General features: G+C 41.8%; 5 protein-coding genes and 1 pseudogene across 18 annotated transcripts; 3 read left to right on the top strand and 3 right to left on the bottom strand.

Moving 5' to 3' along the window:
* Nucleotides 1–21249: 21249 nt before the first annotated feature.
* Nucleotides 21250–56916, bottom strand: LMBRD2 (LMBR1 domain containing 2). 5 transcript variants are annotated; one of them, XM_061616291.1, is made up of 20 exons: nt 56833–56912; nt 55823–56117; nt 55100–55298; nt 52211–52438; nt 51135–51223; nt 47322–47417; nt 46572–46739; nt 44368–44578; nt 43841–43915; nt 43145–43258; nt 42291–42474; nt 41709–41890; nt 37944–38077; nt 37272–37377; nt 35813–35910; nt 33255–33358; nt 31484–31530; nt 29800–29905; nt 28237–28366; nt 21250–21885 (listed from the first exon to the last, which is right to left on the bottom strand). In XM_061616291.1, exons 4-20 carry the CDS (start codon nt 52382–52384, stop codon nt 21825–21827), a joined length of 2079 nt encoding a protein of 692 aa, XP_061472275.1. In that variant the 5' UTR covers nt 52385–52438; nt 55100–55298; nt 55823–56117; nt 56833–56912; the 3' UTR covers nt 21250–21824. The 5 variants fall into 5 exon arrangements, with proteins under 5 accessions (XP_061472275.1, XP_061472265.1, XP_061472284.1 ...); XM_061616281.1 differs by lacking the exon at nt 55100–55298; XM_061616300.1 differs by lacking the exons at nt 55100–55298; nt 55823–56117; nt 56833–56912 and adding an exon at nt 54767–54846.
* Nucleotides 48389–48506, top strand: LOC133375788 (5S ribosomal RNA; annotated as a pseudogene).
* SKP2 (S-phase kinase associated protein 2) lies at nt 56719–82720 on the top strand. The gene is made up of 10 exons (XM_061616434.1): nt 56719–57068; nt 60272–60522; nt 62652–62763; nt 65006–65149; nt 66319–66453; nt 67360–67458; nt 68949–69076; nt 76516–76567; nt 78469–78576; nt 82209–82720. Exons 1-10 carry the CDS (start codon nt 57061–57063, stop codon nt 82420–82422), a joined length of 1251 nt encoding a protein of 416 aa, XP_061472418.1. The 5' UTR covers nt 56719–57060; the 3' UTR covers nt 82423–82720.
* Nucleotides 82721–85991: 3271 nt separating this feature from the next.
* NADK2 (NAD kinase 2, mitochondrial) lies at nt 85992–126033 on the bottom strand. Of its 5 annotated transcripts, none has more exons than XM_061616388.1 (12): nt 125329–126030; nt 114395–114483; nt 111540–111628; nt 107392–107473; nt 105784–105867; nt 103238–103374; nt 102127–102205; nt 100327–100470; nt 98632–98687; nt 98486–98539; nt 97898–98021; nt 85992–92249 (listed from the first exon to the last, which is right to left on the bottom strand). In XM_061616388.1, exons 1-12 carry the CDS (start codon nt 125731–125733, stop codon nt 92111–92113), a joined length of 1482 nt encoding a protein of 493 aa, XP_061472372.1. In that variant the 5' UTR covers nt 125734–126030; the 3' UTR covers nt 85992–92110. The 5 variants fall into 5 exon arrangements, with proteins under 5 accessions (XP_061472372.1, XP_061472379.1, XP_061472398.1 ...); XM_061616395.1 differs by having other exon boundaries at nt 100327–100422; nt 125329–126027; XM_061616414.1 differs by lacking the exon at nt 125329–126030 and having other exon boundaries at nt 114389–114475.
* Nucleotides 126034–128702: 2669 nt separating this feature from the next.
* RANBP3L (RAN binding protein 3 like) lies at nt 128703–211796 on the bottom strand. Of its 6 annotated transcripts, XM_061616327.1 has the most exons (16): nt 211229–211794; nt 184413–184468; nt 182663–182699; nt 180263–180340; nt 179669–179743; nt 177527–177598; nt 175960–176096; nt 174799–174881; nt 168707–168791; nt 167646–167745; nt 166306–166439; nt 164704–164824; nt 163422–163564; nt 159889–160066; nt 137443–137534; nt 128703–133631 (listed from the first exon to the last, which is right to left on the bottom strand). In XM_061616327.1, the coding sequence occupies exons 1-16, from the start codon at nt 211365–211367 to the stop codon at nt 133434–133436; spliced, it is 1728 nt and encodes a 575-aa protein (XP_061472311.1). In that variant the 5' UTR covers nt 211368–211794; the 3' UTR covers nt 128703–133433. The 6 variants fall into 6 exon arrangements, with proteins under 6 accessions (XP_061472311.1, XP_061472336.1, XP_061472347.1 ...); XM_061616352.1 differs by lacking the exon at nt 180263–180340 and having other exon boundaries at nt 128704–133631; nt 211229–211793; XM_061616373.1 differs by lacking the exon at nt 137443–137534 and having other exon boundaries at nt 133489–133631.
* A 44655-nt stretch (nt 211797–256451) lies between these two features.
* On the top strand, nt 256452–271039 carry LOC133376379 (uncharacterized). The gene is made up of 7 exons (XM_061608403.1): nt 256452–256532; nt 257298–257907; nt 262251–262306; nt 263041–263081; nt 263575–263719; nt 267539–267703; nt 270805–271039. The coding sequence occupies exons 1-6, from the start codon at nt 256452–256454 to the stop codon at nt 267611–267613; spliced, it is 1008 nt and encodes a 335-aa protein (XP_061464387.1). The 3' UTR covers nt 267614–267703; nt 270805–271039.
* Nucleotides 271040–288358: the final 17319 nt, after the last annotated feature.

Genomic DNA, 288358 nt, shown 5'->3' on the forward strand with positions numbered 1-288358 from the left:
AAAATTACTAGAAGCTGCTAAACAAAATAACACTACTAGTTTTTGGCGTATAGTTACATCTCATTGGCCAAAATCTCAATACCACAACTCCATACCAGCACCTGTCTGGGAATCATATTTTTATAATTTATACCTGGACCAAATTGACCTAAATCCATCATTTCACCCACCAAATGAGTCTTTGCAGAAGTGGTCCCCAGTCTCTAAACAGGAAATTGTCTATCTGATCTCAAAATTGAGGTGCAATAAAGCTCCTGGACCAGACAATATCCCCCCTGAGGTCTTCAAAACGAATGTAAATTGGTGGGCTTCCATTCTGGCTTCATTGTTCACATATATCAATTCTACATTAACGATACCAAAAGATTGGGGATTGGCTACAATTGTACCCATTTATAAAAAAGGCTCGGTAAACGACCCGTCCAATTATAGGCCGATTAGTTTACTTAACATAATTAGTAAACTATACGCAGCCCATCTCCATATAAAACTGAACGACTGGATTGAGCAGAACGATATTTTACTGGATGAACAAGCTGGCTTTTGATCGAAAAGATCAATTTTTGACCATATACTTGTGCTTCAACACTTAATTGATAAATACGCAGCCAGAAAAGGAGGAACCCTCTATGCGGCCTTTATAGATCTGAAGGCCGCATTTGATTCAATATCTCGTCCCCGTCTTTGGTCAAAATTAAACCATCTAGGCATGGATAATCGCCTCATTACCTTAATACAGGGTCTTTATAGCAACACCTTCATGCAAATAAGATGCAATACTAATGGACATTTAACTAATCCTGTCCCAACATTTAAAGGGGTTAAACAGGGATGTGTCTTAGCCCCAGTATTGTTTAATATATATATATATTAACGATATTGTACATAATCTTTCAACAACAGCTACACACCCTCCCATATTAGCCAAAAAATCAAGAAACATCCTTCTATATGCGGACAATATTGCTTTAATAGCGAGAACCCCAATCGATCTGAAGAGACTTCACACGGAGTCACTGACGATAAATTATCAAAAGACTAAAATAATAGCTTTTACTAAGAAAAAAACCAAACATCATTGGCGAATACAAGGAAATGAAATCGAACAAGTTAATTCTTTCAAATATCTGGGTTATGTCATACAAGCGTCAGGTAATTGTCACATGCATAACAAACTTATGATTTCCAATGCTAAGAGAACGATGAAAGCACTGCTTGCTTTCTACTTCTCTACTGGCGGACAATCTTTCTTGCCAGCCATTAAAATCTTTAACGCTAAAATAATAGCACAATTAATTACGGCTCTCAGGTAAATAAGAATCTCAGCTTTAAAGAGTTTGAAACGATCCAGACCATCTTTCTGAGATCCATAATGGCAATTCCAACATGTATTCCCAATAACAGTCTGAGATTGGAAGCCGGAGTACAATCAATTGAAACCAGAATATGGCTTTCAAGAATTAATGTTTGGCTAAAACTTAAGTTTAACCCTATTGGTTTTACTCCAGATATTCTAAATGACAATTTTAAATCTCTATGGGCAGATCTCGTGGTAGATAAACTCACAAAGATAGGTTTTTCACCTCAACTTATCTTTACCATGGGATATCAAGCAGCTATAAATAATATACGCCAACGCCTGAAAGATATTGACCACCAGCAACATTTGGTATTAATCAGAAACCAAAGACATAACCCCACATTTTTCACCCCAATGCCATATTTACTAAACCTAGAAATCCCAAAATACCGTAAAGCTTTTTCCCAGATCAGATTGGATATCTTACCGTCGGCTGTTATGGAGGGCAGGTTCACTAAAATACCATACAAAAATCGAGTATGTCCTTGTGGGGAAGATGTACCTGAAAATAACACACATGTACTTTTCTATTGCCCCTTTTATAATGCATTAAGACATCAATTGATTATCCCCCTTCTGGCGACTTTACAACATAAATCTGAACGCTTTTGGTTGCAACAACTTCTTGATGATACATCGCCCATTATAACAATCCAGGTTGCAAAATATAGCGTTGCTGTTCAAAAACTCAGATCCAATATTTTAAAAAGCTCTCCTAATTGAATATATTACCCAATAGGATGAATAATATTATGAAATATAATCTATTTTTATATTGTTTTAACTGACTCCTATTTTAAAAATTTTAGTTTATTGATTTTATTAGAATTGTCATCAATGTATAATTGTTGTGTTTAAATTTTCTAATGTATTTTACTGACCATGTGGTTGAATAAACTGTCATTCATTCATTCATTCAGGTTGGAATGGAAATTGACACCTTACATCCCTGTTGTCTACTTTGACTGGCAGTGGCTTTCCAGTGCAGGGATTCCCTCCCATCACTTCCTACCTGATCTGCTGAATTGGAGATGCCATGAGTTTAACTTGGAATCTTTTGGATGCAAAGCATACACTTTATCAAAAAGCTATGACAGTGGTATCAGTCCAGCACCCAGGGGCCAGCTCTAGAAGGTGGTAAGATTAGGAATTTTCTGGTGTATAGGCATTCCCAAACTGTGGTCCATGAGCTTTATTCAGATGGTCCACAGCATGTCTGTAAAAATGCAATAAAAAAATCATACAGCATCTAGTACAGCACATTGCAATTGCTACAACAGGCAAAAAAAATCATGAAGTGGTCCATCGAGACCCTCAGCAAATTGAGATCCTCAGCAATTTTCAAGTGGCCCATGGGGAAAAAAATGTGGGGACCATTGCATTATTTTACAACCTAACAACATATTTGAAAGGGAGGGTTTAACCATGTTTGAAATTAAGGCTGTGTCAAAATCCCCACCCTCCAGTTTCCAAAAAGGATTCTCCCTCTGCAAAAACATAGGTCAGATTTCTGCTGCGGAAGGGCAGCTCACAGAAAGCTATGGAGTGTCACACCACTTCTTGCCAGTCACACTTCCCAGAATGCCTTGGGAGCAATGAGATGTGATATTATCAGTGTTGCTCCCAAGGCATTCCAGGACAGCAAGTTGCAGAGAGGCCGGTACTACAGTTAATTAAATGGGACTTAAGTTAAAATAGTTTTAAAAGCCAGGGGAAAAAAACTTTTGACTACCTCATAAACAGCACCCCCTCCAGACAAGTGCAGAAAAATCCCCACATACTCATGATCTTTCAGGATGGCTTTGTTTCCCCCTCACTTACCAACAAATGATAAAAAAAATTAAAAAAAATGTTTAGCACACCTCTCTTTGAAAAATAGCCTTTCAGCAGTGCCTTTCATACCAGACTGTATTTTCCATGGAGTGCCACTAGTAGGAATTCCTCTGTTTGTGGATCAACATGACAATATGGTCTAAGTGGAAGCCAAACATTTGAGTCTCCCTCTTTGTATAGGCCAGCTTAAGGCTGATGGTTTTACCTGTGCAATGAAGCAAGTCATAGGAGATCAAAGGTAAGCATATATATTAGCTCTCAACTGGTGTTACCAATTTTATTTCTTAAATTGTCACCAGGCCTAGTGGGTGATCAAACCAGTACCCAGAGTGATAGCAGGAATCTTTGTAGGGAAGAAATGTTCAGACAAGGTTTGAGGTCTTTTTCCTTTTATTATTACTTTAACAAGAGAATGATAATTTTATAACGCTAGTTGCATTCATATTTACATAAGAACACAAGGCAGTCCCTACGTTAGCGTAGCCTTTTTTTTTAGTTAAACGGGGAAGTCTGGGTGATGTACCATACCATCTTAACTGGTCCTGTTGGACATCATCTTCCTTGGCTTTCTTCTAGGACCATTGCCAATTATCCACATTCCAGCCTTTCTTGTAGCTGTTCAAAGTACACACTGTCTTCTCATTCTGGCTGATGTGACATTTTGATGATTTCTTCAACTGAAGAAGTAATGGTTTCGGAAAGATTTCTTCACCTCTTTCTTGAACGATGTTATAAGAAATATACATACTTATTCATCCATACAGTACTGTGTTTTACAGTCATTCACTGTGGTTTACACTGGTAAACCACGGTTCATAGTCAAGTAAGAACCTTAAAACACAATCATAAAATTTTATACAACAAACAACCCCCCCAGCAATATATTTTAATCAGAATTAGCATACACAGCTAATATGGTAAGATCAGGCCAGCTAACATTTGAAAGGCCCAGGACAATAAGGTTTTTGCCTGGTATTGAAAAGCCATGGGTGGGGAACCTCTGGCCTGTGGGCTGACTGTAGCCCTCCATCCCTATCTATAGAGACCAGGACTCCTCCTGTGCCACTGCAAAGACAGACACATTAAGCAGATGTAACCTCCCAAAGCAGCAGGCCTGCAGTGTCGGCAAAAGTATTTGGTAGGAGTTCAAGAGCAAAAACATTTTCAATTTATTTATCTACTTATTAATTCAGTTTATAAACGACCCTCTCTGGGCAGTGTAAAAGGTAAAACAGTGGTGCAGATCAAGGTAAAACAGCGAGAAATTAAAAGTCACAATTACATAAAATACAGTTATAAAGCAGCAAAAATACAACTAACATCAAGACTTAGCAGAAAAAAATACAGCATAGCACTAAACAATAAAAATAGGGAACAAAGAAGCACAGAAGATGTTTAAAGGACTTGTAGAAAATAAAAAGGTCTTTCTATGTGCAGTGGTTAAGCGATGTTGGACTAGGACCTGCCCCCCCCCCCGGTTCGAATCCCCACACAGCCATGAAGCTCCCTGGGTGACCTTGGGCCAGTCACTGCCTCTCAGCCTCAGAGGGAGGCAATGGTAAACCCCCTCTGAATACCACTTACCATGAAACCCCTAGTCGTAACTTCACACAACATACTGTACAGAGATCTTCTGTGCAACTTTTAAAGATACTGTACAGAGATCTTCTGTGCAGGGGGAAGGGAGAATTCCACCTTATGGTTTTTCCCATGACAGTGTTGCAAGAACACCCGCACTTGGCTGAATTTTATCTTCTCTTAAAGATACTGTACAGAATCATTCTCAGGCGCTGAGCCTCTGTGCTGTGCGCTCGCATCCCTGCCATGAACCAAGATGGTGGCAGAAGCTTCAGCTCCTTAGGGAAACCTCAGCTGCCATCTTTCTTAAAGGCACCGCTGCGTGCGCAACCGCAGAACAAGGTAAGTTAAGGAAAGGAATGGTGGAGCCCTGAAGCTCTCGCTGTGTGCGAGTCGCGGAAGGGGAGTGCTGGGGCCTGGGGCAGGCTTTTACCCAAGGGCTCCAGGGTGTCTGGGGCTGGCCCTGGGCGCACGCACGTGTGTAAGTGTGCATGCGCACATGTGTGCCAGGGCCCAGGGCAAGCTGGTGCCCAAGGGCCCCGGCATGTCTGGGGCCTGACCTGACCCCGCCCTTCCTTCCAGCAGCAGCCCAGGGCGGCAAACAGAAACACTAAAAACACTTTAAAACATCATAAAAAGACCTTAAAATACATTAAAACAAAACATTAAAAACATTTTAAAAAACTTTTAAAAAAGGGTTAAAGACATATTAAAAGACATATTAAAAGCAATTCTAACACAGACGCAGACTGCGATAGGTCTCAACCTAAAAGGCTTGTTGGAAGAGGAAAGTCTTCAAAAGGCACCGAAAAGATAGCACAGATGAAGATGGTGCTATATTTAAGGGGAGGGAATTCCACAGGGTAGGTGCAGCCACACTAAAGGTCCATTTCCTATATTGTACAGAATGAACCTCCTGATAAAATGGTATCTGCAGGAGGCCCTCACCTGCAGAGCGCAGTGATCAGCTGGGTATATAAGGGGTAAGACGGTCTTTCAGGTATCCTGGTCCCAAGCTGTATAGGGCTTTGTACGCCAAAACTAGAACCTTGAACGTGGCCTGGTAGCAAATGGGCAGCCAGTGCAATTATTTCAGCAGCGGGGTGACATGCTGGCGATACCCTGCCCCAGTGAGCAGTCTCACCACTGCATTTTGCACTAGCTGCAGCTTCCGGACCAACCTCAAGGACAGCCCCACATAGAATGCATTACAGTAATCTAGCCTAGAGGTTACCAGTGTGTGGACAACAGTGGTCAGGCTATCCCGGTCCAGAAACGGCTGCAGCTGTCTTATCAGCCAAAGCTGGTAAAAGGCACTCCTAGCCACAGAGGTCACCTGAGCCTCTGGCGACAAAGATGGATCCAAGAGCACCCCCAGACTACTGACCTGCTCTTTCAGAGGGACTACGACCCCATCCAAAGCAGGCAACTGACCAATTATCCAAACTCGGGAACCACCAACCCACAGCACTTCCATCTTGCTAGGATTCAGACTCAGTTTATTGGCCCTCATCCAGCCCACTACCGAGTCCAGGCAGCGGTCCAGGGCTTGTTCGGCCTCTCACAATTCAGATGTTACGGAGAAATAGAGCTGGGTATTGTCAGCATACTGCTGACACCTCACCCCAAATCTCCTGATGACCGCTGCCATGGGGGCAAGATGGCACCCTGCAGCACCCCACAGCACAACTGCCAGGGGACTGAAAGACAGTCACCCAATGCTATTCTCTGACAGCGACCTTGGAGATAGGATCGGAACCACTGTAAAACAGTTCCTCCAATACCCATTTCACCAAGTTGGCCCAGAAGGATACCATGGTCAATGGTATCAAAAGCTGCTGAGAGATCAAGTAAGAATAACAAGGTCGCACTCCCCCCGTCCTTCTCCCGATAAAGATCATCCATCAGGGCGACCAAGGCCGATTCAGTCCCATAACCAGGCCTGAACCCATGTTAGCCTCCATTTTCCTCCTAAGCATTGTTTGCCTTTGTGTCCTCATTGTAAATGTTGCTTGAAGATCTTGAACTCAGGAAAACAATAACAAGCATAATATTGCTTGTTTTCATATAATAATAATAATAATAATAAAATTTAATTTTTGTGTCGCCTATCTGGCCGAAGCCACTCTAGGCGACGTACAAACTAAAATTCAGTAAAATACAATACAATACAGATAAAATACAATGAAGTCAGTAATCACAGCAGCATGAGATCAGTTAGGGCAATCAATGGATAATAAGTATCCCAAAAAAGTTAGCCCTCCCCGGAAATCCTAAAGGCCTGTCCAAAGAGTTTTTAAGGCCCGGCGGAATGTATCCAGGGAAGGGGCATGGCGAAGATCGAATGGGAGGGAGTTCCAGAGAGTGGGGGCCACCACTGAAAATGCCCTCTCTCTAGTCCCTACCAACCTAGCTGTTTTCATTGGTGGGACTGAGAGAAGGACCTGTGTGGCTGATCTGGTTGGGCGGCTTAATTTGTGGTACTGGAGGCGCTCCTTCAGGTAAACTGGGCTGAGACCGTATAGGGATTTAAAGGTTAATACCAACACCTTGAATTGGGCCCGGAAAACAACTGGAAGCCAATGTAGGTGAAATAATACTGGCGTGATGTGATCATGGCGGCGGCTGTTTGTAAGCAACCGTGCCGACGCATTCTGCACCAGTTGTAGTTTCTGGACCGTTTTCAAGGGTAACCCCACGTACAGCGCATTGCAGTAGTCTAATCGAGAGGTGACCAGGGCGTGTACCACCAGTGGGAGCTGATGAATAGGGAGGTAGGGTTGCAGCCTCCGTATGAGATGTAATTGATACCAAGCTGCCCGGCTCACTGCCGAAATCTGAGCCTCCATGGACAGCCTGGAATCAAGAACCACCCCGAGGCTGCGGACCTGATCTTTCAGGGGTAAACTTACCCCATTAAACTGTAGGTCAACAGCACCCAACCTCCCCCTGTCACCCACAAGTAGCACCTCGGTCTTATCAGGATTGAGCTTCAGTCTGTTCCTTCCCATCCACCCACTCACAGATTCCAGGCACTTGGACAAGGTCTCCACAGCCATCTCTGGTGAAGATTTAAAGGAGAGATAGAGCTGCGTGTCATCAGCATATTGGTGACATCGCAGCCCAAAACTCCTGATGATAGCTCCCAGCGGTTTTACATAGATGTTAAATAGCATGGGAGAGAGGATAGAGCCCTGTGGCACTCCACATGTGAGGGGCCAAGGGTCTGAAACCTCATATTATGATTTCTCAGTCCACTCAGGGGAGATATGGCATGCAAGCACCTGAAAAGTTTGTTAAAACTTGATTTATTTGGATTTGTATGTTTAAGCTCAAACAGGAACGAGAACCTCAGGGTCAGAGGCTGAATGCAGCCTTCTAGGCCTCTCTGTTTGGCCCTTAGCACTCTGCCTAGACCATGCCTCTCCCCCCAGGCTACACCTTCCCCTCTTGTGCCACACCTCTCAGCAATCCTGCTCCGCACCCTCTGTGTTTTTGCCTGGTGGGAATGCATCCTTGATTTCTGAGGATAGCTTTTCCTTGCCTGGATGGAAGATGGAAAGTTGGGTATGTAGAAACCTCTGACTTCCGTGTGGCAAGAAGAGTGTCCTGTAGAAAGATACACATTTGTTGCTTCACCCACTTTTGCTTCAGGCCTCATTCACCACTGGCATGTGGCCTCTGGACAGCTGTCACTGAGGGAATGTGCTGCTCAAGCTGAGAAAGGTTTCCCCCAGCTAAAACAAGAGCCACACACAAACATGCCATGGCTGAAACTCAGATGAAATCTTTGCTTGTCCATTATTGCTCCTTCTCATCTATTTCCCTTTCTATAAAGTTTTTGGCCAGTCAGCCCCAAACCTACAGAATGGGCATACCTTTGATATCATGAAATGCAAATCAAGTATACTTTTTTAAAAAAATGCTGAAGGTAATGTGGGTGCTAGGCTAATGAGTATGCTTTGTATGGGAATGAGGAAGAAGCATTTATTGGGAGGAAAAACCTTTATACCAGCCTTTCCCAACCAGTGTGCCTCCAGATGTCGTTGGACCACAACTCCCATCAGCCTCAGCCAGCATTGCCAATGGTCAGGAAGATGGGAGTTGTGGTCCAACAACATCTGGAGGCACACTGGTTGGGAAAGGCTGCTTTATACAGTAGGTAAACAGGCATCTAACACTGAAAAGTTAAAAAGGTTATCACACAGAGGAGGACCAGGATCTCTTTTTGATCATCCCAGAGTGCAGGACACAGAATAATGGGCTCAATTTACAGGAAGCCAGATTTCAGCTAAACATCAGGAAACCACTTCCTGTTAGAGCAGTACAACAATGGAACCAATGACCTAAGGAGGTGGTGGGCTCTCCAACACTGGAGGCATTCGAGAGGCAGCTGGACAGGCACCTGCTGTCAGGTATGCTTTAAGTTGGATTCCTGCATTGAGCAGGGGGATGGACTTGATAGCCTTGAATGCCCCTTCCAACTTTATGATTCTATGATTTTAAACCAGTTGTTTTGTCTTCCTTCTTCCTTTCTTTCAGCATGTACATGAAAACAGTTAACAAAGTAAGGGACAGAAGAGATGCAGTTATCATTACACTGATGACACTTGACTATGCTCTCCTTTTCTGTCTGTCTCAGTGTGTAATCTTGTTCTTGGCATTCTAAGGTAGGGTAGATGGATCAGCCAATTTCAATTCTGTGTCAGTTCTCCGGGTACTCAGTCACATAGGTTGGTCCTGTGTTTTGAAGTCTCAAAAAAAATCATTTAAATTCTATACATTTTGTATGCGTTTTCCCTTTTAATGTGTGTTTTTAAAACTGAAACTGCATCACAACATTTGGAGAAATGTTTAATTCAGTTAATAGCTGTGTTCTGATACGCATATAAGTTTGGTATCAGAAAATGATGTCAGCTTGCTTTGAAATGAACACTGAGTAAATTTCTCCTTCATCCTTATTCCAAGGCTATCACTCATTTTATCCCAGCTGGCTATTCAGATGCTTGGTTGAGCTAGCAGTTTTCTTGCTGTACCCCGGCTGTCAGATACAGAAAGAGTGATTGTAAATTTGTATGAAACAAGTATTTGTTCAATGGAAGATGAAGTACAAATCTAACTATCATAGGAGCAACTGTTTCATGCAAACTTTATTCAGATTAGCTCCAATACACAGTTAAAAAAAATCAGTACATCAATAATTTACCAAACATGTTTGTAATTCTGTGAGGATCAAAGGCAGACAAGATACTATGGAAATGATCAAGGGAAATGAAGCTCGTCTATCCACACACAGCATCACTCTTACGGCCCATCTATATGTACTTGTGAAAGTGTTTTAAGAGCTCAACTTTACTAAAGTTGTATTATTAAGTCTTCATTTGGGTTTCCCAGATAAAATGAAGTATGAAAACAGATGTTGGAGAAAAAACAGACAGGACCTATTGCTTTCAGGTATACCATGTAGTATTCTGTTACAAAGACTAAAATGTTGTTGATTGTGTACTTGTGCAGTTGAACATTTGTATACCATTGGTAATAATACCAGCGAGCTATTAACATACTTTAGTACAGAGTAGGAATGCCCCATAGTTTCTTGGCTTCTCTTGGTTGACAGTCACATCATCCGTAAATACTGCCAAGGGTCCTTCTGCTCAACATAGCAAAGGTATAGCAGCTTAGCACTATGCTTAATGCTAACACAGTCCATGGCTTAATTTGGTGCAATACCCGGTGGTTTCTTTATCTTGGGAAATCTGTAGTGACCGAGTGTACAAATACAAATTCAGGACAATATAGCAAAATAGAACACTGCTTCAGAAACGTAAGAAATGAACTGAAAATGGGAGAGGGAAACAGAATTGACTCTTCACAGTTTACTTAGCTTGACACATCAAAAATTGCCAGGGTACTCCTGAGAAACAATAGGCAGGAGAATTCAGAGGAAGTTTTTAAAAAACATCTCAATATAAATAGGTGGATATAAGTTTTATTTCAGTTGAATTATTTCATTTTTAAAGCAATTAAATCCTGAAGGAAGAAATAGCATCAGAATGGCTAAAATAAATTTGCTCATAGGTTTTCAACTGAACCACTTGTTAGACTTGATAGTAATCTTAATTCCATAAAACAATGTTCATTTTAACATTACTCTGACTCCCTAATTATTAATAGCGAGTAGCAAGAACAAAGTATTTGTCTAGTAACATTTGCAACACTCTTCAACTTGAACACAACATTCAGTTAGGTATTCTTCAGTAGTATGATGTACAGCAGTGTACTTCCAAGTTTTTACAAATCTGTCTTAGCACTTTCAGTCATAAGTGAAAAAATTAATATATACATCACATGTTAGTAACACACAGCATACCCATGTGCATGGGAAGATACTATCATTTGAACACCAAGAGCTGCACTTCAAATGCAGAAAATATGTTCTTCTGAGCAGCTATTCTTTTTTAAACAGGCAAAGCCTGAAATCAACAATGTAGATGGACTTGAGTTGAATCCATAGTAACTAGTTTTTCAATAGTATATATGTTTAGTACAGTAAATGTTTTCACTATTTTTTTAAGGAAAACACAGAACATGTATGGATCCTGTCTAAGAATACTGCTCTCACATCATCTTAGTAAATTAGTACAGCATATAATTTGAATTGTTTGCATTAATTTTGATAACCCTTCTGGCATTTCAATATTACAGAGCAAACACTGACCATAGCAGCATGGTGTAATAAAGCTAGTTTTAATTTCAACCAATATACAGCATTACATTTTAATTTATATGATAGCAATTAATACATCCCTTGTTAGATATAAATAATATAATATACATCTCACTGTTCATTACTCCAAAACCCAATGCTGTTCACAAAGCAGTTATCATTTTTCCAATATGAAAGCAACACGCACCTTAACTCTGAGGCATTAACAGGAAAAGAAATAAAAGATAATAGCAAAGACAAATTTTGCATGATTGCAGCAGCTAAGAAAATTGTATTTTCATATTCCTGCGTTGAAACAAGAAATCTAAAATTATTATAAACACATTAAGTGTAAGTTTCCAGAAAATTACTACAAATTCAAAAAAGTGGTCAGCGTCACAAATATGTACACCATAGAATCTCAATATACTCACATTCAAGTACCACTAGGACTTCAAGAAATTGTCAGTGACTTGAAAAACTGCGTTCCTGTACATTATCCATTCTCACGGCACATTGTGCTACCACCAGTGTAGAGAGCTCTAAGCAACAGCAATAATGTTTTCAATACTTCCATTTTTGTTTGAAGTTCCACAGCAGTATATAAAAAGGAAGACAATGGAATCCTAGCAATATTAGCATCATGCAATTTAAGTTTCTGGGACTGCAATCCTATACACTATGCTTATACCCAAGCAGCCTTGTCCTCACTTTGAAGATGACCCTCAACACAGTGCTGGCTTAGTAACACACACACAGCAAATCCAATGAGAATGACAATTTATTTTGTGATAATGCCAGTGCACCTCACTTGTATTGAAAATCACCCCCAAATATCCCATAACAACCAGTTTCAGCAGGGCTTGCCCAGGCTTCTGTGAAGGTTACTGGCAAACTTGCTGTTTACCTTCCATATAGGAGAGGGAGCTGCAATCCAGCAGTTGAGCCAACAACATCTGAATCAAGTATTTGATGACTTTTCAGAAATCTCAATGTATGTATTATAACAAAATTTTCATCAGTCACAAGCTGTGGCAGGGAATTTGTGACTCTCCAGTGATGCTGGATTCCAGCTCCCATCAGGCCCAGCCAGCATGGCCCTTGGTCAGGGATAACGACAGTTCTTCCAGCACTATCTGGAGGGTCACAGGGTCCCACCCCTAGTCAAATGGAATAAACTATTAAAATGTGAGACCTCTGGTGCTGATGCAATATTTCATTCATCCCTCTCCCCACAAGTTTGCCAGTTAGCTCTAGTTAACTACATAATTTTAAAAAATCAAACATTTTCAACACATGAAAATCCTTTCTAATGTCTCAATCTCATTACGTTTTCTGTCAGTGTTTTGTAGAAATAAAATCTCTAAAACCATGTTCTGTGCCATATACATACTTAGGACATATATGTGGAGCCCACTGGTTTTTAAAAATATGCATGCACTAGGATTCAGCATGAGGCCATTTATTTAAAGTCCTGTGTAAGCTATATGGTATTGGACTAAATTCAAACATTCACAAAAGTGAAATCATTGATAATAGAAAAGAGACAGATACCATGCTTTCAACAGCTGTTCACTTCCAACATACGCATTACTTCACTATATGAAACTTCACTGAAGCTACTGTGAATTACACCAACACTGATTTCCCCCCCAAAACTAAATACTGAGGGCTTAACTAAAATGTTACGAGACATGATCAGCCACCACTTCCCCCCCCTTACGCTCTTGTAACATCTCTGTGTGACACAACATAAAAGTGCTACGCATTGCCCTGCCCTCATAGCCAACAGCCAAAGATGTGTGGGAAAGGGTTGAGTGATGCAAAGGATGACACCACACATTCTTTCCTTCTATGAAAATGGAGAAAGCAGCAGTGGCTCCATATGTCTGGTAACATGTACTTTATCCTGCAGTGTTAGGCTGCTTAAATCTTATCAAAATGAATCGAATTTGAACAGCCTGTCTGCACGATTGCAGCCACGCTATTCAATATACAATGCACTCAAATTGTTTGCTTTCCTAAAATACCCAAGAATCTTGTAATAAGTTAAAAAGCTCCTCACATATGAACACACTAGTAAAAAATAATGGATATTTGCCCTCCATTCATTGCAATGAACTGTCACACCTAGCCACTAGCCTTCGTTTAATGTTGATTTACAGTGCAATCCTATGTATGTCTACTCAAAAGTAAGCCCCACTGAGTTCAAGTGGACTTACGCCTAGGTAGGACTTAAAGGACTGCAGCTTCAAATTATAAAAACCTGTTTTCCTCAAAATAACATTTGCTTCTCTATTTTATTTTTTCTAGCACCATTTACACCATACATATTTCCACTCAGCACTAATCACTAATGAAGCCAGTTGTGTAGCACATTTTTGTCAATGGTTGCTGACAGACATTTTGTGAATGATGTGTTTGGAAGAGGAAGCATTTATTCTTTTGAAGTAAAAAATCTGAAGTGACAGGAAAAAGCACAGGTATCTTAAAAATATAAATTCCTTATGTAAGGCAACAGAAGGAACCGTTTTACTCACCAGAAAGGTGTTTCTCAGTGGGCGCCAGGACACCCCCAAGTGGGTATTGTGTTCCTTGCTAGTGCTTGAGGCACGAAAGAGTTAACACTCCAAAACGACCGATAATGCGGCCCCTCCCACGGAGTGCTAGTTCGCCGTCTGGCCAAGCTTAAAATAAAAACTTATACATATCGAAAAAACTGTGGCAACAGTAACTGTAATTATGATACATTCTACACTTCAGTTGTAAAAAGAACTATACAGTCTCTACTCCGAGCGACTGCCAACTCCACTGAATGATACATGGGAGAGGAGTGATCATTGACTCCACCCATTGTATTATCATGTTTCCTGTCGTTTGTATCCCAGGGTGGGCCTTGGCGGTGTCCTGGCGCCCACTGAGAAACACCTTTCTGGTGAGTAAAACGGTTCCTTCTCCAGTGGGCACCAGGACACCCCCAAGTGGGATGTTCCAGAGCTAACGTATTGATTGGGTGGGTACATAAATATTTAATGATCGCTCAGGACCTGCTGAATAACTCACCTCCCAAAGGCTGCTTCAGCTGAAGCATAAAGATCTATTTTATAATGTTTAGTAAAAGTGTTAGGGTTTGCCCAAGTAGCCGCCCTACATATTTCTTGAAGAGATGCATTTGTTGAATAAGCTGCAGTGGCAGCCGCTGCTCTAGTGGAATGAGCAATGATGCCTGAAGGTAATGGTATGTTTAGAGAACTGTATGCTAAGGCAATGCAGCCCTTAATCCATCTCGCCAAAGTAGAGGAGGACACCTTTTTACCGAGAGTAGTTGGATGGTACGAAACAAACAAAGAATCAGTTTGCCTTATTGGCCTAGTCCTATTTATATATACTTTAAGTGCTCTCCTCACATCCAATGAATGCCAAGCGCACTCTAGAGGATGCTTTGGCGAAGGACAAAATGTTGGCAATACTATTTCCTGCTGACAGTGAAAGGCTGAATTAACTTTTGGAACAAAAGTAGAATCTGTTCGCAAAATAACTCTGTCAGTATGGAAGATACATAGATGTTTTGCCACCAAGAGAGCTCCAAGTTCACATACTCGTCTAGCTGATGTTATTGCTATGAGGAATAATACTTTGAAGGAAAGTATTCGTAACGTAGACGTTTTCAATGGTTCAAATGGCAGTTTTTGAAGAGCTGCCAAGACCTTGTGAAGATTCCATGTTGGAAAATGATGATGAACAGGTGCTGACAATAATGAAGCCCCTCTTAGAAATTGTTTCATATAGGGATGAGCTCCCAGTGATGCATAAGAAAACTTAGACAGGACTGTTGACAATGCAGAGGCTTGTCGTCTCAAAGTATTGGGTCTCAACCCCTTCTGCAAACCAGCATTTAAAAAGGATAACACCTCTGTAATGCCTGAGGTCCTAGGTGTAACACGATTCCCCTTACACCATGTCAAAAAGGCCGCCCAGGTATACTGGTAGCTCCTTATTGTGGACTGTCTTCTAGATGCCAATACTGTGGTGACCACTTCCGTTGGTAATCCAGCCCTCAGCAGTTTGCCCCGCTCAATTTCCATGCGGTTAAGCTCAACCATTGAAGATCGAGGTGGCGAAGCGGTCCTTGTAGCAGCAAATCTGGTTGAAGAGGCAGACACCATGGGGGCTCGACAGATAGGTTGACTAGCTCTGAGAACCATGGCCTCCTTGGCCAATCTGGTGCTAGTAGAACAACATTGGCCCTCTCCATCCTTACCTTTTTCACTACCCGAGATAGCAATGGAAAAGGAGGGAAAAGATACAGTGTTGCCTTTGGCCAAGGAGAATTTAGGGCATCTACACTCTCTGCTCTGAGAGATGGATAGCGAGTGTAATACCTCGTCAGTTGATGATTTACATCTGAAGCGAAAAGGTCCACATCCATCCTTCCGAACCTGCTGCGTATCTGGTTCAACACATCTTTGTGCAACTGCCACTCTCCCGGCAACATCTGCTGTCTGCTTAACCAGTCCACTTGTACATTCTCTACTCCCTTTATATATTCCGCTGTCAATGAATGGAGCGTGTGCTCTGCCCAGGAAATTAGTAGAGATGCCTCCTGATGAAGAACCAGTGACTTCGTTCCTCCTTGACGATTTATGAACACTTTCACACAGTTGTTGTCTGTTCTCAGCAGCACATGTTTGAGATGGAATAAAGGCACAAAATGTTGCACGCCAACCGTGCTGCCCGAAGTTCTAGAAAGTTGATGCTTTGGTTTGATTCGTGAGGGGACCAAGATCCCTGCAGAATTTGACCTCTGCAGTGAGCTCCCCACCCCTGGAGACTCGCATCTGATGTGACAGTCTCCCGTGGTGGGTCCTTTAAGGAAAATCCTCTGCGTAGGTTGCAATCCTGTGTCCACCAACGAAGAGCGGTTTTCAAGCGTAACGTCAGAGGAACCTGGAGATGCATGGAATGTGCTATCTGCCACTGGTATGGTAACAGTGTCCATTGTAGAGGACGAACATGACATCTGGCCCATGGGGTAACTTGGATAGAGGAAACAGGCATGCCTAAAACCTGTGCTAAGACCATTAAGTCCTCTGCAGACTTCGCTAACAGTGGTTGAACAGCCAACTTTATCTTTTGAACCCTGTCTTCCGAAAGAGAAATCATCTCCAGTTCCGTATCGATCATTGCCCCCAAATGCTGTAAACGTTGTTGAGGGAACAAATGACTCTTGGGTATGTTGACTAAGAATCCGTGATTGTGGAGAACTGCTAGTATGGTGTGAATGTCCTGATAAGCTGACTGTGCTGTGTGTGAACGAATCAGAATGTCATCTAAATATGGGTAAAGATTCAACCCATGTTGACGGAGATGCACGACAAGGGTCACCATAATTTTTGTGAAGACCCTCGGTGCTGACGCCAAGCCAAAGGGCATTGCCCTGTACTGATAGTGGTGATTGTTGTAAACGAAGCGGAGGAACTTTCGGTGCTGTGGATGGATTGGCACATGTAAATATGCTTCGGTTAGATCTATGGAAGCGAGGAAGTCGCAAGGCTGAATAGCTTCTTTTATGGACACCAATGTTTCCATGCAAAATTTCCGGTATCTGACAAATCCGTTCAAAAATTTTAGATCGAGTATGGCTCTCCAATTGTTTCCTTTTTTGGGCACAAGAAAGAGAATAGAATAAACCCCTTGAAATTTCTGGTGCTGCGGAACCGGTTCTATGGCTGCTATCTGCAACAGATGTTGTATTGCCTGATGTAGCAGCCTGCGCTTCTCCGGATGTGCTGAAACAGGGGACGGGAGAAATCTGTTTGGAGGCGTAGCCTGAAACTCTATCAGATACCCATACTGGTATGGTGGTGGCCCCCGAATTATGGAACAGCTTACCGGAGGAAACACGCCTGGCGCCTACGGTTCTTTCTTTTAGGCGCCAGGTTAAGACCTGTTTATACTCCCAGGCATTTTAATGTTTAATGCTTTATGTTTAATGTTTTTAGTTTAATGTGTTCCTTTGTTACTGATTTTATTCTATATTGTATTTTAATCTCGTTTTGTACACCGCCCAGAGAGCTATTAGCTATGGGCGGTTTAGAAATGAAAATAAATAAATAAATAAATAAATAATACTGTAGAGCATTCTGTACCCAGCGGTCTGATGTTGTCATCTGCCAAATGTGAGCAAATTTGAGCAGGCGGCCCCCGACTGGTATCTGCAATAAGTCAGAATTGTCTTTGTTGCCGTCCACCTCTGTGGGTAGCTGAGGATGTATTTCGCGCTGCTGATTGTTGTTGGTTGCGCAACTGGACTCTTGGACGACTCCAAACTTGTCTGTTAACACGGAAATCGCGCCCCCTTCCTCCAAACCGAGAGGGACGAAAGGACTGGTATGGCAGAAAACGGCAAAAAGGACGCCTGTCATCTCGTCTTTTACTTGTTACTGGCATTGCCTTCTTCTTGTCTCTTGTTTCAACTAGTACTTCACTGAGCACATTGTCACCAAATAACTTCTTGCCAGCATATGGTGCCATCGCCAACACCATGCGAGAAGAAATGTCTGTCTCCCAATGACGAAGCCACAGAATACGCCTAGCTACGACTTCAGCAGCCATGGCTCTAGCTGCGAATTGAGTAGCATCCATTGTTGCATCTGCAATGAAAGCCTGTGTCCTTGATACCTTCAAAATTGTTTTCCTAAGTCTGTCTTGGTCTTGATCTGGATTTTCCAAAACTTCATCTAACCACAATAAGGCAGCTCTTGAAAACACAGATGCTGCTATAGATGCACGTACCGACAATGCTGACGCTTCATGGACCTTTTTAAGTGCCATATCTAACTTTCGTTCTGTAAGATCTTTCAATTGAGCATCCCCTTCTCTTAAAAGGAAGTTTCTAGAAACTAAGGCAGAAATTGGAGAATCAACGTCTGGAGTTTTCAGTTGCTCTATAAACTCTGGCTCCAATAAGTATAGTTTCTTAGCATACGTCATTGATTTGTTAGCCTGAACTGGTGAGTCCCATTCAGATTTCACTATTTGGCTGAGCAAAGATGGTACCTTAATGACCTTATCGGTAGACTTTGTTTCCGGAAGGACAGATGCTCCTCTGGAGGTAGAAGGTGCCTGGTCTGTAACAACATCATTCAGATCTAAAGCCGTCATAGCCTTGCATAGCAGAGGCATATAGTAAGTGCTATGAAACAACCTATTGGAGTGGTGCTCTTCTGGTTGTGAAGTATCACTCCATTCATCTGATTCGTCTTCGAAATCAAGGACAGAATCATCATGCATAAACTGTTGCCTAGCAAACCTTGATCTGCCTGGTCTGTCAGCTAATAAGCCCTGTGCTCTACCTCTGGCCACATCATGGGGATCTGGTGATCGATTTGCAAGTTCAGTGTGGAGCTTATGTTGCTCAACGTCAGGGAAACCTGCCTGATTCATCTGATCACTGCACTGTTGTATATGGTGTTGCCAGTGACTTTGTCCTGGTGTATGACTGCGCTGTTGTGCCTGTACAGGATTCACTAGAAAAGATTGGCGAAACGCAGCTAGTTCTGCTGATATATCACCCATGAGAGCCTTTCTAATATAATTTAATTCTGCAGTTCCTAAATGAAAAGACTTCACCTGCTGAAGTTCCTGATCTGAACACAAGGTGGCAACAGAGGGCATATGTGCAGAGGTAATTTGATGTTGATTATGATTAGTTCTCTCACGCAAAACTCTGTGCTGCTGATTATGACTGTGCCCGTTAGGCGCAAGATCACTTGCAGGCTCTAACGCCCCAGTGCCCTGCGGAATCTCAGGGTAATGAGTCTGAAAACCAGTAAATTCCTCATCATTGTCGTCAGAATCCGAGCAAAAAAGGACTGAAGGATCTGGAATTCCCTCCTGCTGTGAGGGAAATTCAGCATTAACTGTACTCAACTGCTGTGATTGCTGTCCTAGATACAGCGCCCTTCTGCTTTGTAAGGAAGCATTTTTCTTATATTCCGTGGCTCCCTCAGCAACAACCCTTCCTGATTGCTCAGCTGTATGGCTAACGGTATGTTTTGTTTTAGACATATGCTTGCGTCCTGATTGCTCTGCCACCGCAGTGCTGACAGGCTGTTCTGCACCTTTAACTGCTTCCATACTTTTACGTCCTGATTGCAGTGCTACCGCACCAGCTACAGGGAATGCAGTATCGTTAAATGCATTTAAAGTTTTCCACCCTGAGTGCTCTGATACCTCAGCGCTTACAGGGGAAACAGGTGCATGTTGATTAACGGCCATTCTCTGTGCTACCACAAGAGTGATTGGGCCGCGCGGTGCCTGTGAGGCTGTTTGCTTAAAAGGCGACCGCCTTCGAGAGCGCTGCAGCGGCTTGTCTTTTTAACTGCTGAATTATGCAGGCAAGCTGTAGGTGCTACCGCACCAAGCGCTGCAACAGTTTGTTTAGAAAGCCTTGAAAAGACACTTTTTTTGCTCCTTAGGCATTTCACTGCTAGCAGGAAGGACCAATTTATAATGGCAATAAAACTACTGTACCAATCATTAAACGAAGGAAAATCACCCCGGAATTCATTAAGAGAGGGAAATATCATGAACAGAAAAAACCACAAAGAAAGTTATTACTGAGGGAAACCACCCCGGAAATTCATTAAATGAGGGAAATATTAACGGAATGTATAGAGGGAAAATCACAGAGAAATTCATTAGTGAGGAAAATCTACCCGGGAAACCATTAAGTGAGGGAAAAAATCACTAAGGGAATGCATTAATCAGAAAAATCACAGAGAAATTCATTTTGAAGAGAAAACATTGTACTAATTAATGTTAGGACTAGCACTTATATACAACACTGAGAGAAGAGCTAAGTGAACATTGACTGTTAATAAATAACATAAATAGAAAAGAAGATAAAGATATAACTCGGCCAGACTGAAGAGTAAGGCGAAAATCAGTACTGCTCAAGCGAGGCAGGAAAACGAACTAGCACTCTGTGGGAGGGGCCGCATTATCGGTCGTTTTGGAGTGTTAACTCTTTCCTGCCTCAAGCACTAGCAAGGAACACAATACTCACTTGGGGGTGTCCTGGTGCCCACTGGAGAATTGGAATGTCTCCTGTGCTATTTACTATTAAGGAATCGTGCTCTACTTACAAGTACATTTCTTCAAAAGGAAGGTCCAGTTTTACAACCTCCAAGAACTATTTGAACAGTACATTGTTTCTGAAGCGATGAACATGTCTGTGGTAAAAATTAAAACTTTGCACGTGCAGAGCTACTAAACGTGGTTTAACTGAAAGTATTTCAGCTGCAGCTATTTGTATATAAAGTCTCTGTGGTGGATTTTCTCTGTTCACTAAGACGTGCTAGGATCTATGAGTTTAAGTCAGCACTAGTGAATATTTAAGATTTTACTGGGTTTTTTCTATCATGCATGCTAATGCCATTCAAATACATATAAGGCTGATAGAAATTATCTGATTCTAATGGTTGATGTGCAGGCATTCCAGATGATATTTTGTACAGATCTGTCCTTAAATCTCTCCAATTTATCAAGAACTTGAGATGATGACTAGTTGTTGGTAGCCTATGACCTGAGTGGCTTTTTAAATCATGCCCAAGGTTTGAATAGAAGGTAGGCCATAAACTGTCATCAAGCTATCAGTAAGCTGCACTTAGCATGACCCTACTGCATTACAGTATCTTTAACAGCCAAGAGCTTTCCAGATGGGGAAAAAAATGAGGGGGAGAAAACCCAAATAACCTCGCAACATGTATGAACGGTGACTCTATTTGAGCTCTACTTTTATTTATTTAAAACTGCATCTACTGTACATTGACCTTTAACAGACTAAGAATTATTTCCCTGATTCAATTGTAAAAGACAAAATCATATACCTTTATGTATCAATGGCTGCCAGCACACAAGCGAATTCTAGCTGGGAGGATTCTTTTTTAAAAAATATACCACAAGGTTTTCCAGGTCAGGGTCCCATTTCCACTCTTGCAATCCCTTCTTACTCCTCCCTTCTGTGTCAGTCTCTCTGATGCCATATTGCTATCTGACTACAGATCACAATTCCCATATGACGTCAGCAGTGATGGGGCGGGCATTCAAGGAATGGAGGGAAAAGATGGGCAAGGCACAGCTGAGGTGGTCCCAGTCTCAGAAACTAATGCTCAAGCTCAGCATATACTGGGTGATTAGTTACACAAAGTGCATTTTTAAAGGGAAGGAAAAGTTCCTTATTTCCCACATTCCAGTTTGTTTTTGTAAAGTGAGGTTGTGTTGGTTGCAGAATGCATTACCGAAAGAGCATTCACCACAGCAATGGATGCAAGTTCTGTTGGTTTAGACATCATCAAATATTCTGCTTCGCGACATTGACAAGTATCTTCCACCAGGCTGGTACCTGTAGGGTATATAAAGAAGCAATATGAAGAACCTGCATTAAACAATTTTGACATATAAAACCTGAAAAGAAGAGTAGATTATTGTCTCCAAACATATATTCCCTCATTTTGCCTTATAGGATAATAAAGAATCCACAGGCACAACCTAAATGCAAGTTAGAACATAAGAACTTCATCCCAGTAAGGTGGTTTACACACATTTCAATTGTCACGTGGCAGCAGCCATTCCATCAGGCTGCCTCAGTGGGAGAGAGAGATCAGAGGCAGGGCTTGTTCCATCAGCTCTGCTAGATGACCAGCTCCATCAGGAACCCACTACCCCCAAACTGTTTCTATGACAGCTGGCCATTATAAGAACTACGCTTTAAGAACTGGTGTCTGGGTGTACTTCCCCCCGTTGTCCCTTTCCCCTTGTGTGTTGTGTTTTTTAGATTGTAAGCCTGTAATTGATTGTATGTAAGCCACTCTGGGAGCCTTTTTGGCTGAACAGGGGGGAACAAATACAACAAATACATAATATGACAAGACAGGCATATTTTAAGATATCTGTGTAACACATCTGGATTACTGTATTTCTTGTAGTGCAAAAACATACCATGCAATATAATCAGCAAATAGGCTTTGTATACACTAATCGTTTAAATCACACGGGGCTTGTTTTTTCCCCACAGCACTCCTGTACACATTGGTTCACAGTTGTCCACACCTACGTACTCAGCAGCGTAGTGGCAAATTCAAAAGTTCAGGGTCTCTTCATGTTACTCACAGCCATGCCCCTCCTTGTTTTTCCCCCCTGTGGGGTTGAGAATGAGATCCTTGATAATGCCTAGGAACCAATAAGCATGAAATAGGAGAGTGTTAGCTACTGAGAAGAGTCTTCTCAGAGTTTGACTCACCTCCCTTTACTCGGATTGGCTACAATCCACAGGAAAGGACAAGGAAGCATGTTAGAAGACTCTTCTCAGTGGCTAACACACTTCCCTTTCATGCTGATTGGCTTGTAGGATGCTGGAAACATTGGGACCCTGCTCCCAAAAGAGGAAAGGGTCTAAGACCTCCCAAGACCCTGCACAGCTATACCCCTGTACGTACTACACTGATAGTTAAAACAGTAGCTTTATTGCTGCTATCCATACACACAGGTCACAGAATCATAGAATAGTAGAGTTGGAAGGGGCCTATAAGGCCATCGAGTCCAAGCCCCTGATCAATGCAGGAATCCAGCTTAAAGCATACCTGACAGCAGGTGGCTGTCCAGCTGTCTCTTGAATGCCTTCAGTGTTGGAGCGCCCACCACCTCCCTAGGGAATTGGTTCCATTATCATGGGGCATATTTTGCAGGTACTGAGCTTTGGTATTCTCCACTCCCTTCCCCCACTTAGTGTTTCCATACCCCATTATGAGTACGTACATAGGTCTTGTTTTACTTGTGCCTGTAGCCATTTTTTAAATTGTAATACAAGTTTTCGGATTTACCAGACTGTCACAAATCAGCAGATTATTTGTTTTTAAGTGTGTTGTGCCCAGCCCCACTAGTAGTCCATTGGTAAAGAGAAGCTAAGGTGCAGGTGAAGGAACAATTGGAAACTAAGTGATGGTCCTGAGGGACAGAAATGAAGTAGGATGCTCAGTTGTGGTATACACTCACTGTGATGTTACTGTGGTGGGAAACCACCCACACAAGAAAGGTATTCTTCGCAGGCACTTTCATGTCTACACACATGGGCTGAAGTGTACATTTATTCAGTTTTAAAATCAATTTTTGCATTAAAACTCATTTGTGAAAAAAAACACATTAACTCATAGAAAGAAATCAGATGCGTCTGGATCAGAGCTGACATCCTGCATACAACACTAAAAAAAAAGCACAGAGCATGGAGCACACTGGATGTGTACTAAACCGCTGTCTGTACGCAGCCCTAGTTATCTGAAATCAAAGCTGCAAACAGCCCAAATGGAAGCATTGCAACATTGGAAGTCCCATTCAGGTTTCATGATCTGGGAATGGGTCAATGGAGTAAGGAAAATTGCTTTATCAGAAAGACTGACGCTACGGTAGGAGCAACAATCTTCAGTGCTCCCCCCCCCCAGCACTCAGAAATCCTTTCACAGTGATCTAAAAAAAACCCCAGTTTGGGTGGATATATCTAAATTATCCTTCTATGGTAATTAGTGTGTGGGAAGTGTGTGTGTGTAGTATGTTATTGTAAGTCCTTTTTGTAAGTTACTCGAAATCTTGATAAACATTATATAATAAAGAACTGCAAACTATAAATCATAAGCCATAATTATCTTTATAACCCCATCATTATCTTTCAGTGCAGTGTGTAAATCACATAGGCTTGCTTCAAATATATATTTTTTTATCAAAATTCAAGGTAGAATGGCACAAAAACACAGGGGAACCTCTTCTGTGGGAGTATTATAATATAGGTTAGGTGCTTGTCAGTTTTGCCCTCTCACAGAGTACAACTAAGTACAGCTAAGGATCAGTGAAGCTAGGGCCTCCCCCAATTCGGACTAGGATATCAGCATTGGGGCTTTGTTTGTTTTCTTCCTGTGCTGGGTTCCTGACCCAGAGAACTCTCCCATCCCACTGGGCAAACAGACAATCTGGTGCAAGAGAGGGCAAGGTGGGGGAGAGCGACGGCCTGGGAAAATGGCACAAGAAGAAAGGGTTAAAGACTCCACCTCCCACAGAGGCATCCAAAAATAGTAGTGATTTATACATATCAAGGGGACTCACCAGGCACACAAGTATCTAAGTTGCAGATTAAAAGAATTTAAAAAACAAAAGTCATGTGAGGTTCCAGGATGTTTGCAATGTTCAGGGCACAGAGATAAGAGATACTAGAGCTACTCATCTCAACGTCTGGATAAGGAGTGTCAAAGGCCGGGCCCAGTTTTTGCTGCCACCTTTTCTTTGGAGGTGTAGGAAAGAGAAAAATGCTGCCACTCAAACACAACTCTGCTAATCTCCTGGATCTATTCCATAGGCAGAGCTCACTTCTGCCCTGGGGTTTACAACTGCCCTAGGGATGGTGGTGGAAGAGGAGTCTAAAGGAACCAGAAGTCAGGCGGATGGCAAGAGTCTATGGCTGAGGGCAGATAAGCCATGCAATGTTGAAGTTGTCAGTTAAAAAACAAAACAGTGAAGATTCAAGGGACTCGATTCACTTACTTAAGCCTTATATAGTTTATAATTTCTGAGAGGGAAGCATTAGGGTAGGGAAGAAAGGATGGACACATGCCAAGAAAACTAATAAGCTGAAACAGAATCCTGAGAAAAGACAGATGCCCCTTCTGGATGCGGTTACACTCCCTCTAAAGGAACAAATACAGTCTATGTGTATTCCTGGATCCACCATTAATCACTGGCTTCTCAAATAACCCTGCAGCAAGAAGAACCTATTACCAGCTTCGACTGGTTTGCCAGCTACACCTGCTCCTGGATACAGGGAGCCCACAAGATTGGTTTAGAAGCTGCAACTGGTGTAGAACAGCAGCAGCTAATATCTTGATGTGCACATATAACACCTGTGCTGAAGAGCCAGACTTAAGATGTTGTTATTAACATATACAGTGCCTTGCAAAAGCAATCAGACCCCTGACCAATGCTCTCATATTATTGAATTACAAATGGTACATTGTAATTTCGTTCTGTATGATATTTTATTTTGAAACACTGAAACTCAAAATCAATTATTGTAAGATGACATTGCTTTTATGTTGGGAAATGTTTGCAAGAAACATAAAAAACTGAAACACGTTGCTTGCATAAGTATTGAGCCCCTGTGCTGTGGAAGCTCCCACTTTACACAGATGAAAGAAACTGCCCTATTGAGGACACAGTTATCTTACCATTGGCCTCCACCTGTGAACCATTAAAGTTACTGTCACATTGTCAGGACAAAACCCCCACTATTGAAGGATCATTGGTCAGGCTGTGGATCTGAAGGAAAATGAAGACCAAGGAGCATGCTGCGGAAGTGAGAGAGAATGCAACACAAATGCATAGATTAGGAAAAGGGTACAAAATAATATCCAAGTGTTTGGATATCCCAGTTAGCACAACTGGATCAATAATTTGCAAGTGGAAGCTGCATCACACCACCCAGGCACTGCCAAGAAAAGGCCATCCCTCAAAACTCAGGGCTCGAACAAGGAGGAGACTTGTGAGAGAAGCCACAGAGAGACCGACAATCATTTTGAAGGAGTGACAGAGTTCAGTGGCTGGGAGTAGAGTAATGGTGCACCAGTCAACCATATCAAGAGCTCTGCATAACACTGACCTGTATGGGAGGGTGGCAAGAAAGAAGCTGTTACTCAAAAAGTACCATCTGAAAGAATGTCTGGAGTTTGCCAGAAAGCATGAGAGTGCCCCAGCTGCAATGTAGGAAAAGGTTTTGTGGTTAGATGAGACCAAGATAAGAGCTTTTTGGCCAAAACTCAAGGCGCTATGTGTAGCACCAGCCTAACACTGCCCATGCCTCAAGACACACCATCCCTACAGTGAAGTCTGGTGGTGGCAGCATCACGCTGTGGGGATGCTTCTCATCAGCAGGGACTGGGCATCTTGTTAAAATTGAAGGAAGAATGGATGGAGCAAAATACAGGGAAATATTGCAAGAGAACCTACTTCAATCCACTAAAAACCTGAGCCTTGGGAGGAAATTCACTTTTCAGCAGGATAGTGATTCCAAGCACAAGGCCAAAGCAACATTGGAGTGGCTCAAGAACAAAAAGGTGAATGTCCTACAGTGGCCCAGTCAAAGTCCTGATCTCAATCCCATTGAGAATCTATGGCATTCTTTGAAAATTGCGGTCCACAAGTGACGTCCAACTAACCTGAATGACCTGGAGCAAATCTGCCAAAAAGAATGGGCCAAAATCCCTCCGACACAGTTTGCAAAGCTGCTACATACCTACCCCAAAAGACTTAAAGCTGTTATTGCAGCGAAAGGCAGCTCTGTCAAATATTAATGTGCGTGGGTTAAATATTTATGCAAGCAACATAGTTTTTTATGTTTCTTACAAACATTTCTTACAAACATAAAACCAATGTCATCTTACAATAATTGATTTTGAGTTTCAGTGTTTCAAAATAAAATATCATACTGAACGAAATTACAATGTACCATTTGTAATTCAGTAATATGAGAGCACTGGTCAGGGATCCGATTACTTTTGCAAAGCACTGTAAGTACCTAAACAACTTGAGACCAAGTTGCTTGAAAGAATGGCTCCCGCCATATAAACCTGTTAGAGCATATCAATCTTTGGAAGTTCTGCTGACCATAATGCAACCTGGGAAACTTGCAGTAACATGGAGATAGGCGGTGTCACCCACTTTATGGAATGAACTTCTCTCTGCAACATGACAGGCACCAATAGTGGTTTTGTCTGTGGCTCATTAAAAACATGCCTCTTTGCCCAAGCATTTCCTGACCGTTGATGCCAGTTTTTAAACTGACTCGTGTATTGTGATGGTGATGTTTTATTGTAATTACAAGCTTTACTGCAATTGTATTATTTTACTGATACAATCCACTTTAGGAAAATGAAAAGCAGTCTAGAAGTTATTTTCAATAAGTGAATAAAAGGTTAAAATATTACTCTCCTCATGAATCTCCCCTTCTCCCAGCCATATAGCTTTAGGCAGCTAACGCCAAACCTGAGCCCATATTAGTACTTGCATATTTCATTCTGAAAGAAAATGATAGCTTAAAGGGGGTGGGGAACTATATTAGGAAAATGGTTTAAACTTCCATCTCCCCCTGCTAAGGCCCCAATCTGAGTTGCCACCCAGCAGATGATCTGTGGGAGATTCAGTCATGGATTTCTTGGCATTACATCTAGTTTGGGTCAAGATTATTCAAGACGGTTGAGGATCCAGTTACTAGGCTTACACAAGCGGCTTGTGCCAGCCTAATGGAACTTTTGGCTATTTCTTCTTTGAAGAGCTAATCCCAATGCCATAACAGAAACTCCTTTCAAAAGTGTTTTGTCATGCAGTAGTGGAATTGCTATTCATGAAATGCAAGTCAAAAAACCCCTACTGAACTCATGGAACTTGCTTCACAATTACATGGATTAGTCATCTATGCAACATAACACATTATAGCTAAGAGGGCTTAAACAGATCATTGGTTGCATGAGGTTTTCCTTATGGACTCACAACAGAAATAGAGAACATTTTCCTTAGACAACAGGCAAGTGATATCACCAGTGATGACTGGGGTAAAGAGAAAGAAGTTTATAGTTACGTGCTCACTTTTTAATTTATTTTTTATTACTTTTGTCTCTTCCCCCCCCTCACCAAAATGTTTTCAACCAGAAATATTCCGCACCTTCTTGAATCAGAGTCCAGAGGATCTTCTCTAATTGAGTCAGCATTAAAGTCCAGAGGTTCTGCATCCTGGAGAAGTTCTACTCTATCTCTCTCATTCCTCCCGTTTGATCTGGTGTACTTAGAAGCTACTGTTGCAAGAAAAAATATTTTAAACTATTTTAAACTATATAAATACATAAAATAAATACATAAATAAATGGCACAAGAGACTTTATTTCAATATTAGATCATGAACAATAATACTTATTACTAGTGCTTAAGTTAAAAATGTATGCTGAACTCTAGCTGGAGTTAATTTAAGCCAGTGCTTGTACTGGAATCCAAAAAATGATATTTTGGCAGCTACACAGTTAACTTAAGTAACTGGAAATTTGCAACTTCATACAGGCACATTGGCTACCCTCTTTCCATTTGAGTCAGATTCAAACATGGCGTATTTTTCTTCATGAAGATATGTGTAAGAGGAACATCCAAGAAAAATGTCACAAGGATTTTGCAGGAAAGCTTCATGAGCAGGAGTGACCCAAACCCTACATTTTTCAATATAGATCTTACTTGCAGGGAAAAAATAGTTTGATTCTGCTTTGGAAATAGAAAACAATGACACAATTGAGACTTTTAGAGGAAAAATAAGACATTTGTTAACGTATGAAAGTATTACACCACATCAATTCTTTATACACACTATTGCGCCTAAAAAAGTTAATGAGTTCAAGACTTTGAGTTGCTTTAGTCTTTCCCAAAGTTACAAACAATGCTCTTGTACATATCTTCATTTTTGTCCTATGTCCAAAATAGCACAAGCTTGCACCTGTTAGAGCAAAGGGACCTTCCCAAAAGTCCCTTTCAAAGACTGGGGAATTCTCTGCTTGCACATGGAATGCAAGTAATTTTTAAAAAAATCCTGATACACCCAGCTTTTGTTTTTGTTTTAAGTCTATCCCACAAGGTTGTGCAGGTAACTTTGAAAACAATGGCAATAAATGTTAAGGATCCAACTGAAAAAGCAGTAAAACAAAACACTTGCAAGTTGTTATACTGTCAAGAGGCCATCATGGTTTCCAAAGCTCAGAGCACATGGCTTTGAGGGGTTAACAAAAGCTTTGCTTCCATTTTTCTGCAAATAAGAATGCATGTTTTCAAAATAAGTGCAGCATATCAACTGGCTGTAGGTTTATAAGTTTAGTTAATTATTTTCAAACTGATCCCCAAGTTGTTCATAATTAAGTCCCATCAAAAACACTGGGAGTCGGACTACCCCATGCATAACTGATTGAAAGACTGAAACCAAAATACAAAAATTAGCTGTGATCCCTCAAATATATAATGAGGTCCTGGACTAGCAAACAGCTCCTACCTTAAGAGAAGGAAGAGGTGACCTGGCAGGAGAGAGGGGTAAATGCTCTCCCTCCAGTGCATGAACATAACAAGAGAGAAAAAAGCTAGCACACCAATTCATTGCAATGTTTGAAAGTACTGAAATCTGAAATAAAGAGCAGCATTATAATACCAATACTACTTCTGTTAAATAAAAGCCATGGCAAACAAGATAAGTTCTTACATCTATTTGTATTGGTCTCTGTGAAGCTAGACTCTTTTTGGTCTGCTTGAACATTTCTGTTTCTAGAAGAATCTTCACGGTTGTTTCCATATCGTTCTTTCCACTCCTGGTCAAAAACAAAAAAGTCTGCACACATTGTGTATGTATTAAAACATCCTCCAATATCTGTAATAGCAGATCATTTGTGTATTATTCTTATCATAACAGTATTAAATCATTCTCTCTGCTATTCTGAAATCTTCCATGTAAACTGTGGTGAACATCATAGATCTCCGGATCCCTTACCAGAGTTTAGTAGAATAATGCCAGGGAAAAGTGGCTAGCGTATCAGAGGGCAGACCTGCCTCTTACAAGTTTTAAAATCTTTACTGTTCCCTTAAATACAATTGTGGCTAAACTCTATGGGACACACCTTCACCTGATGAAAATTGGCATCACCTAATTTGTAAAACACAGATACAGTGAATAACTAATATTCTATATAGAATGTAAGTCTGTATGTGCGGTAATAATCTTGTGCTTATCTTCCTATATAATAAAAACGTAAGCCCTCACAGTGTCATGACATCATGCAATGTGACTTCTGGGGTGAGGCTGCAAAGACCACTGGGTGAGCAGGCAGGCTACCTGGTGGCAGCGACAGAGAAGGCTGTGGAGGGTGTAGCAACGGTGACAATGGAGGAGGTTGTGCAGGCCACAGTGGCAGCTACAATGGAGGAGGCCATGCAGGCCACAATGGCAGCACCGGAGAAGGCCATGCAGGCTATAATAGTGGCGCTGGAGGTGGTAGTGGCCCACAGGCCACAGTGGCTGCGAAGGTCATGGTAGCGGCACTGGAGGAGGTGGCCCTGCAGGCCACAGTGGCAGCAGTGCTGTGACAGCAGTAGAAGAGGCAGTGGCCTTGCTGTCTGCAACAGAGGAGGCCACACAGCACAGCGTATGGCAAGGCTTCAGATAGCAGGGTAGTGCCAGCAGCAGCCCAATATTCAAGGCAAGGAGTGGGGATGCCAGGGGGCAGGGTGCTGTGTGTGTGTGGGAGAGGGAGAGAGAGAGAGAGAGAGAGAGAGAGAGAGAGAGAGAGAGAGAGAGAACATGTGTGTGTGTGTCAGAGAAAGTCCTTGTGTATGTCTGTGTGTCCTTGGGGGTGCCTAGGGTGTGTGTCCATGTGTTCTTGGGGGTGCATGGTGTGCGTCCATGTGTTCTTGGGGGTGCATGGTGTGCGTCCATGTGTTCTTGGGGGTGCATGGTGTGCCTGTGTTTTAGGGTTGGGGGGGTCGGTGAGCAAAGCAAGCAGGGGGCTCTGCCCCCCAGCCTAAATAATATAATCAAAAGCTAGGCATGCCCTGGAGGAGAAGGCTATCAATGGCTAATAGCTGTGATGGCTATGTTCTACCTCCAGTGCAGGTGGCAGTGCTTGAAATCACAAGTAGGGAGAATGCTATTGCACTCAGGTTCTGCTTACGTGCTTCCCAGAGGCATCTGGCTGGCCACTGGGAGAACAGGATGCTGGTCTAGATAGGCCTTTGGCCTGATCCAACATGACTCTTCTTACGTTCTTAAGTTTATCTTTGCATAGAATTGGACTGTATATTACCGAAATACCCACACCCTCCAAAACAGCAATGGAGATTTAAATTTTGATACCATATTTTAGTGACTGGAAAAAATTGAGCTGTCTACTTACCCTTCTCCTATTTTCACCATCTTCCTGTCTTTGCCGTTTTCTTTTTTCTAGAGAGAAAAGTACTTTCATTTAAATTTACAGTGGAATAAAAAAGTAATCTTAACGTGCACTTTGTGTGCATGTATGTATATGTGCATATAAATATTGATATAAACCTACATAATTTCAAACAATGTCTACTCATAGGGTTTTTTAAAAATACAATAAAATAGACAGAATCAGGCAAACGGGAAAAAAGAAAAACACAAGGATATACCTACACCAACCATTTCAGATAGCTGTGAATGGTCCTGTACCTTTGCGTTCCATTACATAACAAAAATACTCATTTTTCAGTAAATTTATCATCAGCCTGTCTCCTGTCCCTAACAAAAATAGCTAATTTAATCATGCATAAAATATCCCAAATTTTCAGTAGCCACCAAAAATGGTTGTTATATCTCTTTTCTTCCAATTGTGAGAAATTCTAACAGCCATTAGAATTATTTCCCAGTCTTCCATGGGAATTACTGATCTTACGTAACCAAAGAGTACAATTAGAAAATCTAAAGGAAGATTATAACAAGTAATTTCCTCTATGTGGGCAAGAAATGATGTCCAGAACTTCTTTATCTTAAGGCCTGTCCAATATATATAATTTATATCTGCTCTGACTGCATCACAGCACCAACCCGTATCATTTGTCCCTGGATAGATTGAACTCAATCTTACTGGAGTACAAGACCATGCACTGTTTATGAAACCCATTAAAATAAACACTGGAGTCATGAGAGTGATGGGAGCTGTGTTGTTGTTTTATGCACGTATTCTTCATTTGGGGGAAGTTCAGCCTGCACCGAGCCACCCTCTGCTGCAGGAGCTGTGCAGCACCTGCTCTTGGAGTAACACAAATGCTGGCCTCCCCTGCTGTTGCCTTCACATTCTCTGACTTCTCATTCATCGGAAAAGGCAGAGGTGGGATTTTTTAAAAACTTAATAAATGTATTAGCTGCCATATTAAGCTGCAATCCTAATCCCACTTACCTGCGAGTAAACTCCATTGCATTCAATAGGGCTTACTTCTAAGTTGATATGGCTTACAGCTTTCAGTGAAAACCATATAAAATATAATCACACCAACAGCAATAAAATATTCCAGATTCTTCCATATCACTAATTCCTTTCAATAGCCAACCAGACCAAGATTTCCACAAGGGGTTGGATCCTCCCTGCTTGCAAGACATAGGTGGGCTGGGTTTGTTTGCTTTAGACTAGATGAATTAGTGTTGTGTATTGGTTAGAGTGTTGGACTAGGACCTGGGAGGGACCAGGGTTCAAAACCCCAGTCAATGAAGCTCACTGGATGTTCTTTGGCCAGTCACTGCCTCCCAGCTTAAACTACCTCACAGGGTTGTTGTGAGGATAAAATGGAGAGGGGGAGAACCAAGTATGCCACCTTGTGCTCTTTGGAGGAAAGGTGGGATATGAAAATGCAATAATTAATAAACAAACAAACAAATAAATAAATAAAGGGAAACCTCTATTAGTGACAATTTTAATTATAAAAAGGAGCTGTCCTTTGTGTTCAGAGGCAGATACTTCTGGACACCAATGGGATGCTTTTGTCCATCACACCCTTTTTAGGAACTCTCCAGAGGCCCCCAGGTGACCACTTTTGGTATCCTCCGGGAAGGCGATTCTTAGGAAAAAATTAATGAGAGGCTAAAATGTAAGGTTCTAGTTTTTTGTATTCTAGTTAGAATTTATTAAAAAGCAAAAATACATGTTTTACCTCTTCGGATTAACTCTTTTCCTTCATCTATTAAGTCTGAGGTCATCTCATTGTCTCCCATGAACTGCTGGAATCCCAAAAGATTCAAACATCGAGTTCCTAAACTGATAAAACAATAAAAACATTCTTGTCAAAAAGAAGCATGGACAGTAGCTGCAATGTAAAATGTGACTTCAAAACTGTTTTGACTTCAGTCCTTAGATTCTACTTTGAGTGAGAATGGATTGGAAGAAGACTGAGCTTATGACTTCCCTCTCCTGACCCTCCCTCTGCTCTCCCAACCAGAAGAAAAAGATAATGAAAGAACAGGGAGCTCCTGTGTTCCAATAAACACAAGCTCTCCCAAGCTGAGAAGAACAGCAGAGAGGTGAAGGAGAGAGTTTCTGAATCTGAAGCCTCCTCCTGATCTCACATGAGCCTGGGAACAAAGTGATCTCTCAACAGTTCCTCCTTCCTAAAGAGAAAAATGTGGCAGTGGAAAAGGGCTAGGCATACAATGCAAATTAAATGAAGATATGTAAGGTGTATGTGGAGAAACTGCTGTTTCTCAGAATATATAAGATCCAATTAAAAAAATAAGAATTGAAGTATGAAAGATGAAATCATGAAAGCTCAACTGTAGTACTTAATAGTCTTAAAAGACATTTTATGCTGAAGTGTATATACCAATAACCAGCTACAGCTTGTTGGGAATACCTACCACAGAGCACAACTGATTAGACAAACACAAGATTCACAGCTCACAAAATATGGGGGTAGGACATCTATTGTGGGATGGGCAGGGCAGCTTGCTCTCAATCTTTGTAGTACAAATTCATTCTAGTCACTTTTACCTGGCCATGGCCTTTGCCTCCCATTTTTTGCTATCCCCACTAACAAGAGGCTTATTCTGCTGGTAAACATTGGGCCTGCTATCGTAAACAGACTTAACTGAAGCAATGTTACAAAAACAGAGGAAATGTCGGTGACTAAGCACTTATTTATTATTTATTTATTGTATTTATATACCGCCCCATAGCCGAAGCTCTCTGGGCGGTTTACAATAACTAAAAACATTAAAAACAAAAATACAAATTTAAAAACATCTTTTCAAACAATTTAAAACACAATTTAAACAATTTAAAACACATGCTAAAATGCCTGGGAGAAGAGGAAAGTCTTGACCTGGAGCCGAAAAGATAACAGTGTTGGCGCCAGATCATTCCATAATTTGGGGGCCACCACTGAGAAGGCCCTCTCCCTTGTTGCCACACTCCCAGCTTCCCTTCGAGTAGGCACCCGGAGGAGGGCCTTTCATGTTGGGCGTAGTGTACGGGTGGGTTCATATCGGGAGAGGCGTTCCATCAGGTATTGTGGTCCCAAGCCATGTAAGGCTTTATAGGATAAAACCAGCATCTTGACTCATGCTCAGAAACATACAGGCAGCCAATGCAAATGGGCCAGAATCGGTTTTATATGTTTGGACCGTCTGGTTCCTGTTACCAATCTGGCCGCTGCATTTTGCACAAGCTGCAGTTTCTGAACCATCTTCAAAGGCAGCCCCATGTAGAGTGCATTACAGTAATCTAGCTTGGAGGTTACCGGAGCATGGACAACAGAAGCCAGGTTATCCCTGTCCAGATAGGGGCGTAGCTGGGCCACCAACTGAAGTTGGTAGAAGGCACTCTGTGCCACCAAGGCTACCTGAGCCTCAAATGACAGAGATGGTTCTAGGAGAACCCCCAAGCTACGAACCTGCTCTTTCAGGGGGAGTGCAACCCCATCCAGGACAGGTTGGACATCCACCATCCGGTCAGAAGAACCACCCACTAACAGCATCTCAGTCTTGTCTGGATTGAGCCTCAGTTTATTAGCCCTCATCCAGTCCATTGTCGCAGCCAGGCACTGGTTCAACACATTGACAGCCTCACCTGAAGAAGATGAAAAGGAGAAATAGAGCTGCGTGTCATCAGCATACTGATGACTGCACCCAATGGTTTCATGTAGATGTTGAATAGCATGGGGGACAGAACTGACCCCTGTGAAACCCCATACTGGAGAGTCCAGGGTGCCAAGCAGTGTTCCCCAAGCACCACCTTCTGGAGACGACCCGCCAAGTAGGAGAGGAGCCACTGCCATGCAGTGCCTCCCACTCCCAACTCAGCCAGTCTTTCCAGAAGGATACCATGGTCGATGGTATCGAAAGCCGCTGAGAGATCAAGAAGAATCAACAGAGTCACACTCCCCCTGTCTCCCTCCTGACAAAGGTCATCATACAGGGCAACCAAGGCTGTTTCCATGCCAAAACCAGGCCTGAAACCTGACTGAAATGGATCCAGATAATCGGTCTCATCCAAGAGTGTCTGGAGGTGGTGATCCCTTGAAGATCAATGCTGGCAAAGGATGTTGATGTTTCCATTCCTGTGCAGGGATGGCACCTCATTAACTTAGTTTTTCCAGTCCTACTGGAAACACCCAAATACACTGACGAAGGAAGCTTTAGTCGGAAAGGGAATAGCCATTCCGAACAAATCAAATATCCAAGCAAACAAAACAAATCTGAAGTACTTGTTACCTACCTAAAGTAAGTAGCAACACAGAGAATGACAACCAGCATGGGATAATAGATATAAAACCCATCTGCAATGAAGGATAACACTTTCATGGATCCCATTATCTGGGAAGCAAAAAGCAAGAGGTTAGTCTTTGGGTTTGTTTTTAATATACTGATTTTTATGACTGCTCAGATGTTTTCATTAATTTTTTAGGCAGTAGGATCTATATTCTACTAATATACATCTGTATAACATAATTCTTAGACCACCCTTCATCTGAAGATCACAGGACAGGTTAACCTTTAATTAAAACTACTATCAACAAAAGCAGACAAAACAACCACAAAATCAATAATTAAAACCCAAGAGAGCCTACCATGGCTCACACTACAGTGGCAAACTAATATCTCTTAAAGGCTTAGGCAAACAGTTGCTTTTACCTGGCACAATACTAACAAAGTTGGTGCCAGTTGTGCAGTTCTGAAAGTGGGACATTTAACATGGGCAGCTGCTTACAAAGAACAAAACTGGATTATAATTTGCCACATATGACAACCAGTGAAGATGTTGCTTTTACTGTCTACCTCTTGGTGAGCACCATCAACTGGAATAGAAGGGTACTTCATGCTTGATGTTGAATATATAATCTCAAATTACTTGTCCCTTTTTTAAAAGATAGATTTGAACCTACAAGCCAACAACTTGCTCTGTGCTGCCACTGCTGACAGAAAATGGCATGCTAGCTTTCTACGGCTCAAGGAGCTGCTGTTATCTTCCTAATATCCCAAATAGGACCTGCATGTTTCATTGCAATGACCTTGATCTACTGCAAGTGCCCATTTATTATTCACTTCAGGCTCAAACTATGTACAACAAAGCTGCCAAACCATAGAACTCGAAAACTAGGATACATCCTTTGGGGGTGGGGGAGCTGACATTCCACTGGCCCAGTAAGTTGGCATGAAGCTATTTTATATATAGTACTATTTTATTGTATTGGTTTTATTAACTGTTGGCAGACTAGAAATCTATGGCTATGCTAGATGTCTAATTAAATATTATGGATACAATACAGCCAAAAGGGGAACAACAATCCAACCCCCCTTGCTCTTTCTGCCCAACTCTGCTGGTCCCCTACTAGCCACTAATGACGGAGTGACACAATTGTCATTCTTCTGGTGCGGGGCTACTTCTTCTGCTCGCTGAATGGGCAGCCAGTGCAGTGCCCCAAAACAGGGCATTCCAGAGGCCAGGAGGAGCTGAACTAGCCTAGGATCCATCCAACTGGCGTTGTGTGACAGAATCAGGCCTGATTGCAGGGAGAGGGTAGGAGAGAATGGAGAAATCTCATTGTGCAACTTCGGGTCTTGCCAAATGAAACTTTCATTTTGGGCCCAAATAAATTCAAATTCTAACTGATCTGTGAACATCATTTACCATCTATATTTAAAATATATTATTGCAAGACATTCTGTTTACTTACAGATGTATATGCAGTTGGCTGAGCTGTACTCTGTGCAATTGTTGAATCCATATGAGTCAAGCCCAAGAAATTCAGACACAGTGGAGGAGTTAAACGGCAGAACAGCCTGAATAAAAATAGTTGGCAATTTTGAAGCAATTTTCTTCTGTATCCAGCATCTCCTTCCTCCTTCCATATTACTAAGACGTTGTTAACCAACCACATGCTAACTCTCAAAACAACTAGGAGCTATAAATCTATATATATTCATGTATGCATCATTAGATTCTATGGATGCTTGGGAGCATGCAAGATAGCTAACCTTCATGCCTGTTCTCTATGCAATTGTCACCATTTACTAGCATTCATATGTTGCACAGTTGGGGAACTTGATCCGGCCTGTGGGCTGGATGTCACAATGACATCAGGTCACCCATTTTATTTTGCCTTTGTGTTTTGAAATCAAACTGCACAGGCAGGCACTTTTGGCAGGAAGCCGTGTCTTTACCTGCCCCACACACAACAGCATATATGACATCAGGTGTAGGGCAGATGGGTGTGGCAAATGGGTAGACCTGGTGGACCTAATTAGGCCAGAGGTTCCCCACTACTGATATACTACATTTGAGGAGATTTGAATCAACTGTTACCATACTCTCTGGAGGTACTTGGGTTATTTAATTAACTACTCACATGCCACTGAAAAGCAAACTGTATGCATCTGTCTGATGGTGAGAAGCTAAATAGTAATAGTTGAATACACGGATCCTGAAGACAGTAGAGTAAACGCAGATACTGAGGAAAAAGATGGTAAAGAAACAAGCCATCTGAAAAAAGATAAAGATTTTGTTCATAGCAAGTAAATATATAATTTGAAGTTTTGTTAGCTGCTTTATAAGTTACTTATGCAAAAGGATTATAGAGCAGACAATGCAAACACAATGGTGCGAAGAACACTGCTTGCACGATGCACAAAACAAGCCCCCCTTTCCGCATGATAATTAAGCATAAGCCTATGCCTTCCTATTCCTATATTTTAACAATGACATACTCTTTGGAATGGTTCATATTTTGTCTTTCTCTGCAAGGTCATTGTATCCATGACTGCAGGGAGAAAGGTTAGTGTGACTAACAATGCATATGGGATCAGTTGCGAGCCAATTTCCTGATCATTCTGCATTTTTTTCTGGCAGGAGTGATAATACAAATTGCTGTACGCTCACTATGTATACAGTATCTGGTCTATGCTAATTGTAAGAACATAAGACAATAAGTGCCGTGCTGGATCAGGCAAAAGGCCTGTCTAGCCCAGCATCCTGTTTTCAATGACCATCCAGATGTCTATGGGAATCCACAAGCAGGACCTGAGCACAACGGCACTCTCCCCCCACTCATGTTACCCAGCAACTGGTATTCAGAGGCATACCACCTCCAATACAGGAGCCAGTACATAGTCATCCTGACTAGTAGCCATCAACAGCCTTATCCTCTATGTATTTGTCTAATCCTCTTCTCAAGACACAATCATAAACGTTGGTGGCTTCATCCACAAATGCTTAGGTGGTACACAATCATGCATGTACACAACTGCAGGAAAGCAAAGAAAGCTTGAACTGGTCCTTAGTATAATAGGCATTATCTGAAACAAAATGTATACCTAAAAGTTAAGCAGCGAAATCAGAGCTGGAGAAGAAAGAATAGGAGTTGTGAACTACTTGCAAAAGCATCATTTTATGCTTTCATAAAACAAAGCTTGTCAACTTTTACATACAATAGCTTAATAATGAAAGAACTTTGAACCATTTGATGTTCTAAAATTCTACACCCTTCAGATGTGCTTCATATTTTTATTTGTGTATCTATCACATACTGGGTTTAAAAGCTGCCATACCAGGCTGATGCATAAACAGTTGGATCAAGCACCTGGTATAAAAAACATGATGTCAAATGCCACTCTCACAAATGCAGTACATTAGTTGTTACACTTATAAGGAGACAGCATTTGACCTTAAGTGGAAAAAGGTGGGGAGCAATGGCAAATACATTGTAGAATGTATGAATTCTTAAAGTTCTCCCAAACTACAAAAAGTTGTGGGCTGTCCATTAGCGACAAGACAGCCCGGAAGGCTATGACTTCAGCTGTACTGTTATTATAATCATTATCTTATATATGGCTTAATTGCCATGGTGGTTTACAAGTATAACACTAGTTACAAAAATATACACACACATAATCTAAATGCTCAATAAAACAATTTCATCAAAACATTAAAATAAACACCCACAATTAAAATGTATAATAAAACAAGCCCATTAAAACAGCACAAAAAAGAGCTAAAACAGCAATTAAAACAATTAAAGTTAAGAGGTTTAAGTAAGAATAATGTTAGCCTAAATTAGTAATATGAAAACTGGGGGGGAAATCTCGAGGGGCAAAAAATCTAACCCAGAAGACAGAATGGGTATGTAATAAATACAAATTCTCTGAACATCTAGAGCAAGGGTAAGCAACCTGTGTAACTTCAGATGCTGCTGAATTACACCTTCTGAAAAATATCATCAGATCCAGGGTGGTTTTTAACAGCTACTGTCCAGTCATAAATACCGCCCTTTCTGGGCAAGGTACTCCATAGGATGCACAGGTGTCTAGACCCATTCCACTCTGGGCTCAGACTCAGGTTTGGGACTCAAAATGGCCTTGGTTGCCCTGATGGATGACCTTTATCAGGAGAGGGACTGCGGGAGACTGGGAGAACGTGACCCTCCTGCTCTTGCTTGATCTCTCTTTGGTTTTTAATACCATTGACCATGGTATCTTCACAGACTTTCTATGGAACATGGGTATTGGGGGCACTGTTCTGCAGTGGTTCCAGTATTATCTCCAGAGATGGTTTGAGAAGGTAGCACTGGATGAGTGTTTCTCAGTCGCCTGGCTCTTGTCTCTGATGCTATTTAACATCTATATGAAGCTGTTGGGAGGCATCATCAGGCGTTTGGGGGATGGTGTGATCAGCATTCTGATGAAACACAACTCTATTTCTCTATAATATCTGAATGTGGAACAGCTGTGTCTGAATAGAGTAGTGGGTTGGACTAGGGCTAATAAATTGAGTCCGAATCCTGGCAAGATCCAGGTGAGTCGTCCCAGGGTGTGGGAAGTCACTATGTTGGCTGCACTGGATGGATCTCACTCTCCCTGAAGGAACGAAGTATGAGGGTGCTCCCAAATCCAGCTGTATCACTGGAGGTGCAGGTGTCCTTGGTGGCCAGGAGTGCCTTTTACCAGCTTTGGCTGGTAAGAGCGCTACAGCCATTCCTAGATCAGGATAGCTTGAACACAGGTGCCCATGCTTTGGTAACTTCACACTTGGATTATTGCACTGCATCCCATGTAGGGTTACCTTTGAGGTTGGTCCAGTGGCTGCAGCTGAGGCAGAATGTTGTGGCTAGATTGCATGTGGGGGCAAAATATTGCCAGCTTTTGACACTTTGCTTGCAGGATTTGCACTGGCTGCCACTCTGCTACTGGGCTAAGTTCAAGGTTTTGATAGTAACATATAAGTCCCTGTACAGCTCAGGACCTGGTTACTTGAGGAACCACCTTATTCCTTATACACACAAGTAAGTGTATACACTGCGTTCTGCAGGAGTTAACTTGGAGGAGGGCTTTCGTTGTGCTACCCCCATTCTGTGGCATAGTTGGTACTATTTGTTTTCTAGTATTTGTTAAAAACAGTGTATTCTATAATCTGCACCCATTATTTATACTTTCCAGAAACAACTGAAGACATTCTTGTTTTGACAAGCTTTTCAAGCTAGATTAAACAGTTTCTGCCTTAGGTATTCATTTGTTTTGTTTTTTAAACCTATACTCGCCTGTTATTGTACCATGTTAAAAATTATTTAAGCTGTTTTTAAAGATATGACTATAAGTCACCTTGGGACATATATGTGGAAGGAGATTCACAAATCATCATCACCATCATCATCATATTATCCCGTCAGCATGGCCAAAGATCAGAAATGACGGGGGTTGTAGTCCAGCAGTATCTGGAGGATGCAGGTACCCTCCCCTGATCTAGAGGGTTCCAAGCTCTCATTATGCTAAATCTATCCCTTCACATATTAACACAATCCATCCAGCAAAGCTTCAAGTTGATATCCAACATTAGTCATAGAGTATACCCACTGAAATCAATGGGCTTGACTAACTTAAGTTCATTCATTTCAATGGGTATGCCCCGAGTATGACTTAGTTGGATTATCACCCTCAGTGTTCGGGTTCAAGCCAATTTACTCTTACTGACTTCACTGGGAACAGACAAGCTTAAATCCAAGCAATTCTTACATGGTACTTAAAGTAAACCACTAGATCGATCAGAAGACAGAAGTTGTTTTTTTCAAAAAGCACCCTTACCCTATAAGTCCCAAATGTCAATAAGAGTATGATAAACTGACCTCTATGTAGAAATAGTTGTAAGTCTTTTCTGCCAGGTTTATGAAGACGGCAAACAGGGACAGAACTGGATTTGTACTGAAAAATGTGCATTCCGACCACACAACAATGATAGAAAATGTGGCCAAACTAATTGCAAGGATCCTGTGAAACCATGGCCTCAGAAGACACTCCCAGTACCACTCTGGAAAAAAATATGATTACTTAAAGATCAGGGAAGAAGTTATTAAATAAGGAAACAGCAAGGGAATAAAATGTAAAAATAATTTCAAAACACCTCATTTCCTCTAACAGCTGCTGTACACTTCAAGGGAAGAAGAAGGGCTATAAAGAGGATACAGAAGGAACAAACAGATCCCCTCCCAATTATGTCACAGCCTATTGCATTCCCTGTACATGCACCTGCTGGCCTATGTTTGGGAATGGGGGAGGGAGAAGGGGAATAAGGTTCTAATGAGTCTATGGAATTATCTGCGTTTGGGCCACAGATTGTAATGAATTGGGTTGAGCATTTTCTTTGTACTATTTGTTTTCTAGTATTTGTTAAAAACAGTGTATTCTACAATCTGCATGACAGTACTTACCAACAATTGGTGTGTACAGATACTGGGCAATTTTGTTTTCAGGTTCTTGAGATGGAAAAGTATGAACAAATTGATGAGTGGCACTGGTTTCATTTTTTGCCACATCCTCCAGGTAAAAGGCTTGTTCTAAAAGAATTCGCCACTGGACCTGTGTGCGACGATGTCTTTGAACTGAATAAATTACCTATGAAAAAGAAAATCCAACATTCTAATTATTTATAGCAATAGTGGCAGGGGGGTGGAGAAATAAATAAACTGAACAAACCAATGGCTCAGATAGTCCAGCAAGAGAGGAAAGTACTACTTCTTAACAATGCACATTTCATCATGTGTATGTGTAAACACACACACACACACACCCAAAATAAAACTGAAAACTATTTCCCACAGACATCAATGGCTAAAGCCACCAATTGTGTCTTGTGAATTCACATTCCTGTGTTTGAAAGTAACATTTATGATATGCAGTTAAACACACAGGGACTTGTGTGTTTTCACTTTTTCATATTTCTTAGTCTTTGATTAATGTAACCACAATTTTCTCCTGCCTTCCCTACAACATCCGGGGTGAGCATTAAGCTTTGAGCAACATTGGCACAAGATTTTTTTTAAGCCTTGGAAATATTACACAGCAATTATTTATTTATTTATTTATTACATTTATATACCGCTCCATAGCCGAAGCTCTATTAGTTCAGATACACAGCTGTTCTATCATAGAAAACACACTCTTCTGGAAAGAGTATACAAACTAAGTTAGTTGACTGCATATGTCTACACATGCTGAACCACCCAGAAATATAATAGCTCTGCATAAGTTTAATACACATGTTTCAGTTAAACCATCTAGTCACCTGCTTATGAAGTTTGACCAGGTTTTTCTCTGTTGGATAAGTATTGGGCCTTTCTTCAAAGTCTTCATAGTCATCCATATTCCTACCCATTCTTTCCTGATACTCAACAGGACACTAAGATAAAAAGATAATATAGCAGATGCTAACAGCCCAACACATCACCATACTGAAGCTAGCTTCTGAACAGGAATGGAAGCCGTATAAATAGCATCCAAACTCGCCTCCTTCCTCTTTCTATTCCAAGAGCTGTGGCGGCCTCTCAAGAAGAGACTGACCCTCTAAAGCTGGAAGAGGAGCCAGAATAGCTCCCTGTGGAAGAGACAGTGTTGTGGGATAGCATCATTTCAGCCAGATGAAAAGCTACGAGAGTCCTGCAGCACTCTTTTTGGCTAGAAGGCTATGCTGACAAGATGGGGTAAATGGAGGGTCGGGTACAAGCAATGCACCAACTTTTTATGTTATTTGTTTTTTGCTGCAAAAGCTGTTGTGGGGGACACACATAAAATGTTAAATGAAAAGACTACTTTTCACTCTTTTACATGTTTTTTTATAGCTATATTTGCAGCCATGATTCCCCAGAACTACAGCTGCTTCTGCACCATAATTTATTTCTTTACTTAAAAGGACTTCACTGTGGAATCTCAACTAGCCAAGCACAGAATATGACAATGTAAAAATACTGCAAAGATTTGTTACCTTCTTCAGTATTGTATCCACACATTTTCTCAAAGGGTGGTTGTATTTGATGCTTTCATTTACTTTGCGGACCTCCTATTTAAGTGAAAGGGACCAGAAACACATAGATGTAGTTGAGTCCCCTGCTTTCCATTCATGCACAACTTAGCAAGATGCAATGCAGTTAAAACTCACAATATTTTAGATAATAATATTGTAATAGGACGTCTATCAAATTACCAGGAATGCATACTTATTTATGACTGTTTCATACGGGTAGGAAGGAGGGGTGAAAAAATGGTGAAAAAGGAGATGGCAGAGAGGGGAGATACCCTACCCATTTTGTATTCTTAATTAAAACAAACCCAGATATTGAACCATGGGGAAGTACAGAATTCCCCTCGCATGAGCACCACATTGGATATAACCCAATATGTTTTGTAACTTTCTTACTCTCATGGATATTGAGAAATTCTCATGTACCTTAATCTCCAAAGCAAACAAAGGTCTCAGATACTTTCTGCACCTGGGTGGCAGAATTTACTTGCCTCCATAATATCCTCCAAGTTTTCTTCTGCATCTGCCTTCTCAGTCATCAATTTAGCCGCCTTGAAATAAGTTTTCATAAGAAGGTAACCTTTCTTTGCTCCATTCCAGTGAGAGCGTGGAATTTCAACCAGGCCATACCCTAACAGCAGCACCAGGAGGAATAGGCCCCAGGTGTTGGCAGCAGCTATTCCAATTGTCTGGAGCTGACTCCTAACAGAAAAAATGGCCAACAATTTCAGATGAAATAATTAGTAAATATCTTTATGCAAACCAAAACAAAACTGACTCATATCTTTTCATTTAGCTAAACATTCCTTTTGCTGGCTATCCTCCTTACTTGTGAAACATTAAACCAGGGATGGGGAACCTATTACCCACAGACCAAATTAGACCTGCCATGGGTCCCAATTTGACCTGTGAGGCAGTTTCCCCCCCACAGCTACGCCCACCTGTTTCATACCTGACATTATATATCACCAGGTATGGGGCAGGTACGGTCACAGCTGCAGAGGAACAACTGGGAGCCTTATAATGCACACCCAATTGTTCCTTTGCGGCTTGCACTCAGCACCTTTTAAATGTAGCACTAAACACTTGGATAAGTTCTGATAGGGAACTTGATTGGAACTTCCAAGAGGTGTTGATCTCTGTTGAAAGCTGAGCTTGCAGTTGGCAATAAATTGATTTGGGTTTTTTTTGACAAAATGTTGAGATTTATTAAGCCACCCAACATGCTTATAATACTTAGCATGGAATGTCCTGTCAGTTTTAGATCATCCAGTCACAATACCTGGATTTATATAATTAAGTAATCTGAAAAAAGCAATAAAAAAGTTAAAATGCTATAAAAGAGAGACTGTTGGCTGACATATCTGTGGCAGGACCTTTTCTTTGTTCTCCTGTTAGACACAACCCAATTGATGCAAAGAAGCAACTGGGGAAACATGTTAAGGGAGGATCTATCCTATCAGGGACAACTTCTAAGCAAAACATTATCTTTGTATTACTAGATGGACAATAAGTGTACCAACTGTCCTCTTATAGGAAAAAGAAGAACACAATACTTATAGCCAGATCTTATCCTCAGCTAAGCCACTGTGATGCAAGCCTCAGCTACAGCAAGACCCTGTGCAAGACCCTGGGATATAGCTATATGGCTCTGCTTTGCTTGCTTTTAAATGTAAGATACAGAACACTTAAGCCTGAACAAGGAAAAATATAGTCAAATGAGGACCTTGAAGGACTGCTCCGCAGGCCTTAAGAGAATGGGCACCCCAAAATGGTTTCCTTCATGATAAATGTATTTAAGTAGATTATGCATATTCTAAGAAGTTTAAAAAGTGTCTATGGTAGAAATATACTTTGTCTCTCTGTTTCTGATGTTCAGGGGTGAGTGCTGATGCTTATGTAGTCAAAAAGGTCTTGCAGAAGTACAAAAAAAACTTTAGAAAAAAATATAAGGGGGGAGGGAACAAAAGAATAGCCTGATGAAGCCTGAATGTGCTCAGGGGCCACAGAATGCTCATTGACTGCTCACTGAGAGGGGGGATAGAATAGGGCATTATGGAAGAAGGCATTGGTGACTGACTGCAGAAGCTGACAGGAGCATTTGACAATGCAACATTTTGTTGCAGGTCCCACTTGTATCTTATGCATTTTTCACCATGAAAACTCTAAAAATGGTATTTATATAGTGAAATTTCAAATCTGAAAAAAATGTATTTTCAAAAATTGAGAATAAGTATTTAAAGAGTCACACAAGTGGTTCCAGATGCTCAAAGAGACTTTGGACATATATTTCTTGAACAGTTTCCCCTGACAAAGCAGTCCTCTGCATGTTAACTCAGAAATAAGTCCCACTTCTTTGGACTCCTGATAAGAGTGTAGAATTGCAGCCTTAAGGTTGCTACAAACAGTAGATTTCACTATAAATATGGGAGTTTACTGTTCAAAAATAAAATTCCCACTGTTTGAGCTACTTGGGTATTCCTAAAGTAGTATTTGGTTCCCGGCCCGATTATTTCCTCAAGCAAGAAAAATCCAAATTATGAGAATATTACATGTGGCTATACGTGAAATTAAAACAAAAATAAGTTCTCAAAATCCAACTCCATAACATACAGAAGCTGTACAGTGATATAATTACTAAAATAAAAACCTGAATATGTAAACATCTGAAGTTTAAACTTGTAGCAAATCTTACCATTGCAGGTTGAACTTTGGATGTATAGCCACATATATTAAAAATGCTCCAAAAATCAGAAGGTATGTCCCATAGTAGATTGCATTTTCAATTAATGCTGTTTTAATCTTTCCAGTAATGGAAAAGCCTCCTGACCTAGCATACGACTGCATAAAGGGTAACAGAATCCTAGAAATGAACAACAAAATTAATGGGGGGGGGGAGCCCAAATTCATCTCATCTATCCATTTTTCATCTGTTAGCAACAGGTATTCCACATAACATTCCTGAAGTAAAACATAATCATAGTTGATATAAATTACATGTTGTAGAGCAGGAGGTCATTTAGATTAAACCAACCAAATTTCTACAGTAATGGTTAACATCCTAGTGTTTCATATTAAACACAAACAAAGTTCCTTTGAACATAGCAGTTTGAGATGTTTGTTTATTTATTTTCTATCCTGCCCTTCCTCCCAGGCCGGCAAACAAAAACAATAAAAAAACCTCTAGGACATCTTAAAAAACAGATTATAAAGTATATTAAAACAAAACATCTTTAAAAATATATTAAAAAATCTTTGAAAAAATTCCAACACAGATGCAGACTGGGATAATATCTCTACTTGTTGAAAGGTATTCAGCAGATGCCGAAAAAATAACAGAGATGGTGCCTGTCTAATATTTAAGGGGAGGGAATTCCAAAGGGTAGGTGCCTTTTCAGGTATCTGAGCTGCTTCAGATATTCCAGAAGTTTCTCCAATTCCTTACCATGTTAAGAACTGGGATGTCCAGTATACAACGCGCCAAAAGATGGGCATAATTCCATCAGGAATATAACTCCATGGTTTGAAACATTCATGTTTTCTGAAAAGACAGAAGGGCAGATTTATGTATAATATAGAAGATACAGAATTAATTTTTGTCAGAAAGCATTATTTTTCTCCAAACATCATGTTTAGTTGTCCCAATAAAAATCTATCATATTGTTATAGGATTGTGGGGGTGGGTTTGGATGATATTTGTGATACTCCTTCTAGCTTATAATTGTGCCTATAAGAGATACAGCCTGCAGTGGAGAAACCTGCTAAACTGGGCAAACCAGTTTCCTTTGCATAAGCTAATAGTTTAAAGTCAGCCTGTGGGTTAATGGGCTTACTGAGTGGTCAATCTGCATAACCAAAGAGATGTGGCCAAAACAGATCCTGTTGCTATTGGAATTCTTTTCAAAAGAGAGGCCCTCCTTCCCTCCATCCTGGAGCCAAGAAGGGGCTTGTGTTTTTTAGTCTTGTCTTAGAGGGAAGCTGGAAAGACACACAGAGAGGCTTGTTTTCTATGTCTTAATCCCCAAATCTATGGGCTTTGGGAAACAAGATCTGATGGACTATTAATGCTGAGAACATCTTATGCTCAGGTTATATATATATGTAAATTTAAAAAAATCCAGTGCAACACCACAGTCCCTGTTGACTTTCTTTCCAAGGTCATCCAGCAACCTTTCCAAGGAAACCAAACCCTGGGTAAGCACTGGAACCTCTGGAAGTCTTGTCCTGCTCAGAGATTGGGGTGGCAGCAACAATACTGTTACAAAGTAACATTAATAACATTAATTCCTCTTGCATTGCCCATATTACAGACAAACAGACACAGCAGATGCTCCTAAATACTACTTCACACAAGGGCAAAACATTTTATAAGTTCAGACAAAAATATAACATATTCATGTAACGTATATTTCTGTCATTATTACATTTATCACATAGGTACAAGTGCCAAGGATAAGCCTCACATTCCCAGGATTATATTCAAGCTTGCTACCTGGTAATATTATGAAGTACGCTACAGCCATACTACCCTGAACACGCCCAATCTCGTCTGATCTCGGAAGCTAAGCAGGGTCAGACCTGGTTAGTAATTGAATGGGAGGCCTCCTGGGAATACCGGGTGCTGTAAGCTTAGAGGAAGGCAGTTGGTAAACCACCTCTGAATACCTCTTACCAAGAAAACCCTATGAATGCATAAAAAAAAAGAATAATTGACTTGAAGGCATATAACAAAATGTTATGAAGTAGTTCTACATCATTTTACACAACTATCTAGGAATCCTGTACATATGATGGAGTATCATGGGTGAAAATGAACCCTTCACTATGTGCACAACGTTACATAACACTGTGCACAGGGACATTACATTTGATTGTATTTACACCCAATTTCTGTAACTGAGCAGACTGGCCATGTCACACATAACATCACACACATCCACTCAATGCTTCACAGTAGATACAGGATTCCAAATAGATGAATATGTGAAGAGACTCCATTTGGGAAGAAATTTTTCCCAAAGCCAAGCCACATCTGAGCCTGAGGAGGCAAAGCCCATCCACAAAGCCTATTCAAAGGGAAGATTTATTGGAGCACATTATACTCAGATGGAAAAAAAATTACCTATGTCTCAACACCCCTTTACGCCCAGAGGAAGGATTTGAAAAGTCATAAAGCCATGGGCAGATTTCCTGATTCCAATGGGACATAAGTGAAGCATCACAAGAGAAATCGCAAACCATCCTGCATAAGTTATCAATATCAGTCTTGAAGCCATCAAGGCCCCCCCCCATATAAATACTAAGGAAAGTATTTACACCTCTTACCTATTTTTCCAACTGAAGTTCACTAAAAGCCAATTTATAGCCATTAATTCCAGCACCCATAATCAACTTTAAACCATACTACTCAGTTAAGGAATCATCCAGGAACAAAGCTCCTTTTAAAAAGGAAGGCTTTCTAAAAGGTGCAACTGATCAGCTTTGCTTTTGATAAACTTTCAAGTCTTTTCCTTTAAGGTGAAAATGACTGGCCTGTGTCTTTGCTTGCTATGGATAAACTTTCAAGGCTGTGTCTTGTTTTAAGGTGAAATTGACCAGCCGCTTTCCCATGGATAAACTTTCAAGCCTGTGCTTTTGCTTTAAGGTGAAACTGATTAGCCTGTGCCTTTGCTACCCTAGGGTGAAACTGACAGACCTGTGTGTTTGCTTTGCATTAAAGCAATCTCTTGTTTTCTCCCTGGGCTGGGGAGGGAAGGATCCAATATGATTCAGAGGGGGAGGGGGGAGCCAGGTAGGAACCCTTTAAAGCCCCTGTTGAAGCTGCCCCCACCATCTATGAGTGGGTGTAGGAACCTATCCCTATTCTTTTCATGTTATCCCTACCTCTGGAACCATAGTTTCTGTTAAAGAAGTAATGTCCAGGAATGTATCTACTTTGTTAACCGAGGTATTTCTGTAGTTTTTCCCCTTTGCTCACCATCTTCCTACTCAAATTCAGTCATATCCTTATTCAACCACCAAATGAAAACGGAGGCAATTTTTCCTTCATACATATCTCATGTAGAATGCACAGTTCATTCATGGCCAATCCAGCACGAGGCTGTTCAAGTTATCAGAAAGCAGCCAGAAATGGAGCACTGTGATATTCAGAAATCCATGCTGCTAATTTAAAAAACAATCATAGAAGCCTTTAAAAAAAGACCGAAGTATTTTGCTTAATGGATACTATGCAAGACTCGTGAAAGCCATACATGCAAATTAAATTGATTACTCTGAGTCAAACAGTAGCTCAGAATAAAGCCTCAGCTATAATTATTCAATCATCACACATGAACACAAATTTACACCCTTCTAAGGGTGGTTAACAGATCATTATTTTTGGATTATTCAGACTTTACACTGAATCTTTATCTTTAACGTCAGTCTTGCAAAGATGCAGGGAAGTAAAGTGCTTATATAGGAGTTCTTCGATACTGATAAAAATTTCCTTGTCAAAAACTCTCCTGGAGAAACAGGTGGGGAGAAGAATCTATGAAGCAGAAAATAAGCAATTCTTCAAGCCTTTTAAGCTCTTCCTAAAATGTATGCTTATCATCTTACAAATGGCAAGGAAGGGATAAGAGAAGAAATTGGTTCACAGTGATCCAGTGTCTGCTCTGGTTTGCACGTGTCATGGCTGACCAACCAAAATCTCAACCACATTATGTCAATGAACATCAATGTGCCAAACTCAGCACTCGGGATATGCAAAAGGTAAAGATTGCTTTCCCGCATATGTCCCATCCTGATAATTAAGAGTGATAATTTTGCCATCTATGTCCCCAACCTTGGAAAGGTGCAGACAGTTTTCAGTGGCTGCCCCACAAGCTATAAAATATCTTTTCATAGAGAACTGCCAAAATAATCCTAGACATTTGTGAAGTACTATGTAAGGCCTTTCTACTTTGGTTAAGATGCAATGGCTAGGAAATAAGCCACTGACAAAATATTTTTGGTTTTCCCTATTCCCAGTTAGAGCAGTATTTGAAATACAATAATTTCTAAAGCAGAACCAGCTTTTAAAATGTAGAAAAGGCTTTTAAAGTGAAATGTTCACCTTTTTCTCATTAATATATTGTTGAGGACTTTCCAAGCCCATGCCACGCTGACAGACTGAGCTGAGAATATCTTCTAGGGTAGTTCTTTTGCTTGTTTCATAAAGTAACTAAGACACAGAAAATAAGTGATTTAACAATCTAATACATAAGAACATAAGTACCTTGGAGTGGGAGTAGTGTACGATCCATTACTGGTGATACTTTCAGTTGGACTAGAATTCACATCAACCTTACATCGATTGTATATAGTCTAGAAGACAAAAAAAAGCCAGCAATTAAGAGAAAAGTAAAATGAAAATTTGGAGGAAAAGATTTTAAAAAGCTTCCAAATTTAGTTGCATATTTAAATCCAATATTCACTTACACCATACATTAAAAAACCCAATTTAGTTGCATATTTAAATCTAATACTTACCTTAACCACAAATTCAAATAAATAAGTTTCATTCATAGCTTCGGCTATGGGGCGGTATAGAAATTTAATAAATAAATAAATAATGTACCATTTCAGTTATTTATTTTGCAGCAATGTATTAGCATAGAAAGGAATGCACTGAGGAGAGCAGCGGACCATGGATCTGGATGTTCAGAGCTGGTCTTGTCTGCTCTGGATTAGCAGGAACCACTAGTAGTCACGCCCATGCTGGCAAAAGCTTCTACACGACAAAGGAGCACAATACAAGCAACTCTGTCAGAATGGAAAGGGAATTGAGAGGGGTCAATGCCTTCCTACAGACCATGTTAGGGATCTCAAGAACTAAGAGAGCAGCCCTATTCCTCTAGTGCTAGTACAAATTAGTTCTGGCAAAACGAGTGTAGTGAAAAAAGCTAGAGGGGTTTTTGAGAGGTAGGTTGGGGAAAAGCTGGTGAATTCTGTCTTGCTTTACTGCACATGCTGTGTCACAAGAGCTACAACAGGGGCTGGGACAGAGCTGTAAATATTAATGATCAAAATGGAGCTAAGCTGAATCTTCATTCTACTTCATACAGAGTAATGGCCTATAATGAATGTCTGAATCCTTATGTGCTTCTCATTTTTAATTGTTTCGATATTCCCTGCAGACAAAGGACTATCTTCAAAATCAAAGTTTTTATGTGACTTCATTCAACTTTAAGGTGATAACACTACCCATTTACTTAAAAATAGTTATTTGCTACTCCTACCTAGAACACTTGGTGCATAATAATCAACTTTCATAAAAAGGGAGTGACAGTGGAATAAAATAAAATTCCTTACCGTAGTGACATCCAAAGGCAATAGAAATACCATGAGAAAACAAAGATGCCAGGCTAGTAGTGTAGCTACAATCACAAGCTTGTGTTGTTTTCTGAAGTCTCCATACCGATGTAGTATAATTAATGCTAGAATGAAGACAACTACTATCTCAATGCCCAAAGCTGCACCACTCATTATTGTCCGCTGGCTCCAACCAGGATGTATGGCTCATCTATAAGAGTGTCATAGCTATAAGAAAAAACAAGCCACATTTAATTAAATCCTCTGGTCTATGGTTTGCAATAAACATTCTGGCTACATCCAGATGACCATAACTTGGCTTAATAGCCTGAGATATGAATGAGCCATATGGCCATGCATGCAGCTGCTTTGTTCCTCCCTTCACACAAAAAAGCAATCAAACAAGCCAAGATGTCTCCCATTACCTATAGTTTCCCATTTTTCAAGAAACAGAAAACTATTGTTAAGAGATACTCAGCCAGCTGCAAACCATGGCTGAACACCCTGCTTTGTTCTGTGGCAGTTACTCGTGGTTTCCTAGTTCAGACAAAATGCAAATATCTACTAATGGAAAACTTCCTGGCTTGCTTGTCAGCTCACATGAAAGGAGAAGTGAAGGAACTGTGTGGATGGCCATAAGGCCAATTTATATCTCAACTTATTAAGCAGATATGCCTGAACACAGTTGTTGACTCATAATTTAGTGAACCTCTCTAGATATATTATTATTATATTATCGTATTATATATGCAACAAGGCTTTTTCTCACCCACAGCCCAATAGCAGCTTTCCCCCCTGAATATCCTACTTGGGTTTACCTCAACAAGCTCATGAGATCCCAGTATGTCACATCATCAATTTTTTTTGCTTTATTCCTCACTGCGTTACACCCATCACAAAATACAACAGTCCACTTTGAATCCTAGTCACATCATATGAAGCAGCTCAAGTGCTTAAGGCCTTCTGGCAGGCAGGCTGAGAGTTAAAAAAATGTTTAAGGTAAATGCCGAACAGCATATAAATGAGAAGTAGTTGTCTTTAATTACATCAGAGTATTAAAAAATCTCTTTGCAACCAGTTCATTTCATTTGGAGGAAGGAGGTATTCTTTGCATAGCATTCAGTTCTGGACCGCATTCTAAAGTACTCTTTTAGATTTAACCCACAGCCCGTGCCATTTTGACTTTGGGGTTGCAGTTTCTAAAACAGTTTTACAGTCTTTACCCAATTCATTTTTGAATAGCTATTAGATTGTTAATATTCAAATTTTACATATAAGGAACTGATGCTCAGAAATACTGGCTCTTTAAAGATTACCTAGCAGATTCATTGTTTTAAATTAGCATTCTCTTTTCTTCTAGTTTTAAGAGCTGCTGTTAGGTTAAGACAAGTGAGATCAACAACAAAATGTTGCAGTGTGGAATGCTGCTGTTCAAGATTCAAGCCACTCTAACCTCTTCCTATTCTATCCCAGTTCTTTCAAAACACACACTGCTCAAAAATATATCAACATTCTGTAGCCACCAAGTACAGGGCTCTTAGGGGGATTCCTCTGCTTGAGTTTTGTTTTTTAAAGGTTTTTTTACTTTTGCACACCTTGGGGTTCCCCCAAGTCTGCTGGTACCTCCCCTTTTCTGTGGATGGTGCCATTTTGTTATGTTATGGTTTATTTCTATGCTGCCTTTTAGCACAAAAAATACAAAATACTACATCTTTTGACTACATAAGCTACAGCAGTCACATTCTGAATATCAGAAATAAAGGAAATGATCTCCCTTCTCACACTTTCTGATTCAAAGCCGCTTGTTTTTAATCTGCTTTTCTTCCAGCAAGGCTACTTCCAGTTACAGAGCCCAACCATGAGGGGGGGGGAAGTGTTCTAAAAGCAGGTAAAGGAAGGCTTCCTCTTCCCTGTATGGTGTGCTCTAATCATTCCCCACGCATTTATTGGGATTTTGGGGGCAAACTTGATTCTGCATTCAGGTCTGCTGCCATCATATCCAGTTTGACCACCAAGAATGCTCTATAAACCAGAAGCTGCAAGATAAAGTGTTTTTAATAACAAGCAAATTCAGGAGTGACTGCAACCTGAGTTAATTTCACCTGTTGAAGCTACTTAAGCCATTATGCATTGACTGCAAATTGAAGTTATATACACAAGGCACACTGGTGTTTAGAGGCAGAATTGACCCCAAAGGTTAAAATCTGGTAGCATATTTTTACAACACAGGGCAAAGGTGATGGGAGAAGGCTAAAAAAAATAACAGCCTTCCACAATGAGAATTATTCAGAGAAGTTTAACTGACTAATAAGCGACTGAAAGTGCTTTCTGAATTGTAGGCTGAAACCTTAAACACTCCTTACCTGTATGCAGCCTTTCCATAGTTGTGAAAAGTACGTATAACACACACACATGCAAAATATTAAAATTATGCTTATACCAATTCTATTCCAGTCTTGTATTTGACAACTTACAATTGTAAGTCGCTTTGAGTTCTACTGTTGAAAAAAAGGGACTAACAAATGCCAGTAATAAATAAATAAATAAACAACTAACCTGATGGCTATAGGTAACCAGGAATTCAATGTAACTGAGTGAACAGCTCAGCAGAGAACAGATTGGTTCTTCTGCCAGCCCACTTCATAGATGGCAATTTTGTTTACTAACTTGTATTTACATACTGACTGAGGAGAGGGATTCTGTTCCCCTATCGCTAGTGAGGGAACAAAGGCCATTAGTGCAGGCTAGTAACCTTTGTCAGTTTTATTTATCAGGCTGTTTTTGTCCCCTCTGGACTTTCAAAAGGAAACATTTAAACTAAAACAGTAAATCCCATGAAACCAAGAAAGCTTTTACATGGGGAGAACTACAAGAAAAAATATGACTCACACATGTGTAGCATCTTAAGTGGTGAAGTCCAGAATTCCACCTAAAGTTTTGTAGGACAATCTTCAACGCCTGGCCTAGACAAGCCACAGAGTGAGGCACTGGAATTTTGCGGCAGCAGAATCAGCTATACCACTTCTAAGTACCGATGGGGGATGCCATTTTTAAGAGGCCCATCATGCTGTCATATGTCTCCCTACAACTAAAAAGCGAGCACATCATGAAGAAATATGCTAGTTTAGCCTGCATACCTGCTCCACTAATTTTCTACTTGCAGGGAGTAATTTCTTTTCACCCAGGGGAGCATTCAAAAATGCAGTCTGCAGTGGCAGAGCCCATTTTGCTATAGGGTGGCTGTGTGCCCCACGTCACAGTTCTCCATTTGAAGGGCTGTCAAAAGACAATCCTCTACATTTTGCTGATGTTCATTACCAGGATTTAGGGTGGCCAATTGTACCAGAATTTATAGATGAGAGCTTCCAGCTGAAGGGCCGTCCAGTCTAAATCCGGCTTAAAGTTACAGTACCATAAGAACGGGATGGGGCTGTTAAGTTGCCCATCAAGGATGAGCAGCACCTAGACAGCAGGCTGAGCAGGCATCTCCCACTATAGTGAGATAGACTATATTCCTGTTTGTAACCGATTAGTCAGCGACCACCCTTATTCTGCTACGCGGCCAGATGGGGCTCAAAGGTGCGCGTTCTACTTCAGCCCCATGGAACTTACTCAGCACTGACAGGGAGAGGCCTCTCTGGTCCATCGTCTCTCTCTCTCTCCGGCGCCTTCCAGCTGAGCCACTGCGGGGCCCAGCGCTCCGTCGTGCTTCGCCTCCACCAGGTCCACCGAACGACGAAGCAGCTCCTCCGACTGCCCCTCAGTAGGACCCCTCCAGGCAGCTTTCAAAGACTCTCCTCAGGCAGAGAGGCCCGGCTTTGGACAGGAAAGAATGAAGCCGGCCACCAGACGAGCCACCGGCGCTTCTGACATTTCCTGCTTCACCCAATCGCTTGCTCGTCGCCGCCTAGCGCGTGAGGAAGTATGGGTAAAAAACACACACAAATATATTACTGTATTAAAAAAAGAAAAAACCTCAGCACGGGACTACAACACCCAACAGTCATTGCGCGAACCCTTCTGCCTTACGCCTGCATATTATGCGCATTCTATTGCAAATGAGACTACAGTACCCAGAACCCATTGCGAAAGCTGTTGGTGTCGTCACTACTACCCGCTGGGTTTTTTAAAAAAGAAGGTGCCTTGATCAAAGTGCTGTGGGTGCCAGCACAAAATACTTGTCATGGGCAGCCAAAAAAAGAGGTGGCGGTATTTCGTACCAGGGAGTACCATCACACACACACAAAACACTGCTAATACCTATTTATATTTGGTGTATTAAGGCTGCAATCCTAAACACACTTACTTGAAAACAAGCCCCATTGAAATCAACGTGGCTTGCTCCCAGGTAAGTGTACCTAGGATTGCGGAGCCTTATAGGGTAATCCTGTGCATATCTACTCAGAAGGGAGCCTCAACTGAACGCAATGCGGCAGGCGTAGAATTTCCAAAGTGAATCCTTAATAAGGGCAGATAAGTGTAGCAAGTACATATTCATAACAAGAGTGCTTTACTGCTGCTGGAAAGCAGGAAAGTACCGTATATGGGCGCCCATTGGTATTAGTAATAAGAACTGTTTATTTAAACCTCAGATAAAACTGATAATAGCAAAACAAAAGTACCTTAGAAATGCTATCCACTGCGAGGCAAGGCACTACAACTCCCAGTAATCATTGCGAGAGCCGGGAGAACGTTGGCCCGGGCGGGAGGAGGGCGGGAGCTTGTGTTACTGGGTTTCCGGAGCTGCGGGAGTCGGTGTTGTAAGCGGTATTGGAACGCACGTCGTGGGAGCCGGGAAAGCCGAGGGATCGGGGATCCTAGCTCTCGATGCGTCATCCCGTTCCAGCGCCATGCACAGGTAAAGGCGGATAGGTAGGGTGGCTGCGATGGTGGCGGCAGAGATAAATTAGGGGTGAGCGGATCCCGCCGAAAGTTTAGGCTGCTTGCGCGCGCTTTTGCTAGTCCTGTTAGGTTCTTTTACTTACAAAGGCTGCAGCCCACACTTAGGGTAGAGTAGTCCGGCTGAGAAGTCTAAGTCTGTACCCACATGCATAGGATCGGGTTGCATGTCATTTGCAGGTTGCAACATTCCCCCCTTCTCTTGTTCTGCAAATACGTTACTGTAGCTTAATCTTATGCATAAATATAATTGTTTAAATGCCTGCCAATCAGTGTTGTCTGTAAATGCACACAAATTAGAACAGATAAAGTGTCACTGGTAAATCTTCAGAACTATCACAATGTATGGGTATTCACACACATTGCTTCCGAGTACCATAATCTGCGTTTATTTTTAAAAACGGAACATATCTGTACCTCAAGGCTGGTTCTTATTTGGCTGTTTGGTGTGATTTCCACACACCCCTTTTTTTTCTTTCACACCAGTTGAAAATGTTCATCAGGCAGCCAAACTACTAATTAGGAACTCATCAACGGTGGGGAACCTCAGACCTGGAGGCTGAATGTGGACCCCCAGGCCTCTCTATCAGGCCCTCCGGAGTCTCTCCCTAAGCCACACCTTCTCCCCAGGCCACTCCATGCCTTCCTTGAGTGTTTTTGCCTGGCTGAAATGTGATGATAATGCCCCTTGTTTGACTGAATGGAGAGAAGTGTAGAAACCTCTCACTTTTGCATAAAAGCAATTGCTGCACTCACTTTTATCTCTGCTCCTCTCCCGACCCCTGGTATGTGGTTCCCACACATTTCCCTAGGTGGGAATGCAGCCCTTGGGCTGAAAAAGGTTCCACACCCCTAACATGGATAACAATTTAAAGGAACCTTGATAGGCTGGAGCATTGGGCTGAAAACAACAGAATGAGATCCAACAGGGATAAATGCAAAGTTCTACACTTAGGAAAAAGAAACCAAGTGCACAGTTACAAGATGGGGGATACTTGGCTCATCCATACAACATGTGAGAAGAGTCTTGGAATTGTCATTGATCACAAGGTGAATATGAGCCAACAGTGCGATGTAGCTGCAAAAAAGGCAAATGCGATATTAGACTGCATTAACAGAAGTATAGTTTACAAATCGCGTGAAGTATTAGTTCCCTTCTATTCAGCACTGGTTAGGCCTCATCTTGAATACTGCATCCAGTTCTGGTCTCTGCACTTCAAGAAGGATGCAGACAAACTGGAACAGGTTCAGAAGAGGGCAACAAGGATAATCAGGGGACTGGAAACCAAGCCCTATGAGGAGAGACTGAAAGAACTGGGCATGTTTAGCGTGGAGAAGAGAAGACCAAGGGGAGATATGATAGCACTCTTCAAGTACATGAAAGGTTGTCACACAGAGGAGGGCCGGGATCTCTTCTCAATCGTCCCAGAGTGCAGGACACAGAATAATGGGCTCCAGTTGCAGGAAGCCAGATTTCGACTGGACATCAGGAAAAACTTCCTGTTAGAGCCATACGACAATGGAATCAATTACCTAGAGAGGTAGTGGGCTCTCCGACACTGGAGGCATTCAAGAGGCAGCTGGACAGCCATCTGTCGGGAATGCTTTGATTTGGATTCCTGCATTGAGCAGAGGGTTGGACTTGATGGCCTTATAGGCCCCTTCCAACTCTACTGTTCTATGATTCTAAGACAAAAATGCCGCATGCTTGTGCCAAAGAGTTCAGAACTCCGCCATCTAGGCCAGGAATGGGGACCTCGGACCTGGGGGGTCAAATGTCTGTCTGGCCCTTGGGACTCTCCCTAGTCACACCCCTTCTCTCCAAGCCACTGCTCTCACCAGCCCGGCTTCCTTGAGAGATTTTGCCTTTGAACTCATAAAGTTCTAAAAGAAAAATATATCTGTTCTTCTTCCCCCACTCCTCACCCCAGCATTTCCTGTATACTAGGGCTGTGCTCATTTCCAAAGTGACCAGTTCTTCAGGTGGCTGAACCACCTGTAGTACAGCTTCCTGGCAAAGTCTGATTCAAAGGCACACTGATAGTCATGTAAGCCACGCTAGGCTTCTAGTAAGGTCTCAATCAGATCTGCTGGTTACATCCAGCTTGCATGAGCACTAAAGGCATTATTAATGTGGATGCCCATGCCTGAAGTATTTGACCACCATGGCTGGAATGTGTTATTGCAAGATGTGACGCTCTTCCCTGGCTCTCCCTGTCAGGTTCCTACCTGCTCATGGCTACTGCCTGTCACTAGGCACCACCAGGGACTCCACCAGTCCGGACTGTCCTTTTTTATGGTTTCTCTCCCCGCTCTAGCACAGATCTCAACAGATCCCCCTGCTAGGCAGCACCACCAGTCACGTCCTATAACCAGTATTCCCAGAGACTCTGCCTGAGTCTCTCTCAATCAGGTTACCTCTGTGACTGCGTGCTTAAGCTGTCCCAATCCCTTTGTATCAATGCAGATAATTCTGGTTTGCTCTGAATACTTGTGGTGTTATATTCTCCCCTTCACCGCTGCCACCAATTGTTACAGTTTCCCTTCAGCCTTGGTAAGTACCTTGCCCTCCCCTCTGGTCTGTATATTCCCCAGCCAAGGATCAGGCCTCCGGTAAACCAAAATAGTGTTTATTAAATATTAAAAATAACAAGATTACTTTATAAAGGCACATAAGCATATGGTTTCATCTATTCCTGTGATACTTGTCTTAGTATTAATCCGAACTCTACACTCTCCCCACATCCACCAACTCTCCACACAATCTCCTCTCAAAAGCCCCACCAGACACCTCTGAAACAACCCACTAACGTCCGCCCAGATTCAACTGTCATTCTTCCTTTTATACTTTCAGCCATTCAAACACTCAGCCAATCATCCAGCATTCTCCTGCTCATTTACTCCCCCCTCCTCTTTCACTCTACTTACCACATATCTTCTATACAAACAGCACTTACCATATTTACATTAATACAGGAACATCACACAAGACTCCAGGACTTTTCTGGAGGAGGAGACCAAATTTCTCTTTTATGCCATTTTTGAAATGCTGCCATTTCAGAGCATATATTTGTGGCCACTTCTTCTATCTCTGTTGAAAAGTCTGCTGAAGAGCAATCATGGATTGACACTAAAGGTGGTCGGGCCTTTATCTTTTTGCAGGAGACATCTCCAGGAAATTCCAGATTCAGGCAGCAACGTCACCACTGCTTTCACATGGGAATGGGATCCCAGCAAAACCTCGGAGCTGCTCTCAGGCATGGGAGTGTCTGTTCTTAAGGATAAGCTAGGCAACGAGAACACCCCCCAGGAGCTGCTGATGTGTGTGGGGCCACCCCCCAAACGGCAGAAAGTGAAGGACAAAGAATTTGTGATTGCACGTAGACCTAGGCTGCTTCGAGGGGCAACAACAGGTAAAAAAACCCCTGCAAAAATGCTTTCATGATTAAATTGATAGTAGAGATATTTTATTTTTTATTATAATACCAGGGTCTTAGTCTGAGGTGGAGTTGTTTCAGTTGGATAGTTAATTTGGGTTTTCAGGCAGAAGTGCAAATCAAAACTGGAACTGAGCAAAAAGTCTGTATTTATAATAATTCTATCCTAATTTTTAATTACCCTTTTCAGTTTCAGCTCCTTTGCTTTGCGTTCACTTCTGAGGATGCCCTCTCCTCTAAGCTAGGCTCTGTATTATGCAATCAGTCTCTTTCTGTGTGCATGCAAGAAGCTTTATAACTCAGATGAAAATAATTAGGAAGTAACATTGATTTGATCTCAATGTCTGGCTAGATACACATGTGGAGAGGACTCCTGTTTTTTCAACAGCATCAGAAGCCAACCTGCTCCATTATTATTATACTGCTTAATGCTAAGATGGCTTGTAAGCAGTTTACAGAACATAATAACTAATTGTACAACATGGTTAAAAATGCAGAATATTTAAAAACACACCATAATTAAAATGCACACTGAAACAATCCCACCAAAATATAAATGTCCATGATTAAAAAATGCAACAAGGCAATTCTATTAAAACAGCAGAGAATTAAAATAGGAGACTCTGGTCAGTAGATCAAGAGAATGCCTGTGTAAATAGATGCACCTTCAAAAGCCAGTACAATATCAATATAGATAGGGCCTCTCATATTTCAGCAGGTAGTGCCATGGGGCTGTTGCTTTGTTGAGCGTTCAGTTATTAGTACTGTTGTTTTCTGTAGCACCACTGAAGGAGGAGAAAGGTTTGCTTCTGCCTGCTGTATGGGTCTTTGCCAAAAGGAAGAAGATACAGAGTTATTCCTGAGCTGGACAAAGCCAGTAGGTCCTGCCCTACTTCTAAGGCTGCAGAAGGGCATGTGATGTTGGGGAACTTGCATAGCTGTGATTCTCTTTCTCCTTGTTCAGCAGACTGAGATCCAGACACCAGGGTGCACTCCTCTCCATCCACTAGGAGGCAGATAATGTTAGGGTTAGAATTAGGAGGAACTTCACACTTTCTCTTTAGAATTGGTCTGTCTCCTAGGCCAAACCCCAGGCAAGAATCTGCTATCTGGTGGACAGACCACTGCAGAGGCAGAAATAGGGAGAAACACCCTTATAATGACAGCCTGATAGAAAGTTGCTTTCTACTGAATCTGGCCATTGATCCACCTAGCTCAGTATTGTCTACACTGACCAACAAAGGCTGTCTTGTGTTTCAATCAGGAGTCTCTCCTAGCTGTACCTGGAGATTGAACCTGGGAGGTTCTGTGTGCAAAGCAAATGCTCTACAAGTGAGCTGCAGCCCTATAAAGGTTTGAAAAATGTGGGGGTGTAAGGAAAAATGACTCCCCGACTGAACTACTGTGTATGTGACATGGGGAACAGGAACACCCAAAATCTTTAGCGAACAAGTGCTAGCTGTGGTTGTTTTAAGAAGAAGAACAAATGGATCTGCCGGCTTTGCAGTGCTTGCTTTTTCAGAATGTCAGCACCAAACAAGCTTAAAAAGGCACTTAGCAGGAGTAGAGCTATGTGTGTACATTTAACAAGATGTAAATCTTGCTAAATAAATGAAAACTGCTACTTTTATCTAAATCTTGATTATTGTATTATGTCTGTTGCTTTTAAAGTCTGTTTTTATTAATAAATATTCTATACTATTTTGTGTATTAACCAGTATATAAATCTTGCTAAATAAATAAACCCGTTTACAGAGTACTTAGCAATCCTCTGAAGAAGATCATAAAAAAACACAACTTTCCAATAAGAAAATGCTATGGGTGTGAGTATGTGTGTCTGTATATGTGTGTGTGCGTATGTATATACACACACACACACGTAGGTAGGTAGGTAGATAGGTAGGCTAATGACTGGGGAAACTTCAGAATGTGTATGTTTTAAAAGTATGAAATTTTTAAAGGCTGTGACCTTAATAACAGTAATACTTTTATTTATAAGTATAAAATACACTTATACAAGGGAACTAAATGCTGTTAGCATTTACTTTTTATGTGCAATGTAAAAATGTGCTAATGTCTCTTCCTCCCCCCTGCCCCCCCCACAGGTGTTTCTTGGGATTCATTGCCCGATGAACTGCTCTTGGGAATCTTTTCATATCTATCCTTAATAGATCTGCTAAAAGTTTCCCAGGTTTGCCGGAGGTGGCATCGACTTTCGTAAGTTCCCAGTTGATTTCTAAACTATATTCTTTCTTTATGAATTTATACCTCACGGGTTGTATCCATGCTTTCACTGGCACAGCAGCAGTTCCTTTCCTCTCTTCCCTCTGTACACCCCCAAAATCTTCTCTGGAGCGTCCCCCAACCCTCTGGAGCTGATTTTGAGGGTGTGCAGGGGGGCTGCAGAGGAGGGGAAAGTTCCATTCTTCTAGTGAAGGTCCTCTTGCTAGCAGAATAGGTGCATTGGATGCCACCCCACACGCCTACAAAAATCCTTAAGTCAGGACAAGGTGTCTGGCAAGGATTTTGTACAAGGATGTTGCTGTTAAACTTTATATCCTTCCAGAAGGAGCCCTGGGCAGTAAACAAGTGATAAAACACTAAAACATCTGGATCTGGATGGCTGTGTGTTGTGGTTGTCATAGTATAATGTTATTTTGGTAGGGTTTTTATTTGATTATTTGTGGATTGTATTGCATTCCCTTTTTGTATGTTGCTTTGTGATTCTTTTTAATATAAGATCATTAAGAATTTTTCTAAACGGAAGTAGCGTACACAAAAAGTGCTAGCTAAGATAACAATATAACAAGGCATATTTCAACCTAAAAACTAATAAACCCAACTGAGAGCAGTTTAAAATCAAGCAGCAGTTTTAAAAGGTGGTGGTCGCATAGTAGAATATGGGGACCTGCCTTATGCCGAGTCAGGGGGTCAGTCCACGTAGGTCTGTGTCGTTGACATGGACTTAGATGCCGTTTCAAACAGAAGTCTCTCCAGGCCTATCTGGATGCCAAGGATTGAACCTGGGACCTCCTGCTTGCCGAGCGTTTGATCTACCACTCAGCTGTGGCCCTTTCCCAATGGAATGGCCATGCTCTTCCTCTGGCTTAAATATCTCCTGCCAGCCTTAACCGGCGTTTGCAAATGCCCGAGGAGCACTTGTGCTTTTTAGTGGTTGCTTTGTGGCTTTTCTTTTGGCAATTGTGTGGATTGTTTAACACTAAGCTAGGAGAGCAGTTAAGTGCGCGTATGATGAGGCATCATTGTCTCTGCAGACGTCATGCAAGTCTTGATTCAAAGACAGTAGCGTGATGCATGGAGTTAGTGCTGCTAGTTGTCCTTTTGTTCCATCCCACTCTTAAAGCTGGATGATATATGCTCCACCGCAGGGATGGGGAACATGTCTTCCTCCAGATGTTATTGTTGAGCCCCAGCTCTCCCAGGGGGATCAGGGTGGGGAGCTGTCCGAGTCCCAGCCTCCTCAGATAGAGCAGGGGGACGAATCAGAGGTAGATGAGACTTCGAGGACAATGAGGGAGGGGGAGTAGTTGACAGCCTGCCAGTTCCCATAGACAGTTCTCCCTCCGAAATAGACTTCGCTCCACCTATAGACTTCCCCACAGAGCCGTTGGGAGATGATCGGGCGGGCGTGCCAGCTCCACCCCCCCAGGATTCCCCGCCTGGCACTTCAAACGCTTTCCCGCCTCCTGAGGCATCTATCGAGCCTGTACTGTCAGATGAGCCGGCGGAGTCTCGCCCCCCTTCGCCCTGCACGAGATGTCATGAGACGGTGGGACTTCGCAGGAATCAGAGATTGTGAGCAAAGACCTTCCCTACTTAAGGCGGCGCCCCCCTGACCCGATTGCTGAGTCAACTTTCTTCACACGCTGAAGAGTATGCCTAGGTAGCTTAGTTAGGGACTGTAGTGAGTTAGTATAGCTAAGTCTATGAAACGTATTGCCTTTGATGTTACTCTCATAAAACAGGAATTAATTCCAGTCTCGCCTCCGTTTCGTGATTCGCAGTCTGGGCAGGACAGTTATTGAACTACTGCTTCCATAATCTTTGACCATTGACCATGCTTGCTAGGGCTGATGGGTGTTGGAGTCCAAGAACATCTGGAGGGCCATAGATTCCCCGTCCCTGCTCTGGCTCATGGAAGAGGGAATGCTCTGGGGGGGGAAATCCGTAACTCAGCCACAGTTAAGGATCAAAATGGGAGACATCTGTTCTGCTTCCATCAGATGTTTAAAATCATGAAGGTATTTGTGTAAGCCATTGCTTGGCTATCAGAATCAGTCTGGAATCCTTAAACGCATTTATTAGGGACTGAGTTTCACTGGATAACTTTTGAGTAAATACAAATTGGATTGTGTTTGAAGAGCCCGCTAATGACAACATCATTTCTGCATATGTTTTCAATGTGTTTTCTAATCACTAAACAGATTTCTTTCTTTAGGGTTGATGAGTCGCTCTGGCAGACTCTCGATCTTGCAGGTAAAAATTTATTGCCAGGAGTGATTGGACAGTTGCTGCCCTTGGGTATAACTGCCTTCCGTTGCCCCAGGTCCTGTGTTGGCCATCCTTTCTTTAAAACAAGCAGGTAACGCTATCCCTTTTCTATTTTTGTTCTTGCCTTGTAGTTAGGCCTATGCTACTTTCTCTCTTGAAAAAAAAAAAGTAGTTCTGTTCCAGTGCCCTGGGAATCTAAGAAAGCTCATCTGCAGATTGACACTGGGAACCAGTGTAGCATAATGTGTGGGACTTGGTTGTAAGAAATCCATTCAGAATTGGATCTCTCTTCATTTGCAAGCCTTGCTATATGGTATTGGAAAAGTGATATTTATCTCAGCCTAACCTACTTTGACCATTGTTGTTGTTGTTGTTGTTATTGTCCACATTTATATCCCATCTTTCCTCCAAGGAGCTCAAGGCAACATACATAGTTCTCCATGCCCCTTCCATTTGATCCTCACAACAGCCCAGTGAGGTAGGCTATGCTGAGTGGCAGCGACTGGCCCAAGGTCACCAGTGAGCTTCATGGTCAAGTTTGGATTTGAACCTGGGTGTTCCTGGACTTGGTCCAACACTCCCAACACTCAGCACCACATTAGCTGCAATTTTTATATTAATATGTTTAATGATAATAGCATATTTGCTTGGAATATCTGTGATTCTTTTTCAATGTGGCCTGATTTATACAACTGACAAAATGAGGTGATGAAGTCCTGAGGTGATAGAGAGGACTACACCACTTTAGATTGTACGTGTGTGGAGTCTCATTTTTCAATGCTCTACATATCAGACAAACAAACAGCTTCCCTGTAAGTAGAAACCAGCACAGCAGGAAGTGGGTTGGGCCAGAATATCTATTGCTGATGTTAAAGCTTCTGTGGGGCTCATCCCTGCATTCTGAAGTAGCACAGTCTGTTCTACTGCCACAGGATTCTGCCATTTTACTCTGTTGCAGTGATGGGGAACCTGTGGTCTTCCAGATGTTGTTGGACTACAGCTCCCATCAGTCCCAGCCAGCATGACCAGTGGTCAAGGATGACAGGAGTTGTAACAACATTGGAAGGCCACACATTCCCCATCCTTGCTTGCTCTTCTGCATGCATAGACCAGACATCAGCTTAACACATTAATTGATCTCATATATGCTTTCTATATGCTGTTTGAAGTTTCTAAATTGAGCTGCTTGAATGTGTGAATCTTTTTGATTGTATTTTTAAACTATATTTGCCTTTTTTCATCTCCCCCCCCCATTTTTAGACCTCTTCCAGTACAACATATGGATCTGTCAAATTGTACAATTAAAGTTGCAGATCTTCAAAGTATTCTTGACAGGTGCCAGGATCTACAGAACCTGAGCTTGGAAGGACTTGAGCTTTCCAACGATATAATGAAGTGAGTGGGCAAAGAATTTCTTACCAAAACTATGCTCTCAGGATTTGCTTCATTTCAGGGATACTCCCCACCCCCCACTCCCAGTATGGCTGGGAGGGAATTGAAAGCATCTGTTTCCACCTTTAAACTAACCAGAGTTCCAAGCCAAATTCAGGGAATTGTAATCAGTTTAAACTATGGTTTGGTTAACAACTCAGGATCATAAATTTAAACTAACCAGAGTTCCTCTGAGGACACCTTCTAATCTCTTCCTGATAGCTGTGCCAAAGTAAGAGGAGAGAGTGGAGAGCATGAGAGTTCCAAGCCCATTGCTATAGTGCTAAACCTTGGTATAGTTTAGTGCTATGTAGAAATAGACCAGTGTTTGCTTATATCAGAAGTGGGCAACCTTCTTGTCTGTTGAGGGACCAATACTTCTGTGGAGGCTGCATGGATGAGGTCAAGACAAAAGCAAGTGGGGCATCCTCTTTCTGCCACCCTCTCCTAGTCTTCCACTCCTTCCTCCGTGCCCCGTAGGCTGCAGAGGAAGGGAAAGATTGCACTCACCAGAAATTTGAACGGATAGCTTGCAGAGAACTTTTGAAATTGCGCTGAGGGCTACAGGTTGCCTACCCCTGACTTAATAACTCAATGTGACATACACTTATCTTGATATTGGAATGTATGATGCCAGTTTTAATGTTCTACATTAGGCTGGTTTCAGAACATTGATGCTGCTGCCTAAAAAGGTTTCCATGAGAAGGGGGTATGTGTGGATACCGGAAGGTATGTAATCATCCTTCCATGTAGCTTTTTCCACAGCTCCCAAATGGCCACAGAAGCTGGTGTGGAGACTTACTTTGTGATCAGGCAGTTTAATTTGGACTTATTTGGACATGCTGTCTGTTTCTCCCCCTCTGCTTTCAGAAATATAGCACAGAACCCCAGCTTGGTGCGTCTAAACCTCTCTGGATGCTCTGGATTCTCTGCAGAACCCTTGGAGGCAATGCTGAACAGTTGTTCCAGGTAGTAAAGGTTCATTGAATTATATGAGAAACAACACTGGATGTAGCCCTGGCATGATGCATGCAGACTGGATGTGTTTGCAGAAACTCTAGCCATGCTCTAGAGATCTTTGTGTATGAGAGAAATGTGTGCAATTTGGTGTGTGTGTTTTTGCTCCCCTGTCGTTCTGCCGAGCCATAAAATGCATTTTAAATGCAAAAGAAGCTTAACGTTGTTGATTTACCATGCTGAACAGAGGTGGACAACAAAAGCATTCTACTGTGCAAAGCAGTGTTGGTATGGAGTTTGGGTTAATTTGATCAGGTTTGTATATTGACTGGTACATATTATTTCTGCAAATTCATAGTTTGTTCATCCTAATAAGCTTTTAGAGTGGACATTTTCTTCTGATGAGGATTGTTAGGCTCATTTTTCTGGTAATAAGCGTTCACTCACACCTTGGGAGGGACAACTAGCCCACATCTCTCTTCCATTTCTCCACATGGTTAAGTGTGAGTGGGGCTTTTGCGTGTAGCATTCGTAGCTCAATAGCAATCCTAATTTGCCATAACATGAGAACAGCCTGTAACCCAAGACATTGCCTCATACAGAATCTGACCGTGGTCTACACTGACTACCAGCATCTCTCCGGGATTTCAGACTCTCCCAAGCCTACCTAGAGATGTTGGGGAATGAACCTGGAGCCTTTGGCCACTCAGCTACAGCCTTGCTGGACCCTAACCAAAAGGCCATCTAGTCCAGCATTTGTTTCCCAGAGTGGCTAGCCAGATGCACGGGGAAAACCCTCAAGCATGGCAAGAGGACAGTTGCTTTCTCCTGCTTTTGTTCACCAGCAATGATTCAGAGGCGTGTTGTCCCTGATCCTATAGGTAGTCATCGTGACTAATACCTGTTGATAGCCTTAGCTTCCATGAATGTATCTAATTTCCTTTTAAAATCATCAGATGACCACACCTTGTGGCAGCAAATTCTGTACATCATTATGGACTGTGTGGCAACTGGAGGTATTCAAGAGGCAGCTGGACAGCCATCTGTCGGGAATGCTTTGATTTGGATTCCTGCATTGAGCAGGGGGTTGGACTCAATGGCCTTGTAGGCCCCTTCCAACTCTACTATTCTATGATTCTATGAAACTCTTACTGGCCATTGATTTCATTGGATGGCTTTGCTTTGCTTTGCTTCTGAATGTTTATGCTGTATGATAAGACTTCCATTTATCTTATAATTTTAGATTGCATGCTTGTGTTAGGAGCCTGCTTTATATTTTTGCCTAGCATTTAGAATAAGGATGGGACACCTGTTGCTGCACTTCAACTCCCATCATTCCTGGCCATTGGCTGTGCTGTCTGGGGCTGATACAAGATGGAGTCCAGCAACATCTTGAGGGCCATGGGTTCCCCATCATCGACCCAGAGATTATGGATGCTTTGAAAATGATAAATACATACTGTACATATTTTTAAACTAACATTTTCTCAACTTGCACACAGATTGGAAGAGCTAAACTTGGCCTGGTGTGACTTCACAGTTGATCACGTGAGAGCAGCAGTCAGTCATATTCCTCCAAAAGTAATACAGCTAAACCTCAGTGGATACAGACAGAATCTACTGATGTCAGGTAAAGAAGCCTGTTTTGGCTTGAAACCAGCTTGCTTAGCTAACCTACCATCTACCCTTTGAAACTTGCTGTAGGAATAACTCAGAAAGCTGCATCATTTCAGTTTGGGACTTAGGATTGCCTGTATTCCAGGGATTTCACTTTCCATCCTAATAGAAATCTGCATGAAGTGCTGTACATGATCTTCATCCAACTTCTATCTAATCTAAACGATTTATCTACAGCAAGAAAGGGGCAATTTTGTGTATGCTTGTATATTCGTGTCTCTCCAAATGGCAGTGGGAAAGAAGTCTGCTGAAAAATGTATGACCACACTCATAGGAACCTGTCTTATATTGAGTCAGACCAGTAGTCCATCTGGTTCAAATATTGTCTACAGCAGTGTTTCTCAACCGGTGTGCCTCCAGATGTTGTTGGACTCCCATCAGCCTCAGCCAGCATTGCCAATGGTCAGGAAAGATGGGAATTGTGGTCCAACAACATCTGGAGGCACACCAGTTGAGAAACACTGGTCTACAGTAATGGGCAACAGCTCTCCAGGATTTCAGACTAGATCCTTTCCCAGCTGTAGCTGGAGATGCCAGGAATTTGAACCTGGAACTTTTGCCTGCAAAACACGTGCTTCTACCATTGTAGTATGGCATGGAAAATGGTGATGTGTAATCAGGGATGTACTTAACCTTGTCTACTTGGCTGGGTCCCTGGGGCTGTTCAAACTACTCCACATAGAAACAGCAATGACTCTACACACACTCAGTTCTCTGGCTCATGATTATGGCCACAGAAGGCCGGAGTCCAATTTTAACTGGTTTGTGGATGACAGCCTAGGTCAGCAGGGAAAAAGTCCTCTGTACATAAACTACTTGCTTTGCAATGAGTTGTCTGAATAATTGTACAAATCTGAGGTCAAGGATTTCATAAAAAGACTTGTTTAAACAAGTAATCTCATTTCAGTCATAGAAACTGAGTGTGTGGAAAGTCTGTTGTGCTTTTCTAGTATAGTAAATATTTTAAAATAAAGCAAACTTACAAGAAGAAATATTTAATGTTTTATTAACGTTGTTGTTATGTGCCTCCAAGTCGACTACGACTTATGGCGACCCTATGAATCAGTGACCTCCAAGAGCATCTGTCATGAACCACCCTGTTCAGATCTTGTAAGTTCAGGTCTGTGGCTTCCTTTATGCAATCAATCCATCGCTTGTTTGGCCTTCCTCTTTTTCTACCTCCTTCTGTTTTTCCAAGCATTATTATCTTTTCTAATGAATCATGTCTTCTCATTATATGTCCAAAGTATGATAACCTCAGCTTCATCATTTTAGCTTCTAGTGATAGTTCTGGTTTAATTTGTTCCAACACCCAATTATTGGTCTTTTTCGCAGTCCATGGTATCTGCAAAGCTCTTCTCCAACACCACATTTCAAATGAGTTGATTTTTCTCTTATCAGCTTTTTTCACTGTCCAATTTTCACATCCATACATACAGATCAGAAATACCATGGTCTGAATGATCCTAACTTTAGTGTTCAGTGATACATCTTTACATTTGAGGACCTTTTCTAATAATAATAATTTAATTTATGTGTCGCCTATCTGGCCAATGGCCACTCTAGGCAACGTACATCTCAGTTACAATAAAATACATAATAATAACACAATACAAGCAAGTAAAAACTATAAAACAATGACAGTTCAGAGTAATAGGCAATTAGTCATAGAGATTAACCCTCCCCGGAAGTCCCAAAGGCCTGTCTGAAAAGCCAGGACTTCAAGGCCTGGTGGAATACATTCAGGGAAGGGGCATGCCGAAGATCATACGGGAGGGAGTTCCAGAGAGTGGGGGCCGCCACTGAGCATGCCCTCTCTCTAATCCCCACCAACCTAGCTGTTTTAGTTGGCGGGACTGAGAGAAGGCCCTGTGTGGCTGATCTTGTCGGGCGGCATGGTTGGTGGCGTTGGAGGCGCTCCATCAGATAAACTGGGCCGAGACCGTGTAGGGATTTAAAGGTTAATACCAACACCTTGAATTGGGCCCGGAAAACAACTGGAAGCCAGTGCAGGTTGAACAGCACTGGAGTGATATGCTCCCGGCGACGACAGTTTGTAAGTAGTCGAGCCGCCGCATTTTGTATAAGTTGTAATTTCCGGACCATTTTCAAGGGTAGCCCCACGTAGAGCGCATTACAGTAATCCAAACGAGAGGTGACCAGGGCATGTACCACCAATGGGAGCTGATGAACAGGAAAGTATGGTTGCAGTCTACGTATGAGGTGTAATTGATACCAAGCTGCCCGACTCACTGCCGTGATCTGAGCCTCCATGGACAGCTTGGAATCAAGAACAACCCCAAGGCTGCGGACCTGGTCCTTTAGGGGCAATCTCTCCCCATCGAACATCAAGTCAATATCTCCCAACCTTCCTCTGTCCCCCACGAGTAGCACCTCGGTCTTATCGGGATTCAGTTTCAACTTGTTCCTTCCCATCCATCCACTCACGGATTCCAGGCACTTGGACATGGTCTCCACAGCCAACTCTGGTGAGGATTTAAACGAGAGATAGAGCTGAGTGTCATCCGCATATTGGTGACACTGCAGCCCAAATCTCCTAATGATTGTCCCCAGCGGCTTCATATAGATATTAAATAGCATGGGAGAGAGGATAGAGCCCTGTGGCGCACCACAATTGAGAGGCCAAGGGTCTGAAACCTCTTCCCCCAATGCTACCTGTTGATGCCTATTGGAGAGAAAAGAATGGAAACACTGCAGTACAGTGCCTCCTATTCCTAATCCCTCCAGGCGATGTAAAAGGATACTGTGGTCAACAGTATCAAAAGCCGCTGAGAGATCGAGGAGGACAAGAAAGGTGAATTCTCCCCTATCTAGTGCCCTCCTCATATCATCAACCAGAGCGACCAAGGCTGTTTCAGTTCCATGTCCAGTCCTGAAACCCGATTGGTATAGATCCAAATAATCTGTTTCATCCAAGTGTGTCAACAGCTGATTAGCCACCACTCGCTCAATGACCTTGCCCAAGAATGGTAAATTTGAAATTGGGCGAAAGTTGTTCAAAACCTGGGGATCCAAGGAGGGCTTCTTTAAGATGGGCTTTACAATTGTCTCCTTGAGGGCTAATGGCATTACACCCTCCTCCAGGGATGCATTAACCACCGCCTTAATCCCCTCGCCCAATTTCTCTTTGCAGCTCACAAGGAGCCACGACGGGCAAGGATCATTTAGACATGTGGTAGGCTTCACAGTTGAGAGCACCTTGTCCACATCCTCAGAAGGGAGAGGCCGAAACCGATCCCATTTGACTGGCTTGCAACTGGCCAACTCTGGTTCATTTACTGTATCCACGGCGTACGGGATCAAGTTCCGTAAGTGTTCAATTTTGTCAGCAAAGTGCTTTGCTAATTTGTCACAGGAGGCTTTTGACTGTTCCAAGGGTTCCTGAGCAACTGGACCGACCAGGCTTCGGACCACTTGGAACAGCCTCCTGGGACAGCACTCTGCGGACGCAATAGAGGCAGCAAAGAACTTCTTCTTTTCTGCCTTCACTGCCACTTGATAGGCAGCTATTGCTGCTCTAACCTGTGTCCGGACATCTTCGGAACGTGATTTCTGCCACCGGCGTTCTAGTTGTCTCACCTCCTGTCTCAGATTACGCAACCGTGGTGTATACCATGGTGCTAACTGAGTTCTGTTCAGGGGGAGAGGACGTTTTGGAGCCACCCGGTCCAATGCCCTGGTGATTCCCTCATTCCACTCTATCACCAGGGTATCGACCGGGCGGCCTTCAGCAGGTTCCAATTCCCCAAGCGCAGTCAGGAATCCTTCTGGATCCATCAGGCGCCTGGGGCGGACCATTCTAATAGGTCCTTTTCCCCTGTGGAGGGTGTGTGGCATCGAGAAGTCTATATTTACCAGATAGTGATCTGACCATGACACAGGGGTGGAAGAAACCACCCCCAACTTCAGAGCACTTCCCTCCCCTCCCAGGACAAACATAAGGTCGAGAGCATGACCGGCTACATGGGTGGGCCCAATGTTACTAAGGTGCAGTTCCCAGGAAGCCATGGTTTCCAGGAAATCCCGAGGGGCTCCAATGAGAGTGGTCTCGGCATGTACGTTGAAGTCACCCAGCACTAATAATTCTGGGGACAACGCCCGTACAGCCGAGACCACCTCCAGCACCTCGGCCAGGGAGTCTGCCATGCAGCGGGGTGGGCGGTACACAAGCAGGATCCCCAAACTGCCCTTCGGGCCCAACCTTCAGTACATGCAGTCAACAAACTTAGTCCTATGAAGAGGAGGTCTGGTAAAAACTAAAGACTCTCGATAGATGACTGCCACTCCCCCTCCCCGCCTTCCTACCCTCGACTGCTGTGCGTAACGGAAACCCGGCGGGCACATGGCCTCAAGAATGGGAGCTGAGGCCTCATCCAGCCAAGTCTCCGTAATACATGCCAGGTCTGCCCGTTCATCCAAGATAATATCATGGATGTGTGATGTTTTTTGTACTACAGACCTGGCATTACACAACAGCAGTCGAAGGTCGGTAGGAATCCTGCATCCCCCAGTTATCGTCTGGTTCTGGACAGACCCGGAACATGGGATGGGTATTAAGCATCTATCCCTTGTTCCCCTAATCTGGCCTGGTCTACCATTCTAGTTCTCTAACAGCTGCCCTCCCCAGTCCTAGCCTTCTTCTGATTTCTTGACTATTGTCTCCATTTTGGTTAACGATTGTGCCAAGATATTGATAATCCTTGACAAGTTCAATGTGCTCATTGTCAACTGTAAAGTTGCATAAATCTTCTGTTGTCATTACTTTAGTCTTTTTGACGTTCAGCTGTAGTCCTGGTTCTGTGCTTTCCTCTTTAACTTTCATCAGCATTCGTTTCAAATCATTACTGGTTTCTGCTAGTAGTATGATATCATCTGCATATCTTAAATTACTGATATTTCTCCCTCCAATTTTCACACCTCCTTCATCTTGGTCCAATCCCACTTTCCATATGATATGTTCTGCATACAGATTAAATAAATAGGGTGATAAAATACACCCCTGTCTCACACCCTTCCCGATTGGGAACCAATCGGTTTCTCCATATTCTGTCCTTACAGTAGCCTCTTGTGCAGAGTATAGGTTGCACATAGTTTTTCATGATCTACACAGTCAAAGGCTTTGCTGTAATCTATAAAGCACAGGGTGATTTTCTTCTGAAATTCCTTTGTCCATTCCATTATCCAACGTATGTTTGCGATATGATCTCTGGTACCTCTTCCCTGTCTAAATCCATCTCGGATGTCTGGCATTTCTCGCTCCATATATGGCAAGCGCCTTTGTTGTAGAATCTTGAGCATTACTTTACTTGCATGGGGTATTAAGGCAATAGTTCAATAATTACTGCATTCCCTGGGATCCCCTTTCTTTGGAATTGGGATGTATATGGAACGCTTCCAGTCTGTGGCCATTGTTTAGTTTTCCATATTTCTTGACAGATTTTAGTCAAAATTTGGACTGATTCAGTCTCAGTAGCTTGTAGCAACTGTATTGGTATGCCATCTATTCCTGGTGATTTGTTTCTTCCAGGTATTTTAAGAGCAGCTTTCACCTCGCATTCTAAAATTTCTGGTTCTTCATCATATGATTCCTCCATGAATGAATCTGTCATCCTTGCACCTCATTTATAGAGTTCTTCAGTGTATTGCTTCCATCTTTCTTTTATTTCATCTCGGTCAGACAGTGTGTTCCCCTGTGGATTATTCAACATCCCTACTCTTGGTTTAAATTTCCCTTTCATTTCTCTAATCTTTTGGAACAGGGCTCTTGTTCTACCCTTTTTGTTGTCCTCTTCTATTTCTATACAGTGATAGTTCTCTTTGTCCCTACGTGCTAGTCATTGTATTGTTGCATTTAGGGTTCTGACTGTGTTTCTATCTCCTTTTGCTTTTGCTTTTCTTCTCTCTTTAACCATTTGAAGAGTTTCTTCAGTCATCCATTGGCATCTTTCTCTCTTTTTAACTGACTTCATTCCATAATTCTTCTGGTTCTCTGTCAACTAAGTTTAAAACCTCAAACCTGTTCCTTATTTGATCTTTATATGCTTCTGGGATGTTATTTAAATTGTATTTTGGCATTATGAGTGCTTTGTTGGTCTTCTTTACCTTTACTCTGATTTTCGATACGACCAGTTCATGATCTATACCACAGTCTGCTCCTGGTCTTGTTTTTGCAGAAAGTATGGAACTTCTCCATCTTATAATCAATTTGATTCCTATATTGTCCATTTGGTGATGTCCACGTGTACAGTCGTCTTTTTGGTTGTTCAAAGAATGTGTTCGCAAGAAACAAATTATTGGCTTCACAGAATTCAGTAAGTCTTTCTCCTGCTTCGTTTTTGTCTCCTAGGCCCCATTTCCCCACAATTCCTAATTCTTCTCTGTTCCCTACTTTTGCATTCCAATCCCCCATGATTATCATCACATCTTGTTTTGGTGTGTGATCAATTTCTTCCTGTACTTCTGTGTAAAATCTCTCCAATTCCTCTTCTGCGTTTGATGTCGGAGCATAGACTTGGATGATGGTTATGTTGATAGGTTTCCCATTTATTCTCATTGATACCACTCGCTCAGACCCTGCATTGTAGCTCCTAATTGCTGTTGCTACATCACTTCTCACTATTAAAGCAACCCCATTTCTTCTTAATTTCTCATTTCCTGCATAAAATATTTTGTAGTTGCCTGACTGAAAATGTCCCATTCCCGTCCATTTTAGTTCGCTCATTCCAAGTATTGTAATGTTGATGCATTCCATTTCTTGCTTGACAATTTCTAACTTTCCCTGGTTCATGCTTCTCACATTCCATGTTCCTGTTGTGTGTGTCATACAACTCCGGACTCTCCTTTTGCATCTGTGCACATCAGCCTCTGGGCTTCCTTTCGGCTTTGACCCAGCTGCGTCATTAGTCACAGTGCTACTCGTACTTGTCCTTTGTTCTTCCCCAGTAGCTCAGTGAGTGCCTTCTGACCTGGGGGTCTCATCTTCCAGCACTATCTCGTGTTGCATTTTGGATACTCTGTTCATAGGGTTTTTGTGGTAAGAGATATTCTGAGTTTGGATGCATCTTAGTCTGATGTTTCAGCTTTGACCATTCCACCTTGGGTGTCCCTGCTAGGAGTCTAGCCTCGGTCTAGACTCCTGACGGCTTTGCTCTCAGCTTCTTCAACACACTAAAAAACCCCTCACCACGTTAAGGTGTGCATCCTAGAGAGGGTTATTAACATTATTTAAGGAAATGTACCTGTAGCTGCAGGAATGGGAGTGTGTATGTGTTGAAAAGAGTAACTTTATGGCCTTTTTGTAAAGGTCTATAGGCAATAATGTACTGCTTATTGATGTGCAATTGCCAGATTGTATTTGGCTTTTCATTTCAGATATCAAAATATTAACTGAAAGGTGTACCAGTCTAGTCCATTTAGATTTAAGGTAAGAGTTTGTGTGTTAACAAACCCTTCTTGTTTATATCTCTGAAGTACAGTGTTGAGGATTAAATTAAGGCCAACAGTATTACTCTTGAATCAAAATGCATCATGTGCCAAGCACAAGCAGAAGAACAAGGTGTTCAGGCCAAGGGCCACACTGACTCATATTTCAACCCTCTGGGGACTGCATGTGAAAGTGGGTGTGGCCAAAGTGGAAAAATGGGCATGGCCAATTAATTTTTTTTAAAGGACAAATTTGGGAGGTCTTGGGGGGATGTCATGAAACCTTTTTTAATTATGAATTATTTTTATTAAATTTATTATCTGCCTGTGGACCAAATTTCCATACCCCTTAGTATCAGCGGCCATAAAGAAACTAATGCTAAAAGTCATGCAAAAATTGTATCCTATCCCTGGCAAGCTATTATATATTAGTAAAACTGTCTCCACCCTGTGCTAGAGAGGAAGTTCAGAGAAGGGCTCTTTCCCCCACATGTGATGGACATGTGCTAAGGTTGCCACATTTTAGGGTTTGGTATTTACAGAAACAGGAAAAAATACAAAACAGATGGTTCATAAAACTCCAGAATTAGCTTTATTAAATTAATTTTTGAATGAAAATCAGGCCCTTAAACAGTTAATTGCCTTCTTATTGGTTGCAGCTCAGGCACTAATTGCATGATTTTGGAAAGATTTGAAAGGTATTTCCATCCCTCTATGTTATAGTAAATTAGCATTAATAAGAGAAACTAAAACAGAATTGAACAGTGCAAAAGGACAAAAATGTAAAAATACGTTTATTGTGGAATGGTGGGATTTTATCACGTACGCTAATGATGCAGATAATAAGAATAAGGTTCCCCAAGCCTTTTAAAACTTCTGAATTTTGTAAATGTGACCAAATAAAATAATGTGTTTGTATACTCATGGGTAGAAAACGTTATTCTGTATATGATGTATCCCTCTCAGTTTTGGACTATGTACATTTTGTTGTAAATAACAAATATTTAAAAATAAACAAAATGTAAAAGTTATAACCCACCCTTTCCCTGCAGGTCCCAGGGTGGGTTACAACCGTTTAAAACTCAGTATTAAAAACTATTAAAACAAACTGCAATCACAGAAATAGGGTAGATCCTGAAAACATACATCTCAGGTGATGTTTTGATATTACAGATTCACAGCAGGGGACCCAAGGGAGTGGTTAACAATTTTCTTCTGAAAAAAATGTACAAATTCCACTACTGGTGGAAAGTGAAGGGAAACCAACGCATGTGTGGTGCAAGTCTGTTCAGCCTAGTAGGGCCACTGCAACTATTTCAAGCAGGCAGGGAATGCAAATCCTGCTGCTCAAACTAAGCAACTATGGGATTTCTCTTCTCCAAAGAACAACTTGCCATCTGCTAAAAATAAGCATGAGGGCTTACATACATGAGCCACTGCATCTTAACACAATGAGACAGTTACCATTGTAAATGGGGATTCTTTGGGGTTGTATCCAGTACTACTCCAACTCAGAGTAAACTCAGTGAAATTAAGCGACATGTCTAACCTAGGTTCATTAATTTTAATGGGTCTACTTTGAGCGGGACTAACTTTGAGGATAGCTGTTTGTACACAGAAAGTGTATTACATGCAATGCGCACTTGCTCCATGCCTCCAATGGTGGGGGTTGGCTTTAATGATTGGGTTCCCTTCATAAAACATCAGCTCACATAGATTTCCATTCTTTCAAGCTGTCTAGATAAACTCTGTATAAAGTTTTACTATAAATGTACTTGGATAACTAAAAGAACTTGAATGTAAAACTAGGGTTGCGCAGATTATTTTCTTTTATTGTTCTACTAACCTGTTAAGCTTAAATATTAGAAACTGGAGTCCCTAAGTCAATTACTTTCATTACAGTGACAGTGTTATGTTGAAGCCCGAGTGCTTTCAGTACTTCCACCACCTCACTTACGTTGAAAACTTGGGTCTTAGTCGATGCTATCAGATACCTCCTGCAGCCTTACTGTGAGTACTTCAAAATAAAACAAAACTTAGACTGCCATGCTAAACACAATTACTAGACAGAGCTTGGAAAAGTTACTTTTTTGAACTACAGCTCCCATCAGCCCAATCCAGTGGCCATGGTGGCTGGGGCTGATGGGAGTTGTAGTTTAAAAAGTAACTTTTCCAAGCTCTGTTACTAGGGAATAATACCCACTGAATGGGGGAGTAGGCAGTGTTTTCAGTCAATAGGCTGGTTCACAAATAATGTGAAGCCAAACTATAGTGTGAGGGTTGCTAGAAAAGATATTGTGCTCCTCCCACTGCTGTGCTGCCATGAGCTAAGCCATGGTTTGGCTTAGGGAACCCAGACTTGTGGTTTGCCTCACTCCAGACAAACCATGAGCTGTAAACCGAAGAACAAACTTTGGTGATAGCTCATTTGTTTACAGCAGTGGTTCCTAACCTGGGGGCCATGACCCCAGGGGGTGGGAGGGCAAAGTTATCCAGAGGGGGCCACAAACAGTGGAAAAATGAATTATTTATTAATTTTTTTAAAAAAGTTTTCACTCCCTGGGTGCTGTCTGCTCCCCATTGCTGCTGCACGATACTTGGCCCTTGCTCCAAATGAGAGGGGGAAAGTTTGCTGAAGCGCCAGAGTGTCTTTCAGGCACGCCAAGGACATGCATCTGCCTCTACCACATATTGCAGATGCCAGAGGGGGCTGAGGGAGGTGCTACCAGGAAGAAGAGGGGACTACTATTCCGACTCCCATCTCCTCACACTGTCACTGCTGACGATGCCCTTACTCAGAATGAGAGTAGAGGGCTTTTCATGAAGCAAAATGAAGCAAGGCTTGCAAGCAAAGGCTGCTTTCCATCTTCCTTCCTGGCAGCCAGCCACCTGCCTTTCTTGACTCCTGCTTCTCTGTCACCTCCTTTTAAAAATTATTCTGTTTTGCAAGGCCACCTGGATCTCACCTTTGGCCCAGACGGAGTCAAGGAACAGTGAGGAAGTTCAGGACTTGCTTGCCCCCCATCTCTGAGGCTAAGTGTGTGTGCCAGTGTCTCCCGTTTCTACCACCTACATTCCGCCCCCCCAACCTCTCCAAGATGCTGCAGCAGTTGAGGGTTCCCCCCTCCCACATGCCCAAATGCATGCACCCCAGCAGATGCTTGCAGGAGGGACAGGTGTTTTCGTGTGTGTGCATGCGCTGATGCACGCTAAGCAAGTCATCAGTTCTCATTATCATCCCAAGGCCTAAAAGCACTAACCCCCCTTCTCAATCTATCCACCCTTTTGTCTTCACAACCTAGCATTCCCTCCACTACCACATTGCTGCTTCTTGATGATGATGATGATGATGATTTTTAAAAAGCTCAGCAGGTTGGCTGAGGCTGGGGTCCACATACTGCAGCTGAAATGTTTTTATTTATTGAATTATTATTGCATTTATATCCCACCTTTCTTCCAAGTTGCTCAAGGTGGTGCATGTGGTTCCCCCCCCCCTTTCCATTTTATCCTACACCAAGCGTGTGAGATAGGTCAGGCTGAGAGGTTGTGTCTGGCCCAAGGTCACCCAGTGGGCTTCATGGCTCGGTGGGGATTTTAACCTGGATCTTAGTCCAACACTGTAACCCACTGGTGTTGGGAGACAAGACTGTACATCTTCAAACCGTGGGGGGGGGGAGAGTGGGTTCCCAAGATTGGACCTTTGCATTAAGAAAAGAAAGCAACACCTCCCTGTCTGCAGGGAGTGTTTTATTGAAAGCTATATTTGGAGATGAGATTTTGCCACCCACCATGTTTTCAATTAACAGAGACTAAAATTACAGTTAGCATGGGGCGGGGGTCATGAAATTTTTTGATCTTACAAAGGAGGTCACTAGTCTAGAGTGAGAGAAAGAACAAGCCCATTGAATGATATACTAAGCCAAACTATAGTGTTGCTCAGGGCAGCACAGGAGAAAGGAATGGGGGAGGAACACAGCGGCCACAGTCTCTTTGGGAACTCCTGTGTTCACACTAAGCCATGGTTTGGCTTAGTGTGATCTGTAAACCAGGCCTTCATACTTACTGCCCAATCCTGTAAGTATATTTCAAAGGAAATGCAAGTGGCTTATAATGGTACATGTTGATTGAAAAATGTTGTACAATCATTATGGAAGCTTCTGGAATCATCCACCAAGTGCTGCTAACAAAGAATTCCTGCTCTCTTTTCTGTGAATTCTGCTGTATGAAGCCCTTTGTGAAAATAAGTTTGTGAGAATAAGTAGAAGAATCTGCTTTAGCTTTCAAGCGGGGAGAAAGAAGGGGTTATTCCACCGTGTCAGAGACCTGAACATCAGGGGTAGCCAATATGGGACTCTTCAGGTCTTGTGAACCAACTCCCATCAGCACAGGCAACATTATAAGTGGTCAGGATTCATAGGAATTGTAGTCTGACATCTGGAGGACCACAGGTTAGACACTCTTGGTATTGTTGAGTTGTAACTAGATCTAGTGGGGGGGGGGCCTTCCAGATATCCATTATTTTAGGGCTCATCTGCTCCACCCACTCTACCTTTTTTTATTCTTTCTTCATACTTTCTAGCCATCAAGCTCTCCATTCAAAGGTCTGCTTATCACCCTCAATCCTTTTTTGCCTGCCAGCACTGAAGTGGGCAGTTTATTTACCAGTCTGCTATACCACACCTTTCTCCCTCAGTTCCTGAATTTGCAATCCTATATATCTTTTTACATGGGAAAAAAACCCCATTGAAGTCAGTGCAACTTAATTCTGAATATAAGACCCCGTTAAGGAACTTATTTTGTAATAAGTTAATAAAAGGAATGCCCATTCCATTATGCACAAAAAGTTAAGTCTGGTCTCTATATATCTCTTATGAGAATAAAGGGAGTGGTATATTTAATTCTGGCCCGGTTCTAGCTGACTTAAGAGGTGTAGCTGCTTTATCCTTTTCCAAAGATTCACTTCCTTAGCAAAGCCCAAACCCATGATGGTCCGCACTCATCGATCTGTATGCCTTGTAAAGTTTCACTTAATTTCTGTAGTTTTCCTCCCTTTTCATGTCTTTCTGACATCTCAGCCACTTTTGCTAGCTTGTAGATCTGGTCATACTATTTGGCACACAGTCTGTCTCTCCCTAAGGGACTTGCTCTTCTTTTTATGAGGGGAGGAGGATTAATACTAGTGTATTGGTAACATATATTAGTGTAGCTGGTTACCAGGAACTTAACAGCTGCAGAAAATGGTGGTCTAGGGTCCTTTGCCGTCTTCCCTAGTCTTACTATTTTAGTCATAAGCTACTGTGATGCCATTCCTGTGACCAATCTACCTTAGCATGTGGCTGTTGCTGTACCCTTATAACCCCGTCACCCCCTAGCCAGAGACCACAAAATCAAGAAAAAACATACTTAACTGTTAAGAAAACACTGCAAAGCGTATGCCTGGCTGGCTTCCTATATCATCGATATGACCCACATGACAAGTAATTAAAAACTTGTGGGTGACAAAATGGTCATCTATAACTATGTCTACTGTACCATGCCTTTCTCACCGTCCTTTACTGTATTATGCTCCACTCATTTTATATTTCAGACGTAACAAATTGTATTATCCAGTTTGTTTATTTAAGTTTCCTTTTCCATTGTAGTGAACTTGGTGAACTAGCTACACTCAAAACGCTCCAAGTTTTTGGAATAGTGACTGCCAGCTCCCTTCAGCTCTTAAAGGCAACACTTCCTCACATAAAGATCAACTCCTCCCATTTTACACCTATTGCAAGGCCCACCATCGGCTGTAAAAAGAATGAACAGATTTGGGGAATCCAGTGCAGACTGAGCTTGAAAAGTCCAGTTGGTTTTTAAGTTGGCTTGGAAGACATTTTAGCTACTAGAAACAGCTGTGATAGTTCCTCAAAGCCTGGACTGTGGAGTTGTTAACTGTTTTAATTTTGGACTCAGTTTGTGTACAAGTGCTGTCAAGCGGTTTACCAATCGTACTGTTTGTCTTTCAAATATATTTTCTACTGAAGTTTATCAAAAACATGCTAATCATGTACAAATAGTTGACATTAAGCAACATGCATCCCCCTGCTTCTGGAAACACTAAGAACAAGCTAATTGTGGTTTTTAGATATTAAAACTCTCAGACTTTTCATACACAGTTTCAGTTGCTTAGTTCAGCTACTCCTGTGGCAGTATATCAGCAGTCACACACAATATTGCTGGACAACTTCAGGAAAGTGGCTTCAGGTGCTTGGAACCATCATCTTCAGCGTTTCTCCCCTTTTCTATTTGCGATTAAATATTAATAGGGTCTAGAGCAGCCTTTCCCAACCTTTGGGTTCCCAGATGTTGCTGGACCACAGTTCCCATCATTCCTTACCATTGGCCATGCTGGGTGGGGCTGATGGGAGTTGTAGTCCAACATCATCTGGAGATCCAAAGGTTGGTCTAGAGAATCTTTTCACATTTTGGGTAGGCTGAGGTTCTACTACATCTTCACAGAAAGAAACAGACATAAGGTTCTTTTTGTAGTCTGTTTTACTATAGACAATTAAAAGTCTTTATCTGAACTGGTAGTATAAATAGAGACATGAAGCATTTATGGAGTTGGTATAGAGCTAGACTGCTTTTAAGATGAGTGGTAAACCTTGCTTGACCACAACACCCATCAATTATCTGTAGCTGGGGCTGATGGGAGCTGGAATTCAACAATATCTAGAGGGGCCACAGGTTCCCTACCTGTTTTAAGAGGTAAAGATAAATATGTAAAATGGAAGCAGTTTCTACACCTCAACCTCTTTCTCAGTATAAAATTACATGGGAGAGAGATCTGTACAGACAAGTCCAATAGGTCTGCAAGAGAACAGCAGGCTCTTTTGAATTATATAAAAGGGAGGTAGCAACAGAAGGGTTTTTTTTTTTTAAAAAACCCATTCAAGATGCAACTCTTCCAGCAAGAATCTGTATAAGTTCAGAATGGGAAAAAGCTCATTTGCTTAAACCTTTTATTCACAGAACTGCATGCAGATTTGTTATTTGCTCCCCAACCTCTGTATTATAACATCTGTCCTGTCAAATAGACATTTTCCCAATTCTTAAAGCTCACCATGTAATGTCTGAAGGAGTCCACCAAGTGCTAAAAGACACTGAAATTCAGAGAATCAAAACTAGCTAAACTATCTTCCAAAATCTTTTCACAGTCCAAGATAAACTAATATTTATTCTATACAAAGAGCTGCCATGTCTTGTCATTTTGACCCATATTTAATCACCTGGCAATATAAACGGGATATGGTTATTGAAGGATAAAGCTGGTCTTTGACTTGGTTATTGAAGGATAAAGTATTAAGCACAGTGTTGGGAAACTTAAAATGGCTACTTGAAACATTTGGTACATGGTATGTTGCAAGATGGTGTATACATACTGCTGTGCAATAATTCCTCACCTATCCACTTAACCTGCCAATACTTTTATTTTCCATTAAGAGACATGGGGTTAGTGCTGTGTTCAGTATTTGTATGCTTTCTCTGTAAATTTAAAAAATATGGAATTATCCATTATCTAATGGCCCCTGTTGGGAGTTATAAGGCAGGCAACTTCTGTGCAAAGGTGCCAAATCCCTCCAGTTCAAAAGTACAGGTGCCGTGGTTGCATGTTAGTTAAGTACTTCTATTCCCCAGTCTCAGACAGAACAGCTGCTGCACCATTGCCTACTACCCATCTCTGCTATCTTTTCGCCCCCTTTTGAAGACTTTCCTCTTTCACCAAGCCTTTTAAGTTGAGACCTATCCCAGTCTGCATCTGTGTTAAAATTGCTTGTTAAATTTTTTTAAATGTTTTTAACCCTTTTTTAAAGATGTTTTTAAAGCTTTTTTAAAAATGTTTTTAACGTTTTGTTTTAATATATTTTAAGGCCTGTTTTTATGATGTTTTAAAGTGTTTTTAGCACTTCTGTTTGCTGCCCTGGGTTCCTGCTGGGAGGAAGGGCGGGATATAAATAAATAAATAAATAAATAAAATAAGTAGCCGCCCTCCTGAACTAGATGGTTTGGTCTGAACGGGAAGGTGTGCACTGCAAGCTCTCTTGAATGATCCACTCTCTTGGAGTGAGTCAGCTGCCATGCATAGTGGCTGCACAGCTTAAAATTACTCAACATGCATTCTATATCTGGTAATTTTCTGCCAGGCAGCCACTCTCATTCTAGAGTGCCTGCATTGCACACCTTCCCGCCAAACACTGCATGCAGGAAGAAGCCCGCCCAGATCGAAAACCTGCAGTAAAGGGACAAGGGAGTGGAAACAGGAGTGGCTTTTACCAAAGCCGCCTCTCTGATGAAAGGAGAGCAGTGTTGGGCTGAAAGAGTCAGAAGAGATGTTTTCTTCTTCTTCCCTCCCAGCATGGTAGCTTCTTGAAAAGTAAGGAATCCTTTTTCGGGGGGGGGGGGGGGGAGAAGCCAAAACAAAATGGAGTATGGTAGGTGGGTACTGATGGGTGGGTGAGTGAGGAGAGAGCAGAAGGTTAAACGCTGCTGTGTTCATGAGGGAGTGGAAGTTGCTGCTAACTTTTTTGTTGAATGGCTTTGGATTCTTTATAAAAAGCGGGAAAGGTAATTACTTGAGATCTTTCCTGTTTGAAAATCCTTTTAGAAAAAAGACCTTAATATTTTCCTTTCTTCTCCTCCCCTCTTCTGTTTGTCCCATTGATCTGATAGGGAGTGAGAGAAGGCAGTTAAAGTCTTCATGCGTGCAAGCACGTGTCCGTCTAAAAACTGATTGATAGTGTTCTGTTTCCCCTTTCCTCCACTGTTGCCAAACATACTTCTCCTTTTACAGGCCAGGCCTGCTTCTACTGTTCAGGTCTGCAGTGCTTTTGTATATTTGTTCCTCTCCCCCAACACCATTATCATTGGGAAGTTCCTATGTGTATCTTTAGTTATGTCATGCAAACAGCTTTCACAATTAAGCAGTATACAAATCCTGTTAAATAAATAAGCAAATAAACAACAGGTTATGCTTAGAAAAACCCATTTCAACCCTTCATCCTAGGCTCCATGTTAATAGTACAAATAGCACTAAGGGGTGTGGGCCAAGAGGGAGGAGGAGTGTAGTTTGAAGAGGGAAGGAACAAGGGGCCCATTGATACCCTGTGCCCAAGTGCCCGCAGAAACCTGGAGCCAGCCCTGACCATGTGGGTAACTTTTTTCCTACCTAGCATTGACAAGTACAAACATATAAGTAGAAAAAGAAACTTTCACATTTGAGTTAATGCTGTTAGGAGTCATAAGTAACTGCACAGAGACAAGTATATTTTGATGAAAAATAAGTTCTGAAAGAGGCAAGATGTAAACAACATTCTAGGAAGCATTTTCTGCTTAGCTAAATATCAGATTAACATCTCAAGTAGTCTTCAAAGAGGAGAAAGACATACTTCCAAAACACAAACTCACCTTTATTACATTAATTACTAACCACACCATACATTTCTCAGTAAAGCCAAATCTCAATGCCTTTTTAGTAAAATGAAAAATCCTGGTTAAAATATTAATAGGAACACTTTAGTCCAGGATGCTAGAATAAAACCATTTTAGGAGGAGGGCATATAGTTACATTATGTTGACTTTGATATTTGCACACACTCCACATATAAGTTTGGCTTATCAGCCCCTTTAGCACAAAACAATTATTTAAATATAAATTCTTTAAATAGATTGAACTGTCTTTCTAAAGATTGTCTTGGTTTTTACATTCTTCACCTTTGTTCTTATCAGAGCCGAAGCACCTATGATTGATCTCTCAACTGTTTTTTTTTGTATGTGCATTTTTAAAATCATTAAATGTACCCAAGGGTAAGGGGGAGATGCTAATTAGAGCAGCCCAAGAGGGGAAGGCCTAACTCCCCCACCCCCACTGCTTTCACAAGCTACATCAGCTACCACAAATCCCTACTTACTCTGCAGGAAAAGGGGGGGGCAGAGAAGAATGTACCATAATCTATTTTCCTCATTATTTGGATGCAGATTTGTTGTATCTAGTCATTGGACCATCACAAAAAGAGTGTCTCCACAAACAAGCAATTTGGAGGATGAGTCTAGCATAAGTTAGTTTGACAAAATGGTCTAGGGATAAAAAGGTTAAAACAATCCCCAATCAAATTAGCACCCCCCAACTCTTTCTAAGTTTTGCTTTTACCCTAAGTTTTAGTTCCCTAAAACCAGAAGCAGCAATGAATGCTAATAGTTGTATATCAAGACCAGGGTTAGGGCACATCATTAACTAGGGAGGCTTGAAATACGACACACATACCCTTAAATATGTAGGCCTGATTTGAGTCTGCTATGATGTTCTCATACAATGCAGACCCCCCCCCCAAGCCAGAAAGCACTGCCATAGACACATAAAATCATCATGACTCCAAGCATTTCCCACCAAAGACAGGCCCCATAGAGACTCTTGTGTCCATAAGAACTTTCCAATGGGTGCAATCCCTCTTCCCCAAAGTAGGGTGGTGTTTGGCTTAGGGAGGGCTGGCTGAAAGGAAGGTGGGAGCAACTGATAATGTGGGCTTAAGTTTACAACAAATGCTCAAAAATCCCCTCACGGTTTGATAAAATGTTTGACGTGAACACTCAAAAAAGTGTAGTACAATGTTCACCTGTGACAAATCAAGATCAGTAGAGGGCACCCAAGAACATTTAATATGTGAAATAATATTTTGTTATCTGTGCAAATCCACACTTCAGATCACCTCAAAGGACAACTATTGATTAGTCTTTTTCCTTTAAGGACTGCATTACAATTAGACTATGGCTGACATGAGAGAAAGGTCTGTACACACAAGCTATGGCTTTTTGGGCAATAGGTTTGAGAAACCATTTGCCATGTTCACAACTTTATAAAGATAAATGTTTTGCCTAAGTACTTTTCTTTATATGAAACACTTTTAACTCTTCATAATTTTGGCACGGTTGACGTTAATGTAGCATTTCATTTTAAGGGCATGATCTACTTGCATCAAGGGTACCAAATCCCCAGTGAGCCCAACTCAGCCCTGTTTCCCCATTCCTTCCCTATTTGCGTATTGGCAGCAAAACAACATTTGGGAAACACAAGGTTTGTGCATATTATTAAATTACTTGCCCTCCACCAGCTGGTCTCAATGCAGGTTACAACAATTTAAAATTTTCCCTATGAGTCCGGCCATCACAGCGGGTGTTAGCTCCACCTATCGTGCGAAGGCAAGAATGTCTTTGAAGTCAAGACTAGGGGCGTCAGGCCCCTCCCACTCTCCAGTTCATTCTTGCCTTCGTACGAGCAAGTTCTCAGCTAGCGTAGCTTAGCTAAGTTTTCTTGTGTCTACTTGTGTGTGTGTGGAGATTGTTATCTGTAATTCCACTTCTCCCTCCCCTCTGTCTTGTCTTTAATCCGTCGTGTCTCCTGGAGAATTGTTGGGGGGGACCTTCCCTTACCGGTCCGTTTTCGAACAACATCTACAATCCCTGAAAGCAGAACATCTCAGAGGGATTTGGAATGTGACAGCAGACTGGCTCAGCAGACAACAGGTATTTCCAGGAGAATGGAAACTTCATCCAGCCATTTTCCATCGTCTCCAATGTCGGTTTGGCGCCCTCTCAGTCGACCTGTTTGCTTCCAGTCGCAATTGCCAGCTTCCCAGGTACTTTGCCCGATACCTGGACTCAACAGCAGAAGCAGTGGATGCTCTGACAACACCGTGGCCAGACGGTCTGTTGTACGCCTTTTCTCCCATACCTTTGTTAGCCAAAACCTTCAGGAAGGCGCGAACTGAGAGGGCACAGCTGGTTCTGATAGCACCATTTTGGTTTTCAGATCTTCTGGCAATGTCAATGATGGATCCTTGGACACTTCCAGTCAGGCCAGACCTCCTATCCCAGGGTCCAGTACTGCACCAGGACCCTACTTGGCTCAATCTAACAGCGTGGCGTTTGAACGGGGACATTTGAAGTCAGCTGGACTGTCTGACGCTGTGATTGATATTATGTTGGCCTCGAGAAGACCATCTACCACTCGTATTTATCAACATACCTGGGTGGCTTTCTCCAAGTGGTGTCAGTCCCACCACCATGATCCATCCCAGGCCACTGTGCATCAGGTGCTGCAATTTCTCCATAGCGGCTTTATGATGGGACTTCAACCCAACACTCTACGTCGACATGCGTCCACTCTGTCGTCCATTCTCTCAGTGTCCTCTCCTGGAGATCATATTTCCTCACATCCGTTCATCAAACGCTTTTTGAGGGAGTCGCCCTACGCTGTCCGGCTGTTGTCCATCGGTTCCCCTCATGGAGTTTGCCAAAAGTTCTGCAGGCTTTGCAACGCCCTCCGTTTGAACCCATCAGGACTGTGCCCCTACGTATACTGTCCTTCAAGGTCTTGTTTCTGATCGCAATCACATCTGCCAGACGTGTTTCAGAGTTGGGCACATTGTCTTCTGCTCGACACCTCTGCGTCTTCCATAAGGACTCTGTTGTGCTGAAGACTGATCCTTCCGTCCCAAGGTCGATTCAGTTTTTCATTGCAACCAGGACATTGTTTTGCCTTCCTTTTGCCCGAATCCTTCCCATCCTCTCGAAAAGGCTTGGCATTCGTTAGATGTCCGGAGGGCTCTCAAGACCTACCTGTCTAGGACCCAAGAGATTCGACGAACGGAGTCTCTGTTTGTATCCTTTCATCCAAGGTCTATGGGGCATAAAGTATCCAATTCTACCTTATCCCGTTGGTTAAGGGCATGTATTACTTTAGCATATGAGTCCCTGAAGCTGTCAGTTCCAGCTAGTATAACGGCTCATTCTACCAGGTCAGCTGCCACTTCGGCTGCTTTTGCCACTAATGCTCCTGTTGCCGATATTTGTAGGGCTGCAGTCTGGTCTTCTCCACACTCGTTTATAAGGCATTATAAAATTGATCGTTATGCCTCTGCTGACGCATCTTTTGGCAGACGAGTGTTGCAACAGGTTCTTAATGAGGATTAACACGTGGGTGGTCCCTCCCTGTATGGGCTGCTGTGGTACATCCCGCTGTGATGGCCGGACTCATAGGGAAAATGGACCATTGGTCTCACCTGAAGGGTGATTTTCCTATGAGTACGGACATCACGACCCTCCCAGTTGGAGGATGACTATATATTTTCTAATGTGTTATATATTACTGTTACGCTATTATATTTAAATTTAAGAGTGAAGTCAAGACTTCTAGTTCTGTTATACCGCTATGTTGCAGTCATGTTACTATGCATGGTACTATTGTGTTATTTTCCTGCTGCCAGGCCTGTTGGCCTTGTTCTTGTATTTTTAGATATTTCTCCTTAGACTCGCTGCGAATGAACTGGAGAGTGGGAGGGGCCTGACGCCCCTAGTCTTGACTTCAAAGACATTCTTGCCTTCGCACGATAGGTGGAGCTAACACCCGCTGTGATGTCCGTACTCATAGGAAAATCACCCTTCAGGTGAGACCAATGGTCCATTCAACATTAAAACCACAGACACAGGAATAGGGTGGGACCTGAAAATGCATATTTAAGTAGAGGAGGGCTCTATCGAGGCTTATCAGAATTTCTCTAGCCCCATGATATAAGTTGATTATGTTCCAAGTTTAGAAATTTAAAATTTTAGATTGAGCAGTTCATAAAACAGAGTTGCAATCCCACTGGACTAATTTCACATCTTCATTTCAAATGATCATACTCTTGTGTTTTTCTTCCTCATTTTAAATTTATTTTCTTGGAAGTAAGTTACACTGAACTCACCCTATACCCACCAAGCTTACAAATACCTATAAGTTAATAATTTAGTTGACTGACACTGAGGGTTCATTACCATTATTTCAAATGTAAACAGTGAATGTATTTGGCAGTACACTCACAACCTGCATTGTGCCTGGGTTTAAGTTATGTCAATCAATACACTACCGAATACCATTTTCCCAAAGAGAGTAATATAGCTAGTTCAATGAAACAATGGAGAGTAGTTGGCTGTAAGTCACAGTTCTGATTTGTTATATCTATATAGCAAAAAAAACAAGTTCAAGCACTGTGAAATTTGCTCAAATTGGTCACATTCATATGCCTTTGAAAAACAACATTCAATACAGGCCTCATTGAAAAATATGAGTACTTCTCCTCACTTTACAAGTGGAGATTATTTTTCCATTGTACCCATTTAATAAAATATGCATTGGCTTACACACACTGGAATCATATAATGTACTTTCACTAATTAGCCCTGGGTCACTGCTTATCAAGGCACCTTTTTATGCCTGTTGTGGGGGGGAGGGGTGGTAGGAAAGCATCCTTCTGACATGGCTGGGTGGCTTTGTAATCTGGTCCATCACTCAGCTGTGCCATTACTTGTGCTCTCCCCCCAACCAATCAGCAGCACTGGCTGGTCTCTAGAAGCAGAGCTTCATATGGACCATGGGGGAGGGGGACTTCTCCCTTCTGGTCTACTCCTAAGTCACAACTAAGAGGTCCAACCAGGAACCCAGTCAGTGCATGACCTCTTGCCTAAAATCATTACCACACACTTTTTTGGAGGGACGGGGGATTCACCATAGCCTGAAGCTCACTGGGTGACCTTGGGCCAGTCACTGCCTCTCAGCCTCAGAGAAAGGCAATGGTAAACCCCCTCTGAATACTGCTGACCATGAAAACCCTGTTCATAGGGTTGCCATAAGTCAGAATCAACTTGAAGGCAGTCCATCTCCATTTTCATATTTCAAAAGCCAGCTGAAACCAATATGAAAGCTACATTGTCAATAGGTAACTAGGAAGTGGCGATAACCTCAAGTGAGTTCCACTCTTGCTAAACAACAGAGGTGGAGAACCTGTGGCCCTCTTTGTGATGCTGGATTCCATTTCCCATCAGTGCCAGCCAGTCTGGCCAATGGTCATGGATGATGGAAGCTGAGCCCAGCAACATCTGGAAGGCCATAGGTTCCCTGCTCCTGCTACGGAACACAGGCACCACATCAAACTGGGGAAAAAAGTTTAGACACGAAATGCTGTGTCTGAGGTACTGAACTGTAGAAAAACTAGAGCGATGAAGACCATTTCAATCAAACATTATGTCAAATTAGAAAAGTAAATTTCTGGGTGTATACAAAAGGGTTACTTACAATTGTTTGGTAAATAAATTCAAACACTGACCTAACTTTTAGCTGAATTAATTTTAAATAATTTGCTTTTAGAAACTGATGAAGCATATAGGAAGAATTCAGTGCATTTTGCTGAATCAGTACTAGCCTGTTACTACAGAACTGTACAGTTTATTAATACCAATTTGTTTCAACCCCTGCCTTCCATTTTAAAACCAGCCTGCCAGCCAGATTCATGACAATTCCGAAGAGTCACAATTTTGTTGGCTTGACAAACATTGGTTTTCCAAGAATTACCCATCCAAACGGAATGAAAAGCTATTTCAATCTTTGTTTCCCTGTCCATATGAAAGAACAAATTTCACATCTGAAATGAAGCAGCATCCTTTCTTGGTACTGAGAGTAGTTCCAACCATTTCTTCATTCTTCTAGCAAAACAGTACGCAGAGCATCTTCTGTATTGATCAATATTGATGCTATTGCTCCATCATTAAATTCAAATGAAGTTCCTCCATCTACGACCATACAGGCATCCCAACAACGAGAGCGGATACAAACTCTGAAAATACATTTATAGTAAACTACTATAGACCTACAAATCAGGTGTTTCATTTACAGTAGAAGCTAGAAGCACAATATTTTACCAAAGTTATGCTAATTTTATCACTATCAGTTCACACTAATTGGAAATTAATCAGGACCTACTTAAGCAATTACATGAAAAACCATTAATTAATAAGCTAGTTTTAAAATCTCATATGTGAAGTGATGCCTCATATAACGACCAAGAATAGGCAGAGCTTCTTACTAAACCTCAGCTACTCATTTCAGGGACAGACTAGTTTAAGTGCCAACAAGACACGAATACTATGACAAAACAATATTCCACAAGTGTGCATTTGTTCCTGATAATTTTCCTGTAAACTGGGTGGTGGGGTGCTGTTGAAAACTGTATGCTTCTGGATGTATAGCAGTGAAAGCAATATTAAATAAAACTTCCAACCATTGAGGGATTAATGGCTTATTCACCTACTTGCATTTATATTGTTAGCATCCCCATTCTGAAAATTCAGAATGCGCAACAATATTAAAAATGCAGACTGAAGACCCACTAAACTACAGCAAAGTAAGATCACACCATACTAAAGTTAGCACTGAACAATGAAAGCCTCCACAAATACTACATGTTCTAGAAATTCACCATGTTGTTCAGGCTTCATCAAGGCTCCACAGGAGCGCATATTTCAGAGGTGCTTCTCTTTGAAGGTTTAAGACAGTAACGGGGAACTTGTAGTCTACCAACAAGTGGAGGGCCACAATTCCATCTTTCCTGTTAGCTATGCTGAATGGGGCTGAAGAGAGTCCAACAACAGGGGAACAGCTGCAGCACTGGGGGACTGGATAAGACCTGCCCTGAGAGTGAGTACCTGAGCATCTGGGTGCTTGCTTGCTTGCTTGCTCACTCCTCTGCGTTGCTGTCTCTCGAGACAGCTAAAGTCCCTGGTAAGTGCTGCAATGGCTAAGACCCTGACTCCAGAGAGAGGCTGCAGTCAATCTTACAGCCTCTTGCATCAGCTCCTGGCTGGGTCAAGGGGCACAAAAGCCCAGTTGCCCTTGGGTGACAGGTCTGCCACTGGTGGAGTCACCGCCAAAAGGGGCCACCCCTTGGGGAGTGCCAAGGGAGATACTTTTTAAACCAATCTGGAGAAGATTGGTAGTGGGGAGGGTATATGGCGCATGTGTAGTTCTTGTGCAGGGCGAGAGCCTGTGCAGTGAACTGAACAAAAGGAGAAAGTTGCCAGATGCCTTCAAAGTGAGAGTCTGTGACTGGCAGAAGGCTGGCCCTTCCTGAGTGTGAGATGGGGGGGGGGAGTAGATGTGCCTTGTGTGAAAAATATTGAATGGGTCTGACTGTTCCCAATTTTCTCAGAAGTCTACTGTGATAATTGGTTCAAGTAGGCTTTGTTCCTCCATGGCGCAGAGTGGTAAGCGGCAGTAACGCAGCCGAAGTTCTGCTCACGGCCAGAGTTCGATTCCAACGGAAGGAGGAAGTCGAATCTCCGGTAAAAGGGTCGAGGTCCACTCAGCCTTTCATCTACCCGTGGTTGGTAAAATGAGTACTCGGCATATGCTGGGGGGGGTAAAGAAAGGCCAGGGAAGGAACTGGCAATCCCACCCCATATATACGGTCTGCCTAGTAAACATCGCAAGACATCACCCTAAGAGTCGGAAATGACTCGCACTGTAAGTGCGGGGACACTTTTACTTTTTTTTTTAGGCTTTGTTGGTGGGCTCTTGCTGGGTTCATATCAGGTATTTAGGAGGAGTCTTAAGAGAAACATGGGTGATGCCACCCAATTTCAGTGATCATGGGTAAAGGGAGGTATAGCCATGGGGAGGTGGTGAACTACCATAGCAGAAGAGGGCAAGGCTATCTATGCCTTGTTCCTCGCTCCCATTCTTCTCATGTACAGGTTCCTCATTGCTCATCGGCTGTGCCCGCTGCTGTGTGTGTGCTGTTTAACGCCAGATCAGTACACAATAAGACCACACTCATCCATGATTTGATCATGGATGAAGGTGCCAATTTGGTGTGCATTACTGAGACCTGGGTGGGTGAGCTGGGCGGAGTCGGTCTGACCCAGCTTTTGACCACCTGAATACTTGGTGCAACACCAGCACAGGCTACAGGGACGAGGGGGAGGAGTTGCTGTGGTCTACAGAACTTCCATCTGTCACCAGGAAACCACTCTGTCCTGGACCTGGCTGTGAGGGCCAGCACCGGTTTTGAGCCAAGGAGACAGTAAACTAGGGTTGCTGCTGGTGTACCGTCCACCCTGCTGCCCAGCAGCTTCTCTGACCAAGCTGGCGGAGGCCGTCTCAGCTGTGGTATTGGAGGCGCCCAGAACGACAGTGCTGGGTGATTGCAACATCCATGCTGAGGCTGCCTCTAGTGTTCCGGCTCAGGACTTCATGGCCTCTATGACGACCATGGGGCTGTCTCAAATTGTCACCAGCCCGGCACATAGGGCAGGGCACACCTTTGACTTGGTTTTGCTCCAGATGGAGAAAGGGGTGGTCTGGAGATGGGGGGGGGGATGGATGTCACCCTAATGTCATGGTCAGACCACTTCCTGGTGAAGTTTAGACTTATGGCTCTGATCCTCCCCTGCAGGAGTGATGGCCAGATTAAGATGGTCTGCCCCCCTGGGAGACTAATGGAATCCACTGGATTCCTGAATGCCCTGGGGGAGTTCCCAGTAGATAGAGCAGGTGACCCTGTTGAAGCTCTTGTCATGCTGTGGAACAACGAGGCACGTCAGGCTCTTGACATGGTTGTCCCCAAGTGCCCTCTCTGGCACTGTGGAGCCCAGTTTGCACTTTGGTACAACAGTGAGCTAAGGGCAATGAAACAGGCTGGACAACGGCTAGAGCGCAAGTGGCAAAAGACATGCTGTGAGGCTGATCAGGCACAAGTAAGACATTATAACCGTGCCTGCTATGCGGCGGTGAGGGAGGCAAAGAAGCCCCACTACTCTGCCACCATTGCATCCTCAAGTAGCCGTCCAGTGGAGCTTTTCCGTATTGTCAGGGATCTGTTGACATCAACTCCAGGAAATGGGTTTTAGACCCTTCAGAGGCCCACAGTGAATTGTTTGCAAGGAACTTTGAGGGTAAAATTGCTCACCTCTGTAACAATCTTGATGCCCCATCCACATCTACTGTGGTATTCAGTGCAACGTCTGCTGCAACTTCTTGGAAACGGTTTAAGTTGATGTGGCCTAATGACGTGGACAAGGTACTTGCAACGATGCGGCCAGCAACATGTCCTCTCAACCCTTGCCCTTCTTGGCTTATTAAAGGTTGCCGAGGGGGTTTGACCAAGTGGATCCAGGGTGTGGTCAAGGCGTTGTTGCAGGAGGGAGCAGTTCCAGCCACCTTGAAAGAGGCTGTGATTCGACCACTCCTGAAAAAGCCCACCCTCGACCCATTGGTTTGTGACAACTATTGCCCGGTCACAAGTACCCCCTTCTTAAGGTGAGTTGTGGCGCAGCAATTGCCAGTACTCTTGGATGAAACAGATTATCTTGACCCATTCCAGTCTGGGTTCAGGTCTGGTTATGGGACTGAATTGGCCTTGGTCACCCTGATGGATGACCTTTTTCGGGAGGACAGGGGGAGTGTGACCCTGTTATTCTTACTTGATCTCTCTGTGGCTTTTGATACCATTGACCATGGTATCTTTCTGGGCCGACTTGATGAGATGGGTATTGGAGGCGCTGTTTTACAGTGGTTCCGATCCTATCTCCAGGGTCATTTTCAGAGAATAGCATTGGGTGATTTCAGCCCCTTGGCAGTTGTGCTGTAGGGTGCCGCAGGGTACCATCTTGTCTCTCATGCTGTTTAACATCTATATGAAGCCCTTGGGAGAGGTGGTCAGGAGACTGGGGCAAGGTGTCAGCAGTCCACTGACGATACACCTCTGTGACATCTGAATCAGGAGAGGCTGTGCAAGTCCTGGACTCTATGGTGGGCTGGTTGGGGGCCAATAAACTGACTCTCAATCAGAGACAGAGACGCTGTGGGTTGGTGGTTCCTGAGTTCAGATAATTGGTCAGTTGCCTGCTTTGGATGGGGTCGTACTCCCTCTGAAAGAGCAGGTCTGCAGTCTGCAGGTGCTCCTGGATCCATCTTTGTCACTAGAGGCCCAGGTGACCTCTGTGGCTAGGAGTGCCTCTCACCAGCTTCAGCTGGTAAGATTGTGGCCATTTATGGACCAGGCCTGACCACTGTTGTCCATGCACTGGTAACCTCCAGGCTGGATTACTGTATGAACTCCTAGGTGGGGCTGCCCTTGAAGTTGGTCCAGAAGCTGGTGCAAAATGTGCGGCGTGACTGCTCACTGGGGCAGGGTATGACCAACATGTCACCCTGTTGCTGAAAGAATTGCACTGGCTGCCCATTAGCTACCGGGCTAAGTTCAAAGTTCTGACTTTGGTGTACAAAGGCTTTACAGCTTGGGACCAGGATACCTGAAAGATTGTCTTATCCCTTACATACCCAGTCAATCACTGCGCTCTGCAGTTGAGGGCCTCCTGCAGATGCCATTTTATCAGGAGGTCCATTCCGCACAACATTGGAAATGGGCCTTTAGTGTCATGGGGCCTACCCTTTGGAATTCCCTCCACTTAAATATTAGACAGGCACCATCTGTTATCTTTTTGGTGTCTACTGAAGACCTTCCTCTTTCAACAAGCCTTTTAAGTAGAGACCTTATCCGAGTCTGCATCTGTGTTGGAATTACTTTTTAATATATTTTTAAACCTTCTTTTTTAATGTTTTTAAAGTTTTTTAAACTTGATTTTAAAGATGTTTTGTTTTATATGTTTTTTAACTGTTGTTGTGTTTTAATATAATTTGAAGTCTTTTTTTATAATGTTTTAAAGTATTTTTAGTGGTTTTGTTTGCCACCTTGGGCTCCTACTGGGAGAAAGGGAGGGATATAAATCAAATAAAACATTTGGAATGCCACAGATTTCCCATCTCTGCTTTAAATTAAATTAATATCCTGTGTTTTGGATGAGGAGAGGGAACCCTGGTGTAAAAACAATTCATTGGTAACGCCAGGAAGCTATGTCCTCCTCTTTCTAGCTAAGCTGAGGGAAAGGAAAAATTGGCAAAAATAGGGGCATGGGGAGATTCTTATAAAGCTCATGAGTAATCCCACTATTGAATAGAAAGCAAGACTAACACTGGGAATTAAAACTCCTCTACTAGATAAATCTAATTTGCACAGCCTTGTCTTCGGACTTGATAGGCCGAGTTTCCCATTCCAAAGTGGCCTTCTCTGACAGAGCAAGACAATATCTGTCCAACATTATTAGGAAGGAACAATCCAAGGAATGGTAACCTATGAGTTAAGGACACTTGAAGAATTCTTGGATCTAGTACTATAAGTAATCATCATAAATCTATATTTCACTCTAAAAACAAATGTTTTATTGCTCATTATTTCAAAGCTACAATATGCCCAATATGTCTACTGGATGCTTACTGGACAACAATGTCAGTCAAACTGGCAACCATGATTATGATATGGTAAAATTAAATCTAAAACCTGTTTCAAACATGCAAATAGAATTCCTATCCTCCAAAACAACAAGAACAAGTGTATATTTGTTCAAAACACCTGCAGCCAATACTTACTTTGATGCAAAGCCTCGTTGTCGACTACTTGAAAAAACACGGTTTGAAATAGGTTCTCGTATGCTGAAAAACATCTTGGGTTCCTCTGGGCTATACAGTAGTGATTCATTATATCTGTTTGTTACTAAAAGTACACAAGTTAGAAAGTCAGGTTCTGCAAGTAAGTAGCACGCTAAATAGTAAGTTCTCAAATCAGTTGGGTTTTTAATGGCTAGATTTTTGTTTTCATGTTAACAGATGGCTTATACTATCCTGAAAGATTTATGGAAATAAACTTGCCTGCATCAGTTGTTTTCACTCTAATCATGAGGATTTTAAAAACTGTTAGCCTGCCTCATCTAAGAACTGAACACATTACATGTTTGAAGTATATATTCAAGCTAAATCCAAACTAAAATGACCAGTGTTTATACCAAAGAAAGTCTTTAAAACCTAATATGTGAAAGCTAAATGCATAAAAAGATCCATTATATTTCTATAACTCTTAAGAACTAAGTACTGTACAAAAGTTAAAAGCAAACAAGCTGCTCACAAACTCATGAAATATGATTGTCAAATATACTAAAAAGAAGCTAAGAATAGTCTCACCTTTCTGTATTAGTTCCTTGTTCAATGGAAGAGTTAAGTTCTCATAACTTTTAGCTATTAAACCAAAAGAAATAGATATAATGCTTCAATTAGATACAATTACCTTTTGCATTTGCTAGTTAACAGTTATCCCACTGGTAACTTACCAATCTTAAGGATTTCTTCCACAGCCTGATTTGCTACTTTGTTGATGTTAAAAGACCTAAAAACAGAGTAAGAGTGAGAACTGTATTTATTATGTGAATATGGCTGCCTGTCAGCTTATGTTCTTGGGATGGCTTACAGAATAAAAAAAATAAGATACACTATTAATATACAATTAAAATGCAACAAAAACTGTAAAATGCAGTCTAAAAAACGTTCCTATTTAGCAACAAGAAAAAAAACCATTAGCAGTTCAGATTAAAAGATGTTTAAAAGGCTTTCATCTGGCACTGAAAAAAAACAGAGAAAGTGTCAGATGAGCCTTTCTGAGGCGAAAGTATAGCTAGGGTGCCACCACAGAGATCTTCTCCCCAATAGCCACCTGCCTCACTTCACTTGGCAGAGACAGACAGATTCCGAAGAGAATCTTAAGGTACAAATACGATATAATGAAAAAGGTGGTGCTTAAGTATCTGGACTAGTTCCAGCTGAGAGCCTCCCCATATTATCTGCAGCATTACCTGTCTTAAAATCTTTATATGGGATTTTAAAAAAATGATAGGTAACTTCTAGCTGAAAAGCAGGTTAAAAATAAACTGCTTACATAACTCCAACAGAATTGACTTTAAGCCAATTGGATGCAACACTAATGTTTCCATCCAACCCCTTACTGCAACTTCCAGCTTAAGAAACACCTAAACTTGAAGTCTCTTGAACACTGGAAAATATCAACCCAACAGGATTTTTTTTCATTTCATTATCACATTAAATGATTGTTTTTATTTATCTCACTTTTCAACTAGAGTCCTCAAATTGGCTAACATTTATAAAACCCACCAAGAACCACATGCTCACAAAACAACCAGTCCCACCAGAACAGGAGCCGGCCCCCAGATTTTCCTTCCAAAAGGGCAGGTGCTGCCAGTTGCCCTCCCAAGAGTGGAGGTACCTGTCTCTCCTAACACCATATTTAGATAATTTCAGAGTCATCACACTTAATTCAGGTTACACATAGCAGAGTGAAGACTAAGCAGCTATTTCTTTCCATAATGTTCTAGCTGTCCATGTATGGGGAGTTTGTGTTACATGGGGAGCATTCAGCATCCCCCATCTGAATTTTGAAGCAGTACAATCCCAGGAGAACTTACTATGTGTATTCTGTCAGCACTCAGATTGGTTCTTGATCTGCACAAGTAGCACACCCAATCATCATCAGAGGTTTAGAGATTAAAACCACAATCCAAAGAGCCTCACAACAATGCATACCCATTTTAAAATAATAATCATCATTCCATTTTCTATTTCCCTAACACAGCAGCCCTCCAGTTCTGCATTAACAACATGCTTTTAAAATTGGAATTTTGAAAGCAGACATAATTTAGCATAGGAGAGTTGCATCGTCAGCAAAAAGAAAAATCTACTTGGCACTCAGAAGTCTAACAGTTCAACACTATACATGCCAACTCAAAAGTAAGATTCACTGAATTTAATGGGTCTCATTTCCAGATAAGTTGGTACAGGATTGCAACTTGAGAAAACTCAAGTGGACTTGATCCTTTCATGAGCTAGTTCTTAACTTCTCCAAGCAGATATAGCATATTTTATCTTCTATGTAAATGCATTTACTTCTTACTCCTGTTGGAAAATCCAGAGATAAAGTGGATTTATAACACATTTTAGAATCACATCAAACTTACCAAGCTTTTGATCCTGTTCCAGTGCATATGTTGAGACCTGAACTCTTTTGTTTCTCCCATGGACCATCATCAACTGATATTTCATAGTAAGAGGCCCTATGAAGGGAGAATTTAAAACTGGGTTTGCAGGATTTATAGTTCACCCTGAATAAGACAGAACACAGCCCCACATCAGGCATGTACCAATCTAAAAGGGCTAATTTCAAACATGGCTAAAAATTTCACTATTGAATTTAGTACAGCAATTTTATAATGAAAGATCAAGATTGATTTTTGATTGTTAAGTTTTCATCAATTTTCAAAAATGCAGCAAATTGTTAGTAAGATAGCAAGCCATTTTGAAACCCTTTAAGAATTCTCTAGTTTAATATTGTGGGTTCATTTGTAGTTAATAGGACAAGGTATCAACGTTTCCCACAGTGCAACAGGAGTGCACACAACCCTTTTATGATTTCTTCCTATATACATGGGAAGCGTAGAGCCATCAAAATAAAAAAGGAATTTTGAGACTGAACTGCAAGTAACAGAATGTCTGCCCCAGCAACACATGCAAGCGTTCATACTCATAGTCCAGCTACATCTGGGGGGCCACAACTACCATCATGCTTTTCCACTAACATGATGGCTGCAGCTGATGGGAGACAGTATCCAATAACATCTGGAGGCGTACACGTTCCCTACCCTTGGTTTAGCTTGTCCAAACTACTTGTTTTACTTAAAATGAAGTATAGCCAACACAATGCCCTCCAGATATTGTTGAACTACAATTCCCATCAGCCCCAGCAAGCACTACCAATGGTCAAAGATTATGGGAGCTGCAGTCCAACAATGTCTGGAGGGCATCAGATTGCCTACCCCCATCTTAGCATATAAAGCTATATTTCTTCAGAGTGGACAATTTCATGTTCCCTACTACATGTTTAAAATGTATATTCCATGAAATACAAAATGTTTAGCACACCTAACTGCCTTTTGATCTACCGCTTCATGCAGCCCTTGCAATCCCATTCCACACTCAGCACTCAATCATCTCCACACGCTTCAAATTGTCTATTCACAAAACTTGTGGACCAACTCATTCAAACCTCTTCAGTAATCCCCATTATTTGATGGAACTAGTAGCACTGCTCCTGCTCTTATTCCCCTCCAGCAAAGGAAAGGGAATAATCTTCCCTTATCCCACACCCTTCTGTTTATGATTTGGAGGGCAAACATTGAACTCAGCTTCAGTTCTGCTACTTCAGTTCTCCTTTCCTAGATAAAACATATGTGGGCCTTGTGTTAGGAAGCATGAAGGGGAAGCATTGAAAGGGTGAAGCAGTATTGACAAGAAAGTGAAGCAAGTTACAAATTGATTAAAGACATATATATCTTATGCATCTGTGACTAACATGCAAAGAGGTCCTGACAGACACTGTGTAGAATAATTAGCATTTTATAGTTTGAATCACATGATAGTGATAGTTTGAGTCAGTGATAAACACTGAACAAGGGAGATCAGAATTTTAATACCAATGCTTATGATATGCAAGATGATACACTACAAGCAAGAAAGTAACTAAAACAAGAGTTGATTTGTTCTTCCTCCCAAATAATTCAAAGTAAAATGTTTGTGTCCAAATAAGACCTCTTGATACATGAAAGTGGGGGCGGGGAAGAAGAAAGAAGATTTGGGAAATTGTAGAAGTGTGTAATTTGGACCCAATAATTATTAAATAAGGAAGACAAAAGCATATTACATCTGATTGTATAATGAAGTTTACAAACTGCCAAGCAGTAATGTTTCTGAGTCTAGCATACCTGGATGAGAGAGACTCTCCAATAAACACTTCATTTAATGATCTCACTGGCAAGAGGTGTGGTCCAGATATTTGAGCTCCTGCAAACATTGGCAAATACAAGCTAAGAGGATAAACATCTCCAGAAACAGATATGGTGAGATTATTACAGAGATGCACATGAGAGAGGAAGTGTGAGAGCAAGTGCACACAGATACGAAAGTCTACCAGGACCAAAATAGAGATTCTTGATTTACAGATCTGATGTGAAGTCATTCATTGTACAAAAGCATAGCTGTCCATTTATTGAAGAGAGCCTAGCACCTAATGGATGCCTTTTACTTCTATTCTTTTCTCCTACTCATTTGAGATGTACATTAAGAACACATCTCAAGATTGAATAAGAGACTATTACACATCATACAGCCGGCGGCACTGTATCAACTCCATCTGATACGGAGGCTGCGCCCCTACCTTTTCAACCATCTGCTTCCATCTGTGGTACATGCCCTGGTCTCCTCTCGCCTAGACTACTGTAATGTACTCTACGTGGGGTTACCCTTGAAAACGGTCTGGAAGCTGCAACTGGTACAGAATGTGGCGGCTCGCCTGATTAAAGGCAGCTGCCAGCAAGATCACATCACTCCAGTGCTGAAGGAGTTGCACTGGTTACTGTTTGTTTTCCGGACCCAAGGTGTTGGTTCTGACCTTTAAAACCCTATACGGTTTCGGCCCAGTCTATCTGAAGGAGCGCCTCCAACATCATCAGGGATGCCGTTCAACAAGGTCAGCCTCAAAAGGCCTTCTCTCTATCCCACCAGTTAAAACAGCTAGACTGGTGAGAACTAGGGAGAGGGCTTTTTCAATTGTGGCCCTCACTTTGTGGAATTCCCTCTCAATGATCTCCGCCATGCCCCCTCTATAATGAGCTTCCGCTGGGCCTTGAAGACCTGGCTCTTCAGGCAGGCTTTTGGGGTGGGTTAGGTTTTATTATTATCGTTGAGATTTTTAATGTTTTAATGTATTTGTATGTTTTTATTTTGTATGTCGCCCAGAGTGGCTGGACAGCCAGCCAGATGGGCGACTAATAAATTTAATAAATAAATAAATTTTAGGATAGAAATTGTACTTACTTTGATCCTCAAATCTTCCATTAACATGGGCCCTGCTATGCTGTTCTTGACTCAACTGCTGTTCATGCAAGTCAACAGGAACAGGGTTAATGCCAGTCCCTTCAAGATATAACCGGATTCGTTGCCGCCACTGCCATCTTAAAAAAGATGAAAAGAATAGTGAAGGCCCCCAAAAATTTAAAAGTATGACAATTTTTTCCATGAATCAGTGGTACAAGAATATTAAATCCGTATTAGGGCAATACTTTTATTGTGCCAACCAGAATGTTACAAAACACTGTAAGCTTTTATTTCCCAAGAACTCTTCATCAGGCTGGATGTTATGATTGCAAGGGGAGAGGGAAGGCTGCTAGTGTTATTGAAGCCATTCCTGCCAGCTTGTAGAACTTGTAATGTGGTGTGTGGAAAGTTGGCATTCAGATGAGGCCATTTCAGGGGCTAATGTTCTAGTGCAGCTGATCCCAGTGGGGCTAGCTGTCAGCAAACCCTGCTTCAATAGAACAAATCTGGAGCTCATATGATGTCACGTATGGGCATGGTTTGAGGGAAAAGGCCTCACAGGCCAAATTAAGACTTGTGTCCAGCCTAATAGGACCCATGGGTCAGAAGTTCCCCAACCCTGAAATGGAGGGTTTCCCATCTCTCAAATTAACAGCTGTAACTCAATTCTGTCTCCATGCCTAGGTGAAATATACAGGTTCCTTTGGTGGGTAGATAACAGGAATAAAGAGAAACTAGATAGTCCTTACATAAACAGAAGAAGAAAATGTTTAGGTGGTATACTGTTCAAACCCAAAAAAGCCAAATTGGGTAGCTTTATCTAGCAGTTGGAAGAAATGTTCTCTCATAGAGCCCTTACTAAGGAATATGAAGTATGGCAAAGCTAAAGAAAATTAAGTTTTCTCTTACAGGAACTAATCAGTATGTGACTTGGATTATAGCCTCTTTTGCAGGAAAGGCTTCCAGCCTCAGGGAAAAGATATTTGGAATCCATTATCAGTCAACTGTGGTGGAGATTCTGAGTTATGGGACTATAAATTCATTTTACCATGTAATGCCCCTATTTTTTTAATTTTCAGTTTTGTTTTAGTAATAGAAAATTCTGTTGTAAGTATACTTTTTATGTAGAGTTTTAAATGCATATTTTATTCTCTTCTGATATTATCTGTGAACTCAACAAATTCTAGGGACATGCACTGGCCCCAAGATTCAATTTGTTTATGTACAGTTTTTAAAATTCCGCATCTATTTCTGAGTCACTCTGTGCTCTTTCCACTTCGATCTGTGTTCCAAGCCACTCTGTATAAAATGAAGCTCTGCGTTCATAATAGGGAATCTAAAATCAGCTATAACTATTCCTCCTTTTGGACAAAGTGGATGAAATTTACAAGAATAAAAACCCTTCTAGAGTAAATTAAGCCTGCCAAATTGTAAGTAGATACATCTTGGGGGGGTGCCATACAGGGTACCTTTAAAGTTTGATTTTTTAAACAAAGGATGTCTATAACTTTTATTTTCTGCTAGAACTTAACACAATTTGCAGCCATGGACACCACTCCTGAGGGGATGAAGTCTGCCAAGTTTCAGAATGACAGCTATAGTGGTTCTTCCAAAAGGGCAGACTTTACCATTTTGGGGTAGGTACAACAGGAATCATAGGGGGCACAGGGTGGTGGTAAGTGTCACCCCAAGGAAGGACCCTAATACCTCAAGGGTCATTGGTAGGGGCACGGGTTTCTGAAATCTTTGGATTTTGGGGATGCAATGGAGAGCACTCCATTGACTTGCATAAGGAAAGGCATAGATCCACATGAAAAGTGAACCATTTTTAATCCTTCCCTCAAATCACTGCAGTTAGAATGCTCTGAGAAAATAATTAACTGTGATTTAAAACTACAACTGTTGTCAAAATTATTATTATTATTATTATTATTAACTTTATTTATACCCTGCTGTTTTTCCAAATTGGAACTCACGGCGGCTTCCAGATAAAAAACAGATACAATTAAAACCTACCAAAGTTAAAAACATATAATACATAAATAAATAAATATAGACAGATATAATTAAAAAATGAACTCTAATTTAAAATAGCATTAAACTGTTTCTGATAATTAAAAACTATACTCATAAAATCAGAATAATTAAAAAATAAACAAGCAAGAACGATATAACCTCCTTTTGAGCCTATCCTTAGCCGCCTTCGGAATCAAAGGCTTGCTGCAATAAGAAAGTTTTTACCTGTCAACGAAAGGACTGCAGGGAAGAGGCCATTCATATCTCCTTAGGGAGGGAATTCCAAAGCCTAGGGGCAGCCACCGAGAAGGCCCTATCTCGTATCCTCACTAGTTGTACTTGTGCGGATGAAGGTAATGAAAGAAGGGCCTCTCCTGAGGATCTCAGGGCCCAGGCAGGCACATAGAGGGTGATGCGGTCTGAGAAAGATCTGAGCACCCCTCCACCATCTCCCCTCTTGAGCCCTGGGGGGAACTTGAAATTAAATATCTTTAAAACAATTGTCTAGAGATATGTAAGCTCTTACCTACCTGAACTCACCACGATAGAGTTTCTGTAGAGCATCTGGGAATGAGTGTGTATATCGTACAGGTAAACACAAGTGGCCTTCAGATCTGGATATAACATAACAATGCGAGAATAAGGCATGACATCAGAGTACTCTGCTACCTCCTTCAGGCAAAGATCTGTTCCCTCTCACCCATTCTAAAAAGAGGAATAAGCAATATGATACTGGATTACATTTTTGTAACTAGCTGGGTAATGTTCACTTTTAGACAGCACTCTGTGGGAGATTTAGCAATCTGCCAGCTATTTCACAGATGCTGCCAGGTATATTGAGGCATGCTATTTTGTACCAGTTTTCGTTCATATGTTGATGTGGCTAAATATAAGATTTAAATTTAACAAAAGGACAGAAGCAATAACTTACAAACTACAGATATGATTGTTCTTAAACTAGATTAATACCACTGTTTTCAATTAAGTCCAAAATTTCAGTTGTTGTTAGGTAATGTTTTATAGCCACAGCAATCAAAGGAAAACAGGAAGATTTGGTAAACAGCTATAGGCAAATGTACTTGATACTTCTATTTGAAAAGTGAGGCTATTTTACAATGTAATCAAATTAATTGTGCCACACTAAATGGAATCAGATATAACAGGAACATTTCTCTGTTTGAAAGGACTCTGTGTTTTGCTACTTCTTGATCAATTTGTCTTCAATCTAACATCCAAGAAACAGTTGATAATCCAAATGCTAGGATTCTTATTCCTCATTCACTGTCAGAACAACCTGAACTGGAGAAGCAAACACTTCAAGGGTAGTCTTTATCCCCCATCCTTTTTAAAATCTGCAGTAATATTTCAGTTGAGAAAATTATAAAATTATAGTATTAGAAGGAGATGAAGACGTATGCGCAATAGGCAGACATACTGATTTTAAGGAAACTATATCTCAAAAGTTAAAAAAATCAAATTTAGGATAAAATTAATGAGCCAAGGACATATCTCAAGGATTAACAATATATCATGTAACTAGAAAATGGAAATAGCAAGTAATTTTAAAATCAATTGCAAGGCACCTCTGAAAATCTGGGCATATATTTTAAATCTATTTTTATGATGTTTTAAAGTGTTTTTAGTATTTTTGTTTGCTGCCCTGGGCTCCTACTGGAAGGAAGGGCAGGATATAAATTTAATAAATAAATAAATATTTATCTGAGATTTTAAAATGGGTAAATTTCTGAATCTATATTAATTGTCAGCATATTCTACAACAGAACAATTAAAATGTTCCTTTTGGGAGGAAGGGCGAGATATAAATTTAATATATAAATAAAATCTAAATTAACAAGACAGCACTAGTTAAAATTCATCTTCCATCCATATTACTCTTATTTAATCAATCTTTGGTCATTTATATCCCTACAGAAGTCACAAAAAGCAATCCATTTACTAGAAGGAAAATGTTGTATGTGATACATATGAAAATGTCATAATAAATTGACAAACAAAGCCAAGTCATGCAGATTAACAATAGAAAATGCACTGTATGTGTTTATGGTACTCAAACCAACACTAGAGTTGTAATGCTGTGGCTTACAACATCACAAGATATCCTTAAGTCTTAGGCTCACCTATCTGGGTCTGTGTTTATTCCAATAACTGGTTTTAATAGGTCCAACACCTTACTGGCTGCCAAAAGCATTGTGCCATCACCTAGATAGAATATATAGTTTGAAGTTAGATTGATTTTACATAAGAACATTTAAATATTCCAGTTGACGTATCGGCTACAGACAGGTTTATGCTCATAAACTTTAAGCAATTTTTGTATAAATTATAGCAAAAATAGGTTTGCATGCAGAATCCAATTCGCCATCAAGATATTATACATATAAGAGAAAAATGGGTGTACAGAGCCTAGGTAACAACCTCTATGGCATGCGTCTTAATTTGTATATGCAGCATTTTGGAACTGACCTTAAAAAGTAAACTTTTAACCAATGATGAAGTTGTAATTAGCAAAACACTTTGATCTGTATGTAAGAACTATAATCACTTTTAATCTCCTACAATCAATGCAGAAAATCTAGAGCTAGAGCACCCCCAACAGATGACTGCCCACTCTCTGCTTCAAGACCACCAGTGAGGAAGAGCCCACTGATGACCTGCTCTTAATGTTCCTCTAACAAACCCATAAGATCTAGTCCCCTCTGGGGCTGTAAGGAACAAGTTTTTGTTCTCTTCTATGTGACAGTCTTTAAGTATTTGAATAGTGCTGTCATGTCCCCCTTCAGTCTTCTCCTCTCCACACTACACAAACCTAGTTCCTTCATCCTTTCCTCATACCAATTTGTCTGCACTCTTCATAAAGTGGGGTACCCAGAACTGACTAGCATGGAATATATGTAATGCTAGAGCTGGCAGATAATTGGTGACTGCATCCAGATCTAATGAATCGATCAGAGTAATTCTGATCTGTTAATAGAAACATTTTAGTTCTGGTAAACAGCAGCACAAATAAGCCCTTTTTATGTACTCAATGAATTAGTATTTTCACATCTGTTTCCAAAGATATAGAAATTAATACTGCAGTTTTTTAATTACATGAACTTTGGAAAAATATAACACATGCTTTTCAGCAGAAAAGGCCAGGTTTTCACCTCTGGTAAAAATTATGCCAACTGAGTCATAGGAACAGTGTGTGTGTGTGTGTTTGTTTGTTTATTTATTTATTAAATTTGTTAGTCGCCCATCTGGTAGGGATTATCCTGCCACTCTAGGCGACGTACAATAAAATACAAATACAATCCATAAAAACATAAGCAAAAGATTAAAACTACCCCTAGAACTGCAGACTAATGACCTAAGTCCCCTCCCCAGCCTGGATAAAGAGCCAAGTCTTCAAGGCCCGTTGAAAGCACAGCAAGGAGGGTGCCTGGCGGAGGTCAGTTGGCAAGGCATTCCATAGCGAAGGAGCCACTACAGAAAAGGCTCTTGACCTAGTCCTCTCCAGTCTAGCTGCTTTTGTTGGTGGAACAAGGAGTGAACCATTCATAGACGATCTTGTTCGACAGCGTCCCTGGTGAGAGTGGAGGCGTTCCTTTAACTAACTAAGTTTATAACTAAGTCATTAAGGGGAGGATGTCACTCCATTGTCATGGTCAGATCACTTCCTAGTAAAGTTTAGCCTTATGGCTCCAAACCTCCCCTGCAGGGGTGGTAGACAGATTAAGATGCTCTGTCCCCAGAGACTAATGGAATCCACTGGATTCCTAAATGCTCCGGGGGAGTTTCCAGTAGATAGAGCAGGTGACCTTGCTGAAGCCATTGTCACACTGTGGAATGAGACACGTTGGGCTTTTAACATGGTTGCCCCTGAGCGCCCTCTCCAGCATTGTGAAGCCCAACTTGAACCTTGATATACCAGTGAACTAAGGGCAATAAAACAGGCTGGATGACAGCTAGAGCACAGGTGACAAAAGACACGCTGTGAGTCTGATTGGGCACAAGTAAAACATCATAACCATGCCTATTGTGTGGCAAGTGAAGCAGCAAGCAAGGTTGCCCAGTGGAGCTTTTTGGTATTGTCAGGGGCCTGATGACATCAACTCCAGGAAATTGAGTTTTAGACCCTTCGGAAGCCCACTGTGAATTGTTTGCAAGGCACTTCGAGGAGTAAGTTGATCGCCTCCAGAGCAATCTTGATGCCCCATCTACATCTACTGCAGTCCCCAGTGAGGTGTCCAATGGAACATCTGCTGCAACTTCTTGAGATCAGTTTCAGTTGATGCAGCCTGATGTGGACAATGTGCTTGTGACAATGCGGCCAGCAATATGTCCTCTCATATCGCCCTTGCCCTTCTTGACTTATGAAAGCTTGCCAAGAAGGTATGTCTCAGTGGATCCAGGGTGTGGTCAAAGCACCTTGTCCCAGCCACCCTGAAAGAGGTTGTGATCCGATCATTCCTGAAAAACCCTACCCTGGACCCACTGATTTGTGACATCTAGTGCCCGGTCACAAATACCCCCTTTTTAGGGAAGGTGAATAAGAAGGTTGTGGTGCAGCAATTGCAAGTCCTCTTGGATGAAACAGATTACCTTGACCCATCGCAATCTCAGTTCAGACCTGGTTATGGGACTGAATCGGCCTTGGTCGCCCTGATGGATGACCAGGGGTGTATTGACGAGGGGGAAATGAGGGCATTGCTCCTCAAAAAGATAATGCTGCCCCCCAATGAAATTTTCCTTCAGTCCCCAAATTTCTAGCATTGCAGTAACTTAAAACTTCAGTTGGGCTTTTAGAAATATTCAAAGAGAGGGGCAGAGCAAGAATGCAAACACAGCAAATAGAAGTGTTAAAGGTGTGAATGAAGTAAACACAAATCCTGATAGATGGGGGAGGGAGTTGGCAAGCCGAAGGCTTTGCAATTAGAAGAAAGAAGGTAGGAAGGACAGTATTGTTATGCACTGAAGAGCATCTCCCCCTTCCCCTGTAGTGCTCACCCAGCCTCTGTAGGTTGTGGGTGTGCCTAGGCTTTTGGATCTAGATCAGTGGTTCTCAAACTTTTTTGGTTCGCAGCGCACTGTAAAACATAAAGATTTTCTGGCGCACTTCATGTACAAAATTAAAAATATATTAATATATTTTAAACTATGAATAAAAATAACTTAAACTATAGAAAACTATTACTTACCCTATACAAATGGGTTTCTTCTCATTTTTAAAATATACTTTCATAATATTTGAGGCACACCTAGTCACCTCTTCGGGCGCACCAGTGTGCCTGGGCACACCGTTTGAGAATCACTGATCTAGATTGTGCAGCTGTCTATCCTAGTGCAGGGTAGGACCCGAGAAAAAGCAGAGAGGAAGCCTAATGAAACCTTACTAACTTAGCCCAGGCAATGGGGAGCTGAAATATTGTGTGTGCATGTGCACTGGGAGCATTTCTTCCCTAGTTTGTTTAAAAAGTTGAAAAATATATCCTTTCAAGCTGGTTCCATTTCAAAATAGTTTTGAAGAGTATAATGTGGCTAGAGTCTTAGTTGCAACAGTTTTAAACCTCTTTACAAAGAACTGGACTGGCTGCCCATTAGCTAATGGGTCAAGTTCAAGGTTCTGGAGTTGATATACAAAGCCCTGTGCAGCTTGGGACCAGAATACCTGAAAGATCATCTTAGCCCTTATATACCCAGTCAATCACTGCACTCTGCAGGTAAGGGCCTCCTGCAGATACCATCTTATCAGGAGGTCTGTTCCACACAACATAGGAAGTGGACCTTTTGTGTAGCAGCACCTACGCTTTGGAATTCCCTCATCTTAAATATTAGACAGGCGCCATCTCTGTTATCTTTTCAGTGTCTGCTGAAGACCTTCCTCTTTCAACAAGGCTTCTATCCCAATCTGTGTCTGTGCTGGAATTGCTTTTTAATATGTTTTTAAAGCTGTTTTTTTTAAAGGTTTCTAAGATGTTTTGTTATAATATGTCTTTAAAAAAATTTGTTTTAATATGTTTTAAAGTATTTTGTTTTTAAGATGTTTTTGAGTGCTTTTAGTGTTTTTGTCTGCCATCCTGGGCTCCTTCTGGGAGGAAGGGCAGGACATAAATGTAATAATGTATATATATAAAAAATAAGCACTAAATCAACTTTATCCTGCTATTTCAGTTTAAGACTTCTTTGTAGACCCACCAAACAGTGAAGTCTCCATACTGATACACAAGCATTCACTCAAGTTTACTGTAATTCAAAATACCCTTCCCCACTCACAAGTTAATACCTCCTGCAGCTACAACAGCATCTGCCCACCGAACTGTCTCTTCATCATATTCTCTGCGTTTCACAAGTCGGACTTCAATGTTCTCCTTCCTGAAGATTTATGGAAATACAAGTGCTTATTATTCAGGTTTTCAGGGCTTAAAAAGCAATGAAAACATTCTCATTTTCAAAGTCAGACACTGCCTCCAGGAAAGCGAAGCAAAAAAATAAGTTAAATATGAATATTTGATATAATATTATTCTCATAAAATTATTCTCATAAAAGAGGTGCCCGATTACGTGGACAAGGCAACTCTCTTGTTCATTACCCTGATTCTTCTAGAGTTTGTTAAGTGGGCTCAGAAAGAATCATCGGCTCAGAAAGGATCATCAGCTCAGTTCAATGATAGCATAGTATGTATCTCTGCAGGTGTCCTGTCTTGACTTCCAGATGCTTTGTCGAGAACTGTTGAGTTGACAACATATATCTACGTGTGGGAAAACGATAGACTTTGTGAACTACCATGGGACTTGCCATGGATGTGGTAAATGACATTCCTTGGAGTAGAGTTTGGTTACTACCGGTTCCACTACATGGCCCGTGGTTACTACTGGTTCCACCACATGGCCCATGGTTCTCAACTGAGAAAAACAACTTCAGGAAACACACCACACTGAAGTCAGTATAATGTTTTAGGAAATGTTCTGTAATCCATTTGCTTTTACTTTGATCTGTGTGTCTTCACTCATTTTGCAAATGTATAAATGTGAACAAAATTTGTATTTTAGGTATGTAAATATAGCAACAGTTTAATTTATTTAGCTTTATTTTATCTCAGAAGAGCTAAGCATGTACTTATTCACTTTGTATTTAATGTATTTCAATCTAGATTATTTCTTTTGTAATATTGAATTTATTTCATGTTTTTACTTTGTTGGTTTTTGTCCTGCTTGAATTTATTATGTTTTGTAAACTGACTTCTCTTTGTTGTAACCCCCTTGGGCACAGCTTGCTGTGGAAAGGTGGCATATAAATAAACCCAGTCAATCAAAGGTTATCTATAATTTACATCCAGCTGGACCTACCAGTTCCCTGAAAGAGTTCCATTTATTTACACCAGGGATGGTTAGCCTGTGGCCCTCTAGATGTTACTACATCCCATCATCCCTGATTATTGGCCATGCTGGCAGGGGCTGATGCGAGTTGGAGATCAACAACTTCAAGGGTCACAGGTTAGCTACTTCTGATTTACACAGAAAGGGATTTGGTACAATCCTTTCCTTTCACTAAAATCTGAAGTAGAATAATAGAATCGTAGAGTTGGAAGGGGCCTATAAGGCCACTGAGTCCCACCCCCTGCTCAATGCAGCAATCCAAATTAAAGTATACTCGACAAGTGGCTGTCCACCTGCCTCTTGAATGCCTCCAGTGTTGGACAGCTCACTATCTCCCTAGGTCACTGGTTCCATTGTCATACCACTCTAACAGTCAGGAAGTTTTTCCTGATGTTTAGTCAAAATCTGGCTTCCTGCAACTTTAGCCCATTATTCCATGTCCTGCACTCAGGGACCATCCAGAAGAGATCCTGGCTCTCCTCTGTGTGGCAACCTTCACATACTTGAAGAGTGCTATTGTATCACCCCTCAGTCTTCAGTTTCGTTCAGTCTCTCCTCATAGGGCTTTGTTTCTAGTCACCTGATCATCCTTGTTGCTCTCCTTGGAACCTGTTCTAGTTTGTCTGCATCCTTAAGTGCGGTGTCCAGAACTGGACACAGTATTCAAACATGAGGCCTAACCAGTGCCGAATAGAAAGGAAGCAATACATTATGCAATTTGGAAGCTATACTTCTGTATAATCCTGTACTTGCACAGGATTATATATCAAATGTCTTTGGGTTGTTACACAGGAAGAGTACCCAACCTAGTGTCAGTAAACTTTACTCAGATATGCATCAAAATTTGCAGCATAAACTACAGTTCATGGTTACTGCTATGTTATTCAGATGAAAACTAACTCAAGAGTGAAACTGCAGTTTAAGTTCTACTTGATATAAGTTCAGACACCCAGCAATATTCTTCTGTTCTATACTTGACTAACCAGTGCAATGGTTTTGAGTGCACATTGACCACTACTGCATACAAACAGCATTTCTGCATCTTTTTCAACAGAGCACGTAACAAGAACCCTGTGGGATCAGTCCATAGGCCTATCTAGTTCATCATCCTGTTCTCACAGTGGCCAATTAGTAGCCTATGGGAAGCCTGCAAGCAGAACCCAAGCACAACAGCACTCTCTCCACATGCAATTATCAGCAACTAACATGCAAATGTGCACTGCCTCTGACCATTATGACTAGTAGCCATTGACAGCTTTATATTCCATGAATTTGTCTAACCTTCTTTTATAGTCATCCAAGTTGGTGGCCATCACTACCTCCTCTGGGAGCGAATTTAACTACACGATGTGTAAAGAAGTACTTTATTCTGTCTGTCCTGACTCTTCTAGATTCAGCTTCATTGGATGTCCTTGAGTTTTAGTATTATGAAAGTGGAGAAAACTTCTCTATCCACTTTCTCCACACCATGCATAATTTTATACACTACTATCATATATCCCCTCTTACTTGCCTTTTCTCTAAACTAAAAAGCCCCAGCTGTTCTGCTTGAACTACAAGACACTTCTGAAACAGCATGCAGAGGTCTGCTTAACAGAAAAGGAAGCAAAGAATCATGCAGCATACATATGTATTAACTGGGTTTGCTGGATCAGAGTAATGATGTTTTCAGACAGTAGACAGAATAGGATGCCAAATTTCTAGAACCTCTGAAATTATTTCCAACAGATTATAATCAAAATTCTTGATACATACCCTTACCTTAAACTATCAACAACATGCTCCACATTTTTTGTATGAATCCGATGTCGCTCTAGTAGACCACTGTAATTAGAGCCTTTTAATGCAAGCTATGAAAGACAAAATCAAGATTTAACAAAGTTGGCAGTTATTACCTAAGCATGTGGAAACAGTATATAAACTAGCAATCAAGCCACTAAACAATTAAGAAATGTGTAGAAAGCTGGGAGTTTAGCATGCACTAGCAAATAAAAAAGGACGACACAGTGATATCTGCTCAATTGTGCGAAGGAATTTCATTTGCACAACAGGACACACTTTAGATGTTAAGAAAACCAAAATTAAATGATGGAAAATTCAAAGTGTCAGAAACATGTAAATATTTTTTCACTAAAAACCAAGCAAATATGAAAAATGTTTAATGTTGCTCAAAATTAAGAATCTGCATATGAGAACTACCTTTTAATGAAAAATTCCAGTTTACAATTCTGTTCTACTAGCCACATTTCTGACATACTAATCAACTATCATAGGATATAACCTAACACATGATTTACATAGAGTAAATCCTCTTCAGTTTATATTTGACAAACTGGTAAGGCAGAAAATAATTTATAAGCAATGTCTTCTACATCACACATACACATAAAATAACTTTTTAAAATATGGTATATTTATAAAAAAAAACTTGCTATGCCTGTAAATAGTCAAATAAAAGAAGGCATATTATATTATAATAGATTATATTATAATTTGATGACCAAGGCTGCATTCATTGTCATACAAAGCTGATTCAAGTACACAGAACCTCAAAAATGATCAACTTCATACATGACTGGAAGCTATTTCAATTTCATTTTATTTATTTCAGAAATATGGAAATACCAGTTTGCAAGCTCAAATGCAAATGACAGATTTATGAATCCCAAACCCAATTTATACAATTAATATACTGGGTGGTGTTAGCATTAGTGCAAGCGAAGTTTCCCCCTCTCATCCCCCTCATCCCCAAATCTGCTCCAGAGAGTTAGGAGAAAACCCAGAACAGATTTAGGGGGTGTATTGGGGGAGAAGGAGAAATTCTGATGAAAAATTAACCTCAGTGTACATTGACTACAACCCACTGTCTTTAATAAAATCTAGAAACTCGTGCAGAATTTTAAAAATCTTAGTTTCAATGGCTGAGGGAAAAAAAGAGATACCAGATGACCTCTGCCAAATAATTATGACGTTTAAATGGTTAATCAAAAAGCTGTCCTTAACATAGCTCCCGGTAATTGTCTCATACATCTCACTTTCCTGCTTCTTTTCATGGTCCCATTTTTTAACTGGATAAGAAGCTTAAGCATAGCATCTAACTGGGTCACTGCTTCTAGTTACTAAAGAACATTGTTTTCCTTGCTTCTTGCTCCACAGAGGCAAAATGAGGATCCTCTGTATCCACTACCTGGCAAGAGAATATCACAGGAAAGGTATGGTGACACTGTTATGGAAGAGGCACTTCTGTGTCCATATACTGCTGACTGCTTTTAAGAAATTCTTACTCCTGTGACTACAAATACTGTGGATTTCCCCACTATTAACAAAATGAAATTTCTGGCCACCTGTGGATATACACAAACATATTCCAGTAAATGTTTGTCCTGCCATAACTCTTAGAAAAGTGCCCAAGGCTATTAACAATTAACAAAAATCAAGGAAACATTAGCAATCAAACCACTAAACAATTAAGAAACTTGTAGAAAGTTGAGAATTTAGCATGCATTAAAGAATAAAAAAGGGTGACACTCAAGTGATGTTTGCTCAATTGTGCAAAGGATTTTCGTTTGCACAACAGGACTTCCCCTTTCTCTCCTCCCCCAGTAGTCTCCTGCTTGTCCCAAAAATCTGCTCCAGAGAAGCCTCCAACCCTCTGCAGCAGATTTTGGAGGTGCACAGGGGGCTGCTTGGGGGAAAGAGAAAGTTTGCTCATTTGACACTGGATGCCAACCAAAATGTAAAACAAAATTAAGTATGACAGATCAAGTCAGTGAGCTTACAGAAGAGAAGGGGAAAACAAAATTATGCCTAAATGTGTTTTTATGGATGTCACCACCTTTAGAGAGCACACTTCATTGTAATTCTCTGTAGCGTTCAGAATTTTGGCTTGCCAACCTGTTTAACTTGACTGTAATTCGGTACAGGCTTCAAAATGCTGACAAATACTTGTCTGACTAAATTGTTAGAATATTGTCTGAATTCTATTAAATCTTAACATGCAAGCTGTATGTGTTATGAACTCACAGGGATAGCACATGGGTCTGTGGGAAGTTGGATGAAAAGTTGTCACTTAATTTCACCTTAGCTCTATAGGTGTACCGATCAGTACAATAAAATGCCAAAGAGGAACTAAACTGGAAATTGAGAAACAACCATCTGCTTCCCTCATGGCACATCGACTGTCTCTTAAAAATGCAGCAAATGTAAAACCTTATATTCAGTGGGTAAACTACTAAAAAACCTGACACAGCAGTGAACTATATAAAACAGGCAAGAATGAAATGGAGCCATGTGACTAATCCAATCAATGTCTAAATTAAGTCTTTCATAAGAACATTCCAACAGATGTAACTGATATACTGCATTATGAATCTTGCTTAGTTTTTTTTAAGTATTTTTATTGATCATATGAATTCTGAAATGTTTTGCTTTAAGAAAGTTAAACTCCAAGATGTATTGATATTTATATACTGCCCATTCAGCACAGTCTTCTGGGTGGTTCACAAAACAAGCACCCTCTAATATAGAGCATATATTAAAACTATACCATTACAACCAAGATATATGGCTTTGAATTTTTAAACCTATGATATAGCTTAAAACCAAGCCCCACTTTAACTACAATGGCACAACTCCAGTCAATTCTTAGTCTAGTTCTAGCAAAACCATATGTACATAAGTGGTTAGTTCAATTTAAAACCTTTATCCAATTAAATTTTTTTGAAAAGGGCATCATCATACTGCAACACGTCCTGTGATATAAAACCCAGATACATTGGGAGGACCAACTGACACTTTAAGTTAGTCCAAAATTAGTGGTGCTCCAACCGTGGAGCAACCTGCAGGACACCTGAAAAAAGAGGATGTGTCCAAGTTCCAGAGAGGGATAAGATTCTGAGGAAAGTAATCATGTCTTTCCAGCTACCAAAGCCTAGGTGGGTTGAATGTTTCCTGGCAGAAGACCCTCAATGATTCACTTTTAATTTTAAGGAAGACTGTGTTTCCTCACCCCATCATCCTAACTGAATCTGGGGACGGGGACGGGGGACAAGCTGCTGCATCTTTCTTATGAGAATTACCCATGTGTGGTTTTTAAGCACCTCATTTTCTGTTCTGTTCCTCCTCCAATATCAGTGTTGGATTAGTAGTCCACAGATCACTGCACACAGGAGGCTCCATTCAGCTATGCGTGAATCTCCACAAGCTCACCACACAAATTGTTAGTGGTGAGGGCCCCACAAGGTAGATAAGTTCTGAACCTGAGTCCAAGCTGAAAATATGTCTTAAGCACATGAGACAATTTAAGTAGAAAGCCAGGCCAATTCAACACTGAATCTATTTGTAAGTATGCCAGTTATGACTTGCACTGTAAGTGAGTGAATTATTTCAAGTGTCGTAGGGATGTTGTGGGCCTACTGGAAAACTCATAGAGCTGGATAAGCTTCCATGGTCTTGTGCACAGCACTCTTGTTTTAAGTGATTTCATACAAGTCAAAGATACAGGCATATAGCATTCTAAGGATGGTCATTTTAAAGATCAGCCTTTTAACCAAACTGCACAATGAAATGAACTTGGTCCAGTGAAAAACATTATTTCACTTGAAGATGATGTGTCCAAACAGTATGACCTTTGAATTGTCCTGTCAGAACTCAGAACACAATGTAAACACTCACTATCAGAATCTTTTTCAGGAACTATGTATATGCAAACTAAAGTAAAGAGTCAAGAATGTCCTGGCAAAAACAAATTCCAGGGGGGAAGCCCCGAAAAGTAAACTGTATGAGTGTCCCAATCTTTCCGTATTCTATCCTATGTTCTAGGAATATGAATGAAAAATGTACAAGAAACTGAATCAGCAAGATTAATACAGATTTTTTTTTAAAAAAAATAGTAGCTTACTGCTATGCTACATGTAGAGACAAATTAAACAAAATATAAAATCTCTGGTTTTTTGCACAGCACAACAGTTTTATTCAAAACATTGCCTATTTTCTTTGCTTATTAGGTCTGCAACATTATTTGAGCAATGATATCTTAAGATGAAAAGGGCAAAATGTAAAAACCAATCACACCTTATGCAAAGAACTAAACTCAAAGATAATTTCACAGCACAAAAGCATACTGGTAGCCTGTGATGCACCAAGATATGCAAAATTTTAGTGGGGAGTATGCTGTAGAAGTACACTCACTATTGTTTGCACTGCACATATGATCTTCTCACCAGGATGGGATTTACAGTTCAATTCACAATATTGATTGGGTGGCCTTTGCCTCGCCTCAATTTAAAAAAACACACCCCATATCCTACTTGATTTAGAGGGGCTGGGAGAGTGCTTCTAAAAAAGCAAGGCATCAAACAAGTGTTTGAACAGTCATGCAGGCAGGTGCTTGCAACCCCATTGCTTCACAAAAACAAAGCAAAGCAGTCCACTGAGGGTTAAGAATTATAAGAATAAGAAATGCTTGACAATAACCAGTTCAGAGACCAAGCACTGGAGCAGTACTTCACCCAATCACCAACATACTTCAAATGGCTAAAGAAACCAATTTTATGAGGAACATTCATGTTGGAAAGCAATTCTCTCTCCTGCTCTACTAGTATGATGCAAGATAAGGAAAATATGTAGAGAACTACTGAGAACATGGAATATGACCATTACATTATTATGAAACACAATACCATGGCAGCAGATGATTGACTATAACAGTGTTCAAAGAAGATACGTTTGTATCTACTTTGCCTGGAACTGAATATACAAAAGTGTTTCACATCAGTAAGAGAATTTCTAAAGCTGTGGGAAAAGAAAGCTGAGAAAGTTTGCCAACTGGCAGAATCTGAGCAGAATGAATATCACTAATAAAGAACTACTGTTTCCACAGCCAAGGCAATCTGTGTACAGAACTTAACCTGAGGAGTTATACTTGTTTAAAGGACTGCCACGGCCCTCTCAAAAACACAGCTAGACTAGAATGACAAGCAAGATCTTAATGGCAATATATTTTCCTATACAGAACCTTGGCCCTGGCTCCACAGCAACAATCACTGGTGGCTGTGTGAAAATACTGCTCCACAGCAAGCCACTTATTTTGCAGAAACATCTTGTTTTGAAGCTCAGGAAAAGCAACTGTAAAGCCTGATTGTTTCCAAATTTCAAAGAGCACTAGCAGCTAGCGAATAACTAGGCGGAGCAGTTTATTTTTATATGATTAAATGTCTTTGTTCATAGAAAATATTCATAGTTTAAGAACTGAGAAAATTAAAGAGCAGAAAAATAAGGACATAAGAATATAAGAAGAGCCTGCTGGATCAGCCAATGGCCACCTAGTCTAGCATCCTGTTCTCACAGTGGCCAACCAAACACCTATGGGAAGCCCAAAAGCAAGACTTGAGCACAAGAGCAATTCCCCCTCCTGCAGTTTCCAGCAACCAGTATTCATAATCATACTGCCTCCAGCTGTGAGTAGCCTTATGATAGCCTTATCCTCCATGGATAGTATACAAATTCACTCAGGTGGGCACAGTGTATTAACCTATTGCAAGTTTGCTCTTATCCAAACAAGGCTCCCTGAGCAGCTTACAAATGTCAGTGATAAGACAGTCCGTGCTCTAGGGCATACAGTCTAAAACACAAGACACAAAAGGAAAAGGAATTGGAAGGGAAGAGGAAAAAATAAGTTAGGCCTACTGAAGTCAGGTCAATGTGTGTACGTTTGCACACTAAATTATATACAATGCACAGCATTATACAGTATACATTATCCCATGATAATGAACCTCATGACAATATACATATATATATCATACAGAAAGTGGGGTTCATTAACTTTGCAGGCAGTTCCACAAGTATACAGCTTCTAGTGAGGTTACGTAACCCATTCTCTATAATGGCACAAACCAAGCTGCTCTCTATGTATTTATTTTCTTACATATATAGTCCACCTGTTTTCCATTGATCATCATCATTGTTAAAATAATATAGGTCCTGCCCACAGGCTTACCCTGAAAAGTTAAAGACAGGATACAATACATTAAAGAGGAAAGGAATATAAGATGGAAAGAGGATCAATCAGGAAAAAATAGGGTGAACAGCTGTGTCTTAACAGATATGAAACAGGCATTATCAGATTACTAGCCAACAATGTAGCGACACTGGCCTGTGGTATAATTTAGGGTGCATGAAGTTAATCTTTGTTAATAGTGAAAAAACCAGGGCTGTGGAGTCAGAGTCGGGAGCAATTTTGGGTGGAGTCAGAGTCGGTAGAAATGTTCCGACTCCTTCATAAATGGCAAATGTATATTAACTAGCAATAACAAATTTACTGTAGTAAAATGGTAGCACAAGTCATTTCATCACCACCACATGAATCCAGAGCTTGGAAAAGTTACTTTTTTAAACTACAACTCCCATCAGCCCCAGGGATTGGGGAAAAGTAACTTTTCCAAGCTCTGGATTCACGTGGTGGTGATGAAATGCCTTGTGCTACCATTTTACTACAGTAAATGTGTTATTACTAGTTAATATACATTTGCCATTTATGAAGGAGTCGGAGTCGGACAGTAGAAAAATAGAGGAGTTGGAGTCAGAGTCGAAGGTCTGGCGTACTGACTCCACAGCCCTGGAAAAAACACTGCACTTTCAGCAGTATACAGTAGTCGCTGACTGTTGTAGGGAAGGCAAGCTAAAATTGATGAGCAAGGGTTAAAGCCCTTGCAAAAGTGGGTGGCAGCACTGAAGGGCTGAGAGAGACACAGGAGCCTGCATGGGGAGACTCCTTTCTCCTCTCCCCAACTCCCGACTGTCACCTGCTCACTCAAGGGAGAGTGGAGCTGCTTAAAAGCACTCTTTGGAGTCTCTCACACAAGAGCAGAGGGGCTGTCTTTGCAAAAGTGCTCTTTGAAGCAGACTTCTTCTTTAAGTGAGCAATGGGGGAGAGAAAGCAGCCTACAGTGGGGCTGGGAAGCAGCTGTTTCAAAGAATGCTTTTGTAAAGGGCTTTCTGGAGGCTCAAAGAGGAGCGTGGGGGCTGTCTTAAAGCTCTTTGCAAACAACAAAAGTGCTTTGAAGCTGCTGCAGGTTTTCAAAGTACCCAATAGCCAGCTGGCTGTTCAGTGCTTAAAAACTGCACACAAGTAATTTTTAGAGGTGGCTGACACCATACCACCCACCTGTCAGATTTGGTCCACAAAGTCAATCCTGATAAAGATTTGGCTCATGCAGCCAAGAAGATTCACCATCATATAACCTTATAGTCAATCATTCTAGCCTCATGTAGCTACAAGTTAGGCAAGCTGTTATATAACCTTGGGAATAGAATGGAAATGGACTACCTTCAGGTCTATTCTGACTTATTGCGACCTTATGAATAGGGCTTTCATGGTAATTGGTATTCAGAAGGGGTTTACCATTGCCTTCCTCTGAGGCTGAGAGGCAGTGACTGGCCCAAGGTCACCCAGTGAGCTTCATGGCTGTGTGGGGATTCAATCCCTGGTTTCCCAGGTCGTTGTCCAACACCTTAACCACTACACCACACTGGCTCTCTCATATAACCTTAGACGCAGTAATGCTAGCCTTGTGTAGCTACAAGTTAGGCAAGCTTTCAAGTAAAATGATGGAACCATAAATATATCCTGAAGCCCCAACTAAAATACAACACATGCTTCTCTGTGGAACTGAAAAGGACATGGTGCTGTAACTGTATGCAGCATGGCACTGTGTATAGATAATAATGTTAAGGGCTCCACAGACCTGTTGCAATATTGAGTGAGACCTCAGGACTGGTTGGGGTTAAGTGATATCCATAGTTGGTAGTGTACTGGAAAGTCAATGTTTGTTCGGTGATCCAGGCTCTAAATAATCAAGGTGAATCTTTTGTTAGCTGTCACTGCCTTGTGGATCCGTGGATATGGAAGTACATGTAACTGCCATTTCCAATTAAGTGATTAAATTGTGAAGCCTTTCCTGGTGTTAATGCTTATTAAATGGATTAAAGAGCAAAGCACCAGTGGAGGTATGATAACACTGTAAATGTTGCTAATTGACAATATTCTTAAAATAAATAAATCAGTCTGCAATTAACAGAATTAATAGATGAAAACAAGGACCAAAACTACGTGAATGTTAGCTTTCTGCGTTAATAAAAAGAAAATGAACACTGAAAAGCAGCCTTGGGAGGATGAAACTGGGAACAGAAGAGTGAGTTCCTTTTCTTGTCAGCTTATTTTCTGTTCAAATTGCCCATGCCCCACCCCCCACTGCAGGGGGAAAGAAATGGGCAACCATATCTGCGCATAACATACAGTTTGGCCCTCACCATAGAATGTCACTCAGCAGTCTTAGAAAAGTTGCAAGCATGACACTCCAAAATGTGAAATTAGATCAAATACCTAAAAAAATCATTTCTGGTAGTTAGGAATTTATACTCTGAAGCACCAGCTGCAAATTTATTCTCTACTAAATGCTTCTGCACTTTATAATAGTCAAACACATTTTAACTTTTTCTCAACTGATTTAAGGAAAGCATACAGACCAGGACTGGGAAACCTGTTTGGTGCAGGCCATCACCAAATACCACTTTAAAAAGTATGGGAGACCCCCTACAATATTATAGCTCGAGATATTACTGGTTTATTGCCATCAATATGAGCAACAAATTATGTGAAATGGTGAGCAGTCTGGCATGTTAAACACCTGCCTACAACAGTTACTTACTTCCCTGTGCTAACCAACCTTACTATCCAAGGGCTGTGTGTATCAAGGCCTGATTCATACATGCAGAAAAATTAAGTGGCTTATTGAACTGCAAACGCAAAGGAATCTTATTATAGCAAAGCCAAAGACTTACTATGGTATAAGCTATTGTGGGCTAAACCCCACTTCATCAAATGTAATTAGCAGGCTTGGTCCATGAAAGCTTATGCTACATCTATTTGTCTTCAAGGTACTATAAAGCTTCTTTGTCTTTTAGATGCAACAATCTACTATGACCAACCTCTTTAGCATTTATTTTTTACAGATACAGTACCTTTATAACCCACTTTTCTTCCATCCATGTAAGTCAAAGCAATGTACATAGATTTCCAGGTAGTCTCCCCAGAGCTTGGAAGTAATTAGTTACAAAAAACAAATTACAGTAGGGCCCCGCTTATACGGCGGGTTAGGGACCAGGCCCCCGCCGTAAAGCGGAAATCGCCGTAAAGCGGAACCCATTGACTATAACGGGTCGCGTGAAAATGCTGCAAAAGCGCAAAATCGGCTTTAAAATGGGGAATTTCCCCTAATTGAAAGCCGCCGCATCAGCGGAACGAAAGCGGGGCCCTACTGTACTTGTAATTTATTACTTTTTTGAGGAATGACTGGGCAATTTCTTTACATTTTTATTGTAACAGAACAAGGAGTAATTTTATTACTTTTGAAGAGTAATTGTAATGTTTCCAGCATTACTTTTGAGCATTACTGGGGCAGAGAGCAGGGGAAGTCTTCTGCTCCTCTTATTAGTGGATGAAAATAGTATGTCTCAAACTAGGCTTCTGCACAGCATCGCTCTTCCCTCGTAGGTGTTCAGGAGGCAACGAGGAAGGAGGTGGAGAGCAAGACGGAGAGGGGTGGAGCGGAGAAAACAATTGTTTAAAAATGGAGAGTGGTGGAGAAGACTGGAGTGGAAGGAGAAAGGAGCCAGAGGGCAAGGACGTGGAAGAAGGAAAAGGAAGCAACAGCAGAATAAAGATAAAGAACTGTGGAAGTGAGAGATGATGGTGTGTGTGTGTGTTAACACTGTGTTTGTACTTGGTGCACAAAGAGGCCTCTGCTACCTGCTACTTTTCTTCATTTGCAGTGTTTTAACTTTTTTTGCATCCCAGGGAAAATGTTTGCCTGGGTGGGCGTACTTTAGTTGGTGGCAGGACAGGGTTCAGGACGTGGTTGAGCGAGAGAAATTATGCTTGCTGGCTGACAGTGTGTGTGTGTGGGGGGGGTTCACTTGGTTTGATGTGTGTGTGTGTTTATTTTTAATGTTGTTTTAGGCTACTTAGGTGTACAGCAGCCAATGCCAGCACCTTGAAGGCACTCCAGGTTTTTTTTAAGTAACTTAACTGTAATTGTAGTGATTACATTTGAGTAACAGTAATGTAATCAATTCCTTTCTGAACAATTATAATTATAAATGGCAATTTATTCCTTTTTGGGGTCATGTAACAGTAATTGTAATTTATTCTTTTTTTAAAAGTAATCTTCCAAGCTCTAGGCAATAATCAATCCAACTTACATTCAGCAAGACAGCTGCACTTACATGTACCCTGAGAGCAAATTGCCAGAGCAGGATACCTTTTTTAAAAAACAGATTTATTTACCAGATTTTCTACAGGTACAAGTGTATAGCCAGGTCATTACATATCAATAGTACAAGAAAACATTTTAACCATCCTCCATTTTTCACTGCTCACGGTACTCGCTAATGTATATGTTAGTTAATCCCTGCAAGTAGAAAAATAGCAAGGGGGTGGGATGGGGGAATGCAAGCCCAAACGCCGCAGGTTTCCCATTCCTGCGTTGGCTTTTTAAAATATGATGTGAAAAGGCATTTAAATAAGTGCCCCTGCACCTACACCCTATAGTGGGGCAGTCCGTTCAACCACCTCCAGACTCTACCACCTCATTCCGCCTCATGTGTGCATCCGAGGACGGAGCGTCGCCACTCACCAGCTGCTTGAGGTCCTCCTCCGAGAGCCCCGCGTACCGGTACCGCTGCTGCTCGAACTCGTAACGGGTCGTCTTGGCCACCACCACTACCCGGGCGGGGCGGAACCCGCCGTCGACCCTTGAAGGGAGCTCTGAGGAAACGTCCGAGCTGAGGCACCGCTGTGAGGAAGAAGGGAGAGAAGGGGGCAGCGAAGACCCGCGCCCCGCCAGCGCCGAAGAAGGCGGAGGCAGCCCGTCGGAGGGTACCACCGACTCGGCCAGGCGGACGGAGCTGGGCGTTAAGGTGAGGTGCCGTTGCGGTGGGGGCGGATGGTGCCGCCGCGAAGATTTGAGCAAGGCGCGAAGGGCGCCGTAAGGACTGCTGCTGCTGCCGCCGCCACTCAAGTAGGTCGGGAGGCAGGTCATAGCCCGGGCTCGGGGGTGTCCTCCAGGAGCCGCCGCCGCCCACAGCCAGAGGCGACGAAGTGAGGAAGGCAAAGGAACGGAACGGCGACTTTCCCTCAGCTTTTGCGCTACAACGGCGCGGCTCGCGCTCGAAAAGCGAAAAGCAACACACGCGCACGCACACACCCACGCGCGCCGTTTGACGCACACCACCTAGACTGCTCCAACCCCGCCGCCGCCCTAAGGGAAAGGGGTCGGGTTGGAAGTGGCCGAGGAGGGTGTGAGGGACGGCCAGGGACGCCCTGCGCAGGCGTCGCGTGCCCGCGCGCGACTGCGGGCACCAATGGCGGCGAGGGCACGCCCACTCCTGGCTCCCACGTTCCTCCCCCTCCCCCCCTTTTTGACGTCGAAGTAAAGATCACGTTCTAAACCTGAGTGACCCAGTAAGGGCCTTTGACATCGACTCTCTTTCTGCGCCTGCGCCGGCTTCGCCCAATCAGAAGTCTGCCTACTGATCCTGGATGCTGAAGAAGCAGGAACTGGGTTGTGTGATGTATGTTTGCGCGCGCACCCGCATGCTCAAGTATACACTTTTTCTATACATACAGTACTCGCATATATAAACAGGGTTCGAACTCTCCTACTTTTGAGAAATAGAATGTTGCTACTGTGCACGAGCGCATGAGGCGGCGGACGTTTTGCAGCTAGTCCCTACCAAGAAAAAGGGCAAAGAATTAGAAGAGGCAGCAGGTGGCTAGCGTGAGCTGTGGAGAGTTAACTGTGTCAAGTCACGCGGCCCGATTCTCTGCTTATTTAGGAATACTGTATAGAAAAAGGTGTCTTATACCAGACAGTTGGTACATCTAACTCAATATTATCTACAGTGGCGGCTTTCTAAGGCTGCAGGCATGGGACATTCCCAGTCCTTAGTGAACATGCAGGGGATTAAACGTGGGAACTTGTGCTCTCTTACTGAGCTTTGGCACTGAATCCCACTTGCAAATAGCAAACCCCAACGTGACTTGACCCACAGCCAAAAAGAAAAAGTAGCCATGTTGGCCTATAAAAGATTCCAAAACCCATAGCATGGCAATAATACCTTTATTAGGCCAACCATTGTTGTTATGTGCCTTCAAGTCGACTACGACTTATGGCAACCCTATGAATCAGTGACCTCCAAGAGCATCTGTCGTGAACCACCCTGTTCAGATCTTGTAAGTTCAGGTCTGTGGCTTCCTTTATGGAATCAATCCATCTCTTGTTTGGCCTTCCTCTTTTTCTACTCCCTTCTGTTTTTCCCAGCATGATTGTCTTTTCTAGTGAATCATGTCTTCTCATTATGTGTGCAAAGTATGATTTATTTATTTGATTTATTAGTCGCCCATCTGGCTGGTTGTCCAGCCATTCTGGGCAGTGTACAGAATAAAAACATATAATTATATTAGAACATTAAAAATCTCAACAACAATAAAACAACCTAACCTCAGTTTCATCATTTTAGCTTCTAGATAACTGTGCATACAGTCTGCAGTCCTAATACACTTAGACCAGCTGAGGTGGACCAAGTGTGTGTTTGTAACTCTTAGGTTAGCACCCAGTCTCTATTTGCTACTTTTTGTATTGAGTTCTGGCTTGATCCATCCACTCAGGAAAAACGGTGACTTCCATTTGGATGTCTTGGTAGTGGTCTTTCTCCTCCCTGCCCGTCCCCCTCCTGCCACATGCACATCTGAGATAAAGCTAAACAATAGTAGTTATTCAAGTTAGCAGCAGCAGCAACAAGAGATGGTTAATAATAAGCAACACCCATGTTCCAGAAAATAAGTGTTACCTTTTGATGTATCTTCCATGCTGTAAACAAAGTACAAATTCAAAGTACAGCCCTGATGACTACATTTGGGCAATCTGTATTGCTGGATTAAAAATATCACTTTGCAGTCTGAAAGGCCACTTGGCAAGGTAAATTCAAGCTTTAAATCATTGAATTAGTATAGTTACACAATGATAAAAAGTAAGATTGCCAACATTCTGGAGTGAAGAGATATACAGTAGGACCCCGCTTTACGGCATTCCATTTTACGGCATTCCGCTGATGTGGTGGCTTTCAATTAGGGGAAATTCCCCGTTTTAAAGCCGCTTTTGCGACATTTTCATGCGATGCAACCCACTATAGTCAATGGGTTCCGCTTTACGGCGATTTCTGCTTTACGGCGGGGGCCTAGTCCCTAACCTGCCATATAAGCGGGGCCCTACTGTATATGTCATTGGTCATTTCCACATAATTCTTTTAAAAATTGTCCACTGAAGTTAAATACCAAACAAGCACAGGTGGTGCTCAAAAAAGTGGTCAGTTGGCTCAAAACCAGTAGGAGAAACTGGTTTAATTAACCTTCATTTTCTGTATCCCTGTGGACTCCATTTTTTGTGAATTTTGAAGAAATAAATGTGAAAAGGGGAGGAAATGCGATTACAACAAGGAAGAAAAAAACATACATACATTAGATGTCAATCATTAGAATGCATAAGCAATATATCGATCTTTTTCAAAACGATAGAGCAATCTTAAAGATGGCCAAAGGACAACTGAGAGGCTGTTGGAAGCAGCACAAGTGCTGCTCCACTGGCAAGGAAGAAGGCTCACCAGCAGGACGACACTTGTACCACTGGAGGCCTCCAGTGAGTACACTCCTGTTCTTCCAGAGGTGGGGACCAAAACTGGGCAGGTCAGGGATGTAACACAGGAAGCTGCCTTATATTGAGTTAGACCATTGGTCTATCTAGTTCAGTATTATCTAGACTGGGGTTGGGGAACCTTTTCAGCCTGGAGACCCAGATCCTCACCTCCCCCACCCCTATGGGTCACTTTGACAAACACATACAATATTTGAAACAAGAAGCACTGAAGAAGATACACATGTTATACTCGCTATAATACACAAGACTTATTTTTTCACTTTATTTTTATTGTTTTTATTATATAATAATATCCAAAACACAGTATATGGAATACTTTCCTAACTTCTTGTATACAAATAATATATGTTAGCTTTTTAAAGACCTTCATGGCAATACAATAATACTAAAGTAGCACTTTTTTAAAAGTATAAGAAGATCAAGAATAAAATATCACATTTGTGTAGAGCTCATTATTAGAGTCATATGGCCCCTGCAGCATAGGATTTTAAGTTTTCCCATATAGTTTAAAGAAAGTCAAGTAATAAAATATTTGCATTTCTTTGAAGCCAGTATGATTATTCAATGTTAACCTACACTGTCTTGGAGTTACTTATTAGTAGACTTCAACGGGTAAGTAACATGCACCTGGAAGTAAGGATGGACAGACCCATTACAGTCCAGACCATGCCAGTTCTACATGGGAACAAGACCATTTCCATGCCTTCAGACCACCTTGTAATGGAATCTGCTGGACTGCAGATGCTGAAGTGGACTCATAATCTGATCAGGATTATGATCTGCCTGGACTGAATCAGGTGAGTCAACTCTGGAATCCAAGTTCAGCTGATTCATTTGCTATCCCTACCGATAATTAAGTGCCATCTATAAGACAAACTTTCATTTCAGGACATGTGTTATTTTATTATTTAAAACGCTGGCTGAGATCCAAAGAGCTAGTTTAGCCAAACCTAAGGGCTTGTGCTTGCCGAGTAGGGATGTGTAAGAAATTTGATTCAGTTCACATTTTAAGCCAAATCTATCAAATTGGCACTTTATAAAACAATATGAGAACCGAAACGCACTTACTTAATTTTGCAATGCAGTTCGCCAACCAACCAATGTTTTAAAAAATGTATATGTTAGGGGAAAGTGTGCATAAAAATGAATATGAGTGAAAATAACATACAAAAATGCATTATGAGAAATTGCTTGCAAAAATGTGTACAGTAGTCAAAACTGCCTACACAGATATGTGTTCATTAGGAGAAATTGACACGAAATGTTGGAGCCTGTTCATGCTGATTTTTTTTAATTGCAAATTGCTGCAGAAATGTGAACTGAATTTAAGACTGGAAAAATGAGAAACTGAGAAAACTGAAACTGACAAGATATTTCCATCTCTAATGCTGAATGGGTTTTCTAAAAACTCCTTCCCCACCTCACCCCTTTGAATAGTCAGCCACTGTGCTGCACCACAGACTACGCTGAAGAATCATGTCCACTTTGTGGTTTATCATGTGTCATAGGGGCCAGGTGTTCAAGAAATACAAACCCCAAAACACTGGACACACATAACCAGTTGTTTGGTTCTTTGGATGATCCCTCCTTTAGAATTCAAGGTTAAGATTAGATTGAGTGTTGGTTACTGCTTCAGCAGCCCCGCCCCACCCCCGTTGCCATTGTTGGTAGTAGTAGGCTCTTCTGTCAACTACCCTACAGATTATATATTGTAAATGTGATTTCAAAAATTAGAGTTTGGTGAAGAAATTATTGCTCAGCGCAAGGGCTTCTTTTCACCTCTCCGCCTTTAAATCTCTGCAGTGTCTTAGAGCTGGATTATACTATTAATTAATCAAGAATAGTTCAACAAAAGGAATCAAATGTGTCTACAATATCATGGCAGAGCTGGATTATGAATTAGCTAGACAATATTGATTGAGCAAATTGCTTTCTATTAGATTCATGGCTCATGTCAGCATCTAATATGATGGGGATGAAGCAACTGTCCTTAATATACAAGATGCCTAGAGTAATTGATCCAGAGCAGTGTTATCTTAAATTAGGGAGGACGGATTAAGAATGGCTAAACAGTCAAGCAAACAGTTCGGTGTTTCTGAGGTGGAAGTCTCTTGTCTAGGGGTTGAGGCCACACACCACTTTCTTCCAAGACAAGGTAATAATATTTAATAGGATTGCAAAGAAATAAAAGGATTATGGCTTGCAAAGGGGTAAAAATATACTTCTTCACACAACATTGTTAAACTGTGGAATTTTCTACCACGAGATATAGTGATGGTCACCAAATTGGGGATGGCTTTAAAAGGGATTTAGAATGTTTCATGGAAAATAGGGCTATTGATGGCTACTAGTTATGGTGGCTTTGTACTACCTCCAGTGTCAGAGGCAGTAAATACTAGTTGCTGGGGAACACAAGTAGGGAGAGTGCTATTGCACTCATGTCCTGCTTGTGCGCTTCCCATAGGCATCTGGTTGGGAAAACAGGATGCTAGGCAAGATGAGCTGTTAGTCTGATCTAGCAGGGTTCATCTTATGGACAGCAGCCTCAATTAATTATATGAAAAATAGGGACAAAGGTAGCCCGTATCACAGGAGAGATATGAGGATGAATGATATTAAGGTTGCAGTCTTTACCACATTCATTGAACACAATGGGATTTACTACCAAGTAGAAGGGCACAGAACTGCATTGCATGACCCACTTTATATATGAAAGGTGTTGTTCATAAACCAAGAAAATGGTGGCTCATTTAGTAACACAGAAAGGGTATGGCCCTGAACATTTTTCTTTTAAAAGCATCCAGTAACTTGTGGAATTTTTGGTATCAATACTAGCTTTGGAAATACTCTTTGGACTGTTGTGTGTGCTAGGCTAAGAGATACATTCTGAGCAAACAAGATACTAGCTTTTAAGCATGCATGTAGTTAATAAGAAAGCTATTACCTTTGGCAATAGGATATCTCTCACACATCAGGCAATGTTTTCAGCAGGATTTCAGAAACATTTTTGGTGCATTCCTTTGCAAAATATTTAACTGTCTACATAATTACATATTTAATGCTGGCAAAAAGGGTAAATAGATGCATTGACAAATTGCTGTCTTGTCTCCTGCTGGTTTTGAAAGTTTGAGGTATAATTTTCAGAAAATGACATTTATGCAAAATCTGACCACACTTGGAGTTCTATGTCCAGTGTTGCTGCACCTCAGAATGGATACTGTAGGGCTGGAAAAGGTGCAGAAAAGGGCAAGCAAAATAGTAAATGGGCTGGAGGGACTCCCCTATGATGAAAAGTTACAATGCTTGGGGATTTTTAGTTGAGAAAAAAGGCAAATGAGGACGTGATAGAGGAGTGTAAAACTATGTATGGTGTGGAGAAAGCGGAAAGAGTAGTTTTTCTCATAATACTAAAATCCAGAATCATCCAATAAAGTTGAGATTTGGGACAAACAGAGAAAGTGTGTCTTCATACGACACATAAACTATGGAATTTGCTACCACCAAATATGGTAATGACCACCAACTGAAAGGCTTTAAAAGGGAATTAGACAAATTTATGGATAAGGCTAATAAATGGCTGCTAGTTATGATGGCTATATGTTTATCTTCAGGGGCAGAGATAGCATGACATTGGCCTGGTTTGCACATAACACTAAGTCTGCAATCCAATACATAACTAGTCAGAACTAAGCTCCATTGGGTTCAGGTAAGTATGTATTGGATTGCAGCCTAAGCCATCATTTAACCAACCATGATTTAACCGTAAGTTGTCCCACATATGATCAAACAAATCATGGCTTGTTTCTCCAAAGTTTGTTTCCAGCTGCTCTTGCTGCTTGCTTTTGCAGTTTGGTGAGCATCTAGGATGGTCAAACAAACTTTGGTTAAGGAAGGGTGTTGAGTTCACGTGTTAACACCAGCCCAGTTAAACATACCAACATTTGTAAGCCAACAACAAACCATGGATTCAGATGTTGGGCATGGTTCACACATAACACTAAGCCATGTTTTAATAAACCATAGTTAAATAAATCACAGTTTAGCATTATGATTGAACCAGGCTAAATACCAGCTGCTGGAGAATAACAACAGGATGGAACTATTGCCTTCATGTCCTGCTTATGGGCTTCCCATATACTTCTGATTGGCCACTGTGGGAAACAGGGCTAGACTAGATAGGCTAGCTAGATAGCCAATTGGCCTGATCCAGCAGATTCTTCTTATGTTCTTAATCCATTGCATGCAAGATATATAGCTGCCTATGTGGTTGCATAACTATGTAGACAAAAAGGCAAATGGGTGCAAATATCGCTGGACTGTTACCTACTTATATGAAAGATTAAAGCATAATCCAGTGCTCAGTTATTTAACAAAGAATCTCATTTAAATAAAATAATTTAATAGATTTTTAGCCTAATCCAGAGTAGACTGCTGTCCCCCTCTGAAAAACGGTGCCCAGAGCACAAGCTTTGGTCACATGGGAGATTCCTATGGGATATGACGTGCATTGTTGTGCATACATTCCTAGTCTGCTGAATGTAGCTTCACCCACCAACATGTACACACACACAAATATTTTTGTGCATATAGCACATCCAACTGCAGAGATCTAGTTCTATATTCATATTATATTTGCTGGATTGGGGAAGTTCCCTAAAATGGCTTATGATGCAGAAATAATGTTTGCACAGATATCAGCTGCTGAATGTTAGGATTTGGCTGTTTAAAAATATTTATAACTGTACTCAATATAGGCATTACAAAGTTTTTTATGGACAGCCAATAGGTAGATAATCTATGTAGAAATTACACTCAGTAATTCATAGATAAATGATGAATTCCATCAATATGATAAAAGAACATGGGTAAGGATTATCCTTTTCTTTAAAACTGCCCTTAAAGATGATTTGTTCCAAAATCTGAAGCTTTTAAAAAAATTATTATGAAGAGCTGGAACCATTCTTGGATTCCTGTTTGAGTAAAAGGAACGACAGCTGGAACCCATAAAGTGCTTCTTTCATGTATCCTCAGTGTTCCAAGTCAATCTTCAAATGTCTTTGCCCTATCATCATACAACAAATGTACATAATTTCCTCATGTACTGATGCCTTAAGATCTCTCAACATATTTTTAACTAGACAAGTTCCCATTCTTTTTACTTTGATTGGAGGTAGTAAGTTGTCACGAACAGACCACAGGCTGCCTGCGAATCCATTGAGAATGATCTGAGGAAAATGGAAGGCCATTGGTTATTTCATGGAATGAATAGAAGTCAACATTCCTTAAGCCACAAAATCATCTTATATACTATCAATTTGAGTCTTCCCATGTTTGAGCTTATCTAACCAAAACAGCACCACTGACACACAAGAAAGAAGTACCAGCACGTAGGGTACTCCCCAGTACTTGGGATAATCCCAAGAAAATCACAAGTACAAAAAAATGTGCAGGGGAAAAAACTTTTTTTAAAAAAAATCTACCCAGCCCCATAATGGCATGGAATGTCCACAGCCAGATTTTTCCAACGAGAACTGGTTTTTCCGGACCCAACCCTGGAGATAAAATAGTTGATTTGTGCAGAACATGGTGGGTGTGCCCCACCTCTCAATGTTTTGATTATATGCAGCCTTACAGATCTTTCTTAAGCAGGGGTGACTAAACCTTTTCAGACCAAGGGCCACATTGGCCCACAATCAACCTCTGCAAGCCACATTTCAAAGTGGGTATGGCTGAAGTTTAAAAGTGGGAGTGATAAGTAAATGGACACATTTTGAGGGACACAGAAACCTTTTGATATCACAGTCAGAAAAATAAACAAATGGACAAATTTGAGGGGAAGGTCTTGGAAGTGAAAAAACCTTTTGGCATCCCAGTAGAGGGCAGGGACCAGCCAGAAATTATATATTTTAAAAATGGGAATTTTTGGAGGGGCCTACCATTGCACATACACCTTTTGGCATCAGTTCGGAAACTACAGTTAGTCCAGAATGCAGCGGCCAGATTGTTGACGCGGACAAGAAGGTCCGCTCATATTACACCTGTTCTGGTTCGTCTGCACTGGCTTCCTATTTGTTTCCGGGCTAAATTCAAAGTGCTGGTTTTGACCTATAAAGCCTTACACGGCATGGGACCGCAATACCTGGTGGAGCGCCTCTCCCAATATGAAACTACCCGTACACTGCGCTCAACATCTAAGGCCCTCCTCCGAGTACCATCCCATCGAGAAGCTCGGAGGGTGGTGACTAGAAATAGGGCCTTTTCGGTTGTGGCTCCCGAACTATGGAATGGTTTCCCCGATGAGGTGCACCTGGCGCCGACGCTGCTATCTTTTTGGCGCCAGGTGAAAACCTTTTTATATTCCCAGGCATTTTAATGCGTATTATTATATGTATTGTTGTATTTTGCTACTGTTTGATTATTTTTGTTTACCTTTGTTGGTTTGATTCTATTGTTTTATTGTATTTATATATTCCTGATTGCTTTATTTTATGTACACCGCCCAGAGAGCCCTTGGGCTTAGGGCGGTATATAAATTAAATTAATTAAATAAATAAATAAATAAATCATGACATCACAGCAGGCGTCCCGTAGGAGCAGTCAATAATTTAAAAAAAGAAGTTTGGGAGCAGTTTGGGGGCCACAAAAAGCTCAGTGGGGGATATGGCCCATGGGCCATGCATGAACAGATTTCCCAAAAACTATAAATAGAAGTTAGTCATAACTTGTTACTGATATTTTTAATACTTGAATTTCAGATACTTAAACATGCGAATAATCAACAACTATGGAATTAACTACCACAAGATGTCGTGATGGCTACCAACATTCATGGAGGATAAAGCTACCTACAGCTACTAGCCATGATTGCTGTGTAACAACTCAACTATCGCAAGCAGTGTGCCTCTGAATACCAGTTGCTGGGAATCACAAGTGAAAGAGTGCAGTTGCACTCAAGGCCTACTTATAAATTTCCCATAAGCCTCTGCCTGGCCACTGTGAGGACAGGATGCTGGACCAGATGGGACTTTGGTCTGATTCAGCAGATATCTTTTTATTTTATTTTCTTAACTGGATGTTTAGTTTGGGGAGAGGTTGCTATTTATCTATGAAAGATTACAATTCACCCGTTGAATGTTCTTATGCTGAAGGAAACGTTTTGAAGGATGAGCAGAATTACTGTTGTTAGTATGGCTTAAGGGTGAATTTATTGTAAGAAAGCAAATTTATTATAGTATTGCTTAGTGTGGGTCTATTCCCAATGAGATTTTGCAACGGATGGCAATATCTTGTGAAAGGGAATGTAGGGTTGTATCCAGCTAAGTCATATTCACAGTAGGCCCACTGAAATAGATGGCCAACTTAAATCCACTGATTTCAATGGATCTTCCCCAAATATGACTTAGTCTGCTACAACCCTTAGTCACAATATCTCGGTCAAGATCAAAACAGAAAGAAAACTGATGCACAGTGTGAGGAACATCACACACAGCTATTCATTTATTTGTGGGAAAAAATGAATTGTGAGTGCCATCAGCATTAAATGAAGTGAGGGACTATTGTTTATGCTTTTAGAAAGAGTGTTTTACAAACAAGTGCACTGCTGTCTGTTTTTCTGTGGGAACTTTTAACAAATGGATGGGGGGGCAGAAATCTACATACATTCCTAATTGGTCAGCATCCAGAAGCCAGTGTGCATGGCTGTCTTTAGATTAATGGAACCTTTCTGCACATCATCAGTGTTCTGGCCACAGTACAGCCCGGTTAAAGCTATTTATTCAGCAGCTTTTTTTAATGCTGCCTCATAATGTAATTTTTGTCTTAATTAAGTCCCAAATTGCTAGCAGGAGGACACACAACTCACTTTCTCCATTAATTTAAAAGAGGCTTTCACCTCACTCCTATACATGTTTTACTATGCACAAATAAGTGTGCACAGGGTTGTAACTTTAGTTGACTTGGTGTCCAGAAATAAGGCTGCCAATCAATCAGAAGAAAGTGGCCTGGGAGAGCAAAGAAAAGGCACAACAGCAGAAACTGCAGAGCTCCATCCCAGTCCTGCCCCAAACAATAGGGCTTTATTTCCTCGCTCCACCATGGACCTGCGTCCCTGGGCTCCACTGTTAGAGCCTACCAGAGATAAAAATTGTTGATCTCAAGAGTTTGTCAGCCCTAGCCTGAGAGCTTAGTCCATGCTCACACATCTGAGCATGCGCGTGTCTGTGTGTGATGATGGTCTGGGGTTGTGTTTGTGTGTGCACGCATGCATGCACAGTTATGATGGTCTGGGCTTCTTTGGGGAGGAAGGTTGGGATATAAATTTAATAATAAATAAATAATAAGATTCATGGTGTATTTCCACTTTTAGCTTTTCTTTTTTGAATTTCAATGTCTTTTATTAAAGAAAAATAGTGAAATAGTGAAATACAACAAAATACACAGTTACTCACTTGGCAGTACTGTAAAACAAAACAAAACAAATTCTCAATGCAAACAATGATACCTGATTTTACTTTGCATTAATGTAGGAGGAAAATGTAATCCAGGGTTGATGAATTTATTTTGCTCATGCCAGTTTTCGGATTGTTTGTAGGGTTCTAAAAACTTTAGGAAAAAAACCCTGTGGGAGGAGCCAAACAGCCCAATAAGAGCTGAGCATGGTCAGCAGGTACGGAATACAGACTGACTGTTGGGAGGGGGGGGAAGGGGAATGGAATGGAGGATCCTGAACAAGAAGATCCACACTGCAACATTTTGTTACGGGTCTCATTTGTGTATAGACTATAGATATATAAAATCATAAGTGAAACAAGTAAGATCCGATATAATCAAGGACAATAACGGTGCATCTTTATGAATGGAGCAATGAGGAGGAGTGTAGGCAGCAACGAATTAGAATGCTAAGGCTTGTTCAGCAGGCAAACTTTTCAGGCTGAAACAAAAGAATTCTAGAGAACAAAGCAACTGGAATTTTGAGCACTCCAAGCACGTTGCGCATTCTTGTCTACCAGTTTCTCAAAGACTTTGTTCATATCTTACCCATTTTTGTATATCTTTTAGATCAATCGTGGTTGTTGGTGCACTTTCATAGAGAAAAAGAGACAGGTATCTTTGAAGTTTTCTGCCACATGCTAAAGAAGACAAATGCTCTGTTTAATTTTAAAAATGAAGCTGAAAGAAGCAGCTTTCCTCTTTAGCAGCACAAGTGGCTGAGTGGGAACTTCATTTGAAAGCCCTGTGTGTTGTGTTCATGACATGAATGAACAAACAAATACATCCCCAAGGATACATATATAGAGAGTAGATAGTTTCAGTGGATCAGCCAAAGAGACTAAATGTAATATACGAGTTTTAATTTGAAAAAAATTCAGGTATCATCCCATATGGTATCATCTTTTAGCTATAAACTAGAAGAAAATGTGGTAGTCCAGAAACTTAAGTAAGCAATGCCCTTCGGCTGTCTACACAAGACAAACAGGTCAGTCTCTAGTACTACACAAAATAATCAACAGGACACAAATCTGGCCATAAAAATGGCTACAGACAGAAGCCAGAGTGAGAACATCTCAGTATCCCAGGCCATTCTGCTGCTAGACTGAAAGTCATCATTATATTCTTATAATTATTGATTGTTATTAATATTATTAGATGTATATACCACTTATATGTCAAAATGGCTTCTAACCAGTTTACAACATAAAATCATTTATAAAGTACATACATTAAAATACCCAATTACAATTCAACTAGAACATTAAAACATCCTTAATTAGAATACACAATAAAACCAGTTAAAAAACATGACAATTAAACAGTTAAAAACAAACAAACCAGTTAATAAAATCAAAAGTTCAAGTTCAGGAGAATGGTCACCTAAAAAGATGTGTCTTCAGGAGCCGGTGGAATGCCACCACTGATGGAGCCTCTCATATTTCAGCAAGGAGGGCATTCCACAACACTGATGCCACCAGTGAAAAAGCCCACCTCCATGTTACCACAAGCCGATAATGATCAGGCTGTGGAAAAGCCAAGGGTCTAGTCACCTGGGGTCTCAGGGGTTTTTAAACCTTTTACTTTTTTGGGAGAGGGTCCCAGCAGGGTCTGGATATAGCTAACACTCTCGTTTCATGCTGACTGGCTCCCAGAGATATCTGTTGTTGTGGGAGAAGGCATGAGCAGGAAGGACTACGGGGTGTGGAGATGATGGAGAGCAAGCGAATGGGAGTGGCATGACTATCATGAAGAGACCCTGCACTTCTGAATTTGCCACTACGTTACTGGGCAAGCTAAGTTGAAAAGGAGGCTCCTGAATGAAATTGCTGAACTAGAATAAATTTTAACGTAAATAAATTTGATTCTATTTGTTTGGGACCCAATCCATACAGTGGCTCTGTTCCACTACAGCTATTAACATAGAATAGCAACGGTAGGATGATTGTGTTAACCACCATTTATTTATTTATTTATTTATTTATTTATTAAATTTATATCCTGCCCTTCCAGTGTGTGTGGTGTATATGCTCACTGTGTTTATCTTGTACACATTTATTTTGTTTATTGCACATTCATCCCTTCCATCTTCCAAGGAACTCGGGAGAACCCATTCCCCACCCATTTTACTTTCAAATAAAGTAAAATCCTGGGAAGTTCGTTAGCCTGAACAACAGTGACTGGCCTAACATCACCGAATGAGTTTCATGGCTGTGTGTGGATTTGAATCGAGGTCTCCCCAATCCTGGTCCAACACTGTATCCTCTATAGCACACTTGCTTTCTTCTGAGAGTCTGTACCTCATTGTTTACATGTTTTCCCCCTTCAGATTAATGTTTTTAATCTATGTATGTAGGTTCCACAAGACTCTATCTTATCTATCTATCTGTAACAGCCTAACACATGTACCTCTCTGGAAGTTGGTTAAACCAAATTCTCCAAATTAAGCACCTAACTCATGTTGGCTACGACAGTATGTGCCTGAATAAAATGTGGAAATTACAAGGCTACTTTCCAAAGGCATTACTGGCATGTAGTAGCCAGTAGCAAAGAGTGGATCATTTCTGGGTCTTCTGAAAAAAACAGAGAGAGGTGAAAAGAAGCTCAAGCAAATTTCCATTCATTTCTCCAGATGCACTAGGAGCCCCCTTTTAAAATAGAGGGAGAACCTACATGAAATTAGAGTTATGTAAACTTGTCCTGGTGTGTGTGGGGTGTTGCAAGAGTGACACCCTGATGCAATTGCCACTCTTTATTTACAGAGGTTTTGTGCCTCTGTCTAAAGAAATGACTAACAGAAGCGTCCAGAGATTCATTAATGAGGAAATCTGCACCTACTAATTTCTGCTTGTCATGCAGCTGCTAAAGGCACAGAACAAAACAAAAGTTGACTACTTTTGAGCGGTAGGAAACATTTTGCAAATGAAGGTATTTGGAGTGAAAGCTCAGCAAGGTTGGTCTGCATACCTTGATGCAATTAGAACAGGATCGGCTGGCATGAAAGATAAGCAGACTGAAGTGGACACAGTCAGGATAAATAAAATAAAGCAGGAACTGTCAGAGGCCCTGCCAAGGTTGCTTGATAACAGATGGGGCTAGGGGTGTCAGCAATCACCAGGATCTGAATGGAAGAGGAATTTGGACTGACTGGCTACAAGGAATCACCTGGATTTATATACTGGATTTAAAACACTCCAGTGTTTTATCTTGTGCACCAACACCACACACACACACCACCATGAAAAGAATATGCACCACAGCATGGCTGTCCACCAAGGACTGTGGCCTCACTTATCATTGCCCACTGACCCTTAGCTGTTTTTCCCAAATCTGTGTCAGAGGCCTTTGCTTGTCAACATGAATGTTTATCTTGTGAGTCAGCACTCAGATTGGATAGTACCTTCAACTCTGCAAACACATTTCAGCCTTTTATTATCTTTCTCTGGAAAGGCACACAGACTTTTTAGAACTAGCTGAAGGGGAACGGTTCTGTATGAATACAGATTGAAGTAGGTGCCCTTTGATGGGCATAATGAGCCATATTGTATACCACAATGGTTCCCAAACCTTAATTCCCATGGACCACTTACAGCTCTTGGCAGACCACGATTTTAAACTGCATTTTTACAGACATGCCACAGACCACTAGAATGAAGCTCACATACCACTGGTGATTCATGGACTAGTTTGGGCACCCCTGATCAGAGCTTGGAAGATTACTTTTTAAAAGTAATCAATTACAGTTATAGTTACATGGCCCAAAAAAGTAGTAGTTACCGTTACAATTACAATTGCTCTGAAAGTAACTGATTACTTTACTTTTACTCAAAAGCGATCAGTACAATTACATTTTAGTTACTTTTTTAAAAAATTGCCTATAAGGTGCTGGCCTTGGCTGCTGCTCATCTAAGTAGCCTAAAACAACATTAAAAACAAGAACACACACACAGAGGGTAGTAGAATATTTTTTTTTATCTGTAAGATTAACAGAATCTCACATCCTCCCACCCCACCTCCAGCAATGGTGATACCCCAACACACATATAATTCACTTGAAATCAAATTTTACACTTGAAATGCTGCTTTTACAATACATTTCTGTTATGTTTCAAAAGAACAGGATGCTCAAAGAGCACGTCAGACAAAATCTGCTCTGGGCCGGGACAAATCATACACCCCAGGAAAGAGGAGGGTGTCCACTATAAGATGCCAGTACGTCCTGCCTGGCCCACAACGTTTGCTGGGTGCAGGGCAGGGATAAGGGCATCTATGCACAACCAAAATTGACAAAAAGAAGCAGGAAAAAATAAGAAACTGAGGGTGCCCACCCCGCAATCTGCTCTGGGCCAGGACAAATCATACACCCAAGGAAAGGGGAGGATATTTATTTATTATTTATTAACTTTATTTATACCCCGCCGTTTTTCCAAATTGGAACTCACGGTGGCTTCCAGATAAAAAACAGATACAATTAAAAACCTACCAAAGTTAAAAGCATATAATACATAAATAAATAAATATAGACAGATATAATTAAAAATGAACTAATTTAAAATAGCATTAAACTGTTTCTGATAATTAAAAACTATACTCATAAAATCAGAATAATTAAAAAGTAAACAAGCAAGAACAATATAACCTCCTTTTGGGCCTATCCTTAGCTGCCTTCGGAATCAAAGCCTTGCTGAAATAAGAAAGTTTTTACCTGTCGACGAAAGGACTGCAGGGAAGAGGCCATTCTTATCTCCATAGGGAGGGAATTCCAAAGCCTAGGGGCAGCCACCGAGAAGGCCCTATCTCGTATCCTCACTAGTTGTACTTGTGCAGATGAAGGTACTGAAAGAAGGGCCTCTCCTGAGGATCTCAGGGCCCGGGCAGGCACATAGAGGGTGATATGGTCTGACAAATAGCCTGGACTTAAGCCGTGTAGGGCTTTATAGGTCAGCACTAGCACTTTGAATTGTGTCCGGAAACAAACTGGCAGCCAGTGGAGCTTTTATAACAGGGGAGTTGTATGGTCCCTGTAATCAGCCCCAGTTAACATTCTGGCTGCAGCACGTTGTACCAGCTGAAGTTTCCGAGCAGTCTTCAGAGGCAGCCCCACGTAGAGCGCGCTACAGTAATCTAAATGGGATGTGACTAAGGCATGTGTCACCGTAGCCAGATCGGACAGGTCAAGGAACGTGCGCAGTTGGCACACTAATCTCAAATGTGCAAAAGCCCTTCTGGCCACTGCAAAAACCTGGGAATCTAAATTTAAAGCTGAGTCCAGGAGGACACCCAAACTGCGAACCTGTGTCTTCAGGGGGAGTATAACACCATCCAGCACAGGCTGTATCCCTATTCCCTGATCTGCCTTACGACTGACCAGGAGCACCTCTGTCTTGTCTGGATTAAGCCTCAATTTGTTCACCCTCATCCAATCCACCACTGACGTCAGACACCGGTTTAAAACCAAGACAGCTTCCTTGGAAGAAGGTGGAAAGGAGAAATAGAGTTCTACAAGATGCCAATGCTTCCCACCTAGCCCAGAGTTTCTGTTCGATTCAGGGCGTGTATAAGAGCATCTATGCACAACCAAAGGAGACAAAAAGAAAAGAATAAATATCTGGGGGTGTTCACCTCAAAATCTTCTCTGGGCCAAGATAAATCAGACACCCCAGAAAATGATAGGGTGTCGTCTATGCTATGCCAGTGCTTACGGCCAGTGCTTATGATCTATGTGGATTTTTTTTTTAATTGTATTGGTCTTCCCTGTTACTTTGTTATAGCTCAATTATTATTATTTTTAAAAGCCATTGATGTTGATGACAGAAGGACTTGCGGCAGGGTCAACAAACAATGATTTCTTGAAGGAGATGTAATTTCATAGATGACGCTCTAAAGTACGCATGGATGGCATCTCGTAGAACACACTCTCCCAGATGCATGGAAGTATGATATGTGGTGCCCCAAATCATCTTTTAGGATGGGCACTCCTGTTTCTGATTTTCCTTCCTCTACATATTCACTATTTTTCTAATACATATATGCCCTTGTCTGTAGCATACATACAAAAGAAGCTCTGAACTGGGTGGGAACCCTCTCCTGCATGCACGGATGTATGACTTCTAGTGCCCAAAGCATGTTTCGGGGTGGGAACCCGCAGTTCCTTATATACGTTCTACATTGCTTGTTGTGCAGATGCACATATCTGTTTTGTGTGTCCACAAGAAAATCCATTCCAGGCAGGATGCAGTGGCATCTCGTTGAGGACACTCTCCCCTTTGCTCAGGTGAATGATGTTTCATGGCCCACAGCAGATTTTGGAGTGCTCACCCCAAATTACATATTTTTCTCTACTTACTCTTCATTATTTTAGTTCTGCACAGATGACCTTATGAGTGCCTTGCACCCAGCAGAAACTATAGGCCAGGTGGGAAGTACTGGCATCTTGTAGAGGCCACCCTCCCCCTTCCTCGGATGTATGATATGTCCTGGCAGCAGGGGTATAGTTGTCCAGTAAATTGCCCCGTACTTTTTTGGGAGCAGCGTCCCTGTCTCCAGCATCATATGAGCTGATCGGCATGAAAGGGGAGTGTGTTAGCCACTGAGAAGAGTCTTCTAATATGCTTCCTTGTCCTTTCCTGCTGATTGGAGCCAATCAGAGTGAAAGGAGGTGAGTCACCCAATGAGAAGACTCTTTTCAGTAGCTAATACTCTCCCCTTTCATACTGATAATCTCCTAGGGACATCAGTTGTTATGGGAGTAGGCATTAACAAGGACCTCATTCTCAACCCAGGAGCAAAATAAGGGGAGGGGGGGTCTGGCTGTTGCTGATACTATCATGAAGGGACCTTGCACTTCTGAATTTGCCGCTACACTACTGGCACCCCCAGTTTCTTATTGTTTTCTGCATATTTTTGTCGCTTTGGGTTGTACATATATGCCCTTATCCCTGCCCTGCACCAAGCAAAAGCTCTGGTCCAGGCAGGACACACTGGCATCTTGTAGAGGACACCCTCCCCTTCCCTGGGGTGTATGAGTTGTCCTGGCCCAGAACAGACTATGGGGTGGGCACACCCAGTTACTTATTTTTTATGATTTTATGACATCATTATGCATTTATGAGCATTTCAGAAGCCTGATAATTTTGATTGAATAAATTTGTTATTCTTGACGGGAAGACTCCCCAGATCACTGCGATATATGATATGGGGTACTCCAACATATATTTTGGGGTTTAGAGACATGTTAACTTTGGCTTGGAGTTACTGTAGCTGTGAACTTGGAACTGGGAACTAGGAACCAACTTCAGCATCATTATGTTATCTGAGACTGATGGGAGTTGAATTCCAACAACATCTGGAGGGCACTATGTTGAAGACCCAACTCTCTTCCCACCTACCCATCTGTTTCAAACACATCCAGAAAAGTATGTCTCTTAAATTCTATGCCTGACAGTGCATTCCTTTCAGAGGTAAAAATTAATCTGCAATCCTATATACTTATCCATTTAACCCAATGAGGCTTAATTTGGAGCAGACATATAGGACTGGACTCTACCAGAATACATTTCAGGGACTATACTTTATTAATGCTGTACCAACTACAACTACCAACTGCTGCTTATGTACATATATTGTCTCAGCCGAAGCTACCTCACAGGGTTGTTGCAAAGATAAACGGGGGGAGGGAATGGCAATGGTCATGGCATTCACAAATCAAAAATAAATCTGGGAAGGGGGGCACACACAAGTAATAAGATGTCTGACAGATAGAACGTTAACAGGTGAAGCTTTCCCCATAATTGTATTTCCATACAAAAAAGGCTTACTCCATTTAATTTCTACCTGCCCCACAGCTGTCCATAAGAGCCTGGTCTCCTGCAATGCCACCCCTAAACCATGCAAAGAACTCAAGTTAAAAAATAAACAACACAGAATTTGGGCAATTTTTTTTAAAAAAAGAACATCTGTAAGAAATACGACATTCTCAGGCAAAAAGAAGTTGTGAGACAGTAGACATAAAAACCCACACACAAAGCATTGACAAAGAGCAACAAAAATACTCTGAGCATGAGCATTTTCACATTTTAAATTTTTATTCATTGTTTTCGCTTATTTATTGCCTTGGGCCAGTCCCTAACTCTCAGCCTAACCTACCTCACAGGGCTGTTGTGAAGATAGAAGGCAGAATTAAAATGGGGGAAAAAAGGAAACTAAGGCTGCAATCCAATACATGTCTACTCAGAAGTAAGCTTTATTGGGTTCAATGGGACTTACTCCCAGGTAAGTGTGTACTCAATACACACTTGCCTGAGAGTAAGTCCCATCAGACTCAGTGGGACTTACTTCTGAGTAGACAGGTACTGGATTGCAGGTTAGTCCTTGTATTACATGCATCAAATTTTACTTGCCTTAACCAGATTGATGCACCTTTGTGCTATAAAGGGTCATATTTTTCTCCCCCCCCCCGCACATTGGTACAGCTTCATGCAGTCCTCATGTTGCCTAATTAGTGCAATCCTATACCCAATTTGATTTACCTGGGAGTAAGCTGCATTAAACATAGACTTACTGCTGAGTAGACTGGTATACATTGTACTGTAAGTCAGCTATACAGTCATTTTTAACAAGTGCCTGTTTGGAACTCTTTGCATTTGCCATGGGGAGAAGGATTTACACAAAAGAGCTTCCAGGGAATATCTTCCTGACAAGACGAAGATGCATTCTGCTTGTTAGGAAAAGGAAGGGCAGGAAACGAAGCAGCAGGTCTTTAGGACCCTGCTGCAACTTCTGCCTGCCACCCTGAAGCCCTGCTTTTGGCTCTGCTCCCTTCCCTGGTAAGAGAGGGAGCTTTGCGCACCACACACACACAAGCTTGCGCGCCAAACACACACACACATTGTTGTCTCACCTCTGCAACCAGTTCTTCGTGCCCTTCCTTGCTCTCCAGCTCTTTTCTCCCCCACTCCATTTTTAAACAATTGTTTTCTCCATCCCGTTTCGCTCTCCACCTCCTCTCTCATCACACAGAAGCCCAATTTGAAGCACATGGTTTTTATCCACAAATCAGAGGAGCCAAAGACTTCCCCTGCTCCCCCCATAACGTCTCTGCAAACGTTAAAGTTACAGCTCAAAAGTAATGAAGTTACTCCTTGTTCTATTACCAGCAAAATGTAACGAAGTTACCCATTCGTTACTCAAAAAAGTAGTGAGTTACAAGCAACTCGTTATTTCTAACGAGTTACTTCCAAGCTCTGCCCCTGATATACCATATAACAGTTTGAAAAATTAACACAATTCTCCAAGTTTATTGGCACAGGTCTTTTTTTGCTCTCCTTAAATTGAACAATGCTTTCAGCACAATCTCTTGCATGATTATTTGGAAGTAAGACCCACTGTGGTCAAATAAGGGCTCTTCACAAGAGAGTGCCCATACAATACAGATTTTTCCTTCAGCAATAGCATAAAAACAGTGTCTGCTGAAGGATTTGATATATAGTAATACCTCAGTTAACAAATCCTCTAGGAAAGAAGCTCCTGTTAACAAAGTGTTTTTGGGTGCAGGGGGCATGGGGGGCACACTCTGACATAGTCAGAATGTGGCTCCTTGTCTACTGGATTGCAGCTGCTCCAAGCAGCTCTGTCACACATGGCTGGAATGGTGCTCCTTGCCAGGTGGCGCAGGCACCGCCGCAGTTAACAGTGCTTTGTATGCGCTGGAAGCACTGTTTACAGCGACACATCTGCCCGAGTATAGGGGGAGATGGCAGAGAGAGACCAAGCACAGGGTGGTGGTGGTGGCTGCCCCTTGCCTGCCTGCTCAAATGTACAGAGAGGAGAACTGTGCTCAATGCTTTAGATTGCTGTAACACACGATAAAAGAAAAAAGGCAAGGCAGGCATCCCTGGATGCGTGTTGGAAGAAGCCTTAAAGTGGTCTGTATGCAAGACTTGCCTGACCTGGTTGTTTCATTTCAGACATGCATATTGTTAGTTTTGAATAAGAAGTTTGCTGAAATATCCTGACTGCTCTTCTTTTTGTGGTGTTATTGCTACCTCAGGTCCCAAAGTTTCTGTTAAACAAGTAATATCCGGGAACACATGTACTTCGCTAATTGAGATATTACTGTAGTCAGTTCCTCTTCCACTCTTCCCCCCTGCTCAGTTATCTGCTCAAGCACAAATTTGAACATTGTCTCTTCATTCAAAATTACTGTTGCAAGCGTGAGAACCACTGAAGTGTGGTGGTCACACGAAATTATCATATGCTGCCCTTTAACACTGAATGGACTTTCCCTGTCCTATCAAAGATACTTGTAACTGGAGATATCACTGAATGAACATCTAAATGCAAAGGATATGTTCTGCCACTGAGCCTGTCCCCTGCCCACTCTCATGCCATGTCATTTAGTATCTGCAAAGAGAAGGCATGTAGGTTGGAGAAATAATTGCTACTGCCATTAATACTAATACTTAACATTTGTGTTGTGTTTTCAATTGTTCAAAGCATTTTCCATGCATTATCTAGTTATAATCCTTCCTTAACCCTGTACATATTATTGGGTTGTAGTCAACTAAGACCTGCTCAGAGTAGACCCACTAAATTTAATGACCCTAAGTTAGTCATGTCTATTAACTTCAATGGGTCTACTCCAAGTAGGACTGGCATTGAATATCACCCATAATTTCTACTGCAGACATGTGAACTGAGGCTAGGAATGAGTAGCTTGCCTAAGCCACCTAGTCAATTCATGGAAGACTGGAGATTTGAAATGGACTTCCTGATTTGTAGGCCAGCTTCTTAGCCACTACTCACTAACCATCTGAATAATGTGCCTCCATCCCACGCTAGCATCACAAACTGCATCATTCACTCAGCCCATGTATTTCCTCTTTTCTGAAATTACGGGTATGCTGTGGGATTGGGCCAAGTGGAAGCAGCTCCCACACCACAATGATAATGAACCACTGATCCTTATAGTTGATTTGGAGCCCTTGTGCAACAAACCCGCTTCCCTGCTCCCCAAAATCAGACTTTTTTGCAATAAGGAAAGCAATGGGGAAATGCACTCAAAAGCGTGGGATAACATTTGTTTGATGCAGCATTGCATAGCTGCAAACAAGTAAGAATGAATGCTCAGTAAACAGCTGATGTCATCTAACCTCCCCGCAAACTTTGTGCAAACAAATTAGCACAATAAGCAGAAGCAACCCCCTCCCTGTTTCTCTCCCCTCACCCACATATACTTATTTGCAACGCATGTCCTGTACACATCTAAGGAGTTGGGAAGCCACAGAAGGGGGAAGCATGCATATGCACATATGCAGCATGTAAAATCAATAATTATGGATTCTATCAATTGCATAGATCCTCATACAGCAAGCCACTTACACATGCAAACATATTTGCACCTTTTTTATTGTGAACACCACTAATTTAGTAGGAAACTTTCAGAAGTGTGGTATCTACTGTTTCAAATCCCTTCTTTTGATTGGTAGCACAGTTTTATCCATGTTTGCTCAGAAGTAAATCCTGCTATGTTTAATGGGATTTTTCCATTGTAAGTTTGTACAGGGTTGAATCCTAGGGTTTAAATTAATATGGCACATTTGCGGGGAGGTTAAACTCTTGTCTGCTTGTATAGATTTCCCCACCCTACCCCAAAAGAGGAAAAGCAGAAGAGATGATAATTTCACATCTTATTTTAAGATGAAAGATGTTTTATGGGCTTACAAAAATGCTCTCTTTGTCATTTTATACAAACATCACATTATGTTTAGAGAAAAAAAATGTCTCCAGAATGCTATCAGAGAACAAGTGAAAAAGGAGAGCAAATAGTGTAAACTGTGTTAAAAAATGATTTTCCTCTTTACAATATTTAGACCCACATGTGTCAGAGAAGGAGGAACCATATCATCAGCACATAAAAGTACAGAAGTCTTAAGGGACAAATTGAAGGGGGAAAGAATTCAGGGCTAGACAGCCTTGGAATGATATCATTAAGAAAAAGGTTGAAAAGCAGGGGAGATAAAATGCACCCTTGCTTAACTCCTTGATTGATTGAAATAACATCAAAGAACCTGCGATTCCTTCTCTGATTCCATCGGTGTGACATTCCTGAAGAGATATAAAGGGTGTTTACATTATATCTAACTTGATTGATGGCCAATATCCTCAAACTCCTCTGGCTGAGCATAGATGCCTTTGCAGATTCACTGAGATAGAAAATCTTCCACACTACATTTTATTTTGTGTTTTATACTCAGAACAGAGTTTTCCATTGTTAGATACCATAGTATTGGGATTACATTAAAAAAATTATCCCAGAAAATATATACTGGCCTGGTTTGCACATAATGCTAAACCATGTGAACCCAGCCCAACAGCTTAACTATGATTAAAGGTCACTTATTATCCAAGATTGCTAGTTGGTATATAAACTTTAGTTAATGTTAACCATAGGCTTAGCATTATGTTTGAACCTGGACCTCCCTATTAATGATGGTTAAGAAGCTGTCATTGCCTCAAAGCCACAGAGTCAGGAGTGGCAAAAACCTGCTGTCAAAGCTTGACTGCTCTTGATGGTGCTTTTAACTATTCTGTGATATAATAAACCAAGGTTTAAGTGATCATCTGCCAGATCCCTCGGCTTTAATTGTGGTTTAATAACTATTGTTTAGCAATAAGTGCGAACCAGGCCTTTTTGTACTGTTAGATACTGGCCTAATTGGCACACTTCTTACATAGTTAAGCTGCTGGGCCGAGTTCATGCATAATACTAAACCATAGTTCTGGACCCTGAAAATCTTAATAACTATAGGTCGGTAGCAAATGTTCCATTCCTGGGCAAGGTCCTGGAACAAGTGGTTGCAGGCCAGCTCCAGACACTCTTGGATGAGACCGATTATCTGGATCCATTTCAGTGGGGTTTCAGACCTGGTTTTGGCACGGAAACAGCCTTGGTCGCCCTGTATGATGACCTTTGTCGGGAGAGAGACAGGGGGAGTGCGACTCTGCTGATTCTCCTTGATCTCTCAGCAGCTTTCGATACTATCGACCATGGTATCCTTCTGGGGAGACTGGCTGAGTTGGGAGTGGGAGGTACTGCATTGCGGTGGTTCCGCTCCTACTTGACAGGTCGCCTCCAGAAGGTGGTGCTTGGTGCTCAGCACCCTGGACTCTCTAGTAAAGGGTTCCACAGGGGTCAGTTCTGTCCCCCATGCTGTTCAACATCTACATGAAACCATTGATTGCGGTCATCCGGAGCTTTGGAATGCTTTGCCATCAATATGCTGATGACACGCAGCTCTATTTCTCCTTTTCATCTTCTTCAGGTGAGGCTGTCAATCAGTGCCTGGCTGCAACAATGGACGGGACGAGGGCTAATAAACTGAGGCTCAATCCAGACAAGACTGAGATGCTGCTAGTGGGTGGTTCTTCTGATCGGATGGTGGATGTCCAACCTGTTCTGGATGGGGTTGTACTCCCCCTGAGGGAGCAGGTTCGTAGCTTGGGGGTTCTCCTAGAACCATCTCTGTCACTTGAGGCTCAGGTAGCCTTGGTGGCACGGAGTGCCTTCTACCTTCGGTTGGTGGCCCAACTACGTCCCTATCTGGACAGGGATAACCTGGCTTCAGTTGTCCACGCTCTGGTTACCTCCAAATTAGATTACTGCAATGCACTCTACGTGGGGCTGCCTTTGAAGACAGTTCAGAAACTGCTGCTTGTGCAAAATGCAGCGGCCAGATTGGTAACAGGGACCAGATGGTCCAAACATATAAAACCGATTCTGGCCCGCTTGCATTGGCTGCCCATATGTTTCTGAGCTCAATTCAAGGTGCTGGTTTTGACCTATAAAGCCTTACACAGCTTGGGACCACAATACCTGATAGAACGCCTCTCCCGATACGAACCCACCCATACACTACGGTCAAGATCAAAGGACCTCCTCCGGGTGCCTACTCCAAGGGAAGCTCGGAGGGTGGCAACAAGGGAGAGGGCCTTCTCTGTGGTGGCCCCCAAATTATGGAATGATTTGTGTGATGAGGTGCGCCTGGCGCCAACACAGTTATCTTTTCGGCGCCAGGTCAAGACTTTCCTCTTCTTCCAGGCATTTTAGCATGTGTTTTAAATTGTTTTTATATTGTTTTAAATTTTAAAATTGTGTTTTAAATTGTTTTTAAAATATGTGTTTTAAATTGTATATTTGTTTTAATGTTTTTGATTGCTGTAAACCGCCCAGAGAGCTTCGGCTATGGGGCGGTATACAAGTACAATAAATAAATAAATAAATAAAATAAATAAATAGTTTAATAAACCATAATTTAGCATTATATGCGAACCAGGCTATTGACTCTTCTGTGACTTACAAGGTTTCTCTTTTACTCCATGCAAAAGAGTTTCCAGAGATAGCTATAAATTGTCACAGGCCTGGTTCAAACAACACACTAAGCCAAACCTTGGCTCAGCAAGACTTCACAAATATGTGGGCTCCTGATCCTTGTCAATTTTGGTTCTCTCAGTTTCTCGTTTTTCCAATCATCAATTCAGTTCTCAATATTTCTGCAGCTATTTGTGATTAAAAAAAAAATCCTCATGAAAATTCTTCAGCATTTTAGTGTCAATTTCTTCTAACAAACATATTTTTGTATGCAGAACTGACTAGTGTACACATTTTTGCAAGCAGTTTCTACTATTATAATTCATTTTTGTTTGTTATTTTCACGAATACATTCATTTTTACACACTCTTTCCCCTCGTATATGCACATTTGGAGAACTGCATCGCAAAATTCAGATAAGTGCAAATTTCAAAGGATGGCTGCATTTCAGTTCTCATGTTTTAGAAAGTGCATATTTGATAAATGTCTTTAAATGCAAACTAAATTGAATTTCTCCCCCATCTCTAGCTCCTGCAGAGTCCTCCCTGGCCCTTTTGGCTGCCGTGCCATCTTAAGTTAAGCCAAGCTTTAATTTAGCATGTGAAATGAAAGGAAGACCTTGTTATTGCTCTTGAGCAGCTCTCAGCCATTTCAATGGGGCACATACCAAAGAACTTCCCAGGGGATTGTAGCCAGTAAGCTTGATCCTACATTTAAGAGACTCTGATGTTCAGTAAAGGGGGAGGGGTTGTTGTACATTGCACTTTAGCCATGGTACAGCCCTCATTATTAAGTATGTGCTCAGATGTTGCTCAAAATAATCAGCCACACAGATCAGGGGTGCTGTGCTGTATATTGCCCTGATGAAGATATTTACAATACAGCTGCAATTCTACACCTTCTTATATGGGAGCACACCCTGCTGAACTCAGTGGGACTTGAGTCTGAGTAGATATGTATAGGACTGTCAGAGCTTGGAAAAGTTACTTTTTTAAACTACAGCTCCCATCAGCCCCAGCCAGCATGGCCACTGGATTGGGCTGATGGGAGTTGTAGTTCAAAAAAATAACTTTTCCAAGCTCTGACGGACTGTACTGTGAAGGTACATGCTAAATATAAGGGGCAGCCAGTAATTGACTGTTTTGTTAGCCATGTATCTGGGGAGTGCCAGAAATTTTCTATTGCTTTGGACTTTAGCAAAGTTGTATAGTGCAAGCAGAACATTAGTTAATGCAAAAATATGTGAACCCCATCACCCAGTATTATACTAACAAATAATGTACCTTACTTTCCCTTGCCCTTCCCTGGGCACACCTCTATGCAATGTTTCTAGTATGAAGCTCCTTAAGAGCCAGAAAAGTAGAAGGTGAAGGAGTAAGGCTTGTTCTTCCACCTGGTTGCATTGATCCCCTTCACTCTGGCTATGCACATATTCTTGATGCTGGTGCATCTTGTGCCAGGAAGAAAACTAATTGTGCTAGAACTTTAAAACTATCAGTCCAGAAGTGAAACTGTGGCCAAAGTTAGAGATTATTGTTTATGTATATATTTCTCAGAACACTAAAGCTTAATGCTTCCCTCTATTTCCTTAATCCCCACCCATCCATTGTGCATTATGCACAGTTTTGACCGATGTCATGGAATAGATTTTGTGGACAATTTGATTAAATTTCCAAGGCTGAACAGGAAATCCCTACACAACTACACAAACAACTTCAGTCCAGCCATATCTCAAGCAGCTCATATGTCACAAAGGGGCAGGGTTCTGTTGTAGAATTCTGATGGAAACTGGACCATAAATGTTACAGGTGTCCTAGACAGTCGTCAAAATCTTAAAGAAAGCAGTGTTCTGTGAACAGTTTTAATTTGTATGGAGGTGCCTCCAAGCTGTCACTATTTTGCAGGAAGTATTGAAGTGCATACCAGAACTTGAGGCTTGTGCAATTAAAATGTATTTATTAAAAAAAAAAGTGTAGCTCACCTTTCAGTGCAAGATTTCCAAACTAAGGAACTTTAAAATAAAATCAATCAATTTTAAAAAATTAATAAAACAGAGAACGAGGCAAGCAAAAAAAAATCATAACTAGAAAAGTCTGCAAGAATAAAAAGTGATATCATCATCCTTAAAAATGCCACACTCCTGGATGAGATGCACTGCAACAGAGAGCTGGGCCAAAGCTGGCTCACCCAGCAGGGACTGCCAGCCTAATCAATAGTGAGACTATAACATTATATTGTATTGAGTGATTGAGAATTTCATGTATTAAAAGTCCTGCTTAGTTTTATGATGCTGTCTTTCTGTGGTGGTGGTAGTGATGATAACAGTTTAAAACAACAGCAGCATATACATAAAACCAATTCAAATCCAAGACAGATATCAACTTGCATAAAGAATTTAGAAGGCTTGTTGAAAGCGAGTGCCAAAAAGACAATAGAGAAGGTTCCAAACAATATAGGGATTATTATGTGCCCCTCACTGTGCAACCCCTGTCCTGTTGTGCTATTTATTAGATTAGATTTAATATTTATACCCCACTTTTCTATGAAAATAATAAAACAAGTAGCTTACAATACAAAATAAATATACCATATGCAACAACAATTTGAAACACTGAATATTTCTGTCCTTTTTTCATTTTTATAAAGTGGTAAAGAACACAACACAGTCCTTTGCAGTACCTCATTGTGCCATTTTATGGGCCTCTAATTTTATGCTTGTTTGTTTGTTTTTTAAAAAAATTGAGGCTGCATAATCTCCTTTTCCTATGAGAATGCACATCCCACCAAATTAGGGGATGGTAAGAGGTGAGTTAAGAGCAGCAGAGCTACTTTCCCATGTTGCAGGAAAACCAACCCAATTTTTTCTATGCAGGGAACTTTGGATAATGGCTACATTCATGCAAAGTATAATATAGGCTTTAGGCAGACTCTGACCTGGTTTGCACATAAATCTAAGTCATCCGGCGCCAGTGCTGCTGGGCCAGGCCAGGCTGTGGGAGGAGGAGGCGGCCCACCTATGCGAAGTGCCCCTGGCCGAGCCACTCCTCTCCTGGCACCATGCCACCCTGGTGTGCTGGCTGGAGGCCCACCTGGGCCACGGGGAGCACGCCATCAGCCTCAAGCAATTCTGCGAGGCCCTTGAGGCCCATGCTGGGCCCGCCCAAGCCACCGCTGCCAGAGTGGGGGGAGGCGGAGCAGGAGCAGGAAGGGAAGCCACAGCAGCAGCAGCAGCCGCCGCAGAGCGAGCCTAGAGCGAAGAGATATGCTATCAAGGTTGCGTTTCATATCCAGCCATACCAAGTTCGTGACAACACAGTGCACAACAACATGAAATATATCCTAGGCAAGTAAGTGCTCCATGACCCAAGAAATCCAAATGCCAAGTCAACTTCACCCATTTTGGAAAGTGGCAACAAACTCTTGCTGGAGGGTCAAAAAGATAGGACAGACCTTTGTGAGGCTTGCATAGAACAAAAAGGACATTTCTTTTCTTAATAATGTTATTTGTTATTTAGTTTAATTTTTGTAAATTGTATTGCTTTTATTGTTGTATTTTTATATTTGTGTTTATTTTTCTTTGTAAGCCACCTTGAGGGCCTTTGGCCAAAAGGCGGGGTATAAATAAATTTAATAATAATAATTGTTTGTTTGAATGTGTGAACCCATCCCAGCATAAGAACATAAGAACATAAGAAGAGCCTGCTGGATCAGGCCAGTGGCCCATCTAGTCCAACATCCTGTTCTCACAGTGGCCAACCAGGTGCCTGGGGGAAGCCCGCAAGCAGGACCCGAGTGCAAGAACACTCTCCCCTCCTGAGGCTTCCAGCAACTGGTTTTCAGAAGCATGCTGCCTCTGACTAGGGTGGCACAGCACAGCCATCATGGCTAGTAGCCATTGATAGCCCTGTCCTCCATGAATTTGTCTAATCTTCTTTTAAACCCATCCAAGCTGGTGGCCATTACTGCATCTTGTGGGAGCAAATTCCCTAGTTTAACTATGTGCTGAGTAAAGAAGTACTTCCTTTTGTCTGTCCTGAATCTTCCAACATTCAGCTTCTTTGAATGTCTCTGAGTTCTTGTATTATGAGAGAGGGAGAAGAACTTTTCTCTATCCACTTTCTCAATGCCATGCATAATTTTATACACTTCTATCATGTCTCCTCTGACCCGCCTTTTCTCTAAACTAAAAAGCCCCAAATGCTGCAACCTTTCCTCGTAAGGGAGTCGCTCCATCCCCTTGATCATTCTGGTTGCCCTCTTCTGAACCTTTTCCAACTCTATAATATCCTTTTTGAGATGAGGCGACCAGAACTGTACACAGTATTCCAAATGCGGCCGCACCATAGATTTATACAACGGCATTATGATCTCGGCTGTTTTATTTTCCATACCTTTCCTAATTATCGCTAGCATGGAATTTGCCTTTTTCACAGCTGCCGCACACTGGGTCGACATTTTCATCGTGCTGTCCACTACAACCCCGAGGTCTCTCTCCTGGTCGGTCACCGCCAGTTCAGACCCCATGAGCGTATATGTGAAATTCAGATTTTTTGCTCCAATATGCATAATTGTTTATATTGAATTGCATTTGCCATTTTTCCGCCCATTCACTCCGTTTGGAGAGGTCTTTTTGAAGCTCTTTGCAATCCCTTTTTGTTTTAACAACCCTGAACAATTTAGTGTCGTCAGCAAACTTGGCCACTTCACTGCTCACTCCTAATTCTAGGTCATTAATGAACAAGTTGAAAAGTACAGGTCCCAATACTGATCCTTGAGGGACTCCACTTTCTACAGCCCTCCACTGGGAGAACTGTCCGTTTATTCCTACTCTCTGCTTTCTGCTTCTTAACCAATTCCTTATCCACTCTCCTCTTATTCCATGACTGCTAAGCTTCCTCAGAAGTCTTTGGTGAGGTACCTTGTCAAACGCTTTTTGAAAGTCTAAGTACACTATGTCCACTGGATCACCTCTAACTATATGCTTGTTGACACTCTCAAAGAATTCTAGTAGGTTACTGAGACAGGACTTTGCTTTGCAGAAGCCATGCTGGCTCTGCTTCAGCAAGGCTTGTTCTTCTATGTGCTTAGTTAATCTAGCTTTAATAATACTTTCTACCAGTTTCCCAGGGACAGAGGTTAAGCTAACTGGCTTATAATTTCCGGGATCCCCTCTGGATCCCTTTTTGAAGATTGGCATTACATTTGCCACTTTCCAGTCCTCAGGCACGGAGGAGGACCCGAGGGACAAGTTACATATTTTAGTTAGCAGATCAGCAATTTCACATTTGAGTTCTTTGAGAACTCGCGGGTGGATGCCATCCGGGCCCAGTGATTTGTCAGTTTTTATATTGTCCATTAAGCCTAGAACTTCCTCTCTTGTTACCACTATTTGTCTCAGTTCCTCAGAATCCCTTCCTGCAAATGTTAGTTCAGGTTCAGGGATCTGCCCTATATCTTCCACTGTGAAGACAGATGCAAAGAATTCATTTAGCTTCTCTGCAATCTCCTTATCGTTCTTTAGTACGCCTTTGACTCTCTTATCATCCAAGGGTCCAATCGCCTCCCTAGATGGTCTCCTGCTTTGAATGTATTTATAGAATTTTTTGTTGTTGGTTTTTATGTTCTTAGCAATGTGCTCCTCAAATTGTTTTTTAGCATCCCTTATGGTCTTCTTGCATTTCTTTTGCCAGAGTTTGTGTTCTTTTTTATTTTCTTCATTCGGACAAGACTTCCATTTTCTGAAGGAAGACTTTTTGCCTCTAAGAGCTTCCTTGACTTTGCTCGTTAACCATGCTGGCATCTTCTTGGCCCTGGCGGTACCTTTTCTGATCTGCGGTATGCACTCCAGTTGAGCTTCTAATATAGTGTTTTTAAACAACTTTCAAGCATTTTCGAATGATGTGACCCTCTGGACTTTGTTTTTCAGCTTTCTTTTTACCACTCCCCTCATTTTTGTGAAGTTTCCTCTCTTGAAGTCAAAAGTGACTGTGTTGGATTTTCTTGGCAATTGGCCACTGCTCCCAATCGGTTCAACAACACTTATATCTCGCACCAGGTCCCGGTCCCCACTGAGGATTAAGTCCAGGGTTGCCGTCCCTCTGGTCGGTTCCATGACCAACTGGTCTAGGGAATAGTCATTTAGAATATCTAGAAATTTTGCTTCTTTGTCATGACTGGAACACATATGCGGCCAGTCTATATCTGGGTAGTTGAAGTCACCCATTACTACCACATTTCCTAGTTTGGATGCTTCCTCAATTTCATATCTCATCTCAAGGTCTCCCTGAGCATTTTGATCAGGGGGACGATAGATCGTTCCCAGAATTAAATCCCTCCTGGGGCATGGTATCACTACCCACAATGATTCTGTGGAGGAGTCCACCTCTTTTGGGGTTTCCAGCTTGCTGGATTCAATGCCTTCTTTCACGTATAGAGCGACTCCGCCACCAATACGTCCTTCCCTGTCCTTCCGATATAGTTTATATCCAGGGATAACCGTATCCCACTGGTTTCCTCCATTCCACCAGGTCTCCATTATGCTCACTATATCAATGCTCTCCTCTAAGACCAAGCACTCCAGTTCTCCCATCTTGGTTCGGAGGCTCCTAGCATTGGCGTACAGGCGCTTGTAAGCAGTGTCTCTCTTCAAGTGTCTTTGGCACTTGTGGTTTGGCCTGTGGTAATTTTGCCCTTCTGAATTTATATCCTGTGCCCCTACTCTCACAATGCCTACTTCTAGGCCTACCCCTTTTACAATTTCATCATTTCTTTGGTCTTTATCCCAGGAGGGAGGTTTATTCTGAACCAGACCTTCCTCAGCTCCTGTCGGGTTTCCCCCCTCCGTCAGTTTAAAAGCTGCTCTGCCACCTTTTTAATTTTAAGTGCCAGCAGTCTGGTTCCATTCTGGTTCAAGTGGAGCCCGTCCCTTTTGTACAGGCCCAGCTTGTCCCAAAATGTTCCCCAGTGCCTAACAAATCCAAACCCTTCCACCCAACACCATTGTCTCATCCACGCATTGAGACTGCTAAGCTGGGCCTGTCTGGCTGGTCCTGCGCGTGGAACCGGTAGTATTTCAGAGAAAGCCACCTTGGAGGTCCTGGCTTTCAGCATCCTACCTAGCAACCTAAATTTTGCTTCCAGGACCTCACGGCTGCATTTCCCCATATCGTTGGTGCCAACGTGCACCACGACCACTGACTCCTCCCCAGCACTGTCTACCAAACTATCTAAACGACGGCAATATCCACAACCTTCGCACCAGGCAGGCAAATCACCTTGCGGTCTACACGCCCATCACACACCCCACTGTCTATGTTCCTAATGATCGAATCACCCACTACAAGGATCCCTCCACCCCCTGGAGATATATCCTCGGCACGAGAGGATAGCTGCTCATCCCCCAAGGAATGGGTCCCTTCTAAGGGATCGTTTCCATCTTCCTCAGCTGGATGCTCTCCTTCCCTGAGACCATCATTCTCCATGATAGCAGAAGAGCTATCATCCTCGGAGTGGGACACAGCTATAACGTCCCTGAAGGCCTCCTCTCTGCCTCTCTCAGCTTTTCCAGGTCCGCCACCTTGGCCTCAAGGAAATGAAGTCGTTCCCGGAGAGCCAGGAGCTCATTGCACCGAGAGCACACCCATGACTTCTGTCCAACAGGCAGATAGTCGTACATGCTGCAGGCGGTGCAAAACACTGGAAAGCCCCCACACCCCGCTGGCTTCTTACCTGCATAATTTTGTTTAAGGTTTATTACATCAATGGGTTGGGGACTGTGGTTTAGTTGAGGTCAGGGAACAGACAGGCAGAGTTGGGGGCCCTGGCCTCCTCGCCCTGCTGCCGAACTCGCTCTGCTGCTTAACTCGCCTTGACGCTTTGTCAGCTGGGGCCTTTAAGGAAGGCTAAAGCTGCCCTTTTTAGCAAGGACCGAGCTGACTCTCTCCCTGTATGTATTGGAGTTTCCTTTTTTCCCTTCTCTTCGACTGGAATTTAGCCTTGTTTAGTGTCCCCTGAAGCTTTCCTGCTAGGGTGGTGTTGAAGATTAGCTTTCTATAGGCTTCTCCTAGGATCTGTCCCCTAAGATATAGGTTCTTTCAGGATTTGGCTCCTAGCTCAGGGTGACCTTAGGCTGCCCTTATTACTTATTGCTCTGAGCTGTTTTAATTCAATTAATTAACAGAATAAATGGGAGCTACTTACCCTCTTTTCGCTCTGCTGCTTAACTCGCCTTGACGCTTTGTCAGCTGGGGCTCCCTCTAGCTCCCTCTAGCTCGTGGAGCAGACTAACCATAGTTTTGTTTTCAGCCAAAAACCAAACAAACAAGTGACGCCACCTGTTGTTGGCTTATGAATCATGATTTGTTTCAACTTTGCTTTGGCATTATGTCTGAACCTACCAGCTTTGCTTCACTATGGTTTGTTTGGCCACCCCATCCCAGACACTTCGCATGAGGCAAGAGTAGGTGGAAAACAAATCAAGCTTTGGAGAAGTAAAACCTGGTTTGTTTGCTTATCTGTAAGGTGTCTCATGGTTCACTGAATAAACTATGGTTAAACTATGAAAAACTATGGTTTAGAATGATGTGCAAATGCAGCCTTTGTCTGGTCACACAGAGACCTCTGCTTACCTGATTTGTTGTTGCTTACTTGTGTTACTTTTTCATTCTCCTCATCATCACTGTCACAATTTAATGTCTGAATATCTGACTCTGGGTCCACTTCACACTCCTGATCAGCAAAGCTCTTCAGTGCAACAAGACGGTGGTGGATTGCTGCATATAGAGATGCAGCATCTTTTGAGCTTGCCTGTGTAATAAATAAGACCCATGTATCCATTAGGTATGGTTTACTAGTTCATCAATGAAAGGTTGAGCACACTGAACAGATATTATAAAATTACTGAAAAGGAGCCCCAGTTTGAGAAAATGATTGACCCATTAAAATCTAGTGAACCCACCAATTCCTGCATGACCTCAAAAGGTCGTACACATACACCATCCAAGGGAAAATTTGTCTAGTGAAGGAGTGAATGGATGTAGCTACCACAACATTGTGTAGAGTAATATGTCTCAGAGGTGGTACACATATTCATCCATATGCACGGGGCCCACTTTGCGTGATCTCCCTCTCCCCATTTTTTTGCATGGGAAGGATTGCACACTCAAACCTACATTATATATGTGTAACATTGTGTCACATGTACTTGCTCCCATAGCACACGTACATCTTCAGGTGGTGTGAAGACATGACCCCTTAGTCAGGTAAAGCAGTTCTTAGCCCAGTTAAGTACCTTAAGGATCACAGGCTATAGTTTGTTTATTTATTCATTTAGATAATTTATGTACACTTTTCAAGATCTCAAAGCAGTTTTACATGGTAAAATGGGGCAACAATTAAAAAATCCTCAGACATCTTTTAAAAGTTTTAACTAGAGTTTTATATGGACTCTGAGACTGCTTCCTCAGGCGGATGGTATCGGCACCCAGACCCCCTGCCCTCCGTCCATGGTAGAGCATCTACTTTGCATGCAGAACATCCCAGGTTCAATCCCCAGCATCTCTAGGTAGTGCTGGGAGAAACCCCTGTCTGAAACCTTGGAGAGCTGCTGCCAGTCACTGTAAACAATACTGAGCTAGATGGACCAAGGGTCTGACTGTTTAAGGCAGCTTCTTATATTCCTAAAAAGTCACTCTTAAGGGTCAGGGGACAGGGTGTAGGACACAGATGGAGGATCTGTGGCCCTCCAGATAACTGCCATCAACCCTAACCATTGGCCATGGTGGCTGGAGCTAACAAAAACTGGACTCCAACATTCTGTATCCCTGCTGTAGGTGGATGCAGCAGGCAGTGGGGGTGGGGAGAAATTTGCCCCTAATGGATCCAAGCCATAAAAAATGACAAAGCAGCAGTAATGAAACATGCAAACAGAAATTAAAATTTAAAAGCTTACAAAATCTAAAACCTTAAAATTTAAAAGCAAACAAAAAGTTCTCAGCCAAGGGAATAACAGAACCATCCTGACCATGGCCAGGGCAGAGCAGTGGATCAAAATATGTGGTGTAGGGGTTAGAGTGTTGAACTGGGACCTGGGAGACCAAGGTTCAAATCCCTGCTCAAACATGAAGCTCACTGGGTCACCTTGGGCCAGTCACTGCCTCTCAGCCTAACATATCTCACAGGGTTGTTGCGAGAATAAGATCAGGAGGAGGAGTGTTTGGATGCCACTTTGAACTCCTTGGAGGAAAGGTGGAATATCAATGTAATAATAAATAAAATAAAACAAATCACTGCATCTGAAACTCTGCAGCTCACTCTGGACAGGGCAAAAGGTGTGGGGGGGGCAGTTTTCCAGAAATGTTTACTGAGTCAGCTCCAGGCTGGTACAGCTGAGGAGCCCAGAGTGTGTGTTGCGGGGGAAGGAGCAGCTTGGAATCCAGCAGATCTACAGCTGGCTCTGCTTTGTTCCTGCCCTGCACCCGTAATATCCTGTTTTGGAGATATATGCTTGCTACAACTGGTGGGAACACTGTTGGGGTAACTTCTGAACCCCACATGCTTTCAGCAGGTACAGCTGGCCTCCAGGGGAAGGGCCATAGCTCAGTGATAGAACACGCAGAAGGTCCCAGGTTCAGTCCCCAGCATCCCCAGATAGGGCAGGGAGAGAATCCTGACCGAAATCCCAGAAAGCCGCTGCCAGCCATTGTAAACAATAGTCAGCTAGATGGATCAATGGTCTGACTCAGTATAAAACAGCTTTCTATTTTTCACAGTGGCGGAGGTCAGCAGACAAAACACGTACAACATGTGTGGGGAACCTTTGGCCCTCCAGATGTTTCTGAACGACAATTCCCATCCGCCCCAGCAAGCATGCCCAATGGCCAGGGATGATGAGAGTTGTAGCTCAGCAACATCTGGAGGGCCAAAGGTCCCCCACACCTGACCTACACCATATCCCAACAGCAGCACAGATTAGGGGGTTAGGATTGCTCTGTAAATCCCATAACACTAAGTGGGACTTTTTTCTGAGTAAACCTGCCCAGGATCCCATAGTAACTAGTGCCATGTCAGATCTTTTATTTTACTGCTTACATAGTTATTGTGTTAAATTGTTTCAAATTGTTTTACTGGACTTGCCTTGCTTTAGACTGGTTATGGATTTATTATACAGCCACAAAAGTGGCTGTATACTATAGTTAGCATGGATTTTTCACATTCCGCAATGTTAAATTGAAAATACCCCCCATGCCAGTCTGATCCTTCCCATAAGCTCATTTCAAAACAAAACCTTACAAAACTTAGAACCCTGCTCAGAAATGCTTGCTTAACAACCGTCTAATTTTCATGGAGATACACAAAATAGTCAGAGAGAATCAAGAGTTCAAAGTGTAAAAAGAGGGGAGGGGAAACAGACCCCTGTTGGACTTTTTTCTGTCAGAGTTCTCATAATTTGTTGAAATTAATTAAAAATCAGCCATGTTTCACAGAGTACCTGTAATCCTATTACTGACCTTGCCCCATACTCTGACCTTCATCTTCTGCAGTTTAAAGGTCAAAAAAATGCCTGGTCAGTTTTACCTATCCTAACCATGATTGCACGGGAGCAACTTGAACTCAGTAAGCTTGCAAATGATCAGACCTGCCTATCCCCCTGCTCTCCCTTCTTCCACCCTTCTTCCTTCACTCCGCTCTTCCTTCTTCCTCCTCCCCTGCCCACTCCAGCCCTCCCTCCCTCCCTCTTCTCCTCCTCCTCCCGCCTGGTCAGTTTTACCTATTCTAAGCATGATTGCACAGGACTAAATCCCACTGAACTCAATAAGCATCTAAGTGATCAAACCTGCCCTCCTCCCCCTCCTGCCTGCTCCCCTCCCCCTCCTCCCCTCTGCCCTTCCTCCTCCTCCTCTCCACACACCCCTGTGGTCAGTTTCACTTATCCTAAGCATGTTTGCAGGGGAGTAAATCCCACTGAACTCAATAAGCATGCAAATGATCAATCCATTCTCAGCAAACTTGCACAGAATCCCATTTCTTACCTCCCAGATTAAAAAGCAGAGAAATTCACTAACAGGCAAAAACCCTTGCGGTTTTGACCTTGAAAGGTGGCATAGAAATACAAGTGATATATAATAATTTAAAAACCCCTTTCTTTATTTTTCAGTCTCACCTGTATTAGAAACACTTTGACAGAACAGTCCTCCAAATCTGACGCTGTGATGCACAGGCTCTTCCGATTTGCTCTTTCTATGACCATCTGAGTCCAGAGTTTGGTGTTAAGAATAAGCCTCATGCTCCCTTGATTTCGCATGACTATAAACAGGAGAAACTAAACATTAAAAAAATAAGGCAGAAAAACTGAAATCCCCTTTCCTTAATGGAGGAGATTTCCCTATCAGCCCTGCAAAACTCAAGTTACTATTATTTCTGCTGCCTTAGCTTTTAAAAATGCAAGGATCTCCTCCTCCCCCTATTTGATATCTAAGAAAGTTGAATAGCCTACAAGACTTTGAAACCATTTCAAAATTTTACACTGCAATAGAACAACATGCACTTTAGGGCCACAGGATCCTTATTATCCAAAGCTCAGTCATCTGATGTTCATAAATCATCAATAAACTCACCATTGGCGACTCTCCCATTTCTTCAGAATGTTTATTCTGATATTTTGAATATCTCCACCAGCTATCTGAATAAATGATGCTGTGCTATAAACTGAACTTTATGTACGCCTGCAAGAAAGGTCTCTTTCTAGAGGAGGAAGCATACAAAATTGATGAATATGTTCCTATCTGCAGAATGCATTCATTGGTTTTTATACAAAAAAAATCCTGCCCTTTATAAATTTTGCAGCTTTATTAATGGAGTATCCAAGACGTTTATACTCAGTTCATTTCTAATATATATCTCAGTATGTAAGAAATGAATTGTGTACAAATGACTTGGATACTCCATTAATTAAGTTGTAAAATTTACAAAGTTTTTTTTAAAATGAATATATTGTGCAGACCAGAACATATGCATCAATTCTGCAAATGTCATTGTATGTTTCATAATGTTTAAACATGTGTAATGTTTTAACATCTGTTCATGTCTGAGTAATGCCTTTTTTTCTTGTGTACGTTTATTTACCTATTTATTATATTGGGGAAAATAATTTTAAAAACACTGCTGCTAAAGCATACATAAGCCACAATGTCTACAAACTTTCTATGGAATAATATGCAAAATTAATAAGCTGATTACTCAGTGGGAGCTCATTTGATTGAATGACTAACATTTCATTAATTGGGTGAGAGCCTACATAATATATATCTAGCATTCTGCTGGATTGTCCCTTTTACCATTTTAAATCATTTGCAACGTATTCTAGCTATAAATACAATTTGCTTGTATTTGCACATTTTTCTACATTAATAATTGCCTATGGGGAAGATGAAATTAATTCTTACTCAGTCTTGACTGCAGCATTCCACACTGATTGCTGGATGTATCATTAAGCCTCAGAGAGCCACTACCTCTTTCAGTCCAAGACAACGATGCTTTATTGAACAAAAAAAGCCTGCAGTTGATCTAAGGTGGGAAAATTTGATAGAAATTGTCAATCTGGGCATATGCATTTTTTTAAAAAACAACTCTATGCCATTTATATTGTTACTATTCATTAAAATGCTTTTTTAAAAAGAAAATGACAATTGAATGGCCACAAATGGATTATATAGTCTATTCACAAACAAACTTTAAAATATAGGATTCAAATCCTTTTCCACAGAACATTATTTCAATCCCACCCCTCTTAATGGAAAGAACAGAGTCATAAATGAAGTTGCAAAGTTTGCTCAGGAGAAATCATTGATTAGATGTGAGCCCCGGTATCAGAATATCTGTGCTTTCTACAGCTAGGTGAGTGGGGATGCTCGGGGGAATTTGTTCTTTATGAATTCCAAAATGAAATGAACTGATTCGCACCGCCTGGACTATAGTAGGTCAAACCCAGAGGGGATTTACAAGGAAGGGTTGGTTTAATCAGGAATGCAGACTTAACCAACAAGCCCTACAAAAACTTCAAAATACTCCTCAGTTTAATCATTGATACAGTTTTGCTCTCAATATAAGCAGTTTTTGAAGGATAATTTTTTTTCTTACTATAAAGATCAATGGAGATAGTTGAGTCTTTGTATAATACAAAAAACGACAAGAATCATAAAATAGTGGAGTTGGAAGGGGCCTATAAAGTCATCATCGAGTCCAACCCCTTGCTCAATGCAGGAATCCAAGTTAATTCCAGATGCACATATTTCGGCTGAGATGTGATCTCAACACTTCTCAGCCATTTATGGCAGTATCCAGAATGAGCCAACTCATGCCCACTTCCTGAATTAGACACTTCCAGTATGGCCTTTGATTACAGACCTAAAGTGTAGATAAATGATCAGTACTTCGACTCTAGGGAAAGCCCCTAGGAAGGACATGGCTTTCATATTGGCTAGCTAACAAATGAATTAAAAATGGTAGCCAAACACCAGAAAGAGCAAATGATGCTCCCAACTCAGAAAATTTGGGATGTGCTAAGTTCCATTGAAATCAGTGGTACAAAGTTGTCAAAAGTCTTAATGCCAATATGTTAAATGATGACATAGGCCTGGTTTACATATAACACTAAAGTGTTATATGTAAACCCCGTTCAGCAGCTTAACTATGATTTGTTTACAGCCAAGAAACCACAGTGTGAAATAATAGTTTATTGTTGGCTTACAAACTTTGGTTTGTTTTAAGTATGGCTTGGCATTATGTGTAAACCCAGCATCCTTTCTTAACCAAGGTCTATTTGGCCATCCCACCCCAGATGCTCATCATGGCACCAGGCAAGAACAAGTGGACAACAAATCAAACATTGGAGAAAAAAGCCATGGTTTGTTTGCTCATCTGTCGGACAACTTGTGGGTAACTTGTTAACAAACCATGGCTTAGGGTTATGTTCAGACCAGGGCATAGTCTGTTTTTCAAACATAATAGAAACACCCACCAAGAAATCTTTTTAAGAAAAGACATACCTGTAAGACATTGTGTTCTGCTTCTTCTCCTGTTGTAACTTCAACTTTATCTAATAAATATCTCTGTGTTGCTTTGCTAGATACGTAAGCAGCAGCTGATTCAACTAGTGTTGTATCCTTGGCAAAAAATGATGCTATAGAAGAAAAAGAATGACAAAAAATCCTGACATTTCTACAGTAGGAAGGTCCTGCAATTTTGAAAATGTCTCAGGTAGGTATTATCTGTTTCCCTTTGGTTGAAACATAACGTTATTAAGAAATCATTAAGAACATCTATGGGTGATATCCATAGATAAGTTATACTCAGATGCTAAAAGGTCAATTGATTTAAATGGGTCTTCTCTGAGTATCACCCTATTTTTAGTTTATTTTTGGGCTAGTAGGGGCCAATCCAGCACTCCCACCAGTGTGCCACAAAGCCCCAATCTTGCCCTCACCAAGCCCTCCCCACTACCAGTAAGCAGCAGCAGAACTACTATGGGGGGGGCTACTGCTGTGGCTCTGCCCTTCTGGGTGAGCAGCTCGTAAGTCTCTTGTTCAGGACCCCTTGTACACTGACTAAGGGAGAGGGGTTGTGATTAAAAGCTTTTCCCAATTTCTGTGCACACATGGCCTCTTTGGGAAGAGCTTTTCAATGAATGTCTCCGTGGGAAGGAAAAAATCTCCTACAGCTTCTTGGCAGTAGCACAGCTTCTTTTTTTCCCCCATTTTCTTTACTGCTGCTGTGAGCAACGGTGGCAGCAGCAGCAAAATGTTGTCAGCCTGGCTGCCATTTAGCATCCTCCAACTCCTAGCATTGTTCTGGAACATTGTGAGGGGACAATGGAAGCATGCGCACGCACTCACGTTGAGAATATTAGAAGAAAAATCCTGCAAACTGGCCTTCTTTATCAGGAGGGGTGGGAAAAAATGAAAAAGATCAGAATTTTTCTCTGAACATGCTTTGCATGCAGAAGGTCCCAGATTCAACCCCTGGTATCTAGTGGAAAGCCACTACCACATGGAGTAGAAAAAAATGGTCTAGACTCTGCATCAGCTGTAGGGAACCTTTGGCCCTACAGATGTTGCTGAATAAAAACTCCCATGAGCCCCTGCAAGTATGGCCAATGTTCAGAGGTGGTGGGAGTTGTAATTCAGCAACATCTGGAGGGCCCCAGTTTCCCCACATCTTCTCTAGATGGACCACAAGATAGTCTAACATGATATAAAGCAAATTCATAATTCAGAGGGGCTTTTCTCTTAGATCATGAAGCTCAAGTACCACACATGCAATGTCATGAAAGGAGAAAAAGCAGCATGGTAAGGTTTATGCTATTTGTTTGCTAAGAAACCCCACTTACTTGTCCATGGAGACCTGGCATGAAAACCTGTAGGAAATGTGGATTCTCTCTCATTGTGTGGCTTGTTTTCTGAATGCAGGTCTGGGGATTTCTCTGGCCTCTAGGAAAATTGCAGAAAGGCATTGCAAAATAGAACTAGAACAGGAGCATGTCAGATACTGATATCTGACTTTTAAAAAATCAAGAATGAATGGCATTGTAAAATGCACAGTGAGATGAGGGCCAGGTGACGCCTGTATAATACCACCCTAGATTTGATACAGCAGGTTAATGTGCCACTTTTACAAACATCCTAGAACACAATATTCCAGGACAATCAGGAGGAAATCCTCCGCCACAAGAAACCTTGATAACACACCAGATTTTGGCCTAAGTAAATTGAATCTGGTGTCATTTTACTCCAGTTTAAAAATGTGTTTTGTCCATGCATTACATTAATCTTCGCATAGAACATGAACAGTAGTCCTATTTTAACTAGAATTATGGGAGTTCCTTGCACTGTGCTAGAAGAGGAATATCTCCTGTAAAGTCAGAACTTATGAATTAATTTAACTAGATCATAATAATTCATATTTTTAGCTAGATGAGAAAAAGTGGCAGATCAAGAGGCTATTAAAGATATGTACAGGAGCAAGTTCAATAGTTAGCACCCACTACCCAGAAGTGCTTAAAAGAAGCCTCACATTCACAGCACTGGTGCTATTAGATAAAATGTTAATTTCATGTTTCATTAAAAAGTGAGTTCTTACAGACAAGGACTCAGAAAAATTTCACAAAAAGACAGTTTTAAATTCATTTTTATCATACTTGCCACTAAATGTATCCCAAAATTTAGGAGACATATTAGAAATGACCACAATTATTGAAATATCAAGATCTTCTATAAGGCAAAATGGCATAATGAGATTTAAATTCAATAGAGCATAAAATAAATGTAAATATTTGCAGGACTCTGATGATACATCATTGTGCTTAATGGATGCTGTGGATACAAGCTCATCTGAGTTACTTTTTATGGTTTCCCCCATCCCCAGAATGAGACAAAAATCTTTAATACTTACCAAAACTCTTTCTACTATATTTTCTCCAAACACAAAGTCCGAATGTCTACTGTTTGAGAAAGTTCTGCCTTCAGGTAGCTGGTTGCTAAAAAAAGAAGAAGTCACATCAACGTCAGGTTTTAAAAAAATAAAAGATAAGGAAAACCAATTCAAATACTGTATATGTGTATTACAAATATATGTGTATTTGTTTTCCTTGCAACATACAAGAGTCCTGCCAGAAAAGCCTAGTGCCAGCCATCTTGCCCCGAGGGGAAAGGAGTGTTGGGCTGGTGACCAGTAGGCATTACTGTCTCTAGTAGTTTTCCATGAAGCCTGCAAGTGTGAAGACGTAACTGTGGTTAAGGGGGAGTTATGTCTACGATCTGTCTGGGAACGGACTGCCAGGGTCGTTGCTATGGTAGCCATCTGATAATGACTGGGAAAGTTCTAACAGAGACTATGTGTTGTGCTCTTCTGAATTATGCCTCTGAGCTGAGAGGCTGTCTTTTGTGTTCATCTATGGAGAGAGATGTACCAGAAGGGGGGGGTGACTGAAGAATCTCTACATGTATTTACTCTTAAGCCTCTGGCCTTAATGTCTTAATAAAGACTCTTAACATGCTCTGAAGACGTTTTCTTGCTCAACTTAACTCCAACGTAATGTATGCTGTTTCACACAACGCACACAAGCCAACAGTGGTAGCAGAGGATGGTTATGCTCCACAGCGCATTACACCGGAGTAAGTTGCTGGTCTGAACGGCAGACGGAGTTCCAGAGAGGGCAGCTTGATTGATTGAACCAGACGGAGGTGAGCAACATGGCTGTAAACCTGTCTGGGGCAGGCTTGCCGATGGAACGACTTAATGAGAAGAATTTTGCCAGCTGGAAGCCGAGGATGAGGGCTTTGCTGATAACAGAGGATTTATGGGACGTGATTGAGGAAAAAACCCCGGCGGTACCGACCGCGGCCTGGAAGCATCGAGACCAGAGGGCACAGGCGTTTATAATCTTGGCTCTATCGGATTCTCAACTGATGTGTGTGAGAGATGAGCCGTCGGCTAAAAAGATGTGGGACGCGTTGCAGAATTTGTCCCAGGAATGGCAGCGGAGGCAGGAGGCGCAGAGAGCCCAGCCGGTGGAAGCTGTCAGGAAGCAGGAGGAGAAATGTGCCGAACCGGAGCAGGCTATCGAAAGCAGACAGGAAAACAAGTGGGAGCAACTGCGGCTGAAGTCTTGTTTTGCCTGTGGGGCCTGTGGGCATCTCCGTAAAGATTGTGCAATCAAGCGAAACTCCAGGGACGGAGGCTTGAAGCAGGGAAGTGTGAACTTTGTTTGTAAACAGAAGTCTAAAGACTTGGAACAAATTAACTTTATTGTCGACAGCGGAGCAAGCCATATATTAATTAAAGACAGGAGTCTGTTTTACACGTCTACAGATGAGCAGGACTTTGTTTTACTTGCTGATGGATCACGGAAATCCGTAAAAGCACGTGGTCTGGTTAAATTTGACAAGCTTGGCATAATGACAAACTGTTTGTTCGTTCCGGACTTGGCTCATAATATTTTATCAGTGGGCAAACTGGTGAGTTGTCAATTTTCAGTCTGGTTTGATAAAGGAAAATGTTGGGTGCAAAGAGGAGAAAATGTTGTCTGTCAGGGTTTCATGACACAAGGGCAGTTTAAAATGACCGTGGGTGTGAAGTGTGCTAATGCCTTGAGTTTAATGGGGCGGAAAGGGAATGACCGCCAGAGCTGTAAGAAGACAGCTGTTAAAAGCACACAGCCACAGTATTCATGTAATGCAGTCAGGCTGATGCCTGAAAGAGTGCATCGCAGCCGAGTTTACAAGCCACAGGGTAAGAGACGTGGCAAACGTGCACCTAGAGCACAAGAGAATGCGTATTTCAAAGTTTGGTGTCCAGAAACACAGCAGTTAATTCTGAGTAGAAGCATTAAAGTTGCAGAAAAACCTTGGGATCAAAGGGAGCAACTGGGCAGGCAGGTGGACACAAAGAATTTGGGGCCTGTCACACACTATTTAGGCACGGATATTGTGCGTGCAGAAGACGGAAGCATAACATTGAGTCAGGAAAGTAAAATAAATCAGATCATAGAAGAATGCAACATGACAGAATGCAATGTTGTGAAGACTCCAATGGTTGTGGCTTTCCAACAGAATGTGCAGGAGACGCCTTGTACAGATCCTGAGAAGTACAGGCGCATAATAGGGAAATTGCAATATTTGGTGAAGGTGTCTCGCCCAGACATATGTAATGCAGTCAGTATTTTAAGCCGGAAGGTACAGCATCTTCAGAGGCTGACTGGCAAGGGATTAAAAGGATAGTGCGTTATCTGAAAGGCACGAAGACAAAGAGTCTGGTTTTGTCAGGAGCAAAGACAGGAGGTCTTGAATGTTTTGTGGATGCAGATCATGCAGGGGAGCTGAGCAGTCGTAAGTCAACCTCTGGCATAGTTGTGATGTGGCACGGGTCATGCATTGACTGGAGCAGCAAGAAACAAAATGTGGTTGCAACATCAAGTGCAGAAGCCGAGTATGTGGCCCTGTCACAGGCCTGTAATGAGCTACAATGGTTCGCAATGCTCATGCAGGAGATAGGCATTGATATGCAATTTCCGATTACTGTATATGAAGACAATGAGACCTGCATTAAGATAGCCACATCAGAAGCTCATACCAAGAGAACAAAACATATTAGTGTCAGATACTTTCACGTAAGGGATTGTGTGCAGCAGGGGTTTGTTAACCTAACATTTTGTGACACTAACAACATGGTGGCTGACATAATGACCAAGCCTTTGTGTGAGGAGAAATTTGGCAAACTGGTGACAAGGCTTGGAATGAACCAAAGTTTGATTGAATAAAGTTTTAGCTAAATGTACAGAGATGTTCTGAAATGTACTGCAATGTACTGAGATGTAAGTTTGAACTGTACTGAACTGAAAATGCAATGTACTGAAATGTATTGCAAGAGGTATTGTAGAAATGTATGACTGTATGACTATGTATTATGGAGATGTATTTCATGTGTATTTTGCAGTCTTAATGGAAAAAAGGGAGGCTGTTGGGCTGGTGACCAGTAGGCATTACTGTCTCTAGTAGTTTTCCACGAAGCCTGCAAGTGTGAAGACGTAACTGTGGTTAAGGGGGAGTTATGTCTATGATCTGTCTGGGAACGGACTGCCAGGGTCGTTGCTATGGTAGCCATCTGATAACGACTGGGAAAGTTCTAACAGAGACTATGTGTTGTGCTCTTCTGAATTATGCCTCTGAGCTGAGAGGCTGTCGTTTGTGTTCATCTATGGAGAGAGATGTACCAGAAGGGGGGGGTGACTGAAGAATCTCTACATGTATTTACTCTTAAGCCTCTGGCCTTAATGTCTTAATAAAGACTCTTAACATGCTCTGAAGACGTTTTCTTGCTCAACTTAACTCCAACGTAATGTATGCTGTTTCACACAACGCACACAAGCCAACAAGGAGAAGCTGACGAACTGTCACCATCCAACTGCCATAGTGGCCCCTCCCTCCCCAAACTGTCACCACAGGGGCACCTGCCGCAGAACCATCTTGCCCTGAGGGGAGTGAGAAGAAGCAGGTTTAGCTTCTTCTTAAACAAATAAGCTGACTTTTCCATTTTGTGGTAACTTTTTTAAAAAATGTCAATGTAATAATCTTAAGTAAACAGCTTTGTGAGGGCCACCTGAAAAGCAGTATATAAATGCCTTCAATAAATAAATAATAATATCTACCACTACATTTATGAATCATTTCCTATGGGCTCAAAGTGATTTATTTATTTATTATTTGATTTATATCCCGCCCTTCCTCCCAGCAGGAGCAGGATTTACAAAACAATAAGACATATATAAAGCAATTGCTTATATAAGAACAGTTAAAACAGTTGCATATGTAAAAACAATTTAAAAAACACACATATAAAACAAAAACAATAATTATATATATATATGAAATCAGTGTGAAATCTAATGCAGATACCACTACAGATACCAAATCCAATACAGACACCAACTACTTTGAGAAGACTGTTGAAATCACTTGGCCTTGCTAGGACACATCTTTAGGGCAACTGCTAGAGTGACCAGGTTGCCAAACAGATGAATAACAGGGCTGTTCGGAAAAGCTCCCTCCATAGAATCATAGATTGAGGCAGCGAGCCTGTATGTAAGCCCCATTGAACTCAATGAGATTCACTTCTGAGTAGATACATACGGGATTGCATTGTTAAAGTTGGAAGGTTCCTTAGAGGTCATCTAGTCCAACCCTCTTGCTCTGTGCAAGAATCTTGCAACTGTAGCATCCCTCACAGAAGGTCATAAGCCTCTGTTTAAATACCTCCAATGAAGGACAACACACTAACTTCCAAGGCAAACAATTATTGACATTTGGAAGATTCTCCTAATATTTAGCAGAAATCTGCTCCCTTACAGTTTCTACCTAAAAAAGAAGCCACAGACCTGAACTTACAAGATCTGAACAGGGTGGTTCATGACAGATGCTCTTGGAGATCATCGATTCATAGGGTCGCCATGAATCGTAATTGACTTGAAGGCACATAACAACAACAAGTACATGAAAGGTTGTCACATAGAGGAGGACCAGGATCTCTTCTTGATCGTCCCAGAGTGCAGGACACAGAATAATGGGCTCAAGTTGCAGGAAGCCAGATTTTGACTGGACATCAGGAAAAACATCCTAACTGTTAGAGCCATACAACAATGGAACCAATTACCTAGAGAGGTAGTGGGCTCTCCAACACTGGAGGCATTCAAGAGGCAGCTGGACAGCCATCTGTCGGGAATGCTTGATTTGGATTCCTGCATTGAGCAGGGGGTTGGACTCGATGGCCTTACAGGCCCCTTCCAACTCTACTATTCTATGATTCTATGAACAACAACAGTTTCTACCCAGTAAATCCTGCCATCCGGAGCAACAGAGAACAAGTCAGCTCTGCCATCTGAATGACAGCCCTCCAGATATATGAAGACAGCTATCATGCCTCCCCTTAATCATCTCCTCTCCAGGCTAAATATACTCAGTTTTTTCAACTGTTCCTCATAGGTCATCCTGACCTGAATGCACTCTAGTTTGCCAATGTCATTCTTAAAATATGGAACCTAGAATAGACAGAGTTCCATTCATATAGACAACACATAGAAATGGCACCCGGGCCACATCCGCCAGCCTTGCCCCAAAGATCTTTGCACCCCTGCCCAAGATAACCGCATATCCAGCACAATATCAGAAAGGGGAGCCTCCATGCATACAGTACAGCTGTATATCTGTAGGCTCTCCATGCTACCAGGAACCCTGTAAGTTTTGGGTTCCTGGTGGTGTGGAGAACCTGCCCATGTACAGCTGTACACATGCAAGCTCTGCTTCCTGATGTTGCATAGACATATAGGAGTGGAGCCAGAAGACTCATATATCAGGGGCTGTGCTAATAGGTCTGACCCTGCACTGCTACCCTCTCCACACATTGTCTGTGGAGGGTAGGGGTCCACCATCTCTCGTTTATTAGCTCCAGAGCTGGAAAAGCAAGTGCAGCTATGGCTCCTCCTGTTTGGACTCCATTGCTCATGCTCCTTTCCCAAAAATCTTGCACACTCCAGCTAAGGGGGTAAGGGATGGGACTAGGAGAGGCATGGCCTGAAATAAATCACACCTGACTCTGCCTTTGAGGCTATGGTGCTCTCAGAAAGATAGGGGGGTTCTTATCTCAGCCCTGCCCCCCATTGTGCTTTGGACCACACATTATAATACCTTAGGAGCACCTACATTTATTGTTTTGATGAGGATACTTTTTTAAAAAAAAATCAGCAACAACAACAAATGCTCAGAAATTATGATTTAAACATTAATATATCCCAGAGTGGGCTTCGTGCCTTATTTTGAATCTTCTAGCCCTTCTGAATTTTCCTTGTTCCTGCCTCAAAACCTGAAATATTGCCTGGTTGTTATACGGTAGTCCAAGACTGTTTGGGTGGGATGTTTTATTTCTTTCAGAACCATCCTCCCTCCCCCCTCCCCCGCACACACAAAGGGAAAAAAAGATTTTGGTTAACTTACCCCATGGTTTTAAGGCCTGAAATGTGAAGAGAGAGAAATGGCTTGCCTGAGTCATCGGCCCAGAAATAAGGGACTCCAGATACCTAAAAACAATGAATTAAAACAGTGTTGCTTCTCTTGTTCTCTAAAAACACACAACATTACTGGATATGTAAGACGCAATCCCCAAACGCTTTACTCTACCTTAAAGGGGGATTAAAAATAAACAAAATGCTACCCAGAAGTAAGGCACAGTATCTGTTTTGAAACCACATTCATACAAGAACACAAACTGACCCTCTTATTTCAATGGAACCATTTGCTCAAAAAAACCCCACCTAGGTTGGATTGGTCAACTCTCTGCTTGTTATGATCTGCCTCAAGGCCAACATACACATGAAGTTAATCACAAGGTTTGCCCTTGAGTTCACAGTTTTTCTTTGACAAATAGCCAGTGTGGGGATCCCATTCTTGGCATAGGATTTTTAAGCCTTTGCCCCCTGCTGTGTCCAAATCCATATCAGGGCCCAACTCTATGTGAGTATAGCCAACCTCTCCTTTAGATCTTTGTCTACCATGTGTGGAGGTCACAGAGGGACAGTGCTGGCGGCTGCACAAAGGGACTGGCAGGGCAGAAGGCAGGGAGACCAAAAATGGAGCCAGAGCCAGTGACAGACATAACCAACTATTTCTAGCTTTGTCCTCATCCTTTTCTATGCTGAGTTCTACAAGGGCAACACTGAGACAAAGGAGGAGGAAACTGGCAGGCAGTACTGTCCCTGGGCAGATTGTAAGAAAGAAGGTGGAGACTGGCTGAGTGCAGATTGAAGTTGGCAGGGCAGTGGCCCATTTGCCCTAATGGGCCATCCACCACTGGAACAGAGCTGCCCTGTGGTGTCACATGGTTGATATGCGAGCATGGCAATACACAAAACCTGCTACTTTATTGCATCTTGTCAAAGGCAATAATTATGCAGTTTGTGAGACATCAGGAGATAAAATCCCATTCCATGAAATACATGTATGGAGCAAGACTTCCTATTTGCACTATATATTACCCAGAGCTTGGAAAAGTTACTTTTTTGAGCTACAACTCCCATCAGTCCAATCCAGTGGCCATGCTGGCTGGGGCTGATGAGAGTTGTAGTTCAAAAAAGTAACTTTTCCAAGCTCCGATATTACCTCAGTTTCAGGTTCCCGATTATTCTCCAGGATATTTTCAGTCCCAGTCTTCTTTTCTGGTGTGCACAAAGGAACTTGTGGAGGCTGTAAGATGGCAGGCTTTAAAACATCCTGTTGCACATTTGTTGATGGAAGACCTTGCAAAATAGAGAAAAAATGGGATTTTAAAAAGATTTCCTGTTATTTCCTCTTATATACCATTCTTGTACAAGTGTTTCTTAAAGCCACATGAATGAACTAGAAACAAATCCTTCACTATGATACTGATGTCAATTGAAATTTGTCTTATTTTTACACAAGGAACATTTTAGTTAGATTGTAGAATCACAGAACGAATATACACTGTACATTTAAGGCAGTATCATACCACTTTGAACAGTCATGTCTTCCCCCAAAGAATCCTGGGGACTGTAGTTTGTTAAGGGTGCTAAGAGCTGTTAGAAGTCTCCTATTCCCTGCACAGCAGGGGTGTAGTCATCCAGGGTCTCGGGGGGTCTTAGACCCCTTACATTTTTGGAAGCAGGGTCCCACCAGGTATCTATGTCTCCAGCATCCTACCAGCCAATCAGCATGAAAGCAGAGTGTGTTAGCCACTGAAAAGTGTCTAACATGTTTCCTTGTCCTTTCCTGATGATTGGTGCCAATCAGAGTGAAAGGAGGTGAGTCAGCCACTGAGAAGATTCTTTTCAGTAGCTAACACTCTTCCCTTTCATGCTTATTGGCTCCTAGGGACATCTGCTGTTGTGGGAGGAGGATCTAATTCTCAAGTCAGCAGCAAAAAAGGTGGGCGTGGCTGTGACTATCATGAAGGGAACCTGCACATTTGAATTTGCTATTATACTACTGCTGCACAGACCTACAATTCTCAGAGTTACTAGGCAAGACAGATTGACTGTTAAACCACTCTTGGAATTCTAGCTCTGTGAGGGGAATAGGGGTCTCCTAATAACTCTCATCACCCTTAACAAACTACAGCTCACAGGATTCTTTGTTTAAAGTCGTGCAATATTGCTTTAAATGTATAGTGCAGATAGGACCATGGAAGGGTTTTAAGCAGAGGTTGGATGGTTACCTATCAGGGATCCTGTAGTAGGGGGTTTCCTGCATCAGTAGGGTGTTGAACTAGATGACTTTGAAGTCCCTTCCAATTCCAAGGCTTTCCAGATTTTTTTTTGTTTGCTAAAAGCCATATTTTTCTGTTACATCTGAACACTAGAGCAGAAGCAAAGTTTGCAAAACTTCAAAAATCCCACATGCATGCAAAAGAAAACAGGTAGCACATGGGGCACCTGGTACATAGAGAATTACAGGGCATGCCTGTATGGTGGGTTTAAAGGGGGCTGGACATACATACCAACCTTATCTGCACAAGCTACAAATCCTAGCAGCTTCCCCCCCCCGCTAGTTCCATGGTCATTCATAACACAGAGGGCGACTGCATGTTGTATAGGACAGGATTTCATGTGCTATAGAGGTTTCCCTGTAGTTACTTCCTTTATTTCCTTCACTTCTAGTCTTTATACATGAGATGAGAATGGTCCCATTACACAGTGATAACTACAGGTACCTTTTTCTGTAGCATTAGCAGAAATGCTCTTTTGTAGTAGTGCTGAGGTCATAAATATGTTATTCTTCTTTACTGCAAAACAAATGTTTGTCCAAAATATTCAGCAAAATTAGTATCCTGCTCCAAATTTCTGTTTTCACAACATACTTTGCTATAAATGTCTGCGCTTCAGTCTCCCAAATGCTCCACGATTTTAACATGAAATACCTCTTGGCAAAATGTTTTTAATAGAAGGTGAAACATATAGAACTTGATGTTAAACCCTTGTCCACTAAACGCATAAGAACCTGAACATACAGGCTAGTCCAAAAGCTAAACATGGAGCCAGCAACCTGATAGAGATAGTAGTTGACAATGTGCTGGAAACAGTTTTTTTTTTTTTTAAATGTTTAGTTTATCATTGATATCCTGCTTTTCTGCTGAAAAAGTGGCTCACAATAAAGAGTAAAAACTTTATTAAAATAAGAAAACATAAAAAACCCACCACCTGAAATAACAGAAACAATGGCTTTTATTTAAAATCAAATTGAGAGAGTGAATTGAAAGTGGTTTTCAAGAAGCATTATTTTCTGAGGCATACACACATCATTTATTTTCTCCAGTTGCCATTCTTGGTCAAACCATCTTCACCACTCTGAGGTTGAAGACTAATACAGAATCTACAGAATGGTGTAAGGGACTTGGAATGGGCTGATCACACCTCTGCTACTTTTCCACTGCATTTTTCTCAGTCACCATTGATGGAGAAGTGCTTGTGTGGCTGGAGGAGCAGGCCTGGGACAAGGGAGTTGGTGCCTATGTGAGCTAGAACATAACAGATGGGTCCTTGCTGTCCTGAGAAGCCCAGCACCAGATGGGCTTCTGGCTGAAGACAGCGGATGTCTAGCCAAAACGTACAAGACAGACTCCTCCTGCTTCCTTCTGGCTGTAGTCCTCTCACTTGACTTTTATGAAGGCTTCCCTTTCAGAAACCCACAGAAACATAAAAATGCAGTGCAGAAACAATCGGGAAGCCTAGCCCTCCCTACTGTTGCTGTACCATACTATTCCCACGCACCACCACTATAAGCAATTTTCTGCAGATTTTTTAAAGAGTGATTAATCAAAACTTATGTGTGTACATACGCACCCTACAACCAAATTTCTGGAACAATTTTTCAGTTCTTTTAAACAGATAAACATACACATGCTGTTTTAAAAACTGTTTTCAAAGGCTCACTGATTCATTGGGAGATAAGCAAAGCTGACAACTGAACCAATGTTTGACTGGCGGGTAAGTACAGTCCTATTCAGATGTTTGACTGAACACATCAGATTTAAAACATGGAGGAGGTAGGAGTTTCATGCAAGCCCTACCTTCAACATCTATGGCCACATGAGCGCCTCTTCAGATTTTTGTGCATGCAGAGTGAAGGACTGAAGAGGGTTTAGAAGTGTGCTAGGTTGAAACTTCCCCACAATCAGGATTTCTGTCTTAACAGCGTTAGCTAGACCATCAGGGTTCCTGATCACAGGGAGAATTTTAAGCTCATTCAACTGAATTCACATTTAGAAACCATCTTCATACCTTTGCACTGAATGCATGAAGGTCTGAAAAGGAACTTGCATGCCTAGGGACATTGGAGGAAGGGCTTGCATGCCCCTACATTTTAAGTCTCCTTGCGTTCCAGCAAATGCTTTGTCATGTGAAATTGGGAAGTCACCTTCAGAATATGTTGTGAAAAACATTTACTTTAGTGTTACTTCACCCTGAAAAAAATGATGCTCTGCTTCTAGTCTGGGCAATTGAGGCACCATTAACGCTCTTCCTATCTTTCATAAGTCTAAACCTGTAGACCATTTTCATGTGAGACACTAAACGTCTTGCCATGTGTGGATGTTATCAAGGAATTAGATGGCTCAGAAGATAAATTAAATGTACATTCTTACTAGGGTAGTTTTTTACATTACTGAAAATATAATTACTGTTTAATATAACTAATTTTAAAAAGAGCTGGTTGAGGCATAATGTGTGACAATACCCCTTTGAGGTAGCAGTCATTTACCAATAAGCCAAAACTCATTTGAGTGCTAACAGAAAATACTGTATTAGCCTCCTGCACTTATCTTAAATATTCACTGTTTGGTCAGCCTTTAATTTACCTGGCTGGGATGGTGGAAATGTTGGAAGGATGGTAAAGGAAGATGATCTCACTCGTTTATGCGAGAGCACAATTTCTGGAAATATAAGAATCCCGTCATAATTCTTCCCAAGAGCACTTACATTTTATAAGTTTTGCAAATATAGTTATACCAGTATGCAAGCATAATTACAGCAGCCTGTTTCTTTGATAACAAAGATATATCGACTAAGACAGCCTTCCCAAACTTGGTGCACTCCAGATATTGTTTGACTCCAACCTCCAACAGCTGCAGCCAGCATGGCCAATCGTCAGGGATAATGGGACTTTCATACAAAACATCTGGAAGGCAGCTGGTTGGAGAAGACTGAACTAAGCATGATATATTCCTACAGTTTCTTCCCTACTATCATCTACTCCGTTGTCATTCCACTATCATCCATTTCAAGCTATGCTTGAGTACCATTGAAATCATTGGGAATTAAGAATGTTGTTCAGCATTTAATTCCAATGGCGTTCAGTGAGTACAATTCTAAACCAGACTTTAGTAGGATTAGGGATTTACTCTCAGTGTAAAACACAGTACTGAAAATGGAAATGCGTTAAGAAGTCATACCTCTGTATGACTGAGAGTCAGAAGTCTGAAAAGAAAAAGATAACGATCTTGCACGTTTTCTGGAATAACCAACGGAAACTAAAAGGGGAGAAACACAGTACATCATCATGCACTGCAATTCTGATCAACCCCAGCAATACAACAAACCAAAATAATCAAACCCAAGGCTCCACAGGGCAAACATAAATCTATTTATTTAGGTTTGCTGTTTGACAGTCTTGTGGTTGTCAGAAGGTAGCTGACTATTCAGGGATCTCCCTAAACAAGGCGAGATTATCCTAGGCCCCATCTCAGATCGTTCTGTCCATCTATGTAACTGGAGTTGAAATCACTTTAGCCTGGACCCTCCAGGACTGAATGTGGTTAAAGCCTCTAAGGAGACATTTGATTCCAGTCACATTTAAAGCTGAATTAATCAAATTTGCTCTTTCTGAAACAATATGAGGACTAAACCATCCTTGAAAATTTGCAGTTATCTATATTTTGCAATGCAGTTCTCCAATCAACCAATCTTTACATAAATGCATATATTAGGCTAAAGTGTGCATATAAATGCATATATTAATAAAAATGGCATCAAGAAATTGCTTTTAAGAATATGTACATTAGTCAAAACTGCACACGAAAATGTATTTATTAGCAGGGGAAATTTGCACTAAAATGCTGAAGAATTGTCATGATTTAATAACAAATTGCTGCAGTAATGTGGAAAAATGAATTTAAGATTGGAAAAATTAGAAACTGGGAGAACCAAAATCGACAGATCTTCCCATCCCTACTCCTGAGCTGTTAGCTGAGAACCTTGTTCCAGGCAGCGAGGACCCCCTTCCTTCTGGAAAGTCTGGTGGCAATGTAGTGAGAATGCAAACTGGGAAACTTAGCTGCATGCATAGCATCTACACCAGATCTCATCTTCCCAGCTTGATTTACATAGGAGTGGAGACTTGTGCCTCTCAGGGAATCAGGAATGGAGGTACATATCAAAGAAGGCAGACAACAACAATGCCAACAGGGTTAAAGAAAGCTGATAATTCTTTATTCATTCTTGGAATAACAAGCACACATGTTGCCCTCGTTCACATATCACAGTAAGCCAAAAAGGGGGGGGGGCTTACCAGGGCTGCACAAACATGCTGGCTCATGAAGAGGAGCTTGCACCAAGCTATTTAATCCAGTGTGGGACAGCAGCTAAGGCAACGTTGGTTTAGCATGACGTCCAAACCTGGGATTGTGATTAAGCTCTCTCCTCCTCAACTACAAGCTGTAACCATAGGATAAACACTGGCTACAGACCATGGTTAAGGAGAAAAACTTTAATCATGATCCTGCACTCAGATGATACATTAAGCCAAGCACTGGCTTAGCTTCTGTGCTGCACTGAGTTAAAAAGCCCAGGGAAGAGCAACATGGGCATAATCTTCTCCTCAGGAGCTAGCACATTCACACATGCATCCTAAATCATGGTCTGGCTTAGCATTACATGCTAGCATGACCATTATGATATATTAATCACGTATTTGAATAATTAAATTATAATTAACAATTATTGTGTGGGGAGAAAGTTGGTACAAGAGAGAGCATCCTTAGAAAAGTGTCTATCCCACTGATGGCTAGGCTAACCCTGTGTCCTACTTTGCAGAAGGCAGAGAACAGCTCCTCCATATGAAACATTGAATATGTTTTGTACATATGACTATTTTTAAAGGGATGCAGATGCTGCATGAACAAGTAGGCCACTTCCAAAAAAGGGCCAAAAGTCTCCCCAGCTGCTTATTCTCAGATTTGATGCTAAACCAGAAGAGAGAGGACAGCCTCCAGACATTTCTTGGCATGCCCCTCGCTGGATCGTCACCTAGTAGTGGTGAGTGGGCTTGCACATTCCAATGAACCCTGTGAGCAATGCTGTCGGGAGTCATGTACTCCCAGCAGGGTCACCCATGGCAGTAAGGTCAAGGGAGAGGAACCAGACCAAGAACGATCCAAGAAAGTCCTCAATGGCAGAACAGGCGGATGATAACAATGTGTACATTACAACAGCTGTGAAGGCAGATGAAGGCTGCAGCAGATAAAAGACTTCCAATTGTCATGGTATCCATGCCATTGGATCAAAGCCTTTTTCTGTCAAGATTGTGTGTTGATCGTCGTGCGCCGATCTCACATAAAACAAATTCACGCACAGGCATCTTCCAAGCAATCTTGGAAGACAATCTTACTCGGCCACGAGTGATTGCCAATGATTTCTTGGCATGGCAATTCCTGAGCAAGAGAAATGAATCCAGGGGATGATGAGGGGCCCAGGATCAGTGACTAAGGTTATTCTCCAGCCACTAAATAAAATGACACTACACCTTTTCCAACCTAGTGGTGTTGGAAGATTTCTTAACAAAAATGAATGATTACCATTTTCAATCTTGCATACAGGGTCTTCTGCAGGCCTCTGGACAAAAAGAAGTAATACTCAGACTTCAGTTGAGAGTTGCCAGATGTCAATTATTTTAAGAGAAATCCCTAGTTTGACTGACATTTGCAGGTCCTGAAAATACAGTGGAAATTACCCTTATCCCAGATGCCCCCTACCTTCATAGCAGTATGCAGAACAGAAACTGAGTTTCTATGGCAGGGGTGGGGAACCTGTGGCCTCCAGATGTTGTTGGGCCTCAACTTCCATAAGCCCTACCCAACATGGCCAATGGACAAGGATGATGGGAGCTGTAGTCCAACAACATCTGGAGATCCACCAGTTAGTCACCCCTGCTCTAGAGTTGCCTTATCTTGTTGCAGTTGTGATCTTATCATCCTCACTCTTTATAAACCACAGGAAACAACACACCCACCACAAATTTCAGAAACCTGATTCCTAGTGTCCACAAAACATTACCTTGCATAGTGAGGAAATCGTCCTTCCAGTTCTAAACTGAAGGACATCTCTAGTGTCTTCAGTAGGAAATTTTGTTCTTGGGGCAACGTAAGTCCTCTTTCCATCCATTCCTCATTTGCAAATGTATTTAACATTGTGTATATGCAAGGCAGTAGGGGCAGTCAGTTGCATGTCTGCATAGATTCTCTGTATATACATCTATATGCATATAGGGCTCTCTCAGTAGCTCTGGTCAGACATTACTTTGAATGGGCAATATAGAGGGTGGGATCATGCTTGTGCCTGCTCAGCTTGCCAGCTCGCCCTATGCATGTTTGGGGTAATGTCTGAAAGAGTCTATGTGTGTGACTTTGTTCATACAAATAGGTGACCTTGCCTATTCAAGTGTCCTTGATCACACAGAAAGAGCCTACCAAAGACAATTTGTTCATGTGAAGATTATTTGAGCCATTATGCTTAACCTACGAAGGGGACAGGTCCAGTGGCCGCAAAGGGCATAATACTTCTTGTCCCTCTACATCTGGGCTGGGGAATATTTTTCAGCCCGAAGGCCATAAGCCCTTCTGCGTAATCTGCTTAAGGTCACATCCCACTGGCGGACAGGGCCAGAAGCAAAAATGGGTAGAGCAACAAACACGAACTTTCCCTTTGTGCGGTAGGCTAGGTTCTGCACACACTCACACACCCCTCTCTGTCCTCCATCCAGACACACAAGAGGTACTAGCAGAGTTGGCCAACACATTCTAGCCAAGCAAAAACACTAGGTATGCAAAGCAGGGTCTGTGGGGGGGGGGTCTGAGGAAGAGGTGTGTGATCTGGGAAGACTTCTAAGGGCCAAAGAGAGAGGCCTGGAGAGCCACATTCTGCGCCCCCCTCTGGGTCTGAGATTCCCCACTCGTACACTAATTGCATTCAGAGTAACTTCTAAACTCTGCTACTGTGATTGGGAATCTAGGTTTTCCAGGGTTCCTGACCACACAGAGACTCCTATGTGTGTACAGTTGTACCTATGTATGTAGGCTCTATAACAGCCTTTCCCAACCAGTGTGCCTCCAGATGTTGTTGGACCACAACTCCCATCAGCCTCAGCCAGCATTGCCAATGGTCAGGAAAGACGGGAGTTGTGGTCCAACAACATCTGGAGGCACACTGGTTGGGAAAGGCTGCTCTATACAGACATTCAACTACATTCACCCGCTGCTGTGATCCTGCTCCTCCCACCCTAGATATGTTGTCCATATGAGTGCGAGAAGGAGAGGCTTCGGCTCTTACCTTGTAAGGTCGCTCCTTCTTGAAAACAAATACAGGCTGTGCAATTACTGATCTCTCTGGGGGAAGAATAAAGACGCAATATTAAACAATGTGCAAATGCAAACAACATTTCATCTTACATTACAATGATTTTTTTCCTCCATTTATTTGGGATTTCTGTACAGAGCACAGTTACTTTGGGAAAGCAGTATTTTGTCTCTGGAAAGCACACCCCCTTTCAAATCCTCAGCACCGACTGCATTCACACTGTACATTTATTCCACTATTATTCCACTTTAAATAGTCTTGACTTTCCCCATAGTATGCTGGGAACTGTAGTTTGTGAAGGGTGCTGAGAGTTGTTAGGAGAACCCTGTTTCCCTCAGAAAGCTACATTTCCCAGAGTCCCCTGGGAAGAGAGAGTGATTAAGTCACTCAGGGAATTGTAGCTCTCTGAGGAGAAAATGAGCCTCCTAACAACTCTCAGCCCTCTTCAGAAACCACACTTCCCAGGATTCTCTGGGGGAAGGCAAGACTATTTAAAGTGGAATAATAGTGGAATAAATGTCTGGTGTGAATGTGGCCGCCATCTTTTCTATTTCCTTCTATTCTCCGCTAGATGAATGTTCTAAAGCTTCCAGAGTTCCTTGGGAAGAAGGACTGATTGCCAAACCACTCTAACAGTTAGGAAGTTTTTCCTGATGTTCAGCTGAAATCTGGCTTTCTGCAGCTTGAGCCCATTATTTCGTGTCCTGCACTCTGGGATGATCGAGAAGAGATCCTGGCTCTCCTCTGTATGGACCTTTCAAGTACTTGAAGAATGCTATCATATCTCCCCTCAGTCTTCTCTTCTCAAGGCTAAACATGTCCATTTCTTTCAGTCTCTCCTTATAAGGCTTTGTTTCCAGTCCCCTGATCATCTTCATTGACCTTCTCTGAACCTATTTCAGTTTGTCTGCAGCCTTCTTAAAGTGTGGTGTTCAGAATTTGACATAGTACTCAAGATGAGGCCTAACCAGTGCTGAACAGAGGGGAACCAATAATTCCCCCCCACACACACACACACCCTGTTCTCAGCAAAATTAGTGGAATCCACAGAGATTTTAAAGCCCATGTAGTTTTTTTTTAAAAACTGTTATAGGATTTAGGTGCTTCAGTGTGAAACCTCAAGGGATGACCTTTAAACCCAAACTTCTGTGGCGTCAGAACTTCTAATGTTCTCCATAGCAACTCATATTCTCATATGTTTTTAAAGTTTTTTAAAAAGATGCTTTTAAAGATGTCTTGTTTTAGCATGTTCTTAAAGATGTTTTGTTTTTATATTTTTTAAAGTCTGTTTTTATTATCTTTTAGAGTGTTTTAGTGTTTGTTTGCCACCCTAGGCTCCTTCTGGAAGGAAGGGAGGGATATAAATTTAAATAATAATAATAATAATCTTGCACCCAAACCACAATCCACCATCACAATCTGAAGTAAAATAAAACCTTTGTAGCCATAAGTAGTTCATGACTTACAGTTTGAGATGGGTGAATCTGTTAAGTTTGGTTCACTCAGTCACTCATTTTTTCCATTGTCAAGTTCAGTTCTCCACATTTCCACATCAGTTTGCAATTTGTCAGCTTTTAAGAAAAAATGCTCATGAAAATGTATCAGCATTTTAGCGCAGATTTCTCCATATATATATGTAATATGTATATGTATGCAATTTTGCATGATGTACAGTTTTGCAAAGCAATTTGCCATAGTATAATGCATTTTGTATGTTATTTTCACAAATATACACATTTTTATGCATGCATGTATGCACACACACACACACACACACAAGCATATATATGCATTTTTGTACACATTACTTGGCTGGAGAATTGCACTACAAAATTCACATTTTCCGAAACAATATATGAACCAAAACTCACCCATCCTTCAGAATTTGCACTTCTTTTAATTTCTCTTCCGTCTACTTACGGTAGAGCAGTTCTGATGCTGTTCAAACTCAGCAGAGGGCAGCAGTGGCCACTTAATTACAGCAGCAATATGATACTCACATCTTTGACTGAAACCTTAAAACAGGGAAGCTGTGTGGAGCCTCCAGATGTTATTGGATTCCAACTCCAGTCTACCCCGGGCAGCATGGGCAGGGTTGATGGGAGTTGGAGTTTAACAACAGCCCCATCTGCACTGTACATTTTAAGCAATATCATACCACTTTAATAAGTCATGACTTCCCCCAAAGTATCCTGGGAAGTGTAGTTTGTGATGGGTCCCCCTATTCCCCTCATAGAACTACAATTCCCAGAGTTCCCTGCGGAAAGGGATTGATTGTTCAACCACTCTGGGAATTGTAACTCTGTGGGGGGAAGAGGGGGTCTCCTAACGACTCTCAGCACTCTTCACAAACTACTCTTCCCAGGATTCTTTGGGGGAAGCCATGAGTGTTTTAAAGTGGTGTGACACCACTATAAATGTATAGTGCAGATGGGGTTGACATCTGAAGGGTTGCAGGTCCTCCACAATTACTTTAAAGGCTTACTAGCCTATTCCCTTTTAATGAGAACAAATTTGACCATATTTTCTAGTGGTTCCTTTATGCACGTTTGCTTAAGAAAGACTAACGTTCCAATATTAGATGGATCCATCCATTTTTCCCACGAAAAGAGGTCATATTTTAGTCTTTAAAACATATTGCGTTAACAAAAATAAAATAAAATAAAATAAAGGGAAGAAGAAAGGATATGAGAAACCAAATGGGGCAGCTATCTATGAGAGAAATACTGTTTACTAAATGCTGAAGAAAGCTGGCAGGAATCAGAAATGTTCTGTGCCAGAATTAGGAATGGGTGGGGGACAAACTGTTGCAATAGCTAAAAGCTCTGATCTGGGAGGAACTGAGAGAGTGTTTCTGACTGGCTGGGTTTCTGAGTGGCAGAAAAATCAGGAGACTGGGACATCATGGTATAAACAGTAACAGACTTATTGTGTTCTGTGGGAAAAATAATGGATGACCCCTCTCTCTCTCTCTCTCTCTCTCTCTGTTGCCCCCCAACGAAAATGTACCATCAAAAAAGGGGTACAGATTTGCATGAAATTTGCACATGCTAAGTTACATACAGATGCAAATGTGGGCATACTTGCTCTAATTTAAAATAGAAATATGAACCATCTCTTCTCATGGCAGTGGGGAAGGCAGTGAACAATTGACCGGTGTATCTGCTTAGTCTGCTGTCCAGGTACTCACTGTTGATGGGCAACTTCAAGGCACCTGCTTTCCCATTCTTAGGGTTCTTTATCTTTTAAACTGTGCTTGGACTGGACAACCCTTCAAATAGAGAACAATTCTCTTGTGACATAGGACACATGGCAAACCTAGATCTCTCTGCTAACTGTATTCCAGAACTGAGGCTACTGCCTCCTTTAAAAACAGTACCAGAAGGTCCTATGTTGATTCATATTTTGAGGCATCATGTCTCTTCTTGAGTAGCAAGTTCATACGGGCATTTCACACATTATTATGCTGACAGAAACCCAATTCAACCAGGAGCCAACCAAAATTGCACTTATAAGAATAACTGTGTACAATTCACATTTTTGCAACCACATGTTGATTGCATTAACAAGCTACATATTTAAGTGCACCAGTGCTGGCTACAGGTTTTGTGAGGATGGGGGTGGGGCTTGGCCAAGACATCCTCAATTCCTCCCTCTATCCAGGATTTCCAACAACTAGTATTCAGAGAGGTGCTGCCTCTGACAGTGGAGGTAGAACATAGCCATCAGGGCTAGTAGTCGTTCTCAGCATCCTTAACTAACTACAGTTCCTAGGAGTTACAAGGAGGCTTCTTTGCAGATCACATTTTTAATGTGTGCACTTCAGGGCTGGCATCAACAATCAGCGTGACAGGGCAAGAGCACTCTGGACCTGTTCCTTCTCTTCTCCAATGCAACCTGCTTGTTCACCTGCCTCTCACTGCGGCCCAGAAGGGATGAGCAAGCAAGCAACAGCATTTGGGGAGCAAGCTGCCACTGTTTACTTGCTCATTGGCTCTGTCTGGCAAGCAAGCAGGTGGTAGCAATGACGAGGCAGAGGAACAAGTGGCAGCAATGGCAAGGGGTTCCAGATGCCTATTTTTGTGCCTGTTTTGCGCTTTTAGCACGTAAAACTAGAGATGTTCCTGGCTCAGAAATACGAGTCTCAGAGGCTTGCAATGATTGTCTCAAATTACAAGGTGAGCACTACACAATCCCTAAATACTTCTCTGGATCAGATTTTCAATTGTCCAGGCCCCCTATCCCCCTTTGCTCCCACCCTCTCATATCTGGAACCTGCTGTTTCTTTGGAAGTGGCGGCAAAAGAAGGAGCAGGGTGCATATTGCATAGACCCTCTTCCCTCCCTCTCTCTACAATTTAACAAACTACTGTTCCCAAAGTTCTTTGGGGGGACATCACATCCTTAAAATGTGCTTTACACGGATGGTGTGTACACAGCCTCAGCCTGCTTTAAGGAAAAGTGGGAGGAAGAAAAAGCGTGACCTGGTCTCTGCCATTAACAAAAGCAGAAGGCATCCACAACAGGCACAGTAGCTCATACAAACTCTCTTCCCTATTTTCTCTGAGGATCCACAGAGAAGCAACAGGCAGTAAATGAGGCAGAGGAAAGGGGTGGAGTAGAATACAGCAGTCCCTCCTCCTCCTGAGCAACAGCAGGGCAGACGCTCTGACAGGCTGGTTTTGCAATAACTGGTTACAACTGGGTGATTCCAGTCCAGAGCAGCTCAGCTACTTTGAACACAGGAGGTTGCTGGATAAGTCACTGCAGAAGCCTGCCAAATGGGCTGCCTCTGGCTTGTGGGACTGGAATAATCCACCCCTTTCTGCCAAAAGAAGACTGGCCCTCGTAAATAATGCCAGCCTTGTAAATAATGACTGCAGAATGGGCCTCTTATTTTTCCCCTTCCTTGCAGAAATATAGTGTAGTACCAGGCCTGCAACAAGCACAATGAGCCATTTTCCTTAGTGCAACCTCCCCCAACCTGGTGCCCTCCAAATGTTTAGCATTATAATACCCATCAGCCTCAGCCAGAATGGCTGTGCTGGCTGGGGCTGATGGGAGTTGTAGTCCTAAACATCTGGAGGCATCACGTTGGGAGAGACTACTTTATTATTTGTTATTTAAGTCATTTCTATTCTGTGTTATATATTTGGGGAGGGGGAATCTCAAAGCAGTTTACATCCGAGATTAAAACATCAAACAGAACATCACACAATATTAAAAGAAAACATTACAGATACCGGTCAAATATAAAAGACACATTCAAAAACAGCATAATTAACAGAAAAGCAAAGTATTATCTTACACATAAACATTAAGAATAAAAATCAAACACAAAAACACAACAAACTGCACAAAACAGCATTATTAGTAATTGAAAATAACTAAAACAGGAGCTGCACCCAGACACACACAGTAACCCCTCCCAGATACGTCCTTAGAAGTCTTCCACATCCAAGCCCCGCTCTGATTAGTTCCTACCAACCATACAGATAACTAATATCCAGCCATACAACCATTAAGGAGCAAATGCTTGGTCTAGAAAAATACATAGCAGCATCAAGCACAATGTCTAACTCTTTCACCCACTTCCATTTAGGGCAACACTCCATCATGCAAACAACAAAGCAACCACTCCCTCCCCACCTCTCACCCAGGTAGGGTTGTACTCTATACCAGTTCAGTCTCTCATACTGAGTGGTACTGGGCAACTCTGAAACTAGGGATGGGTGACAAATTAGATTTAGTCTACATTTCAATCTGAATCTGTCAAATTTGCTCTTTCCAAGACAATACGAGAACCGAAAACACAGCCATCCTATGAAATTTGCACTTATTTGAATTTTGCAATACAATTTGCCAACCAGTGCCTACAAAAACATGTACATTAGGGGAAAGTATGCATAATGAATATATGAGTGGAAATAACAAAAACATATTATCGGAGAAATTGCTTGCAAAAAAATTGTATATTAGTTAAAACTACCTACAAAAATGTATTTTATCAGGAGAAATCACACTAAAATGCTGGAGAACTTTCATGGGATTTAAAAAAACAAACTGCTGCAGAAATGTGGAAAGCCAAATTTAAGACTGGAAAAATGAGAAACAGAGAACTGAAATTGACAGGTCTTTCCATCCCTATTTGAAGCACACAAAAATGTGACAACCCACTCTCACTCTGGGCAGCAAAAACACAATTCTAACTACCACCTGCTAATACAACACCACTTGCTTTCACCTACTAGTACACTAGTAAAAAGGGAACATGCCCTCATGGAGACTCCAAAAGGTCTGTGTTGCAGCAACCTTCTTATCTAGTCTGTGGGCTGGGCACAGTCAATTAGCCACAGGTGTTTCCACTCTCCTCCTCTGGAATTAGGAGCAGCATCCTGGCTGGCTGGGCACCTAGAAACAAGCTGAGTGAGTAGATGGATTAGCCACTTCCCTGTTTCAGGACCCCTCAACAGCAGCAACAGTGGGTGAAGAAAATTAAAAAGAAGCAGCAAAGTAAGGTGGATAAGCAGGTGGAATAGCCTTTGCCGTGTCTCAGGATCCCTCACCAGCAGCAACAGCAAAAAAAAGCAGAGCAGGTCAACATCCCTATTTAGTGAGGAGTGCAACTTAGATCTGTACTGTTAGACTTTCTCTTCGCATTCCCCCCCCCCAAAAAAGAGACAGAATATGCTACAATATTTTGGTGTGGAACTCTCTGTCCAAAAGTGACCCATTAAGCAATCCCCTTTCCTATCTTTACATGGCTGGTTAAAATATTTTTATTTTATAAAGTATTTGGAGGACATGACTCAGTAGAGTTGCTTTAGTGTGGGTTTTGGGGAGTAGAAGAGTTTTTTATCTTGGTTTTATATTATTTTATAGTGATTTGTTGGCCTTCATAAGAAGGTCTATAGAATCCTTTTTAATGAGAGACTGGTGCTCCTATTTGCTGCTCAACTTAAACTCATCCTGCAGGCCTGCAGCCTGGGGAAGCTCCTGAAAATGGCCTCCTTGTGCCCATCGATCCCTACTTATAACACATACACAGCACCTAAAACATGGACTACTGCTATCACACAGTATGAGTCTACAAGTCCCCACCAGAAACCATTAGCAGCAAAGTGAGTTTTGATTTACAGGCTTCCTATTTGATTTCTGTGAACAGGGCTATATGGTTTGCCCTGAGGTAATGTGTGGCCAGCTTCTCAGACTTAACAAAAGAGTGTTGAGAGCCCTGATGGTCCAGTTATGCATCTCCATTGGGGTTAAAACAGTGAGAAGAGATGACTCACCTGGATTCTCCCTCTAGCTAACATTGTTATCTTTTCTGTGCCAGGCAAGACTTTCCTCTTCTCCCAGGCATTTTAGCATGTGTTTTAAATTTTTAAATTGTGTTTTAAATTGTTTTTAAAAGGTGTGTTTTTAAATTTGTATATTTGTTTTAATGTATTTAGTTACTGTAAACCGCCCAGAGAGCTTCGGCTGTGGGGTGGTATATAAGTAAAATAAATAAATAAATAGCTAGAGGGGGAGGACAAGGATGCCTGTGTGGGGAAAAAATTGACTGCAGTTTGAGTCAAACCGAGAGCTGAGTTTAGGCTCTGTAAGCAGCTTAGGGTGTCTCCAGAGAGATCTGAGGTGGGAAGAGTAGACTTTGGTAATTTGTTGGTATTTAAGCCCTTCAGATGTTGTTGGACTGCAACTCCCATCAGCCTCAACCTGTATGGCCAATGGTCAGGGGTGATGGGAGCTGTAGTCCAGCAACATCTGGAGGGCCACAGATTCCCTATCCCTGGGTGAACCTGTGCCTCCACCTGTACTCAACCTGTACATTTGTAAATAAATGAAAACATTACAGTAACCTCCTTCCACAAGGAAGGAAAGTCAGGATAAGTGCAGAGTGATCATGGAACTTTACACCACTTGGAGAAGGAGGATGAGCATCACAATATGTTACAGTGGGAGCTGGGATTGCTTACAACAGATAAACTGTTTTCCTTGGCAGCACGAGTGGTGGCTGCAGTTCACATTCCAGCTGTTAATAAGAACAGGACAGAAGTTCAAACATGTTAAGGCCTTGTTAAACTGAAGCAGCTGTTCATGGAACTGGTCTGGTTAACAAAGGTATAAAGAACCTAGCATGGTGCGGCTATGATGAGGGAGCAGCATCTGAATTATGTGGGGGGTGAGATAGGATTTGTCCCCCTTAAGTACTGTTTTCAATTAGGATGTGAGGGGTGCCAGTCAGGAGAAGAATAAGAGGTTTTCATTAAGGGCACCCTACCATTCTCCCTCCATATCTTGAACATTGTAACGCTAGACTGATAGTAGGGATGCAGGGAGACATTTGATTCAGTTCACATTTAAAGCTACATCTATCAAATTCACACTTTTCTGAAACAATATTAAAACCAAAGCAAGCCATCCTTCAAAATTTGCACTTATTTGAAGTTTGCAATGCAGTTCTCCAACCACACAAAGTTTATAAAAATGTATATACTAGGGTAAAGTGAGCATAAAAAAATAATATTACTGATAACAAGATACAAGCATGCATTACACTGGGGAACTTTGCTTGCAAAAATGTGTGCTTAGTCAAAAGTGCATACAAAAAGTGCAAACACTAACATGAGGGTTTTTTTTTTCAAAAAAAATTGCAAATTGCTGCAGAAATGTGGAGAAGTGAATTCAAGTTTGGAAAAATTAGAGGACTGAAACTGACATATCCTTACATCCCTAGCTGAAAGCAGACCAAAGAAGAATGAATGGAGAGCACCCACCAGACCTCAGAGCCCCAAGATCAGAGGTGAAAGAAACGCTAGCTCAATGTTGCATTTAGGAACCAAAATTCCTAAGGCACTGCTGAGCAATAGTCACTAAAAAGCTAAACATTATTAACTTCCATAACTGTCCCCATCTTCGGTTAAACAACCCCCAAATTCCCACTGCTGGAAGCCTAGTAAACTTGCCAATAGGATGGCTATGTGCATCCTACTTTACAGGAGACAATCCCTTATTTGAAGGGATTTCTGGTCTAGGATAAAGAACCATAAGAAGGGAGAGGAGGGCCTTGAAATTGCCCATTAACAGCGAGTACCTGGGCAGCATCTGAGCAAGTTTACAGGACACCTGGTCACAGTTTGCCCCACTGTGGTGAGATATATTGTATTTCTATTTAAATTATCCTTCTCTTCGGATGCACACCTTAACGTGGTGCGGGGTTTGAGAATGTTGAAGAAGCTGACAGCAATGCCATCAGGAGTCTAGACCAAGAGGCTAGACTCCTAGCAGGGGCACCCAAGGCGGAATGGTCAAAGCTGAGACACCAGACTAAGATGCATCCAAACTCAGAGGAAGGCAATGGTAAACCACCCCTGAATATCTCTTACTACGAAAACCCTATGAACAGAGTATCCAAAATGCAACACGAGACAGTGTTGGAAAATGAGACCCCCAGGTCAGAAGGCACTCACCGAGCTACTGGGGAAGAACAAAGGACAAGGACAAGTAGTGCTGTGACTAATAATGCAGCTGGGTCAAAGCCGAAAGGAACCCCAAAGACTGATGTGCGCAGATGCGAAAGGAGAGTCCGGAGTTGTACAAGGCACACAATAGGAACATGGAATGTGAGAAACATGAACCAGGGAAAGTTAGAAATTGTCAAGCAAGAAATGGAACACATCAACATTACAATACTTGCTGTGAGCGAACTAAAATGAACGGGAATGGGACATTTCCAATCAGGCAACTACAAAATATTTTATGCAGGAAATGAGAAATTAAGAAGAAATGGGGTTGCTTTAATAGTGAGAAGTGATGTAGCAAGAGCAATTAGGAGCTACAACGCAAGGTCTGAGCGAGTGATATCAATGAGGTTAAATGGGAAACCTATCAACATAACCATCATCCAAGTCTATGCTCCGACGGCAAATGCAGAAGAAGAGGAATTGGACAGATTTTATGCAGAAGTACAGGAAGCAATTGATCACACACCAAAACAAGATGTGCTGATAATCATGGGGGATTGGAATGCAAAAGTAGGGAACAGAGAAGAATTACGAATTGTGGGGAAATGGGGCCTAGGAGACAGAAAAGAAGCGGGAGAGAGACTTATTGAATTCTGTGAAGCCAATAATTTGTTCCTTGCGAACACATTTTTTGAACAACCGAAAAGATGACAGTACACGTGGACATCACCAAATGGTCAAGATAGGAATCAAATTGATTATATAATTGGTAGCAGAAGGTGGAGAAGTTCCATATTTTCTGAAAAACAAGACCAGGAGCAGACTGTGGTACAGATCATGAACTGGTCATATCGAAAATCAGAGTAAAGCTAAAGAAGACCAACAAAGCAATCATAACACCAAAATACAATTTAAATAACATCCCAGAAGCATATAAACATCAAATAAAGAACAGGTTTGAGGCTTTAAACTTAGTTGACAGAGAACCAGAAGAACTATGGAATGAAGTCAGAGACGGTATCAGAGAAGAATGCAAAAAGACAATACCTCTAGTTAAAAAGAGAGAAAGACCCAGAGCTTGGAAGTAACTCGTTATTTTTAACGAGTTACTTGTAATTAGTTACAATTTTAGATAACGAGTGGGTAATTCCATTACATTTGGCAAGTAACGGAACAACTAGTAATTTCCCTACTTTTCAGCTGCAACTTTAACGTTTCCACGTTAGGTTGGATGTTACTTGGGGGCGGGAACAAGGGGAAGTCAGCTCCTGGCTGTGATTGGTTAACACAAGACATGTGCCTCACACTGATTGGACCTCTGCGCAGACTGTCTCTTCCCTCGTGATCTGTGTTAGGAGGGAAGAGGTGAATAGGCAGGGGGGGCCTGCTAGCATCTGACTCTGAGAGGAAAAAATGGACGCCGGAGGACAAAGCCAGGGCAAGGACAAGGAGAAGAAGGCAGCAGCAGAATGGCGAAGAGCTGTGGAGGTGAGTGACGAAGATTTGTGTGTGTGTGCCCCGGTGTGTGTGTTTTTGGCTGGAGTCTCTTGTTTTGGGGGGGCTCCGGCTCTCTGGCTACCACCCCTTACTCTCCGGACTCTCAGCTTCAATTAAAAAAAAAAAGTAAGTTTCTAGGTGGTCTAATTCCCAAGATATACACCAAAACGTCAACTGCCCCCCCGCACAACTTTTTTTTAAACAGATCCATGCTCTAGCTACAACTCCCATCAGCCCAATCCAGTGGCCATGCTGGCTGGGGCTGATGGGAGTTGTAGTTTAAAAAAGTAACTTTTCAAAGGTCTGGCTGTAACCCCGCCCTTTCATGATTGTAGCCAATGACGCCAGAGTTGTGACTTGTTGATCCAGGCATGCCTAGGCTGAACGTCAGAATATGGTGGCTTTGAGTTTTTTGCAGTTTGCGTAAGTAATATGGCTTAATGTTTTTTTCCTCTTCTGTCCAAGAATCAGACCCTGGGCTACGAAATATGGAAGTATTTAATCCAATATCTGCTTTTCTGGGAGTAAAGCCATTTCTGGGAGTAAAGCATGTACCTGGAGTAAACCCCATTGAACTCCATTAGGACTTGCTTTTGAGTAGACATGGTTAGGATTGTGCTGTAAATTAATGGGACTTGTGAGTAAACATAGCGCAGACTTGTGTTTTTTTAAAAAAATGAATGAAGTTTATTTATTTATTTTTATTTATTTATTATTTGATTTATATCCTGCCCTTCCTCCCAGTAGGAGTCCAGGGCGGCAAACAAAAGCACTAAAAACACTTTAAAAATCATAAAAACAGACTTTAAAATATATTAAAACAAAACATCTTTAAAAACATTTTTAAAAGCTTTAAAAACATTTTTTTTAAGAAAAAGTTTAAAAACATATTAAAAAGCAATTTCAACACAGACGCAGACTGGGATAAGGTCTCAACTTAAAGGACTTGTTAAAAGAACAAGTTCCTTATCACTTGAGGCTGCAGTTTTCCCTGGTTGAGCAAGCCCCATTGAATACATTGGGACTTGCTTCTGAGTAAACAAACATAGGATTGCACTATAAATATCTTTACAGGTGATATAAATAAACATATTTGATAGTCATGCTTATATAAATATTTTCATAGAATCATAGAATAGTAGAGTTGGAAGGGGCCTATAAGGCCATCAAGTCCAACCCCCTGCTCAATGCAGGAATCCAAATCAAAGCATTCCCGACAGATGGCTGTCTAGCTGCCTCTTGAATGCCTCCAGTGTCGGAGATCCCACTACCTCTCTAGTAATTAGTTCCATTGTTGTATGGCTCTAACAGTTAGGAAGCTTTTCCTGATGTCCAGTCGAAATCTCGCTTCTTGCAACTTGAGCCCATTATTCTGTGTCCTGCACTCTGGGATCATTGAGAAGAGATCCCGGCCCTCCTCTGTGTGGCAACCTTTCAAGTACTTGAAGAGTACTATCATACCTCCCCTCAGTCTTCTCTTCTCCAGGTTAAATATGCCCAGTTTCTTCAGTCTCTCCTCATAGGGTGTTGTTTCCAGTCCCCTGATCATCCTTGTTGCCCTCTTTTGAACCTGTTCCAGTTTGTCTGCATCCTTCTTGAAGTGCAGAGACCAGAACTGAATGCAGTATTCAAGATGAGGCCTAACCAGTGCTGAATAGAGGGGAACTAATACTTCACATGATTTGGAAACTATACTTCTGTTAATGCAGCCTGATATAGGATTTGCCTTTTTTGCAGCCACATCACACTGTTGGCTCATATTCAGCTTGTGATCAACAACAATTCCAAGATCCTTCTTGCATGTCGTACTGCTGAGCCAAGTATCCCCCATCTTATAACTGTGCATTTGGTTTCTTTTTCCTAAGTGTAGAACTTTGCATTTATCCCTGTTGAATTTCATTCTGTTGTTTTCAGCCCAATGCTCCAGCCTATCAAGGTCCCTTTGAATTTTCTTTCTGTCTTCCACGGTATTAGCTATGCCCCCCAATTTTGTATCATCTGCAAATTTGATAAGCATGCTCTGTACCTCCTCATCCAAGTAGTTAATAAAAATGTTGAAGAGCACTGGGCCCAGGACCGAGCCCTGTGGTACCCCACTCATTACTTCCACCCAGTTTTGTCATGCTGTGTCCCTATAAGTATCCAATTGCATACTATGGTTGTACAATACTTCCTTTACATTTTAAGTATGCCTTGGGGTAGTCATGGTTCTCCATTGTTTTCATCCTGAGGGGCAGATAGGCTGAGAAATGGTGAATAGCCCATGGTCACCCACTACACTTTATAGTTTTTTTCCATTTTGAAAAATTAATTAAAACAATTTACATGCAGGCAAAATTTATTAAGCAGATTCACACAATATGTGTAAAGCACATCCAACTCGCATTTAAAGCGCATGACTTCCCCTAAAGAATTCTGGGAAGTGTCATTTCCCCCTCACAGTTATAGTTCTCACCACTCTTAACAAACTGCAGTTCCCATGATTCTGTGGTGGGATTCATGTGCTTCAAATGGGTGTTGAATGTGCTTTAAAGGAATGGTGTGGATCTGCCCTAGGTATGATGTTCATTCAAGAGTGAATTGAAAAGAACAATTTTAAAAGATACTTTATATATATATATAAATATATATATAAATATATATATATACAGAAAGAAAGAAAGAAAGGAGAGATGTAAAGGGGAGTATTTCTTTAGATGTTACCCTACTTTCCATTTTTGCTTTCTATTTGCTTCTAGCCCTATTCTGTCACTCTCCAGTACACATGAAGAAGGGGCAGTGAGGGCAACTCCCAAACCTGGGTGTTACGCCTCCAAGTTAGTTACTTAGAACTAGGTATGCCCTTCCTATCTACGATGTATTTCTATAAATGAAATAGCTTTTCTTATTTTACTAAGTCTTACGTCTCAGTGATCTCAGTGCAGGGTAAAAGCCTGCCACAAACACACACATTGGCACACACAAGCATCATAGACTGTTGACAATCTCTGCTAATATCTATACAAATGTACATAACATGCATCACCTGAACTCACATGATCTAGAGTTACCTTAGATCTTGCAAGATTTGCAAATGAGAAGCAATAGGGTTTTATATTAGTTCTGATTGTCTATTGGGCTATCATAGGTTATATGTTTTTTTCATTTTCTATGGCAAAAACTCCAGCTTCAGTGGAATTTATGTGATGTGTTCTAATCATTTGAATTTGGCTAATGAATGCTTTATTCTTTCATCAGAACTTTAGCAGTAGTACTAAAATATTAATAAAAAAGAAAAGGGAAAGAAAAAATACTTTACATACATCATTCAGCTGTATTGCTAATTATAGATATAGATATAAAAGATAAACGGCATTTTGTCAAAAGTATTTTTGTCTACATTTTATACCTCATCCTTGGTTTTCCAAGCTTGGCATGGAATGCTTCTCATACAGAATTAATTTGAAATGCTGCATATTTATTATCATAATCATCATATTCAAAATAAAAAATATATGTACCGCCTTCAAGTTGATTCCAACTTATGGTGACCCTATGAATAGGGTTTTCATGAGGCTGAGAGGCAGTGACTGGCCCAAGGTCACCCAGTGAGCTTCATGGCTATGTGGGGATTTGAACCCTAGTCTCATTTTGTTCTCACAACAACCCTGTGAGATAGTAGGTTAGACTGGCCCAGACAGGGTTATTCAGTGAGCAAAAATGATGCAAATAGGATCTCTTTTAATTGTGCTATCGACCTGCTTACTTCCACTCTGACTGGGGGATCTTGCAGCATGGGGAAGAGATGGGGGCACATCACAGCTGAAGTTCACCCATATAGGAGCATTATCTCTTGTTTATTACACAGACGCCTGTTGCAGGTTTTGCTGCTGAGAGCAGCAGTCAGTTAGTGCGGCCACTTGAGTCACAGCTTGTTGATCCTGAGGAGGCAAAACTAGAAAGTGAGGTTCAGAAAGGAGGCCCTGTGCATGAGGAGGAGGAGGGCATGAAGCAGTGCCAGTTGCCCACAGCCACATCTGCAGAACAGCAAGTACCATGGTTTGGCTTTGAGAAAGCTTGTACATTTGTGAGCCAGAGTGGGAAAAATGTTGTTGTACGATGCAATTACTGCCTTCCAAGGATCAAAAATCTGAGATCAGCTGTTTCCTCCTCATCCAATGTGAAGAAACATTTTGAGGTAAGCCTTTGTCATGCTGGTCCTCAAAGAGTGTCCATTGTCTATTGATGTTTAAATTGTGAAGTTCCTCTTCCATTTTTTCTTGGATTCATGCTTTGTTCTTCTTCCTCAGAGGGCACACCTTGAGAAGCTGAGAGCAATTGAAGAAGCAATAAAGGCAAGGAGACATGGCCTTCCTGAACCAATGCATGACACCCCTCCTCCCAAAATGCTGAAGCAGCAGCAGACAACCCTTGAGAGGTGGGGATCTGGCAGGGAGCCTGTCACCCAGAGCAATCTCGACAGGAGAATCATTGATTTCATTGTAGAGGAGACATTACCGCTTCAGACTGTGGACAAACCATCATTCATTAATCTGGTTCGCATTGGACTCCCCAAAGATCTCACCATCATATGTGCCAAGACTCTGAGAGACAGAATTGAGAAGAGAGCATGCCACATGAGAGAAACTCTTGCAAACCGAATGGGTGCTGTGGCATATATAGCAACCACTGCAGATTGTTGGACCAATGGCAAGAAGAGTTACTTTGGGGTAACAGCCCACTGGATCAACCCAACTACCCTGAAACGTGAGGTCGGGGCCTTGGCTTGTAAGCGTCTGAAGGGGCGCCATACATACGATGTCCTTTCAAAAGCACTGCATGATGTACATGTGCAGTACAGGATCCACAACAAAGTTATGTGCACTACTACAGACAATGGCTCCAACTTTGTGAAAGCGTTCAGAGTTTTCATGGCCAAAGAACCAGTGGAAGCTGCAGGCACCAGTGACGATGATGGTGATAACCAGGAGGAGGAGGAGGCTGAGGTGGAGTTTGTGCCTATCTGTGAGATCCTGGACACAGGACCTGAGGCAGAGGAAGAAGCTGCAGACTCAGGAGAGGATTTTGTTTTACCACCACACCAGAGATGTGCTAGCCACACCCTCAACCTTGTGGCAACACAAGACATAGAGGCCATGCTTTCTGACTCCTCCAAAAGTAGTCTTCTTGGTCCTTTCAAGAAACAGTTTCATTCCTTGATGGGAAAGTGCAGCAAGTTGTGGTCCAAGCAGAACCAGTCAGCCCAGATTGCTGAGTATATCCGTGCGCAATGTGGTGTGTATCTGAAGGTACCGAATAAGAGCAGGTGGAATTCCACCTTTGATGCGTTGAAGCAACTACATGAGCTCCTGTCAACTGTGCCACTAAAAATGCATGCCATAATGGACCGCTGCTCCTTGTCCAGGATCACAGCTGCTGAGATTGAAGTGGTACAGGAATACACAGAGATTATGGAGCCACTAGTCCAGTCCCTAGATATCCTGCAACGGGAGAACGGCATGTTCATGGGGTATTTGCTACCAACACTCTGCAATCTGGACCGCAAGTTAGAAGGACTGGAAAACAAACCTGAGAGGTACACATACTGTTTTCAGCTGCTGAGAGGTGTGCGCGAAGCCCTAAGAAAGCGGTTTGCAGCTATCTGGGAGGACAAGAGGCTTCTTCTGGCAGCCTGCCTACACCCTCGCTTCAAACTAGATTGGCTGGAATCGTGTCAGGCCATCACCCATAACAACAAGTAAGAACATTAGGGAAGCCCTTTGGGTGGATTACTCCAAGGGAAATGTTGTCTCAAGGGAGGCATCAGAGGGCTTAAGGTGGTAGGCAGGGGATGGGCCTTTTCTTCCTGGGGCTCCTCATCACAACCTTGGGTTGCTGCAGGTAATTCTTAAGGGTCTGCTGTGCTGCCCCATGAGTGTGGTGACTTGGTCACCTTCCTACCTTCCATGTCATCATCCACAGGCTCAGGCTGGACCCTGAACCAGGGGACATGACAAGCATCAGGAAATGAAGAGCAGATGATGGTTTCCTAACATATATGTGTTAACATATCCTCTCTCTTTCTTAGATACACAATGGAAGCCTTGCTGAAAGCTGAAATAAAGATGGGTGTACTTAATGAGGACAGTGATCAGTCTTCAGATAAAGACCAGGAAGGAGATGACTTAGAAGATGACTTCTTTAACTTTCTGCCCCAGGGCAAGTAGTCAGCAGTGGACACTGCTGAGGAGGAACTGGTGAGGTACCTGAGGTCTCCCAGCAGGGAAGTGTCATCACTCCATGGCTTTCCACGTGTGCTGCGGTGTTTTTTGCAGCACAACACAGGCATGCCTTCAAGCGCCGCAGTAGAACGCCTGTTCAGTACTGGTGGCAACGTAATGACTGTAAAAAGACATTCCTTGTCTGACATGCTCTTTGAGCATCTTGTTCTTTTGAGACATAACAGAAACATATTATAAAAGCATTTCAAGTGTAAAATTTGATTTCAAGAGTTGGGGTATCTTCATTGCTTGGGGGGATGTGAGATTCTGTTATGCCATTATGTTAATCTTATGGATAAAATTTTTTATTCTACTACCCCCTGTGTGTGTGTGTTTATTTTTAATATTGTTTTAGGCTTCTTAGATGTGCAGCAGCCAAGGCCAGCACCTTGTAGGAGTTTTTTTTTAAAAAGTAACTGAAATGTAATTGTAGTGATTACTTTTGAGAAAAAGTAAAGTAATCAGTTACTTTCAGAGCAATTGCAATTGTAACGGTAATTACTACTTTTTTGGGCCAAGTAATTGTAACTGTAATTTATTACTTTTTAAAAGTAATCTTCCAAGCTCTGGAAAGACCCTAATGGATGACTGAAGAAACTCTTCAAAAGGTTAAAGAAAGAAGGAAAGCAAAAGCAAAAGGAGATAGAAACACAGTCAGAACCCTAAATGCAACAATACAGCGACTAGTACGTAGGGACAAAGAGAACTATTACAATAGTTACTGTATAGAAATAGAAGAGGACAACAAAAAGGGTAGAACAAGAGCCCTGTTCCAAAAGGTTAGAGAAATGAAAGGGAAATTTAAACCAAGAGTAGGGATGTTGAATAATCAACAGGGGAACACACTGAATGACCGAAATGAAATAAAAGGAAGATGGACGCAATACACTGAAGAACTCTATAAAAGAGATGACAGGATGACAGATTCATTCACGGAGGAACAATATGATGAAGAACCAGAAATTTTGGAATGAGAGGTGAAAGCTGCTCTTAAGATACTTGGAAGAAACAAATCACCAGGAATAGATGGCATACCAATAGAGTTGCTACAAGCTACTGAGACTGAATCAGTCCAAATTTTGACTAAAATCTGTCAAGAAATATGGAAAACTAAACAATGGCCCACAGACTGGAAGCATTCCATATACATCCCAATTCCAAAGAAAGGGGATCCCAGGGAATGCAGTAATTATCCAACTATTGCCTTAATATCCCATGCAAGTAAAGTAATGCTCAAGATTCTACAACAAAGGCTCTTACCATATATGGAGCGAGAAATGCCAGACGTCCAAGCTGGATTTAGAAAGGGAAGAGGCACCAGAGATCATATTGCAAACATACGTTGGATAATGGAACGGATCAAGGAATTTCAGAAGAAAACCACCCTGTGCTTTATAGATTACAGCAAAGCCTTTGACCGTGTAGATCATGAAAAACTATGGAATACTTTAAAAGAAATGGGGGTGCCACAGCATCTGATTGTCCTGATGCGCAACCTATACTCTGGACAAGAGGCTACTGTAATGACAGAATATGGAGAAACCAATTGGTTCCCCATTGGAAAGGGTGTGAGACAGGGGTGTATTTTATCACTCTATTTATTTAATCTATACGCAGAACATATCATACGGAAAGCAGGATTGGACCAAGAAGAAGGAGGTGTGAAAATTGGAGGGAGAAATATCAATAATTTAAGATATGCAGACAATACCATACTACTAGCAGAAACCAGTAATGATTTGAAACGAATGCTGATGAAAGTTAAAGAGGAAAGCACAAAAGCAGGACTACAACTGAACATCAAAAAGACTAAAGTAATGACAACAGAAGATTTATGCAACTTTACAGTTGACAATGAGCACATTGAACTTGTCAAGGATTATCAATATCTTGGCACAATCATTAACCAAAATGGAGACAATAGTCAAGAAATCAGAAGAAGGCTAGGACTGGGGAGGGCAGCTGTGAGAGAACTAGAAAAGGTCCTCAAATGTAAAGATGTATCACTGAACACTAAAGTCAGGATCATTCAGACCATGGTATTTCCGATCTCTATGTATGGATGTGAAAGTTGGACAGTGAAAAAAGCAGATAAGAGAAAAATCAACGCATTTGATATGTGGTGTTGGAGAAGAGCTTTGCAGATACCATGGACTGCAAAAAAGACAAATAATTGGGTGTTAGAACAAATTAAACCAGAACTATCACTAGAAGATAAAATGATGAAGCTGAGGTTATCATACTTTGGACATATGAGAAGACGATTCATTAGAAAAGATAATAATGCTTGGAAAAACAGAAGGAAGTAGAAAAAGAGGAAGGCCAAACAAGAGATGGATTGATTCCATAAAGGAAGCCACAGACCTGAACTGACAAGATCTGAACAGGGTGGTTCATGACAGATGCTCTTGGAGGTCGCTGATTCACAGGGTTGCCATAAGTCGTAGCCGACTTGGAGGCACATAACAACAACAAATTTAAATTATAGGAATTATTCCTAAATTTGCACCAAAACATCTAAATTAGCATATACAGATTTCATGCAAATCTGTCATCTTTCATCCTCTTTTTTGTGATATGGCCACCCAAGCTGCCAACCAGGCGGAATCTAACCAGTCTAATTAGCAAAATTGTCTTTTGTTGGGTAACCAGTATCAAAACCTAAAAGCCTGTATATTCCAGGCTGTGTATATAGTCACAGCATACATTTAAAGCATACCCCCCCCCAGCAAAAGAATCCTGTGAACTGGAGATTACCCCTCACAGAGCTACACCCATAACAAGCTACAGTTCCCAGAATTCTTTGTGGAAGTCATGTGCTTTAAATGTATGGTGTGTATACAGTCACTCCACTCTTAAGATATCAGGTTCCCTTTGGGTTCCGTCCATGACCAACCAGGTTCTTCCAAACTTGATCCATAACACATGAAATGTTGCCCTGGCTCCAATATTCTACCTGGACATGGCCCAAAGAACCAGTATTTTGGAAATTGAAAATTGAAAACCATTCAGCCTAGTGATCAACACAAGCTTCCTATCAGATGCTGATTCAGCCATCAGTTTTGCTGACTCTCTCCCAGGCAGGGCCAGCTCCAAAGGACAGCTAGGCGGGGCCCTGGTCAAGGGCCCCCTCCGCTCCCCTTCCGTGATTCGCACATGCATCCCTGCTAAGAGCCAAAATGGCGGCAAAGGCTTCAGCCTGTTAGGGAAACCTCGGCTGCCATCTTGGTTAAGGGAAGCGCTGCGCACACAACCGCACAACACAGCCGAGAAAAGTAGGTTGAGCAAGGGAATGGCAGGGGCTCCGAAGCTCTCACCATGTGATCTATGGCAGCGATCCTGCCACGATTCACGGAAGGGGAGCCCCGGGACCTGGGCCAGGCTTGTGCTCAAGGGCCCTGGCATGTCTGGGGCCGGCCCTGCTCCCAGACTTCAGCCAGGCTGCCCTTTTTTTAAAAAAAAGTGCTGCATGCAGTTCATTTTACTATTAAATTGTCAGTTTTTAACAAAAAAACAAAACTTGGTTACTCCACTGTGGCAACGGAGGGGGGAGGTAGCTTTTGGACATCACAGAAGCCAGCCAATCAGCACCATCTATAGTTGGCTTCTGATGCAAATATGTGGGGCTGGTATTTTTAGAGCTTGACCTTACCTTTCAGAGAAAGGTATATTTCAGATTAAAAAGACAGTGGAGACACTTCCATATCAGTTCCAATGCCATGAAAATCTAATATGTGTTTCACCCATAAACACATTTACTTGGAAATAAACCACACTTAAGTTAGTAGAACGTACCTCTGAGTACATGTACATAGGATCACAGCCTTAGGATCAGAGAAGTGCATTGTTTTCTTTCATCCCCTTCATGCAACTCTAACATATGATCTTCAGCAAAAAATAGATTGCCCATCATCAGTTATTTAGCATTCTTTTCTATGCATGAATGGATGTTACTCAGCTTATGCCTTTGTTTTTTTTCTTTTTACATTCAAAGATAGTAGTAAAGAATATCAGTAAATATTTCAACATTTCAGTTTTAAAACTACACCTGCCCACTCTGGTTGAGGTCGTCAATGGAAGTGTTATGCCAAGAAACACCCTGTCCCTTCAGAGGTGAAATGGAAGAGCATAGGAGACGAGGCTCAGACATAGCACCCTGCCTTTGGAATGCCCTCCCCATAGAAAATAACAGTTATATCTGCCTAAGTCATACTCAGAGAAGATCCACCGAAAACAACTGACAAGGTTGTTATGACTGATTTAAATTACCTTCAGGGTAACCTTCTGGGGGACACATGCACTAGTGGTCAGAGTGGTAATATAACTATTACCTTGTACAGTAGGCTACAGACACTCACATACATCTCTGTATCTTCCATCTGAGCAATCAAGAAGCATTATCAGAGTTCAAGGACACATTTCAGCCCGGCAAAAACGCTCAAATAGGGGGCAAAGCAGGGCCACCAATGGGTGTGGCCTAGTAAGAGCGGGATGTGGCTGAAGAGAGTCCTGAGGGCTAGACAGAGAGCCACATTTGGCCCCTGGGCCTGAGGTTCACCACCAATGATTTAGCTGAAAACAACTCTCAGCACCATTTCTGTTCACATTTTGACTGCAATTAAAAGCATATTTTTCTCACAGGCATTTTCCAACTAGTTGCTGTGTATTCATGATCTGCTTTGCTAATTTAATTTTGATGCATTTTGCCTTATTGTTTTGTTGTTGCAGCAGCAGTTTTTTTGAATACTTTATCTTATTTATTTATTTTATTTATTTTATTTATATCCCGCCCTTCCTCCCAGCAGGAGCCTTTCATACTTTATGCTTTTATGTAAGCTGCTAGGGCCATGAAATGTTGGAAAGATAGGATATAAATGTGTAAAATAAAATAAAGATGCATTTATTATTGTCCACTCAAAACCTGAAATATTCTTAAACACTAATTACAATTTATATTCGTCTTGCTCCTATTCCGGTTCAACTTGTAGAGAAGCTTTTTTTTTTTTTAAAGAACTCTGATTACTTTTGCATTTAACAGGTATTCAGTGACATAAGTAGATTAGGTGCTGGCAGTTTGTGAAACAGGATATGTTTAGCTTGTTCTACCAACACCTGTGTTGTTGTCGAGATTCACTAAAGCCTTAAGAGCTAAAAGCAGGACTTGCCTAAACCTGTAGCAACATAGATAACAGGTTTTATTTTAGAGATGGTTATCAAAAGTATCACCGTGAAAAGACAATGGTTACTTTTCTTTCATGTGCAACTACACTATTGATCTTATCATATATTGTAGCCTGATATAAAGGACATCTAGCGTTACTTGACCAACATGTCAAAAATATGAAACTATTGTGCCTGATCTGTGGAGGACAATAGAACTGTTCTGAAATAAAGGACATTTATTATGTTTGGACCCTCTTTAGGATGCACACCTTAACGTTTGAGAGTGTTGAAGAAGCTGAGAGCAATGCCGTTAGGAGTCTAGACCAAGAGGCTAGACTCCTAGCAGCGGCACCCATGGCGGAATGGTCAAAGCTGAGACACCAGACTAAGATGCATCCAAACTCAGAGGAAGGCAATGGTAAACTGCCTCTGAATACCTCTTACCACGAAAACCCTATGGACAGAGTATACAGATGCTCTTGGAGGTCGCTGATCCATAGGGTCGCCATAAGTCGTAATCGATTTGAAGGCACATAACAACAACAATCATGTTTGGAAGGCTGGTGATGCTCTGGAACAGCCTTCTCCAACCTTGGGTCCTCAGGTGTTTTTGGACTACAACTCTCAACACCTCCAGCCAGCTTAGTCAGTGGTCAGGGATTGTAAGAGCTGTAGTGCAACAGCATTTGGGGATCCAGTGCTGAGCAACAAATTTCTAGAATAACTATTATTTTGAAAGTACTGCATGCTGTTTTGATTTGATGCTAAAAGTCTAGATCCTGAAGCCCGGCCTAAACCCTAACAATTAACACATAAAGATATGTATTATATCATGAAATTCACAGTGTATTCACACTTGGCAGGCAACTAACATTGTCCACTATGATGGTTAATGAAGAGTACTATAAGCCTTTGGGAGAACGGGTGGCCCTCTCTTATAGTAAGTAAAGATTGGAGGTATTTTTGGACACAGCATCAGAATACAGTCATTTAATCTGAGGCAATCTGCCAGCACAAACTGGGCCACTAGACCACAGAGTTCATGCCAAACATGAAACACGGAAGACTCTGACATCTAGAGCATCACTAGGACTTTATGGTTGACCTTGCATTGCAGCATGCTGAGAGACTTTACCATAATGAGGTACCGTAAGTCTAGAAAAAGTTGGCATCATTCCATTGGTCCCGGCAAATACAAATACAAATAATTAGGGACCTTGTGGGCTTCCCAGAGGCATCTGATTGGCCACAGTAAGCACAGGATGCTGGATTAGATGGGACACTGGCCTGATCCAACAGGACTCTTGGGAGCCAAAGTATTTTGCAGTTGCACAAATTGCAGTGAACTTCATAGCCAAGCAAGATTTAAAGCTGGGGTCACTGGGCCTAGTCTGATACTCTGCCTTCTGCACTCTACCACCTTACAGCTTAAGCACATGGGCCTTAGCTATGAAACTCATTGAGAGTCTTTGGGCCATCTCTCTGCCTAACCTACCTCACAGGGTTGTTGTAACCATAAAACCTATGCTGCTGTAAACTTCTTAAAGGAGAATAAATGAAACAGCAAAATAATAAATGAGCATCCATGCTACAAAATGTCTAGGAGCATTAATTGGAGTCGGTGCTTGGCAATAATGAAATAATGGCAGCAAGAGTAGATCTAATTAACATTCAAAGAGGCAGACAAATCTTCTGTGCAAATCCACTGCTCAGGCACACCTAAAAACAAAATTGTGTCTGTGGATTTTACATGTGTCTTCATAAAAATCCTGGAAAAATATACTCAGATATATGAGAATTGACATGATCAGAAGAACGGAGGGCATGCATGATATCTGAATATTTTGAAAGTGCAATTGTCCCTATCCAGAATTACACTAAGCTCTGATGTGTCTACTAGGCACCAAATCTGTGGAAGCTTCTCCACTTTCTTCAATGCCAGGGCCATATCTCCATGCATATCCCCATTGTTTATGCAGAACGATCAATATCAATTGAAGAAAACAAGGAAATTCTTATTCACAGGAAGCTCTGTGTAAGTATTAGACGCCCAGTGTCAGAAGTGGGGTATCTGTGTGACCCTCCATATGTTGCTCAAAGGTGTAGCTGTCTGGGGTCACAGGGAGTCGTAGGCCCCTTACTTTTTGGGAAGCAGGGTTTCAGCAAAGGTCCCTATGTATAAGCCAATCAGGATATAAGGGGAGCTTGTTAGCCACTGAGAAGAGTCCTTCTTTCATGCTGATTGGAGCTAATCAGATTGAAAGGAGATGCGTCAGCCACTGAGAAGATTCTTCTCAGTAGCTAACCCACACCCTCCCCTTTCATGTTGATTGGCTCTTAGAGACATCTGTTGTAGTAAAGGACAGCAAGGGAGGCAAGGGAAAATGGAAAAGGGGGTATGACGATGAGGGGGAGTGGCGTCACTATCATGAAGGGATCCTGCACTTCTGAATTTGCCACTACACTACTGATGTTGCTGCACTACAACTTCTTTAATCCCTGGCCATTGGCCATGCTGGCTGGACTGACGTGATCTGGAGTCTAACACCTTCAGGTTCCCTATCCCTGCCCTGTATAAACGCTAGAGATGCTGAATCAGGGGCAAAACTGATTAAGTCCAGTCTCCCCGCATTAGATATAGATCCACTTCTAACTTCCTCCACTTTGTTTCACTCATGCAGCAAGATTTTATATTATATATTCATGACATAAATATTAAACTTTTGATATAGATAGGGATTGCTGGTTTTCTTTATCTGAGGTTTTGCGCGATAATAGAGACACAGACTCCAATTCAGGTTTGAGCTGCTCAATTATCTAAAACATGTTAATCTGTTTCTTGTTCTATCAACAGCTAAAATCAGAGAAATCTCTTTCAAATGATTTCTTTTTTCTGCTTGTCAGAAATTCTGACATTTTATTTATTTACTGCCTCAAAATACCAATTTCTCTGATATATCCAAAATGAATTGAGATATTCCCAGAAACTGGGCAAAACCAATCCGGATCTTTTGGAGAACAATTGTACGATGTTTAAATGAAGAAGGGCTCAAGGGGGGGGGAAGTAGTTTGATTCTGTCTGAATTTTCAATGTTGCACTTTATGAATAGATAATTGTACTTCTGAATGTTAAGAATAGATGCTACTAATCTGCTTATCCAAATCAGCTCAGAATCAGAATAATTTCAGGTTTCAATCTTTTTAAAGTCCTTGGTGTTGCTTAACAGGCTGCAGTCACACAACTAATTACTCAAAATGGTGATATTTAAAAGAGGTGTCCCTTCGCTGCTCAAGTTTTTGGTGGTGTTTTTTTAATCATTCGTTCGCTTAAAAAATGACAAGCAGCAGCATAAATTATGCAAATACATGCATAGCTTATGCAAGAACCCAAGAGTTGCAGCATGTAGAGATGAGATGGGAAAGGAGAGGCCAAGCTTCAAAACCTCATTCAGGCATGAAACTCAGTAGCCTTAAGCAAGCCATAATACTCAAACCATGATCTTTAGAGTAGTCCCATTGCAGCATATCATGCTACTTTAGATGCCAGTGGCTTGCAGCAACTATCCAGGGATAGTATTAAAGTCTAAAGTGTTGAGGTAACATTTTTATTCTACCAGGCATTATAAACTGATATATTGGTACTTGCTGCTGCCTTTTGTATTTTTCAGCCGTTATTGCTCTTATGGAGATTTTAAGGCTGCTTTATGGTTATATGTGGTTTTAGGGGTGTTGTTTTTAGGGGGCTACCTTATACCGACAAACTATTGGTCCATCTAGCACAAAATTATTTGCACTGATTGCAGTGGCCCTCCAGGGTTTCATGCAGAAGATTTTCCTAGCCCTTGAACCTGAGATCTTCTTGGTGCAAAGCATATACTCACCTACTGAAGTACAACCTTCATGGTTGAAACATTCATGGGCTTTTTAGTTAAATAAAATAAACTCTCTCAAAGTCACTTGATGACTCAAAGCCAGGGTTTGTTTTGTTGGATGAATATAAATCCAACACAGGGCTGGATTAGTCAAAATTGGGCACTTTTAAATCCTATTGATTTCAAAGGAAGAGTTAAACATGTATTCGTATCACTACAAATTATCACCCTCAGTGCAGCGAGAGCTTTGCAATCTTTTTTTTGAGTAAAGATGTATAGGCTTCCACCATAAATCACTGAAATAAAGGGTTGTAAAAGTGTTTAACTTTGGCTTTAATATGTATAATCATAATCCAAATAGTGTTCATGTCAGCATATTTAATATGCATAGTTTATGATAAGTACAGGATTTGAGTTTTATTCCTGCAAAATCTGATGATTGCCACCATTCAGCATAATTGCCCTGTGAAAACATGCAAAGCTTGATATGCAGACAATATCATTTTAAACACATTTTAAAAAATCACTTACCTTCATCATCTTCATCATTGTGTTTGCTGTTTCCCAACCTGTGGAACATGTATACACTCGTGGTGGTGTCGGCTGTTTGGTTCATGGTCCATGTGTCACTGGAATCTCTCTTTTCGATGAAATGAAGCTGGCCTTTCATTTGATGCTGAGAACTGACTGACTAATGAAATTTGTGACCTGTGCATGAAGCACCTATCTCTGAACATAAGTCATTTACTCTACTTGTAGGAATTTGCTGGTTTCTCATCATCAAGGTCCATAGAGGTTTTTAAAATTACAAGTAATGAAACACTGAAAAGATAATACTTATTTTCTCACCCTCTACAGATCTTCAAAGTACTACAGTAGCCACTACAGCTTCCCAAGTGGCCATCCAAATGTTACTTTGAAGTCGGTGATACTTTCTTCAGAATCCCAAGGCAGCTTTTTGCAACTGAAGTTGCACATACAACGTCCAGGTTTAAAAACAAAACATTGTAAAGGACTGGGGTGAGGAGAGAGTGTTGCAGCTCACAGGAGAGCAAACCGTTCACTCAGCAAAGTCTGTGCTTGCTGTTTCTGACAGCACAGGCTAGCGTACTTAAGAGTGAGGCAGGGCTTTGGGAGGGGATATGTAACAAAAATTAACATAAAGGGGGTGGGCCAATAGGGAGACTTAGATTCTCTTGGCACCGTATTTACCAGCAGGGAAGTGAGAGACCAGCTTGTCTGTTCTCTCAGCTGCAGCCTGGATGGAAGAATGCCTCAGAAATTAAAAGCATTCTGCAGTCCCTTGCTTGTTGTTGGAATTACTGTAGTAAAATGATTTTGTATTCTGGAAAGGGAGGATTTAGCCAAACCTAATAATGTATATCTCAAAACTAAATGCATGTTCTCCAACATTTTTCATATGAAACAGGCACTTGGCACTCCCCTATTTCTATACCTAGGATTGTTGCCCAATATCTCCCCCTGCCACTGTTACACATTGCTAATCCTATTCCTTTGCTCTGTAATAGCTCCCTCCCCCTGAATTAAAAGCCAAGATCTTGTTTGGGGTTACACATATACTAGAAAAATATAATTGGCCTATTGTTAATTATCAATAGTTTTGAATGGGCCTCAGCTGCTGCAATGTGCAAAACTGCAGGCTGTTCATGGTGCCTAAGCCTTACTGTTCACGAGAGGTATTTGCATGAACAGTGATTCACCAAGGCTTTTCTTATGTTCCTGTGGTTTTAGCAGCAGAACATCTGCTTTGCATTAAAAAGGTCCCAGGTTCAGTCCCTGACATCTCCACATGGGGCTTGGAGTGTCCCCTGCTTAAAACCTTGGAGAGCCGCTGCTAGACAACACTGAGCTAGATGGACCAATGGCTTGACTCAATATAAGGCAGCTTCTTATGTTTGTACATGTCGGATTGTATGGCACATCTCAGGAGATCCAGGGAGGAGGTTCAGCTATGAAGAATGACAACTCTAGCAATTCACATTAAGAAAACTTCAGTAAGGCATTCCCCCCAAAGCAGTGGCAGCTGATGGCCCCATGACAGTGGGGCAGTGGAATCCATTCCGGGTTTTAGTCCAAACTTTCAAGAAACTGTCCAAGATGCTGAACCCAAAGCAGATTCCACTGTGCCATTGACATGGAGCCAGCAGCTGCCACTGAGAGAAAAAAGAGAAGCACCTTGGACAGCTCCTTTAAAATTAGGATGAAAACCCAGGGTGGATTCCACTGCTCCACTGACATGGAGCCACCAGCCGCCACTGCTCAAAAGGCAAGAACAGAGGGCATGACTGACTGAGGTCAGAGAGCAGAGGGGGAAGTGAGTGCTCGTAGTAAAATCCTTAAATATATGCAGGAGTCAGGACACATGGAGATTTGCTCCCGGAATGCAGAGCTTAATTTCTCTATAAAGTGAAAAAAGGAGCTTCTCCTAATTTACTGACCCCACTTGTCTAATCCAATAAACACTTATTGCCTTTAGCCACAGGCCATACAGTAACACACCAGTAACAGGCCATACAGACATAAAACATGGATAAATATACACTCCTTTTAAAACGTAATCAAAATTAAAATAAGCCTGAAAAGTTCCTGGGGTTACTCTTAGATTTAGCTTGCTCAAATTAGTGAATCACCTTTATAAACGCTGTCAGAACCTATGCCAGTCTTTCCAAACTTTTGATACAGAGAGACACTCCCCCCGATTAAAATCAGAGGCATACTCTCACTCTTATATGTAAAAAAAAGTATACTTTTATAATGTGCAAGAATAGATTACCCACCCTCATACTGGAAAGAAGGAAGCTCAGTGTATAAATAAATGCAGAAGGGAGTCCGGGAGAGAGCACAAACACCACCTGTGTCTGCTTTGGACTGGGAGTAACTAAATGTTTCAGTCCCTCCCAACTGATGCAGGTGAGCAGCCCAACGTAGGTGGTTATGTTGGAAAATATTGCTTTCTTCTTCCATGGCCAGCTAACTGCGGAATGGGAGGCAAGAAAGGGATTAGTGGGAGGGGCATAGTGGGGAAGGGGGTGTGGCCTGAGGAAAGGGTGTGGTCTGGGATGAGTGCCGAGGCAGATTTAGAGGCCTGTTTGGGCCAGAGATTCCCCATGCCTGGAAGGTGCCAGAACATCTGCAGTAAGGTAGGTTTGAATACCCCCAGTTTGAATTTACATTTCCAGGAGCAAATGAAAGATCTGTCACTCTGAGCAGGACTGCTGTATGCATTACCAAATAGCAGTGTGATGACGATGTAGGAGATGCCTGCCAAGTATATGATTTTCAACACTATTTATTGCTTCCAACTCTGATCCAGCGATATTTACTTGAGCACAAGTGAAGGGTACTCTTGTTACTGAGGTTGCTCAGAGAGTTTTGAAAAATAACATGAACGCCATGGCTCAAAGGAAGCCAAACAAAAGCCAGGTTAAAGGCTTGAGAGTAAAAATATTTGTTAGTCCTGTTATGTGACATGTTTTGCATGTTTAAAAATGTTTTAAAAGTGTTATATTTTTAATTGTATTGTTGTGTTGCTTTTGTGTTTGCTATCCTGAGCTCCTTTGGGAGGAAGGGCAAGATGCACTATTAATACATAAATCATTCATTATTATGGATTGTATCCAACTAAGTTATATTCTGAACAGACACACTGAAATTAAAGGATCTCAGTGAGTCATGACTATTCATGTCAATGGGTTTACTCTAAGTCAGACTAACATTGGCTATACAAACCTATGGATACAGTGAAATAAAAATGTGGTGTTACAATTTTCATAAGATAGTTGACCTAGACAAGAAGGAGAGATAGCAAAGTTTGCCAACTTGGTGCCTTCCAGATGTTTGGACTACAACTCCCATGAGGCCTAGCCATTTTTGTCTATCACCAGCCCAAACTCACCAAAACAGTTCCATGCTGTTGGTGGGTGGGCTCTCTGCCCAGATGGCTGATGTCCGACCTGCCCTAGATGGGGTTACACTCCCCCTAAAGGAGCAGGTCCGTAGTTTGGGGGTCTTATTAGATCCGCTCCTGTCACTGGAGGCTCAGGTAGCCTCGGTGGCACGGAATGCGTTCTAACAACTTCGGCTGGTAGCCCAACTACGACCCTACCTGGACAGGGAGAACCTCGCCACAGTTATCCATGCTCTGGTAACCTCTAGATTGGACTACTGTAATGCACTCTACGTAGGGTTACCTTTGAAGACGGTTTGGAAACTTCAGCTGGTGCAGAATGCTGCGGCCAGAGTTCTTACTTGGACTAAAAAATCTGACCATATAACACCTGTCCTGGCCCAACTGCACTGGCTTCCAATATGTTTCCAGGCCAGATTCAAAGTGTTGGTTCTTACCTATAAAGCCCTTAACGGCATCAGACCACAATACCTGGCGGAACGCCTCTCCCGCTATGTACCTACCCGTTCGCTGCGCTCGACGTCGAAGGCCCTTCTCCGGGTCCCAACTCATAGGGAGGCCCGGAGAGCAATAACTAGAGCTAGGGCCTTCTCAGTGGTGGCCCCCGAATTATGGAATGCCCTCCCTGATGAGATACGCCTGGCGCCTTCTTTGTTATCTTTCCGGCGCCAGGTAAAGACCTACCTCTTTGCCCAGGCATTTTAATTTTTAATCTAACTGTAATTTTAATCTTAATCTAATTTTAATTCAATTTGATTTTTAAATCTAATTGTAGTTGTAATTTTATCTTTATCTTTGTCTAAATCTTGCTTTTAAATATGTCTTTATAGTTGTATTGTACCCACACCCACTTGTATTTTAATGTGGTTTTATCCTGTTGTACACCGCCCTGAGAGCTTGTCGCTAAAGGGCGGTCTAAAAGTGCAATAAATAAATAATAATAATAATACTTCAGGAACATAATACAATTAACAAAAATCTTTCCAGTCTTACATTTCCATAATGCACATTGCAGAACTCAACAAAGCAATTCCATCCTTTGGCAAAATCAATTTTCCTTAGTCTACCTTCATGTTTTCTGACTAGCTCTGTCAATGTATCTGTTACTACCAATTCCATACATTTCATTAGCCATTCGCACTCTGTTGATGTCTATTGGCATTCCCATTTTCTTGCCTGTGCCCGTACAAGTTGATTTTTTGAATCCAGGTGTGGGGAACTACTTGGGCTCTCCAGATGTTTCTGAACTACAACTCCCATCATCCCTGGCCTTTGGCCATGCTTGCTGAGGCTGATGGGAATTGTAGTTCTGCAACATCTGGCGGGCCAAAGGTTCCCTACACCTGCTTTAACCACTTACTCAGTCTCGATGAGAAATTGGCTTTTCTTCCTGATAGCAGTATTTTTGGTCAGTTTTAGTATCCCCATTCCAGGTGGAGGATATGTTGTGTTGAAACTTCCCAATTCCAGTCTAAATCCTGCAGCCCAGCCCTACAATCCCTGCTTTTACCAGGAATGCAGGCTATAACTTACCAACTTATGGTCCACTTCCATTTGGGAAGGGTGACTGCAAGAAAGCAGAGGATGAGCACCAGGCACTTGTTCTATTTATTTTATAAATATATTTATATCCTCCCTTTCCTCCAACCTGCTCAAGGTGGCTTACATGGTTCTCCTCCCCATTTTTATCCTCACAACAACCCTGTGAGGTAGATTAGACCCAAGGTCACCTAATGAGCATCGTGGCTGAGTGAGGTTTGAACCCTAGTCTCCCAGGTCCTAATCTAGCAATCTAACCAGTACACCATACTGGACCTAGGGTGATAGACACTTAACATCTGAAAGATGAAGAAGTCACTGCTATTGCAGCCAATTATTATTAATTTAACTTGTTGATCACTTAATACAAAAGAAAAAAGTCTCCAAGTGGCTTACAAAAAATTAAGAGCCAACAGCATAGCATACAAATAGCTAACAATGCAGTAGAATAACAATTTACGAAAACCATAAAATAGACACAGCAAGAGCAGAAGATTCTGGCAGCAAAACATTCCATCAACAGACAACAGAACAGTTAACATAATCTGTCAAATGCTTGGTAGAAGAGATACGTTTTAACCTGGGCCCAAAAGATGTTAATGATTGCACCGGGCAGACTTCACTGGGGAAAGCATTCCACAAGTGAACAGGCCCTCTGCCTGCCACCCACCCATCATCTCCCAGAGGGAACACATGGCACCTCTTCCTCCTCTCCATTCCAGCAGCCAATGCACAAGCAAGAGGATCATGCAGCTGCTTAGGCAATCCGCTGCTGCTTGTTCATCCTGAACTGTAGTTGCTAAACAGCATTGTGAAGATATGCATGCATCACACATTATAAGCCACTTTATAACCCTGTTAATTTTTTTTCCCAATCAGTCATGGATGGAGCAAGTGTTAAATTCAGGATGGCCAGGTGCAGTTTATCTGCCCTTGCAACAGCGTCGTCACTGCCACTTACATGGGTGGAGGCAGCATAGGGTGGCGGCAAGATTGGAGCTGTGCAGGCGCAACAGCAGGAGCACTGGAATGGCTCCACCACTACATACTGTTAGAATAAGCAAACTTGCATGTTCCCTTTAAGGTATATTTGGGAAATATCCCATGTACCTGTTACCAGTGATGTAACTTCCTAAAGAGTGGGGTTACCTGGCTTTCTCTTCCTCCTTTGTCTGGGAATTTTCCCTATTCTCCATTAAGCCTGAGGACAGTGTAGCATGCACATGCTCCTCTCCAAGATGACCATTATCATGGACTGAGACTTCTACTTTTCTATCTAAGCTAGAGCCTATGTTTCTGAACATATGAAAGGTCGTGAGTAAACATTCTTTATCTTTTACTTAAGAAGATTGTGTCTGTTATTATTTGTGTGTGAGGGAAAGGGTGGACTGGTTGATTCTCATCCCGCTGCTTGCATTTATATCTCTGCTAAGAAATAGGACCAAGAAACTATTCCTATTTCACACATATATTTAAAATACCAAACACACACTGCCAGCCTCGACTTCGCCGTCCCCACCCAGGTAAATGGCAGTGACACTGATGTTGAGAGGGCAGCTCCACAGCAGTGCCCCATCCCACCAGCCGCTCCTGTTCAGAAGTGGGCCATCATTTGTGGCTGAAGGCCACATGCAGCAGTGGGTTGAGTGGAGAAGGACTGCTGGCCAGTAGGCAAGCAGAGTTGGTTATGTGTGGGGCCAGGGCTGGTGGTGGATGGGGCCATTCACAAATACACATTCATTCACACACTCATGGGAGGATGCACATGGGGAGGGTTAACTAGTGGCCCAAAATATAATTTGAATATGCACATGTAGTGGGATTTCCCCCCCTACAAATAGGGAGTTAAAAGGTGAATGGTAACAAGAAGTGATATGCCCAGTCAATTCAAACCTGCAGAGATATTACTTGGTGTGGTCTTTTGTAGAGTGTATAACTTTGGATTATACCTGGGTGAACACATGTTTGATTTTTCATGGAAGAACCTCCCTGCCTGGGGGAATTTAGCTGATCAGGAAGAAGATTAAGCTAGAACCCTTTTTTCTGATATGTCAGATTCCCACCCACCCATTTTCAAGTGGTGTCTATGAAAGCCCCACATCACATCAGCCTATTACAATGTCTTCACAGGAGATTAACCTGTGGGTTACCACGTCCCTTGCCCTCAAAGCTTGTCAATACAGACAAATATCTTATTGCAAACAATACATTAATCAGCTGATCAACTATAAATATGAGATAGATTGCCTACTTCAGTGGTCAACCAAAATAGGTTCAGGGGCACTGTTGGGGGGGCACAGGGCACTTGAGCTTTTAGTCTTTCACATTGCTCCCTGGATCTCCTGCCCCTTTAAAAAAAAACAAAAACAGTGCTTATGGGGCAATTGGACCCTCCGCAAAGTGCAACATCAATGAGACCCCAGCCATCCACCTCTTAATTGGTAGAAAGCCAAGTCCACTTAGCATGCTGGCCCAGAAAATCCTGCTGGCAATTCATAGTTCAGAATAAGCCCTGACAGCAAGAGCCAGAATTTGTTCTCTCTCCTCCCTCCTTGAAAGTTGTCCTAAATGTGTATCTATACATATAAATTAGGATAAGAAAATTTTATGCAAATTTGTGTCATGGGCCTGTGTGCTGCAAGCTGTTTAAGAACATACCAACACACCTGAACATGATTATTCCACCAAAGCTCCTCCACTTGCTGGCTACAGGCTCATCTTTGCAGAACACCTTCAGTTTTCCTATTTGAGTCAAAAGGCAAAGGTTATGAGATGCACTGCTGGCTGGCAATGTTCCAGGTAGCCCTGGAGTGATCTCTGGTTCAGTAGGTTCAGAGACATCACTTGGATTGTTCACAGGCTTACCAGACTCAGATTCTGGATATATGTCTAAGTTGGTGAGACTAATTGTAGGATAATTTTCCAACTATGGTAATACCATCTCTGTCATGCCTCCATTGGATGAGTCCTCAGAGGAGGATAAGGAGCAGGGGATTGGCACAGCAAATGCAGGACAGGAAAGCTGCTCCAGACCCCCCACCACTGGAAGATGTTCAGGATACAGCTGGGGCCCCTCAGTCAGACTTGAACAGGAGGCCCCTCTGCTCCTTGCAGAATGAGGATGCCTGAGAGCAGCAGAGCAATACAGGTGTTCTGGCCATTTAAGATTACAAGCTCCTGAGAGCTGGAGGGCTGATTGCTAGCACATGAACCAGGAAACGGAGCTTAAAAGGCAGTGAGACACCAGTTGCCCTTTGCTGGAAGCAACATCAAGATGCTAGTATCAGACCCTCTCCAGCCATGCCTTGAAACACCAATTGCCTTCATTCAAATATTGGACCTTGTTTTGTTCACTGACTTTGCCTTTTGGAAGACAACCTGGTACATTCACTGAGACCCCTTGACCTTCTCCCTTGCTTATCTGCTTTACAACCAAGCCCCTGCATAGCTACTGACTAATTGTTTTACAGCATTATATATCACCTTGGTGCAGCCAGGAGACTGACAATCTCCCATATCTACCACCTCCACAACTGGGTCTTCAGGAAGTACTGTAGGAGATGAGAAACCAGATCCTGATTCCCTGTACATGTCAGCCTATTACATTTTTTGAATAGCAAGAGATTAACAATACAGTACCCAGCTGCCATCTGTTGTTATTATTCCCTGTACATATCAGCCTATTACATTTTTTGCATGAAAAATTGAAATGGACTGCCTTCAAGTCGATCACAACTTATGGCAACCCTATGAATAGGGTTTTCATGGTAAGCGGTATTCAGAGGGGGTTTACCATTGCCTTCCTCTGAGGCTGAGAGGCAGTGACTGGCCCAAGGTCACCCAGTGAGCTTCATGGCTGTGTGGGGATTTGATCCCTGGTCTCCCAGGTTGTAGTCCAACACTCTAACCCAGCCTTTCCCAACCAGTGTGCCTCCAGATGTTGTTGGACCACAACTCCCATCAGCCTCAGCCAGCATTGCCAATGGTCAGGGAAGATGGGAATTGTGGTCCAACAACATCTGGAGGCACACTGGTTGGGAAAGGCTGCTCTAACCACTATGCCACACTGGTAGGTTTTTTTGCATAGCAAGAGATTAACAATACAGTACCCAGCTGCCATCTATTTTTTATTATTATTGTTGTTGTTGTTAATAAAGGCCCCAGGTTGGGTCACAACTTTTTGAAATACAACATGAAAAACAATTTAAAACAAATTACAATCACAAGAATAGGGTGGGTCCTAAAATAGATAGGTGCATATGCAGTGTATGATGAAAACTGTACAGTGAAGGTGCTATACACACCTCTGTGGGGAGGAAATTCCATAACAGGAGCTGCCACAGAGAATGCCCTCTCCCGGGCCATCCCCCCCCCAACTTCTGAGGACAGTGGAACTACCAAGAGGGGCCCCACACCCGAGGAGGTCTGTCGGGAAGCAGGTGGTCTTTCAGATATTTGGGCCCTGAGTTATTTAGCGCTTTAAACACTAGTATGAGCACCTTAATTGGGCTCAGAAATGAACTGGCAACCAATACAGCTGTTTTAAAATGTGATATAATGTAAGAAAGGCAATACTACATGCTATTTCTGCACATTTGAATTGTTGTAGGTGTTTGTTCTGAGGGAGTTGCAGACATACGTCACAGGCAATCATCATATCAAAGAGGTAGAGGAACATTTTGACATGGATGTAGCCCTCCATATGTTGCTGACTGCAACTCCCATCATCCATGACCAGTGGCCATGCTAGCTGGGGCTGATGGAACCAACAACACCTGCAGGGCCACAGGCTCCACAATCATGGCATAAGGACTGCAGGATTCATATAGATCTACAGAGAGAAGTAAGAGAGGGAAGAAACGGCATGAAGTAGGTAGGTCTTGTACAGACTACATTGGAGTGAGAGGATATATAAATGTTTACTTACACAGAGAGAGAGAGAGAGGGAGAGAGAGCGCTAAATAAAGAGCCTCTTAAGGCTGCAGAAAGTCATTCAGATTAAAGTAAAGTGTTAGGATAGCTTTTATAGGACAAGGTATTAATACTATCTGTTCAACACAATAGAAACACCATAATGGCGGGCCATGACAAAGGGAGCTGTTGCTTCTCAGTAAATATTTGACTGCCATGTGACAGTGTATTGCCTTATGAGCTAAAGAATTTATGGCAGCCACTGAGGATCATGATGTAGATCTCATCAACGGAAAGGGAAAGATATCTATCTAAATTTCAGGTAAATCCTTTGTTCTGCTGCCACAATGTATATGCCATTATCTGTGTTGGAACTGTATTTTGTTACTGAGCCCAATTTAAGGTGACCTTGGTCTAGAAAGCCCTAGGGCCCAAGTATCTGAAGGACTGCCTCATCTATTACCTGTCAGCCTATGCCTTAATAGCTGCAGGAGAGGTTTGCTCATAGTTCCACTGATATGTGCCGTTCATGGGGTAGTGGCATGGAACAGGGCCTTCTCTATTATGGCACCCCAGCTGTGGAATTCCCTGCCCCAGAGATTCTGTTGTCCCCAACAATATTTGCTTTTGGGGCCAGTTTGACACATTCACTTTCTCAGGTATATGGAACTAGTTGACAACTAGATTGCTGCTGGATTATCTGTAATTTTCATTTTTGCTAATTTGAAGGGGTTTTTTTATATTTATTTTACATTGTTGGTTTTATGAGGGGTTGTACAGCTATGTACATTTTACTATATTGTTATGTACTGTGCTAGGAACCTTTGGGTTAAAAGGCAGAATACAAATTCAATAATAAATAAATAATATTTTAACCTAACTTCCTGGGTCATATCTGCCCAGACACATTTCTCCCACTACAGTAAACATTGCCCTCTCCTGCAGTGTAGTCTTGTGTCTTCAAGAGGTAAGTCTCATTGTTTGCTATTATGATTACCATGTTAAATTGGGTTGTGTGAATGTCAGAACCTGATAACTTAATTTTCATGTTATTTATTTATTTAAAGCATTTTTATACTGCCTTTCGTCATTTCAGATTTTGAACCCAATGGAGCTTACTTCTGAGTAGACATGTACTGGATTGCAGGCTGAGTGACTGAAAATGTAATGCAATTTTAGATTTAAAAAAATGAAGTATGAGTCAGGAACTAGCTATATTTCTCCTTTTTTCCTTTTACATTCTAGGATTCTAAACTGCTGTGAGGTTTGCAGGGATTTTGAGGTCATGTAGAGATTCTAAAGCATTTGAGGCCATCTTTTATATTCTATGGAACATGCTGTTCCTACATCAGTGACAGTTCAGCTCTCGTCCTGAACATTTCATCCATCATATAAACAGCCCCCCCCCTTTAGTTTGTTCTGATACTGCAAACCCAAGTTAAGTTTATGGAGTGAATTGGGCATTACATCCAAATGCAATTCAGACAGGTTGATGGAAACAGTACCAATGCCCATTGTTAATGTGAAAGAAAGTGTCTTTCAGGGTCCTTTCAGACAGTTGATATTTCATGGGAGGTTTTCAAGTGCATAGCTGAACCTTAGATTTGGGCAATTAAAGAAGATTAAAGTGCTCTGTTGCCCTTGCACACACAAAAAACAAGAAAGTGTGGAAAGTGATAGGCAAATCACTGAAAAGTGTGGGGTGAACAAATGGTTAATAGGAAGATGTATAAACACTGTGTGAGCAGGTGTTAATTGTAATTTAACTGCCCTGCAAACAAAGCAGAATGAATGCCGCTTGAATGTACAAGGAGAGCCATTATTCTGGCTTTGGTATAGGCCTGAGAAGGGATGGGAGAGAAATTCATTGCAGAAATTCAATTTAAAGCTGAACTGATCACAATCACACTTTCTGAAACAATATGAAAATCAAAACACGGCCATCCTTCAAAATTTCCAAATTTTGCCATGCTGTTCTCTAACCAAACGATGTTTACAAAAATGCATATAATAGGGGGAATATGATAAAAATTAATATATTAGTGGAAATAACATACAAAAATTGCATTATATTAGGGGAAATAGCTTGCAAAATGTGTACATTAGTCAATAATGCATATAAAAATGTGTTTATTCAGATAATTTCACACCAAAATGCTGAAGAATTTTCATGAGGATTTTTTTTCTTTTTAAAAAATTGGAAATTGCTGCAGAACTGACTTTAAGATGGAAAAATGAGAAACGGAGAGAACCAGCACTGACAGGTCTTTCCACCCCTAGTGCTGAGACAAGTGTCTCCTCTATATATAACATGTCTTCTGAGGCAGCGGACACTGACTCCCAGTGTTGTCCCCTTTTTCTGTGTGAGCCAAATTCGTCTAGTTTTATGAGTGAAAAAAGAGAAATGCATTCTTGTTTCCCCAAAAGAAAGAAAAATGATACTGTTATAGGATGTGGAGGGGCAGTCCCAATGTCATCTTGGGGCCCCTCCAAGCCTGTTGTTTTACATCTGTAAGATATGATTCTGCAGAGGAAGAGGCTAACGATGTGATCGAAAAAGTATCTTTGGTACGTTGAGGGTTGTTGGTCTGTGGTAGAGCATCTGCTTTGCATGCAGAATGTCCCAGGTTCAACCCCTAGGGGTACAAGTTAGAGGGACCCCCTGCCTGAAATCCTGGACAGCAGCTGCAAGTGTACACATCTAAATTAGTATATGTAAATTTTATGCAAATCATTGTCATGGGACTGTGCCCCAAGTCATTGCAACACCCCTGATAAACATTATTTCAGCATGCTCGTGTTCCATGTTGTCCCCCAAGAAGGCAGCCAAGTGATGGATCATCACTTGGACAGAGAAAAAGGGGCTAGGAAGCCAGTAGTAACCTGCCTCTTGCTTCTCCAGTTACTGCTTGAGTGTACAAGGAGAGCCCTTGTTGCCAATGGACTCTTTCAGCACAGCCCTGGGTTTTGTAAACACAAACCAGCTCCCTTCCATGGGTCATGTCACGTAGAAAAGGACACTTTCTTGGACCTTGGGTCATGCCTAGGGCTCTCCTGGGACTTGAGGAAGCCTGCTGAAACCAGAGGGAACAGTGCAAAGCATGCAATGGTAGGAAAGCTGAGCCGGTGGCAGTGGAGTAATAGCTGCTTCAGTCTGTTCTGTAAGAGCCCAAGCCAAAAACAAACAAGGAGAGTGAAACAAGACCTTGTGCTTGTAACAGATTTAGCTGTATCGTTGATACATGTGATAAAAGCATGGCTAGAATCTGAACCCAATGGACTCTTTCCCCTCTGTCAGGCAAGTTCAGGGAAGTCCTTTGCAGGCTCACTTCCTTTGAAGGCACTGGAGTTTGATAGTGCTTTCTTGAAAATGTCACTCAGGGCTAAACCAGATGTGACATTAAACATGTCTTTGCATTTAACGTTTTGCTCTTTTTAAAAAAATGCTCATAGCATCAGAATGCAGGGGGTGGTGCACCACTAATTCACTATTATTGTGCCAAGAACTTGTTGAAGAATATACTGCAATAGAACACCAAGCTGGAGGGCCCCTAGAACTTGGTGCCACCCAATAAAGCTGATTCAGGACAGACAAAAGAAGGGTTTTCTTCACACAGTGCAGTTAAAACTCTTGAATTTGGTCCCACAACTTGGATGGATTTAAAAGAGGATCAGACAAATCCATAGAGGACAAGACTATCAAAGGCTGCTGGCCACAATGACTGTGTTCTACATCCACTGCTGGATGCACTACGGGTGCTGTTGCACTCAGGTTCTGCTTGCTGGCTTCCCATAGGCACCTGTGAGAACAGAATGCTGGACCAGGTAGGCATCCAGCCTTACTTCCGTCATGGGACTCAAGGTCGGGGTACATATGGTTCCCAGGCAAGTCACCCACCCAAGAATTGACCAGATCCAGACCTGTGAGCTTCAGCAAGATGGTGGCCCTATGTGCCCCTTCAGACCACACCCAGACTCAACATTTAAATCATTCAATGTTCAGCTGTTCAGTTTAAAACAAACAAAAGTGTTGGATTAAAATGGCTACCCCAGAAGCTGCTACTTTACACTCGGAGGGAATCTACAGCTGACACCAAATGGCAGATTTCCTCTCAATGCAAATATTTTACTTTTTTACATTAAAAAAAAAAAATTGAACATTTCAGCTACACGACCCCAAAGGCTACTTACAATGTTGAAACCAGATGTTTTTAAAGATGTTTTGTTTTAATATATCTTAAAGTCTGTTTTTGAGATAAAAACAGGATAATATCTTTAGCATCCGCCAGGCCTTAGACTCCAGTGTTATAGCAGATGAATCAAGCGAGGTGTCCAGAGCACAGCCTTGTCCCGATTTCTTGGATGAGTTTCAGTTGGTGCAGCTTGAGGACGTTGACAAGGTGCTGGATCCTTGCCCTTCTTGGCTAATAAAAGCTAGCAGGGATGGAACAGCCGGCTGGGCCAGGGAGGTGATTAATGCCTCTCTGTGAGAGGGGGTGGTCCCTGGCTGCCTGAAAGAGGCAGTAGTGAGACCACTCCTGAAGAAACCCTCCCTGGACCCAGAAAATCTTAATAACTATAGGCTGGTAGCAAATGTTCCATTCCTGGGCAAGGTCCTTGAACAAATGGTTGCAGGCCAGCTCCAGACACTCTTGGATGAGACCGATTATCTGGATCCATCTCAGTCGGGTTTCAGGCCTGGTTTTGGCACAGAAACAGCCCTGGTCGCCCTGTATGATGACCTTTGTCAGGAGAGAGACAGGGGGAGTGTGACTCTGCTGATTCTCAATCTCTCAGCGGCTTTCGATACCATCAGCCATGGTATCCTTCTGGGGAGACTGGCTGAGTTGGGAGTGGGAGGTACTGCATTGCAGTGGTTCCGCTCCTACTTGGCAGGTCGCCTCCAGAACGTGGTGCTTGGGGAACATTGCTCGGCACCCTGGACTCTCCAGTATGGGGTTCCACAGGGGTCAGTTCTGTCCCCCATGCTGTTCAACTTCTACATGAAACCGTTGGGTGCGGTCATCCGGAGCTTTGGAGTGCATTGCCATCAGTATGCTGATGACACACAGCTCTATTTCTCCTTTTCATCCTCTTTAGGTGAGGCTGTCAATGTGCTGAACCGGTGCCTGGCTGCGACAATGGACTGGATGAGGGCTAATAAACTGAGGCTCAATCCAGACAAGATTGAGATGCTGCTAGTGGGTGGTTCTTCTGACCGGATGGTGGATGTCCAACCTGTCCTGGATGGGGTTGCACTCCCCCTGAAAGAGCAGGTTTGTAGCTTGGGGGTTCTCCTGGAATCATCTCTGTCACTTGAGGCTCAGGTAGCCTCAGTGGCATGGAGTGCCTTCTACCAACTTCGGTTGATGGCCCAACTACATCCCTATCTGGACAGGGATAACCTGGCTTCAGTTGTCCATGCTCTGGTAACCTCCAAATTAGATTACTGCAATGCACTCTACGTGGGGCTGCCTTTGAAGACGGTTCGGAAACTACAGCTTGTGCAAAATGCAGCGGCCAGATTGGTAACAGGGACCAGACGGTCTGAACATATAAAACCGATTCTGGACCGCTTGCTGTAGCTACCTGTATGTTTCCGAGCTTGATTCAAGGTGCTGGTTTTGACCTATAAAGCCTTACATGGCTTGGGACCACAATACCTGATGGAACGCCTCTCCCGATACAAACCCACCCGTACACTACGTTCATGATCAAAGGCCCTCCTCCGGGTGCCTACTCCAAGGGAAGCTCGGAGGGTGGCAACAAGGGAGAGGGTCTTCTCAGTGGTGGCCCCCAAATTATGGAATGATCCCTCTGACGAGGTGCACCTGGCACCAACACTGTTATCTTTTCGGCGCCAGGTCAAGACTTTCCTCTTCTCCCAGGCATTTTAGCATGTGTTTTATACTGTTTAAATTTTTAAATTGTGTTTTAAATTGTTTTTATAAGATCTGTTTTAAATTGTATTTGTTTTAATGTTTTTAGTTACTGTAAACTGCCCAGAGAGCTTCGGCTACGGGGCGGTATACAAGTATAATAAAACAAATAAATAAATAAAATAAATAAGATGTTTTAGAGGGTTTTTAGTGTTTTGCTTGTTGCCCTGGGCTCCTTTTGGGAGGAAGGGCGGGATGTAAATTTAATAAATAAATAAATAAATGAACATGTACATAAAGTAAAATTAAACAATAAAAGTACAAATACACAGAGAGTAGTTGGCGGTGAAGGAGGATTTACATCAGTATCATGGCTAAGGGCTCCTCTTTAATCATTGTACAGAAGAGCAGGGGTAGGAAGCTTTGTAAGCCCGAGGGCCACATTCCCTTCTGGGCAACCTTCTGAGGGCCACATGCCACTGATGAGTGGAGCAGAGCCAGAGGCAAAAGTGGGTGGAGCAAAAAATGTAAATTTTAACTTTATACAGTAAGCTAGTTTCTACACACTGATACCCCCCTCTCCATCATTCATCTAGACAAACAAGAGTGTTATTAGTGTTGTTGTTGTTGTTGTTTTAATTTATATCTTACCCTTCCTCCCAAAGGAGCCCAGGGTGGCAAACAACAAACAAAAACTAAAATAAAAACATTTTTAAAAGATCTTAAAAACAATTCCAGTACAGATGCAGACTGGGATAAAGGTCTCTACTTAAAAGGCTTGTTGAAAGAAGGACTTCAGTAGGCACTGAAAAGACAACAGAGATGACACCTGTCTAATATTTAAGGGGAGGGAATTCCAAAGGGAATTATCAGAATTCAAAGAGACATTGCAACCAGGCAAAAACTCTTGGGGTGTGAAGCAGGGCCACTAAGGGGTATGGCCTGGGGAGAGTTCAGAGCCAGATAGCAAGGGCCAGGAGTCCACAAGGCCGGAGGCTCCCTACCCTTGTAGAAAAGGGAAATTTAGCAGGTATAGGCTGCTAGTGCTATCATTTATTTATTTGATATAAATATTTATATTTATTTATATTTCTAGACGGATGTTAGAAAAAAATCCAAGTGGTGTACAGGTATACAAAATTTAAAATAGTACAAAATCACTCAACACATCATAAAAACATAAACTATAAAATACAACATCCAGCAAATACAGAGGCATATGTTTTTAAAGATGTTTTGCTTTAAAATGTTTTAAAGTCTTTTGTTTTTAAGATGTGTTAGGAGTGTTTTTAGTGTTTTTGTTTGCCGCCCTGGACTCCTTCTTTAGGAGGAAGGGCAGGATATAAATTTAATAAGCAAACAAACAAATAAAAACCCCTGGTTAGGGGCCAGGAAAGGCCAGAGCACAAAGTATGCTTTCAAGAGGCACCTAAAGCAGACAACTGAACGCACCTCGCACCTTTTGCATCAGCCCTCCTCTCCCGAGTCTTTAGGCTAATAACATATTCCCTTTTTTGGTTGTTTTTATATTAGCGCAATGTAGATTGTGGCAGAAAAGTAGAGCCTTAACAAATATATATTGTATGGTCTTAGAAGGTGGCTATTCTTTGAGCATCTCTGTTCTCATTTGTGACCAAGTTTGAAGGATCATCCCAGCATACAGCCTGATTAAGAGTTTTCATGCACCCAAACGTTCTAGCTTCTTTGTCACCTTTTCATTGACCCTAATAGAAAATGTAGAGGTACCCTGCTATTGCTTTTCTGTTTTTTTTTTAATGGACTAATGCAGTTACCTGCCATTTTTGTCTACATGCGTATTAGGAAATTGCTCATCTCAGGTCAAATGCCTCCCCCATTTTAAATCACTGGAAGCCCTCTAGCCCAGTATTGCCAACTCTAACTAGCAGCACCCAGAACTTAGAAAGTTAATTTGAAAAGGAATTATTTCTAGTTCAAGTTCAACATGTCGCAAAAGGAACTAATTCCAGTTCATATTCATCCCTTGACAAAATGAACTAGTTCACATTCAGTTCACAGTTCAATTCAAGTTCATCCAGTGATAGTCAGCACCCCCCCCCATTCAGAACATTACTGGCTGCTAAGCCAAAATATAAAATATACTGAAGAAGAGTAAGGAACACCAATATGCACACACATTATGGAATGTTTAATGTATTTTTCCCAACAATGATGATCTTTAAGCTTAAAGTCCCAAACATTCTAAACACAAGTAAGAGAATGAACTTAGAAGATGAACTAGAAATTGTTCAAAGTTCTGCCCCAAAATGAACTTAATTCACATTCAGTTTACTCGGCAATTATTATGGGAACTACTTTCAAGGTGAAGTTCTGCGGCACAATGGTCTCATACAATACCACAAAAAGTGGTAGTTCTGAGATTTCTGATCTAATTCAGTGAACTTCATTAAACCGAACTAGTTCACTAGCAGCATGTCTCCAGGGCCTTGGGTAGACATCTTTTGCAGCAGCTGCTACTTGATCTTTGTTTAAAACTAAAGATGCCAGGAATGTAACTTGGGACCTTGTGCATGCAACGCATTTGCTCTACTACCAATTCCTCCCCAAAGTCATCCTTCCTTTCCTCTTTGGTCAGTCCCACTGTCAAACTTGAGACTAAGCTTCTTGGACAGGGACCTGTTTTTTTGTTTTTGTTTTGTTACACTGCAAAATGCCATGTACACACATGGTGCTATATTCATTGTCATTGTCATAATCCAGCCATCTGTGAATAGGTGTAATATTTCAAACTCACAGAAAATACCAGATCCAATGTTTTTATGATGGTAAGAAGCTGCTGCAGGTGCCAATATTGCTGTGCACTAGAAAAACATTCCTTTTTGCTTGCTGAAGCAATCACTGGTATTTTTATTCAGGGTTTATTTTCATTACTCTAATCATTTTCTTACCTTCCACTATTGCAAAATGTTTACACAGGTCAGTGAACTTACTCCATCCCTGCTGCTTTTAAAACAAAACCATGTTTATTTTGAAGTTCTCCTGCATGGAGACACATTTATTTACCACTTTTTCTCTCTCTTGTGTTTTAGGCTATGTTCTCTTCTTAAAAGCATGTTTCAAAAAAGCCTGAAATTCAGAGTGAGCTTCCCAGGGTGTGAATTAACATGTGACATATTTTGAATTCCTTTCCCATCTTGGATAACACTTCAAATATCTCTGTGGAGGAGAGAGAAGAGGCTTCTTTTAAATTAAACTCTGACCTCTTTACTAAAGGTCACTTCAGCCATTAAACATTTCCAACACAGAAGGCATTTCCATGTGGTGTAGTAAACGGAGTGTTATACTAAGACTTGGATACAAATACCCAGCCATAAAGCTCAATGGGTGACTGTGGATTAATCTGTGGGTGAGAGGAGCAAGCAGGGATGCAGCCTCTTGTGTGTGTGTGTGTGTGTGTGTGTGTATCATTCTACTCATTGTAGAATCATCCAGGAAGCATTTCCTCTCTCAGTTGCCCTTATTTGCCCTAAGTTACATCATCAAATAGTTGAATATGGCTGGCTAAGTTGGGTCATGACCTCACTCCCATTCACATCCAATCCACGCTAGCATTTTTTCCTAATACTGCTCCTTCTTGCTTGTTTGTGAGGTAATGCATACCCCAATCTGTAGTAATGCCGCCATTTCTGGCCTTTTATTCTGTCATGTTTTAGACTACTTTAATAATGGCTTTCTATTTATTGCATTGTTCTTTCACTATGGATTTCCTTGTGAACAAGCCAATTAAATTAAATTAATTTTGGTTTTAATGTAATTTTTATGATTGATTTCTTTTACAGATCTTCCAAAGTAAATGTATTATTTACTGATTACTGTACATTTAAATTCATACTGGGAGATCTGTATACAATAAAATTACAATAAAAATTAATTTTTAAAAAAGCAAGCCATGTGATGGGGTGGCTGGTTCATAAGGGCAAGTGGGGCAGTGCTGTATTTGCTGCTGTTGTTTTCAGTCCCCAAACGATATGTAATTGATTACTTTTTCTCCATTTGCATTGTGTTTCCTTCGCATTGAAATGAATTGTGTGGAATAATGTAACAGTTTTGGCGGTAGCCAAACTGCAGTGAAGTAGAAACAGTGCTGCATGCAACAAACATGGGTGAAAATGTGCCTTCTTACATCCCTGTGTCAAAGCAAATGTTATCCCACACTTTCCAGTGCATTTTCCTGTCACTTTCCTTATTGCAAAAAGTCTGTGTTATGGGCTTCCTGTGATATTTCATGTTTTGGGCCCTTTTGAGCTCTCCAAGGTAAAATAAAATGTATAAAAGTTGGGAGGCAAGAGTTACTATATATTGAAAAAATGCCAGCTATATACAAAGCCTTGCTGCAAGAGTTCAGTTTCCTTCACTCTCCTCTCACTCCTCCCATATCCGAAGAGTGTACTCTCCCACCGCTCTTTGTTTATATAGCTGTCAAGGACGGCTGCTATAAAGTCTGGGAAGTCAGCCAAGAGGGGAACTAACAGTGTGCAAAATCAGTGTCTTTGGCAGTGCACAATCTGCAGCCTTGTCAAGCCACGGGAAGCCCCCAGCATGTGTGCAGCTTTGAGCACTGTTGTTTAGGTTGTTTTTAACTGTTTTTAATTATGTGTTTAAAATTGTTGTAACCTACCCTGGGCCCTTTGGGTGAAGGGCAGGTGAATAATAATAATAACTTAAAAGAGATGAAATGGAGCTGTTTGTGGCCAGTCCTAGTGACTGTGCCAAAGACTACAGATGCAAGTCTGCTGAACGAGGCCTACTGTAAAGATTACTACAAATGGCTGGAGATAAGTTTACAAGGCCAGTCTTAGTGAACTGTGCCAAAGCAGCTAGTCCATCTGGGCTGTGCCAAAGACTACAGAGGCAAGACTGCTGAATGAAGCCTACAGAAGCAAAGGCTGCAGAAGTGAAGAGTACAGAAACAAATCTGCTGAAGCGAAGAGGCATGAGGCCAGTCTTAATGACTGAGCCAAAGAGGCATGAGGCCAGCTCTAGTGGCTGGGTTGAAGATTGCTGGAGCAAAGATTACCAAAGCCAGCAAAGGGAAGATTGCCAAAGAAGGCAACCAAAGCAAATCTGCTAAGGATGGCTGGAGATAAGATTACAATACTTGTCCTTGTAACAATGCCAAAGACACTGCCACAAGTGAAGCTTGTAAAAAAAAGTAAAAGTTTGCACTGAATTTTAGCAGATAGTGAACACTGCAAAGATTACAAGAAATATATATATCCTCATATGTGGTGTTAATTCAGTTTTCAGACCCTTTAGCTGAGACTAAAGACAGAATATTATAAAGTTTGCAGACCCTTTAGCTGAGGCTGAAGAGAGAATATTATGTCATTTTAAGACCCTTTGGCTGAGGCCAAAGAGAATATTATTTGTATAAATAAGAAGTGCATAAAGCTGTTTGAATAAGGCTGTTATTAGTTAAGATGTTATTTGCCAGCCACACTAAGGCACTGTGTAATTGCCTCACAACAATAAGCACATGTTAAAGAAACCTGTTAAAGCCAGCTATGTGTCATTTCAACCACTGTATTTTAGTTAAAGCCAGCTATGTGCCACTTTAACCATTGTGTTTAAGATAAAGCCAGCTATGTACCTATCTAACTTATGTGATATAAGACAGAGCTTGTTTGAATCATATGTCCTGCCTACAGCCAGCAATACATGTCTATTTAGTTACTGGCTTACTGGCTAAGGACAAACTCTCTCTAATTACGTATGCACAATTTCTGCACTGGCTGAGGTCAGGTATATGTATTTCTAGTCTGAACCAGACCTTAGGATAGAAATGAACTATATTTTGATTTTCCACTTTAGAATACTATTATATTTCTTAATACATCCTCAGCCCCAAGGGGATCTTGGGTAGGATTTTTTTCCCTAGGTTTATCTAGCCAGTCGTCCACTGACAATAACAGAACTCACTTAGGTGAGGACAACATTTGACATACAAGATTCTGGTTAGACATAAGCCAAGGAAGAAAATGTAGAACCCTAATAATTGTGCATCCACTAGATAAGGGTTGGGCAGCAACAAGGGGGTGTTACTGTGCAAGAGATCCAAATAAGTTTAATTGTGCAACCTGAATTTGATTCAATCTCCCCTGAAAACAGCAACAGTATGGAAGCACCCAGCAGGTGCATCTTTTTGGCATTCAGCTGCTCCACATTTGCCACCATAGCAAATGAATGCTGTGAAGTCATTGAGATGCTGAGCTATCCACAACCTGTTTTCAGACATTAATTTAGCCAGCAATGCATACTAAGAGGATAGAATTTACTGACACACTGTAAGTGTATTACAGTGGGTACTCTTAAGTGGGTTCCATGTCATAAACCACACAAAAGTGCTGATCAGTAAAAAAGTAGAACTCATTGAAAGGATACCTGTCACTAGTCCCCATACAGTAATCAAAAGGAGCCATTTAAACCACATGAGATTCCTGAATTACCATGGCAGAGTTGGGTGTAGATATTTTTGAATATGGTTCTTCTTTTCTTCTTGTGATTGATTATTTTTCAAAGTATCCAGAAGTATTGAGCTTGCCTGACAAGACAGCAAGAACTGTGATTGTTAAGCTTAAAACACAAGAATAAAAATCAAGAAAATCATTGTAATGGGACCAGAGGTCACCAGTACTTAGCCCACCACTAAGGATGGTCTTTACCACCATCCTTTCTCAAGGGACATAGTTCCTAAATCTTGCTGGTAAAATAACAGGTCTGTCTCGAGATGTTACACATGGGAAGCACTTGTCTGCTAAGGTACAATGTTGTCCTCATTAGCGTCTTTAGCATCACTTACAATGTTGTCAAGAGGATTGTCCAGTTGAGTCCCATTACAATGATTTTCTTGATTTTTATTCTTGTGTTCATATGTCAAATATGATTTTATTGTTTTCAAACTGTGTTTGCTCGTCATGGAATTCCAAGGATAGTTGTGAGCGATAATATGCCCTTTGCTAGTAAAGAGTTTCAACAGTTTGCTTGTGATTGGGGGTTTGAACAATGGTATCCACAATCCAATGGAATGGTTGAAAGAGCAATCCAGTCTATTAAACAACTTATCAAAAAGGCAGAGGATGCTCAGGTAGACCCACATTTGGCATTGCTGGAATATCGCAATACACCAGTTACTGGAATGCTATATTCACCTGCTGAAATGTTAATGGGCAGGATGCTTAGGAGTGAACTTCCAGTAACAACTAATTTATTATACCCCAAGATACCCATTGGTGTACGCAGGGACCTTCAGAAAATACAGGATAGACAAAAACATTCCTATTACCGTACAGAAAAGCACCTTAAGGCCCTAGAAGAAGGAGATTCAGTATTGATAGAGTCTAACGAAGGCAGGCTCCCTACTACTGTTACAGAGAAACGTGAGCAGCCTCATTCGTATCAAATAATGACACCAGATGGTCGCAGGTATCGGCGCAATAGACACCATTTAAAGCTTCAACAGCAGACATCTGAAAAGTGTGACAATATATGCTTAGGGCAGGATGAATTTCTTGCCATGGAACAGAATACTCAACTGGACAATCCTCTTGACAACATTGTAAGTGATGCTAAAGACGCTAATGAGGATAACATTGTACCTTAGCAGACAAGTGCTTCCCATGTTAAAGAAAGGCTTTCTGTACGTGTAACATCTCGAGACAGACCTGTCATTTTACCAGCAAGATTTAGGGACTATGTCTCTTGAGAAAGGATGGTGGTAAAGACCATCCTTAGTGGTGGGCTAAGTACTGGTGATCTCTAGTCCCATTACAATGATTTTCTTGATTTTTATTCTTGTGTTCTTATGTCAAATATGATTTTATTGTTTTCATATATATGTGTTTTTGTTATGAAATGGAGATGTGGTGTAATGTCTTTTTAAGATCCATGAATTGCTTGCTAAGCACAAGTGAGAAGTATTCAATCAGCCAAGTGCTTTGTTTAGCATTCCTTATTTAAATGTATGTTTTTGAGCTTTTCATTAAACCTTTTTCCCTTATCGGAAACTGGAGTGTTTCCTTTTGGAGTTTGCCATACAGGACCATGATAGCCAGGCATTACAGCAATCCTGTACATGTATACTCATAAGTAAACCCTACTGAGCTCAATAGGACTTACTTCAAGATACATGTGTATTTTATTGCAGCCACAGTCTGGCACAGGACTCATGCACACCACAGATGATCCTGGTCATGGTTTTGGAAGTATTCTCAGTCCAAAGAAGGCATCGCCCATTATACTGATCCTTGACACCACTCAATTGGACTGAAACACTAAAAACACTCTAAAACAAAAAAACCAGACCTTAAAATATATTAAAACAAACATCTTTAAAAAAAATGTTAAAACAACACATCTTAAATAATATCTTTTTTAAAAAAAGCTTTAAAAACATCTTAAAAAGCAATTCCAGCACAGACGCAGACTGCGATAAGGTCTCTACTTAAGTGTCTTGTTGAAAGACAAAGGTCTTCAGTAGGTGCCTAAAAGATAACAGAGATGGTGCCTGTCTAATATTTAAGGGGAGGGAATTCCAAAAGGTAGGTGCCACTACACTAAAGGTCTGCTTCCTATGTTGTGCAGAACGGACCTCCTGATAAAATGGTATCTGCAGGAGGCTCTCACCCGCAGAGCGTAGTGATCAACTAGGTATATAAGAAGTAAGATGATCTTTCAGGTACCCTGGTCCCAAGCTGTAAAGCCTTTGTACACCAAAGCCAGAACTTTGAACTTAGCCTGGTAGCTAATGGGCAGCCAGTGCAATTCTTTCAGCAGCGTTGGTCATACCCTGCCCCAGTGAGCAGTCACATCACACATTTTGCACCAGCTGCAGCTTCCAGACCAACTTCAAGGGCAGCCCCACATAGGAGTGCATTACAGTAATCCAGCCTGGAGGTTACCAGTGCATGGACAACAGTGGTCAAGCTATCCCAGTCCAGAAATGGCCATAATCTTACCTGCTGAAGCTGGTAAAAGGCACTCCTAGCCACTGAGGTCACCTGGACCTTCAGTGACAAAGATGGATTCAGGAGCACCCCCAGACTACAAACCCGCTTTTTCAAAGGGGGTACGACTCCATCCAAAGCAGGCAACTGACCAATTATCCAAACCCAGAAACCACCAACCTACAGTGCCTCCATCTTGCTAGGATTCAGGCTCAGTTTATTGGCCCTCATCCAGCCCACTATTGAGTCCAGGTCCAGGGTTGCACAATTCAGATATTACAGAGAAATAGAGCTGGGTAACATCAGCATACTGCTGATACCTTATCACAAATCTCCTCATGACCACTCCCAAGGGCTTCATATAGATGTTAAATAGCACAGGGGATAAGATGGTACCCTGCAGCACCCCACAGCATAACTGCCAGGGCCCTGAAAGATGATTACCCAATGCTATTCTCTGAAAATGACAGATAGGATTGGAACCACTGTAAAACAATGCCTCCAATACCCAGCTCACCAAGTCAGTCCAGAAGTATACCATGGTCAATGGTATCAAAAGCGGCCGAGAGATCCTGTAAGAATAACAGGGTTGCACTCCCTCTGTCCTTCTTCCGATAAAGGTGACCAGTGCCGACCATCAGGGTGACCAGTGCCGATTCAGTCCCATAACCAGGCCTGAACCCAGATTGGAATGGGTCAAGATAATCTGTTTCATCCAAGAGCAATTGCTGCGCCACAACACTCTCTCAATCACCTTCCTGAAGAAGGAGGTATTTGCGACTGGGCAGTAGTTGTCACAAATCAATGGGTCCAGGGTTGGATTTTTCAGGAGCGGTCGGATCACTGCCTCTTTCAGGGTGGCTGGAACCACTTCCTCCCGCAACAATGGATCCACTCCGTCAAACCCCCTCAGCGAGCTTTAATAAACAAAGGAGGGCAAGGGTCGAGAGACATGTTGAGGGCCGCATCATCACAAGCCCATTGTCAACATAATCAATCCGTATCATCTGAAACCGATCACAAGAAGTTGCAGCAAATGTTGCACTGGACACCATACTGGGGACTATAGTCGATATAGATGGGGCATCAAGTTTGCTACGGAGGTGAGCAGCTTTACCCTCAAAGTGCTTTGCAAACAATTCACAGTTGGCCTCTGAAGTAGACAAGTCCTGCCCTCCAAGATGTTGCCTGAGGCATCATCTAAACAATGAATAGGGTATGCTTTTTTAATTCAATAAACTTTTGTTATTACTATACTCATTCATTTTTAATTAATTGATTAAGCTAGGGATGTGGAACCTTAATTGATTAAGCTAGGGATGTTGAATTCCAGTTCACATCATCCCTCATCATTGGCCATGCTGACAGGAACTGGGACTGCTGGGAGTCCAACAACATCTGGAGAACAACAGGTTCCTCAGCTGGATTAAGTGATTCATTTTTTTAAAAAACTGGGTGACAACCCTAGATACAATTCCTTCCCCAAATAATGTAATTATTAAGTCTCTGAGCACAAGCAAAACTTACTCACACATATTGCAATACACATATTGTTGGGGAAGGGCAGTAGCTCAATGGTAGAGCATTTGCTTTGCGTGCAGAAGACCCCTGGTTCAAATCCTGGCATCTCCAGGAAGTGCAGGGAATGACCCCTGTCTAAAACCCTGGAGGGCTGCTGCCAGTCAGTATCAACAATACAAAGCTAGATGGGCCAATAGTCCAAGCTAGATGGGCCAAAAGCTTCCTATGTGTATATGTTATTTGTTTTAAGCTTTCTGGGTGCTATTACCTTTTCCTGGCTCAGTCCCATAATCTTGCATGGGAAGCTTGAGCACCTGGAAAGCCAGCGCTACATTGCTTCCAGATATATATACACAACACAGTAACAGGTAAATTATTACTTCTCCTCTCATACCACCTAAGAGCTGGGGATTTTCCACTACATTGTCATAGCTTAGGGAAAATTTTCAAAGGGCAGCAGAATCTCAAGCTATCTGATTCTAGTGCTGATAACAGTGGCACTTGATTTGCTTGACTAAGGAAGCTGTTGGCAAAAAACACTACAACTGGCCATTTGCTTCTCCCTGTATGCATACTTTGGCTTGATTTCAACTGACGGAAGCTTTTTCCAGACGTGTTCAGAATAATCTGACAAGCTATTGCCTGGCCAAATACAGAAGCGATGAGAGCAGTTTTATTTTGTAACATCAAGACTGCAGGATGCCAAAATGTAGCCTGATAGGCTATCTAAATAAAGTACCAGTGACCAGTTTTAGTGATAAAAGTTATACCCTGTTTTAGAAGAAAGATGCCTTTCATGTTCACTTTGGGTGCCTCCAGACTGACAGAATTTTCCGGAGAAATTCAAGCGCATACTGGAATTTTAGGTTTACACAATTAAAGTGGATTAAAGGGCACTGTTGCCCTAATGCAACAAATCCAATTAAACAATGAAAGAAAGAGTGGACTTTTTCTGGTTTGAAAAGTGATGGGCAAATGAATTGAAAAGTGTGGAAGGAACAAAACGATTGACAGGAAGATGTGTAAATACCCTGCAAGAAAATAGGATGAATGCAGGATGAATTATCATTGTCATATAGGCGCCCCATAGACAAATGAGAACAAACAGGACTGGACATAGGGCCCCTCCAGACTGGAGGTTTTTGGGCAGGTGTATTTTGCAACATGTCATTGACACAATAATAATGCATGGGTGGTGGATTTATGCTGGATTAGTTGTTCTGTGATAGTTCCCCAATGTTACTGCATTATTGTCAGCTGGAGGGGCTCTCTTACACTACAGTGCAACTAAAATGGGACAACAAAAACCCAGAACATTTGTGGTGTGAAACGTTACAGGGTTTTAGCATGAAGCTACAGGACATGCACCAACTGGAAATGAAGCAGTATGTTGCTCCGAAGGTTTTGCAGGCACAAACAGTCTTGAAAGCTGGATCATGTACAAGTGCCCCAATATCATCATGAACACAAATCATCATGAATGCACAATAAAAAGAATGGCTGGAGGGACCCATAGTCTAGCCACTTAAGCTTCATCTAAGCAAATCAGGATCAGAGCTTGGAAAAGTTACTTTTTTGAACTACAACTCCCATCAGCCCAATCCAGTGGCCATGCTGGATGGGGCTGATGGGAGTTGTAGTTCAAAAAAGTAACTTTTCCAAGCTCTGATCAGGATGCATGCTGAATAAATAGGTAATCTTTAGCCCTTTATCTGTGCTCTCCCCAGCCATCTCCTTAAATTAAATCTCACTGACATTGGTGGCATTTATGCAGATCTAACCCTGTGCTGCATTGGGGCCAGATTGTTATTCAGATCAGGCCCCTATCTGCCATCAAATACAATGTTTAGATATGAATGTTAAAATTACAGCCTGGCATGAGCTGAAAACTTGATTTACTTGGCGTCCTTCCTTACAATACCTCCTGTAAACAAGCAAACAAGAAAACCTAGGTCACAGAAATGGCTTCTCAGATTAAATCACTAAAATCTATCACTGCATCATTATTGTTTTAAAATATTTGTTTTTACAAGTCTTGGCTTTACCCATTTTATTCCTAGACGGTTGTTCAAGCACAAGATGAGAAAGGGAGGGAGAATTATGAATGAATATTAACAATTGCAAAGGAATCCAGGTCTTGTGTACCTTTAACAGTTGTATGGTAGTGAGCATGTCAGCAGGTTCAGGGTTAAATCCTTAATGCACTTATAATGCCCCCCCCCAAAAAAAGGTCTTAATTTGATGCCAAAACAGAGTTGGTGCCAAACTGACTTCTAAGGGGCGGGTTTACCATTGATGGTGAGCCACTACAGCAGGGATGAGGACCCTTTGGCCCTCTAGACGTTGTGACTTTCCAACTTCCATCAGCCCCAACCAGCATGGCCAATAGTCAGGGATGATGGGAGTTGTAGTCCAGCAACATCTGGAGGACCCTGCTTTTGACTCAGCTTTTCATTGGCTGTGGCTCTCCCTGTCATTGGCTCCAGCTCCACCTGCTGTTGGGCTCTCTATTTTCTGCCCTGCCAGCCCCATTACTGCTGTCTAGATGGTTGTTAAGCACAAAAAGAGAGAGGGAAAGAGAATTATTAATGAAGATTAACAATTGCAAAGGAGTCCAGGTCATGTGTACGTTTAACAGTCGCATGGTAGTGGGTATTTCAGTAGGTTCAGCCTGCCCTACAAAGGAGGAAAATGGAGGAAAGAATCACAAACACCAGAGAACATATACTTTGAGCCTCACAGAAGTGAGCAGTGAGAGAAGGAACAGTTTACTTTCCTAGATGATATATGGTCACCACCTCTTACTGGCAGAACACTGCCCTTTAAATCTTCAGTTGACATAGGAAGAAAGCAATTTGGGTTCCTCCTGTTGCCTCCCTACCACCGGAGTCCTGTTTCCTCACTTTCACCACCTGGACAATCTGAAAATGTCTTTAATGCAGAAGGTAAGGGAGGAAGGTAGAAGATGAGACAAAACAGGAAATGGAAAAAGGGAATAATCTATAAAGCTATGCCTATGTTTTTCCCCTCCTGCTTTCACGGGAGCTACGAACTAAGGATGGGGAGAAATTTGATTCCGTTTGCATATAAAGACAAACCTTCTTAATTTGCACTTTCTGAAATAACATACAGATCAAAACACAGCCATCCTTTGAAATTCGCACTCCTCCAAATTTTGCAGTGTAGTTCTCTAGCCAAGTAATGTGTACAAAAACACATATACTAGGGTACAGTGAGCATAAAAATATAAATATTAGTGAAAATTAGTTTGCAAACGTGTATATTAGACAAATTGCATAGCAAAATGTGTGCATTAGGAGAAATTCGCACTAAAGTACTTATGCATTTTTACGAAGAACTTTTTAAAATTACAAACTGATGTGGAAATGTGGAAAACTGAGTTTAAGACTGGAAAAATGAGAAACCAAGAGAAACCAAAACTGACAGATTTGCCTATCCCTACTAAGAATGTAAGGGCCCTACTAGATCAAACCAAAGGCCCATATAATCAGGCCAGCACCTGCAGTCAGCCAGGTAGGGCACTGGCCAAGGGTCCCAGAGCCCCAAAAGGGCCCCTCACAAGCCTGACCTGGCAATGTCGCCACTTGCTGCCCCTCTGCTGGGCCTCTGGACATCTGTTTTAGCAATGGGTGGGAGGCAGTGCCAATTTTGAATGGGAAGTGGACAACTGCCATCTTAAGTTCCCCAAAAGGTCCCAGCATACAGATCTATAAAATGAAAGCTATAGATTTTATAGATCTATATGCTGGTTTATTGCATTTATTTATTTATTTGGGGGAAATTAAGATGGCATGTGGCCACCCTGGATGGTAATCCAAGCTTGGTTCCTATTCAAAAGCAGCACTACTGCCTGTCCATTGCTAAAATGACATGGGGGGCAGTGACAGTGTAGTGATTGGTGTTGGTGGCCCATCAGTAGCATCTCTAATGTCTGGCACTGGCTGAGCATCTCATATAGCATTCTGTTTCCCACAGTGACCAGCCAGGTGTCTCCAAGAAGCTCAGAAGGAGGTAATGAAGGCAATAAGATTTTCCAGTTGTGGCTTCCCAAGTTGCATATAACTATCATGACTGCTTTGTCCTCCATTAATTTGTCTAATGCCCCCCTTTTAAAGCCATTTAAGGCTCCCTGCAGATGTCCTCTTCATCGCACATTCATGATAATTTGTGCTCATTATGCTATCAGGAATCCCACTTTCAATACTATCTGTGCCTGCAAATGTTTTTTCAGGGGTGGGTGGGTTTCACACTGCTTCATTTCCAATCAGTGCATATCCCGTAACTTTTTATACCACAAATGTTCTGGCTTATTTATTTGTCCCCCTTTGCTTTTGCTATAGTGTAAGAGTGCCCCTTATTGATGAAGCATCACATAACAAAATAAATCCACCACTAATGCACGAATGCGCCCGTAATAAAACACTAATCTGGAGGGGCCTTCAGCTAGTAGCCATCACCATATCTAATTTATGGAATTTATGTGGAATTCCATACATTAATTATGTGGTATATCAATGACAGTGTCTGGAGTAAGAAGTCGAACAAGATGGAACTAGAAGAGTAACACAGAACTGGGCAGCCCGTTTCAACTAGCGATGAGACTCACCAGAAATTGGAAGGGGGGACTTGCAGTTCAGTGGAAGTAAAAGCAAATCGTTCTTGTCAGCCGGAGCAACTAAGTGCCAAAATAGTGCCATTTAATAGAGGCTTATATTTTAACGTTTCAGTTTGTTTTTTTATTCTATATTTTAATTATCGTTGTTTGCATTTTTGATGTTTGTGTAACAATTCTTTACATTTTTTGGTATTATAAAAGGTAAAAATGTCCCCGCATTTGTAGCGCGAGTCGTTTCCGACTCTTAGGGTGACGTCTTGCAATGTTTACTAGGCAGACCGTATATATGGGATGGGATTGCCAGTTCCTTCCCCGGCCTTTCTTTACCCCCCCAGCGTATGCTGGGTACTCATTTTACTGACCACGGATGGATGGAAGGCTGAGTGGACCTCGACCCCTTTTACCAGAGATTTGACTTCCTCCTTCCGTTGGAATCAAACTCCGGCCATGAGCAGAGCTTCGGCTGCGTTACCGCCGCTTACCACTCTGCGCCACGGAGGGTCTATTGGTATTAAGCAGTATATAAATAAATAAATAAAGTAGTGATGTGTTCCTGTCGGGGAAGGGCCGTAGTTCAGTGGTAGAGCACCTGCTTTCCATGCAAAAGATCCCTGGTTCACTCCCTGGCATCTCCAGGTAAGGCTGGGAGAGATTCGCTGTCTGAAACCCTATAGAGCCACTGCCAGTCAGTGTAGACAATAATGAGCCAGATGGATCAATGGTCTATCTCAGTAAAAGTCAGCTTCCTATGTATTTCAGTTATGTACATTTTGTGCGTGTTGCTATGAGCTAAGACCCACAGTCATGACTTCCTGTAAAAGTTCTTCATTCTGCACTGATACTTTTGGGAGGGAGAAACCACAGGGGAAACATCACTTTGACTATTTAGCCATGGCTCTCCATTATGACTAGGGGTGGGGAAGAAATTCAAGCCAGTTCGTATTTAAAGCTGAATTGTGTACTTTCCGAAACAATATGAGAACCAAAACACAGCCATCCTTTGAAATTCACACTTATTTGAATTTTGCAATGCAATTCTCCAACCAAGCAGTGTTTGCAAAAATGCATATATTAGGAGTAAGCACAAACAAAATGAATCTGTTTGTGAAAATAACATGCAAAATGCATTATATTAGAATAAATTGCTTGCAAAAATGTGTACATTCTTCAAACCTGCATACAAAAACGTATTTATTAGGAGAAATTCACACTAATATCCTGCAGAAATGTGGAGAACTGAATTTAAGATTAAAATGAGAAAGAGGGAGAACCGAAATTGACAGATCATTCCATCCCTAATTAAGAGTGAGGGTCATCCCTAAATATCAGGAGGATGAGGAGCACTGTCAATGAACCAAACTCACCTGTACCTCAAAAGGGGGGGGGGAATCTAATAGTCAAGTTCTCCCTTTGTTAAAGCCCTGGTTTGGTTCTAAAGAGCTAGTGATCCTCACAGCTGTCCCTTGGTTCCACTTTGAAAGGCAAAACCCCAACTCAGAGTGGAGCAAGCCATAAAGCATGCAGGTGTCACTGGGAGGGTCTTCAACTGATATACCTGTATAAAAAACTGTCCCTTTGTGATTTACAGGTCTTCAAAGCAGAAGGCTCTTAATAGTCTCATAGTTCTGCTTTATCCATGGCCCCCGTGATGATTGATTACCGGTGACTTCTGGAAGAAAAGTTTCCCGGGCTTTACACAAGTATACCTGGCTTTGTGTCCAAGCTCTTGTCCTGTACTTCTGAGCCTCTGTTCCTGTCCTACGTACACCAAGCCTTATGCTACTACATATTCTTTAGTAGCCACAGAGCCAGAGTCAGCACCCAGCAGATGTGGGTAGGAGCAGGGCTACATTTTGACTTTCGTGGACCCTAGGCACTTTTGCCTTCGTGGGCTCCTTCCTCCATAATAATATCAATATTAAAAATTATTTTTGATATAACTTTAAATACTTCAACATTTTATTTTATTTTTCTGTTTTAGGCAAAATTTAATAGATTTTCGTGGGCCCTAAAATTTTCATTTTTTTCTGATGTGAGAAAAAAATTAAAAGATTTTCTTCGACCCTAAAAGTTCATTTTTTTCCTTCTGATTTTAAAAGAAATTAAAACATTTTTGTGGGCCCCTAAAAGTGTTGTGGGCCCTAGGCACTGTGCCTACTGTGGCTAATGGATAAGTCGGCCCTGGGTAGGAGCCAGGGGCCCAGCACTCTGGCAGGGCCCACTGCTGAGGCCTGTCCTGTTTGTCCTTTACATCTAGCCACCATTTACTTTTCCCACTAACTTATCCCGAGTTAGTGTTGCTCTCAGCCAGAGTGGGAAATTAAAATGGCAGCTTGATCCTACTTAGGAACATTGTTGCCCTCCACTGCCAGGCCTCACTGATGGAGGAGGACAATGCCAGGCTCACCAGAGGGCACTTGCTCAGGGCCCTGAGTGTTTGCTTCCCTGGAAGATGGGATGAATAGGAAACCACCACCACCATCCGCAATTTCCTCCCACATTCAGAAGTAAAGACGGAAATCTTGCAGTACTTTTTTAGCACTGCAGCAAGAAAGTGCAGGTGAACCAAAGAGGGTGTGTAATGGCAATGAGAGTGGCCTGGAGCGGGAGAGATACCATGGGAGAATACACAGCTGAGGAGAAGTGGGACGTGACAGATGGGGCCTGAGCTGGGGAGAAGATGCCTGAGGTAAGAAGCAGGCTAAAGGATGAGACGGTAGCCAAGGACTTATGAGTAGGACTGAAAGAACCTCTGGGTTTTCACTGACAAAACAGAACCACCACAGCAATGTATTCCTCCATAAATTTTCTTGCACATTAGATGCTTTTATTTAGCAATGATAAATAGGAAAATGCAAGCAATGGGATTCACACGCGCACACACAGCACACAACATATTTCTTCTAATATTAGAAAGGTGTGTTTGTAATGTTCTCCCTCCAAAAAATATGGCAGGCTCATTCCTCAATGAATTTTCACCATGGTGAAAGAGACATACCTTTTTGGTCAGCCTTTGGGACAGACAATTTTTATTTATAAAAAATATTTACATACAGCCAGTGTGGTGTAGTGGTTAAGGTGTTCGACTACAACCTGGGAGACCAAGGGTCAAATCCGCACACAGCCATGAAACTCACTGGGTGACCTTGGGCCAGTCACTGCCTCTTAGCCTCAGAGGAAGGCAAAGGTAAACCCCCTCTGAATACCGCTTACCATGCAAACCCTAGTCATAAGGTCGCCATAAGTCGGAATCGACTTGAAGGCAGTCCATTCAAACATCTAAGTGAATGTAAAATCACAATTAAACATAGGGACAATATAAAAACAGAAGAAGTCACAAGGAACTGGCCAATCACACAAAATATTCCAATAAGACCTGTTGGCACAAGAAAGTCTTCGAAAGGTGTTTAAAAATAAGAAGGAACGATGCTTTAAGGATGGAAAGATGTACCAGTTTTGGTCTCGTTTTTCCTATCTTAAATTCAGTTCTGCAGCAATTTGCAATTAAAAAAAAAACTTCATGAATATTCTTCAGCATTTTTAGTGTTAATTTCTCCTACTAAACACATTTTTGTCCATAGTTTTGACTAATGCACACATTTCTGCAAGCAATTTCTCCTAATATAATGCATTGTGTATGTTATTTTCACTAATATATTCATTTTTATGCATACTTCCATCTAATATATGCATGTTGTAAACCTTGTTTGGCTGGAGAACTGTGTTGCAAAAGTCAGGTAAGTGAAATTTTGAGGATGGTTATGTTTTGGTTCTCACATTGTTTCAAAAAATGTGAATTTGATAAATTCAGCTTTAAATGTGAACCAAATTTAATACCTCCCCCATCCCTAGATATTTGGCAGATTACATCTGGAAGGCATTCCACATTGTTCAACTGGCCATGCTAAATGGTGGATTTCTTTTAGATACCAAGTGGGCCTTATTCACATGGAGGACAGTTGGCAGCATCCCTCTCCCAGCAGATCTCAGTGATCAAGCTGGGATATAAGGGCTCAGGCAGTCCGTAATGTTGTGGTGTTAGTTATAACCTTTGATCTGGTCAGCATTTCAGTTCTATTGTCTACTTGTTAGCTTTTATGGAAGAATTTTATTATGTTTTCCTGGTTTTAGTTTTATTGTTTAATGTGTGGTGTAGTGGTTAAGGTGTTGGACTACGACCTGGTTCAAATCCCCACACAGCCATGAAGCTCACTGGGTGACCTTGGGCCAGTCACTGCCTCTCAGCCTCAGAGGAAGGCAATGGTAAACCCCCTCTGAATACCGCTTACCATGAAAACCCTATTCACAGGGTCGTCATAAGTCGGAATCGATTTAAAGGCAGTCCATTTCTTTCTTTTTTCATGTAATTTAAAGTTGTAATTTATGTGTGAAAACTATCCTGGGATCTCCTTTGATGAAGGGTAGTTTAGAAATCACATAAATAAATACATACATAAAATCACAGAGGGCAGTGTTAAAGGCAGAAACTCCGTTAAAGGCAGAAACCAAAACTGACCATTTTGTCCATCCTTAGGTTGTGTAGGTTTCCCTACACAACTTGTGACACTCCAAGCCAAACACACTCCACCAGTTGTATATTGTGGCCTGCCAAGTATTTAACAACTCTGTCCCCTGCTTTTGCAGTTCCAGGCAAACAAGTTAAAAACAGGATATGGGCCACCAATACATAGCAGGTTGTATGCCATTCATGGTCAGTGAGTTATATTTATCTTGGTGGGTTGCAAGCTGTGCAGATCTGTTGTAAGAACATAGAACTGAACACCAGAATGAGACTGGTAGGTCACTGAGACCAGAACACAGAAGCCAGAGCCAGCAGTTAATGAAACGCCATACAGGTAATCTTCATTAGGCAAGCCATTTGTAGATAATAATTTCTGCTAAAAGGGCCCAGTACAGACATAACACTTAACTATGCTTAATACTAACCATGGTTTGTTGCCTTAACTTTGGTTAGGATTTTAAATAACAACGAAAAGGTATGCTTTAGCTTGTCAAGCCAAGTCCACCTCCAGAAAATGTGTACATGAAAACACTCTGAAGACCTGCTTGCTACCTTCCAAGCAAAGGGGCTAGAAATGTGGGGAAACTGTCTTAGCCATGGTCTGTGCAATGCAGATGTCACCTGGGCTATTTTACAGAAGGTGAGGTATAAATGCAGAAAATACATACATACATGTAACAATTAACTATGCCCAACATAAACCATGGTTTGCAATCCCATTTCAAACCATGGTTTCACATCCTAATTTGTGTCCAAACGTCAACCAGAGGGAAGGAAGTCTGGAAGAAGCAGGTGAAAGGTTTGCCTAACAGGTCTTGGAAATGGCATTTTGTCTACCATAACTATTCCTTCCCCTGATCAGGTAGGATTGCTAGAAATAATGATATTTCTATATGTGGATAAGAATTTTGAAGCCAACTAAATTCTTGTTGCGCAGACTGTTTACCATCATCACCATATGCCATATCCTTAGTATAGTACCAGAAATGAAGACGCAACTGGTTCTAGGGGTGGGCAATCATTCCCTCAATCCTGTTCAAAGCTATGCAACAGAGATTGATTCTTAATGAACAATGCAATTCCATCCCCCTCCCCCAAGATTTGCTCATATTTCAACAAGTTTAAGCAGTTTGAGTCATTCCCAGTAATGTTAAAAAAAATTGTCTGGAAAAGCTTCCAAACATTGCTTTCATGATTTTCATAAGAAATGTGCTGCTTTTGACTAAGTTCCCGATTCAGTTTTGTTTGAATTCTCAATGAAAGCCGGAAAGGAAGAAAGAAAGCTCACAAAATATGAGGTGGGGCAGGGGGGAGGCGACAGGACAGTGCTTGCTAGTTGAAAAGTCTGACCCAGTTCTAAATATTTTACAAGTGAATGCTTTGTTTGCTCATGTTTGTAAGAATAGCCAGTCCACTGCATGCAGTTTCCCTGACCTCACTGGGAAAGCTGATAGCGCTGGGCATACCTGTAATTTTCCACTTTACAAAAGGACTCAGAAGTCCAGCTTGGGCAAACCACATTTGCAAACAGCAGGCTTGAGATATGAAATTCATATTGCAGAAAGTATTAAATGCTAATAATTTTTTTAAAAATTCACCCCAGTAATATTATTTTATTTGGTAGTGCTGTAATACCAAATGAAAGGATTGCAACACATATACTTTTTGGCCTAACTGAGGCATTTTACAGTTCAGTCCTGTGCATGTTTACCTGGAAGCAGGGGTAGGGAATAAATTCAGGTCAGTTTGTGACTTACCTTCAAAATTTACACTTTTCCAAATTTTGCTGTGCAGTTCTCCAGCCAAGCAATGTGTACAAAAATGCATGTATTAGTGTAAAGTGTGCATATAAATGCATATATTAGTGAAAATAATATATAAAATGCATTATTTAAAAAATGCCTTGCAAAAATGTTTCTCTTTGTCAAAACTGCATGCAAAAATGTGTTTATTAGGAGAAATTTGCACTAAAATGCTGAAGAATTTTCATAAGGTGTTTTTTTCTTTTTAAAAAATATCAGAAATACCTGCAGAAATGTGGAGAAATGAATTTAAGGCTGGAAAAAGGAGAAACTGAGAGAAGTTAAAATTGAGAGGTTCCCTACTTGCAAATAAGTCACACTGCATTCAGTGGGCCTTACTGTGTGGCAGAACATTTGCTTTACATCCAGAAGGTCCAAATGAAATCAGGGCCCAATGGAGAGTGTGTCACTGTATGTTGCTGAACTTAGACGCATGGCAAAAGACTGCAATTTCCCAAACCTTGAGGAGATGCTGCATGATTGCCTGGTCTGTGGGTTGCATGATGAGGGCCTGCAAAAGCATCTGTTTGCAAAAGGTCAGCTCTTGTTCAAGACTGCATTAGAGGAACCTCTGGCTAGAGGAAGTGCGCTTGGCAAGAAACTCACCCTGTTTGGAAACCCAGCTAAAGATTCAAATCAACAACTTCTAGAGATTCACAGGCTGCAGTCCAAATGCTCATCAACCAGAGTAGGTGCTGCAGGACCTCTGAGATCCAGACAAGTTTCTCCAGTGAAATGTTAAGAGCTGTGGCAGATCCCATGAACGGCGTGCCTGCCGTTTCAGAGGTGCACAGTGTCAGTATTGTCAAAAAGTTGGGCATATTGAGCGAGTATGCCAAGGCAAAGCGAAAGCAGCCGCCCCCAGAAGTGCGGTGAAAGGGAAAACACCATCAAGGACACAAAGCAGTACCACACACACTGTACAGAAGTTTTCCACATATGACAACACAGAGGAGGTGATTAACCACAACAAGCCAGGGTTGCAGTACTCTGCCAATGTGAGGAAGGTGAAGGTGACTCTATGCACCATGGAAGTTGATTCAGGCTCAGGTTATACTATCATCTCATCGGAAACCTGCCAGCAAATATTTCCTTGTGGGGGCCCACACATTGTCCCTTTCCGCTCCAAACTTACTGATTACCAGGAAAATCAGGTTCCTGTAAAGGGCGTCTGTGAAGTTGAGGTGCATTACCAAACTTTCCATGGAACTTTACAGTTATTGGTTGCTCAAGGTCATCGCACCTTGGCTTAGACTGGTTTGAGCCAATGGCCATTGCTCTCATGGGGGTCCACCAGATTGATGAATCATTATGGAATAGCATCCTAAATGATTTCAAGCTGTTTTTGATAAAGGTCTTGGAAAATATAAGGGGCCTTCTATTTTGTTGTTCTTGGATCCTACTGTGGCCCCCATCCGTATGAAACCCCATCGTGTTCCGTTCGCACTGCAAGCAAAGATTGATGCTGAACTCGATCACCTCATAGAGCAAGGCATCTTGGAGCCAGTGACACACCCTACATGGGAGACACCCATTGTCACTCCATTGAAGGCCAATGGCGACATCCGCATTTGTGATGACTACAAGTGCACTATCAATAAAGCCCTGCATCAGCATCCATATCCAATCCCAGTGGTGAGTCATCTTTTGGCATCACTTTCACAAGGAAAAGTTTTTGCGAAGTTTGACTTGGCCCAGGCCTATCAGCAACTGTTGGTGGATGATGCTGTCTGGTAATTTTAAAAATGAAATAGGTACAGTTTTGTGGTCCTATTTCTTAGCAGAGATATAAACACAAGCACCACTCATCGTGGAGCATTCAGAGTAAAACACCTCTTTTGGTGTTTCTGTGGCCCCTGGAATTTTTCAGAGCTTAATGAAGGACAGTCTCAAAGGAGTACCAGGTGCCATACCATATTTTGATGATGTCTTGGTGCTGGCAACTCCATTGCTGAACTTGCCGCACGGGTGCGGAATGTACTGCACCATTTTGCTGTTGCTGGTCTCCGGGTCAAGCATGAGAAATGTGTATTTGGTGTTTCCCAAATTGAATTCCTTGGCTACAGTATTGATGCTGCTGACATTCGGCCTACCCTGGAAAAATGTAAAGCAATTCATGAAACTCCAGTGTCCCGTAATAAACAGGAACTCCAAGATTTCTTGGGACTCTTGAATTTCTATCATGCCTTCTTGGTACATAAGGCTACAGTAGCAGAACCATTGCATCGCCTTCTTGACAAGCATGTTGCATGGCAGTGGACAGCCCAGCATGATAAGGCTTTCCATGATGTAAAACACCTGTTATTGTCTGACAGTGTCTTGGTGCACTATGATAAATGGAAGCCCTTGATTCTCATATGTGATGCATCTCCATATGGTATTGGAGCTGTCCTGAGCCACCAACTTGAGGACTCTCATAAGGTGCCTATCGCTTTCTACTCCAGAACAATATCTTCAACAGAACGGAATTATACCCAAATTGATAAGGAGGCCCTGGCTATTGTGGCTAGTGTAAAAGAAAATTCCATGACTATGTCTGTGGTTGACCACAAGCCATTATTGGGATTGTTTGCCCCTAACCAGCAGATGCTTCAAATATTATCTCCACGCATGTTGCGGTGGGCGATTTTCCTGAATGCATATGATTACACATTGCAACATTGGCCTGGCAGGAGCATTGCCCATGCTGATGCTTTGAGCCACCTCCCTCTCCCTTCTGCTGGGGTTGATGAAACCCCTCTGCTGGATGTGCTGTTATTAGAGTTGTTACCGGAACCACCCCTCCATGCTGGGAATATTGCCATTGTGTTGTCCAAGGACCCAGTTCTTGCCTGTGTTCTCAACTGAGTGTGGAGGGGATGGCCATTAGGGAAGCTTGAGGAGAAATTTGTTTGTATCCAAACAACATGAACTATCAATGCACAAGGGATGCCTCCTGTGGGGAAATAGAGTTGTCATTCCTACTGTGTTGAGACATCGGGTGTTGGTGGCCCTACATGTGGGACACCCTGGTATAGTGCAAATGAAGGCTCTGGGGCGCAGCTATGTATGGTGGCCCAAGATGGACAGCGAGACTGAAGAATGAGTCAGGAGAGAAGTGTCAGGTTTCAAGACCAGCTCCACCACATGCCCCAGTGCACCCATGGGAATTGACAAAAACACCATGGTCACGGCTTCATATCAACTTTGCAGGCCCCTTCCAGGGACAAACTTTCTTGATTGTTGTTGATTCATACTCCAAATGGTTAGAAGTGGTTCCGGGATCGTCAGTGAAATATCATGTTGTTATCAAGACCTTACGCAGGCTTTTCACAACACATGGCTTGCCAAACACCATTGTCTCAGACAATGAGCCCCAGTTCACATCTGCGGAATTCCACACATTCCTGGATAATGGACTGATTCGGCATGTCACTTCAGCCCCTTTTCATCCAGCAACCAATGGCCAGGCCAAGAGGATGGTCAGGACAATAAAGGATACATTGAAACAGATTGTAGAAGGTGACTGGGACTGACGCCTTGCAAGTTTTCTCCTGACACAACACATCACACCTTGTGCCACAACGGGAAGGAGCCCAGCTAGCTATTAATGAACAGACAACTAATGGCTCTGCTTGATCGGTTGCATCCTGACTTGACCGAGGACCGACCAAGGGAGTCCATTGCAGTTCAAGAACCTGCACGGGTGTTCACCCCAGGTGACCCTGTGTATGTCAGGAACTACGGTGCTGGTGAAATGTGGATTCCTGCCACTGTGACCCAAGCCACAGGCCCATTGTCCTACAGGGCTCAAACACCAAATGGCCATGTGTTACATCGACATGCAGACCAGATGAGAGGACGAAGCCCAGCTCCATCAGTTCTCTCTGAGGGTGCTGGAAACACTAAAGTAGAAAGAGAAAATGAGCCAGTGGCTGCTCCTGATGCCAGACAAGAGCAGTTGCACCTGGACCCTGAAGTGGACCAGCATGAACGAGAGCCATATGGAGAACTAGGGGATGCACTTTCAGCTTCAATGCAAAATTGTCATCAATTGACCTGCACCAGGGCTCATCCAAAGTATCTTCAGGACTATGAGAGCTGGGGGGAGGGGTGTAGTGTATTGGCCCTCCAGGCTTGCCATACCAGGAACTGCTGAGTCAGCCCCAGGCTGTGGTAGTTTTAGTTCCAGGCCTGCCTTACAAGCAGCACCATGCTGTGGGCCTTGTTCTCTGGATATAATTAGTTATAGTAAAGTTCTTGTTGCTTAGATCATCTGTGTGGCCTCTTCCTTCATGATACTTTTCAAGAAGATCCAGTGGTGGCTGGTGCCCATTGAGACTGTCAAGGTAGAAGGCAGGGAGGACATCAGTTGGTGGAGGCAGAGCCAATGACAGGCAGAGGCAACTAATTCTCCTTTCGTCCCCATCCTTTTCCCTGCTGAGTTCTACAAGGACAACACTGAGAATGAGGAGGAGGAAGAAGCTGACAGGTAGGGCCACAGCTGAACTGGTTGTAAGTAAGAAAGCAGGCAGGTGGGGGCTGGCTCCAATGGGAAGATCCTTGCTGGATCAGACCAAGGCTCCTTGGAATCTAGCATCCTGCATCCCACAGAAGAGAAGAACACAGAAAGTGACCTTATATTGAGTCAGACTCTTAGTCCATCTAGTGCAGCATTGTCTGCTAGAACTGGCAGAGGCTCTCCATGATTTCAGACTGGAGACATTCCCAGTGCTTGAGACATTCTGCATGCGAAGCAGTTGCTGTGCCCCTGAGCTGTGGCCCTTCTCCTAAGACAAACTTGTGCCTCTGAGAAGCCCACAAGCGGGGTATGAAAGTTATTGCTCTCCCTCTACTGTTGCCTCCAGGAACTGGTAGTCAGTGGCATACTGGCTCTGAACAAGAGTAATCACAAATAGCCACTGGTAGACTTCTCATATGCTGTACACAGTTCTATAGCAAAGCATACAATCACAGTATCTATGAAGAACATAGGAACAAGCTGTTGCATCAGGCCAGTGGCCCATCTAGTCCACCATCCTGGTCTCACAGTGGTCAACAGGTGCCTGCTGGAAGCCCACAAGCAGGACCTGAGCACAACAGCACTCTCCCCTCGTTTGGTTTCCAGCAAGTGGTTTTAAGAAGTATACTGCCTCCAACAGTGAAGGTAGAACATAGCCATCAGAGTTAGTAGTCACTGATAGTCAAATCAGAGTTAGTAGTGCCTGAATTTGTTTAATCTTAAATTGGCTCAGGTCATGACAGCTGAAGAGTACGTCTCAATTTTTTTTAAATCAACAATTATTTTATTATTAATCAGCTGTTAAGATTAGATTAAGAACAGAGTGCAAACCATTCTCTCTTCTAAGAGAAAAAGCATTTCAGCCACCACTAAAGAGTTGCAAAAGCTCAGGAGGTTCAGGGTTAAATGCTGGGGATGGACTGTGACTTGCAGTGGAAATTTCCACCGTGTGCTTTATTGGTAAGTGGAACAAGCCATACCCATCAGAAAGGCTGCATATGTGTGTGTGGTCTCTCCATAAACACCCTGGAATGCTGGGTCACATTATCTTTCTCAGCTTTTTGTCTACTTTTTGTTTTTCTGCTTTCCTGGAGTTTTATGAGGTCACAAAGTACATATTTGCAGAATACATGAGGGGGGGTAGGTCTGCCTGGGTAAAGGATACAGGGCTTCACCCCTTTCACACAGTTTATTATGTTCTCAGAGTGCCGCTGTGTAAAACAGGAAATATCCTTCATATATGGATACTTTGGTTGTTCAGTTTATTACTTAATATGATGGTTTGCATCTCACCAGTACAGCAAAGGGATACAGGCAGGGATGGAGGTGAATTAATGTGTTTTGTGTGTTCTAAAAACCCAGGTTCTGCTTCAGCTACAACATTTTCCTAAATGGATCTGGGCCCACCACATTCCAGAAATAGCAGAGAAGGCAAAGCATTGCATGACCCCAAGCAGGGTGTGTGTGTGTGTGGGGGAATTGGTAATGTCAATGATCCCAATGTCATGCCCTGGCTAAGTTAGGTCCCTCTGAATATGTCCAGAGAATATTGCAGAGACCAGCACTCCCAACTGCTGCTCAGCATGATTTTTGTTTACCTTTTGTATGTTTATTTTTTATTTATTAAATTTATAGCCCACCCTTCCTCTCAGAAGGAATCCAGGGTGTGATTAGGAAAGTATTCCATATACTGTGTTTTGGATATTATTATATAATAAAAACAATAAAAATAAAGTGAAAAAATAAGTCTTGTGTATTATAGCGAGTATAACATGTGTATCTTCTTCAGTGCTTCTTGTTTCAAATATTGTATGTGTTTGTCAAAGTGACCCATAGGGGTGGGGGAGGTGAGGATCTGGGTCTCCAGGCTGAAAAGGTTCCCCAACCCAAGTCTAGATAATACTGAACTAGATAGACCAATGGTCTAACTCAATATAAGGCAGCTTCCTGTGTTACATCCCTGACCTGCCCAGTTTTGGTCCCCACCTCTGGAAGAACAGGAGTGTACTCACTGGAGGCCTCCAGTGGTACAAGTGTCGTCCTGCTGGTGAGCCTTCTTCCTTGCCAGTGGAGCAGCACTTGTGCTGCTTCCAACAGCCTCTCAGTTGTCCTTTGGCCATCTTTAAGATTGCTCTATCGTTTTGAAAAAGATCGATATATTGCTTATGCATTCTAATGATTGACGTCTAATGTATGTATGTTTTTTTCTTCCTTGTTGTAATCGCATTTCCTCCCCTTCTCACATTTATTTCTTCAAAATTCACAAAAAATGGAGTCCACAGGGATACAGAAAATGAAGGTTAATTAAACCAGTTTCTCCTACTGGTTTTGAGCCAACTGACCACTTTTTTGAGCACCACCTGTGCTTGTTTGGTATTTAACTTCAGTGGACAATTTTTAAAAGAATTATGTGGAAATGACCAATGACATATACAGTAGGGCCCCGCTTATATGGCAGGTTAGGGACTAGGCCCCCGCCGTAAAGCAGAAATCGCCGTAAAGCGGAACCCATTGACTATAGTGGGTTGCATCGCATGAAAATGTCGCAAAAGCGGCTTTAAAACGGGGAATTTCCCCTAATTGAAAGCCACATCAGTGGAACGCCGTAAAATGGAACGCCGTAAAGCGGGGTCCTACTGTATATCTCTTCACTCCAGAATGTTGGCAATCTTACTTTTTATCATTGTGTAACTATACTAATTCAATAATTTAAAGCTTGAATTTACCTTGCCAAGTGGCCTTTCAGACTGCAAAGTGATATTTTTAATCCAGCAATACAGATTGCCCAAATTTAGTCATCAGGGCTGTACTTTGAATTTGTACTTTGTTTACAGCATGGAAGATACATCAAAAGGTAATACTTATTTTCTGGAACATGGGTGTTGCTTATTATTAACCATCTCTTGTTGCTGCTGCTGCTAACTTGAATAACTACTATTGTTTAGCTTTATCTCAGATGTGCATGTGGCAGAAGGGGGACGGGCAGGGAGGAGAAAGACCACTACCAAGACATCCAAATGGAAGTCACAGTTTTTCCTGAGTGGATGGATCAAGCCAGAACTCAATACAAAAAGTAGTAAATAGAGACTGGGTGCTAACCTAAGAGTTACAAACACACACTTGGTCCACCTCAGCTGGTCTAAGTGTATTAGGACTGCAGACTGTATGCACAGTTATTTAGAAGCTAAAATGATGAAACTGAGGTTAGGTTGTTTTATTGTTGTTGAGATTTTTAATGTTCTAATATAATTATATGTTTTTATTCTGTACACTGTCCAGAGTGGCTGGACAACCAGCCAGATGGGCGACTAATAAATCAAATAAATAAATAAATCATACTTTGCACACATAATGAGAAGACATGATTCACTAGAAAAGACAATTATGCTGGGAAAAACAGAAGGGAGTAGAAAAAGAGGAAGGCCAAAGAGATGGATTGATTCCATAAAGGAAGCCACAGACCTGAACTTACAAGATCTGAACAGGGTGGTATTATTGCCATGCTATGGGTTTTGGAATCTTTTATAGGCCAACATGGCCACTTTTGCTTTTTGGCTGAGGGTCAAGTCACGTTGGGGTTTGCTATTTGCAAGTGGGATTCAGTGCCAAAGCTCAGTAAGAGAGCACAAGTTCCCACGTTTAATCCCCTGCATGTTCACTAAGGACTGGGAATGTCCCATGCCTGCAGCCTTAGAAAGCCGCCACTGTAGATAATATTGAGTTAGATGTACCAACTGTCTGGTATAAGACACCTTTTTCTATACAGTATTCCTGAATAAGCAGAGGATCGGGCCGCGTGACTTGACACAGTTAACTTTCCACAGCTCACGCTAGCCACCTGCTGCCTCTTCTAATTCTTTGCCCTTTTTCTTGGTAGGGACAGACTAGCTGCAAAACGTCCGCCGCCTCATGCGCTCGCGCACAAAATAGCAACATTCTATTCCTCAAAAGTAGGAGAGTTCGAACCCTGTTTATATATGCGAGTACTGTATGTATAGAAAAAGTGTATACTTGAGCATGCGGGTGCGCGCGCAAACATACATCACACAACTCAGTTCCTGCTTCTTCAGCATCTAGGATCAGTAGGCGGACTTCTGATTGGGCGAAGCCGACGCAGGCGCAGAAAGAGAGTCGATGTCAAAGGCCCTTACTGGGTCACTCAGGTTTAGAACGCAATCTCTACTTCGATGTCAAAAAGGGGGGAGGGGAGGAACGTGGGAGCCAGGAGTGGGCGTGCCCTCGCCGCAGATTGGTGCCCGCAGTCGCGCGCGGGCACGCGACGCCTGCGCAGGGCGTCCCTGGCCGTCCCTCACACTCTCCTCGGACACTTCCAACCCGACCCCTTTCCCTTAGGGCGGCGGCGGGGTTGGAGCAGTCTAGGTGGTGTGCGTCAAACGGCGCGCGTGGGTGTGTGCGTGCGCGGGTGTGTGCGTGCGCGCGCGTGTGTTGCTTTTCGAGCGCGAGCCGCGCCGTTGTAGCGCAAAAGCTGAGGGAAAGTCGCTGTTCCGTTCCTTTGCCTTCCTCACTTCGTCGCCTCTGGCTGTGGGCGGCGGTGGCTCCCGGAGGACACCCCCGAGCCCGGGCTATGACCTGCCTCCCGACCTACTTGAGTGGCGGCGGCAGCAGCAGCAGTCCTTACGGCGCCCTTCGCGCCTTGCTCAAATCTTCGCGGCGGCACCATCCGCCCCCACCGCAGCGGCACCTCACCTTAACGCCCAGCTCCGTCTGCCTGGCCGAGTCGGTGGTACCCTCCGACGGGCTGCCTCCGCCTTCTTCGGCGCTGGCGGGGCGCGGGTCTTCGCTGCCCCCTTCTCTCCCTTCTTCCTCACAGCGGTGCCTCAGCTCGGACGTTTCCTCAGAGCTCCCTTCAAGGGTCGACGGCGGGTTCCGCCCCGCCCGGGTAGTGGTGGTGGCCAAGACGACCCGTTACGAGTTCGAGCAGCAGCGGTACCGGTACGCGGGGCTCTCGGAGGAGGACCTCAAGCAGCTGGTGAGTGGCGACGCTCCGTCCTCGGATGCACACATGAGGCGGAATGAGGTGGTAGAGTCTGGAGGTGGTTGAACGGACTGCCCCACTATAGGGTGTAGGTGCAGGGGCACTTATTTAAATGCCTTTTCACATCATATTTTAAAAAGCCAACGCACGAATGGGAAACCTGCGGCGTTTGGGCTTGCATTCCCCCATCCCACCCCCTTGCTATTTTTCTACTTGCAGGGATTAACTAACATATACATTAGCGAGTACCGTGAGCAGTCAAAAATGGAGGATGGTTAAAATGTTTTCTTGTACTATTGATATGTAATGACCTGGCTATACACTTGTACCTGTAGAAAAACTGGTAAATAAATCGTGTTTTTTAAAAAAGGTATCCTGCTCTGGCAATTTGCTCTCAGGGTACATGTAAGTGCAGCTGTCTTGCTGAATATAAGTTGGATTGATTATTGCCTAGAGCTTGGAAGATTACTTTTAAAAAAGGAATAAATTACAATTACTGTTACATGACCCCAAAAAGGAATAAATTGCCATTTATAATTATAATTGTTCTGAAAGGAATTGATTACGTTACTGTTACTCAAATGTAATCTCTATACAATTACAGTTAAGTTACTTAAAAAAAACCTGGAGTGCCTTCAGGGTGCTGGCATTGGCTGCTGTACACCTAAGTAGCCTAAAACAACATTAAAAATAAACACACACAAACACAGGTAATAGAATAATTCCTTTTATCCATAAGATAATGGTGGTCTCTCTGCTGGTAAGGGAGGGAGGCAGAGGCCACCACTCAGATCTTTGTAAATCAAAGCAAGTGAACCCCCCCACACACACACACTGTCAGCCAGCAAGCATAATTTATCTCGCTCAACCACGTCCTGAACCCTGTCCTGCCACCAACTAAAGTATGCCCACCCAGGCAAACATTTTCCCTGGGATGCAAAAAACGTTAAAACACTGCAAATGAAGAAAAGTAGCATGTAGCAGAGGCCTCTTTGTGCACCAAGTACAAACACAGTGTTAACACACACACACCATCATCTCTCACCTCCACAGTTCTTCATCTTTATTCCGCTGTTGCTTCCTTTTCCTTCTTCCACGTCCTTGCCCTCTGGCTCCTTTCTCCTTCCACTCCAGTCTTCTTCTCCACTCTCCATTTTTTAAACAATTGTTTTCTCCGCTCCACCCCTCTCCGTCTCGCTCTCCACCTCCTTCCTCGTTGCCTCCTGAACACCTACGAGGGAAGAGCGATGCTGTGCAGAAGCCTAGTTTGAGACATACTATTTTCATCCACTAATAAGAGGAGCAGAAGACTTCCCCTGCTCTCTGCCCTAGTAATGCTCAAAAGTAATGCTGGAAACATTACAATTACTCTTCAAAAGTAATAAAATTACTCCTTGTTCTGTTACAATAAAAATGTAAAGAAATTGCCCAGTCATTCCTCAAAAAAGTAATAAATTACAAGTACAGTAGGGCCCCGCTTTCGTTCCGCTGATGCGGCGGCTTTCAATTAGGGGAAATTCCCCATTTTAAAGCCGATTTTGCGCTTTTGCAGCATTTTCACGCGACCCGTTATAGTCAATGGGTTCCGCTTTACGGCGATTTCCGCTTTACGGCGGGGGCCTGGTCCCTAACCCGCCGTATAAGCGGGGCCCTACTGTAATTTGTTTTTTGTAACTAATTACTTCCAAGCTCTGGGGAGACTACCTGGAAATCTATGTACATTGCTTTGACTTACATGGATGGAAGAAAAGTGGGTTATAAAGGTACTGTATCTGTAAAAAATAAATGCTAAAGAGGTTGGTCATAGTAGATTGTTGCATCTAAAAGACAAAGAAGCTTTATAGTACCTTGAAGACAAATAGATGTAGCATAAGCTTTCATGGACCAAGCCTGCTAATTACATTTGATGAAGTGGGGTTTAGCCCACAATAGCTTATACCATAGTAAGTCTTTGGCTTTGCTATAATAAGATTCCTTTGCGTTTGCAGTTCAATAAGCCACTTAATTTTTCTGCATGTATGAATCAGGCCTTGATACACACACCCCTTGGATAGTAAGGTTGGTTAGCACAGGGAAGTAAGTAACTGTTGTAGGCAGGTGTTTAACATGCCAGACTGCTCACCATTTCACATAATTTGTTGCTCATATTGATGGCAATAAACCAGTAATGAAGTCAAAACTGTGCTTAGTTTTGTATACTTTGGTTGCCTTTTTTGGAGAGAGGCTATTGGAGACCTGCAACATATATGTAATACTTCACTCTATTTACAAATGTTCAAAAATATTAAGATTGGGAGTCAAAACACCAATACCATCTTCAGGACTTATTCAAAGAGGGCAATCCTTTGACTAGAGAACAAACTGTTGCTCATAGCAGTGTGAGGGCCAGTAGTATAGTGGCAGATTCAGAAGTGCAGGGTCTCTTCATGATAGCCACACCACGTCCCTTCACAGCCACATCCCCTCAAAGCCATGCCTCCTTTTCCACTTTCCCTCATATCCCTTACTCTCTGTGTCATCTCTGAATCAACTTGGGAATAGAACTGGAAGAGATGGAAGGTGGTGTTGATATTTAAGCTGCATTAAGTTTATTCTGTTTTCCTGATGTTTCCTTATCTGATAGTTTCCTCATTTTATTTGATCTTTCACATGATGTAAAAGTCACTTCTGGAAATCTAGCAGAATATAGTGGAAGTTTAGTGTTCATTTTTGTGTTCATTGCTTCCAGAAAAAATCCATTTTCAACCCCATTAACACAGAAAATCATGGGAGTAAAGTGACAAAATTTGGTACAGTACAAGGGCATACAGTTCTTTCCTGCCATTTTCATGGGTGAAAATGAGGGAACAGAAATGTGCATGTGTCGAAAGGGTGTGGAAGTTGTGACGTGTCCAATGATGTTCATTGTTATGTCACACCTTCCTACTAGTGTGAATAACATTTAGCATGACATGGTGGCATATTGGTCCAAAAGCCATAGTGCCATAAGGCAACAGGTATTGCAGCGTGAAAGGAATGTTAGAAATTGGGATAGAAGCACTACCATTATAATAAGTAAAACAACACAATAAACCCTACATCTGAATACAGCCTTAGCGTGATGGGTTTGCTTATATTGTTAGAGGCAAGGGAGCTCCCTTGTGAGACAATGAACAGAACCGAATTATTTTGCTTAATTGTGACATTGGTATTCTCCCTGAACCCCCAGTGTAAGGTGAGCTATAAATCTAAACCTGTAGTGAGGAGCCTCAGGCCTTGGGGCCAAATGCAACCCTCAAGCCCTCTCTCTGGCCCTCAGAACTCTCCTCAGGCCATGGCTCTCATTATCCCTGCTCTGCACCCACCTTGGGTGCTTTTTCCTAGCTGAAATGTATCCTTGAACTGTGCTAATTTGTCTTGCTTGACTGGATGGAGGACGAAGTGATGGTGTGTGTAGAAACCTCTGGATTCTGCATGGCTGGAATGTAGCCTACTGAGCAAAGATAAAAATCACATCCACTGCTTCTCCCACTTTGTACAAAGGGCTCATCCATACTTCTGTTTAATCTGCAAGGTAAGCCCCTGTGTCTCCATGAATTCTCCCTCTTCCACATGAAGGTTGGCCTCTAATCACTGCCTTCCCACACGTTTCCCTCTCTTAATCCGCAGTTTCTCATACAAGTTATACTGTGAAAATGAGAGAAACAGCGATTATAAGGAAGGATGCCGGTTGCATTTTCTCGCATTTTCACCTCCCTCCCCATTTCCTGCTTCTTTGGGGTACCCTCATCCCTCTCCCTTCTGATCTGAGCAAATCAGCAACACAACAAGATGAGAAGGAGGGAGGGGGAGTTTGTCAAGAAAAAAGGGCATGCCTACAAGTATGGATGAAGAAAAGGTTTGATTCAAGTGCAAAGAAAGTGCAGAGCAGTCAGGTTTGGACTACAAGCGGACAGTTCCAATAAAGAAAATGTGGGTTTTCAGTATGGTTTGGATGAGCCCAAAGATAAAAATTACATCCATTGCTTCAGCCACTTTTGTCTCTGGCCATGCCCACCACTGGATGCAGTTGCCAGAAGATTGCCCATGACAGAATCTGGTCCTCAAGCTGAAAAATGTTTCCTGATCTAAACCAATGAATCTCCAGTAAATTGGATATAAAGGAAGGTTTGATGCCAACTTGAACATATTAAGAATGCATTTTAGGGTCACTTTGTGAGAAGATGCTTCATGTTTAATTGGAGGTGGATATACATCACGGAATATCCCAGTATTATTTTTCTGCAAGAAACACCTGGCTCTATTGAGATTATAGCTCTCAATTATCAATAACAGGATTTTTTTCTTATTTCTCATAGCTGCTATTTACTGCTCATGTCTATGGATGAAATTTTCAGACGGTCTGTCATCAAAGGTGAGCACCTTTCTGGGCTGGAATGAAGCTGAAGTCAGTCAAAGTGAGGCATGGCTATTGTAGATGTTCTTCTAGGCAAAGGTGTAAGAACACTGTTGGTGAATTATGCATATGGTCGAAAAGTGCATCTTCCAGTGCATCTAGCAACTGCGGCAAAAGGAAAGCTTGGTGGGCGGGTAGGATGCCTAAACTAGCTTATATTAGTGTGATCTAAGGTAGAACGTTGCCACATTGGCTTCATATACATTTTGACATCTAAAGTTAAATACCTCTGAGAATGTGCAGAGTTTCACTTAGAACAGGAGTTCCCAAACTAGCCCGTAGACCACCAGTGGTCTGCAAGCTTCATTCAGGCAGTCCATGGTATGTATGCATTAAATATTCATATGGATTTTTAATTATATGTTTATTGCTTTTTAATTCTTATATTGTATTTTATTGTATTACACTTTGAATTCTATGCAGTTCAGACAGTGATAATAAAAGAAGCAATAACATTACACTTTTACACAGTTATACAGGGCCTAGCATAGCGCATTATAAACTGTTACAACAAGCAGAAAAGTCATGAAGTGGTCTGCCAAGACCCAAGGCAATTTTCAAGTGGCCTGTGGGGGGGGGCAGTTTGGGAATCACAGACCTAGCAGATTAGGTAGGCAGCAAACGTCCCCTAAAAGAATAACAAAAGGCCCATATATTAATTATTAATGTTGGGATGTATCTGTTTTTTATAGGAGCTGGTACAACTGCATGACGCTCAGCTGAAATCATTGTGGTAAGAAGAATTTTTAGACAGGAATTCTTCTTAAATGCAACAGTCACTAGGCTGAGCATTACTCCCTGTTGGTGCCTTCTGGGTGGATCCCTAGGCCGGAGACTAGGCTGATCAGAAACAACAGGACAACATTCTCTCTGTGGATACTTCAGGTTTAACATAATAATAATTAAGGTTGAAATGTTATACCTGGGTGTAAACCCCACCCAGACCCTAGACCTAGACCTAGACCTAGACGGGGCTTATGTCGGGGTAGATATATACAGGATTGCGTGGTCAGATATGCTTAGTAGGAACTTGGCACCATGTGGCTTATCAATATGTTGAAATTAACTCTTAGAATGATCACCTGGATAAAGCCTAATCCACAAATCTGTGCTGATTTTTCCCTCTCTTTGATGACAGCTGTGCTGTAGCCAATTAAGGAACTGGGTGTTCCCTGGACAAGTGAACAATTTTTAATATTTACATTGTACCCATTTTTCATCTCAAGGAAGTCCCAAAAGTTGCTCAAAGAGCAAATCCAAGGCCTTAAAAAGAAGGATCGACTGCATGCTGAGATCAACATCGTTGAAGGCATCATGCGCTCCGTAAAGGAAATCCTCAAGGAGAGTGACATCCCAGGAGAGAACAAAGATGTAGGGAGCTTGAAACTGATCATGAAAGCCCCTTGGCCCCTCATCACTTCTTGTTTTATACTTCATACCCCATTACAGGCTTGTCTTGCTGTCATAACCTGTCAACATTTTAAAAATCCAAAGAGGCAGAGTTAGGCTTGTTCCCATGATCTTAACTTCCCTATCAGCAAAGTTAAAAAAGGAAAAAAGTAAGGCTGTTTATAAATTTAATATCGGCCTAGGTCAGTGGTTTTCATACTTGCAAACTTCAGGCAACTCTTCCCTCTTTGAGGGACTCCCGCCTACTGCAGAGGATTCTGGGAAGTGTTCAAGGATGTACACTATAATTCCATGCAGAGCATTGGTCAACTTGTTGGGTATCATTGTCACTTCATGTGAAGTAAGAGAACACCTTAGAACAGGTGTCGGTTGACTTCAGGCTTACATAGTGTGTATACTGTTTTTTAAAGTGTATTTTAAATTTATAAAGCAAAAGTCCATACCCAGGATGTCTTTTAACAGCTAAGGCATAACTTCCAATCTGTATTACATGATCCTGAGTATGCATTCTTGCTTAAGGACACAAGTTCTTTCCTGGATCAAAACAAAGCTCAGCACACTTTGCAACCAGCAGGCACCAAGCAGCACACCAAAAATTGGCCATTGAAGTGGGCCAAAAATTACCTTCTGCCCATCCCAGCCCTAAAAAAGACACTCAGCAGCACTCCCTTGCAGCTGTGCATTGCAGGGGAAAATCAGTAGTGGCAGGGAATGCCTCTTTCAGGGAAGTTGTCTACCATCTTCTTGTTGAGGAATCCCTAACAGACTTCCACAATTTGCCAGGTTTCCGGGAGCACCACCTGAAAACCATTCTCCCAGGTTTTAGCTCTACTGGTGCAATGCCACAGCTTATGGTGTATGGGTTCTTGCACAGCTGATCAAAGGAATGGGCTGCTTTATATTCCCAAATATTGCTTAGTATTTCCATACGTTAAGACATATATATATATATATATATATATATATAATTTGCTTGTACTGGTTAGCCATTTTTGGCAAGTTATGCAATGTCAGATATGAGACTCAAAGGTGTGCCACAATATATATGTGGCCATCTGTGCACTCTACACATTGGAGGGATTTTGTCTCAAGTCTGCTCAGCGGAGGAGCTAGCAGCAGTACAACACTAGAGAGGCAAGACAAGACCCTTCTGGTCTGTGAAACCCCAGCCAAGGATCAGGCCTTTGGTAAACCAAATTAAGTATTTATTACAGATAACAAAGCTAACAAGATTAACAATATTTCTTCTTAAGGCACATAAGCATATGGTTTTACTCAATACTAATCCGAACTCCACCTCCCTCCTTCTCCACTCTCTCCTGGCAAACAACTCTCTCAAACCCCACCAAGCAATCCACTCTTTCTCTTCTCCCCCCCCCCCCGATTCCACTCTCATTCTTCCTTTTATACATTCAGCCATTTTAAACACTCAGCCAATCATCTCGCATTCTACTGCCCATTCACTCCCCCTCCTCTTTCACTCCACTTACCATGTATTTTCTAAAACAACAACACTTACCATATATACATTAATATAGGAACATCACAGCACTCTCCAGGGTTTCAGGCAGGAGTCTGAAGATGCCTACCTGAAGATGCCAGAGATTGAACCTGGGACCTTCTGCATGCAAGGCAGATGCTCTGTCACTGTACATTAGGAAATATTTGCACTTAAATGCTGATTAATTTTCATAAGGACTTTTTCTTTAAAAACTCTCAAACTGATGGGGAAATGAAGGGAACTGAGCTCAGAGGGCTGGATTCTGACTTTAAGCCCCGCATTCACCAGGGCTCAGCTTAGTCCGAGAACTCTCAAGTGGAATGAATCCCAACAAGGTTTGCATTCGGTACAAATTTTAAAGGCATTGAAACAAGCCTCACTTGCAAAAAATAAAAAACCAGGAGTACATTTTAAGGCTTCCAATTGCTCCCTCGCTGTTCCATCTTCACCTGCCCCACATCTGAGGTGGTATATGATGTCAGGTATGGCGTGGGTGGGTGTTGTTCAGGGAAAACGGCATCAGGGGACAAATAAGGCCTGCTGCTGGACCTAATTAGGTGGATCAGAAATTCCCCACCACTGGTGTACATACTAAGGAATTTTCTGAATTATGGCCGATATTCTTTATTTAACGTCCGTTTCACTCAGATTGTATGCCTGGCCCTGCACTTACAACCACATTTAAATCATTTTCTTTGAATCAGTTTTAGGCAGGGAAAGTCGGGGGAAGTCACTGGATATTGTTTGTTTCATACACTCAGAAAGGAAAGGCTGACACCTTCTGGCTGTTGTGTGATTCCAGATAAGATTGTATGCTTCCAGTGCTGCACTGGGATATGTCTTTCTTTATAAAAAGCAAAACGGTTGATGTATTAACATATGCTTTGCATAAGGGTCTGGTTTTTAATGCAGGCTAGTAGTTTCGTGCGTATTGTGGATTTTTACTGTAGGATGGTTTTGTTGTTATATTTTTACTTTCTGCTTTACACAATGCCCTAGAAAATTTAAATGCAAGGGATAAATAAATAAATATAATTCCAGTGGCATGTCTGGTATAGTGTTGCAAGAGGCTTCAACTCTGATTCTCCATGATATATTAGAAAATGTATCTAACCAAACAGATGATGTAAAATATTTAAAACTTGGTCAGGAAGGAATATGTTAACAGTACTAAAAAGGGATGACAGGAATGATGATGACACAGAAAATATTATACCTCACTCATCCATTGTGGTTACAAAACTCAAAGCAGCTTACCACAATTTAAATAAAATATATCTCTTTTTGACCAGGCTTTTCCTGACCCATGAGATCAGACCCTTTTCTTATTTATCCAAATTATCTGGATTACTGTCTTTATCGACTTTTATACTACTGTTTTAATGGTTTTAGGTTGTTTTCTTTGTTTTAGTTATTTATTTTTTATTATTTATTTAGCACAATTTATATGCTGCTTGATTGTAAATAGAACCTCTAAGTGATTTACAAACAACAACATCAACAAAAATGTTCTGGGTTGGGTTACATAATACCAACGATCCTAAAACATTGCTCTTAGGCTGTTTAAGAGATATAATCCTTGAAGATTATTTAGAAATCGTATTGACTTTTTTGACTACTGCAAAAATATTGCAAAAGCTTAGAAACAGAAAATCCCCCGTCCCCTGCAAATTAGAGTAGTACAGGAGGATTTGAGATATATCTGAACTGACTTATTACAAGAGAGGAGCAGGGACAAGCAAATTGGTTCTAGAACTTTGGGGTTTTTTTATGTAGTGGCACTACAAATTTCAAGATAATGTGCATCCAAATAGTTTGTTTTATGTTATAAAAAGTTAATATATTTATGTAAATTTATTTAAATAATTATCTAAATTTTTCTTTAGTTGTAATTTTATTTATTCAAAATAAAAAACAATAATCAAAATGAAACAAACGTTAAAATTAAAATTATATTGCTTTTTGGTTTTTTATATTGTACACTGCTTAGAGATTTTTAAAATATTAAATGGTTTATAAGTGCTTTAAATAAAAAAAAAACATCCACAAAACCATAAAATTTTCAGAGAGAGGAGCAACAGATAAAAACCTAAACCACTAGACACCCAAATGAATCTCCTGATTAGACAACCAAACACATGCACTGCTGGAGATGTACAGCACCATAAACTAATATATCCCTTCTCCTCTGGGACTGTGCTGTCGTATCATCTTTTTAGGGGGGGGGAATAAGAAGAATTGATATGATAGTCCATTCTTATTCTATTTATTTTTTCCAGGCTATTATAGGCCACATATCTTTCAAGCGGAGCCTGCCTGAAACAGATCCTGGTCTATCATACTGCAGAAAATGAAAGCCACTAGGTCTCCTAATGTGGCTCAATGAGTGAAAAGACCTCCTAGATCCTGCAGCTCATGAACAATGTATTTATATAAAACCAGAGGTAGGAGACAACATTTCAGAATATTTGGCAGAATTTCTGAGAACCCAGTGGAAGCCGAGGTCCCTCCATAGTCCCTGTTTATTGAGTATCCATCCTGATTTGCTTGCTCAGAGCTTATGTGGTGGTGGATGGACTAGGTCCAGTCTTTCTTGAGAATTCGTTCTGATTTGTTTGCTGGGCAGTTATAACATCATGAGCACTCATCCTGCATTCAATCTGATTTGCTTGTGGGGTATTTAGCCGTCTTCCTGATCATCTTTTGTTCTTTTCAATGCATTTTCCCCTCACTTTCCAAACCTCAAAAAGTCCTATTCTTTTTAAAAGTGGATTTGTTGTGCTTGGGTGATGGAATACTTTAATCTACTTTAATTGTGCAATTTCCTGATATGCACTTGAATCACTTCTGCAAAATAGTGTCAGTCTAGAGGAGAATGGAAGATGGATTTCCCCCATTGCACCACTCTTCCCTCTGTACCACCAACACTAATGTTACGTTACGTTACGTTATGTCTTTCTTTTTATTTTCTTCCTTTTTAGTTATGCAAAGAGATACTTACAGAGATTTGGCTATAGCCATTAATTTAACAAAGACACTGGTTTGAGCACATTAGCAGTCTTTTTCTACAGAATATTGTTTTACTGATATAAAATCACAGACTTGGGGAGGACCCCAAAGATCACATCTAGACTAAAGTAATGTAGACTTGCTATATACCAAGACCTTCCAGAATATTATAATGGAGCTTGGACTCATTCCAAAGTGATTTAGGGGTTAGATGATCTTGGGTAGGGAATCACTTCCCACTCCTACTCCCCTTCTTGTGGTTCCTCCTTTAATAGTTGCACTGGCATGCAGGTTGGCAGGACTTTGTAGATCCTTACACTATTTTTGCAAGCTAGACAAAGGAACAGAGCACCTGTGTGTGCCATGGTCAAGTAACTTCCTGCTGCAGTGATGCAGGAAGATAGTGTGGATTGTCCCATCATTTGGAGAAGGAAGAGAAGGAGGAAGAGGGTGGAGAGAAAACAAGATAAACAAGAGGAACAGTCACAGGGAAAGAGTTATGTAAACTGCAATGCAAAAATAAAACAAAATGGACACATCCCACCCAGAAAATAGTCTGGAAACAGCCAACGCTGTAAGCATCATTGATGCAAGGGTAGACCTGATTCACCTCTGGTTAGGAGACCACTGGGAGACTAGGGTGAATTATCTAAGCAAGATAAAAAGAAATAAATGATGTAACATTCAATGGCTGTCACAGTTGACACAACTGTTGAGCTCATCTTCTTTGAGTGCAACTTTCCCTGTTACTTGCTTTAAACTTCAATCAATATCAGCATGAGAGAGAAAGGAAGATATTCCCCTTTTCTCAGCTCAGCCCTGAATCCTTGTTTATTTCCTGCCATCTGCAAAAACATTAACCGCATAAGCCATGCTCTCAAAATTGAAATCATCTGCGCTTTGCAAGCAAAAAAACCTGTTAAGCGCATGGAAACTTTGGTCATAAAAATCATGTTATCTGCCTGTGCAACCTAGAAGCAGGCGGTTCTGCTACCTGCCTCTTTAACGGCTGGTGCCTTTGAGGAACTTCTCCCTGTTGTGTGTCTGCTTGCTGAAATATTTAAAGCCTCTTTTGTTCTGCCAAGTGCTCTCTGCTTGTTCACAGTTCAAAGACATTTCCCTATGGGATGCAGCATTTCACAAGTCACTATGACTGCTTATTATTTCACAGCCCCACAAAAAATGTATCAGACACTCCTCTGAAAATACACCACTGAAATGAAGGATTCCTGATCAGCAAAGCTTACTGTTCTTTATAGTATAAGCATGGATAAAATGTTGTATTCCACCTTTCCTTCAAGGAGTTTAAGGTGTCATAAACATAGGTTTCCCTCTAAAGTCCCTTGTTTGGAAAGGTAGAAAGATGGAAAATAACCGCCACTGAGGATGTCCATCTCAAATAGTAAAACTGTAGTATTTTGAGATAGACATCCTCAGTGGTGGTCCTTATCCAACTTTCTGCCTTACAACTTTCCCCACAGCAGTTTGACTGCCACAGAACTGCTGTGTGTTGCAGCGAATTCTGGGGAATGCTCCAGGGCATATGTTGAGGTGCCTTTTACATAGTCGAGCAGCACGATAGGAGCAGCTGCTCATGATGTCCATCCCAAAGAACTGCCAGAATGTTTTTTTTAAAGGTATTTTCAAGAAAGTGAAACTGAAGTCAAAACATGTTAACCAAGATCATTAAATTAAACTTATCTTAAATTAAACTCTGTAGGGTTGTATCCAGTGTTGCCTGAGTGGAAGGCAAGCTTTCCAGTGGATTGCAAGATTCCTCTGCCCAATTTCAGACAATTCTCCCTCTCATTGCAGCCCTGTAGGGCATGGCCTATGATGTTTGATAGCTGCCTTTTTCAAGGGGCACAGGGGGCAGAGAAGAGGGGAGGAGAGGAAAGGAAAGGAAAGATCCATTGCATGAGCTCACCTTCCTCTCGTGCAACATTGGATGCAACCCACAGTTTCCAGTTACCTGATTTCATCACAGTGTCAAAATGCCCATTGGTGCTAAATCTTTAGGTTTATATTTGTTCCAGAACTGGATAAAGTCCAGTTTTTCCAAATAGTCTCTGTTGAACTGTTCCTTTATTTCCACAAATGTTTATAGTGGGTGATCTTATTCATTAGCATAATATTCCACATTGTCCTTCTCCATAACTCAACACATGCTTTTGCTAATCATATTAACGGTTAGCATGTGCACAACCACATCACCACGTGTTCTCTTCTTACTTGCCCTTTACTGGTCTGAAAAGCATTGCTTTTGAATTGTGTTGGATTTTTTAAATCTATTATGCCTTTAAATACCTTGCGAGACATTCTCCACTATTTCAGTGGTTCCCAAACTTGTCCACCCCCCATTGGACCACTTGAAAATTGCTAAGGGCCTTGGTGGACCACTTAATTATTTTTCTGCCTGTTGTAGTAATTGTAATGCACTGTGCTAGATGTTGTATGATTTTTGTCTTATATTTAATTGTATTTTTACAGTCTATTTATTTATTTATTATTTGTTATATCCTGCCCTTCCTCCCAGAAAGAGCCCATACTGTGGACCACCTGAATGAAGCTCACAGACCACAGTTTGGGAACTTCTGCTCTATCTTATATTCTGAATACATTCCCACCAAAAGTGGGCAAAGGTACCTGTTCTCCCATCACATCTCGGATATAAATCAGGAACACTGGAGTACACACATACAGTTCTCTAGATTTTTCTCCATCAATGTTAAGTCTTATTAAACTTTTCTCTCAAACACACATTGACCAAACATGTTTTTGTTTTGTTTTGTTGCACATATTGTTGTTTGTTATTAGTATGCTGTGAAAGCTCCCTGTAGGTGTATGAAGGTGTGGTTGCTTTATTGTTTTACTTTATAATATATTTGTTTTTGTTTTTAACATTGTTGTAAGTTGTTTGGAGACTTTTGGGTAACAAGTGACTAATACATCTAATAACAACAAGAGCAACAGTATACTTCAATTCTGCACTGGTCATTCTGATAACAAATTCTCCCAGTTTTGTTTTATAGAGGTATCCATATTAGCTCTTTCTTCCAACATTTTATCTCTCTCTCATAAAAGTCCTTTTTGTTTCCCCAGATTTACAATCTTTTCAAAAGGTCAATTTGTTTTTACATTTTGGGTATTGCTTTGTATTGTACATATTGGAAAAAATAGTAATTGAGCATTTGCTTTCCTTTATACAAGTTGAGCACAGGAGAAAATTACACCTTGGGGCATGGTCCATAAATCTAGTAATGCTACCTCTATACCCAGCACTGCTGTAATGTTTTAAAAAATCACAACCACGTGGATTGGGACATCACATGGATCTTTCCCAGGTATGACACACTATGAGACAATGGCCTTTTGAAATTAGTTTACACTTAAAACCTGGTCTCTTTTCCATTCTCAACACTCTCTGTCTGCTGCACGCACACACATACACATACTGTTTTAAGATTATAATTATTTATGTTTGTCTTACCTGAAGGTGGCGCTTATGTGCTGTTAACCAAGTCTTGACTTTTGCCATTACATACAACAAATAAAATAAAATAATCCAGGATGAAAAGCGAGCCATAAAATTTATCTCTTGTTATATTTACAATTCTAGCTTGTCTCTTTGGGTAGAGAGCCCTTGACCTCTGCTAATAAAGGAAACGAAGTTTGTCTTTCTTGCACAGAAGGTGAGATCATCATGTTTACAGATTCTTGCAAAACTAGGGCCAGCAAAACATACTCCACCTGCTGCAGATCAATGATAAATGAAAACACCAGTTTGGATGCTGCTAAAATTGTACTCCTTCCTTATGCAACACATACACACTTGTTCATGGACAAAAAGATGTTGGCCATTGCAGATAAATTGGCAGAACAAACATTCACCTGAGCCCAAACCCAAGTTATTAGGTACCTATGCATAATGTACAGTTATGCTGATTGGCCTTGGAAAATTCAAGAAGAAGGAATAATTGTTCCTTTAATACACACAAGCACAGAGAGACCACATAACTTATGGCTAGGCAACTATGGTGAAAGGCTTTTGCATGATCTTTGAAGGGATCCCATTTGTCCCTGCATAACTGATAACAAAAAACACACCCTTATTCCTTTTCTTACAGTGCATTTCCCTGTCATCTTAGCAAGCAGGTATTCTTCAATGAGCCTGTGCCAAAGCATGTCTAACTGATGCAAAAGACCTATCGCAGATAAAGGCTAGCTTTAGGAAGCTGTTCAGGTTGTACTTGCAAGCCCAAAGATTCATGAGCCAGCTGTCGGGCACTTAGAGCTGTATGCTAGCAATGTCAATTCCAGTGGGTGGAGAGGCAGTCAGTCTTTAGAATGCAGGAAGTTCTTGGTCAGCCAGCAGGTGGGTACAGGGGCTCAATGGCTTCTCTGAGCAATTAGTTGCTGAGACTGAGCAATGAGTTCCAGGCTGTCACTATTTTGGAATGGGATTCAATCACATACTCACAAATTCAGGCTACACAGTTATAGTTGGTTGAGAGGTCTTGTGCAACAAACCTGCTTGCCTCCAAATCAGACTTTTGTAATAAGGAAAATGATGGGGGAAATGCACTGGAAAGGGAAGGATAACATTTGCTTGACACAATGTCATCTAACCTCCCTGCAAACAAATCAGGATGAATGCTCAGTAAACAGGTCACCTGGAAGCGCCCTGAGTTAGCACAGCAGATTTTGCAATAGTACCACTAGGTATTGTATGCAGGGCTGCATTTGAAGACTGTCTGAAACTTCAGATAATGCTGAGTACAGCTGCTAGGAAAATACAGCTACTCTGGAAATTATTGTTAAATTCTTAAGAACATAAGAAGAGTCTCCTGGATCAGGCCAATTGCCCATCTAGTCCAGCATCCTGGTCTTACAGTGGCCAACCAGACACCTGTGGGAAACCTGGAAACAGGAACTGAGACCAAGAGCATTCTCTCCTACTGCTGTTTCCAGCAGCTGGTATTCAGAATCTTACTGCCTTTGACCCTGGAGGCAGAGCATAGCCATCAGGGCTAGTAGCCATCAATAGCTACTAACATTGATGGGTTTTTCAAAATCCATACAACTTACAGTTTAACATGATTTTTTTAGAAAGTGGAATAGTTCCAACACAGAATAAAAGCAATTTTTTATTTTATTTTACATTTATACCCCGCCTTTCTTTTCATGCTAGAAACCCAAGGGGGCTTACATATGGTTCCCAGGCAATCTCCCATCCAGGCACTGACCAGACTGCTTAGCTTCAGCAGGGAGCTGGCCTTATGTGCCTTCAGACCATAGCCTGAGACTATGGGAACTATTGAAACAATAGTACACCAGTATAAACAGCTCAAGCATATACAGTACACACACACCTTGATGGGGATTCTGTGGAAATACCTGACTCTGGATAATTGCTTTGGCTGAAAAACTGACTTGTCAGCTAAAAGCTTGCACAGGACAGAAGAACCCAAATTCACTGTTGCAAGATTCAGGCAGACAAAAGTAAGTACTACTACATACAGCACGTTGCTAAAACATGGAATTCACTTCCACAAACGGTGGTGAAAGATGGCTTTATAAGAAGATTAGAAACGTTCATGGACGATAAGGATAAGGTTATCAATGGCTATGTTCTACCCCCACCTTTGGAGGCAGTAAGCCTTTGAATTCAAGTTGCTGGGAATCACAAGTGGGGAGAATGCTGTTGTATTCAAGGTCTGCAAGTTCTACTTGTGGGTTTCCCATAGGCATCTGGTTGGCCACTGTGAGGGCATAATGTTGGACTAGATGGGCCTTTTTCCTGATCCAGCAGGGCTGTTTTTATATTCTTATTTTACATAGCATGGTGTGCCTTTACTGCGATTATGAAATAGGGAGGCCAGACTCCATGACCCCCACAGACACAAGGTAATCTATGGAAAGACCTCTGGACTTATAGAACTTCCTTCGCTTAAATATCATTACGGCATAGCATTCTTTGTTTTTCCTCTTCTGATATTGACAAGCAGCCTGTTATGATTGAATGTTCATTATTCCAAGATTGCTTACATGTCAACGTGTCATTTCAAAAGGAAATTAAAAAGGAAATTTATGGAAACCACACACTGAGAAAGAGGTCATGTTTAAGGGCAGCTCTAGATAACTAGCACAATGGGTTAATTTATTTAAAAGGGCCAGATATCAAATCTACAGAACCAGTTTTTTATATATAGTAAACATTGGAGGACTACCAATGTTGCATGGTTTCCATGCACTCTGCAATTAATAAGAAGGTAATGAGTTTGTAATTTTTGCAACTGCTTCATGTGCATGCATAAAAGGAAAGGGATGCAGTAAAAGAGAACAGGATGAGTAAGAGATGGTTAAGTAAGATAGGACAAGACGCCTGATGAACCCAAGTTACAAAGGCTGAGGAGAAGGAAGAACAGGATATAAATTTAGTAAATAAAATAAAAATAAATAAATACAATGGAGTGTGTGCATTGAGTAGGTGGGGAGGCGATGCTGGTCAGATGAAGGCACATGGTTAAACTGGAACACAAAATGGCCAGATTTAAAAAGGGATTAGGCAAATTCATGGAGGATAATGCTATTAATGGCTGGCTACTAATAAACAGAGTTGTTTATTTCTTCTCTCAGAACAGAACAGACAGTAGTTCTGTAGGAGAGGCAAAAATGATATGAAAGAAGCATTTGTCAGGGTTGGGTTGAGGGCAGCAGTCAGAGGTGAACCAGGAACCAAAAGTAGCTGACGCTACTATCTTTTCGGCGCCAGGTGAAAACCTTTTTATACTCCCAGGCATTTTAAAGTGTATTTTAACAGTATTTCACTATTATCTTGTATTTTGGATGTTGTTTGGTTCTTTTATTGTTTGTTTGTTTTTGGTTCTTGATTTATTGTATTTATATACTGTGCTTGTTTTATCTTTTTGTACACTGCCCAGAGAGCAGTGTATTTAAATAAAATAAATAAATTATACACCCACCCTCACCAATGAGCAGCAATACATAGCAAAGTACCCAATTTGTTAGAATTAGCATGACTGGAATCTTATGCATAGTTTCCAAGAAGTAAGGGCTCATCTACATGGGAGCATTTCTTCATAGGAAATCTTTGCTTTTCATTTGCATAATCCACAGTTCCTGCTCAATGTTAGCTGCCAATTGCTTTTTCCCATTTACACAAGAAGGCATTCCTCTGGGGAGGTTTAATCTCGCCTTTTCCTTGCAGCCCCACCCTCTAATTATACATTTCCACTTCCTCTGGTTGCTTGATGACCAAGCATGGTCAGTCTGTTCTACCAGCTGCAGTAGGTTCCTTTAACAAAAAAGGGAAGTGTGGATCTCTGTGTTTTCCCTGGTAGGATACAGCTGAAATGCAAATCTTTGTCTGAACAGTGCTAGGGGGGGAAAGAAAAAAAAGGCACCATTTGCAGCAACATAAAAAAAATAGCAGAATGGAGGAGAGCAACTGGAAGTTTCTTGTCACCCTACAGAAAATAGAATGAATGAAGGGAGGAGGAGGGAGTGGGCATGAAGGGGGAATGATTGACACACCCACCTTAAAGTATCAAAGCAAAGCATCTGCAAGCACTAGAGAAAGAGAGTGAAGACTTTTTTTCTTCCATGTTCATGTTATCAGTGGATTGGATTAGTATGGATTTACAGGGGGGAAACTGTGTGATAGCTTCTGTTTGTTGGTGACGTCACATGAACTATGCAAATTTAAAGGAGATGTGAGTGGCACCAAACACAGAGTAAACCACCAGGTAGATGAGCCCAAAGTTCCATTGAACAGTGGTGCTTCCTTCACACTGCATTGGTTCAACTTATAAAACACGTTCTGCTTTCAGGAAATAAATCTTTAGCCAGCTGGAATGCAACTTTTAGCTTTTAATAGAAATGCAAACAATGTTGCAAAGAAATGTTGTTATTTAAATTGCTAGCATGAAGTAGCAGCCCCACCAAGGAAAAGGAAAGAAGTATCCAGCCTCTGCTTGATTATTTTTTCTCATTCTCTGATTTCCTCTATACTAATCTGCTGCAGACAAACTTGAAAGCCTCATTATCACTTCATTCCCCTGTCAGAGCAGGAAGGGTTCATCAATTATTCTGGTACTGCAGCAGATGACATCATTGCTGTTGATCTAAAAACAAAAAAAGCTCCAAAGCTTCACACCCCTGCATTCTCCTTTCACTACACCATTGGTGTCATTAAAAATCAACAAAAAAGAATAAAATTGAATTTCTGATGCAGGCTTTGCCCTGAATGCATTCAAGTATTTGTTACATTTGTGCAGAATCTGGCACAGAATTTACATTAACAGAATGTCAGGTTCACATTTTTAAAAGTGGGGGAAAGATGTTATCCACGGTTGGAGAGAAAAGCTTGGAGATTATTACATAGTCTTTGCTTATCCAAGTAGCTATTAATATGCTGCAATTTGCTCAGACCTTTCATATATCTTTTTTAACCTTTAAGTACCTTACATACATTAATAACCACAATACATGTAATCCTCTTTAATCTTTTCAATTAATCACTTTGTGTGTGATTTCTGCAAATATCCAACAGCATTAGGGAGTGTAAGTGGAAAGAATAATATGCAAGACAGCACAGGAATCTTTGAGCAAAAAGGTAGCGCCATATCTAATTCATGCTCCTGAGATGCCAGAGGAGTTGTTCTCCAATGGTTTCTTGAACTTCCATATTTCCAGAGTTGTTTATTTCTTCTCTCAGAACAGAACAGACAGTAGTTCTGTAGGAGAGGCAAAAATGATATGAAAGAAGCATTTGTCAGGGTTGGGTTGAGGGCAGCAGTCAGAGGTGAACCAGGAACCAAAAGCAATGGGACAAGTCAGAAGTCAGGACCAAAGAGAGTCAAGACTGAAGGACAAACCAGAAGGAAGGGTCAGAGAGCAAGCCAAAAGTCAGGACCGAAGGACAAACCAGAAGTCAGGACTGAGGAGCAAGGCAAAGTCAGGACCGAAGAATAACCGTGAATAAAATGAAACCTGAAAGATCTGTTTGACAGAGGCAATAGTGGAAATGAAGATATGGATGCATGGATAAAAATACTTCAGTTGTGTCATCTTCAACTCTCTTTAAGAACAAAAGAAGAGTCCCGCTGGATGAGGCCAAAGGGCCCAGCTAGTCCAGCATCCTGTTCTCATAGTGGCCAGCCAGACACCTATGGGAAAGCTGAAACTGTTACTCCAGAATTAAGGTTCGTTCCCGCTGGTTGAGGTCCAATATCAAACAACGGAGACTCAGAATTGCCAACCAAGGCCTTTTATTAACTACACGTTTGCAAAGCGGAGAGCTCACAGTAGACTCGTGTCAGTCTGTGAGGTCTGAAGCATTCATGATTCTTACAGGCAGTTATACACTCTGAGTTTCAAGCAGTTGGCAATACATGGACATTCCAAAGGTGGGAGGGAGTTCTACTCAGTTCCACTGTGCTTCACAGTAAAGATAAGGAACACTCCCTTACTCCCTGAATTATACTGTGTTCTTCTTACTGACTGCTTTGTGCTTACTATACAAGGTCGCTTTTAAACAATGAACAAAACTGAGAACTGAGCGTCTCTTCTTAAAGCAGGCAGGAAACTAAAATCCATTCTTTCTATCAATCAATAATCTATATTTTTATGACAAAACCAGGATGTGGGCGCAATAGCACTCTCCCTGCTTTCGATTTGCAGCAACCGGCTTTCAGAGGCATATTTTATAACTTTTGCCTGTCTCCATTCTCAGGTACCAATAATTATCACTGAACAGAAGAATGTTTTTATTCACAATTGCTTTTAGAATGTTCTTATCTGCAGCTGTTTTGAGAATGTTTTCAACTGTTTTTAGATTTTTAAAAAATCATCACATTGTTTTGTATGCCACCCTGGGCTCCTTCGGGAGGAAGGGCGGGATGTAAACTTAATGAATTTAATAAATAATAATAATAGAATGATTCACTGAAATATTTATTTATTCATTAAATTCATTAGTCGCCCATCTGGCTGGTTATCCAGCCACTCTGGGCGACGTACAACATAAAAACATACAAATTACATTTGAGCATTAAAAAATCTCAAACAACGATAATAAAACCTAACCCACCCCAAAAGCCTTCCTGAAGAGCCAGGTCTTCAAGGCCCGGCAGAAGCTCATCATAGAGGGGGCATGGCAGTATGCCTTCAAAACTCCGCCTCTAGTTGCTGAATGACATTTTGAGGGGCCCCCAGCCAGTGTCTTGCTGCTTTCTTATTTTGGCAAGGAGTTTAGGTTGAGGACTTTGTTCTACCTTTTAGATTTCAGAGAAAATGACAAGTCTAACACATTTTTTCTTAATGATGCCCATTTTTCTGTCTAAGCTGGCAAAGTAAACAACAACCTCAAGACAATATATGTCACTGATCAGGACTCTCCCCTCCAAATGAGATCTTGTTCTCAGTATTGTATTTTGTCCTCAGGGTGACCCTGCAGGGCTCCAATCCCACATCTCGGTATCAATGCAAGCTGTGGCATGGGGATACACATTCCCTAATCTACCTTCGGGAACCCAGCAAAATTAAATAAAAGATACAAGATTTATTTACAGGCTGAGAGGGATGGTGCAGTTCATACACTTCTCTATTGCATGGTTCAAAAGGTCTTGCCAAACACCAGCCAGTAGGACAGGAGTTAGAATGATGTAATTTAAGTCATACATCTAAGAAAGGATCACAAAGATCCAGAAGGTAGGAGCGAGTGGGACATAGAGAAGCCATCCAAGAAAGAGTCTGTTCTTCAGAAGCTAAACCACAAATCTATTTAGATAAATAGCCTTTTCTAAGGGCAAATCACTTCCAAAGTCATCTCTGTCCTGAATAATTCAAGCCTTACATCCAGGGCTGGATTATTTATTTATTACATTTATATACCACCCCATAACACACTGAGGCCCTAAACTATGTCAGGTTTAAGAGGCCCCATTGTATTACCAAATAGAAGAAAATGTGTTATCCTAACAGAAAAGACAATGAGGTCTGTTTTAGAGTCTGTTTTCCCTGTTTCTTTTTTTGTGACTAGGTAAAACCTGAAATTTAGTATTTAGAGGTCCCTTATCATCTAAGCCCCTAAAAAACTATAACTTAGCTTGTGCGTAAAGCCAGTGTTGCTTGTCACTGTCATTAGTGTACATTAAGCCCATGATGTGATGATTGTTGGGGAATACCTTCTCATGCTGGCAGAACCACGTGGGAGCTATAATGGCAGAAAACGCCTCACTGTCCTGTTCTTGTGGGGCTCTGAGTAAGGCCTGGAGGGAACTAACATTTTGCAGGAATTTCCAGCACTGGATGGTTTGGGGTAAGAGGTTCAAGAGGTAGCAAGGTCTATTGCATTGGTCTTCAACTGATGGGTTGGGACTCACTACCAGGTCGCAACCTGATCAAAGGTGGTTTGCAACAGCAGTAGTAATACTAGACAAATACTGTTCATGGTATAGATCTCTAGATGCAAGTTTGATTTACAGGTGGGTCACAGGTAGTAGAGACCAGTGGCTCCAATGTCAGTGGGGCAGTGGATCTGCTCTGGGGTTTACTCCGAACTTTCAAGGAGCTGTCCGAGGTGCGGAAACCTATTCCTATGAAGTGTGAATGCATTCATATATCTTTAAAAAAAAAAATTAGACAATGAAGGGAATTAGGATTGGGTCTGCACCATGCAGAGAAGGTCTTAACACTTTACATTTACCTGAAAATCACATATCCCTTGAGGTTCCCATTCACCCCCACAGAGGGCAAGAACTTCCATTGGCACTAAGAAAAAAAGAGTAAATGGCAATTTGTGGGGGGGGGATTTTCATTAGGACCATGGCCCAGGAGCAAAGAGTCAATCCCCCTTTTCAATATGGTGAAGCAGCTGCTTAAAAAACCCCAGATGAATGAAATGCATTCTTGTATCATCTAGTTGGTCCTCATTCTTCTCCTCTGTTGGGGAGTATTCTATTCATCTGGCAGATCTCCTGGACAGATCATTACCACTCTCAGAGGTCTCTGGAGGTCAAGCCACTCACCACATAGATTCCCCTGACTGTATGGAGAATCTCCACACCAACATTGATGGTCACCAGGAATGCTCATTGTTGACATGAAAACTCTCCACACAATTGAGGCAATCCACGAGATGAGAGCTCTTAGGTTTTCCAGTCCCCTCATTGAGCTGTCATGGATAATAGAGGACTAAGGCTATAATCTTACCTCCACTTGCCTGGGAGCAAACCCCACTGAATTCAATAAGCCTTACATCTGAGTTGACATGGTTAAGATTGTGCTATAAGGCCCACAGATTCCAAACAAGTATGTGAATACAGATCTAGGCATATATCATCTCTCTCTCTATCCCACTGTGTGTGTATACATATATACACAGTAGAACCTTGCTATAACACGGGACTTGGGGACAAAAGTTGCACCTGCATTATAGGACTTTCACATTATAATGAAAATGGCATTGCAAAGGTTAAAGGCAGCAAGTACTATAGAGTACCGGTTCCTAGAGAGGCAAAAAACCCACTGCCACTGCGGCTGAGGAACTGATCAGGAAGGAAGAAGCAGAGAGGGAAAAACAAGTTTTAAAAAATAAAACTTCACAGACAGTAATCTAAGAACTTGAAGACGGCTCGAGACATAAGCATCCCTTAGGGAAAAAAACATGAGGAAGAAAAAGGGCAAGAAGGAGGGCGATGTCAGGAAATACAATTTTAAAAAGAAAACTGAGGGGAGGGGGAAGACTCAGAAACACTTAGGAGAAGCAAATGGAAGATTCAACAAGGACAAGGAACACATAGGATGAAAAAAGAGTATACAGTATTTTACTTGGGGGACATGGTTACACCTGCAGTATATCCAATTCTGCAGTACATTGAGATGCATTATAGTGAGGTTCTACACACTCTCTCTCTTTCTCTCTGTGGCCAATTTGCTTATATGCCTCATTTTCCACACACAAAAACATCTGTGCTCAAAGCAGTTCACATAAAAACGTCTTACAGTTGTACAATAATGATATATAATAAAAAGTATATCACAACAACATAACACTAAGAAAAACCAGCAATTAACAGTTTACTTAACATAATCAAAATTTAAGTGAGCATAAAGTTTGCCTCACTTCTAAAAGTAGTCCCAAAGTTGATGACATTAGTACCATGCATGCCCCCATCTCTTATGCCTGAACCTGAAAGTGCCCTCAGGGTTCCTTGGGAAACAACTCCCTTATGAAGACACGGCTGAAGGGTGAGGTAAGGTGAGTGGAACCAACTATCCCCTAATGGTGAAGACAGAGTGTATGACCCCATCTGCATGATACATTTAAAGCAGTATCATAACACCTTGAACATCCATGGCTTCCCCTAAAGAACCTTGGGAACTGTAGCTGGTTTAGAGTGCTGAGCAGTGGCGACTGGTGGTTCCATGTCAGTGGAGCAGTGGAATCCACTCCGGGTTTTAGTCTAACTTTTAAGGAGCTGTCTAATGTGCAAATGAGGCGTGGTAATACACATGCATCCAGTATTAAAAGACAGAGAAATGTTCTGTCTTATTGTTGAAATGAAACTCTCACGGAAAGGCCCCACATCCATGCAGAAACAATAATTGCCTTGCGTTACTTTGGTTAAACTTGTTTCTTGTTTGCTGGAGTGGATTATTGGATCTTATACCGTAATTTCTATTTTCAGAAGTCAACAGCTCAGTTCCCATGGTGCTCTGTACCTCCTTAAAAGGTGATGCACACATGTGGTACCCCTCATGTCCCTGTCATCTCACAAGTCCACACTCCACTACAACAGACATCCCTAGGAGCCAATCAGCATGAAAGGGGAGGCTGTGTGTTAGCTACTTAGAAGAGTCTTCTCAGTGGTTGATTCACCTCCTTTCACTCTGATTGACTCCAATCAGCCTGAAAGATCAAGGACTCTTCTCAGTGGCTAACACATTCCTTTTTCATGCTGATTGGCTCATGCTTAGGAACCTGGCTGGGACCTGCTCCCCAAAAAGTAACAGGTCTATGACCCCCCACGACCCTGGACAACTACACCCCTGATAACCTTAATATCTGGCCTCCCTTCTATGCTCCTTTGAACATTGCCCAAATAACTACCTTTGCTCAGTGCCAGTGCAGCATAGTTGTTACAGTGTTAGATAGGACTAGGGAGTCCCAGATTCAAAGCCCCATATAGCCATGAAGCTCACTGGGTGATTTGGGCTAATCATGCTCTCCCAGCCTAATCTACCCCACAGGGTTGTTGTAAGGAAAATGGGGAGGGCGGACCATGTACATGTTTTGAGTTCCTTGGAGGAAAGGCAGAATATAAATATAACTAAGCACCCAAACATCTTTGACTAGAATGGGCACAATTCAGCCAAAGGGGCACTTTTATGTCCCATTAATTTCAGTTAGAGAGATCTACATACATGGATCATTTTCCCTCTGGAAGCAATGTGATTTACAGATGTTTAACATTGGCTGGATCATGCCTCTTTAAAAAAAAAAGTTCATCCGCAAATCAGTATCATTTCTGTTCATTTACACAAATTTGTGATTCTTGTCTTTAAAAAGTAATAATAAAAGGGAGACTCTAAAGACAAACATTCAAAGACAGGGTCTGTACTTCCTGTCTTTTAGATTTTTCTAATATGTAAATCGACCGTTACAAACAGGATTAACTACTAGAATTGAACAACTGGACTTCAACATTCAGCCCTGTTCTCTAGCCACAGCCAGGCAAGACCAGGTGTCCAGAATCCTAATGCACTCTTTTTGAGTTTGAGCTTATCTGATCTGCATACTAAGCACAAACTTCAGTTGTTTTCCATCTTTAATCCATTGGTGGCCTTAAGAATGGAGTATTTTACTGCTAATTGTACTTTAAACAGCTAGAAGGAAATCTGAAAGCAATTGGGAAGCCAAACACATTTTATTGAAAGACAGTGATTTTAAAAGAATTTAGTTGCTTGGTTTTAAGCTGCTATTTATCAATGATGCAATGGTTTCTAGTAAATTATGAAATTCTCTCTCAGCAAACCTACAGCCCAATATCAGTCACTTTTACTCTGAAGTTCATTTGTTAAATTATTGAGGTTTTTGGCTTACCCTATGAATTGGGTTTTCATGATAAGGGGTATTCAGAGGGGGTATACCACTGCCTTCCTCTGAGGCTAGTCCTCCCCAGCTGGCTGGGGCCTGCTCAGCTTGCCACAGCTGCACAAGCCAGCCCCTTGTCCTCAACTGCCAGCTGGGGGGCAACTGGGCTCCTTGGGACTATGCAGCTTGCCCACGGCTGCACAGGTGGCAGGGCACATAACCCCTGAGCTGCTCCCTGTGGGGGTGATCTTTAGCTGGCCCTTGACACCCAGGAGACACGAGCGGGGATTTGAACTCACAGACTCTGGACTTCCAGCCAGACTCTCCTCCCCACTGTGCTATACCAGCTGTATATATAGTTTATTCAGTTTTAATATGATACAACAATGCCCTTTAGCATGTTTGTGTTTACAATACATGCATATTTTGTAAATATTTTTTCAGAATTGATATTCTTTTTACAGCAATTAAAAAAATGTATCTAGTGTGTGCCTTGTTTTGCCAATAATCATGCAGCATGTCCCAAATCTTCACAAATCTATATAAAAACTTGCCTCCCTTCATTCACCCTTAGATAACTCATAAGATTTGCCTTACTGCATACCCATGCTTTTTTTTTGGCCCACACTGTCATGGATGGTATCTGAGCCTTTCGTCAATATTTTGCATCACGCATATTTGTAGTTACAATTGTATATGAGTTTAACTCCATTAGGGAGCAATCCAAACCCAAGATCCATCAGGATGAGTGACGTTTGGAACAGGCAGATCTCCAGCTGAGTTGGCTGAGTCTGGGCTCCCCCAGGGCTATACCTGCTGAAGCCCCTCATCCTGGCTCAGCCAGACATATGCTGGCATCAGTCCTCCAGCTTGTGATGTTCCTGTAAGTTACCATCTGTAAATATGGTAAGTGCGGGTCTATTGGGTGATGTATGGTAATTGACTGAGAGAGAAAGGGGGAGTACATGGGTGAGAAGCTGAAGTGTGCTGGGTGATGATTGGCTGAGTGGCTGGCTAGCTGAAGGTATAAATGGAGGTTTGTGAGTGATGAAGGGGGGTCGGTTGGAAGGTGGGAGAGAGAGTCGGTTAGAGAGAGGTTGTTGAGTTGGTTGGCAGAGTTCTGAGGGACGTTTGGATTGGATTTGGCTGATATTTAAAGAGGATATATATATGAAACCATACGCTTGTGAAACATTCTAAAAGTAATCTTGTTATTTCCTGTTATTAGTAAATAAATACTTCTTTGGTTTACCAAAGGCCTGATCCTCGGCTGGGGAATATACAGACCAGAAGGGAGGGCAAGGTAATTACCAAGGCTGAACAGAAGCAGTATCTAATGGTGGCAGCGGTGAAGGGAGGAATAATAACAAGTCAAGTATCCAGAGCAACCCAGAGTTGTATGCTTTATATATAAAGATACAAGGGGGTTGGGAACAGCATAAGCGCTCAGTCGCAAAAGTAACCAGCTAGAGAGAGACTCAGGCAAAGTCTCTGGGAGTATTGGTTATAGGACGTGACTGTTGGTGGTGCCTAGCAGTGGGATCTAGTGAGATCTGTGCTAGAGCAGAGTGAGAAACCATATAAAGGACGGTCCAGACTGGTGCTGTCCCTGGTGGTGCCTAGTGAAAGGCAGTAGCCACAAGCAGATGGGAACCTGACAGGGAGGATCAGGGAAGGGCGTCACACAGCTCACGCCGGCTTAGGCAAAGCTGGAGTAAGTCCCCAAAAAGGGGCATTCCAGGGAAGTGGTGGGGATGGGATGGGGCAGGGGGAAACTTACCCTGTTCCAAACTCCATTCAGCTTGGTCATGCGATCTAGCATCCCAGTGGAACTTAACACTGGCAAAAAGGGTGGTGTAAGTCAACTCTGTTTTAAAGGCTTGCTTTCCGTCTGCCAGGCTCAGGCTGGCTCAGCCGGCAGTAGTCCTGTTCCTGAACAGAGTTTGGAATAGAGGTAAATTAAACATTTACCCTGGTGTAAATTATGCTATTCCTCTCTTTAGATTGCTCTGTTAGTTGCACTGTTATTTTTAATATAAGCTACTTCAAGTACGCAGACAGCAGCATACAAATATTGTTTGGACATTCTAAGAAACAAAAAAAAAATAGTGCAGTTCTGAAATCAGTGGTTAAAATCAGTGCAGTTTTGAAAGGATAAGTCCACCATATTGATTCAAAATGGTGTCCAGTTGTATCCAAACCCAAAATCTGCTCCTTGATCTCAGGAACCATCATACAAAATATAGTTAAGAGGTGTCCAAATGCAAGCAAGCAGTAAAAAAAAAACCCTTCCAAAATATATAGTATATAAATAAATAAGCCACAATGATTTCTGTGGAATTTACTTCCAGCGGGATTTATTTCCAAAGAGATATGCTTAGGATTGCACCCTCTGTTACTGATGTCATTATTCTTATTAGACTTTTATGTAGGACTTTCCGCTGTTCTAAGTACTTCACACATCTCATTCCATTTCTTACAACAACTTGTCAGTCAGGCCAGCATTTACATCTCCAATAATAATAGTAATAGTAATAATATTGAATCCAACTAAGTCATACTCAGAGTTAGATCTATCGAAATCAATGGACATGACTAAAGTCCATTGATTTCAGTGAATCTAACTCTTGTATGACTTAGCTCTATACAACCAGCATCTCTTAGGCTGCAATTCTATGAAAACTTACATAAGAGTAATCCACACTGAACACAGTAGGACATGCACAGGAATGTGCTCTTAGTCACGAGAGGTAACATCAGCCCTCAATGTAATCAAAACAATGTAATCCCATTTAAAGTATACCCTTTGTTTATTTTGCGGTATTCCACATTTTTATTAGGTTTCTGTGCACTGGTGCTGTGATCTTCATAAAACTTCTAAGCAGCTGCCTTAGGAAGGAGATATAATTAATCAGCCAGTATTGCAAAGTTCTAGTGCTATTTCTTGCCCACATCCATTGATTTGAGCTACACTGATATGTGTGTGTGTTGTCAAACATGGCAAAACACTGCAGGAGCATCCAGTGATCAGGCACTGCAAAGCATTCACCCACACAGCCTCTTGGTTATCAGTCTTTAGAAATGTGACACGGTCATGTGATAGAGCTCTGGCACAGCCATTGAAGGACATACAGTAGTCCTTTTGTTGTAATCTACGGCTGGAATCAATTGCATTAGGAACCACAAATATACAGTTTCTTTCTGAGTTTAAAGCACAGTGTATTTAAATGCAAACAGCTACGAATGTGAAGAGTGGAGACACCAAGATTTGCCTAGATGGTGGGATAAAATGACTCATGAATTGTGCAAAAGCTTAATCTTTCTGCCAAAGCTGTCCTATCAAGGATATCAGTAATAATACCTTTTGTCAGTTTTTATGAGACTTGCCAGACCGGCTTCAGACATAGTCTGTTTATTCAACTGAATCTACAGCACTTGGACAGCTCTCCCCATCCGTCAGTGTACTGAAAAACGCTGCCATCAACCCAAATTCAGTTAATCTATTTGTTAGTTTGCATTGGCTGCCTGTATGTTTCCGAACTCGATTCAAAGTGCTGGTTTTCACCTATAAAGCCTTACACAGCTTGGGACCACAATACCTGATGGAAAGCCTCTCCCGACGCGAACCCACCCGTACACTACGCTCAACATCCAAGGCCCTCCTCCGGGTGCCTACTCCGAGGGAAGCTGGGAGGGTGGCAACAAGGGAGAGGGCCTGCTCAGTGGTGGTCCCCAAATTATGGAATGATCCTTCTGACAAGGTGTGCCTGGCGCCAACACTGTTATCTTTTCGGCTCCAGGTCAACACTTTCCTCTTCTCCCAGGCATTTTAGCATGTGTTTTTAAATTGTTTTTTTTAAGTGTTTTTAAATTTGTATATTTGTTTTTAATGTTTTTAATTGTTGTAAACCACCCAGAGAGCTTTGGCTATGGGGCGGTATATAAATGTAAATAATAATAATAATAATAATAATAATAATAATAATAATAATAATAATAATAATAATAATAATAATAATAATAATATGGATGATACACACTGGAACAACCATGTGTAGGGGAAGGACTAAACAATAGGAACAACATTTTGCATTGCACAGTATGCATTCAAATAGTAAAGGCAGGTCAGGCACCAGGGGAAGGGCTGTAGCTCAGTGGTAGTGCATCTGCCTTGCATGCAGAAAGTCTCAAGTTCAATCCCCAGCATCTTCAGACAGGGCTGGGAAAGACTCCTGAAATCTTGGAGAGTCGCTCCCAGTCATTGTCGACAATACTGAGCTAGATGGACCAATGGTCTGACTCAGTATAAGGCAGCTTCCTATGTTTTTTATGTAGCACCTGGATGGTAGGAAAAGTGATATGGCCCATTGCTTCTGCCACTGCAGGTGATGGGGCTCACTTCTAAGCTCTTCAGCATAAATTTAGTAGGGCTGTGTGGGGAAGGCGCTTGCGAAGGAGCACCCTGAAGCCAGCAGGATTGCACCTTCAACTCAGCAGCTGGTAATTGGAGGGTTCAATACTGCTTAGATGGACTGTGCACATGTGTGCTCTTGCTGGGTACAGGCACATACAGTCAAAGTGCCATACAGGCATGTTTGAAAGCACTCTTGCAAACCACCCCATGTTGCTCTTTGCAGAGACTGTCTCCTTCTTCCTGCCTGGTGCCCTGCCCCTTGACAGTTCCGGAGCAATCTGGAGCTATCTTGACCCAACTCAGTAGAACTGCAGATCTGCCTGGATTGGCCCAATTCAGTTTGGGATTTGGGTGAATCTGCTGCACAGCCCTTGGCCATTCCCTGTCAATGATGCTCCATCCCCGAAGATACGCATATCACGGCAGGGCTGGCATTGGCCAATAGCTCTGACTGGGCAGCCAGTAGGGGCTGGGGATGCCCTGGAGGGAGCACTGAGTAGAGCTTTCAGTCCATGCATGTGTACTGGCCGGTGGCGCCCTGTTAAGAATACTGGC

The sequence above is a fragment of the Rhineura floridana genome, chromosome 1, assembly GCF_030035675.1.
Source record: "Rhineura floridana isolate rRhiFlo1 chromosome 1, rRhiFlo1.hap2, whole genome shotgun sequence".
Lineage (NCBI taxonomy): Eukaryota > Metazoa > Chordata > Lepidosauria > Squamata > Rhineuridae > Rhineura > Rhineura floridana.

What these genes read in the sequence shown, in the direction of transcription:
- LMBRD2 (XM_061616281.1), bottom strand. Translation starts at nt 52,384, where the DNA reads ATGAGTGGTGCAGCTTTGGGCATTGAGATAGTAGTTGTCTTCATTCTA. An exon ending in AGCCAACTGCATATACATCT is followed by an intron (nt 35,911 to 37,271) that starts GTAAGTAAACAG and finishes TTTGCTTCCCAG; the next exon opens with ATAATGGGATCCATGAAAGT. An exon ending in TGTGTTGCTACTTACTTTAG is followed by an intron (nt 33,359 to 35,812) that starts GTAGGTAACAAG and finishes TTGTTTTATCAG; the next exon opens with TTTAGGAACTCGATGTTTGA.
- SKP2 (XM_061616434.1), top strand. An exon ending in ATGCTGAACAGTTGTTCCAG is followed by an intron (nt 67,459 to 68,948) that starts GTAGTAAAGGTT and finishes ACTTGCACACAG; the next exon opens with ATTGGAAGAGCTAAACTTGG. An exon ending in CTAGTCCATTTAGATTTAAG is followed by an intron (nt 76,568 to 78,468) that starts GTAAGAGTTTGT and finishes CTTTCATTACAG; the next exon opens with TGACAGTGTTATGTTGAAGC.
- NADK2 (XM_061616388.1), bottom strand. Translation starts at nt 125,733, where the DNA reads ATGACCTGCCTCCCGACCTACTTGAGTGGCGGCGGCAGCAGCAGCAGT. An exon ending in AGGAGGACCTCAAGCAGCTG is followed by an intron (nt 114,484 to 125,328) that starts GTGAGTGGCGAC and finishes TGTCTTTCATAG; the next exon opens with CTTGCATTAAAAGGCTCTAA. An exon ending in CATGTTGTTGATAGTTTAAG is followed by an intron (nt 111,629 to 114,394) that starts GTAAGGGTATGT and finishes ATAAATCTTCAG; the next exon opens with GAAGGAGAACATTGAAGTCC.
- RANBP3L (XM_061616327.1), bottom strand. Translation starts at nt 211,367, where the DNA reads ATGAAAGGCCAGCTTCATTTCATCGAAAAGAGAGATTCCAGTGACACA. An exon ending in TGTATGCAAGATTGAAAATG is followed by an intron (nt 180,341 to 182,662) that starts GTAATCATTCAT and finishes CTCCCCTTTTAG; the next exon opens with TTTCCGTTGGTTATTCCAGA. An exon ending in TGACTCTCAGTCATACAGAG is followed by an intron (nt 179,744 to 180,262) that starts GTATGACTTCTT and finishes TTATATTTCCAG; the next exon opens with AAATTGTGCTCTCGCATAAA.
- LOC133376379 (XM_061608403.1), top strand. Translation starts at nt 256,452, where the DNA reads ATGGCCACTTTTGCTTTTTGGCTGAGGGTCAAGTCACGTTGGGGTTTG. An exon ending in GCTCAGCTGAAATCATTGTG is followed by an intron (nt 263,082 to 263,574) that starts GTAAGAAGAATT and finishes TTTCATCTCAAG; the next exon opens with GAAGTCCCAAAAGTTGCTCA. An exon ending in TCCCAGGAGAGAACAAAGAT is followed by an intron (nt 263,720 to 267,538) that starts GTAGGGAGCTTG and finishes TATTTTTTCCAG; the next exon opens with GCTATTATAGGCCACATATC.